At 37.8% G+C, this 213,891-nt stretch overlaps 3 protein-coding genes across 3 annotated transcripts; 1 reads left to right on the top strand and 2 right to left on the bottom strand.

The window, feature by feature from the left end:
- The first annotated feature begins 11,896 nt into the window (after nucleotides 1-11,896).
- On the top strand, nucleotides 11,897-165,783 carry LOC5579498 (helicostatins). Its single transcript, XM_021837442.1, has 4 exons — nucleotides 11,897-12,432; nucleotides 153,240-153,626; nucleotides 153,688-153,815; nucleotides 164,478-165,783. The coding sequence occupies exons 2-4, from the start codon at nucleotides 153,280-153,282 to the stop codon at nucleotides 164,594-164,596; spliced, it is 594 nt and encodes a 197-aa protein (XP_021693134.1). The 5' UTR covers nucleotides 11,897-12,432; nucleotides 153,240-153,279; the 3' UTR covers nucleotides 164,597-165,783.
- Nucleotides 121,601-122,840, bottom strand: LOC5566457 (probable salivary secreted peptide). Its single transcript, XM_001650788.2, has 2 exons — nucleotides 122,564-122,840; nucleotides 121,601-122,054 (listed from the first exon to the last, which is right to left on the bottom strand). The coding sequence occupies exons 1-2, from the start codon at nucleotides 122,741-122,743 to the stop codon at nucleotides 121,881-121,883; spliced, it is 354 nt and encodes a 117-aa protein (XP_001650838.1). The 5' UTR covers nucleotides 122,744-122,840; the 3' UTR covers nucleotides 121,601-121,880.
- Nucleotides 165,784-193,786: 28,003 nt separating the features above from the next.
- Nucleotides 193,787-194,611, bottom strand: LOC110674066 (head peptide). The gene is made up of 5 exons (XM_021837443.1): nucleotides 194,494-194,611; nucleotides 194,331-194,429; nucleotides 194,190-194,261; nucleotides 194,041-194,124; nucleotides 193,787-193,983 (listed from the first exon to the last, which is right to left on the bottom strand). The coding sequence occupies exons 1-5, from the start codon at nucleotides 194,561-194,563 to the stop codon at nucleotides 193,925-193,927; spliced, it is 384 nt and encodes a 127-aa protein (XP_021693135.1). The 5' UTR covers nucleotides 194,564-194,611; the 3' UTR covers nucleotides 193,787-193,924.
- Between the last annotated feature and the right edge of the window lie 19,280 nt (nucleotides 194,612-213,891).

Genomic DNA, 213,891 nt, shown 5'->3' on the forward strand with positions numbered 1-213,891 from the left:
ATGTCCCAATGACTGGGTGAGTGATAGCCAATGAACTGGTCCGGTCTATGGTTACTTTCATTCTCATTTATTTTTCATTCTTACTTAACTCTAGCATTCTACCGAGGTGGTATCCTACAGCCCATTTCGCTGCGTGTGCATTACGGTAGGTTATCGTTCTCGAACGCTGGATGTTTATGCTTACAAAGCATAACACTCATCGTTCGATTCCACGACCTCCTTCATGCCGCACATAGGCGTAAACAGGGGGTGCATCCACCACAAGGGGTCCAAATGAATTCAATTTTTTAAGAATTTTCGATAAAAAGGGTAAACATTTTTTAATGATTTTTTTTTTTCAAAATTCATTGAGTCCCAAAAAATCTACAATATCTTCTAAAATATTCAAAATACTACCCTCATCACTATCATGGTCATTATTTTGAGATTTATTATTGACATTGTTTAAATTATCATTGTAATTTTCAGAAAAACCAGAATATTTTGAGTTGAGTTTGAACATTTAATAGAGAAATTCTGATCATAAGAAGTTGATGGTTGAGGATTTAAATTATGGTTATGGTTATTAGATTTATTTATTCTTTTTCTTTTAATAGGTGGTTTATAAACAAAATTTTCAGGCGCCCCATTTGAATTCTCAATGTCATTGATTTCAGACAAAGCCCAGGTAACAATTTGAAGCTGCTCAAACGCTTATATAGCGTTTTCAATTCAGCCTTTGTTTGAACAAAAGCTGTTCATAGCCTGCATTCACTGTTGTTCAGCTCTTAAACATCTAATTCTTGCGATTTTATTCAGCCTTAAGCTTAATTCAAGCTATATAGAAGGCTGAATAAAGCATGCGCTTATTCAGGCCTCTTTCAATAACCATAATTCTATTTTTAGAACAGATGGCAACCTTCGAAAGCTTAACGATCGCTTATTCATCCATTATTCAACAATTAACCAAAAAAATAAAATAAAAAGTATTTACAGGTTTATAGTTTTGGATTTTATCAACGCAACTAACAATTTCAAACACATAGTGTAGAAAAGTACTGGAATTTAAAGATGAAGATTAGTAATAATGTGCCATTGTTATTTGAACTGGGATTCGCTGATTTATAATCACTTACCTTGACATCTGCTCCACATGAGATTGTGTGAAAATCATCAACAGCAAGGGACTAACATATTATTTTGTCTGAATAAGGGCTATTTTAAAGGCTGCATTGAGGCTGAAGAAGTGATAACAGCGCTAAGTAAAAATACTTGAGTTAGCTGTCAAAGTGTGTTGTAATTTTTGTTTCAAAATAGAATCCTCGGTAATTTTTAATTTCTGCTATTCAATTGTTGTCAACGCAAGTTGGTAATGATTTCGATTTCGTTCAGTTAATTAAAAATGTTACGAATAAATCTGCGTCATCGAGTGTAGTGTTCTATCTTGTTGTTACACAAGGTCATCGATGCCGGATTCAGAATTTTTTCGACAAATGATAGGCCCGTGTACATTTACAGCATGTCTGCTTCGGGATGTGAAAATTGTGTTGTTCGAAGAAACAGTTTTATAATAATTAATTTAGTATTCGATCCAATGTAGGTATATATTTCGGTATGTATATTTTTATCAACTTACAGGTGAACAATTTTTCGGCAATGGCTGTTGATTTGATTAAAGCTTCAAATAACCTTTAATCAATATCATTCAGGTTGGCTGAACAAAAGTTAAAACTGTAGATGAAAAATAGTTTTTTCAACTCGATATTCAGCTTTGAGTATACTGCTGAATAAGAGTGTTTAATAAGCTTTTCTTCAAATTATTGTTCAGCTGTCATGGTGTTCAGCCTTGTACACCATTGATCAGCCAATATTCAGCAAATACTCTTGCTATTCAGCTTTCATTGTTACTTGGGAGGTTCAAAAACATTTTTAGTAGAAAACACATCAGAAGTTTTAATAACTTCCGAATAGGATATTTTTTTTAAATTTTTAATTTTCGAATTATATTGTTTCTGATGGGCTATGTAAACTGAGCATTCTTTCAAAAAATCATGCTTTTTACCACAATAAATGCAAGTATCAGATTGCTTCTTATATTCAGATGGAGAATGTACTCAACCACATTTATAGCATTTTGGTTTATTGGAGCAAAAATGCGACGTATGACCAAATAAAAGGCAACGATCGCAATGCATGATTTTTGGATAAAAGAGCCTAACACGAAATTTAACGTTATCAATATCAACATAATCAGGAAGGACAGATCCTGAAAATGTTAATTTGATACAATTAGAATGAGTGTAGAGGATCCTTTATCGGAAAAAAGTAATTTCGATAATCGAACACATTCCAAAATTCTAACAGGGGAAATCGCTTTATTTTTATAAATACCAGAACCATATTTTAAAATATCCTCACAATCTAAAAACTCGTCATAAATTATACCATTTATTTCACATGAGTCGCATGGAGCATAGACTCTATATGAATAAAAAACAATTTGGACTCTAATAACGCATGAGCGTCTTCTCGAGATCCAAAAACCACACGCAATTTGTCAAGAGAAATCTTTTTGATTTCTTTGACAGATTTGTATAATTTATAAATTTCTGATGAAATTAAAAGAACGTTGATTGGTTTTCCTTTTTTACGGAAAAACACAATAAAGGGACCAAGATATGTAGGAGGATATGTTATGATACGAATAGATTTTATCGTAGATGTAGATTTTTCAGAATCTTTATCTACAACAGAAGATGTATCCCCAGGTCCGTCACACTCGGGCTCAGATTGGGTACCACTTCTAGTACTGCATTTGGTCCCTCGGTAGTGCAAAAGGTACCCAAGTTTGACAGATCGCAGTACACTTTGAACGGCATGAGCCTATGCATGCTATAAAACGTTTGACTTTTACTGTGCGCCCTGTTTTCAAATTGCCCGTGAGAGAGAGCGAGACAGCACCAACACACGGCGCACAGTAAAAGTCATGAGAACAAAAGAATTTATGGCACGTACAGAGGCTCATTCTAGATTACCTTATGAGCCATAAAATTTTGAGCAACTGCAAGGGACATGGGGGTCTTTAATTTGTTTTTGGTATCCCAGTTTCCATTATGGAAAAATGACGGGGACGAAATAAACTAAGCAATCAACCAAAGGAATAATTAAAAAAAAATATCTAATCAAAAACGAAAACAAATACTTAACAAACGCTAATAAACTTCAGTGACACCAGCAACAGCACTCAAAAACGTCAATCGGCTTGTTTCACCAGCAACAACCAGGGGTCTTGTGATTTGAAGCTTGCAGTACACTTATTCCTCTCTTTACGCAAATCCAACCAGCAATCAGCAAACAAAGGCAATCACCTTCAAATAACAATACTTCGGGTAGAAAATCACCTGAAACGAAAAAAAAATGACAAGCGCAGAAAAAAGAACCCGATCAAGGCCTACTTACCGAAGATGAACTATTTTGTAATCTTGACAACGGATATGATGTGAGAACTAAATTAAACAATGAGCCTATGCATGCTATAAAACGTTTGACTTTTACTGTGCGCCCTGTTTTCAAAATGCCTGTGAGAGAGAGCAAGACAGCACCAACACACGGCGCACAGTAAAAGTCATGAGAACAAAAGAATTTATGGCACGTACAAAGGCTCATGAGATAGGCTTCAATAGTGGATATTATTTTGTTTCTTAACCGGACATCCATGGAACTAATCCTGGATGGATTAATTAGGAGCTCTTGACTAAAAATAGACAATGTCTTCACGCAAAGACTGCACATGTGTTATATGCCATACATACTATGTAGAATGGATGCTCCGTTTGGCCGAATGGACGTTTTGTATGAAATGCTTGGCCGAATAAGATATTCAGTTTTGCTAATAAATTCGAGAAAGACGGATTTTGCAGACACTTGTTATATTTATTGTCATTCTGATATCCTTTGTTTGGCTTAGAGATCATAGTTGAATTGATTCACAATAAATGAAGATCGATGGATTTTGAAATCTACCATCCAAATGCTGTTGAGTGGATTTTCCATCGCACCAGGCACTGCTGCCGGAGGGTATTCCACCAGCAAAACGATATTTGCAAAATACTAGTCGACTGCAAGAGTACGAAACTGACTGGACTGAACGCATGAGGTATTAAATGCATCGGAAGAGAGGTAAGCAAAAATTATGGCTGCTCGGGGAAGGATTTTCCGTTTACCAACCTACGAGCATACTAAATGGATGACAACAGCAACAAGGGCAGCTTTCGACACGCGTTTCAGAAAATTGAAATATTAAAACCCGACTCCCCGATTACCCTTTTGGTAAGCTTTGCAGTTCCTGCTTCTACATAGATAGGTACGGGCATAGCATACGTATGGGTTCACAACGAAAAGCATAATTGCTCCCATGAGAGTTCAATTAATATGCCCAAGGTAGACGGAACGTGAACTAGCACACAAGTTTAAACAATGTTTCGATTCAACAGAAGTTGTCGGAAATGTATTGCTAGGTACATCAAAGACTTAAAGGGAGCAACCAAATATAAAATTTTTGTATTCTTCCCTAGGGTGGTATGAGTAGCTTCTGTTGCAAAGATGAGCATTTCTGGCGAAAGCTCCTAATGTCGATCGCTTGAAATATGTTCACTCCGTGCAAACTTTTAAGACGGCATCCTGCACTAGATTGCAGCCTCGTGGCGAATCATCTGTTTTAAAATTGAAAATATTGTTCATTATCATAGGAACCAACAGGTGTAAAGCTGTCTAATTTGAATTTCGATTGTTTTTCTTTTTTTTATCGTTTGAACAATTTTCATTCGAGCTACAAATATATAAACATGCCCTTGCATTTGATAATTTTTGTATTTTTAATTCAATGGACTGCAGAAAATATTCATGCTGCCACTATTTTTCATAGGTTTCTAGGGCATTATAACAAAGTATTTAAGTCAGACAGAAACTAGGCCATCTAAACGTTCAATATTGCATATTTACAGAAAGCATCATTTTTACTAGCCGAGCAGAGCACAACATCACCCGTCAACATGCGGCCAGCTGCTAGTAATGAAATTGTTTTCAACAATAGAAATATTTGCTCGCTCCTTTCGCGAACCGCGCTGACTCGTTAATGGCACTTGCTTTTATATATCCACTAGCCAGCCACTAATATGTCACATGCCGTCGACTGACTGTAAGCGATGTCGACGCCGGACTACGATGACTGCCAAGACTCCAAGGATGTCTTTTCCCCGGTCTCGTGAATCCTAGCTGCGACCCAGTCTAAAGTTTAGCTGGTGGTATACACTCAACTGCCTACAACGCCACCGTTTAGCCATTTGTGTGTTCGGTAAAGCGTAGCCCGAGCTGAGGAGTGTGATAAAAGGTATATTTTTTAATGTTTTTGAATTGATTCGCCGTTTGTTGGCGCAGAGAACCTGTTGCATTTGCAATATATTTAGATGTGTTGTTTTTCACCAAGAATTAAAAATTAACACGTAGGAGACGGGCTCAAAAAGGGAATCACCTCTAGTATTAATGTCTAGGTACCGCTTTCCGGGTTAAAATGGATAATTTATTTTAATCTCTTTTGGAAAATTCATTTGTAAATGCAAAAACTGTATAAGTTAATGAAAAACCGAATTTAGTACAATACCATTCAATTCCACTAGAGTTAACTCTAGTGGAATTAAATGGTATAGTACGAAAGTAAGTGTTTCTTTTACTTATAGGCAAAAAGCTCGTAGATTTGTTATCAAAAATTTCATGTTTTATATTTTTGAAACTAGTACTGGCCTCTAAAGATCAAAACTAGACTACTGTATTTTATTATAATAAAATCTTTAACTTTTTTTTATGGCTGTATCGGTCATGTGACTCATAGGTAAAGGGAGTCTATAGAAGCAAATGATGGAAACGAATAGGAGCATAGGCGTCGCAAGGGAGCGACAAGATTGAAATTTTAATTAGGTGGTGAAAATTGAGCAAGCCATTTTAAAGTCAGTAAGCATCGAAGCGTCCTGTATTTTGCCTAGCTTCTCTTCTGGAAAAGAGTTGGCTCGAAGCTTTGAGCTTTGCTACCACCACAGAAACAATAATTTCTATGCTTATGGATGACACTACCAAAAATTCATGTTTCGCATGAGTTCTTCTAATCAAAAATAATACATATTCAACACACTTAAACGGTTTCGCCGAGAACCCAACAGCTGATATCTCGGTAATAATTTGACGATTCTCGGTAAAACTTTTACCGAGATCTCGGTAAAAGTTTACCGAATCTCGGTAACGTTCGCCGAGATCTCGTCAAAAAATTCGAATTGCCGAAATCTCGGTAAAATATGTACCGAGATTCAGCGAAAAAAATTACCGAAATCTCAACTGTTGGGTTCTCCGCGAAAAATTTTACTGAGGTCGATGAAATAATTTAAGTGTGAATACTTGGCACGGTAAATGGCTTGGCATGGCGTACCATTGGTACCTCGCGTACCTGCAGGAATAAAATAGACCCCTTTGTGTGGTCCTTAGCCTCTTGCCCAGCAAGTACTATCCCTACCTCCTCGTGGTACTGGCCGGGGTACGAATAACCTTGGGGAAGATCGGGTAACCAACCCCGGTGGGAACTGTACTCCATGTTAGGAGCGGCTCACAACAGCGTCTGTTCCCCATGTCGGGGTGATTGATAATCGTCCGAGTGCCAGAGATGGACTCTAAGCTAAACTGCGCACTATGGTCCTCCGAAAATCTAGGGGGTTGGTGTCAGGCCCTGAAAGCCAACCGTAAAAACACATTAGCACAGGAACGTCAACGATAGAATACGGACCGGAACAAGCGACGGAAATGGACTAGCGATTGGAAACTCGGTAGGGGGACTGGGGGAAGTTTGCCCACGTTAGGGAGAGCAACGATTTTAGACGTGGAAAACATTATTTTATGATTTTATGCTCTTGTTTAATAATGGTCGGATGAACAAACATGTTGTCTTTCAAATAGTAGAAACAACTATTCATTTTAGCATTTCTGGGGTTTATAAATTAATTAAAAAAAATGATTGCTTAAGGTGAAACATCTCGGAATCTAAAGATGACCGTTACAATGGCCGACTTGTGCTCCTACTCACGTTTTCAAAGGCACTAAACTGGAGAAATAGTTGGCAAACGTTTCTGATCTTCTTATTTTAAGCTTTCTGCTAGTGCACAAAGCCAAAATAAAAAGTTCATTGTTGTTGGATGCTTTCTTCACGAGATTTGTGCCCTTGAAGTTTCAGTGCAATCGTAGAAGTTGATTCTAAACTGTTTCACCTTAACTGCATTTGTATTGTTTTGCGGGGTAAAATGCCCCGCTGCTTGAAACGTACGCACACAATCATGCTTGTTTATAGGTTGCATACATCCGGGCGTTTGTTCAGATGTTATTGTTCAATAAAAGTATACATGTTGATGCGAAATATGTACATTTGTAAGGTTCCCATTTGTGCGTAACTTCCACGTGGCATTACGTTTGGTAGAATTTAAATTCAAACGGCTGTTTTGATGTTATGAAATAGGGGTGGGCGTTTTGCCCTCAGAGTTGATTAAAGTTTAGGTCCTTCGATAAACTGTTTTAGGACAAATTAAACATATTTTTTGCATGTAATACAAACTATGACTGTGCACAAGTTGGCTCTCGGCGATAGTTTCAAAAATTTGGTTATTAATCGACCTAAAAAATGACCTTGAAAATCGTACAAAATTGCAACGAAAACAGCAAAAAACGTTTTTGTACGTTTTTAACCATTTTCTTGAGAATAACACATAAAAATGTATTGATAGAAGCATTTTTATCCATTTTCTATGATCTAGGGTGAAGAAAAGCATTTTAAAACACATCGTTCGTCCTAATCGAGGGTGGCGCGTTTTGCCCACTATGGGCATATTACCCCCAGTTCCCCTACGTGGAACTGCAAATCGTTTAATCACTTCATCGGAAGCACACGTTTTTTTTGCATTAAATTCATGTTTATTTGCGTTTTTTGGTTTACAAAGTAATTGGTTTTCATGTCAAGAGGTTGACCGACAGGTCCTTCAGCTTTGGTCTTAAATTTGTATTTTTATAGATGGTATTGTTTTTGCGGTTCTACCCTGGTTGTAATATTGGCCGTATGGGCTCTGGTGGTTTTTACAAGAAAAATTGTTATCCTAGCTACTATTTAAAAGACTACAAAAAAAATTGATAACCTAGGGGGGAACGAGGTCCCGGATGACCTGCTGGTCCGATTGGTGGCAACGAGCCCTAAATCTACCGATCGAGTCACTAAAGCGCTCCTCTAAGTTTTGATCTCGGCCAGACGGTGAACCTCGGTTGTCCTCGTTCTCGGAGGACTGTTGAGGATCATCCGGAGGAACTTATTCTGGGTCCTCTGGAGCCTCAGATGGTGGGTTTTTGCGCAATTATCCCAGATTGGTACGCTATATTCAATTACTGGAAGAATGACCTGTTTGTAAACAGCAAGCTTGTTCTTCAAAGACAGAGTTGACTTCTGGTTGATGAATGGATAAAGTGCTTTTAGCAAGATGTTGCTCTTAATGACCGTTTTGTCAACCTGCTGTCTGAAGAGAAGCTTGCTGTCTAACGTTTGCCCAAGGTATTCGGCTACATCAGACTTGGAATAGGAGAAGAGGATGACCTGGGTCTTCGCCGCGTTTATACAGATCTTCCATCTGTTTAAGTAATCTGATAAGACGTTCAGGCCTCTCTGGAGCCGAGATGTTAATGTTCTCGTGAATCTGTCGCTGTAGACGACTGAGGTGTCGTCAGCGAACAGTGATAGAGAGCCGCCTGCAAGGAGCTGTCCGAGGTGAACAGGTTGTATAGTAGGGGACCTTAAATACTTCCCTGTGGCTCCCGGCGATAGTTTCAAAAATTTGGTTATTTATCGACCTAAAAAATGACCTTGAAAATCGTACAAAATTGCAACGAAAACAGCAAAAAACGTTTTTGTTCGTTTTTAACGATTTTCTTGAGAAAAACACATAAACAAATATTGATTTTTGTTTCTCGATATTTTTGCACTATTTTTTCACAAGTTTTCAAAAAACTCTTCTAGTCTTAGAATATGTGTTGATATTGATCATTGGTCAACTGGATCCTGAGATATTCCAAAATTCCTTGGGGGACCGAAGTGTAGCCATAACCTACGTTAATATCTCAGCCTACAGTTTTTTTTATCGTATTGGGATATGCACTCTTCGGAACAATACATAAATGCGAGTAGGTTGTGAAAAAATGAAGCAATTTGGTGCAGCCGACTTTGAGAAATGGGCATTCATGTGTCGGGTACCACGCTGGCCAAATAAAGATCTTGAAAACTTCAAAAAATATCATTTCGTAATTTTCAGATATCTCCTAGAATACTTAACCGATTTATATGATTTTTTCATAGTAGCTCCTTTTCATCTAGCTTTGTATAGCCAACATTTTATTTTATTATTATTTTTAAAATGAAGTAAAACGAAATGGCCGCCAAATACATTTTATATGGAGAACATCGGAATATCTTTAAAATCAGATCAACAATGACAAATATCGACATGGATTCTTAAAATAGAAGAGTTTTTGAGAACTGGTGAAAAAATGGTGCAAAAATATCGAGAAACAAAAAAGTTATTGATGTTTGAATATTTTTATTGCAGTAAAAAATGAAGCTACCGGTAGAGGGGTTAACCTTCATCCAACCAACACACTTTTCACATGCTGAAAAACATACTAAAATGTTAACTGTTTTGATTCTCGATCGATTTTGTTGAAATTTTCAAAACTTCCCGAAAAACTTTTCTTGTTTATGGTCCGGAAAACTAGGGAATATAGTCCTGGAATATGGGTATCAAAATCGGCCTAACCATTCATTCAACGGATATCTTGAGACCCTGATGAGCTGGAAGGTTGGTGTCTTCAGCAAAGTTTATCAGCAGATCAAGGACTATCTGGCAATAACAAACCAAATTAGGGATGGTACACAAATTATGTCTCGCTTAATTTTAAGATTTTTTACCACCTCCCCCCCTCCCCCTTCCTTTGTTACGTTTTTTGTATGGGTCCTCCAAAATTTTTGTAAGACTGGTCACGCTTGGCTTGACCCTTTCCCCCTCGGAGCGTGTCGTAATTTTTGTATGGCTCCTTAGGAATTCATCCACTAGTTGGCACTACTAACAAATTTCCTTCAAATACCTTATGACCCTGACGAGAAAACTTTGTCACTAACACCACAAATAATCAATGATCAATGATTATTCTCAAAAAAAAAACTCTTCTAGTTTTAGAATCTGTATCGATATTGATCATTAGTAATCTGGTTTAGAAGATTTTCCAAAATTATTTGGGGGACCGACGCGGAGCCATAATCCTCGTATATTTCTCACGCAACAGAATTTTTATCGTATTGGGATATTCACTCTTAGGAACAATATATTTATAAGAGTATGCTGTAAAAAATGAAGCAATTTGGTGTAGCCGTCTTTGATTATTGAACATTTAGGTTTCTGGTAGATCATGAAAACTTCATAAACATCATATCGTAGTTTTCAGATACATCTAGGAATACAGAAACGATTTGTATGATTTTTTTCAGAGTAATTCTTATTACCTGTCATTGTATAGTCACAAAAAAATGGCCGTCAAAAACCAAGATGGGCGCCAAAGACGGTTTGTATGGAGAATGTCGGTCCCAAAGGAACATCTTCATAACCTCATTACCAATGATTTATATAGATAGGGATTCTCAAATTACTGGAGTTTTTAGAGAACTTGTGAAAAAATGGTTCAAAAATATCAAGGAATAAAAAAAGTTATCGTGATTTGATTTTTGTTTTGCGATGAAAAATGATGCTGCTGGTAGAGGGGTTAACGGATGAATTCCCAATCAAATTTCAACATTCATCCCACTGTGCTTTCCTACCATTTCATTTTTTTTATTTGTTTTTTGGTTATGTTTGATAGATTATTATTGCTGTGTGCGATTGAAATGCAAATATCAAATGCGGGAACACCAAATGTGGTAAGATTTTCAACAAGAAAGGCGAAGAAATTTGATTTTCTTTGCTAAGTTGGCGGTGATATGCATCATGGTTACTAAGTATCCTTTGGTTACTTTGTGTTACCGCATTTGAAGCTCAGTTAGACTGGATTTGCACGTCAAACGCAAACAGCAATATAATAAGCTGTACTATTAAATGACTATGTTATTATTCAAAAATTAAATCGGATTTTAAACAGCAACTCATCACATACATACTCCTCTTCGTTGCTAACGTATTTTGAAGGCAAAACTTATCCATTATTTTCGGTGGTCTTTTGAAATAATTTTCCGTCAATATCGGAAAACAATTATTTCCATTAAATAATCGTTTCAAATAATGTTTTTTTTTCGGTAAATGGTCTTCCGGTAAATTACATTTCGGGTAATGGAATTCTAGATAATGACGTAGTATCGGACATGTTCTTCATAAACTTTTAGACGTATCTGCTCAATGTGTTTTTTATGACTGAGTATATGTAAAATTAGCTCCGATAATTAATAATCATATAATCGAATCAATCAACTCTGAGCCCCAATAGTTTTATTCTTTCCAAATCGGGTTACCCTAGTGTAGGGTACTGCTGGTTCGTACTCAACATAGCCACCGAAAGACGAAGAGATGCGAGCATAAAAATCGCAACTCAACATTGAATATCACCCTCCCCCACCTCCCTTTCCTCTTCCTCTCCGCAAATCGTGTCACCGGTTGGTTATCGTTCATCGCGCTCGGTTTGGAAAAGCTTCCGAGTAGATTTCGGGATTTCCACGGGATAAGCGCGCCCCGAAGACGCGGGAGGGAAAAACGACCAGCAGCAACAAGTTGGCAAATGTGTCCATGCAATATATATAAAGCGGGTGTTGCGATACGGATCGACCGTAAATGCTCTCGAACCACCGGCAGAAGCGGGCTCCCCGAAGAAGAAGATTACGACGATCCCTTTGGCTCTCGGACCGGACGACGGTTGACGGAGGCGACACCATTTCGCGGCGGCGGTTAGGATAAATCAAGGATCAGGCATAGAGTGGTTATATCGAGAGGGTTCGAGTCGAACGCGGCAATCAAGTGGCTTGACCAATCCAGTGGAAATCTAAGAAAAGATTTCCACCCTCCCGTAGTGCAAACATTAGAAAAGCGGTTTCCGACTTTTTTTTCGTTTCGTTTGGATTCGCGTGGGAATGTGGCTGTAATGTGATTGTGAAAACGCATCGGAATTCAAGTTGAGACACGGTGACGGTGAGATAAGTGATAGTGGGAAATTGTGAAAAACTGTGGCCGGAAATTAAAATATTTCTCCTCCCGGGCCCGGAGGTTTTGTTCTGTTGAAACAAGTGTCGAACGAAGCGTAGAAGTGCAGAAGGAGTTTCAACGCGCGCGCCAACTGTAGCCGTAGCAAAAGGTAATAAAATTGCACCTGTAGCACTTGGAGATAGAATCTGTTTTCAATGCAGTGGATTGCAAGTTAGTCCAATCTGAATTGTTGCCTAAATTGAATTGATTTAGTTTTCACCATATTTTCAGCTGAACTAATAGGATTACGAGTTTTGTTTGCTGAAATTAGGGGGAAAAAAGTCTAATTGTTCCAAAATAAAAAGTAGCAGCAGATCAGTCCTACTACAGATTTCCGCACTGTGTAACACAAGAATAAACCGTGTTTAGCCATCTTTATATGTTTGTCGCAAAGACATCTGGGTGAAAAGCAAATTGTAAACTACACACACCTGGAACCAAGTTATTACTAAACTTCAATGATTCTACAATTTTCCTTTGCAAGTTTTTAGTGTATGGTGTAACGTTTCAAAAGATCTCTGTCTAAAATTAATCTGTAAAAAAAAACAAAATTTTATCTGAAAAAACCCTACATAGACTCTTAAATCATAAATTACTTTCAAGCAAAATGAATTGATGAAGAATGACGAACCCGTTTTAGGTCTTTAATTAAGGTTCATGCACCATATGACATTAGGGAGCCGAAAACATTTCTTTAAAACATATATCTAATTTGATCTTAAAAACAAAATTATTTTCTAATTCAATCTTTGCAAGCCTTGTTTGTTTCGAAACGTACTCGCCTATGAGCCAGTAAGTTATGAATAGCAAACAACACAAAAAATGTGGACATAATTACTAATTGTACCTGTACAGTAACCATTTATTCATAGAAATATGTTTCCACGGTAAAGAATGAACGTTAATCGTTTAATGCAAAGCACATGAAACGTCCAATTGACTGCAAAGTACAATCAACTGCGTTTGAAGTTGTGCTTGGCAGGAAAACAACAATTAATTGTTTTTGCACTATGTTGGAGAATTGCAATTGCAGCTTATCAAATAAAGAATGTACGGATGTTTATGATAAGTGAGATCAACAAACTGAAAAAAAAAAAACAATTTTGTTATGATGCAATAAGTATTCGATGACTTGCTCTCAAATTTGAACTGCACAGAAAAAAATCCGTCCCCGAATCCGTGAACAGCAGATGTGAACTCGTCAACAAGCAAAAATACACTGTGAACCAGATCATGTTTATGTGAACTTTGGTGGTAGTTCATGGTGTACTTTTTACAGTTCACGTTTTCCAGAACTCTTTTTTGAGCGTGATGATAGTGTCATATTAGGCAGCCCAAAACAACACGGTTGATGTCATGATATCTTTCCTCAAAGCTTTTAGAAGAATGTGGCGAAATAATGATCATCGTCGTCATTTGAAATCCATTATGCTTGTGGCTTAACGTAATGTTTGACATTAGTTTCAGTAACAAAATCTCAAGCGAATCTTTATAGCCTAAATTTCAATTTAAATTACAATCGCAAAACTTAGGGGTGGTCCATTAATTACGTAAGGGTTTATGGGGGGAGGGGGGTTGAAGATTTCTTACGTGCCATACAAATTATTTTTGGTTTTCATACAAAAAATCTTACCATGGGGGGAGGGGGGTTGAAAACCCGTCAAAATTGTCTTACGTAATTAATGGACAGCTCCTTAGCAGAAATCAATAAAAAGATATAATGTAATTCAAACTTTTTTCTGTGGATAACAAATGAGGGACTAATGTGCTTCAAATCGTTTTTTGTTTCGATTTTTCTAATTGTTATGTATTGAGTATGAGCGACTTGAAAATTTGCACCAAATGATCCACTTGCCACACCATGGTGGGGTCAGCCCTGTCGTTGTAAATTTTGAGCTTCTTAGTCGTCCCTTTTAGAAAGGGGCGTTACTATAACCCATAGGGCGCTTCTATTTCCAAGAGTTAAGGTGATTGTAGAACGAAGCCACACCTCAAATTTTAAAGAGCACAAGACTTAACAACCAAACAGCGCTTCGCGTTAAAAATCTATCCCATTGGTCACCACCACCAAGCAAGCAAGTTGATTGGTTTTCAACGCGAACTGTTGTCAGATACTCTCGTCTTGTGCACTTGAAAATTTCAAGTTTGGCTTTGTTTGATAATCACCTTAATGGGACGTTTCATAAGAAAATTTTCGCAGGTACTTCAATATTTGGAACATTCACAAGAGTATCAATATGCATTTACACGATTGTGTTCCAATCCAAATAAAATAGGGATCGAAGAGATCTCCCTAGCTTCAACATTGTTTAGTTCAAAAACTAGGTCTGAGAATTTACCACAAGTTATTTTAATAGATGTACGACGTCTCTATATGTCAATGTTATACAAGAAGTACCGTAAAACGGGGTTTTAAGGACTCGTGGGGTTTTAAGGGATTGAACTTCACAATCATGTTCGACAAATCACAGAAACCTAGAAAGTCGATATGTAAGTCATCTAAAATGCTCGATTTCTCCAGAGGATTGTGAATTGCATTATGTAATAGGAGCTGTCTATTAATATGAAGTATTGTGGTTTCTAGAAATTGAAAACCTTTCAAAACATTTTTGTTCAAATTTTATGGTCTAAATACATTGATCTACAAAACCATGAAATATATTTGAGAAAAATTCGCGGGTAAGGTAGAAGATAAGGAAATCTAATTGAGATCATAGTACGGACAAAAACTTCTTAAAATTATGTCTGGGTTTCGATTTTTAGAAACTTTTATGAAAAAAGTCTCGTTTTGAAAATAAGTGGGGTGTTGAGGAATTATCTATTATAACTTTTGTAAGTAACTAAACTCATTAAATTTATGCCGTAAAATATTTCAATATAGTTTTGAGTTGTTCCGTGAAGTTGAACTGCAACGTAAAGTTAAGGTGAAGATGAATCGCAGCCAAACCTCAAATTTTCAAGAGCACGGATCTGGAGAACCAAACATCCGTTTAAGCTGAAAACTTAATCGATTGGTCACTCGCAGGTGGTGACCAATCAATTAAGTTTTCAGTTCAAACGGGTGTTCGGTTCTCCAGATCCGTGCTCTTGAAAATTTGAGGTTTGGCTTCGATTCATCTTCACCTTAAGGGATCTATTTAGTAAGTCACTAAATATCACCAAAATGACTTATTTCAAAATTTGGTAAAATTGGAAGGAAAATGTAGATAAAAACTGATTAATGTGAATATGGGTTTTTCAAGATGATATTTTCAAAAGTTGTTCACATTGGTGAAAAGTTTGCATATAAGTATGATTATCTTATTTGAGATACTTTTGGAGCTATTATTTCTTTCAAGCATTACCTAGGACCTAGATAAACAATTATAATACATATAAGGTTGTTTCCGAGCTCTTTTTGGAAAATATATAGTGTGCGGTATAGTGTGAGCGATTTCCGCTCTATATTGGAAAATTTTCGTTAGGATTTTTCTCGATCATGCCACTGGGTGTTACATGCAAATCCGTTATTTGGTGCAGAGTTGCTCGCTATCACTATCAACGCTTAAAATTTGCTGATTTGTACAGGCCGACTGCGATACAATTCTAAATCACTTCAACATCATGCTGTCTACTCCATCTCCAGTGCATTGATGGCGATAGACTATGGATATCACTGATGGGTTAAGTTTAGCCTAAAATTAGACAAATAAAATGGCAATTTATTAGTATGATTTTTTTTTGACGGTGCTGCAAACAGATTGAAATTACGTGTTGGTCACTGAAAAACCTTAAAAGCATGGAATTAAAAGCAAAATTACCACGTGATCACTCATTCTGCAGTGATTATGATCTAGATTGCTATGTCGCATCAATGCTGTTGGATGTCAAATCAAAGTGATATTGATAGCTCGCAAGTGATATTGATAGTTTTAGAGCATCAGCCATCAGCTGATACTTTTAATATTAAGGATCTCTGAATTTGTAATGGTGCTTTATTTAAAAGGCAAATTGGACACTTACCCTATTCACACTTAAAGCTTATTGAAATTATCCTTCTTTTGACAAGTCATGACAAGATTGCTCTGCACTGTTCTAGGATACGAATACTGCATATAATTATAAAAATCTTTTCAAGACAATTGTGTGATGCACTGATAGCTTGCTTGAAAATAGAATCAATAGGTATGAGAGATTTAGAAGTTAGAAATAGCGTTTTCAGGAGTTCCAACTTGAATTATATTGAAGTAATATCATCTTTACATTGAACAAGACCTTTAAAGTTGAAGGGACACATCAACGATGTTGACCAAAATATTTTTTTTTTCTGTTGGCAAAACATAGCTTTATATACAAAGCCCAAATTCCTTAACACCCCATTTTGCATTTTCGCCAAAAATCACACATTTTTATGATTATCTCAGAAATCTGCCATAGGATCGTCTTCATTGTAATTGGCTTTTGATATACACGCCTGGAGAATGGTAGGACTGTATTTTGTTCAATTATTGGCATACTAGAAGTTGCTCGAATTTTAAGTGGAATTTTTTTCATCCCTTAACACCCCATTTTACGGTACTCAAATTCAGAAAAAGTGTTATAGTTTCTTAATTAATTGAATTTAGTAGAAATCGTCGAATTATTTTACAGGAAAAACATTTAATAACTCGCTGGAACTGTTTCATACAACAGGCAACAAAACTTACCGGCATCATCTTTCTTTTTGGTGTAACGTTCCTACAAAAACAGAGCCAGGTTTTTATCTTCTCATGATAAGGAAATTGTGAAACGCAAATTATGAGCGTAGAATTTAGTAGAATCGACGTGTTGTATTTTTTTTTTTTGAACTTCTTGTTCCAAAAATAATTCGATAATTTTTAGAAGGCTGCTACTTGACCGATATTTACTTACTTGGAGGTACGACTGTTATGTTGATGTTTGAGGTTATGGCTTTCAGTCTTAAATAAAACTCAAAAACGGATTTATGCTTACATCCGACGTTTCCGACACATGTGTCACATGGCACAATACATGTGTCACATGGCACAATACATGTGTCACATGGCACAATACATGTGTCCGAAACGTCGGATGTAAGCAAAAATCCGTTTTTGAGTTTTATTTAAGACTAAAAGCCATAACCTCAAACGATATGTACTTATATTATCGTTTCATTTGTTAAACACAGAACCGGTTTGTATGAACATTTTTGCCACCACCTGACGTTTTAATAAACGATCATGAGCATGATTGCTACTCCGTTATTGCAAGAACAGCTGTACTTACACAGGGAACCAACAGACGCTACTCGAGATCATTAGCATTCTCAATGTGTAAGTACTAGTTCTCTCATTATTATAATAAACAATAGCGGCGCCGGCTGCGTGCGAATGCAGGTCAATTTGGGATGAGAGAGAAATGTTGACGTGTTACTTGCTTTATGGAAGCCGAAGAGTCCTCTGCACTTCCACAAGTAAACACTGGGAGTTTGGATATGGGGAAGTTATTCGTTTTGGTAAACGATAAATATATAATTTTGAATGAATGCGCCTAATCGGATTTGCGATATTACTCGATGAACGCATTGAATGTCCAACAAGTGTTAGTCACTCGCCCTCACAGAAGCAAGCGACAATATCAAAGGACAAACACTACTAACAAATCACTGAGCTTTTTAACTGCTACGCGACCGACGCGCGTTATTTTTGATCCTGCCCTTATCGCCCGCCCCCGCAGGAGCAAGCGTCAAGGTCGAAGGATCAAACACAACTCCCATCTAACGTTTTAATAAATAACGATAAGATATGATTAGAGAAATATTGAGTAAGGTCAGATCTCTAAACATTTTTTTTTTAATTCTAGAATCATTACAACAACATTCATGTTTTTACGACTTCATCATTTTCAGGCATGATTGATATAATATAAGCAACTGAAAACAAATTCTCAACAGGGTTAGTGCTGAGATTCATGCACAATTTTTTACATGTTGTATTAAGATGCATTAGTGTATCTTACACACTTAAAAAATACAGATCACTGTAAAATTATACCGCAATCACAACAGCTGAAGGCTTAGTGAAAAATCACCGAACAATCTGTAAAATCCCTGAACAAAATCATTAAGAAAACTGGGAAACGGCTCGACCGGGAATCGAACTACTCCTACCAATTAGAAAGCAGGCTTGCTACCACTAAACCAGCTTTCACTGCTGCTGAAACAAAAAGAGCTCGTACCTGCCAGAGCGGCTGTCAAACGGTTTGACAGAAGTTAGGTAAAAATAATGCTGTTACCGAACTGTTCGTTAGTATTTCACAGGGTTATAGTAAACTTTTTTGTTTCACGGCTTTTTTCCGGTAAACTAGTAGATTTCACGGATGTTGTCGGTAAAATAAATGACTTCACAGAGAAATCTGTAATTTTGTTGTTTACAGTTAAAATTCGGTGATTTATTTGACAGGATACTGCGATTTATTCCAAGTGTGCACTATTGCCCTATACACTAATGATTCAGTACGTCAGTTGAGTATTCGAAAAAACGACGTAAACAAGTTTTAATGTTCTTCGAAGTTTTATGACCATACGAATCATAATGTAGAATATTGTTATGCATACAAAAAAAATCTGGCGCAGGTTTTTCACTTCGTTTTTCGTAAAACAACCGCTCAAAAATAAACATCGTGAAAAACATAACTGTATTCATAACTAATTTTTCTAGTTTTTAAACTAGTTTCATTAAATTCAGAAATAACGCAAATGCTGCTTCAAAATTGTCTTCAAAATTTCAATATTCTTTCAACAACTCGTGCATTTATTTGCATGTGGATCAACGAGGACTTCTGCGTTTCTACAAAGCAATTAAGGGTTATCCTTAAACCATATTGAAGGAATAGTAGTCAAACAAGTTCATCAAAGAAAGGAAATTTTCTTCTATTACTCATTAGGAAGAAAATTTGCTTTTCTCTCAAGAAAAATTCGCGCTTGAATTCACCTACAGGTGCATACCATAATCACAGGACAACGATTTCGAACTTATCAGCATCATGAAATAATATAACCTTACGTAGATCCTTGTGGAATGAAATCCACAAAATTTTGAACTGTATTAAGACGTTAACATGTTCATGACCTCAGAAAAAAACTCCGTGAGATAAGAACAAATTATTCCAAAGCGCTGCAGCGCGTTGGTATAGTTTGTACATTTTTGATTGATATTCTGCAGGGCATTGAGATGCACCTGGTTTCACCAAAATCTACGTAAAATGAGACTAAAGTATTGAAGGGCATTGATACAGCTCGGGCATTTCAATTGTTGTGCAACAGGGCGTTAAGATGCAGCTGATCTAAATAGGATAACATATTATTGCTCTAGGGTTCTGGCACAGCATAGATTTTTCTATTGTTAAAGGGTGTTAAGGTTCTATTTAGAATCGGTGTTTACAAAGTTGAAACAGAAATTTTCTCACGAACAGACAAAAATTGTAAAAGAACAAGAACGTCTGTTTATCATAGGTATTTTTAGTTTTTCTTGATTTGTTGATCATTTGAATGAAAACTGCTTATTCAGTTTTAACAAATGATCGATTCTTACTGGAGCCTCAAGATGACCTGATCAGCATGAAACAAGGTCAAATTACTCCAGTGCGTTGATAAAGCTTGGAAATTTTAATAGATGTCATAGAAGGCGTCAATACGCAACTGATCTACATGAGAAAATATCAAATTACTCCAGTACGTTGATACAGCCTAAGGTTGTGCCTGATGTCATACAGGGCTTTCAAATGCACCTGATATTATTAGGATGAGGTAAAATTTCTTTAGGGCGTTGATATAGCTTATAATTTTCATTTAATGTCCTAGAGGGCGTTGAGATGAAGCTGATCAACATGTGGCATGGCCAAATTACTCCAGGGCGTTGATACATATTGCTTATTTCTTTCAACACCCTACAGAACATTGATATATACTTGATAAAAATGTGATGAAGTTTATTTTTTAGGGCGTTAATACAGGTTGAAATTTTTAATTGATGTTCTAAAGGACATTGAGACGACCTAATCTACGAAAGATAAGATCAATTTGTTTCAGGGCGTTGATACAGTTTGAATTATTCAATTGATATGTTAGAGGGCTATAATATACATCTGACCTACATGAGAAAAGGTCAAATTACTCCAGGGCGTTGATACAGCTTGACATATTCTTTTGATGTCATACAAGGCATTCAGACGCACCTTATTTAAATAAGATAAGATTAAATTTGTTCAGGGCGTTGCAAAATGATTGGAATTTAAAATTGATATCCGAAAAGGCGTTAATATGTCTGGATCTACGTGAAATAAATCAAATTACTCGTGAGCGTTGGTACATGTTTTCAAATTTCTTTTGCTGTCATTCAAGACAATACAATACAAGACAAGACAAATACAAGTTCATATACACCTGATATTGATAGGTAAGGTGAAATAACTCCAGGGCGTTGATACCACTAGAAATTTTCTATTGATGTCCTACGGGGCGGTAAGATGCACCTCATCATACATAAGATAAGATCAATTACTTCAGGGCGTTGATACAGCTTATAATTTTCAATTTAAGTCCTAGAGGGCGTTAAGATGCACCTGATCCAAATGGGATATGGTAAAATTTCTTTAGGACGTTGATAGAGTTTGAAATTGTCAAATGTGAAAATAGTTAAATTACTCCTGGTAGTAAGTAGATCATGGCAATGTCTATTGCGTTCAAATGTATATGATGTTAGTAGAATAAAGTCACATTTCAAAATGCACTCAATCTTAATGAGGTCGGGTTAATTTTCTCCCGGACGTTGATACAGCTTGGAATTTTAAATTGATGTCATAAACGGCGTAACAATTACCGGATCTACGTGAAACAAGGTAAAAATACTCCAGGGCGTTGATATATCATGACAATTTCATTGATGTCATACAGGGCGTTAAGATGCACCTGATTTAAAAAGGATAAGGACAAATTATTCCAGGGCGTTGATAGATTTTTAAATTTTATATTGATGTCCTACAGGGTGTTAAGATGACATTGATTTGCATGCAAAAGGTCATATAACTCCAGGGCGTTGATACAGGCATGATTTTCTTTTATATACGTCTTATAGAGCGTTAGATTGTATCTGATTTTGCAAAACTCTATCACATTGCTTACATTTTTTATTAATTTGGGTGAAAATTGTAAAAAAAAATCTAAGAAAAGCTTCTTAGTCGTCGACTAAGCGCGACTAAGCAGGACGACAGGGCTGGGTGGGGTAAGTGGATCACCAAACAAAAAAATCTATTCTCAAAACTAGTATGGTATAATTATGTATAGTATGAATGATATTACTTTCGTTCTTGTTAATAGTGCTAGTAATATTACATTTTGATAGTTTGAAAATTAAAAAATATCTTTATTTTATCAACATAGTATTTGAAATATTTATACATTAGTTAACACTAATTCGAACAAAAAAAAACATTGTAGCTAGAATAATTTGGATCAAATTCATCCATTTATACATATAAGTTATACAGAAGTATTGCAGGATTATTCCAAACGACGTTTTCAAAAAACACTCATTGTTTAAAAACATTAGTTACATTTATTTTTGATTAAAAAACTGAAATCTTTTTATTCTACTGATGAATATAATTGTATGTCTAGAACAATTTATAAGGTCAAATAAGGTACGACATTAGGCATTCAATTGAAAGAAAGAAATATTTTGCTCTATTGCAACTCAGCTTAGATAAACCACGTAAAGTTTTGTTTAAATTTTGCAATATTCATTATTTTATATGTTTTATACCAGAAAAATTAAAAATAAACTTTTAGGTGGATTAATCCAAATTATTTATAGTCAATTTGACAAATTTAGGCTAGGAATGAAAAAAGTTAAAGGAAAACAACATTTGCGGTTATAAAACTTATTCAAATTCTCGTAAACAGTGTGCCAATAAATGATAATAATACTTGATCCACTTACCCCACCCCATTAAAAACAAGGGATAAGTGTACCATGTCCAATATATTAGTGTTCGGTCAAACCATCTACATATACACCAATACACCATCGCCTGTATGCTCATCAACTGTATTGCACTTTAGATAAATAAAATAGTAGTTATAGCGCCACCGCCATGGCAGGACGGCAAATCGATCGCTCTTGTTTCATTACTAATTAAATCACAACGTAACCAATGGGTCCATCCGTGCGCGATCATATTTTGGTGCCGTGACCAAACGTTTGATCCCAGAAGCAAGAACAAAGTTTTTTAATCACTGTGAATGTTTCCGCCGTGTTTAGAAGCTCCAAGCTTACTAAAGATGATCTGTGAATGACTTCATCAACTCTAGGCACTCCACTTCATTTCCGGCTACGGTGGTGTGGCCCTCCTGGTAGCCACCTAGCAGAATTATGCTCGTTCCTGGCTCATCATGAACTATGGCAGTTTTGGTCAGCAAGCATAATCATATCAAGTGGCGAATGTGTTTTCGGATGCCGTGCAGTTATCGTGCTTCATTTCAATACTATCATCTTCGTCTGCGAGGAGAAACAAAACATCTGGGCTGGACAACAATGGATCTCTTCCCGCAGTGATTGCTTCATCTCAAACTTCTACGGTGTTCTATACCTATCTATCGATTCAACAGTTTGCTTGTCAACGCTAAACATTAACTCAACACAGTGATATGTTTGCAGTTTTGTGCCCGCAATTCTCGTTTTTTTATTTATTAAAACCGTTGGTTTTGGCGGGCCGGTATGTTCGGTCAAACCATCTACATATACACCAATACACCATCGCCTGTATGCTCATCAACTGTATTGCACTTTAGATAAATAAAATAGTAGTTATAGCGCCACCGCCATGGCAGGACGGCAAATCGATCGCTCTTGTTTCATTACTAATTAAATCACAACGTAACCAATGGGTCCATCCGTGCGCGATCAATTAGTATTTATTTATAAAAATCACACATTTTTCATTGTGATTCATTCAATTAGAACTGAAATGCTCACCATGTGTTGAAAAAACTAATAGTATTCGATTTTAGACAGAGATACAATGGATTTTTGATTGATAGAAAACAATTTTAAAATAAATCAATTTTTGCGGCTCACAAGTTTGCTTGTGTTAGTGTACGTGTAGTACCGGATTTCGCGAGAATCTTGCGCAGGGCTTTATGGATTTTGCAAATTTCGTCAGAACCCTATTCAAGACTTATTCAAAAAATATGTTCTACAGTCGCCTCTCCACATCTCAATATCGAAGGGACCATCGAGATAGGGAGAGATCGAGACAAAGAACAAATTTTTGATGAATACTAGTTTTATATCCTGTAAACAAAGAATAAAATAATATGTTAATCAGTCCACAGTTCGGGAAGGATATCGAGGTATGGGGAGTGAAAATGTATGCAAACTGAAAGGACTTATGAAATCATCGACATAGGGAGAGATATCGAGATGTAGAACATCGAGATGTGGAGAGTCGACTGTATAATATGGAATAGTCCTGCTAAGAATTCTGTGAGAAATTCATCTAAGATCTTACACAAGATGATTCAACAATAATCATGGCTGTGCAATGCCTCTAAAGGTTCTGTGACTATTTTACTCAACATTGTATTAAAATCTTGCCAGAGTTTTCCGTTAAATAACAAATAAATTATTTACTGTCCAACGGGTCAATTCCAAAGTGTTTTTTTTTGTTTTTTACAAGGGGGAAATCTGCAAACAGATCCCCTGAGAAGATAACTCAGGGAATGCGGGGATGACGCACCAACGACGACCCGCTAAAACCAGCCTATGCACTGTGCATGAGCAATTCATTTAGAATTGCTCAAGTGGTGAACAGTGCATCGACATGACCCTTGGACTCAGACCCTCATCTCTCCGGAACCACCTTACGGTATTTCTTCGGGAAGGGACCAGTGCATATAGCACAACACGTGTAGCAGAAGTAGCCTAGGCAAACTGCTTCTCCTAGCTGACTTAAATAATGTTACAAGGGACCAGCCTCGGCAGGGCTAATCCTCTGCAGCCAACTCTTGGTCGGCGCGCCATAGACGCTGCAATTCTAACATAATGTGAGTGACAGCCGTAGTTACTGCATTCCAGCACTCGGCATCCGCACACATTCTCTCTATAATATTGTCGGGGGACGTGTCCCCTCCGCATGTAGTGAGCATGCGACCTCTCACAACAATGAAACGGGGGCAATCGAACACGACATGCTCCGCTGTTTCCTCTACACCAGCACAATTGGGGCACGCAGGAGATTCTGAGTGCCCGAACCTATGCAGGTACTGTCTATAGCATCCATGTCCTGACAGAAACTGCGTCAGGTGGAAGTTCACTTCCCCATGTCTTCTACCATACCAATCTGACACATTTGGTATTAGTCGATGGGTCCATCTACCCTTAGTGGAGTTATCCCATTCCTGCTGCCAGCTTCTGAGCGTTTCCTCTTTACACGTGTCGCGGACTCCTCTGGTACCCCTTTGGTTGAAGCATTGAACATCTTCCTTGATGATGAGCCCGATGGGCGTCATCCCGGCTATGATGCACACGGCCTCTTTAGATACCGTCCGGTATGCACTTGCTACTCTTAAGCACATTATCCTGTACGAGCTTTCCAACCGCTTTAGGTTTCTGTTCGTTCTAAGCGCTTTTGACCAGTGTAGTATACCAAGTAGAGTAATAAATACTGTTTAGCATCAATAAATACTGATTAGTTTTAGCAAGCACTAATTACCTCGTTTAGGTCAGAAATTTCCAAGCCATCAGCAACAAACCATTTTTTGCAAACTACCAAAAACCCCGACCGCCATAAACCGCTTGTTTATGACAGCCTCAAGAAAAAACCCAAACCATCCATCCAATGCCAAGAGCTACCCGCTCTTGAGCACCGTTATTTATAAACACAAACAATACACAATAAACAGTTACCTGAACAAATGTAATCTAGTATTTAAGACCTTAGGTAAATAAACGAAGACACAGTCTAGTGACCTGAACCCTTGGAGTGTGGACACGCTGTCCAACGTATTTAAATACGAGTATCACAATCCTCGACAATCAGAAAAATCAATTGTGTACCAAATGGCGACCTGTGACTTGAGCCTCTTCTCAACACAGCTCGAGGAATAGTGAAGTGAAGTGAAAATCACGACTTTGAACAATTATCGTCGCAACAATAAACTCCCAACTCCAGTGATTTGTGTGCAAAGAAAGTCAAACACAATGGGATGGTTCACGTCGGATAATTTCATTTCGAACACCGTCGAAATACCGACAACAGAAATCCGAATTATGGTCGGTGTTGCCATTACCATCAGTGTCGTGCTTGTTGGATACCTGATCCTACGTCTATACAACAAATATCAGAAGAAATCGTTACAAAACACTATGCAACAAGAAATCCGCATGAACAATATGGAAACGAAGTGGCAGGCTAAAGTTTAAAGTGACCAAACCCGTAAAATACGCAAATGTTCGAAATAGTGTGTGGAATGAGTGGCTGCTGGCCAATTTCTGCAACGACGACAACGACGACAACGGCGATACCAACAACATCGTGGAGCAGCACCTCGATCGAAACGACCACAGTGCACGAAATTGAATCGAACATTAACAGTGAGCTTGTGCTAACGGTAATAATAGTGATAGCACTAGCTTGTTTAGCAATTGCGCTAGTATACTATGACAGACAAAGAAGAAAGAAGCAAAGTGCGAACAGGAAATTAATGCAGATCATCATCGCGACAGCGCATCGATCGATTATCGCAGATGTCACAAACGAGCAGCAGAACGAGCAATAAGCAAACCAGACGAGACTAACAGAAACAGGCATGTTTTAACCAGCTAGCAGAGGAATGAGCAATGAGCAACCCGGATGGAACTGGCAGAAAACGGTATGTTTTATTAAACGGATTAAATAACTATTAGTATTATAACAAAAAAAAACGACAATAATAATAATTGCAAACTAGCCTAACGAGAAACTCAGTAAATTAAAAGCCTCTTGAATGAATAGGTTAAGAGATATTGAAGAAGAAACAAAGAGGGAACACCAAAACCTAAAGAAAAGTATTAACAGGGCTAGAACTCTCCAAGGAATCTTACAAAAATCCGAAAAATTAAAAGATTTTCGTAACGAGTACAAAACCATTTTAAAGTCATACGAATATAGACTAACACCAAAAGTTTGGGACCTCGAAGTAACAAACTACGAGAAACTAAAGTTAATATTTGAGGAATGTCACACAATTCTAGACAGATCCAAAATACTACCAACATTTAAGGCAATAGCCAAAGCAGCAATTATTTGCAATCGATTGAGCTTCAAAAATCAAGAAGTTAACGTAACGGTTACTACCACCACCATGCCTCTCGATATCAAATTGGCTACCGCCATTGTACAGCCGTATGATGGTTCGCCCAATGGACTAGATACATTCATAGACTCGGCCAATCTATTAAAAGAATCGGTCGACGGAACAAATTTACAAACAGCAATAAAATTTTTACGTACCAGACTAACTGGCAAGGCAAGACTAGGTCTGCCTGACAATCTTACAACCATCGATGCTTTAATTGACAACGTAAAGTCAAGGTGCGAAGAAATAGTAACACCTGAAAGTGTTTTGGCAAAACTAAAAACAATAAAACAAAAAGGGGATATCGACAGTCTTTGTAATGATGTCGATTCCCTCTGCAGTCAACTCCGTGCGACTTACATAGCAAGCGGAGTTCCCGACAACGTAGCAAAGAAAATGGCTACAAAAGCAGGCGTAGATGCACTCGCAACCGGAGTAACCAACCACGAGACCAGAATTATTTTAAAAGCCGGAAATTTCACAGACGTGAAACAGGCAATACAGAAAGTTGCTGAAAATGCAAACAGCAACACTAACAACTCCCAAATATTAAACTTTCATACCAATCGGCAGTTCAATAGGAACCGGAGTGTCACTAATCGGAGCCGAGGTAATTACAATTCTAACGGCAATTACAATTATAATGATAATTACAATTCTAACTACAACAATAATTACAACAATAACAGACGTGAATTTCGTAATAACGATTTTAGACGCCAACAACCTCAAGAAAGGGAAAATTTTGGCAGAAATTATCAAAGAGGTAATGGATCCTCACATCACCCACAAAACGTACAATCCAATCGCAATTATCACGGCAGAGGCGGACATAACTGCTTCCGTCGGATATATGCCACAAACATAGAAACAGATCAAAATCAACCACAAATGCAACAACAATTTACAAATTCTGCACAAATCCCGCAATCTCAACCTGTAACAAACAACAACTCTTTTTTAGGGGATTTGGCATCCCAAGCCAATCTGGGACAATATATGCACTAAATTTAAGCGCAGCGAATTTCGTCAACGTATTTGTTGGCATGACCAATTCAATATGCTCATTTATAATCGATAGTGGAGCAGATATATCAATCATGAAAGTAGATAAACTCCTACCACACCAAGTAGTAGACAGGAGCAAAAACTATCGAATAACCGGAATTACCGATGGCGTAAAAGAGACATTAGCCGAAGCCATTACGCCTCTAAAATTTAATAATGGATTAATAGTTAACCACAATTTCCAGTTAGTAGAATCTAACTTCCCCATTCCAACCGATGGCATACTCGGACGTGATTTCCTGACAACATTTAAGTGCACCATTGACTACGAGCATTGGCTGCTAAATTTCAAATTTCAACAATCGGAAATATCGATTCCCATTGAAGACAACTACAACGGAAAAATACTTATACCAGCAAGGTGCGAAGTAGTACGAAAAATTCCAAACTTCAATGTCTCAGAGGACACCTTAGTGCATTCACAAGAGATACTTCCCGGTGTTTTTTGTGGAAACACTTTAGTCTCCCAAAATTCACCATGTGTAAAATTCATTAACACTACTGAGAAAGAAGTACTAATACAAAATTTTAAACCAAAAATTGAACCGTTAAATCATTATGTGACCATTAAACACAATCATTTGAGTAAGACGCAGAACTCAGATAGAGTACAGGAAGTTATCTCACAAATAAATTTCGATAAAGTACCACAATTTGCAAGGAAAAATCTCCAAGCGCTCATCACAGAATTCCAAGATATATTCAGTCTACCCGATGAAAAACTACCCACGAACAATTTTTACAGCCAAAGTATACATGTTAACGATAAAATCCCTGTGTATATCCCCAACTACAAAAATATACACTCACAAAATGGCGAAATGGAAGCCCAAATTCAGAAAATGTTGAATGATGAAATAATAGAACCATCTATTTCATCATACAACTCACCAATTTTATTAGTTCCGAAGAAATCGGACAATGATACAAAAAAGTGGAGACTTGTTGTCGATTTCCGACAGTTAAACAAAAAAGTCTTAGCAGATAAATTTCCACTTCCACGTATTGACACAATACTTGACCAATTGGGAAGAGCCAAGTATTTCAGTACATTAGATTTGATGGCGGGTTTTCATCAAATAACACTAGATGAAGACTCTCGCAAATATACAGCCTTTTCATCAGCATCCGGACATTTCCAATTTACAAGGTTACCGTTTGGACTGAATATTAGTCCAAATAGTTTCCAACGGATGATGAACATAGCAATGGCAGGCTTAACGCCAGAATGCGCATTTGTATACATTGACGACATTGTTGTCGTAGGATGTTCTGTCAATCACCATTTTGACAATTTGAGAAAAATATTCGAACGACTGAGAAATTACAACCTCAAGTTGAACCCGAACAAATGCAATTTTTTCCGAACGGAAGTGACTTATCTCGGTCACAAAATAACAAGCAATGGCATTCTTCCAGATGATTCCAAATTCAAAGCCGTGGAAAACTTTCCCACGCCTACGAATGCAGACGAAGTTCGTCGATTTGTAGCTTTCTGCAATTATTACCGCAAATTCGTCCCGAATTTTGCAAACATAGCAAAACCACTGAATGATCTGTTACGAAAAGACACAAAATTTGAATGGAATTCAGTACACCACGAAGCGTTCAATAAACTAAAAATGTATTTAATGTCACCCCAAATATTACGATACCCGGATTTCACTAAAGAATTCATAGTGACTACCGATGCTTCAGACGTGGCGTGCGGAGCAATCCTCTCGCAACGCTACGAAGAAGGAGACTTACCCATAGCATACGCCAGTAAAAGTTTTACAAAAGGCGAAAGAAATAAACCAATTATAGAAAAAGAATTAACCGCCATTCATTGGGCAATCGATTACTTTAGACCTTATTTATATGGACGAAGATTTAAGGTCCGTACAGACCATCGTCCATTAGTTTATTTATTTAATATGAAAAAACCTACATCTAAGCTGACTAGAATACGATTAGATTTGGAGGAATTTGAATTCGATATAGAATTCGTTCCTGGAAAAGCAAACGTGGGTGCAGATGCACTTTCACGAATTGTCCTAAACTCCGAAGAACTTAAGCAACTATCCATTTTATTTGTAAATACTAGATCCATGGTTAAGAAAAAAAATTTAGGGCAAGATAAAGTGACACCTCAAAAATTAGTGGAACCACATTTACAGACTGATCACCTGGTTGTGCGTGAAACTGAAAATCCTTCTGAGGTCCAGAAACTTTTAAAACTTGATTGTGTAGTGCACCATAATCAATTAACGATAATATTATTAAATCATAACAGCAGAAAGATACTCAAGCAATTTACAACAAAATTTACGCGCGATAATGGAAGTCAAGCCTTAGAGTTTGCTCTTCTAGAATTAATGAAATATATGAAATTTTACAAAAGAGACAAGTTTGCATTGTCAATGGAAAACGAAATCTTCAAATTCATCTCTTTACATACACTAAAGGAAATCGCAAACAATGCCATTTCCACGTATGAGATAATTCTTTATAAACCTCCGACGTTTATAGAGAACGAAGAAGAAATTATTAAAATCTTATCACAGTATCACATGACACCTACGGGAGGTCATGTAGGCCAACATCGGCTCTATTTGAAATTAAGAGAAATTTACAAATTTAAAAACATGAAACATATAATATCCAAGTTCGTCAGAAATTGTGAAAAATGCAAAATCAACAAAATAACAAGACACACTAAGGAACCAGAAGTTGTCACTACAACTCCATCTAAACCATTTGAAGTACTTTCAGTGGACACTGCAGGACCACTGACAAGAACAAATAATGGTAACCGATATATTTTAACAATACAATGCAACCTTACCAAGTACATTGTACTAGTACCGGTACCAACCAAAGAAGCAGCAGTATTAGCTAGAGCATTGGTATACAATTTTATTTTGATTTATGGGACATTCTTGGAGCTCAGAAGCGATCAAGGATCAGAATATAACAACGAGATTCTTGAACGGATTTGTAAACTCCTAGAAATAAAACAAAATTTTTCCACCGCATATCACCCACAGTCTATTGGAACATTAGAAAGAAATCACAGATGTTTAAACGAATATCTGAGATGTTTTACTAATGCTCATCAAACAGACTGGGATGATTGGGTCAAATTCTATGAATTTTCATTTAATACAACACCTCACACAGAACATGGTTATACTCCTTATGAATTAATTTTTGGAAGAAAGGCAAGATTACCGCAAGAGTCTAAAAACTTAAGTTTAGAAGTCGAACCAATGTATAACTTCGAACAATATGATGCAGAACTAAAATTTAGACTTCAAAATTCAAACAAAATAGCAAGAAACAATTTAATTAAAAATAAACACAAAAGGCAAAATACAGCAAATACAAATGTAAACCCCATCACATTGAATGCAGGAGATAAAGTATACATCACAAACGAAAACAGGAAGAAACTAGATCCCTTTTATATAGGTCCATACAAAATTGTAAAATTAGAAGAGCCAAATTGCTTCATCAAACATACTGTAACGAATAAAGTCACCAAAGTCCATAAAAATAGATTAATAAAAGCTTAAAAGCTAGTTAAATACTTTTACCGATACATTAAGACTAATATTTTCTTTTTTCCGAATGGTTACACCATTCTCCTAAAGGGGGGAGGTGTAGTATACCAAGTAGAGTAATAAATACTGTTTAGCATCAATAAATACTGATTAGTTTTAGCAAGCACTAATTACCTCGTTTAGGTCAGAAATTTCCAAGCCATCAGCAACAAACCATTTTTTGCAAACTACCAAAAACCCCGACCGCCATAAACCGCTTGTTTATGACAGCCTCAAGAAAAAACCCAAACCATCCATCCAATGCCAAGAGCTACCCGCTCTTGAGCACCGTTATTTATAAACACAAACAATACACAATAAACAGTTACCTGAACAAATGTAATCTAGTATTTAAGACCTTAGGTAAATAAACGAAGACACAGTCTAGTGACCTGAACCCTTGGAGTGTGGACACGCTGTCCAACGTATTTAAATACGAGTATCACAATCCTCGACAATCAGAAAAATCAATTGTGTACCAAACCAGATTGGTCCTCCATACCTTAGTATGGATAGCGCCACGCTTGCCAGCAGCTTGCGTTTGCTGGCAATTACAGCAGAGCTGTTAGACATCATCCTCGAAAGCGCCGCTATAGCCGTAGATGCCCTTTTACAGGCATATTCAACGTGGCTAGCAAAGCTCAGCTTGTCATCGATCATTACCCCAAGATGCCTAAGGGATCGCTTGGACTCTATGGTGCAATCACCTACCGAGATAAGCGCCCGTTGCTCGGACTTGCGATTGTTGACCACCACCACCTCAGTCTTGTGACGGGCCAGTCCTAGTTTCCTAGACTTCATCAATTCCTCAACCAGGGAAATAGAGTGCGCTGCTGTCAACTCTACTTCCTCCATCGATTCACCATAGACTACTAGGGTGATATCGTCGGCGAAGCCAACAATCTTAATACCCGTCGGAAGGGGCAGCCTCAGTACGTCATCGTACATCGCATTCCATAACAGCGGGCCCAGGATTGAACCTTGAGGTACTCCCGCGGTAATTCGAACGCTTTTCTGCCCCTCCTCTGTGTCATACAGTAGAATCCTACCATCAAAATAGTTTTCTAGAAGCTTACACAACTGCACCGGTACCTTGAGGCGGTGAAGCGCGTGTGCTATTGCTTCCCAGCTTGCGCTGTTGAACGCATTCTTCACATCCAGAGTGACAACCGCGCAGTAACGGATGCCGCTCCTTTTATGCTCGATTGCCACCTCAGCTGTTTGAACGACCGACTGGATGGCGTCCAGAGTAGATTTATCTTTTCTGAATCCAAACTGGTTGTTGGACAGGCCGTCCGCACTCTCCGTATACGGTACTAGTCTGTTGAGAATCAACCTCTCCAATAACTTGCCCGTCGTATCTAGTAGACAGATAGGTCTATACGCCGACGGGTCAACTGGTGGTTTCCCCGCCTTTGGTAGTAGCACCAATTTCTGTCGCTTCCATACATCCGGGAAGATTCCTTGATCAATGCAGCGTTGCATCGTGGTTCTGAACATGTCCGGATCCGTGTTCACTGCCGCTTTTAAGGCAACATTCGGGATACCATCGGGTCCCGGTGCCTTGTTTGACGCGAATGATTTCACGACTTCTGCCAGCTCTTCGTTCGTCACTCTCGCCACTTCTTCTCCTTCATCTGCCGCATACGGCGCTGGGGGCCATGGGCTTATGGGATGGTGCGGGAAGAGTACATCGATTATCGATCGCAGCAACTCGGGCGATTTCTCTTGGGGCGCTATGGCTCCTTTGGTCTTAGCCATTACCACTCTGTAGGCGTCACCCCATGGACTAGAATTGGCACTCTCGCATAGACTTTCAAAGCATGCCCGTTTTCGACTCTTGATTTCCTTTTTGAGAGCCAACTTTGCCTCTCTGAATGCTGCACCGCGTTCCTCTCTTTGTGCTTCTGTGCGTGCGCGTTGCATTCTTCGTCTAGCCCGTAGGCAGATTGCTCGAAGATTTGCAATTGATTCGCACCACCAATACACTGGCGGCCTGTTCTCTCTAGGAGGGGCTTTTCTCGGCATGGAAGCATCACACGCTCGTGATATCATAGCAACTAGCTCTTCACCGTTTAGGTCCAGAGTGTTTCGTTCGCGCCTCAGGGCTTCAGTGAATACTTCGCCGTCGAAGCGCGCTGTTTTCCATCCTCGGGCTTCCAATTCCAAAGCGTGAAAAGTGTCATATTGCGTCATGAAGAACAATTCGCCTGTGCTTTAGAGCATTTTATGAGTAGTCCCGTATTGTTTTTTGTACAACATCCTTGGTTTTTAATTTTCAACATAAAATATCTTTTAATTTTCAACATAAAATATAAGGCGGCGCTAGTGTGCATGAAAGTTTCGCAAATACAGTCGCCTCTCCACATCTCGATATCGAAGGGACCATCGAGATAGGGAGAGATAGAGACAAGGAACAAATTTTTGATGAATACTAGATTGACAGTTGCCAAGAAAGTAATAAACAAACAGATGCCATTTTACGTTCCTAATTTGTTTTGAATCCCAAAACTTTGGTCAGCTCAAAAATGACCAGTCGACATACGGAGAGGAAATTTGTGGGCTTCGTAGCCGTGCGGTTAGTGTCACCGAGGCATTAAGCCGCATCGTGCTTAGGCGTGTGGGTTCCCGGCTCAGGCCGAAAGCTTTTCAAGAGGAATGTTTTTCGACTGTGCCACTGGGCGTTGCATGCTAGTCCGTTGTCTAGTGTGGTACTTCCTTCAAAGGGCAAACAGCCCACTGGAAGCATTAACGTGTAGTGTCTTTTAAATTGGGAACGAAAAATCAACAGAAACACATCGAGATATGGAGATATCGAGACAAGGAGGATATCGAGATATGGAGAGAGAAAATGTATGCAGAATGAAGGGACTTATGAAATCTTCGACATAGGGAGAGTAGACTGGCCCTAAAATAAAAATGTTGAAAAACTCAACGTGGCACCCCCCATATATGTGCCTTAGGGTATGAAAAAAGCCACCAGCTGGCGCATTCAATTTGAAGTTTGTACTGTATATTCGTTTCAAATATATGGAGAATTGACCATATGTCCCTGTTATGTTCCGTATTCTAGTTGATCACGTTCAATTCAGCCCAGAATGACAAATACACTACTTGATACTCTAATGAACATAATTGCAGAAGGTTGTATCTGGATTTAAGCTCATTTTCATTAACATTTCTGTTATTGAAATTTAGGCTTAGATCAGCACTCCCGTACAATCACATATACATATGCATGCGCCTTGTGCAGCAGCTCGCCTAGCGTCATAGGTGGCTATGATGCGCTTAGTGGCTATGTTGAAGAAATACAAAGCAGTAAAGCATGAGCTTACCAAATCTACTTCAAATAGTTAAAACACCAACTTTATCAATTTTAATCGTGATACAACTTCTACAATACTGTTTGCTATTGTATCAAGTAGTGTTTTTGACATTCTGGGTGCAATTGAACGCGATCAACAATTTTATTGAACCAAACAGTAGATGATGTGCTTATTCCCATGTGTTTGAGATGAAAATCCCATATTAACTTCAATTCAAATGCGCCAGCACATGGAACGACCAAATGAGCTGAAACTTTCAGGAAGTCTTCTTCTAACTCTAAGGAACAATCATGGAGGGTGCCCCGTGAAATTATACAATTTTAATTTTCTCCCATACTAAGCTGGGCCAGTCTAAGGGAGAGATATCGAGATGTAGAACATCGAGATGTGGTGAGCCGACTGTATCTCAGTAGTCTGATCAATTCAAAGGATGACGTCTTTTGCGAAGATGTTCAGTAGTTCAAGGGCTATCATTTTTCGAACCAATTGCTTCAAAGTTGGTGGCACTAGCGAGTATGAAATATTTGTTTTGCATAGGGCGTCGGTACCAGTGATAGAGGCAATAGTAACAAGCTGAGGAATGAAAAATCGCCAAAAAATAACGGAAGGTTGTTTTAAATATCTGAATACGTCTTTCGAAAGCTATTTTATTCTTTTTCACGTAAAAATAATGTTAGAGTGATAAAATGACTATTTTTGTACTGATATCCAAGATTTTTTTTTATACACGTTCATATTATTTTAACAAGGGCCATGATAGAAAAATACAGATGAAAATATAAACCGCCTATAACACGCTTAAAACCGCACTACCACTATTATTGGGACACACACTACCACTGGATCAGCCACCTTGTATCTCAGAAGTTGAAAAACAAAAATTCAAAGCTCTCTAGTGCCGCCTAGTGATAAACAATGAAAGTCCTAGACTAACTGAACAACTTTTACGAATACGCCATTATTCTAAGTGATCGGTAGAGTGATGCAAATTTTGAAATTTTGGCTCCCCTGTGCTTGAACGATTTGTATTATGGTAAATAGCATCCTTCCAAAGTTTGAAGTGATTCGGAAGAGATTTGACTGTGCACACGCCATTTGAAGTTTATATGGAGATCACTATGGAAAACGCTCACCTTTTGTGTTCAGCCCTCTGTCTCGCCATCATAATATTATATGGAAATGTGAACAATCTCTACTCATGTGAAATCCTTGTAGCTACAACTTTGCTGAGAACTACATTTTGATTGGACGTCAGGATAAATTGTTATTCATAATCATAAAGTGAGTTTGCATTTCACATGCTTCACCAACTGTTCGGCAGGCAACAGTGGTGCTCCAGGTAGGAATAATAGATCAAGGTAATCCAGGCTACTATGTTCTACAGCAATAAGCAGTGTTGCTATGAAAGTAATTGAATGATCATCTCAGCATGATATAGACTTTTTTTTTATCAATAATAACAAATTATTGTTATGTCCAATCAAAATGTGGTCTTCGGCAAAGTTGTAGCGGGGAAGTTTTCACATGAGAAGAGTGTGATCACTTTTCCATAGATTATTATGACGAGCAGTTAGAGGACTGAACCCAAAAGATTTGTTTTTTCCATAGTAATTTCCATATAAACTTCAAATAGCGTGTGCACAACCAAATTTCTTCCGAATCACACTATGAACCCCTGAGCATTTACATGCTCACTAGCGCTACCTAGCGGCAAAAACGCAAACCAAACTATTTGATTTCCGGATGTCCTTGATCCCCTGAACAACTTTGCTGAAGATCGCTTCTTTGCAAGTCGTAAGGATCTCGAGCTATAGCAATGTGAATTTACCTGTTTTGGGGTGATGCTAAACTATTTGGGGGTGATTCAATATTCAGCTGAGTGTTGCAATACTTATTTTAGTGAGTCCGTATCTATGACGGGTAGTGTATATAGCGTTTTAATCCACGAATCTTGTTGGTTCGGGTTAACCCTACATGGTGTTGAGCGAATTTTCAGCATAATTACACTAGATTGTTGGAAAATTGAACTGTTTTCAAACACTAATTTTGCGTGAATTAAAATTGATGCGGAGCACGATGCACCACTTTTTGGGGCAGAACGCACCACAACAGTGAGGAAAGACGCACCAAATCAATGAGGCAAGATGCACCATCCTGTTTTAAACATAATTTTATTTATCGTAAAATCGGACGACAGTTGAAGAATCGCAGTGGGCGTAAGGTGGGGAATAGCGTCTAATAGGAGACCTGACTGTATATTGATGGTTTTTAATAATGGCATAGACTCTTAACCCTTCATTAAATTAAAACGGAATATTGCATTGATCTATACGAATGTTTTTGATCTTTCGAGTACTCCATTGAATACAGACCATAGGGTCTACAAGCTGTTAACCTATGTTTCATGAAGCTCTTAAATAGCCCAGGATTTCAACAATCAATTTCCAACGCACTTTGTTTAGATTGCATGCCTTCATTCAGCTTAATTTATTAAATTACTAAGAGCGCTGAATCAATATTCGTCAATATGTCACTTATAGGGTATGTAGATCTAAAGACCTATGTTTCAGGAAGTTCCTATAGAGCTAAGAAGATTTCTTGAATACGACACTACAATACATCAACAAAATTAACACATGGCTCTGAACCCGCATGTGCAAAGATTATCAAAGCTTCATAGTTCACGCTTGTAGACCTGCAGAGCATATTCCAAAGTACCGTCGTGGGGGATGAGATTGGACCAAAAATACGTAAGTCCTGATTTTTTCCTAAGCAACTTTCGCAATTTGACTTCAAATGATCTGCTGAATATGAGAATACATTCATAGGTAATGTATTTGTAATATATTTAATGTAGGTGACATTGGGCCAAGCAAACTAGAATTGATACACAATAAGAACAAATCAAGAAAATCATCTTCCGCCCAAGTTTTCAAGAAATGACGGACATGAATGTGAGATTTAAAAATAGTATTCATCCACCTTAAAGTGAAATTTTAAAATTGACATTTTGAAGAGGCGTTATTTTCAAGCTTTTTCAAGGATTTATTATTAATAAACTACTAGCTCCATGAATCTAAATTTTTCATGGTAGCTGCAGATAACTCCGAAAAATAGTATATTATTTTTTTTATAAATATTCCCAATCCTTGTTGAGATATTTCAGATCCAGTTTTGGCCTACCCCCGACGGCGGTACTCTGAAGTTTAATGCAGGTATACTCAATAATATGTATTAAAATATCAAAGATTGAACACGTCTCAACTAAATTACAGTGAAAAGCTTAGAAGCAAATCACATTATTGACGCGAAACTTATCATTCCAATCCGAAACCGTATTGAATCAATTACGAACATCGTAAAAAAGTAACGTAAATTGAATTAACGTAAAAGACTCCGAAAATCTAAATGTTAGTGTATAATAACTATGAAAAATAGTATTTTTTAATAAACGTCATTTTGGAACATAACGTCAGAAAGAAAAAAAATATGATAACATTAGGTGATGTATATTTGATAAAATCCATGTTGATAATTTGAAGGTCACTTATAGGACAAAAATTTGAATTTCTTCAATAATATGGAACTTTGTGATAAAATTCGATGAACACAAAATGTTTTTCTCAAAAACTGAACGGAAATTCTGTTAACAGATTCGAATTGAATGGGCCAGAATATATTCAGTCCATTGGCTTGAAACAATTATGACCTGCTAGATTTCACATTTTTGGTCGGGAAAACTGCGAATGTCCGTCTGTTCCTGTGTGATCCAAACGTGAATAGAAGTACGTATGTGGCCTAGCGAATATCAATCAGTGAATCTTTCCACAATAACCGAGTATCCCGTGTTCGAAGTCTGCGAATTGGTATAGAACTCTGATTGTATGAATCTATGACAAAGAGCAAGTTCCCTGTAAAGTGCATCCTGAGTTTAATGATTTCGCAGTGAGCATCCAGTAGGTACCGTACAGGAATAAACTTCGATGCCTGTTGCATGCTCGAAATAATTGAATAAGGTTCACTATCTGGTATCGTTGTACCTGTACCTTGTTGGTTGAAGCCTAAGTGAAATATCGGATGTATAATTACGCTTCATTTATGTAGGCAGTTTTGTTTTACCGGATCGATTTTTACTGGGTGATTAAACGGGATAATGTCACAAAGTAATTAACTTGGCTTTAAAAATGCTTGCTTTGAAAGGGTCGTTATGAGCAGATGAGACGATTGCTTAGTGCAGATCCAAGGGAAATTACCTAATTCTAAGCTCTTGTTTTATTTTTGTTTTGTAATATCTTGACAAGATATGATTCAAAACTTTTCCATACTAATTTTTGATTTTTTTTTAGTTTTAGTCTTTTATCTACAACTAGCTGATTACAATCGATTATGATCTTCTTCAGTTTTCCCACCTGGTTCGATTCTGTTATAACGCAATTCTATTTTTCTGGTAGTTGAACGTTCTACAAGTGAAAACCGAATAGGTTCAGAGTGACAAGTGTAGAATTTAGTCTGCGAAAAACGATGAATAGATAATATGATTTTGTTTATTTTTCAAAGTTGAATCTGTTTGAATACTTTTTCGGAAAATAGGCCAAATTAGAGTTACAGTATCCTGGTCAAAGAATCGACTGGCAACTATTGATTCACGTGGTAAATATTCAGCGCGCCAACTCATTTTTGTGAAATAGCGTTGAATCTGATTATGAAACATGGTATATTTGGCAAACTGTACCCCAGACAGCAATTCAGACGAAAAACAACTCTAAATCACAGACATAATTCAACAAAGACAAAGCAACTTCATGATGAATAAAGTCATGTGCTATTTTTGATTGGAAGAAGTTCTTACCGATCCAACCCCGCCAAACGTGATGACTATCCACTTGGTCACGATTGCTCTCAACAAGAAAAACCCGGGAGAGACGTCTAAACAAGGAACATAATCCGGCATCCGCCAACGCAACGGAAACCTGTTGATGTTTTCCGGCTGAACCTGGTTTGTAGCAACAAACCGTCTAGTATCCATATCGCCCTACTTAATCAGTCGCAAACAGCGACAGGTTGATGGGCGATAGGGTGGTTCAAATAACCTTAACATTAAAAATGCCATCTCTCTTTGTTTTTACCGATCTTTGTGATAAAAATAGAGTTCTTCCCAATTTTCAGCAATTTTAAAACATATTCAAAAGTGGCTATAAATCGTTGAAGGCCTATATGAAGAAACTTAAATGATATTTTCAAAGAAGGTAAAACCAATTTATTATAGTTGATGCTATGTTACATTATCAAGCCTTATTAATCATGCTTTCTTGAATTGTAGAAGAAACAAATCCATTTTGAGTCTATTGAGAATGATTTTCTGAGATGTTTACTGAATTATATCTCATCATTATACCCTTTGGAGCTATAAATAGCACATGAATTCATGGATAGCACTTCTCACATCCATGGAATTAAATTTCTCACTTCTGCAACTTTCTTTTTAACGGTTCGAAAAATACGTTTTACTAAACCCTCTAACGCCCAAATTTTAATTTTCGATCAAAATATCATTTTTATTTAACTGAAGTCGTTCTAGACATGTTTGATTGACAATGATTGATTTTAGGTCGCAAATCTATGAATTTTGGTTTTTGATTTTTATAATTTTATAATTTTTATTTTTGAACATCCCTATTCTCTTGCGTTTTTTTTTTCTTGAAGCTTATTATTGTTACTGATTTAAGCAATAATAGAAATTCAGGATTTTACGGTACTTTTATATTTATAATTTTTTTTCTCGATTTTTTTTTATTTTCCGTGTAATTAACGGCAAAACAGGTTTGAAATTATTCTAATACCACCAAGCTCTTCTCCTGTGATAGGTTGATCGTAAAAAAAATATAAAAGGTACGTTTTTTTATTTTACACGTTAAATGAACCCCAGGCACTTGTAGGTTATATAAAAGTACAATTTTTCAATCAGTTCGCAAAAATACAAAAAAAGTTTTTTATATACGTGTTATGAGTCAAGGTTTAATCCAAAAATAAAATCATTTTGATTTTTGAGCTAAAAAAAAATACACAAAATTCCAAAGTGTACCCCGTCTAAAGGCAGGGTTGGGTATTAGAAAGTTAATTAGAGCTGATAAATTTGTACTTACATAAAAGATAATAGGGTTCCAAATATTTTTCTTAGATTACCCATTTATAATGGGTCCCATTTAGAATCAATCCCATTTAGAATGGGTTTAAATTGTTAGAAACCTTAGATTTAGATTGAATTCAACTAAAGTTTTCTGTGTGATAGCCGAAGGGTAGACGCAAATTGCGAAGCGAAGCGAAAATTGCATGGTAAGGAATAACAATTATTAATAATGAAATGTCAAACTCCAAAGGATTTTCGCGTCGCTCCGCGTGACGCGTCTACCCTGGCGGACACCAAAGGTTTTCCATATGTAATGCGGCCATTTTGACACAAGCGTTTCTTCTGAAAGCAGCCTATGAGTTTTTGCAAGCGGTTTGTTTCTAAACTATTGGTCTTAGAGAAAAACGTTCCTCAGATTTCTTCCGGAAGTTTCACACGGAGTTTCTCTGAAAGATCCTCTGGGTGGAAGGTCACCCTCTAAGATTTAATCTTGAGAGTTCCTCTGAAAGTTGCTGTAAAAATCATCCTGAAACTTCCTCCTGGAATTCCTCTATGAATTATTCCAGCAAGTCCTCTAGTAGTTCTTCCGGAAGTTTCTCAACGATTTCTGCTGGAAGTTCTTCTAGGAGTTTTTCCGTAACTACCTTCAAAATTTCTTTTGCAAGATCCTCTAAAATTCCATCTTGTCACTCAATCAGAAGTTCATCCAGAGGTTGCTCTAGAAGTTCTTCCGGAAATTCTTTCGGATGTTCTTCTAGATTTTTTTTTGGAGTGCCTCTAGGAAGTCGTCTTGGAATTTTCCTTGAAGTTTTCTTAGAAAAGTCGGGCAGGAGTTCCTCCGGATGTTTTTGTAGGAGCTCCTAGCGAAAATCTTGCTGGAGTTTCTCCGGAAATTCCTGTAGAAGTTCCTCCAGAAATTGCTGTAAGAGTTCCGGAAGTTCCTACAAATGTTCTTGTAGGATGTAGGAGCTCCACTGAAAGTAAATGTAGGAGTTCCTCCGGAAGTTCGTGTAGGAGTTCGTTCAGAAATTCTTGAAGGATTTCCTTCGAAAATTCCTGTAGAAGTTCCTCTGGAAATTCCTGTAAGAGTTCCAGATGTTCCTACAAATGTTCTTGTAGGAGTCCCTCCCATGGTCCCTCCGGAATTTCCTGTAGGAATTCCTCCGGAAGTTCCTGTAGGAGTTCCTTTGGAAATTCCTGTAGGAATTCCTTCGAAAATTCCTGTAGCAGTTCCTTCAAAAATTCCTGTAAGAGTTCCGGAAGTTCCTCCAAAATTTCTTGTAGGAGTTCCGAAAGTTCTTTCAAAAGTTCTTGTAGAACTTCCTCCAGGAATTTTGTAAGAGTTCCTCCAGACGTTTTTATAGGAGTTTCACCGAAAGTTCCTGTAGGAACTATAGGAAGTTCTTGCAGAAGTTCCTGTAGGAGTTCGTTCGGAAGATACTGTAGAAGTTCCTCCAGAAATTTTGTAAGAGTTCCACCGAAAGTTCCTGTAGCAGTTCATCCGGGAGTTCTTGTAGGAGTCATCCGGAAGTTCGAGTAAGAGTCCCTCCGGATGTTCCTATAGGAGTTCTTCTGGAAGTTCTGTAGGACTTCCTTCAGAAATTCCTGTAGGATTTCCTTCGAAAATTCCTGTAGGAGTGCCTCTGAAAATTCCTGTAACAGTTCCGGAAGTTCCTACAAAATTTCTTGTAGGAGTTCCTCAAGAAGGAGGAGTTTTGTAGGAGTTCCTCCGGAAGTTCTTGTAGAAATCCATCCTTAGGTATTTTCTGTAGGAGTTCCTCTGGAAATTCCTTTAAGAGTTCAGGAAGTTCTTACAAAAGTTCTTGTAGGAGTTTCTCCAGAAAATTTGTAGGAGTTCCTCCGGATGTTTTTGTAGTAGTTCCACCGGAAGTTTCGTAGGAGTTCCTCCGGAAGTTCTTGTAGAAGTCCCTCCGGAAGTTCCTGTAGAAGTCCCTCCGGAAGTTCCTGTAGAAGTTCGTTCGGAAATTCCTGTAGGAGTTCCTCCGGGTAGGAGATCCTCCGGAAATTTTGAAGAAGTTCCTCCGGAAGTTCTTGTAGGAGTCCCTCCGGGACTTTTTGTAGCACTTCCTTCAAAAAATCCTGTAAGAGTTCAGGTAGTTCCTTCAAAAGTTTTTGTAGGAGCTCCACCGAAAGTTCCATCGGAATTGCCTGTTGAAGTCCCTCCGGAAGTTCCTGTAGGAGTTCATTCGAAAATTCCATGAGCAGTTCCTTGGAAAATTCCTGTAAGAGTTCCGAAAGTTCCTTCAAAAGTTCTTGTAGAAGTTCCTCCGGAAGTTCGAGTAAGAGTCCCTCCGGATGTTCCTATAGGAGTTCTTCTGGAAGTTCTGTAGGACTTCTATCAGAAATTCCTGTAGGATTTCCTTCGAAAATTCCTGTAGGAGTGCCTCTGAAAATTCCTGTAACAGTTCCGGAAGTTCCTACAAAATTTCTTGTAGGAGTTCCTCAGGAAAGAGGAGTTCTGTAGGAGTTCCTCCGGAAGTTCTTGTAGAAATCCATCCTTAGGTATTTTCTGTAGGAGTTCCTCTGGAAATTCCTGAAAGAGTTCCGGAAGTTCCTACAAAATTTCTTGTAGGAGTTCCTCAAGAAGGAGGAGTTTTGTAGGAGTTCCTCCGGAAGTTCTTGTAGAAATCCATCCGGAAGTTCCTGTAGAAGTTCCTCAGGAAGTTCTTGTAAGTCCCTCCGGAAGTTCCTGTAGAAATCCCTCAGGAAGTTCTTGTAGGAGTTCGTTCTGAAATTCATGTAGGAGTTCCTCTGGAAATTCCTGTAAGAGTTCCGGAAGTTCCTACAAAAGTTCATGTAGGAGTTCCTCTGGAGGTTCTTGTAGCAGTCTCCCGGAAGTTCCTGTAGTAGTCCCTTCGGAAGTTCCTGTAGGAGATCCTCCGGGAGTTCCAAAGCACTTCCTTCGTAAATTCCTGTAAGAGTTCTTCTGGAAATACCTTTAAGAGTTCCGGAAGTTCCTACAAAAGTTCTTGTAGGAGTTTCTCCAGAAAATTTGTAGGAGTTCCTCCGGATGTTTTTGTAGTAGTTCCACCGGAAGTTCCTGTAGGAGTTCCTCCGGAAGTTCTTGTAGAAGTCCCTCCAGAAGTTCCTGTAGAAGTCCCTCCGGAAGTTCCTGTAGGAGTTCGTTCGGAAATTCCTGTAGGAGTTCCTCCGGGTAGGAGATCCTCCGGAAATTTTGAAGGAGTTCCTTCGAAAGTTCTTCTAGGAGTCCCTCCGGGACTTTCTGTAGCACTTCCTTCAAAAATTCCTGTAAGAGTTCCCGAAGTTCCTTCAAAAGTTTTTGTAGGAGTTCCACCGAAAGTTCCATCGGAAGTGCCTGTTGAAGTTCCTCCGGAAGTTCTTGTAGAAGTCCCTCCGGAAGTTCCTGTAGGAATTCATTCGAAAATTCCTGTAGGAGTTCCTTGGAAAATTCCTGTAAGAATTCCGAAAGTTCCTTCAAAAGTTCTTGTAGAAGTTCCTCTGGAAGTTCTTGTAGGAGTCCTCCCGGAAGTTCCTGTAGTAGTCCCTCCGGAAGTTTCTTTAGGAGTTCCTCTGGAAGTTCCTGTAGCACTTCCTTCGAATATTCCTGTAGGAGTTCCTCTGGAAATTCCTGTAAGAGTTCCGGAAGTTCCTACAAAAGTTCTTTTAAGAGTTTTTCCAGAAATTTTGTAGTAGTTCCACCGAAAGTTCCTGTAGGAGTCCCTCCGGAAGTTCCTGTAGAAGTCCCACCGGAAGTTCCTGTTGGAGTTCGTTCGGAAATTCCTGTAAGAGTTCCTTCGAAAATTCCTGTAGGAGTTCCTCCGGAAATTCCTGTGAGAGTTCCGGAAGTTCCTACAAAAGTTCTTGTAGGGGTTTCTCCGAAAGTTCCTGTAGGAGTGTCTCCAGAATTTTTAAAGAATTCCTCCGGATGTTTTTGTAGAAGTTCCACCGAAAGTTCCTGTAGAATTTCCTTCGGAAGTTCCTTCGGAAATTTCTTTAGAAGTTCCTTCAAAAATTCCTGTGGAAGTTTCTTTTTAAAATTCCTGTAAAAGTTCCGGAAGTTCCTTCAAAAGTTCTTGTAGGAATTCCTCCGGAAGTTCCTGTAGGAGTTACTCCAGAAATTTTGTAAGAGTTCCTCAGGTTGTTTTTATAGTAGTTCCACCGAAAGTTCCTGTAGGGATTCCTCCGAAAGTTCCTGTAGGAGTTCTTTCGGAAATTTCTGTAAGAGCTCATACGAATATTCCTGTAGGAGTTCCTTCTAAAATTCCTGTAAGAGTTCCGGAAATTCCTTCAAAAGTTTTTGTAGGAGTTTCACCGGAAGTTCCTATAGGAGTTCCTTCTGAAATTTTGTAAGAGTTCCTCTGGATGTTTTGTAGGAGTTCCACCGAAAGTTCCTGTAGGATTTCCTCCGGAAGTTTCTGTAGGAGTTCCTCTGAAAGTTCCTGTAGCAGTTTGTTCGGGAAACCCTGTAAGAGTTCGTTCGAAAATTCCTCTAGGAGTTCCTTCGAAAATTCCTGTAAGAGTTCCGGAAATTCCTTCGAAAGTTTTTGTAGGAGTTTCACCGGAAGTTCTTGTAGGAGTTCCTTCGGAAGTTTTGTAAGAGTTGCTTCGGATGTTTTGTAGGAGTTCCACCGAAAGTTCCTGTAGGATTTCCTCCGGAATTTGCTGTAGGAGTACCTCTGGAAGTTCCTGTAGGAGTTCCATCGGACATTCCTGTAGTAGTTCCATCGGAAATTCCTGTAGGAGTTCCGGAAGTTCTTACAAAAGTTCTTGTTGGAGTTTCTCCAGAAATTTTGTAAGAGTTCTTACAGATTATTTTGTAGGAGTTCCACCGAAAATTCGTGTAGGATTTCCTCCGGAAGTTCCAGTAGGAATACCTCAGGAAGTTACTCCGGAAGTTCCTGTATCAGTTCGTTCGGGAAACCCTGTAGGAGTTCGTTCGAAAATTCCTGTAGAAGTTCCTTCGGAAATTCTTGTAAGAGTTCCGGAAGTTCCTACAAAAGTTCTTGTAGGAGTTCCTCCTGAAGTTCATGTAGGAGTTCCTCCGGAAATTTTGTAGGAGTTCCTCCGGATGTTCCTGTAGGAGTTCCTTCGGATGTTTTTGTGGAAGTTCCTCCGAAAGTTATTGTAGGAGTTTCTCCGAAAATTCTTATGGGAGTTCCTTGCAGATCAGCCAACAACTCCTTTAGAAGCTCCTCCAACAGATCCTTCTAAAGATCCCCGGATTCCTTCCGGAAATTTCACTAGGAGTGAAGTTCTCCTTGGAGAACTCTTCTGGAAGTTGCCGTAAAGTATATCACGAAACTTCTTCTGGAATCTGCTAGAAATTCTCCTAGAAGTTCTTGCAGCAAGTCTTTTAGAAGTTCTCCCGGAAATTTCTCAAGGATTTCTCATGAAAGTTCCTATCAAATTTCCACTAGTAATTTCTCCGGAAGGTCCTCTAGGAATTCTTCCGGAAGTTTCCCTAGGAGTTTCTATGGAAGTTCCTCTAGGAATACCTCCAGAAGTTCCTTCGGAAAATCGACTGATTTTTGCAACGAAATACCCAGAAGTTCCTCCGGAAGTTCACCTAGAACTTCCTCAGGAAATTTATTCCTCATGAAAGTTTCACTAGAAGTTATTCCAGGAAGATCCGCTAGGAGTTCCTTCTGAAATTCTCCTAAACGTTCATTCTGAAAGTTCTGATAGGAGTTCTTCCACTTCTGGAATTCCACTAAAAGTTCCTCCGCAAGTTTTCCTAAATGTTCTTCCCAAAACAAGAACGACGAATTAATTAATTTATGTAAAAACATTTATTGTATCATACCGAAAACTTATGTAAAATTTATTCCAAATCGAATATGATCTTGTTCTGTGACTGATCGATTTGACAAGGATTTCGTCCAGTTTTTTTTCTCATTAAAACCACTATTGCCTTTGTGCTGGAAATTTGACAGAACTCTATTTCACATCTGAAGGAAGATTTAGCGATGGGACTTTAAAACTGTTTTGTACTTTGAATCACCCTAAAGTACAATCGTACAAACACATATGCCCATTCCGGAGTGGGATTTCCTGACTCCTGTCTCACGTGACATTTGTGCGCTCAATTACCCGTGTGATTCGAAACGATGATAGCTCACTCAATCATTCTTTCGTCAACTGGTAGGTAGGTGTGTAGGCGTGCTGAGATTCCCCCAACCAAGGTTCGCCAATTGTCTTGCATGGCGCGCTGTCAACGAGGGCAACAAAAGTTTTCCGAATGAATTGCGGCACAAACATCCTCGAACATTGAAGAGCCTCTGAACTCGAATCAAAAGATAGCTATTCTCTTGAATTGCCCCGAATAAAAGGGTAATTTATTTTGCGGGCAACTTTTGGGATGTCTTTCGCCAAACCGCCGGTTTCGAGTTCATGGTAGGACTATAGACTAACCGTGAAAAGTTTTTATACACATTTTCCGGTCTGTGGACAAGTGGTGAGTTAGCAGAGTACGGTTCTTTATTTGCCGTTATTATCAACGTCATTTTGAATTCAAGCGCACAATTCCTATCAAACAAATTGTTTGGCACTCATGTACTTATATTATTCATATTATAAGGATTTTTTGTTTTAAAATGGTATTTGTGTAGATATAATTATACAACGAAATCGGCTCTGTAATGCTTCAAATCACTTGAGCGTTCAACTAAACAATTACGAGATTAAATTACTTTATGTAATTGAAAATTTCAGAAACGATATTTGTATTGAAATATACCGTAATGTACTAATACTCAATGATTTAAACTTTAAACGATTACATCTTTAAAAGGGCTTAACTCAAAATTTCGTTCAACGAATTTTTTAAATCAAATTGGCGTTAACTGTGTTTATGGCTACATTTTTTGATAAAATCAGGAAATGAAGCACCGTGCAGAGAAGACGGATGCCAGGAAAGCATCAATGGCGAGTAAGGGAAAAATGAAATCAACCGAATAACGATTTCAGTGCGCGTCCCTTATACTCATAATCCAAAGTGGGCGTATGATTGTGACGATAGTTTTGACCACCGGTATCGCTACCGACAACTTTTCCAGGATGGAATCGATTTTCTTTAAGTGCATTGCACAATACGAAATTGAATCGTCATCGTATTGACGAGACGGATTGGGATATAAAAAGAAGTCCATTTGAGGTATAACACTAAAAAGAAGTCGCAAGGTGCATATCAAGCTTGATAAAAAATCAATTTACTCAATAAGAGACACGCAACACAAATGAGAACATGGCAATCATTAAGAAGTCGGCTGAAAATGTTGTTAAACTTAGTTGTTAAAGTTCAATAAGATAAATGTTTGTGGGCACTTCAAAACGATGAAATACTTAAAGTAATATTGAAATACATAAACCCTCCTTTAACTATCTGAAGAATATTTTTTTTTATTCATTAACCCCTTTACCAGTAGCATCATTAAATCTTCGGCTGCCATTTTGTTTGGAGTCAATTTAAAACAAATTAACCATACAACGTCAGATTTCAAAAAAAGTAAATCTGTTAAAAAAAATTATGCACCTCGGTTGAGTCGCGTCGACGAAATCTGAAAATTACGAAATTAGACTTTTGAAAGTTTTTAAAGTCTCCATACGGCCACCCAGACAATCGCATAACAGTTTATGTACAAAGTCGTTTATTTATACAAATTGCATCGCACCCTCACTACATGGTAGATAAATCGTTTCATCGATGAGTTTCCTCGCATAATACGTTAGCGATTTTATCATTGCTCGTTTTAATATCGCTTCATTATATTACTCTCGCTTATAGCACAGTTTTCTGTTCGATTTCATCACGCCACAATAATTGTATGAGTTCCATACATTTTACATTGAAAAATGACCCTGAATAACCAACATTTATCGATTAGACCCATCTCTCACGTGCTTTTCATTTCATTCGCTCTATTTCTGCAAAATAAAGCTCAAATTTTTTGGCAGAAAAAATATTTTCATTATATTACGCTTTGAAATATCACGCCAAAAATTTTGGATCCGTGATATAAACGAGAAATTACTGTAGTAGTTTACGCAACAAGGTGCAGAATGATGATTTTTGCAGCACGAGTCGCATATTTATACCGGAATGTATTTATCATTATTTTACAATTTCTGAGAAATTGCAGTGTAATTATTCATTACGCAACTCTAAATAGTTGTGTAATGCATCATTACACTACTGGTTTCAATTGCCCAATGACTATTACCGCATAATTCAGTGCAGGAAAGTAGGCCGTTTCATGGCAGATTGGCGTGATTAAAAACAGCCTATTACGATGAGAAATTGCAAAAAACAAATAACTCAAGATGAGGAAAATTATGAAACCTGAAATCTTCACGTGAGTAATAACTTAGCTTAGCTTAGCTTAGCTTAGACTGACTACATATATCAATGGTTGCTATTCCGTGATTGACCGAGGTCAGTGAAAATGCACAAAGAATCAACTAGAAGATCGGCTGGGATTGGCCAAAATCTTCTTCAGTGTGCATAATTCAGTGCCTCTATTTATACATGGTCAATAACGGCGCCGGCCACGTCCTTGCAGTCAGGTGGGATTGGGGGAAGGAATGTTAGTGTGTAACCTTTGCTATTTGGAGACCGTGTTTGCCTCTGCATCTCCACAAAGGTTACTGGGAGGGATGTTTGTTAATGGGGAGGATCGTTGGGTCACAGGATTCACTTTGATAAGCGATTAGACCATGATAAATAATTATTTGTGAGCTATAAATATGCTTATATGTAAATATAAAATTTTCTATTTGGTGTGAACAATATCTATGTAGAGAAAAATTATGCCGACACTTGAGGTGACGAACTTATCAAAGTTTGTTGAATAAAGTGAACCTTTCGCAAGTCTACACTCGTAGTGTCGAACCATTCAAAGTTTTTTTTTAATTACAAAAATAAAAATAAAAGGAAAAAGGAGTTTTGAGTAAAAAAAAATTGACGTAAATAATTTATGAATCAGAGTTTATGTCGACACTCACAGTGACGAACATTTCATAGTTTGTTGAAAAATTATTAAAGGTGCAATCATACATATTTTATAGATTACATATAGTAGCATGAAACGAGCTCACCAATTGATCCGTCATCCTTGAGCAGCAACAATCCACTTTCAGCTTCACTCGTTTGCTCGGCTATATAAAAACACACAGAGAAAATAGGCGCGCGACCCGAGAGGGAAAACAACTGACGACTGCTCGGGCTTTCTTGACGCACTGCCAAGGAGCAAGCGTCAACGTCGAAAGATCAAAAAGAACTTATCGAACGCGGCACTTTTTCACTTTACTCGACCGATGCGCGACATGTTTGATCCTGCCCTCATCGCCGGCCCCCGCAGGAGCAAGCATCAAGGTCGAAGGATCAAACACAACTAAGCGATCACGCCACTTTTTCACTTTCACTCGACCGACGCGCGACATGTTTGATCCTGTCCTCATCGCCGGCCCCCGCAGGAGCAAGCGTCAAGGTCGAAGGATCAAACACAACTAAGCGATCACGCCACTTTTTCACTTTCACTCGACCGACGCGCGACATGTTTGATCCTGCCCTCATCGCCGGCCCCCGCAGGAGCAAACGTCAAGGTCGAAGGATCAAACACAACTAAGCGATCACGCCACTTTTCACTTTCACTCGACCGACGCGCGACATGTTTGATCCTGTCCTCATCGCCGGCCCCCGCAGGAGCAAGCGTCAAGGTCGAAGGATCAAACACAACTAAGCGATCACGCCACTTTTTCACTTTCACTCGACCGACGCGCGACATGTTTGATCCTGCCCTCATCGCCGGCCCCCGCAGGAGCAAACGTCAAGGTCGAAGGATCAAACACAACTAAGCGATCACGCCACTTTTTCACTTTCACTCGACCGACGCGCGACATGTTTGATCCTGCCCTCATCGCCGGCCCCCGCAGGAGCAAGCGTCAAGGTCGAAGGATCAAACACAACTAAGCGATCACGCCACTTTTCACTTTCACTCGACCGACGCGCGACATGTTTGATCCTGCCCTCATCGCCGGCCCCCGCAGGAGCAAACGTCAAGGTCGAAGGATCAAACACAACTAAGCGATCACGCCACTTTTTCACTTTCACTCGACCGACGCGCGACATGTTTGATCCTGCCCTCATCGCCGGCCCCCGCAGGAGCAAACGTCATGGTCGAAGGATCAAACACAACTAAGCAATCACGCCACTTTTTCACTTTCACTCGACCGACGCGCGACATGTTTGATCCTGCCCTCATCGCCGGCCCCCGCAGGAGCAAGCATCAAGGTCGAAGGATCAAACACAACTCTGAAATCTTCACGTGAGTAATAACTAAGCGCAAATTATTTCGGAATATCACCGAAACCAAATGACCAATGATCAAAATCCACAAGTAATTAGCTAACGAAAAATCGATCATTGCAATTAAGCCCTCATGATACTGAACGCGAGAATTTATTGTCATAAGTACGATGCACACAACTGGACAAATGCTTCCTTCGTTACAAAATAACGATCACATTGGCAGATGCATGATTGCTTTCTTTCATCGATGGGGAACGCATTATGCAAGCAAATGGTGTAAGGGGCGGAAATCGTACAATTTCCGCGCACAGTGTCAAACACTTGACGGGGGAATGTTACCATCAGGTGTCGACTCAAGAAATCGTCATGGAAATACTTTAATGGTTGGAAAAGAAGTCGTTATTTTGTGATTTAAGTTACACAAGAATGTTGAATTACGAAGTTGAAAATTATGCGACGTGTTATGTCTTGACTTGTTGTGAGTCATTAGATATTGGACTCAATGTTTTTGAACCTGATTAAATTGTGTCGCAAAGAGTATGTATGATTTGTGACAACAAAACTTTTATATTCTTTCTTAATCTTTATTTCTTGTTAGAAGTTTCCATACAACACGTTCCCTGTTATGATAGAACGTCAATAATAACCCCCGCCATATCAGAGTGTTCAAAATGCTATTTTTACGCTATTAATTAAAAACACCTTTGAAATATCATGACTGTTATCTCATTATTATTAATTATGTTTATTTTTGAGTGTTGTGGTGATACAAATATTAAAACTAAATCAAAATAGTTATTTTCGCAACAAGTTGCAACAAGTTGATGATTTTTTCAGCACGAGTCGTACATTTATCCAACGAGGCTCGCCGAGTTGGATAAATACGACGAGTGCTGAAAAAATAGAGTTTTGCAACGAATTGAATACAACATTTTTTGCAATTACGATAAATGTCATTTCAATCGGATTGTTTCTTGGATCACAAACCTATCACTAGAAAACCCGCGTGGACATCCATGCGTAGTATAGGCTGGGTCACGGCATAAAAAATAACAAGGCAGGCTCTTTACTGATGTAAATATTAAGTTTCATTGTAAACATGTGACGTCACTTCTATCGTACCATATACCTTCCGGACCACTAGATCATTTTTTCCGCAAATTTGTTCGAGGTAGATAGGAATAACGTCATCAAGTAGCTGTCAGTTTTCGGAATATATCACCTTCTTAATATAGTACACCGTGGGCTGGGTACTTTTTAATCAGGTAGGCTGTGATATATACACAACAGAAGTATGTCACAAGTTTTCACAGGACAGACCAGGTAAGATGCCGCGAATAATTTTCAATTATGTTTCACAGTTACTATTAATGTGTCAAACAGCCTACGCAAACTGTAGCGTTAAACATTGGATTTACTTGTAAGTAAAATAGCTGACCATACCACAGCCTCTTCTACGTCCGCTGAATGTTCTGCTTCCAAATAAAAATACCTTGAATCGGATCCGGACCACCCAACATTATAGAATAAGTAGTTGATTGGCAAGTTATTGAGACATTTGTAGACACTATATGGATTCTGTTTGAAAAGACTCAGCCATTTAAAACAGTACTGAAAAGTGCTACTTTTCAGCACCGAAATGAGTGCTGAAAAGTAGCACTTTTCAGAACTGATTCTTTTTATAGGAAAAGTAGGCCATTATGCCGTTCATCCTGTTGATGAAAAGTAGGATGATATGCAACGGAATTGCAAAAAACAAGTTTTCGAAACAAAATCTCGAATAGGAATAGTGAAAAATGTATTTTGCTACAGGTCGGACTTGATTATCCAAAGTATCGTCATTTTTCATTCCGGATAATCAGTCACCAGAAATTTAAAAAAAATGCAATTAAAAAACTAGAAAATTATGTGTTTTTGTTGTTATTTTATTTGTATGATGCAGTGACGTAACCAGAATGTTTTCTAGGGAGAAAAGGGGTCTTTAGAGGAAAAAAAATGATCCTCATATAAATAACCATATTGAGTACAGTTCAAAATTTACTTACAGTTTACCAGCTATGTTAAACTAAGGGGTCGTCAATAAATTAAATCATATCACTAAGGGGGAGGGTAGGAATCCATGAGAACGAGATAATCCATAAAAAATATCGTAGTCCCCAATCCATACAAAAAGCGTGTCATAGGAGGAAGGGGATTTTCAATGGTAAAATTTTACATGGAGCAACGTTCCCTTTTTTAATTATGGTAATTTATGAACGTATAGTTTTAGTTTGGCCTAATCAAAAAGACACGGACACCGTCTTCAGCCATTTAGCTGCACAGACTGTAACTTAACACACGGTGTGCTGGAACACACATATTATCGAACTTGCATGAACCTCAGACCTTTTTTCACTAAAAGTTAGCCTTGGTAGTCAAAAAAAGCTTGCGGCATATTAAAAAATCTTTCATCGGCAAAAAAATTGAAAAAAGTCGATTTTTGCATTTTTGACCTTTCCTCATATATGGGTTCATAGAAGAATATTAGAGTTACACTAATTTTGATGAATTTCAACGGATAAAAACAAATTTGACATAATCTTTTGGACGAAGGAATTATCCAAAGTTTAAATTTGAGCATCATTTTCTACGTACACTAACACTATACGACCAGCCCATGGCGGTATGCCGCATTTTATATAACCATAAAGGAGATTGGGCAAAAATGTATGGGGTTTGGTCCCGGAGTGTACACAAATGACTCATATATCATTTGAAAGATCTAAATGAGACAAGAAAAAGTTGATATGGGTCCAAAAATATTCGTCTTGGGAGAAAAAAGTTTGTGTGCTGGAAAGATGTGAAAAGGGGTATGTTTTGAATAGTTTTCTATTAAATAATATTTTCGTGCGCAAATGTTTGTAACTCGTGCGTATGTATGTACTTATGCATGTTTTTAATTAAACTGTTTAGATTTTTCAAATATTGTGATTTGACACAGATTTCAGGACCTCTTGTATTGCTGCAATGTGAATAATTAAGACATACGGAGATAAAAAAAAAACAATAAGGATATAGGTATGTGCTTTTGACAAACACGTCGCTTTAGGTAACAGTTGAACACAAATATCAAATCGTATTATCCTAATTCAGTGTTCTAGTAATATGTTTGTATAAACCAGCGGTTTATGTACACAGGAAGGAATTTCCAGACTATATCCGTTTTAACATTACAGTGGTTGCGTTGTTGGATTCTGTTCTACACTGGTAGAAATACCTCGCTTGTTGTACACAGCTTAAGCGTGCTCGAAATCTGCGCGACAGTTACCCCACTTCTATCTTTGATATCAATAACATAATACTGTCATGCTACTGCCTCTCAGAGAAGGGAATCATTTGAACTGGAAGTAACTGTAGTGTTTGACTATTTGCTGTGTATAAACTGCCAATAATCCGAGCAGAACCATTTCAGTTTGCTATCAATGTCAGTTCCATTGGCGACGCCTGAGCACATGTGCCTCCACAAATGCTTCCTAAGATCGCTAAACACTCATGAGGATATCAATAATGTGAATGTTCGGAAGTAATCACACTTGAGCTGGGAACAGCTTTCATCGTGATGAATGACATGCAGAAACATGAAATCAAATGGTGGTCGATCAACAAAAGAATGTGCAGGTTGAGGATCAACGGTCGATCGACGGTACTGATAATGACAAAGACGCAACTGGAAACCAAGTAGGCCTGCCACCCAAACTTCCATGTCAAGATCATCATGAGAGATTAGAACGCCAAGATGAGGAATTGAGATGGACTATTGGGAAGATCAGTGCTCTCCGATTGGCGAGCATGAATGTCCTACGCTTAATTGGTTTGCCGTCTCCAAGAATATGGTCATTCGCAGCACCTACTTCCAAGACAGCCTCCCGTACTAATATAACTGGCGATCACTACTGGAAACGGACCCGAATCGATTAGGTATTGATTGATGGATTGCACATCTCCGACATAATCAACGTCAGAATCTATCGTGGTGCTAACATTTACTCTACCCTCTACCTGATAATAAGAAAAATGCGCTTAAAACTGCCTGTCATTAACGACGAACGGTACCGACGCCTGCCTTCAGCGACTGAAGTAGAACGATATCGCCACAGCATCGCTCCGCATCTCGAGCAGTCGTTACCGGAATTGGTTTTGCTGGCTGAAACCCTTCTTGGTTGTTCTACTACAGTAAAAGTAGCTATCAACTCACAGGTGGAATCATTGTGCGTTATTCATTTGGCTCCACGGCTTTCGTATACCAACTCGTAAAACGATAATGATTGACATTTTAACTTAAAACTGGTTGGATAATGTAGGAATACTAGTGACACTAAAGGTCCACGTATGCAGTATACAGCGTGAGATGGTTTATACTAGCGAGCTAGATTGTCATTGATTTAACCACATAAAATCCTAAAACTACGCATATGTTACTGATAAGTTCAAATGAGCATTTCAATTCACATTTAACGTTTTTTAAGGCTGGTTATGTTGTTCATTGAGGTTGAGCTGATAGTTTTATTGATGTATTTGCAAAATCCGTTCTGGAGAAATATGGATTTTAACAAAAACAATTAAGTCAGTTTTCTTATAAGACATCACACACTTTTCTATCATCACTGTTTCCCAATTGTTTTTCATCAAATGAGGCTGACATTTTTTTTATTTGAAATCAAGTCGCAATGTTACCTTATTACGAAAAAAAGGATTGGTCGGTCAATAAACTGCGATTAGTATAATGTGAGTAGCAGGGTCTGGTAGAAAACTTAACTGAGTATACACACAACTTTTTCTTGTCTCACTTAGATCTTTCAAATGACATATGGGTCATCTGTGTACATTCCGGGCCCAGATTTGCCCTATCTCCTTTCACTTTGACCTTCAGAATAGTATTCTATTCATAAAAAACACATTGTATTCTTTCTGGTGAAACTTTCCAACTGGAATGGAGACTGCTTGTTCCATGAGCACTTCCTCAGTCATTCAGCATATCGTTTTAACTATTTTAAATATATCGTTTCCGATCTAACGATTTGGAATTCTTTAGATTTAAGAAAGCCTTGATTTTCTGTGTTTTACATGAAAAATAGATCTAAACTATAAGCCCAATATGAGCAACAAGATGATAAAATGTGGTGAAAATCAATGTTTTTTTTTTTAGAAATCACAAATTATGAATATATTTTACTGGTGTCTTGTTTCCATACCCATGGATTATATTGTCTGTATATTGTGTATTGTCTGTATATATTGACGTATGCGACCGAGTTTCTCAATCAAAATATGAAATCGTAGATATGGAAGCACATTAGCTACACACTGCAGTTTATAGCCTTTATTGATGTATTTATACACAAAAGTTTTGAAAGGAGGTTCACTATAACACGATTGACAGCGAATGACTTTGTAATATAAGAGCAAGATTATGTCATATACATGAAACTTGTGGGCTTCGTGGCCTTGCGGTTAGCGGCGTCAGTCGTCTAGGCGTATTGTGCCACGAAGTGTGGGTTCGATTCCCGCTCCAGTCGGTGAAAAAACTTTTCGTCAAACGAAAATTTCATCGCTAGGCTACTGAGTGTTTCGTGTTGTCCGTTGCCTAATGTTAGTGATTGTTCAGTCTGTGCAGCCTTTGGCTGAAGACTGTGGAAATTGTCTTTTATAAATTTAAGTATTTAGTTTCAGGTAGGTGATTGTCACAAAGGATACGATAATGATGTGAGATTCATTGAAATGCACCCAACCAGCGGCTGCAAGATTTCAATACAATTTTGCGTGAAAACTTCACAGATATTGCATAAAATTGTTACACTTGTAACGCTATCATAGATTTTCTTGGTTTGAAATCTTACATGTACTTTATCGAAACCTTACTTTTTCTGTAAATGTAAAGTTATTTTACAAAAAATGTATAAGCTCTTATTTTGGATGTAAATATATCGCATAGAGCTCAACGTAAAAACCTTTTTTTATCTTCCACTCATTCATAAAAATTTTTAACAACAAGCCCATTAAGAGTGAAAATGCTTTAAAAGATCAAAACAGAGTAATGCTCTTTATTTTTAGCTTTATATAATTGTATAATTTATTTACGTTTCTACTATCTTCATAAAGTTTCATATACAATAAAGAAATACAATGATTAAAATTATTTAGCATGCTCAGATTGATCAGTTGTAGTATGTTAACTCCAAATTTTTATAACTTTATATCAATAACTGAAGTCGATGAAAACCGGCATACCACGATGGACTGGTCATATTGTGTGATTGTAGGAAAAAAATATGCTCAATTTGAAATGTCTAACAATTATTTTTTGTTCAAGATATGTCAAATTGATTTTTATCCGTTGAAATTCATCAAAATTAGTGTAACTCTAATATTCTTCTATGGACCCATATATGGGGAAAGGTCAAAAATACAAAAATCAACTTTTTTCAATTTTTTGCCGATAAAAGATTTTTTAATATGCCGCAAACTTTTTTTGACTACCAAGCCTAACTTTTAGTGAAAAAAGATATGAGGTTCATGCAAGTTCAATCATATGTGTGTTCCAACACACCGTGCAGCATATTAAAAAATCTTTCATCGGCAAAAATTTGTAAAAGTCGATTTTTGTATTTTTGCCCTTTCCCCATATAAGGGATGAACCCTAGGAGAATATTAGAGTTACACTATTTTGATGAATTTGTAATGGTTAAGGACCATTCTGACATATCTTGAACACGAATTAATTATCAGATGTTTCAAATTGACCATCATTTCTACCTGCACTCACGCAATATGACCAGCCCATGGTAGTATGCCGTTTTAAAACGACTTCAGTTATTGACATAACTTTATATAAATTTATAGTAAACACACTACAACTCAGCAATCTAATCTAGGCCTATCTAACCTTTTTGGATCATTTAAGACATACATGGTTGATGCGTTCGCAATAATAGTCCGACCAGAGAAATTATTACTTTTAATGAAAGCTTGGTATTGTGTCTGATTAATCCATGTTTAAAAAATCGACATCATATCAAACTCTTCGCTAGTGATGCAGATAAGTCGAGAAATTAGTGCGGCCCACGGGCCGGATTGATGGTTGACTGCATCGTTAGCAAAGAGTTTATTTAAAATATATATAATCAGATATAATACGATCATGTTGAAAAAGAATCGAAAAGGTTGGTCAGAAAAACTATTAATTGAACTTTCACACTTCACATCAAATTTAGTAAGGCGAGCAAATACCTTCAAACTCTAATATGTTTCTTATCATGACAGATAGGCCTATTTCGTCTGCGACTTAAACACTTTTCTAGAGTCGAGTGCTCGACTTTGGGCAGGCATGATCTAATAAATGTTCCCAATTCTACTTTCTAGCATTTCTAGCTTTCTCTAGATAGTAGAAATGTCAATAAAATTTAACAATTACAAAGGGTAAGTGTTCCCTTAGTTGTGGGTGTTCCTATAGTTGCGGTAGTGCCGTTTTCACTGATTTTATTACATTACCCACAAAACCGACGTATTGGCTTGTTGATGCGCAGAATAGTTGAAAAGAGCTATTAAATTACTTCAAAACTGATGAACTATCACTAAAATTGCCAAAACTTTACTTGCTTGTACCAATAGTTGCGGTAAAGTGTTCCTATAGTGGAGAATCCCATAAGAAAACAACGAATACCACAACTATAGGAACACAAATTAAAAACATACCGCAACTAAAGGAACAGTGTACCAATAGTGGAGGTATTATTTTTCACTGACATGCCGTGGATTACTGCGATGAAATCATTTTTCTCATTAAGTCAATGGTCGTTACTACCCGTTACAACATCAACATGTAGATGAATTGTGCATCTTGAATTGGGGCGTTTAAATTAAGTTCAATCGTGCTTAGTACCTCCACTATTGGTACATCTACCCTACAGTCAGAAAAATAAACAGATATATAAATATATAGCTCTGTCTCGATTTGGTATGACAGTTTTTTAAAGACACCGACACGTTAATGCTTCCAGTGGGCATTTTGCCCTTTGAAGGAAGCACCACACTAGACAACGGACAAGCATGCAATGCCCAATGGTACAGTCGGAGAACATTTCTCACGAAAAGTTTTCCGGCCTGCAGCGGGAATCGAACCGGAGTGTTCCTTAGCACGATGCGGCTAAATGCCTGGTGACACTAACCGCACGGCTAAGAAGCCCACAAAAATCATAAATTTGGCTAAAGTATAAATATCTAGCAATAGAATGAATGCAGAAATATACAAGTGTTGCTGATCTGGATGCTGTTTCTCGTTTGAGTACTTTGTTTCCAGATCGGGAGTATCAACGGTATCAACGCACATGAGAGGGGAATTACTGTTCGTCTGATTACTTTTTTGATGACATATCATTGATATTAGATTAGAAACTGGTGTTGAGTGGCTCACCATGAGTTCGGTACATTAAAAGATAGTGAACGGGACTTCCCTTAGGCGCAGTTTCACTCCTACTAGCCTTGTTATTCAAAATTATTTTGAAAGAGTGAAAAATAGAGGAAGATATTTACACAGAGCTCTATCCGGTATGTCTACATTCAAAACTAGAGCTTATACAAATATTGCAAAATATCTTTACATGTACAGCACATTTAAGGGTTTAATGCAGAAAAATTTGAATTTCAAAACTAAAAATCTCTAAAAGCCTTACATTTCATGTAAGTGTAATAATATTATTTGATATTTGTGAAGTTTTTATGCAGAATTGTATTGAAATCTTGCAGCCGCTCGTATCCTTAGGTCCATTCACCTATCTAAAACTAAATACTTAAATTTATGTTTTCATGTCTTACTCTATTATTCAAACCTCGATATTGAAAGGGTCATCGATTAAGGGAGGTATTGAGTGACAGAACACAAAACCAGTGCAAATGCAATCCAAGGGACCATCGAGGTAGCCATAAAATCTAACTTTCAGTATGGTTCTCAAACTCGACATCTTTATACGAAATATCAAGTAAGGGAGAGTTGACTATAAAAGTTATAGACATTTTTATGTCTGTTTTGCAAACTATCCCCTCCATGAGTTCGAAGTCGTAAATAAAAGTGTGGGAGTACGTTGGTTCCTATTCTAATTGGAAAACTCTGCCGCATACGTCAATATACAAGTACTGATTTGATTAAGCTATTATGATCAACTTCTTAGGTATGGGAACAATGTAGACACCTGATAGAAAAGAACTTGCTTAAGCTCACAGTCTCTGTCCAAGTTGGAACGTTTTTCCAGAATGAAGAATACATAGCGTTTGCATGAATAGTTAGCTATCCACAAAAAATAGTGATTTTTTATTATATCAAATGCGGCATACCGCCATGGGCTGATCATATTGTAAGATTGTATGTAGGAAATGATGCTCAATTTGAAACATCTGATAATTCATTCGTGTACGATGTATGTCAAATTGGTCGTTAACCGTTAAAAATTCATTAAAATAAGTGTAATTCTAATATTCTCCTATAAATCCTTATACGGGGGAAAATCAAAAATACAAAAATCGACTTTTTCAAATTTTTGCCGATGAAAGATTTTTTGATATGTCTTAAGCTTTTTTTGGCTACAAAGACTAACTAATAGTGAAAAAAGATCGGAGGTTCATGCAAGTTCGATAATATGTGTGTTTCAGCACACCGTGCGACAAGGGTATCACGTTGAAATAATATGGTATTCATGGCTAAAAGTCCAATTCAACTGCTGCTGGCAAAGCGAAATTGGTCGACAGGTTTGTGGATTTGAAATATAATTTAATAATGAACACCGCCAGCTAAAACGATTACAAAAACCGCTGCCGTACAATATGTTTCAGCGCACACCTCTAGTATATACCAGTGAAATACCACTCTGATACTCTTTCTACACCTTTCTACACCTAAATTAATCGTATATACAAACATTGAAACACATTATCATTTTAATGCATAATTTGTATGGTTTGCCATCAATAATTGAAGTTATATGTATAAACCAGTCCCTACTGCTAGTTAGCTATGTTAATGTCTTTCCTAATCGTATTAGGGTGATTTACGGTTTCGGCACCATTCGACTATTATCGGCAACAAAGTTTCAAACGTCAAATAACACAGTCTTTTTCTATCCAAACACACCAATCAAAACATTCAGACTATTCTTTGTTTTGTCAGCTCCCCGCGAGTCGAATTTCCGAGATTGAACAATCAATTTCGCCAGAGATGTCTTCTTATTCTTCTTGTCATTACGTCCTCACTGGGACAGAGCCTGCTTCTCAGCTTAGTGTTCTTATTGAGCACTTCCACAGTTATATACTAAGAGCTTTCTTTGTCGAATTTGCCATTTTCACATTCGTATATCGTGTGGCCGGTACGATGATATTCTATACTAGAGGGTCTTGTCCCGGGAATCCCGGGACAAAAATCCCGAGAAATCCCGGGATCTAAAAAATCCCGAATCCCGGGATATTTTCGAAAATCCCAAGATTTCCTGAAATTGCATTTTGAAGTAGAAAATACTGTTGTATTATTTTCAAATAATGACCCAGAACAAGCTGCATGTTTGTCCGGTGACTGTTGATACAGGAATGTATTTTAGTTATTGCATTTAGCTTACTCAATAAGCGTTGTTATTGAGGTTTAAGGCTACTTATGCTTAAACTTGTTTTTTTTTTCTGGTATGTTAGTTACGTATTTTCCAATAAACTATAGCAGGTTACTCTACTTTTTTTTTTCATTTGTCAATAAATTCTTTGGTGCTTGAATTATTCATTATATTAAAATTGTATGAATGACATTTTATCTGTCCGTTCCCACTTTTAGTTTGCCCGGTGTACCTTACAATTTTCCAGGACGAATATGCTTGTGTTTGTCATGCCAACAATTGAAAAAGATAAGTTAATAAGTTGCATAATCATTAGAGTAGATTTTAAAAGAAATGGTAAAATTGAAAGTGATTGGTATCACTATACTATACCATATACTACTAAATTAACTATAACCGTTGACTTCAACTGCAGTTAGGTGAAATATTTATGAATGAAACCTGAGACAGCATTGTTTTTGTCTATTTTAATTCAACTTACCCTTCGAAAACAGGTTCGGGTATTGTGAAACTGCTCTATAAGATTAAACAAAGCTTCAATACGTGCTCTGGTTGTTCTATAGTCGTTTTGGAAGCATTTGATTTTTGTCCCGGGATCCCGGGAAATCCCGGGATTTTTAAAAATAAAATCCCGAATCCCGGGACACAGTTTCGACGTAGTACACAAAGCAGCGATTCCGTGTCTTCTTACCATTTTTATAAATTGAAAAAAACAAATGATTCTTCCGTTTTTTGTGCAAATGGCTCTGGAGGATTTCATAGAATTTTGCTCAGATTCTGGCTCCGGTTTCCAAGTTAGTTCTAGTTTAAGTTAAAACTAGACAAAATTCCCTGCTGAATGTATCAAATTTTATTGATTTTCAAAAATCTTTTAATTTCGACAAATTTTTATTTATTTCAGCTTACAGGGGATTGAAATTACAGGGGATAGACCAAAACCCCTTTAATTCAAACAACTTATATAGCTTCCGATACACGTGCCGAGCAAAACAATCAAAAATAGGGTAGGTGTACCAGTTATGGCCATAGTGGTTCCCTATTTCGCCATACATGATAACTTGAATTTATTCACATTTTGAAAAACTTTGTGTGTTTTAGGAGTAAGATAAAGGATGTATCTTGATGTTGAAACATTCAAAAATATTAAAAATTTGCTAGTTTTCGAAATTTCACATATGGCCAAATAGGGAACCACTATGGCCATAACTGGTACACTTTCCCTACATATATTTAAATCACTTGACCTTTCCTGAAAATCATAACCCATCATAAATAGGAGAAAGAGTGCTCACAGGTACGACTCGAATTAATTCAAAGACAAGTCACCGATCCCAACTACTCAAAACCAGCCGGCATGTGTGGCAGCCTTGATAATAACTTTGCGGTCCACCGAGCTACCTTCTCGATACCCACAATCCCACGCAAGTCCTTCTAAAATTATTCAACTGGCTCCCTTTTGCGTACCTATTGAAGAGGTTTCTCACACGCACCGAGTTCGGGTGATTTAAATCCCAAAATCGAAATTGCCTTTTGACGAATAAATTTCTCATTCATATCCTATGAGCTCTATAGTGAAAGTTTTCTGCGCAACAACAACAATGTTGCAAAACCTATGAGGGGGGAACATTTCTCTCGGCTGGTTTTACGAGTGGATCTCCACGAAGCCTTTCTAGCGCTTCCCGTTTTTCTATGCTGCCGGAATGGCAACAACATTCCATCTCGGTCGCCACCGATGATGCTTGACAGCATTAGAATGGGCCATCCGATGGCGATAAGGAATGTATCGAAAATCAGTCGCAAACATTCAAAACGATATATCTTTGAGATTTTTAGCCGATTTTATATCTGGCTACTTGGGTATTGCCGTTAACGTATGTGAACAGGCATTGCAAAATTCGTTCTCAATCGATTTTGAAGCACGATCAAAGCAAGCGAAGAAAAACATCGCATCTGTATCGGTCCATGATCGGCAATGTTTCGCAAGTTGTAATAAGCTTGATAAACCGCAGCAGCGAAGGACATCCCCAAAGAGAGAGCAATGATAAAAACCATTTCTCTCGCTTAATTACCATTGGGGTTAGGTGTTTTACTTTACTGGCATGATAAACAATCCCCGCACATCCGATAGCAATAGTGCTCCCTAGGTTTGGAGCTTGCTTAGATCGGTTTTATCATGCACTGTTATCCCTCCGATATAATCAGAGCTGTAGCAGACGACAAACAGACTCTCGTGATGTTCAGTGGATCATTATTGTTACAGAGAACGATTAATGAGAGATATTCTCAATATTCTCAGAATTCAACCCCTGTTTACGACTACTTTCCGATACACTCCTTAGGTTTCAATTGCCGTTGGGGAGGGGAAAAGCGAGGCTTTCCCATTTAGCACAGACGATGATACTGGAAATATACAAGATGATGACAACTGGGATCAGTGCCAATTTCTCTGTGGATGATGGGAAAAAAGCTGACTGTTGGATGCTGCCGATGGATTGGGAGGAAACGATTTCGATGACAGGGGATTGAGAAATACACATAAAAATTGATAATCGCGCCATTCCGATGGAGTGTAGCTCTCTATTCGCAACGATTGTGTGGTCAGGAAGTGCTGAGTTTCTCAGGAAACGATAGATGCAAATCACTCGTTCCCTGGATGAGGAGTGATGGGATGTTGGAGTTTAATGGATCGGTATAAACTGTGTCACCGATTGATTAGGTTTAGACATGAGTTGAATGATTGGAGCTTAGCTTGGAAATTGTTTTTCTTCTGACAATCGAGATTTTCAATCTTCAGTATAACTTTTTGGAAACAATTAAAAAATTTATTGAATGTTATTGAATTTGTTTTAATCCTTTAATAATTTCTCATAGAATATCATATGTTCATTTTATTCTTTAAATATTTTCTGCGGAAATCAACTGAACAGAATAATTGCGTCATGAGAAATTCCTGTATTCAAAATATGGTTTCTTGGTATTACTTTTTCTTCTTCTTCTTCTTCTTCTTCTTCTTCTTCTTCTTCTTGGCATTACGTCCTCACTGGAACAGAGCCTGCTTCTTAACTTTGTGTTCTTATGAGCTGGAAATGCTTATTAACTTCGGTGGTAGCTTGGGAATTTTTTTTCCTGTCCCAAGCTACACACATTCATACATCCGTATGAAATACCACCTTTGGCACTTCCTCCGGGAGGTGGCCGAGCTTCTGGTTCATCCGAACAGAAGCTCAAGCAGTGTCTGCCTAGGGTGTGATGGGGGTTCAACAGTGGGCTCTGTTGAATCTCTACAAAAAAACACATATCTGCAAGTAGTTCTGAACAAGCGACCTGACACCGCTTTCAAAGTGCCTCATTCCCTGGAGTGCCAACCGGCACATCAGGATGGATGCCAGTAAAATCCTGAATACGGTATTATGGTCTTCTTCTTCTTTCTGGCGTTACGTCCCAACTGGGACAAAGCCTGCATCTCAGATTAGTGTTCTTATGAGCATTTCTACAGTTATTAACTGAGAGCTTTCTTTGCCGATTGACCATTTTTGCATGTGCATATCGTGTGGCAGGTACGAAGATACTCTACGCCCTGGGAATCGAGAAAATTTCCTTTACGAATAGATACTCGACCAGCGGGATTCGAACCCACGACCCTCAGCATGGTCATGCTGAATAGCTGCGCGTTCACCGCTACGGCTATCTGGGCCGGTATTATGGTCATGGCGTTCAAATAGGACAAGGCAAGGATTTTTCATTGGGCAGCGATATTGAGTTCACAGTCGTGTCATTCTACTCCTCGAGTAAGGAAGGGTGACACCAACTTGTTACGGCGAGTAGGCTCATGGCGCGACTGCCTCCGTCCCGTTAAAACCTTGGCAGGCCTCTGGATACATTCAAAATCCGTCCATCTTAAGTGATGAGTACTACGCTTAAGGTGAAGATGAATCGAAGCCAAAGCTCAAATGTACAAGAGCACGGATCTGAAGAACCAAATATCCGTTTGAACTGAAAACCTAATCGATTGGTCACCACCAGCTGGTGACCAATCGATTAAGTTTTCAGCTTAAACGGATGTTTGGTTCTCCAGATCCGTGCTCTTGAGAATTACAAGTTTGGCTTCGATTCATCTTCACCTTAAATGACCATTCCCGACCTACGCCGATCCGGCTCTGAACACAATCGTCATAAGGGATCGTGTTAACCTTAGCATGGCCTCCCTGCTTGCATAGATTAGCATGGGATCATGAAAGGTGACTACGTACGGCGGTTGACAATGGCGGCCTGGAGAGGGGACCCTGATAAATGGAGAGTACAAACAACATCGGAGAAGATGCGGCAAATCCGTTTTCCAGAAGCTGGTTGGTAAGATCACCAACGCTTCAAACCCAACAAGCGTATCAGCAGCACGAGCGCAAGCAGGAGCAAATTAACCTGCATCAACTTGTGGAGGAGCTGCAGTCGTATGTCGATAAAAGAAGCAATGTGCAAACTGTTGGTGACGATGATCCAAAGAGCCCTTGGAGCGGCTGTCAAAGAATGGAAAACCCTGGAGGCGAGGGCTGATACAGCCGAAAAAGAGCTTGCGGTGACCAAGTCCGCGTTAGAAGCAATGCGAGCCTCGCGAAAAGTGGAAACGAGTACTGAAACGGGGGAAGTCCGTGTCGAACAAAAATGTCAGTAGCGTGCAAACAACGCCATTCTTCTCGCCGAAGAGAGCAAGAGCGTCACCAGAAGATGTCAGACCAAGCGGCTCAGATAATCACAAGGACACCCCCAACACTAGGATATATCCAACAACTGAGAAAATTATTGAGGAAACAGCCAAACTCCTTGGCAAGTGGTCGGAAAGGAAAAAGAGATGACGAGTAAAAAGAACCCATCCGAAAATCGTGTGTCCATTAAGCGGCGGAACAAGGGCGAAGCGCCCATTCTTAAAGCAAGTGACGATTCATACATGGAGGTTTTGCGTGCTATGCGGTCGAATCCAGATCTCAAAAAGCTAGGAGAAGACGTGTAAAAATACAGACGTACTCTGAATGGTGAGATGATCCTCGAGTTAAGAAAGGAGTCAAAGGCAAGCAGCTCTGTCTATAAAGAGCTTTCCGAAAATGCCATGGGGGATAACTTGGAAGTAAGAGCCCTGTGCCCGGAAGCGACTCTCGATTGTAAAAAAATATGGACGAGGTTTCAACGGAGGAAGATCTGAGGTTAGCCATGCAGCAGCAGTGCACATTGGGTAACGTTCCAATGACAAAAAAAGGCCCCAGTTGGATGCAAGTAGCCTTGGTCAGGCTGCCTGTTGACGTAGCGAAAAAGGACCTCAAAACCGGCAAGATATAAGTAGGCTGGTCGGTTTGTCCGATTAGTGTCTCTAAACGTTAAGTGCCTCGGGTTTGGCCATATTGCACGGTTCTGCAATGGACCAGACAGAAGCAAACTGTGTGGAAAGTGTGGAGAAGAAGGCCTTAAGGCCTGCCAGAAAATACCAAAATGGTTGATCTGTGCCAACAACGAGGACAACAAACACGTCACAGGAGGCCCAAGATGCCTTACTTTTAATCAAGCGTCTGCAAACATGTCACAGTGGAGATTTCGCAAATAAACTTGAAGCACTGTGAGGTTGCTCAGCATTTGTTGTGGCAGTCTGTAGCAGAAATGAAGTGTGACGTAGCTATCATTTCTGAGCCATACCGGATCCTACCTAGAGATGGCAAGTGGGTAGCAGATACAAGTAAAATAGGACGGTAGGAAGATACCCCTTTCAGAAAGTGGTGGAATGCGCAGAAGAAGGCTTCGTAATCGCCAAAGTTAATGGTGTGTACATCTGCAGTTGCTACAGTGGCGAAACCGCCTCACCAACGCAAGAGAATGCAGTCTGTTAGATGCATTAGCAAAGCTAGATGTTCATCTACCCAACGAAGGTACCATCAGCAAATTTCGTCGGGAAGGCAGAGAATTCATCATTGACCTCACTTTCTGCAGCCCGGGTCTAGCAAGACACATGAACTGGAGAGTGTGCGAAGAGTATACCGGCAGTGACCATCAGATTATCCGGTACCGCATCGGGGACAGGTTCCAGCCAGTACGAAACCACAACCTGGCAGCCCACTCCTTACGGAGTGCAGGATGGAGACTACGAAGAATGTCGTGTAACAAATGAGGAGTTGATCAGTGCGGCGAACGCCTTGGACACAAAGAAGGCCCCAGGACCAGACGGAATCCCATATCTTGCTCTAAAAACAGCGATCCTCAAAAACCCAGATATGTCCAGGACCACACTGCCGAACTTCATTGACGATGGTAGCTTTCCAGACTCCTGGAAGCGACAAAAGCTGGTGTTGCTGCCAAAGCCGGGTAAACCACTTGGCGAATCTTCAGCTTATAGGCCGATATGCTTGCTGGATACGTCCAGCAAACTGCTCGACAGAGTAATCCTAAACAGGCTTACGAAGCATGCGGAGAGCGAGAACGGGCTGTCGAATATGCAGTTCAGCTTCCGGAAAGGAAAGTCTACTGTGGACGCCATCCAAACTGTTGTGGAAACCGTGGAGACAGCTCAGAAGCAGAGAAAGAGAGGGAACCGTTATTGTGCAGTGATCACACTAGACGAGAAGAACGCTTTCAACTGTGCTTGCTGGAAAGCAATCGCCGATTCGTTGCATACCTCAAGAGTTCCTGAGTACATCTGCCGGATTCTGGAGAGCAATTTTCAGAAGCGGTTACTGGTATACGAAACAGACCAAAGAGTGAAAAGTACTCAAATTACGTTCCTCAGGGCTCTATTCTCTCCGACTCTGTGGAATATTATGTACGATGGTGTCCTGAAATTGAATCTTCCCAGATGCGTAAAGATTGTTGGCTTTGCGGACGACGTGGTGCTATTGGTAGTCGATGAATCAAGTGAGAAGGTGACGAGACGGTATCGATCGTATGTAGAAGATTTGATGCGGGACAAGAAGCTGGCGATAGCCCACCACAAAACAGAAGTGGTTATGATCAGCAATCGTAAGGTAGTGCAGCAGGTAAGAATCACGGTTGGTGGTTGCATCATCGACTCAAAGCGAGAAGTTAAGCATCTGGGAGTGATGAATGATGATCGACTTAATTTCAACCAACATATCGACTATGTCTGTGAAAAAGCGGCGAAGGCGATAGCAGCAAGCATTATCGCGAATCCTGGCAAACGACTCTGCGATTGAAAGCAGTAAAAAGCAGCTGATAGCGTCACAACATCGATCATCAGATAAACAAGTCCAGCATGGGTGACTGCACTGAAGACCGAGGGAATCGATCTCGTCTGAGCAGTACTTATAGGTTGATGGCTATGGGGGTTTCAAGTTCGTACTGCTCCATTTCATCAGAGGCAGTATGTGTGATAGCAGGGATGATACCTATCAGCCTTCTTCTCGAGGAAGATTGCGAGAGCTACAGGGACCGCCACACAAGAGGAGTCCGAGTCCAAGTCTGTCTTGTCAATGCAGAGTTGCTCGCTGTCACTATCAACGCTTAAGGCTAAGTAGCCCGTCATTCGTTTTGGCAACAATGATGACTTTTCAGCTTGCATTTCAAAGTGATAAAACTCTGTCTTGATAGTTTATATTGACTTGAAAAAGTATCACTGTACGCGCTAATATGCATTAAGTATGCTGATACTTTTTCAGCTGTTTCAGTGTAAACCCAATTGATTTTCTTTGATTGGAAATCGAGAGATGAATTAGCAACAATCATCAACGCCGCGTATAAATTTCAATGACGGCCTACTTCGCCTTAAAATTTGCTGGTTTGTACAGGTCGACTGCGATACAATTCGGAGCAATCTACATCATATCAATATCATGCTGTCTACTCCATCACAAGTGCATTGATGGCGATAGACTATGGATATCACTGATGGATTAAGTTTAGCCTTAAATTAAGCAGTTAAAATGGCAATTTATCAGTACGATATTTTTGACAGTGTTGCAGATAGGGTGAAACTATTTGTTGGTCACTGAAAAACAGTACTAGCATGGATAATTACCACGTGATCACTCATTCCGCAGTGATTATGATCTAGAGTGCGATGTCGCATCACTGCTGTTGGTTGTCAAATCAAAGTGATATTGATAGCTGGCAAGTGATAGTGATAGTTTTAGACCATCAGCCATCAGCTGATATGATTGATATGAAGCAACTCTGTGTCAATGTAGTTAAGAAGATCACACGGTGAAGTAAATTTTCACCTGACGTAGTTTTTGTCTGGACAATGTGCAACGACGCGGATAAGTAGAATGCGGTGAACACAGATAATGTCGGCACTACAGCGGAAGTTGAGAGTAGAACAGCGACATGAAGCGTAGAGATCAGTGCTTGGATTCGGGTCATCGGAGCGCCAACAAACCGGAAGCCATCCTCCAACCGAAATCGTCGGACCGACTTCGACACTTGAATGCCAGTCGTCGGGGCACCGATGAACCGATAGTTATCCCCTAACCGGTATCGGCGAACCGACCTCGGCACCTGACTAGCCATCCGACGAAGAATGAAGAGGAGCTTTGGATATCTAGGGCACCGGAACTAGTGGACAACCTCCGTCTCCGGGGGAAGACAGGAGGACCAAACAGAGCGAGCAGGAGCTAGCTTAAGAAACCAATAAACAGAAGCGGAGAGTTTAAAGTATGGCGGCATTAAAAATTTGAAGCCCCCATCTCCAGAAGTAATACCATGAGGTAGTTCCGGTGAGGAGTAGTTATAGAAGACATAAAAATGAAAACCACGGAGCCAAATCCCAATCGGCGCCCAGACAGCCGTGAATGGTGAATGTTTCTAGCTTTTGCTAGAAGTTCGAGAAATCTGTAGAAAAATCTGAGACCTAACTTTGCCAAAGTTGTCATTTTCGCATTTGTATTTCGTGTTGCAAGTACGATGATACTCTATGCCCAGGCAAGTCAAGGTAATTTCTATTACGAAAAGATCCTGAACCAACCGGGAATCAAACCCAGACACCTTCAGCATGGCATTGCTTTGTAGCCGCGGACTCTAACCACTCGACTAATGATGGCCTTATGCCGTCAAACATTTGAAATACAAAAAAATCTTACACAGTTTATAAATTATTGATGAAAAGCAAAGTAAAATTTCTCAGAAAATAAGGGGTATTCATTTCACCCCTTAAATTATCTATGTCCCTTGCTCGTTTTTGATGATAGAATTCAAATACCTCCATACAAATCAATCTTCATAGTGCGCTAAATGATAACACGTCTCCATCACAAGCATTCAGATCTGTGATCCAAGCCTAGCAACCATCTTCGAAGACACACGAGGCGTCAATCATCTTCTAAATATGAAAGCGTGACAAATTATCGTTACCATGGTAAACACAAGAGGATATTACATATGATTCCTCCCAAGCCCTGTTTCGAGAATTTCGATGAAATATATCATCTCAGCAATCAAATAAAATTTATCACTTAACTGGCTTAACTCATATATTGTTACGCTCTCATGTCGGGTGCCAAAATTCCCTCTTGATATGCTGCGAAACATGAAAGTCATCCTCGGAAAGCGACACTTCGGTCCCACACGCACTTTCACCATACGCGAAACTTGAGCTCAGGGCAAGGGGATGGGAGGGGGCTTGACCCATTTGATCGAAAAAATTCCTTAAGTAAAGAGTAGCTTGATAGTTTTATTTTTTCTAGGGGACTACAATTTGTCTAACGGGGCTCAGACCCCCTGCCCCCCTTAGTAACACCAATGACATTCACAGAGAGGCCTCAATCTTCTGTCAGACCGTAGCCAGTCACTGTTTGCCGAGCAGCAATAAATCCCAAACAGTGCAAACAACTCATTCTAGCCGCTTGACTTGCCTAATCCTAATTCAATAAAGCGGTGGCGGCCGAGAGTGAAAGCCTAAATCCCGACTTCAAGGTTCCGGTCAGTATTTTTAGGAGTTGTAGTAGCGATCCGTAACACATCCGAAAGTAGGCAGCAAACGGAAGTCAATTGATTGATTATCAGATGAAGTGCCTTTTGATTCGCTATTCCATACATCAAATCGGATGCTTTGAGGTGAAATAAAGGGATATCCCGTTTGTACTACTATGGAAAGAGTCATAACATTATAGTGTGGATGCAAGGTAATAAACTACCGAATCCTGGTCGTAAAATTGATTGGTGTCTGGATTGGGGTTTCGCTGCCTACGCAGTAGAGCTGTCAACAGTTGCGATTGGTCGTTCATCTATTCGACCTCATCGTCTAGTTGCAATTGATAAGCAAATGTGTACAGTGGGTAGTTGTAAAGGAAAAATAGTTCAGAGCTATCAAGTTGCAAAGATGCCTCAATATCCAACGCATAGTCCCGAAAAGCAATCAAATGCACATCGCTTGCCAAACTTAATTTTCGTGACCCATTAACGTCTCCTCAGCTCATTTTTGATATAGGCAAAGCGAGGCGGCGAAAGCTCGAAGGTTTGGTTTGTTAATATGTATTCTTTAAAGAATAAAACTTGAATTCTATGGCAAATTTAGCAAATGAATCACTAAATAATCTAGTGAACTTACATGCAAGTTAGCTGAAATCTACACATGTTTCAAAGATATCTAGACATATATACCACGTGTTTAGCGGTATATATCCAGGACCAGGTCTTTTAATGGTTTAAATTGGTCTTTTTTCTCCCAATAACATTCATCTTCTGTGGCCGAATGAGCAAAGGAGCATGATTTTAACAATCCTATGTGTCGGATAACAATAATCAAAATATGGTAGGTAATAGGGGAACCTGGTCCAATTCGGACCCTGTTCTAATTCGGACCATCAAGCATTTCTCAATACTAGCGTAACTGTAGAGATCGTGAGTACCGTTGTTCTACCCACCGTCTGGCTTGGATCTAACACAATGAATTTGACGCCTTTCAGTTAATTCGTTTGACTTTTATAATAGTTTGTTGTTTTGAGGTGCTCTGGTGTGCTGTCGGTTAGCATTTTTCCCAAGCTTCTGTAAGTGACAATAAATCTCCAATGTTTCTGTGTTATTTTATAATCGAATCCTCCAAGCCTAAATTTTCATCTGATCATGTGGCTTTAATATATCTATGCACTGTTTGTGTCCAACTAGTTCGAAAATCACAAAATGTGTGTTGGTCCAATCCAGACCTTTTGATATGGTCCAAAAGGGACCTCTGGTTTTCAACGAGCACTCAGTCTATTCCAAGAGCTCCACCCCATGGAAGTCTTCTCGGCTTGATAGAAAATCACAAAAGTTGTAATATTGATCGATGATGTCTTTAATTCTGGTGCGGTCAAGAAAAAGTCTTCAAAAAAATCTAAGAAATACGGTAGACCACCAAAAAATAAAGGAATCAATAATCCAGCTACTTGAAAAGCATCTCCAGCCTATTTTGGATACGGCTTCCCAAAATAGTTTGACAATACGACACAAAAAGACGTTTACGATTGCTGAGAACCTTTATAGTTCACCTTTTTAACCCGATATATTCATGCAAAGTTTTAATGTGTTGAAATTTTACAATATTCAAGACGTTTTTGAATGCATTTTGTCAAAATAACAAAAAGCTCCAATATGAAAAAGTGTTTGTTTTCTTTATCCCGATATCTGGTCCGTTTGAAATCAAGTTAGGGAGAGTAAACTGTACTTAGATTTGAACCAGTTTTGGATTTCACCCTCGTTTATTTTATTTTTTGGAGAAATTCACATTTTACTTGAGCTAAATCTGACTCGAATTAAATCAGTTTTTTTTTCACTAAGGGCCGATTTCTTCACCTTCGCTTAGGCCGTAAACCAGGTTTACCCATACGATTAAACCAGGTTTAAGGCCTAAGCGGTGGTCAAGAAATCGCTTATAATTGGGTTTATTTTTTATGCTTGAGCTTACAGAAGAAGTTCAATAAGCTTTGATACCAAACAAATCGGAGTTATATTTTATAACTACCATAGCAACAACGATAAAACTTAGGGTGGTCCGAATCAGAACATGGCGGGTCCGAATTGGAACAGGGTTGGTCCAATTCGGACCTTCTGGAGCATTTTGTTCAAACATGTCTAATCATGTCCCGGTAGGAGATATCCCAAAACTCTCTGAGAGAAAAGTGTGCGCGCTGAGTCAGGCGTTTACGTTAACATCATACTTTTCATATCGTACATCATACTGAAAAGATATGGCAAAAAAACTGTTACTAGGTCCGAATTGGACCATGTTCCCCTAATCGTCATGAAGACAAAACAACGTTTAAAGTAATAAATATATGATACAGAGAAGCACTCTGAATCAGGGATGGAAAATGTACTGTCGCAAACATTTACCACCTCGACATTCACATTTTTCTACACGACCATCAAAATCCAAAGCAAACCATGACCGTTCGAAACAAAAAAATGTCACGGCTCTTCAAAACTGTAATCTTCTTCTTTCCAACGTTTTTTCAAACCCGAATGCGAAATGACTCGATTTTTCCGGTTTTCGGGGTTTTGCATTTTTGCTCGGTAAAGGCGGCATAACATTGAACTTGTTTATATGTATCGCAACGGAATGATTGTGCTCTTGCTGTTAGAGCCAATAGATTTCAATTAGTTGAAAACACAAGCAAAATATTAGCAATTAAATTATTCAACACTTTTTTCAATCATGCACCTTGAAATGGCTGTCCGAAAACGGTCATATTGGAGAGACATGATGGTGATGCTGCTGCTGCTTTGTGTTTTGGTTGACTGGCAGAATCGATGAACTGTGGCAAATTGTGATCACAGTTCCCAAGCCTGCTCTGAATCATTTAACTTTTATTCTTAGTTTTTTTTCGCCATTTCTATTTTCCTACATTTATTTATTTACCTCGTGTATCAGCTGCTTGGCCGCACACACGAAAATTATCTGTTATGTACGCGGCCGAAAACAACGACGTTTCTCACGTGGTCCAATATTGGCATTACTGATGCAGGAAGCACAGTAACAGCTTTACGTTATAATGCCACGCTATTTTACTTTTTCTGAAATTATAATAGAACTATACTGCCGTGAATCGCAAGTCAGTTCCATCTGTAAAAAGTAGGCATTGAGAAAATGGGCTGTGAAGTTTCTGAACTCGTTTTCCATACGAATATTCAAAAAATTCTAGAAAATTAGAACATGTTCAAATCTTAATGAAACTTTCACAATTTGCTTATCACTACGATATCTTTCCGAGAAAAATAAAAATATGATCAAAAGACCGTTCATTTTTGGATTACCTGGTGCGAAAATTTGTGGTGGGACCAGGCATTGCAGAATTCGCACTCATTTGAGTATGAAGCACGATCAAAGCAAACAAAGAAAAACATCCCATCTGTTGCGGTCCACGATCGTCATTGTATCGCAAGGTGTAACAAGTCTGATAAATAGAAGCAGCGAGCGAGAGCCCCAAAGAGAGAGCGATGATAAAATCCATTTTTCTCGCTTGTTTACCGTTGGGGATAAGTGTTTTTCTTTACTGGCACGATAAACAATTCACGAACTTCCATTAGCAATAGTGTCCCCCAGGCTTGGAGCATGTGAGGGATTTTATTATGCACTACTATCCCCCCAATCTGATCAAAGTTGTAGCAGTATACGATAAACAGTCTCTCATAATGTGCAGCATGTTATGATAGTTACAGAGAGCGATACGTGAGAGATTCTCTCAATTTTTGCAGGATTCAATCCCTGGGTGTGACTGATATGCGGTAACTTTCCATTATGGGACAATTCGACTTGGTGTTTTTCCGTAATTTTTCCGAACAAATCATCGCATAGAACGATGTTTTCTGAGTTCATCAGTGCATTTCTTTTCGTTCCGTATAAACGTACAAAGGAAAGCGAATCAATCTGAAGCAGCTGTCAAATCAGCTTTGTTATTCTAAACTAAGTCGTATAAGGTTATAGATTATTTCATAATAAAATATGTACTCTCGCATTGTATGTCAATTTTCATGAGATAAATTATGGACATATATCGCCACTACTTTTGTACGCATAAGGCCTTTTGACGACATCTTACACGGAATCTTAGCACATATAAGCACCGCATAATGCAAAAGATGATTTTGTTATATTGTATATTGGGAGGACACTTAAAGCCGCCTGTTACTTGTGCATTTCCTTCCTCCGGTTTACAGAGTGCAGTCTTTCCCGAAGTGCCTTTTCTCCCCACATTTCCTGCACAACTCGGATCTGTCCGGACCGTTACCAATTGCCGCTTGATGTCCGAAGTCCATGCCCTTGAAGCACCTCATTGGAGCTCTCTCTTTGTTGGCTGCGGTCACTACTGGTAGCCGAATCGTAGCTAACTGTGTGTCATCGTACGACTTTGAAAGTCGGATTGTCATGGCCATACGCTCCAATATCGCACTGTGTTCGTAACTCCTGTTGCAGATCATCACACCCAATGATCTCATCCAGATATCGGCACTCAACCACTGCCTGCTGAGCTAAAGCTTGTACGCTTGCCTCGTTTGCCAACGACTCAGCAATCAACTCCTGGTAGGCCGAGCTCTTGTTTACCGGATCGTTCTTTAGCTCGAAGAGCATTTCTCCTCTTTGAGCACGCCTCGTCCGGACCGCATTCTTTCTGAGGTCTTTTAGCTTCGGATCATCTCTGACCTTACGAAGAATCGCTGCATACGTGGTTTGGCGTCCTCCTTCGACCACTCACGCCGCGGGTGGCTTGTCACCTTCTTCGTACCCTCCTTTTTATTTTCACTTGCTTTGCCGTGTTTCTTCCCTCTGCTCTTCTGGCTCCAGACGATTTGCCATTTTTCATCGTTTTCTGCTCCGTTCAGCAGGTAGTTACCATGCTCTTTTTCGAGTCCACTTCTTCTCTTGGCGAGTCTCTATCACGCTGTGTGCCTTTTTGAGTGCCTTGGCTCTCATTTTTATCGCTTTCTGTTCGTTTTTGGCTGCGTTTATGGCAAATTTTATGCTCGTTACTAGATTCCTAATCTTGTGATGCACATTAGTCCTGTCCTTCATGTAGATTTCATCGACCTTCTTTATGACCTCCATCATCTTCGAATTCCCCGTTAGGCCTTCCTGGCAAATGCTGTTGCTCGATTTCGGTGTGAACGATGGGCTTTGAAACCTTAGTCCTGTTTGGCATCTAGAATTCTCACCTAGTAATGCCCTGCTGCGTTTCCGTTCTCACCCTCTGCTGCTTCAACCCCCATTACGGTATTGTCTGAGATGTTCTCCATTTTGTTGGGTCCCCCGCTATTTTCCTCCGTCGTAAGTGGTCACCTTCGTGATCCCATGGTGATCTTTGCAAGCAGTGAGAGCCATACTAGGGTTGACACGGTCCTTGTTCATGGGGTACCGTGTTCAGAGCCAGATCGGCACAAGACAGGAAACGTTCAACTGTGTCTTCTTCTACCGGCTAAGGTGGCGAATTTGGAACGATCTCGGAGGCTTGTCAAAGTTTTAACAAGACAAGGGCAACCGCACTATTAGCCCACTCACCGTTTCGGGGGAGGTGTCATCCATCCTTACTAGGGAAGTGGAATAGTACCATAATCAGAATGTTACTGGTATCGATCCTGATGTTCCGGTTGACACGCCCGGGGGCTAAGGCACTTTTAAAGCGGTACCAGGTCGATTGTTCAGAGCTACTTGCAAATGGATCAGTAGCTCGGCCAGGAGGAAGTGCCAAAGGTGGTTTTCCATACGACTGTATGTATGAGTTTTGCTTGAGAAAGGCAATCCCAAGAATGTTCGATGGCTTGTGAGACAACATATGTTGGTGTGGTGCTACTTGCCGTAAGATTTAGTAACATCTAGATTTATTTTTAAATTTATTTCAATGAGCACGAACATTCCTTATTTTATCACAAAACGTTATAAAACAAACCTAAAACTAAATGTTTACGCGGTAACGAATCGCAGAAGAGTTAGAATTCAATTAGATTTTTTTATTCACTTACAGGTAATCAACTGAAGAACTCATAAATTTAATCCAATGTAATTTAGGTAAGTAAAAATTAAAATTCAACAAATTATAACTTCACACGTTCGAGTCTTGATCTCGATTGAACTTTTGTTCAGACGATAGTTAGCGGAAGTTTATTTACCATAAACGCCGTATGAAAACGGCATTTTTTAAACATTCAAAAAACTGATCAATGCCCAAACTGATGCCCTTAGATATTCTGCGATTGAAAACAAGTGAGAAACAGTAACAGTAGATCCCGTAGATATTATAAATATGTCATCAGAGTAATTTGAAATTCATAGTACAACCAATAAGCCTGGAAACAATTATTTTTAACTATAACGGAGATTTGTGATCAAGTATGAATATGTTAAAAACATTTTATTTGAATAATAAGTTAAGTTGCGTATAGAAATTGATGCCCACAACTTCAGTATGTTCTGAAGACTTTGAGATTACCAATATTCATAGCAGTACACTCTTTGAGTCATATGAAGCATTATGGATAGGAACGAGAAAGTTTCAAGAGATTTGGGTTGGTATGGACTGTAGTAGATTTAGTAGATCATAAGGACTCGAAATCCAGAACGATTTGGATGACTTCTAATATCCAATATATTGGCAAAATTTGTGGACACGTCTGTTAAGGCTTAGTGAGTGCTATAAACCAACAAACGTAGACAACAATCGCTAAAAAATAATTTAGGCGGCATCCATAAATTACGTAACGCTCTAGGGAGAGAGAGGGAGTACGCTCAAGCGTTACGACACATACATGCCTTAGGCAGCATCCATTAATTGCGTAACGCTAAAATTGAAATTTTTTGACCCTCTCCCCCCTCCGTAACGCTTTTTGTATGAAAAATTTCAAATTTTTGGATGAGCTAACTCAAGCGTAACGCTTGAGCCTACTCGAGGATCCCCACGGCGTGTCTGGTAGAACAATATTATCACAAAAAAATAGGCATCGCTAAATCTTTCAGCATTCGAAAATATAGGTTTTAAGCTTTCATTTGACGGGTTCCCCAGAAAAATCCACCGAGGGATCCCGAACATTTTTTTTATTTTAAATTTTTGTTCCTAGAAGTACAATATTTTCGAATATAATCATGGTAAAAGACAGTTTTTTTTCTCTCAAGCTCGATGGTAGCCCAAATTTTAAATGAAAGTTGATATAACATAGATATATAAGATTACATATTGTAATAGACATAACTGTCCTATGTGATCTTGGGGATACGACACTTACTCGTACAGTGGAGGACACACTCAGTTGAGTTCAACTAATTTTCATTCTTTTACCAAGATCCACACAGCTGAGCGGTAAGCAAATTAATTTTAACTGATATGTCAGCCTAACATCAAGTTTACTTAAAACAGCGCCTTTGGGTGCCGTTACCAAACGTCACTTTTACTAAGATGTCAACAAACCACCTTTTACCGAGATTTGCACAGCTGAGATCGGCATTCGGATTAAAGTGTGTATTTGATTCTAGTGTATAACTGTTTCTGTTCATATTTAGAAAAGATTAATTTTATTTTTCTTCTTTCTGGAATTACACCCCTATTGAGACAAAGCCAAGTTCTCAAATAAGAGTTCTTCGGTTACTCATTAACTGAGAATTTGAATCGCCTATCATGATTGTTTTTTTTATATTGTGTGTAAGAAAAATATACTCGACCGATGAGATCTAATCAACCATCCTGAAAATTCCACAAACTACGTAACGCTCTAGGGGGAGGGGGGAATAGCGTTTAATTCTTCCATACAAAAAACGTTACGGAGGGGGATGGGGTGAGGCGGTCAAAAATTTCCGATTTTAGCGTTACGTAATAAATGGACGCTGTCAAACGATTGATACGAAATAGAGTCTTTTGAACAGTGTTGTTCAGACTCATTTCCCCGAAAATAACATTTTCCGAACTACGAAGCCACGAACTACTACAGCCATGCTCTATCCTCCTAAGATAGAAAAGCAGATGGTTAAGCTTGAGTACTGCATACAAAATCGATCAATTTTGATCCCGGAGAGCCACAATTCAAGTTTCGGTGAAATGAAATGAGTGAGTGAGTGAGTGCGAATCATTTCACCAAAACTTGAATTGCGGCCCACCGAGATCGAAACTGTCGGATCCCATGTGCAACACTCAAGCTCAACCACCTCCCCCTCCTTCTCAGGAATACAACGCACAATTATAACAGTTCATGGCTTCACAATTCGAATTTCGGAGAAATGAGTCTGGTCAACACTGCTTTTGAACCATTTTTACAAATCAATATCACTTGCTGCTGGGTTAATATTGTCATATTTTCACAATTGATATGATATAAAAAAACAACATGCCAAAATAGTGACTCTTTGAATTGAAAATAGTCTTGCAGTTGTGTTAACTAAACTCTTATATCCTTGAAAATATCGTGGTCAACAGGCACAATCTGGCTTCGTAAATAAGCAAAAATGCCACATTTGAGGAACAGAAAATCTATTCAAGATTCAAGAAACGCCATTCCATGACCAAGTAAATACTAACAGTTTGGACCAGACCAAAAGAATCATTGAGTCAATTTTTTTTTTTCAAACGGTACGAAACAGTCGATAAATTCGATATCTTTGGAAGTTTGTTCATATGTCTCTGCAACGGGAATTCCATGGACATCTGACATAAAACAGGGACACATGATTTGAATTTGGAGATCCTAATTTGACTCCTCCTGATTTAAGTTTATGGAGCTACTGTAAAAACAGACGCAGAGCTCAAGGCAGACTCTTGAGTCGCTATCATCGCAAAACCCCCCAATAAGCTCCAAAAGGTAATGTAAAATGCATGCTGTATGGAGCTCATTTGGCTACGACCAATTAATGCAGCCACTTGATTGATGTTGCTTTCATGAAATAGCCCAAAAAATTGCAAAAATTGCACGAGATATTGAAACCCTTAGAATAAAGTCATAAAAATCTACTGCAAATTGCAGTTACTCAACTCTATGGGGCAAGTGGGCACATAAAATTTAACTTTTTATTCTTCCTCATAATACTTACCGTTACCAATAATCACATAATTAACCATATTTCATGTTGAAAACATATATTATATGAATATGATATCAATCTAAAAGGAGTATAAAATGGTAAAAAATTCTTGTTTGTAAGCTACTTACGTGTTTTAATTACTGCAGTAATTGAGCAAATTGTATTATTGTTGTTCAGCTTGTCAGAAAACCACTTTCACGGTGGAATTATTTTTATGATTTGATTTAACAGGAAATATCTTCCACTATATTCTTATTAAATTTTGAAATTCCAATCTAAAAACATCAAAATACTATTAAAAAAGTCTGTGTAGTGTCACTTACTCCGGGTGCCTGGATAATATTCTTAATGAGGGCGTTTAAGCATATTCCATTTACTTTCGTAGGCTGTTGTAATGTTGATCCATTCTACTTTTAATCTTTAACGGTTGATTGGCAAAGAAAATTCTCAATCAATAACTAAGTACTTTACGAACTTTAAGCTGGGAAGCAGGCTAAGTCCCATCAGAGGTGTAATGCCCGACAGAAGAAGAATAAATTTAATGTATTCTAACCATGAAAAGAAACAGTGCTCGATTAGATATACTTCCACAGTATGAATAAGTAAACAGTCGAACTTACAACATATTTAATCGAAAAAGTGTCCTATAGCTCAATAAATCCTCAAAATCACATCGGACAGTTTTGTTTTTTTACAAAACGAAACTCATTAGATATGTATATATATTTATTTTATGAACTTTTATATGGAAATAAAACTTTTATCCAACGAAGCTGTCTTTTGCAATGATTACATTAAAAAATAATGTACTCTAAAGAACAAAAATTTTAAATAAAAAAAAATGTTCGGGATCCCTCGGTGGATTTTTTTGGGGAACACGTCAAATGAAAGCTCAAAACCTATATTTTCGAATGGTGAAAGATTTAGCGATGCCTATTTTTTGTGATAAACCTTTCCCATATACACGCCGTGTCCCCCCTCCCCGTAGATCGTTACATAATTTGTAGAAGCCGCCTTATGAACCTGTGTTGATCATGGCAAAATTCCAGAATATTCTGGAGGCCTTAGTCTTACTTTAGGTTAATTATGAATTTTAAAAATATAATGAGCCTACGAAACTAATTACAAATAACGGGTCTGTTCACATTTTATATGAAAACATTTCGTTTCCAAATGATGAATGAGTTCTAAAAGGAAGTTTATGTAATTTTTATCCTACCTGACCCTGAAATGTTCTGGAATAACTTTGTACACAATACTTTGGAGCTATTCCTTCCCATCACTTATGAAACTACAACTAAAAGTGAAGCAATCCTCAAAATTTCATTAAAAAATATGAAGTTATGCTCAAAAAACGAGCAATTTGAATTATGTATGTCAGACCCGTAGCCTACGGGTTAAGGAAGTGATTTTGGGGTTTTCCCCCAGTTTATTAATTACACAGCGTAACCTAATCATTGAAAATGGCCAAATGAAGAGAAAACTTCCTCTATGAGATGAATATGTACACATGGTTATAAATAGTCTAAAACACGTCGAAAGTAGCTCAATTGTAAATCAATCTATTAACGATATTTTTTGTTTGAAGTGTTGTAACAAGTGCATGAATTGATTGATTAACTTAAATTTCTGTTAACCCGTATAGTCCTGAGTGAAAGCAAAAATATCGAAACCCTCACCGCTCAGAGAATTCTTAACGGATTCAAATGATTTTTTGTTAGTTCACTAACATTAAAATGCATTCCCATAAGCTTGGCACAGATGTTCAGATACAAATTGGTCACTTTATCGTAAGTTTGAGGAGTCTCGGGACCCGAAAAAGGTTATTTGTAGGATTATTCAAATGCAAAACTCATAGTTATCCAATTCAATCGTTTCTCAAAAGGTTTAGACTGATGCAATTTTTTTAAAATTCCGTCATGTAGTGGTCACATTTCTGCCGATTCCGGAAATCATCTGTAACTTGAAATTTGCCTACCTTCAGGGGCACAAACGCATAGTACCCTTCTCACCTGACCTGACCCAGTGATCCACCGGAATAACTCCAGCCACAGGAATATTTCTGAGTTCCTCTGGCCACTTCCAGAAACTAGATATGTGGGCCAGTGAACTGACAAAAAATCATTTGAATCCTTTAAGAATTCGCTAAGCGGTGAGGGTTTTAGAATATTTTCTTTCACTCAGGCTTATACGGGTTAAAATAAAAACATTTTCCATGCCCAAACGATCCGTGCAAGTGTAAAATAGTCCCATCTACCCAAATGACGTACGAACTGAGTTGGAATTTTGATATAAACAGGAAAATTTGTTGTAATATGGACCAGAGGGTCCAAAATATATAATTTTAAAATTAACACCCTACCAATATACCAATAAATACCCTAGTGCTACTAGGCAGTACCTTCTCTTCATTGATGACGTTACCAAAATTATTTTGGCAAAATATATTGATATTTCGACGATGGACGTATCTTATTCAACCTCATTTTCGGTAACGAGATGTGACGTACGCAACGCATATGCTTGTATTCCTTCAATATGCACAACGCCAAACAATAAACGATCCATCATCCGCGGCTAATGTAGCGAAAAACTGTCTATTTCTGAAGTGTGTATGCGGTGTTCCGTCATGTGCAATTAAACTGCCATCAGAGTGTGACAGTAACCAAGACCGCGAGGGCACCAATCGTTAGTCGCAAATTGGGGAATGAATATGGGTCCAGCTGTCAATCTTCTTTCAGTAGCTCTCGTCTTTTCTTGTAGCTTGGTTATGCTGGTATTCTGTAAGCGACATTTGACGCCCACCTCGCATGGCAGCACGGAGTATGATACATATTCCAAAAATTTGTGGGAAGAAATTATCCTAACAAAAGATTACATGATTAGGTGTCCCTCGAGGTCCATGTCAGTGGTGAAATTTATCATCAATAGAACGCCATTGCTATTGCATCCGTACAATATAACCGTAAAATTTGAATATCGGCAGCATCAACGTGGGATGAATTCAACTGAAAATTTTCCTATTTGTCTATCGGCACGAATTCAATCAACACCTGCTCAATGACAAAACCTGAAACGCAACCGTCCTATACTAGATACCGTTCCGATTCATCAACGGCAGCTAGATGCTTGCATACCCGGGTAGAGGAGAATTGCAGATGAATGACAAATTTTACAATTCAAACAAAAAGTTTCGATGCCAATATTTGTGTTTGTTTGAAATCATAGTTAAAATAACAAGGATAATAACTCAATTTGTATGTCATAAAAACTAAAAGAATATCTTATTTTCACATTGTAATAACAGGCAGAAAGCCATCTAGCCGTATGGGTTCTTTGGCCGAAATAGGAAGCGTGAGCCTGTTGTTGCTCATCATGCTAGCTTAGCGTTGATATTTTCATCTTCCGATTGTGGTGTATACCACCCTTAAACCGATAAGCTGCTATTGCGGCATCAGAATATTGTGTATTCATTTGTTAAATAGATATAATGCTCTTTTGATCGATTTCAATAAATAAGGCGGTAAGCCAATGCTCACTTTCTTATTGCTTCAATAGCTGTACTGCTAACAACACCTTGTTTCTTAAAACCCCTGAAAGAAAGATTAAGTTTAATTACAGGTTAATGAAAATTATATTGTTTATCTTTTATTAAACCGATTTACACTATTGTTACTACCAAGGTTACTACAATTGTGTTTTTTCTCTTTTGAATACATCTGTTTTTAAGCTTTGCTATCATAGTGCTTAATTAACCCGTATCCGACCAGCACATGGAAAAAAAGGTCAAATTGCTGCCATTTCGGCGATTCTTGACTGTCTTCGTTCTGATTCAAATGAAATCGTCTGATTGTCTAGTTTTTCAATCATTATTTGAAATTCTGGATATGTCCACTGGTTTGGAGATATTCCGGTGGGTCACTGGGTCAAGTCGAGTAAAAATGGTGCCAACTGCCTTTTCAATCAATTTCTACCCAACTAATTAACCCGTAAAAGGCGTTAACAACTGTTTTGCATTATTTTGGATATATCTATCTTTTGACTCAATTGATCAATTCTCAAAAAAAAACTCATAGTACCTAATATGTATCGTTCAATCGTTCAAGAATAAGTCTTGTGGTGATATTTGTAATGGGCTTTAGGACATTTGGTCGAATTACATTTGGTCGAATGACGTTTGGTCGAATGACATTTGGTCGAAAGTACATTTGGTCGAATTACTTTGAAACATTTATTTTGGTCGAATGACGTTTAGTTGAACGGAAATTTGGTTGAAAGCTTATTTTCAAATAGTTTATTGAAAGATCATTTGGTAAAATTGATTATTGTTTTATGAGTTTTGCAAAGTTGTTAAGATAACGTATTCTTTTGAATAATCTGAATCATGAACTGATGTTGAATAAGAAACGGGACGTTTTATGTACTCTTATTTTCAAATTCCACACACATTTTTATTTGTAATTTGAAGTTATACCAAAATCGAGAATTTCGATGATTATTCAAATGAACTTTTTGAAAGCAGTTTTTTTGTACATTTACTGAAATATTTAGATGTAGTGAATTTGTTATTCTTTGAAAATTTTCTCATTCTTTGAAAAACTGCTCAACAATTTATTTTATTACTCAAAGCTGTGAACATAATTTAATAATTTATTATTCTTTTGCATGTCATCGTTCATCGTAATTTGAAATATCATCATTCTTCGTAATGACTAGCTGATTTTCATCTGATGGAAGCATTCGGAGAGAGTGCTCAGGATCTTTTTTTTGAAATACAGAACTGACCCGATTTTGTCAGCCCCCGATTTTGTGTGCTCCCGATTTTGTCTACCCCCGATTTTGTCAGCTTTTTGACCCGATTTTGTCAGCCTATTTTAAATTTGTCTAAAAATTGTTATTGTCATGTTTTACCACGTTTACATTAAAATTGATGATGATGTTTGATGTCATGCACGCATGGGCGTAGCCAGAGGGGGCAATGGCAATGCCTTTTATTAAGTACTAAAATTCGATATTACCAATATAAGAGAGGGGGAGCCCCTGATGAAAAAAAACTGGCTACGCCCATGTCCATCGCCCTCTTAAAAGTCCATGTAATCATGTAACACGTCCAAATTTTGAAAACATGAACAAAATGACTCGATTTTGTCAGGTTCCCCATTTTGTCAGCCTAAAATTCATCGAGGAGCTGACAAAATCGGGTCCTTACTGTAGAACTTTTGCAGCTTATATACGTGGGTAAGATGTTTGAATGTGGAAATCAGAATTAAATCGGCAGGAAAAAATTGTCTTAAGAAAATTTTTCATGGCGAAGTGAATGTGAAAGGTGTTGGTAACTCTACTTATTGCCAATTGGCTTATTGTTAACATTCCTCAAGCAAATATATGGTTTTGCTGTTAGTGTTGATGGCATCCAGTGGAAAAAAGAGTTTGCAGTAAAAGCTTTGAATTTTTAAAAATTAAAATTGTGCTAATTATATGTTTCGGGAAAGGGAAGACGAGTTGACTGAGGCGTTCAAAGTTGGCTTGCTTTCATTTAAGGTCAGCTTATTTAGAATCACAGAACATGCATGAACGAAAAAGCAGCATGACACGTCAAAAAACGCAAGAGCTTGATCAATATGTTGGGAGCGTCTATCAAATTGAATAAAAAAAATTGCTAATCGCAAATAGTTTGTTGATAAAATGGCTGATACTTTTTCAATTATTCAATAACTCTTATATTAACGACGATAAATATTTGTTTTCTCTTTTCCACGAAATATCGGTTGGAACAAATATCATATGCTTTCTGTTGCATCTAAACTAGACTGGCCCTAAAACAAAAAAGTTGTAAAACTCAACGGGGCACCCCCTAGATATAAGCCTTAGGGTAAGAAAAACGATCTCTCAAAATTTCAACTCGATTGGTTGCTCCACCAGCTGGCGCATTCGATTTGAAGTTTGTATGGGATATTCGTCTCAAATATATTGAAAATTGATCCTATGTTACTGTTTCGTTCCGTATACTAACTGTTCGCGTTCAAATAAGCCCAGAATGACAAATACACTAGTTGATACCCTAATGAACATAATTGCAGAAGGTTGTATCTTGATTTAATCTCTTTTTCATTATCCTTTCAGTTGTTGAAAGTTAGGCTTAGATCAGCACTCCCGTACAGTCACTTATATGCATGCGACGTGTGCCTCAGCTCGCCCAGCGTCATAGGTGGCTATGATGCGCTTAATGGCTACCTTCAAGCTATGTTGAAGAAATACAAGCAGTATTGCATGATATACTTCAGATGGTTAAAACACCAACTTTATTAATTTTGATCATGGTACAATCTTCTACAATATTATTCGATATTGCATCAAGTAGTGTTTTTGACATTCTGGGTCCAATTGAACGCGATCATCAATTTTCCTGAACCAAACAGTAGATGATGTGCTGTTGCTGATATGTTTGAGCTGAAATTCCCATATTAACTTCAATTCAAATGCGCCAGCTCATTGAACGACCAAATGAGCTGAATTTTTCAGAAAAGCTTCTTCTAACCCCAAGAAATAATCCTGGGGGGTGCCCCATGGAATCATACAACTTTATTTTTCTCCCATACTAAGCTGGGCCAGTCTAATCTAAACATTTTCGACCAAATGTCCTTTCGACGAAATGTCCGTTCGTCCAAATGTACTTTCGACCAAACGTCATTCGACTATATGTCATTCGACTATATGTCATTCGACCAAATGTCTTTCGACCAAATGTCATAGATTCCTGTAATGTGTTCCAAGGGAAATATTAGACATATCACGTGAAGAAATACCTTCGATGAGCTTTTTCGCAAACTGTTTAGCTAGCTGGCGTACGAGGGGTTCATCAATTTGAGAAAACCGAAAGGGCCACCCTATAGTTTTAGCATATACTAGCAATCAGTGACATAATATTTGAATTCTAATGATGGGTGCCGATGGCGGCCTGGTTTCAGCGAGAATTGCTCATGTAGAAGCTAACCAAACAATATACGCAAACCAAGCAAAAAGTGTCGCTTAACTTTTTGTAGAATTTTATAAAACAGATTGCGTTCCAGACAACCAGAAATCGCATAAAAGTTCACGTAATAACTCGTTGATTCATACAAATTTCATCAAACACGCAAAACATGGTGGATAGAATCGTCAGATCGATAAGTTTCCCCGCATTAAACACTTTTTTATGAGTTCATTTATGCATTTTGTTTCGTTCCGTACACTCGTGCAAAGTAAGTCAAATCAATCCGTAGCAGCTGTCAAATCAAAATTTGTTATCATAAGTTAAGTCGCATAAGATCACAGGTTAGATCGGTAGAAAATTTATACACTCGCAATGAAAGCTATTACACAGCGTAACAAAAATGACACTTTCGCGTGTCTCAAGGATCAAATTATGTGTCTCTAGTAGATTTTGGGTCGCTGAATCTGATGCCGTTCTCAGAAATGTTCCAGCACGTCACAATTTTTAGCTACAGGTCGCCAAAGTTGTATAAAACACTGGTTTTATTGATGTTTACATAAAATTTAAAGTATGATTTATCAAACTTTTTGTGATATAATCTACCAAACATGCTAAATAGGACTTGAACTTTCAATTTAGATACAAATCAGTTGAAATTTTACGATGAAATTTAGGTTAAATCGATTTTTTTCAACATGTTTGCAGTCTTCATATAAAATTCTTCGTTTCTCTTATATGGCATAATACAATACTTTTCTGAACCACCAAAAAATAACATTTTACCATCGTAAACATCATGAATTTTGTTGATAATTATTGTTCTATGCATAAAGTTTGAATTCTGTGACAAATTGAGCAAACGAATTGCCGTACAAGTTGGAAAACTTGCATGCAAGTTGGCTGAAACAGTCAAATTTAGCATTTTCAACCGTCAATATCTCAAAAACTAGACGTGCCATGATATTTCTGAAAACGGCAATGGACTCAGCAACCGTTGATTTAGTAAATAGCGGTATTTTGGTTCTTGAGACAAAACCGTGTTCCGCAGTGTTATTCATCACATAATATGTGCACGTATATCGCCTCCACTTTTGTACGTAGAAGGCCTTTTCGTGACATCTTGTAAGTGAAATTTTGCACATGCAAAGCCTCCAGGTGATTTAATTATACGTACATTTTGGTTGTCTGGGGTATTTGAAGTAAATTCGTATCCAAGTGAATTTTAGAAGTGCCTACATAACATTCATAGCTTTGACAATTCCTTGAGAAATAAATTACTCACCAAATTCTATACGTCATTTATAGCGCCACCGGTTTAAAAAATCGTTTTTTGAGGCGTCCGATTTGAAAACGGTCATTGGCAAAGTTGTAGCTGATGAATGTATATAATAGTATCAGCGTTGCACTAACCCTTAGGAGCACATGGGCAAACACTATGACCGATTGAAAGAATTGCTTGCATTTCCCATAGTAATTTTCATACAAACTTTGAAGGGCTTGTGCAGTCTCAGTTTTCATCCAAATGAGCTCAAATTTTGGGAGGACACTCAGAATATTGACAACATGACAAGTTCCAACATAATCAGAACTACACTTTATTCCCAGCAAGGTCATTCGACTTTAAGAAACGATCCAACAAGGAGCCGCATGAAATAATCAAAATATTTCCAACAAGATCCTGGTGATCCTTTGCTGGAGAATCCTTACGGGATCCTGGGGTGACCCATTTCGCATATAGACGTTTCGCATAAAGACGTTTCTCATAATGGAAGTTTCGCATAAAACAGTTTCATACGAGAACGAGTAGCATTTTAGAGAAGGCATATAATTATCTTTATGCCAAACTTCCATTATGTAAAATCCTCACGGGATTCTATGTTTTTATAATGGGCTCCTGAGAATTTTCAGATTCAGCCAATTCTTGAAAATACGGAGCGAAATTTTGTTATTCGATTAGGGGTTTCTTGCGGGATATTGAGAATGAATAATCAGTTATTGGGGATGCTGTGCAAAATCTGTGGATTCCTTGTAAACTAAGATTTCTAAGGCGGTCTGTGAATTTCTAGCGCAATACTGTGGTTTTCCAGACGTATTTTAAATATTGCTAGTAAAATCTTGAGGATTCTGAATAGGTTTCCAGCGTAATTTTGAGATTACTACCACTGGAAAGTCCTTAAGAACTTTGGAGAATTTCCATCAGAGACTTGAGAATTTTCAGCAATGTCGCAGCTGAATCTTAGAATACTAAGCGATATCCTCACAATTATTAGCAAGCTCTTGGGTAGATGTCAAGTCCTAACTGGCTCCTAGGCAAGATCTTGAAAATTCTAAGCAAGAACTTGTGGATTCTTAGCGAGCTTCTTCTGAGTTCTAGCGTGTTTCTGTGTATTCTTAACGAACTCCTGAAGATTCTAACTGTGCTCTTGTGGTTTCATAGCGATATCTCGCGAATTCCTGTTGAGTTCATATCCAAGCCCAACTTTTAAAATACGATTGAACCTCAGTTCAAATTGAAGTAATGAAAAGCTTTTTTGTGGATTCTACGAAATTATGGGCCATAGTTACAAATCTTGGGGTGCTCATGCGGTTTGAAAGCCGTAGGTTAACCATATCATATTCCATATTTTTTAATTTCTAGAGAATTTTTCAACCATATTTCTGTGGAAAATCCTTAATCAAAAGTCTGTTCCTAGAAAAATAATATTTTCTGTGTACAGTAATTCATTTCAGCTGTTTTTGTTTGCCCTTTTGATCGACAGTCATTTGATATGAAATGCTTCACTTTACAAAAAAAAATATAGGGCACATCCCAACAAACATTTTAGTTGAATGGGATTTGAATAAATAAATCTCAAGCGTATTTAAGCGGAATAAACTATTATTCAGTTACTAATGTTACTTGGGATTACCGAATATTGTAAAATTTGACGCTTGAGCTTAAAAGATAAACTTTGTTATGTTCATTAAATAAGAATCATTCAGTTTTGTAACACCTGAACTTTTTTGTAAATATCTACGATTCTAAATAACTGTATTGTATGTCTGTATTCTTACACAACTTTTAAATTGTCCAGTTCTTGAATAAAGGTCACTTATGCAAATATTTTTTACATGGCCTATGTATACAAATTGTATACGTAAAGCTTATAAATCACCATTAAAGATATTTCAGCATTACAAAGTGTGTGGAACGCCTATAACGCATAATATAACAGGTCTATACATTTCTATCATAGTTCTATCCTAAGAAAATCTGCTTCGAAGTGTACCATTCGTAAGTCTTGTCGTCATTTGGTTCCATAATGATGATGGTACAACTTCAAAATAATGTTCTTGAGATAAAAAAGGGTTCCAATTTTGACACGGTTCTTTTTCTGGCAATTTAAAAATGCCAAAAACGGAATCCCACTGTATTTGTATTAGACTTGCTATCATTTTTATAAAAGATTTTTTCTTCTTCTGTTCATAGACTGTTGTTTCAAAACTTACTTATCTTATAATTGGCAATGAAGTTTGTAATACGTTCATTATTAATCGTGTTCAAATATATTTGGCCTGACTTCTATATTCTCGGATGAAAATGTTAAAATATATTACGATAACATTTTCATCCAAGAACCTACCTTCATTCACGAATATGCTATTCTTTTAGTTTTTGCCCTTTCAGCACTGGTTGTATGTTCAACTTGTACTGAAGAGCTAATTATTTGTGAATTAATAATGAATTATCCTTCTTTGAGAATATGCTGTCCTATGAAATGTAACTCGGTACCCATTCTCATTCATATTCTCTTTCTCTCATTTTCCGCAATGGCCTTTCGGCCAAATGACTCAGAATCATTTACAAATCACTTTTTCTATCTATTTAAAAATCGTATTGAAACTTGTAACGAAATTTTCATGAGAGGGATTTTCAATGGTTCAACCATGCTTACATGGTTATACTAGAAATCATTGCATAATTGGTCCTTGTTTTATCATTATTTTTTGTTATTCACTTCTAACCGGGTACTGAATGAACTGATGACGACTGACTGGCCGACCGGCACATTTCGCCGCTACATTTCAAAAAGCTTGTCTACGATACAGCGTGTTCACTCTACTCAATCAGCGCACAGTGGGACGGATTGGGGTTTTAGGAGGAAAGATAGAACTCACGCCTTCAATTGTGATTTTACGTTGAAATGATGTTCTTATTATAAAAACAATTTTTTTGGTCCGAGTGAAAACTAGGGTGGCCCTTTGTAAAAAAAGATAGTCATCACAACTTTTTTTTTTATTTTTAGGAATATTGGTACAATTTGTTCTACAAAGTAGATGAAAAAACCGAATTTAGTACTATACCATTTAATTCCACTAGAGTTTGTATCCTTTGACAGATACGCGTATTTCGACCTCAACTGTAAGGTCGTCTTCAGTGTCGTGTACTAGACTCGACTTCTAGTAGTCTAGTACACGACACTGAAGACGGCCTTACAGTTGAGGTCGAAATACGCGTATCGGTTGTATGACATTTGCCAGAAAACCATTTGCCAGAAAGCCGTTTGCCAGAATCAATTTGCCAGAATGGATCATTTGCCAGAAAACCATTTTCCAGAATGGACCATTCCCCAGAAAGTCATTCCCCAGAAAGACCATTTCCCAGAAAAAATATTACTACATTACTTTGCTTTGTGTAGCAATATTTAGGTGTGTAAAATCTTTCGAATCATTATGATTTTCAGCGTACGATACATAGTTATATGCAAAATAATTGTTACGTAAGTTTTTAAGCTTTTTGTTTGATAAAATGTTTTAAACTAATAATGATATCATAAACTTATTATATAGATAGCTGTAGGGGTAAACATGCAGCTATTCAGCAAGCTGACGGACATGAGTTTGAATTCCACCGGGCGAAAATTTTTTTGGATTGAAAATTTTCTCGATTTCCCAGGGCATAGAGCATATTCATATCGGCAATACGTTATACACATGCAAAAATGATCAATTGGCAATAAAAATTCTCAGTTAATAACTGTGGAGTAGACCTGTTCATATTTAAAAAAATGTCCGGAAATCTACCGGTCAAGCAGTATTCAGAATTCTCATGCCAAGATCAATGTCTGGTCGAATTTTCAGCTCATTTGATAAAGCTTTCAGTATGCTTCAAGTTGAAAATGTGTTTTTGGGCTTGTTTCAAAGTTTGAAAAATCATAACTAGCCTGTGGAAAATCAAAACCACTTGCTATTACCACTATTTGAAAGCTAATTCTAATGTGCTAAAGTTTGTTGAACACGCTAATAAGATTAAATTGAGTTTTAACATTGTTTGATTCAGATTTGTTCTTCACAGTACCCAGAAATCACAGTTTTCTCAATATGTATGGTATATAAAACACCCATTGACATTATTTTTTCAGGCCCTAGTCAACGGGAATCAAACATAATACATTTATGAATTCATTGACCATCAACAGCTTACACTTACACGGGGCAGGATCCGTCATTGATTTCGGAATTTTCAAAAGCAGTTTTTTCGTTTAAAATCAAGAATGTTTACAGGAAAATGTGTTCACTGTATTCTATTCTCCAACCGAAACACAGTGAACACATTTTCATCGAATAATTTTCAGTTTTGAACAGAAAAACTGCTTTTGAAGTTTCGACGATGACGATGATTACGATGACGGAGCGTTGATCGTTAAGGCAATAAATTACAAAAAAAATGCCCAAAGATCGAACACCACATCGCAACCTGATGATAGGAAAACGAATGAATTGAACAAGTTAGCATTGCTTTTTCTTTCCGAGTGATGATTGTTTTGATCGCATTTCACTGACCATTTAGAACGATTTGAAAACAATCATCATCACCGACTAAGAAAAAGCAGTGCTAACGTGTTCATTTTTTGTATTCTTTGAAGCTCAAGGTGGTGCTCTTGGCTCACCCACAGTGGATTTACAATTGTGCTTCATAATTACCTATTTTTTACAATTTATTGTCGTAAAATAAATAGTAACTTTGAACGGGATTGACTTTAAGATATACGTAGTCATCATGTCTGGAAATTAAAATTCCGAAATTTTCATGCACGCATGCTTTTCAGTGAAAACACTTCCCGAAAAAAGAGATTTTCAAGAAACTCGAGATACAAACCTCAACCAAACTATGTTAAAACTTGTTCCAATCTTAAAATCGTGTTCGGCAAAAGTTCGTAGAATTGGATAAACTACCTTGTAGAGGTATTTCCGATAAATGTTAATGTTTCTTTCGGTAGTTATGATTTTTTAAAGCATGAAAATAGCCCAAAAACATATAATTGATTTGAAGCACACCTAAATTTACTTTAAATTGAGTGAAATTTTGGCCAGAAGTTCATTTCGGCATGAAAAATCAAAGTATTGGTTGACTGGGGAGTTTTCAGACATTTTTGAAAATGTGAATAGGTCTACTGTGGAGGTGCTCGTAAGAACACAAAGCTGAGATTTGGCTCTGTCCCAGTTGGGACGTAACACAAGATAAGAAGAAGAAGGTGTAATATATTTCCGAGGTTTTCATAGTTTCTGAGAAATAACTGTTTTTTTAATGTTAAAATAGTCATCAATTTTATACAAGCTATTAGAGGTCGTCCATTAACCATGTGATCATTTATGGGAGGATGGAAGGGGGCCTGGCCAATGACCACGATACAAACAATTCTTTTTAATTTTTTGTATGGACGAAAGACCTCGTGGAGGTAAAAAATCCGAAAGAATTGACCACGTTGTTAATGGACAACCCCTTATAGGCAACTGTTTCCCTTCTTTGAAGATTAGGCTGTTCTTTAGGGCTAACTAATTCATGAACTTATATGCTTCATAGGAGATTTACCCTTCTTTATATTATTGGCTAGACTTTATAATTGTACTGTGTGTTTCTGCCTGCAGTTAACAGAAGGAATGGAAGTAATGTAAACAATGTTATGTTATCTCAATTTTAAATAATTACAGCTAAAAAAATCAATATAGGACTGCTGTCAATAAAAATGTCTGTAAAAAGGATTTATGTAAAAAAAATGCAAATATCGGGAAATGGACAATCAATATATGTCCTCAAATAAGAAAAAAACTAAATTGAAAGTGATTCAATAATGGAATATTTACCATGACCTTCATCTAATTTCTCATTGAAGATTACTCGAGTGATTCCGAAAACATTAATCTTCATAACCGACTTGTTTCGTAGAACAAGCGACAGAATATGAGAAACCAATATATGTATGTGTGTTTTTTTGATTTCCACCATTAATCATGGCCACGTAGCAGTCCTGCTAAGAATTTCAAAATATCTCCGGTTCCAGATAGCTAAAACCTGGGAGGGAGGCACCGATACTACACACGAAATATGACACATTTTTTTCAAACTGCAAGAAAACTCCAGCTTGCCAACGACAATCAAGGCAGACTTGATGAAAATCGCTAGTTTTCTTTTGTTGAGTACCTTCGAACTTTTCGGACAAAAATGAAAAAAGGGTAAAAGTTTTCTATGCATTTTATTTTCGTTTTTATAAAAAAAGAAAATTATGCGTATTTGAATACTTTATATTCAATCAGAATAAAAGGTGCTATCGTGACATTACTTTTGAATAGGCATGAATAGCTTATCAATCGATTTGTTGTCACATTTGATGAAATGCAAAAATATGTTTTAATCAATTACGCGCTTTTTCCATGTTTGTCCGTTGTTTAAGATCTGGGCTCACAGTGACAGTTCGTGACAGCAGAATCTCGGCTCACTATGACGTACAGAAATTTCGTATCGGCTGAAACTAGCAATCAGGGTAAACACTGAAGATTGAAGAGTTTTCCGGCAGCCTGTCGCAAATGTTGTAAAACTACTTTAAAACAATAAATAATGCGGTTCAAATTATTATAAAGAGTAAAACAGTTTAACGTTCTTTTCAAGGACTGAATAATGTATTTAAATATATGACCGAAAGAACATTAGGTAGTCATTTGATTTATATTGTTCCAATGATTATTGGCGCTAAACTGATCATATTTCAAACATAATTTTCCCTTCTTTCACTCAAAGGCTGTTCTTTTTAGTTGTTTTGCAATTTTTTTCCGCAAAGATACACTATTCATATTTCAGAAATTATTCAACTAAACTAATTTGTGTCAAACGTTTCAGCTTTTTTGTTCTCAGATCAGCTATGTAAGTAGTGAAAATTGCATAAAATTGTATGCGAAGGATTTTAACAACATAGACTAAATAACACGGATCGATCAGTTGCGTTGTTTTATACTTGTTATAATATTACAATGATATAAACATGATTTGGAGCAATATTTACGATGCGAGTGAAGTACTGTAGAGGTGACGCTAAATTTTAATTAATTTTGCGCTGCAGCTGTGCAGTGCTAGTAGTCCAATCCTCTTGATGTAAATAATGTGAAAGTTGACTACACAATGTTTCATGCTATAAGTGCAAATAATATGAGTATATTCAAGATACAAAAATGACAAATATCGAAAATTTCGGTAGGCTTGAGGTGAAGATGCATCGAAGCCAAACCTCAAATTTTCAAGAGCATAAACCTCGAGAACCAGCCAGCGTTTTGAGCTGAAAACATAATCAATTGGTCACACGCTGGTGGTGACCAATCGATTAAATTTTCAGCGGGACTGGTTGTTTGGGTCTCTAGATTTGCACTCTTGAAAATTTGAGGTTTGGCTTCGATGCATCTTCACAAATATGTCGATCAATTGATATCAAGGTTGAAAACGAATTACAAAAAATGATTCTGGGGAATGGTTTTCTGGCAAATGGTCCATTCTGGGGAATGGTTTTCTGGCAAAAATCATTCTGGCAAATTGATTCTGGCAAATGGTTTTCTGGCAAATGTCATACAATCCGCGTATCTGTCAAAGGATACAAACTCTATTGGAATTAAATGGTATAGTACTAAATTCGGTTTTTTCATCTACTTACAGGTATTCTACTAAACAGCTCGAAGATATATTATTATTGTTCTACAGAGTTGAAGATCAGAAAATTTTAAGCTGTTTTGACCAAACAAGTTTTTTTTCTAGCTCAAAAATTGACCGTTTAAGAGCATTTTTCGCTACTGATGTAGGGTGGCCCTTCAAAATTAGGTTTTTGTGTTTTATTTTTTTATTTAGAGTTTTTCAGCAAAATTGCCTTCCCATCACCTGTAGAGCCGATTGAAACGCCTGTACAATTTTTTCTGATGAAGAGTTTTAAACATTTATCCACTTGTAGATGTATTTGAGGTAAACAAAAAGTTTTTTGCATGACAATAATTTCCTTATTTGTGAATATATTCCAATTCAATATATAAAATTAAGGAAAATATTATTCACACAGTTGAAAACCGGAATTTTCGACACGCGCAAAACGGATTTTCTTCAAATCCATGCGTCAGAGCTACGTCGGACAAGGTGGTCTGTGTAACACACCAGTTCCGCTGTCCAGCGCACTATGCCCGACGTTAGGTTCGACGTATAGATTTAGAGAAAAATCGGTTTTCGCGTGTCGATGGTTCCGGATTTCAACTAGAGACGCGATAGTCTTCTAAACATCTTTTAAACTTAGCTCACGGTTGAATTTCATGTTATCTCATCCTCCTAAACTTTCGAACACTTTTGTTATGAGATCCACCAGCCTCATTGGGAAACATTCTGATTGAAAATAACGAATTTTTATTTACGGGAAATCCATTTACAGTCACCCCACGCAGTTGAATCATCCACAATTTATGAATCAGCTGACTTCAAAAGACAAAATTATTATCAAACTTGTCGCAAAACATTACAGAATTATTTTTACTGATAAGAAACTATGTGTAAAAATAATTCCGTGATGTTTTGTGGCAAGTTTGATAATAATTTTGTCTTTTCAAATCAGCTGATTCATAAATTGTGGGTGATTCAACTGCGTGGGGTCACTGTAGAAGTAATTTGTGCACGTTAGAAGATAAAGCGTACCCGAAACAAATGATTATTAGAGTATGATGTCTGATTATGATGCTGAATTTACAGTCCAGATTAAGGAAAATAACCACATGCATTATTTGATCACGTAGAGATGTCAGAAAGTGAACCTTGTAGTAAATTTGGAAGATGTTTAAAAAACTGTTTTAACAGGTTTTAACGTTTTGAAGTTCACATGTACACGACGAAACACGTGTCAAACGTACAAATTGAAACTGGGAAAAGTTTCAATTTCAATTTGTACATTTGACACGTGTTTCGTTGAGTACAGGTAAACTTCAAAACATTAAAACCTTATAACAGCAAGTTTCCTTAGGCGGAAATTGCCTACATGATCATTTGTGCATTTGTTTTTAACAGTTATGTACTTATGATCCAGTCAGCCGAAGAAGAATACGATTTTTATTCATATTTTAAGCAGAAAAACGCTATAATTTTACCAACGAAATTTTAATTTCCCCTACTCTATAAACCCATAAAATGTTATTTTTTGTTATAAAAAAGTCTTTAACTCTTCATCAGAAAAAAATGTTTCAATATTCTTTTTCTTGGCATTACGTTCCAACTGGAACAGATCATGATTCTCAGGTTACTTTTAAGAGCACTTCCACAGTTATCAACTGAGACCTTTCTTTGTCATATTTGTCATTTTACTTTCGTCTATCGTATGTATTAGTATCGATGATACTTTATGTCCATGAAAGTAAATGAAATTTGCATCACGAAAAGATTATTGTATCTATTCATTTCAATTAGCTATATCTTGTATGTTTGCGTTTCAATTAGCTTTTAAGGTGATGGGAAGGCAACTTTTGTGACAAAACATGGAATAATGAAAATAAAACACAAAAACTTATTTTTAAAGGGCCACCCTACATCAAAAGCGAAAAATGCTCTAAAACGGTCAATTTTTGGGCTAGAAAAAAAACATTTTTGGTCAAATCAGTTTGAAATTTTCTGATCTTCAATTTTGTAGAACAAACTATACCAAAATTCCTTAAAATAAAAATGTTTTTATAATTATCTTATTTTACATAGGGCTACCCTAATTTTCGCTCCGACCATAAACAAATGTTTTTATAATAGGAACAACTCTGTTGAACATCATTTTAACATAAAATCACAATTGAAGGTGTGAGTTCCATCTTTCCTCCTAAAACCCCTATCCGTCCCACTGTGCAGCGTGGAAAACCGAATATATCATACTCGCGATGTCCTCCAATGTCCCGGTGGTAGAGTTAAATGAATTTACAATGTTGACTAAGCTCGATTCTCCTAAACAGAACTTGGCAGTCGTTGCACGAACTGCATGCGATAGAAGCGAAAAACTTGAAATTTCAACCATTGATTGACGTCAGTGCAGTGCAAACAAGAAATGCGTTCAGGTGCGAGTATGGCGGATGTTCACGATTTTTTTGTTTCTATGAAGCTAGATTTCATTCACAGATATGGTAGGGGAAAATGCTGTAAAACGATCGCGTAAATAACAGAGCCATAATACATCGACATAATAGGGGTCCCGATAGCCGTAGCGGTAAACGCGCAACTATTCAGCAAGACCAAGCTGAGAGTCGTGGGTTCGAATCCCACCGGTCAAGGATCTTTTCGTAATGGAAATTTTCTCGACTTCCCAGGGCATAGAGTATCTTCGTACCTGCCACGCGATATACACATGCAAAAATGGTCAATCGGCAAAGAAAACTCTCAGTTAATAACTGTGGAAGTGCTCAAGCTGAGTAGCAGCCTCTGTCCCAGTTGGGGCGTTAACGCCAGAAAGAAGAAGAAGAATAGTCGACTTGTTCCTGAGTTGCTATTGTATGGATGTTATATTAAATGTTTACGAAAAGATCCTAGACCGACCTGGAATCAAATCAAGACATCTTCAGCATGAATCAATTGCCACAAGATTTGCTACTAGGCCAAAGGCCCCACTTCTTCTTTCACTTATACTAATTTCCATTAAAAGTGTTATTTAAGTTGAGAGGCTTCCTTGGTGTCTAATTTCGATGAATGAATGAAATTTTATGAGCTTACTCATGATCATAGATTACCAATCAATTGGAATAATTTGTTAACTTGACAAACGAATTGCCTTTCCATCACTCTGCATATACATATTTGTCCACACGCATAAACTTATCTTGAGCTCTGCGGGAGCCCAATCGGTGGCACACGTGGCTGTAATCAAATCCTCGAGAAAAACTAGAAACCTCATCTCCTCCTGAGACTCCAGACGATACGGAACGCCAACGACGCAAACCAAAACTACTACCGAAAGATTCAAGAAGATGTCCTCGGGCAAAGCTGCATCCAGCTACGAACCCTATTCCGAAGCGTAAATATCAAAGTGAACATTTTTCAACTAACTCTATGAACCAACCACCCAACAGAAGAAACTACTCTCCTAGCAACGTTTTCTTCGTCAAACACCATTGGCGTATAAACACGGGGGTGCAAGGGCGAAATGCAAAATTCTCGATGTTAAAAACTATTTCCAAAAAATATTTGATATAGGTTGTGCATAACAACTAGTGGCTAGTATTTTTTCAAAAAAAAAAAAATCGAGGAATTAGAAATTAGATGCTTTATTCAAAACAAAACCAAAATTATTTTACTTATTTCGATCAACTGTGAACATGAGCGAAGCAGATAATGTTTCGTTTTCAATATTCATGTTTCGATGTTTCGTTTTCATTATTCATGAAGGAAGCAGTACAGGAATCTCAGCAGCAATTCATAGATAATTCTCTCAAGAAATTTATGAAATTGTTTCTCAAAATATTTAATATATTTTTTATTGTTAGAATCCGTAGAAAATCCTCAAATATCTATTGAAAAATATATCTTGGAAGATTATCAAAATAGAATCCTCTCAGATTTCCTAGAGAAAATTCTGAATTCTAGAGAAGCATAAGGAAGAGTCCTTAGGGCAATTACAGATAAATATATTTGAGAGCTTTTGTTGGAATCCTTGGAGAAATATCTACTGTCAGCATTATATAGAAAATTTCTAAAAAAAAAAAATGTTGTAGAAAACGTTTCAGAGATAACATCCCTTAGAGGACCCCACAAAAATCTCATCTACGTCGATGGCAACGACGAGGACAACCACGGGTGTTCTGATGAAAAGACACACTAATCTTCTGCCGGTTGGTGGGTGGCGGCTTGAATGAGCCAGATTTATGCAGCCAGCACTTCAATAGTGAAGAGCGTGAAGAGTGTTTGTATGTGTGCGAGCAGATGAGCAGCATAGGATCGTTTTGTCAGTTCAGGAAAATCCTTGCCACAAGGCAATAAGGCAAAAACCTCGCTCGGTACGTGATGGAGCCGTTTTTCATCCATCGCTCGAGCAATGTCTTTTGAAAACGGAAGAATTCAATTCCCCCGAAAACCCGGCTGAGAGATGCCTTTGCGCCAGTTTGGCTGCTGGCGGGATAAATATAGGGTGTTTGCGTAATAAAACATTTTCAAAACGTGACAATTAGGTTATCAATTTTCCAGTCGTTTTAGGAGGACGAAAAGAGCGGGAAAATGGCGCCGATGTAGAAAAGTGAAAACGGAGACAAAACAAACATTTACTGATAAGCCAATCGGAACGCCAATGGCACGATGGTTTTGCTCGTCTGTTTGCTTTCTGGTATGATAACTGACTGTTAAGTATGTTTTTAGGATTCTTTTTGAATGATAAATTTTGTATTTTAGACATTTTTTTTCACTTGATTCAATGTTCCATAAAACGGAACATACCTCTATTTACGAAGTAGGTCGGGGATTCATATATTGAATCAGTTCATGAAACAAGGTTTTAGCATTTGCAGTCAAATCTATCATAATGTCTCGAGTGAAGTCATAATCGACCGAAAAATTCGAACGACTGCAAATCGCGAATTTTTCGGCTGTTGTTACTCGATGTGGTCGGATGATGGGTTTGGAAACTCCATGCCAATCATCGCAAGGAGTACGTAGCCAGCATAGCAAGGATATACTCAAAACACATTTTTTCCGCCATATACTAACAGAATTTTACAGAATCATTCAAATTACTTTGTAAGTGAGTTTTTTGAAAACTCTTCTGAAATGTTTATGCATTCCTATAGATATTGCTTATTTCAAATCACTCAACGATTTTTTCCAACGATTCTTTGCACGCGTTAACTCACAATAGCCTCCCCCTAAACAAAAATGTTGTTAAATTCAACAGAGCACCCTCTAGATATGCGCCTAAGGGTAAAAAACCTATCTAGAAGTTTGTTTGGGATATTCGTTTCAAATATATTAAAAACTAGTTGTACCGGTAAACACTTTATAGCACATAGTAGACTGCTTGATGAGTCTATACCAAACTCCCATACAAATTGACAAAAGGTGGTAAAAATTGTTGGTTTCGTTTTGTATTGCCTGTTCGACTCTCTCAATATATATCTATTACTCTTTTTACTCACGAACACGTCGAAACACTTTGCGATCACAATAATGGAAGAATTTTCCAAATTTGTCCACCAAATTTTAAGTCATTTCGTGACATATAAACACCATTCATTTTTTGATAGATAGATTGACCCCAAGTAACACACCGTAACATGATGTAAAATATATTTAAAAAAAACAATTTGATAATCATATTACAGTATTATAAGCGTTTGTAAAAAAACATCTTCAAAGTAATCAAAGCTCTTAAGTTGTTTCACAAAAACAATTATATTTTCTAAAATTCATCAACATTCATCTTGTACCGCAATGGTGTTATGGACTGTGGGATACAGAATCCACTGCGTTGATAAGTGGCATGAGGATTGATCACAGCAATCGGTTTTAGACGTTCATCTGTGATGCGCACTGTCATATTGTCAATGCTGGCATCCCTGATTAACACGATACAATACCTTACACGTGAGATGCATTCATATCACGTCTCACTTGCGATTCGACACTTGGCCAGGGGGGGTATACGCAACGAGGTTCGCCTACCGTTCATGTTTTGTGGGTGTATTCGTTTGCCTCACAACGCTGCTAGGCATCCCGCTGTTTGAGTGTTGAAATGCATCAGCATTTGCTGTCTGGCATGGCCCGCGTTTCGACCTGTGCTGTTTGGGTCGGCCCGCGTGAGAGATGATGCTGTTTGGGACGGCCCGCCCGAGAGATGATTGTTAGGCGAGCTTTGTTTGTAGTTGACAGCCGTACACCCACCCTGCACTTGGCTGGATAAGTTGTGTGAGCATCGCGTGGACGGTGATTTCTTTCTCATTGATAATCCAAACTCCAGTTTGGCGATCCTGCCAGTTTTCTGCTTTTTGTTGAATGATACCTAGCATTTTTTGTCATATTTCATTAAAGGAATCACCCTGCAGCGTTGCTTAAGTGAAATAGTGAGGGTAAAAAAGTGGAACGTGTGAGAATACTGTTTTTGTTTTCCACTAGTTCGAAATAAAAAGTGTTACACTGCGGAACACGTTTTTGTCTCCAGCACCAAAATACCGCTATTCACTTAATTAAGGGTTGCTGAATCCATTGCCGTTTTCAGAAATATCATAGCACGTCCAGTTTTTGAGATATTGACTGTTGAAAATGCAAAAAATGACTATTTCAGCCAACTTGCATGCAAGCTTCCCAGCTTGTAAGGTAATATATTGGCTTAATTTGCCACTGAATTCAAACTTTATGTGTATAACAATACTTATCATCAAAGTTTGTATTATTTTCGATACGGAAAAGTTATTTTTTGATGGTTTAGAGAATTGTTGTATTTTGCCATATAGATGAAACGAAGAATTTTGTATGGAGACTGCAAGCATGTTGAAAAAATCGGTTTAATCGAAATTTAATCGCGAAATTTCCATCAAATTATGTCTGAAATGAAAGTTCAAGTTCAATTTTGCATGTTTGGTGGATTAGATTACAAAAAAGTATGATAAATTGTACTTTAAATTTCATGTAAACATTAATAAAAGCAGTGTTTTGTACAACTTTGGCGACCTGTAGCTAAAAATTGTGACGTGCTGGAACATTTCTGAGAACGGCATCAGATTCAGCAGCCCCAAATCTACTAGAGACACATAGTTTGGTTCTTGAGACACGCAAACATGTTATTTTTGTTACGCTGTGTTATCATAAAAGATCAATGCGTTGAAGAAAATCGAGAGCTTCGGTGACGTGCTGAGAAAAATGAACGGAGAAGCAGCAGGTTGAGTCGATCTTGTTGTTTTGCTATGAGCAAATGTCAGATCAGAGGATTCTAGCGTGTTGATTGTCGTGGAAGATGAGGAGCCCCCGGTAATGTCCGCTGCCCGAAAGACCCGCTGACGAAAATCTAGAATGAAATGATTTTGTTATTTTGCTATGCGCAAATGTCGGATCGGAAGAATAAAGCGTGTTGTTTGCCATGTAAAAAAAGAGTCCCGGCAATGTCCGCTGTCAAAAAGCTAGTTCACGTTGATCTTGTTGTTTGCTATGTGCATGTGTCAGATCAGTAGCTTAGCGTGTTGTTTGCCAGTAGGGGAATGAAAGCCCCTGCAATGTCCGCTGATGAAAAGCTAGAGTTTGTTGCTTTGCTTTGAGCAAATGTTGGATCAGAAGATTAAAGCGTGTTGTTTGCCGCGGGAAAGAGAAGCCCCGGCAATGTCCGCTAATGAAATGACGACACATGTGTTGAGTCTAGTGTTAAGCATGAACATGTTCAACGCTGAAAATATAAACGTTGATGTAAAACATATTTATCTTCTACCATTTGTGATGTCAAGCACAACGTTCAACTGCTAAATAACGGTGTTTTTGACAAATGTTAAGTTGGTACCACACAGCTATATAACTTGCGAGAAATGGCTAACTCGTAGGTTGGGTTTTTGGCTCTCAGGGTCGCCTATTTACCTGCTCAAGGGACTCACGACGGATACCGTAGCTGAAGTGGACGTAACATAGGAGATTTGACGCACAAGCACAGGGAAATAGCCCATGAAATAAGGAAAGTAGAAATGGCGTACATTTTACTTATTTTTTTTTTCTTCATGATAGAGTTAGGGTTAGTAAGTGTTGCTGCCGATAGATGACGGTGGGGCCCTTGGTGGACATGCGAAGGGGAGTCGGAGCTCCGGATGACATACCTGGCAGCTGCAGTGTTCTGGAGGATTTAACACGCCGCTACCGAATCCTGCGGCACTTACAACGACGGCTCAGAGTGGTTCATAGTTGGATGGATTGCACCCGACGCCGTGACAACCACGACCTCTCCTAGACGACCCTGCCGACCAATCCAGTTATGGCCACGAGGATGCTCAGATGGACAGGTCAGATGTTGATGGCTTGGTCGCTCTGGTTGGAGGGTACGGCGAGTTGGCAAACAGGTGGTCGGGACACACGTGGCTCTTCCGGGGCGGGTTTCAGACACCGCGCCTACCAGGCACGAGGGATGGGTAGTAGCCGTCGCTTTTGGCCGGATCTCGTTGGGCTGGTTATCTGACGCTGGGGCCCACTTGGTTCCTCCGGAACTGGATCGGACTGCGCGCCCGCTAGGTATAGTTGGCGTTATAACCACGGCGGGAAACTCCTTGATGCTGGCTCCTTACACGAGGGAGTACCTTCGCAGGTCTCCGGACTATCTTTTTTCTTTCACCTAACTTTTTGAAACTTTTGAGGCTCTCTCTGATGTCCTGCTTGTTTGGCTGCCAGAAATCAACTCCACTTCCTTCGTTCTTCGTCCTCCTTCGCGATTTCTCTCTCCTCGTCTTTGCCCCGGATGTGGGGCTGCCATCGTCGATTTCGCCCGATTGAATCGGGCATTGAAGCGTTAGTAAATTACACACGGATGACAAAATAGGCAGTTGTTGCAATTAATTAACGTACCTATTTTGCCATTGGGTACTTCATGCGTAGTCTCACAATCTTTTCGGTAGGAAGGCCCCCCCCCCTTCCTTTGGGGATTGATGTTATAATTATTAATGAGCAATTTCTTTTGCCGTGCCAGTGCGTCGACAGACCGATTGTTAGCCTATACGGTAACAAACTATATGGTCTTTTTCTGTAAAAAGTGCCGTCAGCATCCATAAGCTCTAACAGGTGGTAAAATTGAAATGTTAAAGCAACAAACTGCTCGTTTGCTTAGATTTAGTATGAATTTATCTTTGGAAAACATTGTTCTTGAATTTGTTGATTCTAAATACTGATAATTAGCAGTTCTAACTAGTAATCCACAATATTAGTTCTGCCATTTTAAGCATTAGATTCGACATGTTCATGCAAAAGCCCTAAGGATAAAACTAATAAAACATCAAGGTTTTTAAATTTCATTTTTTATCAGACACAAATGGATGAAAAACTTGGTGTGGAACGACAACCATTCATGTCTCAGTTACTACAATGCAATATCACAAAAAAGATCTCCAAAAAACATAAAAATTGAGCAGCAAATTATTTAGAGATGCAATATGCTTCCAAACAAGCACAATAGTCATGGTTGAATGGTCAACTGGTCAAAATCTATTATCAATTGGATTATTATACAACTTTGTTTTTCGACCATACCGAGCTAATTTACATTATACAAGAAATGTTCTAAGGATTCCTTTAAGTATTAATACCACACGTTACAAAAATTACATTTTTTTCGTTTTTTAAGGATCAATCAAATTATATGTCTCTAGTAGATTTAGGGATGCTGAATGCCGTTCTTAAAAATATCTCAGCACGTCAAAAATTTTGAGCTACAGGTTGTTGAAGTTGTATAAAACACTGGTTTTCATTATGTTTACATGAAATTTGAAGCATGAATTATCAATATTTAGAAGGTTACGTTTAGATTCGAATCCCGGACAGCTTCAAATTCCGGATACTCTACTTTATATGGGAAAGATTTCACTCGAAATGTTTCAAAATTTGCCAATTAAAAATTCCCAATTTGAAAGATGATTTTAATAAACATTCTATATAGCAATCCATGGAAATTTACTATGCTAAACTTGTTTTAACGTCATTCTAACGGCTTAGTGCGTTTAATCAATAATTTAATTATTCTAATTGTGTTTTTCAAGTGCTGTCCGCAATTCAAATCGAAGTGTCCGGAATAAAAAAAGCAAAAGAGTGGCTGTGTCCGGAATACAAATCATGAAGAGGCCGAACATTTCTATTTATTAAAGTGAATTCAAGATGTGGAATTCAAATCTTCACCCACCATTCGAAATTTAAGTGTTTGCAAGGCATGACTACGCTAAAGTTCCATACAGGACGATTCAATTGATATGTGTTTTGATTAGTTGTACTTCACTGAAGCCTTATGTGTCCGTAATATGAATCAAAACGGTAATCAAGAGTTCAAAATAGGACTTCAACTTTATTTCAGATACATTCTTCATACTGCACGAGTAAATTTAGATTAAATTAATTTTTCAGCATGCTTGCTGTCTCCATACAAAATACTTCGTTTCTCTTATATGGCAAAAACAATACTCTTCTAAATCATCAAAAAATAACATTTGAGCATCGAATGTATTTATTATGAAAATTGTCATACAAGCTGTTGAACTTGCATGCAAGTTGTCTGACGTTTTCAACACACAATATCAAACAACAATGGATTCAGCAATCCAGAATTTAGAGAATAGCGATGTTTTGATACTTGAGACAAAAACGTGTTTCTCAGTGTATATCTATGCAACAGAAATTGTAGAAGTTTATTTAACAATTTTTTAAATTCTAGTAGCATAATTATAAGACTTTTCCAACTGTTACCCTAGATGGTTCGTCAAAATATATTTCATAATTTTTCATTGTTTTCCTTTTTGACTTCTTCTAGAAACTGTTTTTGGGATCGTTACAGTAATTGTCATAGATTTTTCATGCACTTCAATAAGAATTTATCAGGATTTCATTAGATTCCTTCAAAAAAAAAACAAAGCTCATCATATAAATTGAATTTCACTTGTTAGATTCTACTACATACATTACTTTAACAACGATTCCTGTAAAAAAAATCAACTAAAAAGCGTTGTCTTGAATTTTTTTAAAGACTTTCTATAAACATTACTGTGGGTCCAGTTTTTTTTTTCAAGTGTTACTTGGAAATGCCTCTAAGTAAAATATCTTGATTTTCCTCAAGAATTTCACCAAAGATTGCCCAAAAAATATGATGCAAGGTGATGTCAATGGGTCTTTTAGTCAGAATTCCTCCAGAAATTGAACCAAGAATTTTGGATATTCTAACAAAAATTACTCCCAGCAATCGAAGATTATTTTCAGGAATATTTTCGAAGATAAAACTATAAATGATTTTTATAGTTCTACGAAAATCTCCAAAGCCAATGTCTACTGAATTCATTTTGTAAATATCGAAATAAACTTCTGAGGTTATCCTTAAAATAAATGGTTTGTAAATCTCTAAGTATACTTCAAAGAAAACTTCAGGCTCAATTTTTATTATATTCTTAGAACAACTACTCTTAGAAACTTCAACAGATATTCCTGAATGAATATGTGGAGCATATCCAGAAAATATTTGATTTTTTTTAGAAATCCTTAGTTACTGTTCAGTAAAAAAAGTCTTTACAGAAATTCTTTAGAAGAGGGATCCATGAAGGAATTTTTAATGGAATTAATAAAACATATCATGACAAAATCTCAGGAGGAGAATCAAACGTTTAAGTAAAACAAATATTCAAAGAATATATTGGGACACATTTGACTTCACGGTGAATTCAAACCAACAAGTGCCACCAGTGACAAATTAGTTATTTATGCAACAAGTTGCAAAATGATGATTTTTTCAGCACGAGTTGTACATTTATCCAACGAGGCTCGCCGAGTTGGATAAATACAACGAGTGCTGAAAAAATCGAGTTTTGCAACGAGTTGCATACAACATTTTTTGCTATTTCGAAAAATTCCGTTTCAACTCGATGAACTCTAAAAGCACAAACAAACATTGCAAGAGAACCCACATGGGCATACAGCCATGCGTAGTTTCAATTCAGTATTTTTCAATCACGTAGGCTGTGACACAGTAGTACCCATGAATGTCACAATGGACCGATGCACGCGTTCACTATCTGACGTTTGAGCGGTGCCGTGTTATTTACGTGACCATGGCAACGAGTGAATTCGGCACCGCTCAAACGTCAAATTAGTGAACTCGTGCATCGGTCCATTCTTCTCGTTCCCATGGACCAATGCACGAGTTCACTTATTTGACGTTTGAGCGGTGCCAAATTCACTCGTTCCCATGGTCACGTAAGTAACACGGCACCGCTCAAACGTCAAATAGTGAACTCGTGCACTGGTCCATAGGTATCATGTAGATCTATATTTCCTATTAGATGAATGAACAGGAAAGAAAGCACAGTTACTACAAATGCTGGACGATCCGACCCCACATCAGTATCGCCAACCTGTGTCGGAGCCTGATCACACAACGGATGTAGACTCTAGTGAAGTGACTCGCCGTGTAAATTAAATGGAAAGTCACTTCGCTCGAGTCGAGAATTGTCACCTCGCTATAGGACACCGACAATTCTCACCTCCCGCCAAACATAGAACAAACTCAAGAATCAGATGCAATTGTGCTTTTTCTGTGCGGCATATAAGGCAAGACAGTCGGTGAGGTGTCGACTCGTTTCCATTTGATTAACATTAGTCGCATCACGTCACCCGAGGTAAGAACGACTCGTCTCGACTCACACGCCGCGCACAATAAGCATGGCATAAAGAGACTAGGACACTGGGTTGTTCGGTTGACGCCTACCAAAACAGTACTGAAAAGTGCTACTTTTCAGCACCGAAAAGAGTGCTGAAAAGTAGCACTTTTCAGCACTGTTTTATTTGGTAGGAAAAGTAGGCCGTTATGTTGATCAACTTCTCAATGAAAAGTTGATTGATTTGCAACGGAATAGCAAAAAGTTATGTTTACAACGCGGCATATATTCAATCATACACGAAAACCTCGTGTAACGAAGTATTTTTTTTTACATAAATTCAATTTATGTTATTTTTTTGTGATATTAGTTAGGCTGATACAAATAATAATTTTCTTTTATGTCCGAGACCACTTGGAATGTACGAGGGGGGATAAAAATAAATAAGGAACAAAAAATTTAAAATGAAAAAAAAGTTATTTTTTCGAATTTTTATTTTTAACGATAGTTGTTAAACTTTTTCCAATCGTCATCTGGATCATTATTTTACCTGGTTTTTACTCTAAAAATTAAAAAAAACCTAACTGATGTCAAAAAAATGATGAATCTTTTTTTTTCTCCCCTTCAAAATTTTCGGATTTTTGAAGGGGGGGGGGGTGACATAAAAGAAAATTAATATTTGTATCAGCCTTAATTTATTCGTAAAATTTATTTGTACGAAATTCGTTAATTAATTGTTGGAAGTGCTCTCAAGAACAAGATGAGAAGCAGGCTCTTTCCTAATAAGGGCGTAACACAAGAAAGATGAAATAGCTTAATTGCAGCAAAATTATACGACAACGAGATCAACCGCATATGCATTCAATGTTATTTGATCCCTTTGAATATTAAATAGGTATACCATTTGTCTTAAAACTGTATAAATGTTGTTCAGCGACTAACCATAAAGGCATATCTATTACTCGCATATAAAGTATCCTCAATCAGTTGCAAACTCGCTATCTGCGTTCTTCTTCAAGAAGCTTATAAAACTCAGTTAGTATCAGCCAGTGACATATTCTGCAATGAACGCATTTTCCCCCGCGATGACTACGAGTAGGACGTAGAGCACACTGCACAACAAGCTGATAATCCTTTATCGTTCATGAATATTATACCTTTAGTTTCTTCGCAGTTTGCGTTCTTACTTTCCCATAGCCAACAGACGGGAAATGCACCCACCGAGGCGAGGAAGATTCCGGCCAAAGTATGTGGCAGCAAAAATGCAATAAAAATGCAAAATCTATCTGTCGGCCGCATATCCTGTCCCATCGCCACCATTCAACATTCCGCGTGGTCGCGAGTTTGTGGCTTTCATTCGATTTCCGCCCGTTGTTGACGACGGCACTTTACAAGCTCGATTTAATCTGAGCAGCTGTTACATCGGACATCGTCAGACAACGTCGTCTTTTCCGGAGTTGCTTTCCCGCCGACAAGGAAGCGTGCGTCATGTTTCTTTCTGCACGATAAATCCCTGATATAATGGAGAAGGGCGACCATCGTCGGGAACCAACAAGTGACACCGTTTTGAAATTGATAGGGAAATTCTAAGCTATGATGACGCGCCTTTCCAAGAAAGGAGGTCATCGCCACGCTTGAGAGGGATACGATAAGAAGGAACAGGGAGTTAACTGTTGTTCTACGGAGTATGATAAGCTGTGAAAGTATCTTGCGGCATAATCTGTTTATCCACCAACAGAATGTGAGCGCGATGGAGCAGCACGTATAATAATAGCTTTCGGTCTCATGTTCTATCGAATATAAGATTATCATATGGTACGTATCTACCTAAATTCAATGAAGAATATGGCAAAACAGCATTTCTTAGAGCTGGGAAAGTATTAGCAAAGTTATGAGCAAAACTCTTACGTTAACCCTCAAACAACTTTCACTAAACCAACTCGACCTAGTTTTCTCTTTGATCTTTTCTAAGCTTAAATGAACTACAACTGATTCAAATTATTTTCTAAACTTGAATGAAGTACAACTGATTTAAACTATGAACTGAAATGGCTCAATGTCGCATGCAGATAACTCCCTATATTTTTCGTATCTCGGTCAAACTTTTATGAAGATCTTGTTCATCGAATCTACGTAATATATGACGAGATCTTGAAAAAACAATGATTGCCAAAATATCGGTAAATGAAATTTGTACAACTAGTTTAGTGGATCGCGGACTTAATTTTCAATAAAAAAAAAATGAAATTGACAGTACATAATTTACCAGCTTGGAATCCAACTTCGATATTGCAACAGAACATTGAGGGCACATATCTCATCAAGGAAGCAATAGAAAAAGATCAATATTTCTATTGCCTACGTGACAAGCTGATCATTGTGACGGCCATCTTTGGACTTTAAGATGTACATTTGGCTTTCACTTTAAGGTGAAGATGCATCGAAGCCAAACCTAGAATTTGAATTATCAAGAGCACAAATTGAGGGAACCAGACAGTCGTTCGCGCTTAATTTTGATCGATTGGTCACTCGCTGAGAGATGATGTTTGTACATACCTTGAGAGATGATTTTCGTAGATATACCAGATGTTCAATAAGTTCGAAGACACATTAAAAATGTGTCAAAAAATGAATACACATAATATTCTTTTCTATATGTCAGGGTGCCTACTAACTGGAAAAACCTGGAAAACCTGGAATGAAATTCAACCTGTAAAAAACCTGGAATTCTCAGGGAATTTTGACTACACTCAGGGAAATTATTTTGAAGCATATACGTAAGATATGGTAAAAAAATATGCCGTTTTTGTGACACAAAATCTTTGCAATCAAATTCAAATAAAAAAAAATAGGCTGCGTCGCTATCAAAAAGCTAGTTGACGTTTAGTCCTTTTAACAATTTTTTATTTATTCAGCATAGAACATGTTTAGACAAGAAAGTAGCACTTAAGATTGCCATGTTGGTAAAGTCAAGTACAGTTCCAGCTGGGTGTCGTCCATGAGTATATGAGTTCAAAACATTCCAATTTTTTGCCTATTATACCATAATAATAAACTTTGTACAAAGAGAGCAAAAATACAAAAAGTTCAAAAGTAGTACAGTTTTTTGAGAGGCTCACTATTTTGATGCAGGTCTCTATTAATTAATTACATTGATTAAATATTCTGCTTGCTGTGAATCCTGGTGCAACCAGGATATCTTAGAGCACTCTAACGCTTCCACAACGGTTTATTTCAGAGTTAAAAAGCTTGCAGTAATTTTAACAGAGATTACCCTTAAATAAAAACTCTAGCAATTATCCCAGGATTTCCTCCAGATGTTTTTGCAGTGATTCTTTCCACCATTTTCAGTTTTTTCTTCTAGATTTACCATAGATTCCACTGAAGCTCTTCCACAAAGGTTATTCCAGGAAATCCTACAATATATCTTATATCGATTTTTTCATATATTGTAGGCATTTTCATTAGGATTCTTTTTCAAAATTCTTCCACGATTTTTTTCAGGAGTTGTTCCAAAAATCTTCCAGGCATTGTTCGATGAAATCTATTATCAATTTTTTTCCAAGAGATCCTTGATAAATTTGACCTGGGCTTCCTCGTTAAGTTCCTTCAGGACTTACTTTGGGCATTTCATCAAAACATTATTCTTGCGGTTCACATTTCTTTGAAAAAAAAATCAAATAAAATTTCCAAATCTCCATGGGTTCTTCAAAACTTTTATTAAGGTTCCGCATCAGTCATTACAGTTATTAAACCCATCACTCATAAATAGTTTATTTCAGGAATTCTGTCCGAATTTCATCAAAGAATTTCTTCAAACGTCTTGTCAGTTTTGTTTCAGTTATCTTAGAAATTTATCAAAAATAAACATCTTCAACTTCAGCATAATAAACGTGCACAGCTCTCACTCCGGAAGCACTGATGATGATAAATATGCCTTTTACGCGCAGCTCGAATACGAGTACGACAGCTGCCCAAGCCACGACGTCAAAATCATCATTGGAGATCTAAACGCTCAGGTTGGCCAGGAGGAGGAATTCAGGCCGACTATTGAAAACTTCAGCGCTTACCGGCTGACGAACGACAACTGCCTACGACTAATTGATTTCGCCGCCTTCAAGAATGCGGCCATTCGTAGCATCTACTTCCAGCACAGCCTTCCGTACTGATACACCTGGAGATCACCTCAGCAGACAGAATCAAAAATCAACCACGTTCTGATTGATGGACGGCACTTCTCCGACATTATCGACATCAGGACCTATCGTGGCGCTAACATCGACTCTGACCACTATCTGGTAATAGTTAAACTGCGCCCAAAACTCTCCGTAGTTAACAACGTACGGTACCGACGGCCGCCCCGGTATGATTTAGAGCGGCTCAAGCAACCGGATGTCGCAACTGCGTACGCGCAACACCTCGAGGCTGCATTACCGGAAGAGGGTGAGCAGGATGAAGCCCCTCTTGAGGACTGCTGGAGAGCAGTAAAAGCAGCCATCAAAAATGCAGCTGAGAGCAATGTCTGGTACGCGGGCCAGAATCGTCAGAAAGATTGGCTCGACGAGGAATATAGGCAGATCCTGGAGGAGAAGAATGTAGCGCGAGCGGTCATGCTGCAGCAAGGGACCCGACAGAACGTGGAACGTTATAGACGGAAAAAAACGCCGCCTGGAGGAGACGGAGTGCGAGGAGATGGAACAGCTGAGCCGGTCTCAAGAAACACGTAAGTACTATCAGAAGTTAAACGCATCCCGCAACGGCTTCGAGCCGCGAACCGAGATGTAAAGGGATAAGGATGGGAGCATTTTGACGGACGAGCGTGAGGTGATCGAAAGGTGGAAGCAACACTTCGACGAACATCTGAATGGCGCTGAGAGCACAGGCAATGAAGGGTGGGACAGCGGAGGAAATGCCTTCGTCAGTACTGCGGGAAATAGAAACAACCAGCCCTCACTTTGAGGGAGGTTAGGGATGCCATTCACCATCTCAAGAACAAAAAAGCTGCTGGTAAGGGTCCATTCACAAATTTCATTCATTGAAGGGGGTGGGTGGGTGTGCTCGGTATGTTACAGTTAATACGAAATTCGAAAAACATTCGTACAAAATCTTCTTCTTCTTTTCTGGCGTTACGTCCCCACTGGGACAGAGCCTGCTTCTCAGCTTAGTGTTCTTATGAGCACTTCCACAGTTATTAATTGAGAGCTTACTATGCCAATGACCATTTTTGCATGCGTATATCGTGTGGCAGAGGTACGAAGATACTCTATGCCCAGGGAAGTCGAGAAAATTTCCAACCCGAAAAGATCCTCGACCGGTGGGATTCGAACCCACGACCCTCAGCTTGGTCTTGCTGAATAGCTGCGCGTTTACCGCTACGGCTATTTGGGCCCCCATTCGTACAAAATGCGTTACGAAAATAGCCATTTTCGGCGTTATGAAATTTGTGAATAAACCCTAAGGATGGTATCGGAGCTAAACTCATAGAAATAGGCCCGGAGCGGCTAGCCATTTGTCTGCATCAGCTGATAGGCACAATCTAGGAAACAGAACAGCTACCGAAGGAGTGGAAGGACGGGGTTATATGCCCCATCTACAAGAAAGACGACAAGTTAGATTGTGACAACCACGAAGGATGAACCTCGAGCTCCCCCAAGGGGTCGTACACAAATTATGTCACGCTCCAAGGGAGGAAGGGGGTCTGGCATAGCGTGACAAGCCTTAGAATTTTTTAGAGGACCCATACAAAAAGCGTGACAGGGTGGGGGAGGGGCTCGAAAATGACGAAATTTAGCGTGACGTAATTTGTGTACCATTCCCAACTCTACGGTGAACTCTACAGTATCCAGAAGGTGACCAAAGCTGGACGGATACGATGGACAAGGTATGTTCCAAGAATGCCGGACAGCAACCCTGCAAAGATGGTGTTCGCTTCGGATCCGGTCGGTACAAGAAGGCGTGAAGCGCAGCGAGCTAGGTGGGCGGATCAAGTGCGTATCGATTTGGCGAGCAAGGAGCAAAACCAAGGATGGAGAGATGCAGCCACGAACCGAGTATTGCAGCGTGAAATTGTTGATCTGTCAGTGTCAGTGTTATCTGTTTAGATGTTAAATAAATAAATGAAAAAAATGAAATCTTATATTCAACTTTGAGGTACAATTTGTAGAAAGCACATTGGTCCCAAAGCCATATATAAAAAGACAAAAATGTTTGCACCTAAACCTTCAGTTTTAGACATAAAGTGTCGTCGGGAAAGTTTCTCCATATTAATTAGACATTTTTACAGTGATGTGAAGATAGGGTGACCCATATGGTTCACGAGATCAGAGTACAAACTTCCCAGTAAACACACGATCGTATATTATAGGATATAAGAGTACAAATGTGGAGGCGATATACGCACATTTTGCATGCAGCCGTATGGCGCATGTACGTATATCGCCTCCACTTTTGTACTCTTATGCGCTATCATATACGAGTTTGTGTTCACTGGGTTTTTTGTTGACGTCTTTACTGCCCATATAGCCATAACTGTCCCATATTGAAGAAGTAGGAATTGAGAAAATAGCGGTCAAAATTTGAAGTTTGTTTTCTCATACAAATTTTGATAATTTTCTAGTACATTTCTGCACGCCATTTTTATTTAGCACCTGTGGATTGTTTTTTTTTTGCTTCTATTGATCAGTAAAAAATAAAAACTTAAACACAATTCACGTTTTGCAGTTGCTGGGTTGAAAGTTCATATAGAGACTGTTATGCCTTTATTTTTAATATGGGACTACACCAATTTCATTTTTTTTCCGCAACATTTTCAAACAAAGTAATGTAAATTTTGATATACATAGTAGAGTATATATTAAACTATACATGTTGCGATTAAAAAAGGTGTCAATTCGAAAATCCATAGGGACAGTTATACTTTTTTGGGCAGTTTAGGCCTATACAATGTTCTAAACGTTTTAGTACAATCAATATGTGCTGAAGAACTCTTTTCTATCTATCCACAGTCAACTTTCCCTAACTCGATATTAAAGGGACCATCGAGTTAGGGAGGTATCGAGTTACAGAACACTAAACCAATGCAACTGCGATCCAAGGGACCATCGAGTTAGCCATGAATACCAACTGTTTCGGCCAGGATGCGACGGCCCTAACTTTATAACCGACGGGACTCAGGGCGACAAGAAGGAAATAAACAACTAGTCGACTGTCATCTGTTTTTTTTTTTGCAATTTCTCATCGTAATAGGCTGTTTTTCATCACGCCAATCTGTCATAAAACGGCCTACTTTCTGCACTGAAATATGCAGTGTGGGAATAGTCATTACGCAACTGAAACCAGTGCTGTAATGATTCATTACGCAACGCTTCGTCCCTGATTGTGCGATATTTGCCAGAAAACCATTCGCCAGAATGACATCTGCCAGAAAACCATTTGCCAGAATGTACCATTTACCAGAAAACTATTTGCCAGAATGTACCATTCGCCAGAAAGTACCATTCCCCAGAATTATTTTTCTTGTCGATTTTGATCATGAAATATCTCGGAATCCAAAGATTGCCGTCACAATATTCGACTTGTGCCACTTTTCACATGTTCAAAAGCACTAAATTGAACAAATAGTACGGTAACTATCTCGTTCTTCTCATTTTAAAATTTCTGCTAGTGCACAGAGCGAAGACAATATAACACTGTTATTCTACATCTCTTGCGAGATTTTTTGGCTGTTCTACCTAGTTTTAAGAAAATTTCATTTCCTGTCACCGCGAGCTGTTCTTTATCAGAATATTGTATTGTACAGAATTTCTCGTACAACTACCAGATAATTTTTGCTTTTCAATGGACAGTTTATTGGGGTTGTGTTACTTTGTCCCGAATATCGATACCCCGAATGTCGTTTCCCTGAAAACCACCGAATACCCCGTTTTCTCAAGAAAATAGGTTCCTCGAAAATGTTTTGGCACTCATAATTATCAGAACCTATTGATTATTTCAGGCTGATGAACGGTTCATATGAAATGTCCCCTTCTTTTTTATCAGCGGTTCGTTAAAGTTTCTCCGAACTCAGCATTTTTTCTTGTTTTCTGTATCGTTCTTTCTAGTTCACCACTCTGTCTCTGAAGATTGTTTCTTATCCATTTTGAACTGCATCTATTTTGGGGCCGTCCATGAACCACGTGGTCGTTCAAGAGGGAGTAGAAGTGGGTGGTTCTATCATAATACCACGATCCATACAAATTTTGGGTCATTTTTGGATAAAAATCTGATCCCCAAATCATGATTTACAAATCAAGAAATTCATAAATTGGTTAGGTCATAATATCAGGATCACAAATCATGGTTCCTGGAGTCATAATCATGATTCTTCATAAGCGTAACATCCAGGGTGAAAACACAAACCGGTGTGCTTTGCTTCAACTCATTCGTATCGATCACCCATAATTCAAGATAACGAAGTGGTTCAGTAGTAGAGTACGTTCCTTTCAATCGAAAGGTTCTTGGCTCAAATCTCAGTGCATGCCATTTACTTCATTGAACGGGCGGCACAAATAGTTGCAACGTATATCGAAATCTTGTAAATATCCAATAAACTAGCTCTTAAGAAGCAAAAAAAAACTTTTAAGAACAGCTTATGATGAAAAGAAGGGAGCACCACTTGTGAAATATTCCAAACCATAATTCCCTGTAAAACTTAATAATCTAAAAATATAACATTTAAATGAAACTGAAAAAACAGAAAAATGGCATTTAATAATTATAAAATAGCATAATCTCATGCTATAACATCTATAGAATGATAGTTGCAACGTTTATTGAACAGAAGCAACAAAACTTTGAAGAACAGTTTATGCTGAAAAGAAGGGCGAACCGCTTGTGAAGCCTTTCAAACCATAATACCATTTTACAGGGTCAACATATACTAAAAAAACTTACTTTACTATCCGTCATGCTAAATATCCATTCGTTACATCAGTAAGCAGTATCTTTCATACATAGTGAAGCAGCTTTTAATGAATGCAATCGTTATTCTACTGTATGTTTTTTTCTTTCTAGTTCCAAGGTCCCCCAGTATTAAGTGTTGCTTTTTCAATTCATATTCATAAAACTTCAAATATTTCTGTTGATCGTTGAATGCTCGAGAAATCGATATTTTTATAATATGTACCTAGTCCAACAATTAGATATTCGAAGCTCACTAAGTCAACGGTAGGTTGTGTCCAAGAGACCCTGTACTTTTTTGGAGTATATTAACCAAAATAATCTCACACATTTTTTTAATGCTCTACAATTGCAAACTTGATTTACCTGAAAAAAAAATTAAAAAAAATTCTAGGGGATGGTCAATTCTGGGGAATGGTACATTCTGGCGAATGGTTTTCTGGCGAATGGTACTTTCTGGCAAATGGTTTTCTAGCATATGGTACTTTCTGGCGAATGTCATTCTGGCGAATAGTTTTCTGACGAATGGTTTTCTGGCAAATATCGCACAATCATCATTCTGCATCTTATTCTGTAAACTACTATTACAGTGAAACCTCTATGAGTCGATATTAAAGAGATCATCGACTCATGAAAATATCGAGTCATGGAACAGTAATCATTACGGCATTACGTCCCAACTAGGACAGAGTCTGCTTCTCAGCTTAGTGTTCTTATGAGCACTTCCACAGTTATTAACTGAGAGTTTTATGTGCCAAATGACCTTTTTTGCATGTATATATCGTGTTTCAGGTACGAAGATACTCTATGCCCTGGGAAGTCGAGAAAATTTTCTTTACGAAAAGATCGTCGACCGGTGGGATTCGAACCCACGACCCTCAGCTTAGTCTTGCTGAATAACTGCGCGTTTACCGCTACGGCTATCTGGGCCCCTAGGGACCATCATAGTAACCATGAAATTTTGTTTTTAGTTTGGTTCCATGAGTCGATATCGAGTCATGGAACATCAACTCATGGAGGTATCACTGTATTGCTCCCCACCGAGAGGCAGTGCTCCTGCTCGGTGAGGGATACGAAATGTACACTAAAAATACATGCGATGTAGATCGCCTTTTGTAGGCGCAAGCAGTACGGAGATGAATGGTATGTGAAAGCATTGCGCTTTGGCTGGCTTTGTTGAATGGTCAACTGCGCGCGCTGTCTGCTTAGATGACGCCGATATGAGTCGGAACACCAACTTTTAGTATGGTTCGCTAACTCGATATCGAGATACAGAATATCGAGTAAGGGAGAGTTAACTGTGTTTCTATTTATTTCTATCTTTTATAGTTCGCGAGTTATGATTTTTTTTTAACAAAAAAGTTAGGGTAGAGCTGAAAATCAGTTTATTCTTGATAACTTTTTATACGATAATTTCTCGCAAAAACTTTCTTACGAGCACTTTTAGGACTTTTTATGGTTTTTATGGATTCTCATTTTTTGTCGCCATTAGAAAGATAATCTTTTTCTCTTATCATGATGAAAAGCTTAAGGGACGTGTTTTGTTTAAAAAGATTAACAATAATTTGAAAATAAATAATATTATTTTCAAAATTTTGTGTTATTTTTTTTTCAAGGAAAAAACATTCCCACAGTTATTTTACCATGACTAAAGAAATATGTCAACTTTCCAATGACGAGCAAAGATTGAGAATCCGTTTGCGCCTGTCAGAGATAATAACATTTAAAAACAACATTTTTTCGAAGAAAATCTATGATAAGTCTGCAATCATAAGAGACAGAACAGTAATTTCTTCGGCAAAGAGTTGCGCAATCAAAATTTCTAGTATTTGGAACAAAGTTTTTGTGAGAAATTATCGTTTAAAAAGGTATAAAAACTGCTTTTTAGGTCCGCCCTAATTTATTTGTTAAAAATAAATTATCATCATAGAATATTGTATAGGCCTAAAGCAAAAAGTTTGTATTCTGATCTCGTAAATCATGTGGACCACCCTAATTTCACATCATTGTAAAAATGTCTAATAAATTATCTGTTACTTTCATCTTACAAGAGAGTAATTAGAAGCATACCTTCAAATTTTATCATGCGGTTGTAGAGTTCAATATCTTTGTAATGAAAGCTTCTAACGATTCTTCAACGATCACAACAATGGCGTGAGATTCTTCACAGGCCTTGTCTCTAGCAGTCGCCCATATCCAATGATAGAATTGATTCATACGTGGGTTATTTGAGACTTAAACATATTTTCGAAGAAACGGCTCATTTTGGAGAGCCGTGGCTGAACCTTCACATAAGTGTGATAAGCTGCTCTGTTTTGCTGAAAACCTATGAGCTACTATTGATATAAATGTCTCTAAGCGAAGGAACAAATTTCATCTTAAAAAAAAACTGTGATACACCTCCGTATTTATTTTTATTAAACTTTAAAAAACAAATTAAATGCATATCAAACCTTTAGCACGCAAATGCCTTCAAAATTATGACCCTGGTAAAATATTTTATTGTGACCATGAAAAACACGTTCTCTAAGAACACCTGCATCCTCTGTTACCATACAAATTAAAATGGTCAACAATAAAGTGTCATTTTCGAAGGTGGAAAGTTTATCACCAGAGTATACGGCAATCAGACGCTGTTTCTAACTTTGAGCGGAAAAACCTTCAAACTTCTTTGCTTTATTACATTAATTGTGACAGTAAGAAAAATATGACAAAAATAGTCCTAGATAGCGAAGTTATGTCAAAATATACTACAGTAATCAGAAATTACATTCACTGACGAAAAAAAAAGAAAATAACGCTTATGGATGCTATATTCACGTTCAAATAATTTTCGCATTTTTTATGGGCCATACTGTATGTCTAAAATCTTCCTATCCTATCTTCCTAGATATGGCTTTGAGACCAGTGTGCAGTGTAGCAGCTGCCACAATATTTATTTAATAGACGGAAAAAATATTTGAAAAATTTATAAAACTGCACTAAAAACTATGGAGTATGGCTGTTTTGTTTTTGCTTAAACTCATAAAGTATGAGATATCTTCTCATTCAGATTTCTGCTTGCCAGTTTTGTTTGGTCCTCACGCGTATCAGTTTTATTTGTTTTTGCAATGTAACATTGCAGTGACAGTGACAAACATTGCAGTTGCAGTGACAAAAGGTCGAAAAACAAAAGGTCGAAAGGACAGAAGGTCGAAAGACAAAAGGTCAAAAGGACAAAAAGCCGAAGAACAAAAGAGAAGGGACAAAAAGTCGAAAATATTTTTTCAAAGAAGGAAAAAAATCCACCAAGCATAACATTTTTGACCTTTTGTCCTTTCGACTTCTGTTTTTCGACCTTTTGTCTTTCGACCTTTTGTCCATAAACCCATTGCAGTGTTGGCACAAAAATGATTGGAATGGAGCATAAATTCATATAAGCCTTGGTTTTGTAGATAGATAAAATCGCTTCTTTATTGCAGATCTTAATACCATTCAATAAATAGTAGTTTTCCTATAACGAATCTATATCAGCCGCGTTCGGATTATCAAATAAAACTAACAGATAGCGCTGTTATTACAACATCAAACGATAACTTCACTCCTCAAACGGAACTGATAATCCTTGAAAATATCCCTCACATTCTCTCTAATTGTTTCGCTCCATCCAGAAGCCCACAGCAATCACTGAGCAGCGGCACCGACCAAGCGCGCACCAAGCGCTAAATTACCGGCCATAAATTTCCACGATAAAGCTGAATCCGTTGCCCCGCTGTGATTTCAAATGAATTGTCGTGTGATTGTAACCGATGCCACCAGCCAACAAGCTGGCGTATCCTCCCTTGCCATTGATGAACTGATCGGTAATGTTGATGGCCGAAATGTTACGACCCAATTGACCCTGTAATGAGCAATAGAAAAAAAAGTATAGGATAAGAATCGTCACTGACTCGATACAGGTCCGACAAGTGACCCGAAACGAAAATTTTGGAAATAAAATTTCTAAATTGGGCTCTGGTTCTATGCCCTTTTGGAAATTATCTAAATCTTCGAAAAACCCTTAAAAGTCAATTGTAGCATTATTATTACTCAAATGAAAATGTATAGAATGCGTTGTGTAATAGTTTAATTACGTAACTGATTTCAGTTGCGGTATGATTATTACAACACTTCAGTGCATAAAAGTAGGCCATTTCATAACAGATTTGCAATATGAAAAATAGCTTTCTACGATAAGAAATTGATAAAATGCCATTTACAATTAATTCAATTGTAGAAAACAATAGAACAGATGATAAGTGTATGAAAAAAAAACACATTTAATAGAATTCCATAAACCTGTTGGAAAACATGGCAATGTGACAATAAAACCTATTGTATTTTTACAATATTTTATTAGGGGAAACCAACCTTCAGTGGATAGTACAGATCCATGGTCTTCACTTGCAGGATGGAGGAGGACTTGATGGCAAAGGTGCGGTTCAACAGGACATCGTACGGTCCCTTGTAGCCCCAGAAGTAGTTGTGACTCTGGCTGATAACCAAAGCTCCGAAGGAAACCAGAATGAGGGCAAACACGATGGTCTTCATTTTTCCAATTGTAGAGATATTGGCACTTTACAATCACACTTTTCACTTTCTGTCGCTGCTGTGACAAACTCGGAACTGATATCGGAACCGCCAATGAAGACTTATTTTATAGCACCATTGCAGACGCGGTAGTCTAATACTGCACCCTTCTAGGGGAAGTTGTTCGACCAATGTTATCTTATCAGAACGTATTCTGTATCTTCCAAGCAGGTGATTGTAATTGTTTGCAGAATGATAGATTTTGAGGTATGAATGAGAAACAGCATCGGCCTTATTCACTGTCTTGCAATAAACAGCCTCCAAAACATTCGCTCAGGTGTTTGTGAGCTAGCTACTTAGCTAAGTGGATGAATCATATCAGCACGCGAGAGGTTTTCACTTATCATTCGATGAAATGGACAACCTATCAACAGAAGTGTAGATGAGTCGTAACACTTGATCAAACTGACAAATTTTTGTTATACAAACAGGTGATAACACGATTCCCACATTATTGTAATCGAACGAAACAAAAATGTAGTCATGAACAATGTCTTACGCTGGTTTGAAGGGGGTTCCCTGAGATTTGCTGGAAATTTATGAGATGAAACAGGAAATGGTATGCTTGTTGAGCCTAAGGCTCGTGGTATGTCCATTGCAAAGATATTCTGCATGTCTGGGTTTGATTTATGAATGTAAAGGATCTTTTCTTATTTGTAATTGATTTGAATTTCCTGGGCATAGACAGCAACAAAGAAAAGTTCTCAGTTAATAAATTATGAAGTGCCCAACAGAGAAGCATGCTTTGAGATGTAATGACATAAAGAAGAAGAACTAAAAGCGACTGCATCAGAGATCTTATGATAGCTAGCATCTATCATATCGCTAGCGTTACGTCCCTGCTGTATTGATCTAAAACTTCACCCAGCACTTCAAAATTGGAAAAGCTGGCTCAGGGTCAATGAAGTCATGCAGTGCTCCATTGCGAGCTAACTCATCAGCCATTTCACTTCCAGCGATGAAAGAATGGCCAGGTCATACAAGGTTTGCAGAGTTGACTGAGTTCAATTCTTCCAATTGAGTTCGACATGCGATAACAAACTTCGACCTTGAGTTGGCCGAAGCAAAAGCTTTTGTAGCAGCCTGACTATCTGAACAGAATTATATGACTTTGCATGTTACGTGCTGTTGTAGTTCTGATTACACTGTACACATAAGAGTAAATATTTCTGCCTGAAAACGGTGCAGCGTCTACCAAGTGAGTAGAACTGGCTCAGCCTTAGCTCACGAGAATATACAACTGCACCAGTTCTACCTTCAAGAAGGGAACCATCAGTGTAACATACTATATTGTTTGACACCAAATAGCCAAACGTCCACTCTACCCGTGAAGGGAATTGTCTGGTGAATGTTCTGCAAGGAAAGTGACAAGCAATTGTTAGATAACTTGGAGCTAGGATAATTTTGTCTTAATAGCGTTAGCGTAGTTACGGTATACTTCGTAGATTGGATACTAGCAACATTAATGTTTCGTTTGATTATCTCATCCAGACTGAACAAGGCTGGGGAAGAAACCTTGAACCAATCTTGGATAAAATTACCAAGCGCATGAATATTGATATTCCTGGCCACGCCCATCTTTGCCGTAACTTAGGATAGGGGAAGGAAATGTTAATGTAGCACTTACTTAATGAGAGGCCACCGACTCAGCGCAGGGTTAGGAAAAAATCTGAAATTCACTCTACAGTAGCCAAACAAAGCAAATCACAGTCAGCGTAGCCAGTGAAACTCACGCCCATTGCTGCTGTAGGCAAAAAACCTTGAAAATTGCAAAACACCCGTTGCTAAGGGCAACTAAAAACTAATGTAGAAAAATTCTCTATTTCCCGCTGCATTTCTCGCATTTAGAGCCTTCAATGACACTACTGATTTAGAAATAGTAGTTTACGGAACAAGTTGCAGAATGATGATTTTTACAGCACTAGTTGTAAATTTATGCTACGAGGCTTGCCGAGTAGGATAATTACAACGAGTGCTGTAAAAATCGAGCTCTGCAACGAGTTACGTACAACATTTTTTGCAATTTCGTAGAAGACCACTTGAGGGTATCAGAAATTATATCGGAATGCATTCACCATTATTTTGCAATTTCTGAAAAATTGTTGTGTAATTATTCATTATGCAACTCAAGACAGTTGCGTAATGAGAAAGCGTTGTGTAATGAATCATTACAACACTGGTTTCAGTTGCGTAATGAATATTCCCGCATTGCATACTTCAGTGCAGGAAAGTAGGCCGTTTCATGACAGATTGGCGTGATGAAAAACAGCCTATTACGATTAGAAATTGCAAAAATTCATTAAGGTGAAGATAAATCGAAGCCAAACCTTAAATTTTCAAGGGCACGGATCTGGAGAACCGAACACCCGTTTGAGCTGAAAATTTAATCGATTAGTCATTGGCTGGTGGTGACCAATCGATTGAGTTTTCAGCTAAAACGGATGTTTGGTTCTCCAGATCCGTGCTCTTGAAAATTTGAGGTTTGGCTTCGATTTATCTTCACCTTAACCTAACATAGGCTACTTGATGAGATTCACGTTTTTGATCTACTATACTGGGAAGAGCCACGTGATTTTTGAAATTCAAGCCTACTACTATTACTATTCCCAGCACTGCTCATAAGTGCTACGGAGGAGGAGGTTGGGAGAGGTATTCAGTCAGGATTCACCTATTAAGCTGGCGATGTACCCAGTACGTAAGTGTTTCAATTTAATCTTTTGATAGTCGGCAATCATAAGAGAAAAAAGTCTATTTAGCTTTGAAGATAATTAGGTTTCTGCTCAGTATTAAATATCCCTCAAGGTCATCGGATAGTAATGAAAAACACGTTCTGAATATGTACACTCCCGTGCATAAGTTTGGGTTCACCCCCTAAAAAACATGCAAAAGTGTTCAGTCCATATCTCTGTAATTACACGTTCAATTGAAACTCTCTAAGCCGCATTCGAAAAGTAAAGAGTTATTCTTACTTCGTATGTATTTTTCCAAAAACATTCTTTGAACTTTTACTTAAAATTGTGACATTTTTCAAAAAACACACTGAAAAAACATTGCTAATTTTTTCAGCATTGGATCGACCAAAATTTTAAAACAAGGTGTCATTAGAATCGTAATCTTATATTCTTTGAATAACACTTATAAAATTTTGGCGGAAAAATCTGAAAAGTATTCAAAATCAATGAAACAGTCAGTCAAGTCATCGTGCAAAAGTTTGGGTTCACCCCTCAGTATGGTGTATCGTGCAAAAGTTTGGGTTCACCTGAATTTACTTAAATCTGTGAAATCTCAAACCAATCATGTACGTGCCATTATTTGCGCTCAAATAAGCTTTAAAGTTTCAAAATCGGTTGAAAAATGGCAGAGATATTGACAAAAATCATGTGCGTTCGGCTCAGGTGAACCCAAACTTTTGCACGATTTGCATCATACTGAGGGGTGCCCAAACTTTTGCACGATGACTTGACTGACTGTTTCATTGATTTTGAATACTTTTTAGATTTTTCGGCAAAAAATTTACAAGTGCTATTCAAAGAATATAAGGTTAGGTTGGGGGCCCAGATAGCCGTACCGGTAAACGCGCAGCTATTCAGCAAGACCATGCTGAGGGTCGTGGGTTCGAATCCCACCGGTCGAGGATCTTTTCGTAAAGGAAATTTTCTCGACTTCCCAGGGCATTGAGTATCTTCGTACCTGCCACACGATATACGCATGCAAAAATGGTCATTGGCATAGTAAGCTCTCAGTTAATAACTGTGGAAGTGCTCATAAGAACACTAAGCTGAGAAGCAGGCTCTGTCCCAGTGGGGACGTAATGCCAGAAAAGAAGAAGAAGAAGGTTACGATTCTAATGACACTTTGATTTTAAATTTTGGTCGACCCAATGCTGAGGAAATTAGATATATTTTTTCAGTGTGTTTTTTGAAAAATGTAACAACTTTAAGTTAAAATTTAGTATAAAAAATTCAGAAAACGTTTTTGAAAAAATACATACGAAGAAAGAATAACTCTTTGCCTTTCGAATGCGGCTTAGAGAGTTTCAATTGGACGTATAATCACAGAGATATGGACATAACACTTTTGTATGTTTTTGAGGGGGTGAACCCAAACTTTTGCACGGGAGTGTAAGTAGACAATAATCCTACAAGAACTACGCACTGTCTACTGCCTAACAATAAACAGACCGGAACGCACAAACCGAACAATAATTTCAATTATCGAAAACTCGTGAAAAAAAAACATAAAAGCGTTCGAAAACCGACAACCAGTTCCGCAACAACTAACATGTTGAAATGCGTTATCGAACAAACTTGCCCGGAAAACGAGAAAAAAGTCCGATTTTAGAAGTTTCGAAACATTGCAAATTACTTCACATCTGCATTCATGCCGGAGCGCAAAAATCTAATTAATTCTATAATTTTACGCTTAACAATAATGGAACAAACTCACCGGGTTGATTAATTGTAATCATGTCTGTCCCCTCCGGACTGAAACATGTGTTTCGTCCAAGATCCCACGGCAGCTAAATCCAGCTGAATCAACACCGGAAACACAAGTCATATCACTCACTTCACTTTCACCTATATTCATTATATATTTCTTGTACAAACTAGTTAAATTTAAACAGTGTTCAAATATATAAAAACGCAAAATCATAAAATTTTTGACGGCGGAGAAAAATTTTCGCGTCCAACTTATATTGTAAATTTCATACCTTATCGAACGCGACGATTTGTAATCGTCACCGATGAAATCGTCACCATAATCGTCGCCAGCCAAGCAACCACTGTGAATGAAATATTTCACCAGTCTTACCAACGCAATGGCAAAATACCTCCTTTGATTCATTTTCTGGCGTTTGACGTTTTATCCGTTTTACCAACACAAAAGCAAATCACCTCCTTTGACTGGTTTGCTGGCGACGATTTTTTAAGTCTGTTTGAAAGTTGGCGGCGCGTTTTGTTGTGAATGAAACAGACAATATCATAGCACACTTCGATCTCCTAGGACAATTTTGTCTTAAGGTGAAGATGAATCGAAGCCAAAGTTTAAATTTTCAAAAGCACGTATCTGGAGAACCAAAAATTCGTTTGAGCTGAAAACCTAATCGATTGGTCACCACCAGCTAGTGACCAATCGATTAAGTTTTCAGCTTAAACGGAAGTTTGGTTCTCCAAACTTCACCACCGTTGGTTCCGCAACGAAATGTGTGTGTCAGGCCTGCCCATTATTTTTGGCTCTTTTTCAACATAAATGTTTGGTGCGTTCGCAAGAATAGACCGATATGAACAAAATTTATCTCAAATGAATGCTTGTAGTAGGGAAGGTGTACCGGTATTCGCCATGTATCAGTTATTCGCCACCCCAGATTTTATACCGTTTTACTACATATATGGTTGCCAATTGTTTCGTGTTCGCTAAATTGCTTTAAGATGATACGGAAACATTCTTGGAAACCCCCAAATTTTCTTAGAAAATAATAGAAAAAAATCATTTTTCTTAAAATTTTTGCTCCTTTGCACCTATTTTTCGCCACCTGTTCCTGATTCGCCACCCTCCATAAGAAATCAACGTAAGTGGCGAATTCAGGAACCGAAATTCAAATCGTGGCGAATATTGATGCAAGTGGTCCAGTATTCGCCACCACCATTTTTAATACAAAAACAAAGTTTCTGATTAGATTTTATATTTTCCCTGCTGAGCATGGTTTGAAAGCTTTCGTTTGATGTATTGACAGTAACCAAAGGTCTTTTGATTCATAAATAAACAATATTTTTTCCTTAGGGTGGCCAAAACTGGTACACTTACCCTATATCTAACTAATCCTTGCTACAAATTTTTAATTTACATCCTACTCTTTGCTAGCGATGCAATTAAGTTCAAAAAATGATCCGGCCCGCAGGCCGGACTGATTTTTACCTTTGCTTGCATTGCTAGCGAAGAGTTTGATATATATTTAATATTTTTAGCAAGGATTAGACAGAAACACTACCAAACATTCATTTGAGATCAATTTTATTCATATCGGTCTATTCTTTCAAACGCACCATCCATTTATGTCGAAAAAGAGCCAAAAAGGTTGGGCAGGTCTGGTGTAGATCTACGATTTACTAGATTTCACTCCAGTAGATCCTTTACCCATAAACAGTAAGAACATGGTGTTTCTTGTTTAAGATGTATGTGTAGTAGGGCGATTCAAAATTTAAAAATGTTTGAAAATCCATTCTTCCATATGCTTATTACCATCCTTACAATAGAAATAGTGTTCTTTGAAATTTTCAACTTTCTAGGTGGCGATTTAAAGGTGGCCCAAAGACATTGTACGTTTATATGGAAATTACTAAGGAGAAATTTTGATAAGTGTTCCAAACACTCTAGTACTGTAATGTAAGTAGAAAATTATCATCCCATATTGAAAACTCATTTTTCACACCTTAATGAAGGATATGGCTGAAGAAACAAATCCCTTTTGAGCTAATTTTGTTTGGAATTTTTTTGCATGTTTGCAGGGCTATAATCTCATATTAAGCTAAATACTAGCGAACAAACTCATGAATATCTCGGATCATCGTCGGATTGAATTTCTCTCTTCAGAAAAATTGTTTATTATGGTTTGAAGAATGAGTTTTTACTATGGGATAATAAGTTTGTAACTACATTACAGTACTAGCGTGTTTGAAACATATCTCAACATTCTCCATAGTAATTTCTATATAAACCTACATTGTCATTGGGCCACCTTTAAATCACCACCTAGAAAGCTGAAAATTTCACAGAACACTATTTTTATGGTAAGGATAGTAAGGAACATATGGGAGATTGGATTTTCAAATATCTTTAAATTTTGAACCGCCCTAATGTGTAGTGGCGCAACGTCGAAAAGAGCCTCGAGTTCTCACTTCGCCCTTTTGCCACAACACATTGGCATATGAATGTCGAACAACTGTTGTGTAAATCCATTTGATCTACTTAGGTTTGAGGCCCAAGTTTTACCAAAGGTTCGCCGGCATTGACCGAAGACCATGCAAGCTTTTTTGATTCTTAAATCAATGTGAGGTTTTCAGGAAAGTTTGGAATCTAGAATGACTCCGACGAACTTTACTTGATCAATCACATTAATCTCAGTGCCAAAAAGACGTAAAGGAAGAATTCCATCACGGTTTTGTCTCTCCGTAAAAATTACTATAGATGTTTTATTTGGGTTAATAGAAAGGCCACCAACCCTGACTACCTGAAGAGCACTTTGCATCAAGTCGAATAGGGTGCTTATGAACATACCAACTATAAAGCTAGATAGCCGTCGGCGAATCCATAAGTTGAAAAACCGCTATTATTGAGTTGCCTCAATAGCGTATCTATTTCCTTAGATGAGTGGTTAGAGTCCGCGGCTACAAAGCAAAGCCATACTGAAGGTGTCTGGGTTCGATTCCCGGCAGGCTCTGTTCCAGTGAGGCGTCAATGCCAAGAAGAAGAATAAGAAGAATAAGAAGAAGAAGTGCTCATAAGAACACTAAGCTGTAGAGTAGACTCTGTCCCAGTGAGGACGTAATGCCAAGAAGAAGAAGAAAACGCTATGACACCTCCCTTACAAAATGACAGACTAGCTTTCCCCCGTTTGTTTTCGACTGTCCTGTTAACTTTCCAAAACTTTGTTTTCAGACGAATACGTCGGAGTCCTAAACGAATGCAACAGTGAAAGAATTCCCCAAATCGATTGACCCATTTTCAAGCCAAATTGTGACACACAAACACCATTCCATTTTTATTTATATAGAAAATTCATTCCATACAAATTGTATGTGAGTCCAAAATCCATGCCAGTCTTCTACGAATTACGTTAATGTTCCGATGAAATGGAAAATATCAGCTAAAAATGCAGTCAGGGTTCCTCAAATATGTTAAACATACTGAACAAGTTTTCGCAAAACAATATAAGTTTATCAAATTAGATTAGATTAGACTACCCATGACCTAAATGCACTTTTTTTATAACATTCCTTACCTAATAATCCAGTAGTTGTGCATGCGAACAGAACTTATTTCTTCACAAAGATTTGAATTATACGAGGGACACGGGTTGACATGAGCACATACACTAAGTTATCCACTAACACCTGGTAGGGTGATGTGCTAGTATCCATCGTATTAAGCAGTGATCAGTGAGAACTGCAATTTTTCCAGTATTGCAGTGAATGATGCTGATACAAACCGATGCCAAACAATTCTTTCTCAAAACGGCTTTGGCATTGTACAATAACATTTTGATAAATCTTGATCTGTTTTTGGAAATAATGCAAAGAAAATGCATCTTACCGTATTCTCAATCCGTCGTATCGTTTTCAACTCCGTGTGTATTGAGTGGTTAAAACACAACATATCAACGCTATAATAAAATGTTTTACTAGAAAATATAGATCTACGGGCATCTCCCTCCATTCCTTCAGCATGATGGAATATACTAATTTCCTTTAAAATTAATTGTTCCTCATCAAAATTCAGCTCAAACATATGAACACAATTACTTTTGACCGTACAATTCTGGCATTTGCTCACAGTACAGCGAAAACAACACAATCAAAGGAACCGTATTTTTACGTCGAGCGTCGCGCACACATTGATGCGCACAAACTTTTTTTTTTTCTCAGTACGACGGATTGAACTTTGTTTACATTCTCAATTATACGCGGCCGTTGAGGAAATTTCGTAAAATTTGGGGATTTATTGAAGTTTTACGGCGTGTGATTGGAATGAAATCCTTCAGTGAAGAAGTACGAAGGTTTTCCATAGTGAAAATAAGTGCCCGGCGATGTAAGTCACACAGGGGTGCGGAAAGAAACTTGTGTTGGAAAGTGGTGTGACTGATGTCGATCGCTAAACATTTCTCTCAAATCGTGTTCGTCCATGCGATTTCGGTGAAAAGGTGTAACTGAAGTTATTTACCGAAATACAGTAGTTTAATTGCATTTTTTGGTGTACAGGTGGACGAATCATAAAAGCTTTCACAAAATTACATTTAGAAAATGAATCTATGTTGCAGGTAAGTTATAATATCCGCCGTAGTGGAACATTTTAAGTTTGATACGACGAATAGTAGCTCTTACGACGAAGTAGAACGAAACCCTATGCCTAGTGTTTATTCAAATAGTTTAGCGCAATGTGGTATAAATTGAGTTTAGCGAATAGGCCAGGGTGTTATAATAGTGACCGGGTGTTTAATTCTATATGAATTATTGAACTGGTAAATTATGTATGCGTTTACAGATGAGAAAAATAAAAATTAATCAAATAGTCTCTCCCAGTCAACTTTTGAATTTCAATCTTCCACAAATGCACATATTATTTGAACGAAATTGTTGAAAGATTCAAGAATGCAGCTAGGAACACAAAGCGGTATTTTCCCAGCAATGATTGTGCTGGTGTATACGTCGACCACCCGGACATGGGCAGTAGAGTGGAATTCGTATTTTTCATTCTATGTATTTGGTAGCAAAGATAGTTTAATGCGGTTGTTAGTAGTGTCCACTGCCCATAAAGGCATAACTGTCCCATATGGAAAAAGTAGGCATTGAGAAAATAATACTCAAAGTAGATGAAAAACCGAATCTAGCACTATACCATCTAATTCCACTATAATTTGTATCTTTTGACAGATACGCGTATTTCAATCTCAACTCGGAAAACCATCATCAAACTGATTGGATGTGTTTCCTTCAAAGGCTGTCTTCAGTGTCGTGTACTAGACTCGACACTGAAGGCAGCCTTACAGTTGAGGTCGAAATACGCGTATCTGTCAAAAGATACAACTTATAGTGGAATTAAATGGTATAGTACTAAATTTGGTTTTTCATCTACTTATAGGTATTCCACTAAACAGCTCAAAGAATTTATTATCTATACTCAAAGTTTTGAAGATTGCCTTCTCATACAAATGTTCATAATTCTCTAGAACATTTTTGTATGACATATTAATTTAGCACTACCGCACAGTTAACTAATTTAACTACTATTGATCACCAAAAATAAGAGCTTAGACATAATTCAAGTTTTTAGCTGCTATTGTGATTAGAAGTTCATATAGAGACTGTTATGCCTATATTTTTCAATATGAGACTACACCAACTTCATATTTTTCCACAACATTTTCAAACAAAGTGTGTAAATTTTTAACCTTTCAGTCGTCGCGCAGTTTGCCGCCGTCAGAACCACTACGCTGATGTTGTGTACGATAAGCGAGGTTTTCTCACCACTGTTGTACAGAATACAACAGCGCGACGACTGAAGTGTTAAATGCATAGTAAAGTATATATTGAAACGTGAATGTTACGACTAAAATAGGCGTTTGTTCGATAATCAATATGGGACAGTCCCTAAGCTTATCAATAATTTGATCATTACTGATAAAAAAATGCCCCTTTGACGCCATTGGTTAATATATTGTCGTATTATTGCACCGAAGTAACAAACATCAAATAAAAGTAAATCATTTCCTGCGAGAATAAAATATAGAGGGCCTCATAACCGGGCAGTGGTGGGAAGCATCACGCCGTTTACGCAAAATGAACCAAAGTTAAACAGGAGCCACATTCACACGCTCACGAACCAACAGCGACCGATTGGCTCACAGATTGTTGCATCGGAGAACCAGAACAAAACAAATGTAAAAAGAGCGTGATTGCTGGATACGAGCAAAGTTTGTTCGCAAGTTTGGCCGAATGTCATTTGGCCCGATTGATGTTTGATCGAAACGACATTCGGACGAATGTCATCTGGCTGAACGAGTCGCTTGGCCGAAACACGAACAAAAAAAAATCAAATTGCTACAACACTGATGTGTAGGATTCATAAGTGTGGTCCAATAACTGATCAGCTAATATTTTTGATTTGAAGATGTGATGGGACGCCATGTTTGTCGCTATATAAGTGCTCCAAGAGAATGACACAATAAACCCGTTAATTCAGCACGAAGTTGTGAACTCCGCACATCGCGTCACGACTCGAAGCTGATGGTTTGGTTCGTCTCTGGGTTACTAACGGTGTGCTAGGGTTTCAAGTGTTTCTTAATGATTTCATCAGAATGTTTTCCTTCTTTTGAACAAATGATATACTTTCGAATTATACTGGTTTCATAACTGTTGGCAATAATTACGCTTATATTTTAAATGGGTATTTTACCTTCTTTGAATCATCGGCAGTTCTTTTGAGTTTATACTGATATAGTGATTATCTGCATTACACTTGCCTTAATTTTCATAAGAGATTTATCCATCTTTTGAAAATAGGCGGTCAAAAACTGGCTACAAACGTTATGCAAAAACCTCTGCTGGTAGCTATAACCGCTAGCACAGAAGCGAATAATTTCTTACATTTAGGATATTCTTCTTTTAGCACTACCTGTTTCTTGCACAAACACTAAAAGCTTATTGTTTGTATATCAATGATCCTTCTTTCAGAATAAGCTTAGGAAGTTATTTGAAAATCAGCTTTGGAATTCATTACAAATGCATGCTAGCTGTAGTTCACTATGGTTTTCAATTTCGGCCAAATGGCTTTCAGCCAAATGGCATTCGGCCAAATGACCCGGATCCGTTCGCAGTCGTTGTTTTCCTGGACCGACCGGGAATCGAACCCAGACACATTCAGCATGGCTTTGCTTTGTAGCCGCGGACTCTAACCACTTGGCTAAGTAAGGCCCCTTTCTTCTTATTATGTTTTATTACTGACTTCCCCTGTCCTCCATTCTCAAACATTCCCCATCTTCTAACACCTTCCAGCAGTTTTTATGTAAGCATTACAGATAGAGGAATAGAGGTCAATCAGATGGGCTTTTATAAACAGTATAAGTATCATAACGGTGATAGTATTCCAATATCGGTATTAATAAATTTATCAGACTCTAACATCGTTTTTATATAGTATATTTGCCTAAAATAGGGGCAGTAATTTTGTACAATTGTTTGCCTTTGTATCATCATCAATTTCGATCATAACGTGCTTATCGATAATGCTTAGTATTCAATAAAATACAAATATCCTTTTTTATTGGTCATATAAGTAATACTGTTCACTAGTCAATGCAACATAAACATGTCTCTACGATGAATGGAATTTCGCTCATGCAGTTATGATGTGGATCAGCTGCGAGGCGGTGCTAACTGCAATGACATTTGCACTTCACATCACAATTTAAATAATGCTCACCCATATAGTCTGAGTGCAGTGTGTTCGAGCTATGATTGTTGTTATTAATATTCATTGTTGGTTATCGAAATTTTGTTGTTTACGATTGTTATAAAATGTTATGTCTTCTAATTCATTTGACCGTTTGGTGTTCAGTCCGCTTAGATACAATCTTAATTTACACAGCTACACATGCTTCTGAGATATCCGAAAACAAGTTCATTGAAATTGTTTAGAATCAAAATGTCGAACGCCAAAACGTCGATAGCAGTCATTTTTCAACACCAATGTAAAATTATTTTCCAAATATTTCTCTTTCATTGTGATCGATAAAATATGCTTTGAATAACTTTTAGCACATAGCAATTCATTAATTCTTTCAAAAGAGAATCATTCTTTCAAGTAATTCCCGTCACCCAACCGTTCAAGTAGTGCATTAAAACCGAGAAACTTTGATGAGAATACCATATAATTATGAACTCTTATGTAATAGTTTTTAAAACGCATCACCCTAATCAAAAGCACTTAATTTAACCAAAGTTGCTTAATATCCATCATATCAGCTGATGGCTGATGGTCTAAAAATATCACTATCACTTGCGAGCTATCAATATCACTTTGATTTGACAACCAACAACAGTGATGCGACAGCGCACTCTAGATCATAATCACTACGGAATGAGTGATCACGTGGTAATTATACATGCTATTACTGTTTTTCAGTGACCAACAAATAGTTTCAATCTATCTGCAACACTGTCAAAAATATCGTACCGATAAATTGCCACTTTAACTGCTTAAGTTAAGGCTAAACTTAACCCATCAGTGATATCCATAGTCTATCGCCATCAATGCACTTGTGATGGAGTAGACAGCATGATGTTGATGTTAGGGGAACTGGGTGTAAAATGCGCCATCGGGGTAAAACGCGCCACCGTTGTTTTGAACAAACGACGTGCTTTGGGACGCTGTTTTTCACCCGAGATAATAGAAAATGTATTGAAATGCTTACCTATATATATTTTTAAGTGTTTTCCTGGCAAAAATCGTGAAAAACTCAAAAAAACGATTTTTGCTGTTTTCGTTGTAATTTTGTGTTATTTTCTAGGTCATTTTGCAGGTCGATATACAACTAAACTTTTGAAACTATCATCGAGAATCGACTTGTGCACTCCCATAGTTTGTACTCCATGCGAAAAAAGTGTTGAATCTATCCTTAAAAAGCGTATTGAAGGACTTAAACTTTAATCAACTCGTGGGGCAAAACGGCCACACCTATTTCATAACACCAAAACAGCCGTTTGAATTCAAATTCCAGCAAACGTAATGCCAAGTAGTTACGTGCCAATTTGAACCTTACAAATGCACATTTTTCGAATGAGCATGTACACTATAATCGAACAATAACATCTGATCAAACGCCCTTATGTATGCAACGTATTTGCAAGCATGATTGCGCATGCGTGCGCGCGAACGACTAACGCCGAGATCAGGTGGCGCGTTTTACCCCGCAAAAAATAAAAATGCAGATAAGCAAGCATTTTGTAAAAATTGATTTATTAACTCCAGAAAAACGAAATTGGATGGCTGTTTTACTATTTGATAGAAAACATGTTTGTCTATGAGATAATGATTTAAAAAGAGCTTATAATAATGTTCTTCATAGCTAAAAACGCTTCCTTCCTTGGAGGGCGCGTCTTACCCCCAGTTGCCGGCCTATACAAATCAGCAAATTTTAAGCGTTGAAAGTGACAGCGAACAACTCTGAATTTAACTGATTATCGCCAAACAATTCCGTTTTGCATTTAAACCAATTAGAGACCCAACACTTCCCCCAATTAAGCTTTTCATTGTTCTCGTCTTAACAAAGGTGACGTGCCGACTACCAACGAAGAGAAAACACGTGGACAAAGATATACGCGCGCCATTATTCGTTTGACACATTCGTGCAGGTCCACACTACTAATCATCAATCATGCTCGTATTTACATGCTACTAGGTTTTCCTATTGTCTAATCTAGGTACGTGGAAGATTGTCCGAAAAATATGCTCGCAAATGTGAAACTGCGAAAGGAATAGGGTAGATGGAACGGTATTGGACATGGTACCAGTATTCGCCACCCATCTCCTTTGCTCCTTTGCACCTCGTTTCGCCATGGTATTCCTAAATTAGACACCTTCCCTAAGAAATCAATGTAGGAGGCGAATCAGGCACATAGTGGTACACCTACCCTACGACCATGTGAGCTACAGGCCACCGATGATGTGCTGGGTCATAGTACTCACTCATATGGAGCAGCTTGGTATTTCACACCTTTTGCAGGGGAACATACTAATTGAAACCCTACGCAAGCTCACTTTCAGATGCTCAAACTAAACATCAAAGTTTCGAGTGTACAAAAAGCACCAACACGTAGGACAAGGAGGCAAAGGACATTGTCATTTAGTGGGTATTATGTCAAGTGGCATTAGACGTACGATGCTGTGTATATGGTCTTTCTCGGAATAATGGCAACAGCTGTTGGCCAAGAAGCCCTCAATGATTAATGGTTTGAATCTGATGCTCTTGCACACGTATGGAGGTGTTCATCAGGCAATAACCGTAGGATAATAGTTATTAAAGTTGATCGGTTCACATCTCGCCAATGGTGTGAAGCCAATTTCACGCAGAACAATTCCGATGCGGAAGGAGCACACTTGGCCTCATTAGGAATTCCAAGCTCGTAGCCCGGCAACACTGAAGTTCAGTATTTCTCCATTTACACCATTCCGTTCGACCTATTTATAAGGGCTTTTAATGAGTCTTTACGTTAGCTGTGGCAAGCAGTGACGAAAAGAGCTTCCAAAAGCGGGTGGTTTCTTCGCTGCTAGAAGGTTGAAGTAAAAAACTGGTGTGAATTGGATTGCTGTACCACAGATATCAGGATGATCATAGTAACATTTCAAACATTACATTCATTTTTTATATTTAAGAGTTTTGGTTAGATAAACAAAAAACACCTAAATATAAAAAATAATGGTAAAATCGGTAAAACTTAATTAAGCATTTATTAAAATATTATTAACAATTATAGAGCACAAATCTACGCAATAAAATATTAATTTATTGCTAAATCGAATAACGAAACTAGCTGTCCCGCCAAACTTCGTCTTGCCATCAAGTAGGCTGTTGGGGATTTTTTTTAATTTCCGTACGGGTTTAGGCCGAAAGGTCTCAGATTTTCATGAAACTTTTTCCACAGGCAGGGCTCATCAATATATGAATAAAAAAACTGAGAAAAATTCAAGGTCGCCTATTTTCCCGGAAAACTCAGTTGGATTTTTTTTTGTTTTCCCCTGACACTACTTACTTTGAAAAATCATAACTCAAGAACGAAGCATCGTAGAAACAAAGTTTTTTATGAAAATGAAAGCAAATTTTCTCAGAAATAAAAAAAAATATTAACTGGAAAAAAAAATTTCCACCGTTGAGAAAATTCGTAAAGAAAAGCCGAAAAAACTGCTCCAACTCGTGGAAATTTAAAAAAAATATATATATTTGAGAAGATAATTTCATAAGCTTTAATCGCTGAAATTTTTGAAATGTACTTTTTTTTCGTTTTTGAGTTATGGCCAATTTTGTGGAAAATGACCATATAAGTCTTTTCTTTGAAAACCCATATTTCAATCGAAGAATCGGAAGAAAATGGCTAGAGATGCTAGTATTAGAAAGTCAGCAGAAATTAATAACGCCAAACAATTTTTCGAATGGGCTGTGTCGCAAAAGGTGGAAGACCAATTTAAAAAAAATGGGAATTTATCTATGCAACTGAAAATGACTATTTAGAGGCTGAAAAATTTCTTCAGGAAAGATTTTCTTACCTTGTTGCGATTCCTGGAACAAAAAAATATCATTCATTTATACCAAAAGACGAACGAAGCATTTTTGCTAGTGAATTCTCAGATGCACATGAAAACCAAGAAAATACTGCATGCTTTGTTCTTAATAATACAAAGAAACGAAAATCTTCTGGTGTTAGCAACCAAAGACAATTTTCCCGGTTGAAAAAATAGATAGTATTAAGATGAAAATGTAAGTTTTATACTGAATAATTGAATAAATAAAATTAAAAATATATTAATAATAAGCTTATTTGTTCCATAGAAAAGAAAGAATCCCTTTTCAGTGTAATGAAAAATTGAGGCAGGAACAGTTTTTTTTTCAGTTTTTCTTAGCGGTGTAATTTTTCATGAAAAATATCATCCATTCCGACTTATACTTCATTAAAACCAATCCCATATCTTTTTTTCAGATGTTTTAGAAAATTTGCAATTGCTTTGATAAAAAATCTTTATTTTTCCGATGCTTCGATTGAAATATGGGTTTTCAAAGAAAAGGCTTATATGGTAATTTTCCACAAAATTGGCCATAACTCAAAAACGAAAACAAGTACATTTCACAAATTTCAGCGATTTAAGCTTATGAAATTACCTTCTCAAAAATATATTTTTGAAAGTTTTCCACTAATTGGAACATAATTTTTCCGATTTTTCTTTACGAATTTTCTCAACGGTGGAAAATTTTGTAGAAAACTTTTTCCAGGTAATATTTTTTTTTATTCCTGAGAAAATTTGCTTTCATTTTCATAAAAAACTTTGTTTCTACGATGCTTCTTTCTTGAGTCATGATTTTTCAAAGAAAAGGCTCAAAATGGTACATTTGCACATTTTTTACAAATTGGCCATAACTCAAAAACGAAAAAAAAAGTACAAATCAAAAATTTCAGCGATTAAAGCTTATGAAATTATCTTCTCAAAAATATTTTTTTTGAAAATTTTCCACGAGTTGCAGCATAGTTTTCCGGCTTTTCTTTACGAATTTTCTCAACGGTGGAAAATTTTGTGGAAAACTTTTTCCAGTTATTTTTTTTTATTCCTGAAAAAATTTGCTTTCATTTTCACAAAAAACTTTGTTTCTACGATGCTTTGTTCTTGAGTTATGATTTTTCAAAGTAAGTAGTGTCAGGGGAAAACAAAAAAAATCCAACTGAGTTTTCCGGGAAAATAGGCGACCTTGAATTTTTCTCAATTTTTTTTTATTCATATATTGATGAGCCCTGCCAGTGGAAAAAGTTTCATGAGAATCTGAGACCCTTCGGCCCACTTTTTACGGAAATAAAAAATCCCCTGTTGTAAAACGTCATGTAATCCCCCATACAAAATGACACATTAGTCTTCTCCCGTTTTCCCGATTATTTCGAAGACTTTTCCAAACATTTCCTTCACACGGTCATGTCGCATCCCTTGTTGAGTGCAACAGTGAAAATCTTACGTCAATCCGTTCATCCATTTTCAAGTTATTTCGTGACATACAAACACCACTCCATTTTTATTTATATAGATATATATAGATAGATACACTCCCGTGCAAAAGTTTGGGTTCACCCCCTCAAAAACATACAAAAGTGTTCTGTCCATATCTCTGTGATTACACGTCCAATTGAAACTCTTTAAGCCGCATTCGAAAGGCAAAGAGTTATTCTTACTTCGTATGTATTTTTCCAAAAACATTTTTTGAATTTTATATACTAATTTTTTACTTAAAGTTGTGACATTTTTCAAAAAACACACTGAAAATTAATATTCAATTTCCTCAGCATTGGGTCGACCAAAATTTTAAATCAAAGTGTCATTAGAATCGTAATCTTATATTCTTTGAAGAGACCCCACGAAATTTTTGCGGAAAAATCTGGAAAGTATTCAAAATCAATGAAACAGTCAGTCAAGTCATCGTGCAAAAGTTTGGGTTCACCCCTCAGTATGATGCAAATCGTGCAAAAGTTTGGGTTCACCTGAGCCGCATGCACATCATTTTTGTCAATATCTCTGCCATTTTTCAACCGATTTTAACAGTTTAAAGCTTTTTTGAGCGCAAATAATGGCGCGTACATGATCGGTTTGAGATTTCACAGATTTAGGTAAGTTCAGGTGAACCCAAACTTTTGCACGATACACCATACTGAGGGGTGAACCCAAACTTTTGCACGATGACTTGACTGACTGTTTCATTGATTTTGAATACTTTCCAGATTTTTCCGCCAAAATTTTGTGGGGTCTCTTCAAAGAATATAAGATTACGATTCTAATGACACTTTGATTTAAAATTTTGGTCGACCCAATGCTGAGGAAATTGAATATGAATTTTCAGTGTGTTTTTTGAAAAATATAACAACTTTAAGTAAAAATTTAGTATACAAAATTCAAAAAATGTTTTTGGAAAAATACATACGAAGTAAGAATCACTCTTTGCCTTTCGAATGCGACTTAGAGAGTTTCAATTGGACGTGTAATTACAGAGATATGGACAGAACACTTTTGTATGTTTTTGAGGGGGTGAACCCAAACTTATGCACGGGAGTGTAGATAGATTTGCTCCAATGTTTCAATATTGTACTTGCTATATAATTCATTGATACTAGAGACCTCTTCGGGATATTACAACAACGAATCAATATTTGTACAGTATGAAACATGGCCTGCTTGAAAATTTGTTTGTAAATCAAAAGTATTTTATTAAGACAAAGTTCCAATTTTCGATTAATAAGTGGACACTTAATTTTTATGTTTAATCGTGACAACATACCTACTTGAAGGTTTCTAATAATAAGCTTTTGGTTTGGGTGCGAATATTGTTTGTTGTAAGTGTTTTGGAAGTATTGGCAGAAATCTTCCATTTTAGCAAGAATGAATAAAAACTAGTGATCCTTTATATGAGAGATTAGCGAAAGAAAAATGGAATGATTTGGCACAGACCAGCAGTGCTGAGTTTGCTCGGCGTCGAGAATAATATTATAACACGGACATGACTTTCTCATTGCTAAAAAGTGTAGTTTGTTTCGTTATAGATCTTTGAGCTACATTTCCAAACTAATAAACAGCAGAATAAATTACTAACTAAATATCGCATTGACAAACACTCAAAAGAGGTAAATATTTCATATTTTTTGCTCCATGCAAAACAACTTTCACCGAAATAATTTCAAGCGTAATTTCACATTACTCCTCAAGAAAAGTTCAGAACAAACATAACGCATGTTCGTTTGGCTCACGCTTTGACAGCTCTCGCTGCTCGATTGGCTCACACTTTGACAGAAATGTCAGCTTCCGCGTATCTCTCTTATGAAGGATCACTAATAAAAACTATCCAATCTTTTTAGCAGTCTACTACAGATGACATGCTGACTTCGTCCATTAGCGGACAGGCCTGTGTCATCTCTAAACAAAGATTTTTGACGTCCTTGAGGCTACTCGGGCAAGTCAGATGTGAAAATTTTGTACAATATTGGTCCCAGAAAGCTGTTTTGAGGAACTTAAAACAACTGAGCAATTGTATGTTTTGTTCTCTAAATTTATACTTTTGTAAACTCTATATATGACTTGGTTTAGTATGATTTAAAGCGTACCTTAAAGCAAAAAGTTGAAATATTTCAGCACTCTCCTTCATAAAGGCTTAGCTGACATTATCGATTTCCCGTCATCGATCTTCGCCAAATTAGAGTAATTTGTCATGTTTCTTGTTATGCAGCTAAATGTTAAAAAGGAATCAATTTTCTGCAATAATGCAAAAAGAGAAACGATGAAGACAAATCTAATGCAGGGCTTATATAAAGAATCAACGTCGATGTCAAGGCATCGATACAAATTTTCAAAACTGTCGCAGAACACGATATGAAAACAGCTCCATTAATGTATCGAACTGAGAAATATCCCGGAGAGATAGCGAAAAACCGAAGAGTATCCGAAAACGAATCAAAGTGTGGCGCCTGAATGAAAAAAAAAACTTAATGTGTGGTTCTTTGAAGGAATACGACGCCTTTTCAGGGTAACGCTGTTCTGTGTGGGAGGTTTTCGACAGAATTCCGGTGAGTTTGTTCCAATGCGCAAATACCTTATTCTAGGTTTATATCTTTGCTGGCGGATTCTTGTGGTGAGGCTGCCATGGCAACGGGTGAGCACGGCACCGCTCAAACGTCAGATTAGTGAACTGGCTCATAATGAGTAGATATGTGTGAGAAGAGAAACAGCAAGACCTCTCGCTTTGGCAATTATTGCCCATTACACGGCGACATCATCAGAGACAGTTCGGTTTTGCGTCGTCCGATAGGTTTTGCTCGCGGTTTCGCGCGTGTTCTCGTCGCTGGAGATTTTGTTTTCTCTGTTTTGGAGCGTCTTGCTGGGTAGTGCTTCGTGAAGCCCTAGCAGGACAGTTCGATTTTGCGTCGTCAGATAGGTTTTGCTCACGGCTTCGCGCGTGTTTTCGTCGCCGGAGTTTTTTTTTCTACGCGTATTGTTATTTTATACAATTCGATGACTCTCGAGGGATTGGTTTTGCTTTTTACTGGCTATTGAGCAAAAATATTACTGCACAATCGACAAGCATTTCGCGAAATACTATTTATACTATAAAAAAAACTATTGTTTTCTCTTTTGATTGCCGGCATTCAAAAGATTAAATTGAAAACACTTAAACAACAAATGTTTATGGTCTATCGCCAGCTTTCTAGGCGATTCCTGACAATATACCTTCCCCAACCTCCAACTCCGTAGCACTTATGAGGGTGTCGCTGAGTCGGTGGCCTCTCATTAAGTAAGTGCTACATCAACATTTCCTTCCCCTATCCCAAGTTACGGCAAAGATGGGCGTGGCCGGGAATAGTGATATTCATGCTTTTAGTATTCTTGTTTATGATTTGAACAAGGTATACTCCTCTGCCTTGTTCCTGAAAGTAGTCAGGATGAGATTATTAAAAAGAAACATGAATGTTGCTAGTATCCAATCTACGAAGTATACCGTAACTACGCTAACGCTAACGCTAACTGAGAAATATCCCGGAGAGCACTAGTCAAAAAATCGTTGGGAAGAAATAGAACATTATTTTTATCTCTCACTTTCCCACAAAAACAAAATGATACCTACACCGTTTTGTTGCCGTTAGGTTGGAACGATATTATTGTACCAATGCATTATAGCCCAGAGAGGGGATTTACGCGTAAAAATGGATTTAGAGCTGTAGTTTCGAATTTTTTGCTAAAATATGTTATTTTTTTTCTTAAGTTGAACGATTTATAGCTTTTTTCTTATGTTCGCATAGGGTAGTCCAAAGAAAACTAGTTTTCTGTTTCCAGCCATTTCATTTCTAATGTCTCATCAAAGTAATGCGAAAATGCGTAATTTGTTGAGTGAAGGAACTTGCTGTATCTAGAAACATAAATATAATCAATCATTTAGTATGTAAACTTGCATATCCTAAAGTTCTAAATGTTTTTCATACTTTGACTTCTCGTTAATATGAGAAAAACTAGAGTTAAAAACATATTTTCTTGGACCACCCTACGTTGACTTGGGAAAACTGCTCAAAAGCGGTCAATTTATGAGCTACAGAGAAACTTTTTTAGGCAAAGTTGATTAAAATTAGACATTCAACAACTGTGCCACAGTAAATGAACAAATGAGAAAGTTGATCATATTCTTCTTTCTGGCGTTACGTTCACACTGGGACAGAGCCTGCTTCTCAGCTTAAAGTTCTTAGGAGCACTTCCACTGTTATTAACTGAGTGCTTACTATGCCAATTTGCATGCGTATATCATGTGGCAGGTACGAAGATACTCTATGCCCTGAGAAGTCGAGAAAATTTCCAACCAGAAAAGATCCTCGACTGGTGGGGATTCGAACCCACGACCCTCAGCTTGGTCTTGCTGAATAGCTGCGCGTTTACCGCTACAGCTATCTGGGCCCCACAGTTGATCATATTATTTGTATCATATTGTAAATAAACCTAGTTCTAGATAACATTTAATAAAAGGCTATATGTCTAGAAATTATTTTGTGGAAGACCATTTTTGTTCAAAGTTCCATGTGCATGCTTAAAATGCAAGGTAAGAAAAAATACAGTCAATTCAAATCTGTAAAATAGTTTTTTTATACCGTTTTTATTACACATTTCGCAGTAGCTATGAACGACTTTGAGCACTTAAAAATACGACTTTGAGCACTTAAAAATACGCAGAGTCAGATAAGAGTTTACATGAGCAATTGTTCTAGTACATTTTATTAAACTCTAATCTAAATAATATATCTGTATTTTTATGTATTATAAAAAATAGTTTTGTCTTTCGAATGTTAATAAAATATACTTTGCCCCAATCAGAGATATTCACAATTAAAGTAAGCTATTTTATTGCGAAAAGAGATAGCGGGTTCCCTCTTAAAATAACATATTTTTAAATGTTACATTAGAAGACATTAGAAATGAAAACGCTGGAGGTTGGATACCAGTTTTCTATAAATCGATCTATTCAAGAGCATAATTTCTGCATATAATAAAATTGACCGCTTCATTTACACGCAAATGTGGACCACTCAAATTTTTAATAACACCAAACAAACGGCCTTACTAATTCAAACAACTTTGTAGAAGACAGTTTTCATTCAAAAACTCTTTACATCTTTGCATCTTTACGCGTATTTCTGTTTTCTGGTCCACTGTGCAGTGTAAGATTGTCTCAAATACCGTCGTTAGGGGTGACAATAAGTCAAAAAAGGATATACAGGAATTAGTTTTTGAACAACTATCCCATTTCGACACCAAAAAAAAATTCAAATTTGGTGTGTACTTTCTGTGAAGAAATTATAAATAAAACCCAATCTCACCCCATAGATGAAATCATTATAACTGAAATATGGGGCTGCCATGCTACTAATGGAGATACCGGAGCATAACGAGTCTATGATATTGGACCTCTATGCGTCTGGTATCGCGCTAACGGCGGATGCAGTCAAGTCAAAGATTTTGCAAGATGTCAAGATCGAGCGAGGGCCGACCAGCTGCAGCAGTGAAGGGGCTCCATATTCCAGAAAAGGCAAGGCTACGCCGGCGAAATCGAAGAGCGACGAGAAAACCTATTTCAACTGTAGGAAGCCTGGTCATTTTGATGCCAAGTGCCCGGAGAAGCAACAGCAGTCGAAAATGAACAAACATAACGTGAACGCTGGTGAAAGGTAATGTTTCCTGTCTCGAAGGCAAACAAGCGAGGCGTCCGTTCACAAGTAGTGCGTCCAGATCGGAATAACTGTTGGAATTGGTACATTCCGACCTCTGCGGAACAGTGGAGATTTCGTCGCTAGTAGAGATGATCGGGTCTCGGGTTTTCAAACCCGGTGGAAATCGCTATTTTATGACGTTTTTGGACGATGCGAGCAAGCGTATTACGCTGTATTTCTTGAAGAACAAGAGTCAAGCCCTTGAAGCGTTCAAAGCGGAGAGGCAAATGGGTATGCTGGAAATCCTGAGCACAGACAATGGGAAAGAGTACGTGAATGCAGATTTCCGAAAGGTGTTGGAGCACGACGGTAGCAATATTTGGCGGTAATAGCGTATCAAGCATCAAACAACGTGTCCTTATACGCCTGAGCAGAACGGGGCAGCAAAGCGAATGAACCGCACGCTGGTTGAAAAAGCGTGGTGCATGCTCAACGATGCGACACTAGGTAAGGAGTTTTGGGCAGAGGCTGACGTAGCTCGGAAATCAAAATAATTTTATTTTTGGCTTAAAACTTGACTCATGACACGCATATAAGAAAAGTTTTGTATGGCTTTTGAAATTTTTTTGTATTTTTGAAAATTTATATTCTTATATAACCTACAAATGCATGGGGTTAATTTAACGTATAATATAAAAAATCGTACCTTTTATATTTTTCTACTGTCAACCTATTACAGAAGAACAGCTTGGTGGTATTAAAATTATTTCTTTACACGGAAAATAAAAATATTTCCAGAAAAAATATCAAAAATTAAATATTTTTGAAGGTATACGAGCACTGGAAGACAAAACGCCGGAAGAAGCGTGGACCGGCAAGAAGCCGAATCTGGGACATCTCAAGATTTTTGGTCCGAACGTGATGACGCTAGTACCGAAGGCGAAAAGGGAGAAGTTTCACCCCAGACCCGAAAAGGTATTTTCGTCGGCTACTGTGAAGATACGAAAGGGTTTCAAGTGTATGATGCAGTGAATGACCGTTTCAACGTCAGCCGAGATGTCGTGGTACTGCAAGAAGGTGTAACCCTCCATGTACCAAAAAACGAGCGGGAAAGGTGGAGTTCATGGAGCTTTTGAACGAGTACGAACATCCCAGTGCTGCAACACTTCCTGAAATCGATCGACCGATCAAAACCGTTGTGTCGGATGCAGCCCAGCCTCCCGGTGTTATCGATCAATCGATTGGTAATCCTGATAGCGGAACACTGGGAGAAGCTATCGCAGACAACAGTGATAAAGAAGAGTTCGAGGATGCCTGTGCCGGCATTGCGCTCCCACCGCAACTAATTAGACCAGCAGATGAGCAAGAGTTTAGGCGCAGCGGCCGGGAGCGTTGCTACCCAGGCAAGTACGATGATTTTATAAGTTACAGTTCAGTTTTCTGGTGGTGTGCATTCCTCTCAGCTACCAAGCAATTCGATGTGCGATGATGATCCGACGAGTTACGACGAAGTTCTGCGGCGACCCGACAGAGAACTTTGGATGGCGGCGATGCAAGAGGAAATCGCCTCCCTCACCGAGAACAGTACATGGGTGCTAGTAGATTTGCCAGAAGGAAGAAAAGCAATTCGGAACAAATGGATGTTCAGAACGAAGAGAGCTCCCGACGGAAGTATCCAGAGGTACAAGGTCTGGATTACAACGAAGTGTATTCACCGGTCGTGCGGTACGCGACCGTCCGATATTTGATGGCTCTTGCGGTGCGCTACAATCTGGATATCGACCAAATGGACGCTGTAACAGCGTTTTTGCAAGGTGATCTGAAAGATGAAGACATCTACATGCTGCAGCCGAAAGGGTTCGTGGTATCGAACGGAAAATTATGCAAGTTGAAGAAGGCCCTCTATGGCCTTTGTAGTATATATAACAAAGCTAGTAACAAATATTTTATTGAGTAAAAAAAAAGTTTGATAGATTTATGACGGTCTAATTGAACCTATTTGGCATCACTGAAAGTCGATCAAACAGAAGACAGATGTGGAGAAATGAGAGAGGTTGACGTTAAAGTGCGTAGAACGAAGACAAACATATATGATTCTCGAGTTGAAAAGAGAGAAAGCACGAGGTCAGATGGCTGTTACGAGCGCGTTGCTGATCTGGGTGATTCGGTGATTAGATTTCGAGACGAACGGACGTATTTGCACCAACTCTTCGAAATTGAGTTTTGTTTTAGAGATAGGCGAAAGATAAAATTTAAAAGTGGAATTACGACAATGGCGTAGAGCTCCCAGGAATCTGTAGGTATTTAGTGTTTGCCGAGCAAAAAAAAGGAAACTGGATAAGGAAGTTGAAGTATTTGGAAGAATACAAACAGTGTACACGAGGGTGTAAAGCACGCCATTTTCTCTGACGCCTTGCTGTAAGAATGTGTTTGGCCGGTGCGAGAGGACGCCGCGCTGTTTTTTACGGCGCGAGAAGACGCCGAGAAAATAGAATGTATTAGCCGGTACGAGAGGATGCCGTGCTGCATGTGTTTTGTCGGTGCGAGAGGACGCCGAAGAAAATGTGTTTGGCCGGTGCGAGAGGACGCCGTGCAAAAAAAAAAAAGAATGTTTGGCTGGTGCGAGAGGACGCCACGCTGTTTTTTTCGGTGCGAGAGGACGCCGAGTAAAAAGGAATGTGTTACGGTGCGGCCATAGTAACGCGTCCGCGTCCGCGAACGCGATGCGATCAAAGGATTTCCTGTTGTTGATATTCTGCTTTGCGGGCTCGCACACGCGCACGCATCGCTCGACGCGTTTACTATGGCAGCGCCCTTAGCCGGTATGAGAGGATGCCGTACTGTATGTGTTTTGCTGATGCGAGAGGACGCCGAGCAAAGAAAATATACTTGACCGGCGCGAGAAGACCCCGCGATAAAGGCTTCGCTACATGGAATGACTCGAGGGTTGGGAAATATTTCAACTAAAAAGGACTCGAATGTCAAAAGCAGATGTCAAATTGACTTTGACGTCTGAGCGCCGTCGCATTGAAATCTTTATAAGACAATCTGAGCTTAATCACCTTTCTCTTTCCTGCACACGCACGCCTATGGATTGTTTTTTTTTAAATCGGAAACCGTTTCCGTATAAAAACAACAAACTAAAAATCCCATTTGTTTTTGTTGCTAGAAAGTGAAGGGTGCGAGATCTTTATATATAGGATAAAAATGCATGTATGTGTGCGTTTCATCACAATTTGCTCTCGAGATGAGTGAGTCGGAGCATTTTCAACAGCTGTGAAAAGTGAACATGTTGTTGGTATATCATACATTGATTTGTAGGCAGTAACAACGAGCGAAAAACTTTTTACAAGGATCGGCTGGGATTGGCCATAATCTTCTTCATTGTGCATAATTCAGTGCCTCTATTGATACATGGTCAATCACGACGCCGGCCACGTCCTTGCAGTCAGGTGAGATTGGGGGAAGGAATGTTAGTGTGTAACCTTTGCTATCTGGAGACCGTGTTTGCCTCTGCATCTCCACAAACGTAAATGAGAGGGATGTTTGTTAATGGGGAGGATCGTTGGGTCACAGGATTCACTTTGATAAGCGATTAGACTATGATAAATAATTATTTGTGAGATATAAACATGCTTATATGTGAATATTATATTTTCATTTGATATGAACAATATCTATGTAGAGAAAAATTATGCCGTTACTTGAGGTGACGAACCTCTCAAAGTTTGTTCAATAAAGTGAACCTTTCGGAAGTCTACACTTGTAGTGTCGAACCATTGTTTTTTTTTTTAATTACAAAAATAGAGGTAAAAAGAAGGTGTTTTTAAAAAAAAAATTAGACATAAATAATTTATGAATCAGAGTTTATGTCAACACTCACAGTGACGAACCATTCATTTTTTGTTGAAAAATCATATTTACGTCTCACCTTTGTAACGATTAAAGGTGCAGTCATACATATATTATAGATTAAAAATAGTAGCATGAAATGAGCTCACCAATTGATCCGTCATCCGTGAGCAGCAACAATCCACTTTCAGCTTCACTCGTTTGCTCGGCTATATAAAAGCACTCAGAGAAAATAGGCGCGCGAACCGAGAGGGAAAACAACTGACGACTGCTCGGGCTTTCTTGACGCACTGCCCACTGCTTTTTCACTTTACTCGACCGATGCGCGACATGTTTGATCCTGCCCTCATCGCCGGCCCCCGCAGGAGCAAGCGTCAAGGTTGAAGAATCAAACACAACTCAATTTTCACTAACGACCGGTTTCTGAAGAGGAAGTTGAATGCTCATCTGCAGAAACAAATGAAGGACCTAGTAGAAGCGCAACATTGTTTCGGCATACGGATCACAAGGAAGCGTGGAGATGGGACCAGCAAGCCTACATCGAAGACATCATTGATCGTTTCGGTATGGCCGATGCCCATCCGGTAGCAACACCGGCGGATCCGAGCGTCAAATAATCGAATAAATCGATGGCGCCAAAGACGCCAAGGACGAAGCACATCAGCATACGGTATCATTTCGTTCAAGACAGTCTACAGGCATCGTGAAGCTCAGCTACATTTCAACAAAAGAACAGTCAGCTTCCGGATTCACCAAACCGATGACCGTACAGAAGCAGCAGAAGTTCCGGAAGTTAACAAGCGTCGCGGATTAGGGAAGAGTTTAACGATCGTAGTAGCACAGACATACGCGTCACTATGTAATTGTTGTTACTTGCTAAGGTAGAATAAATTTTTCATTCCACTGCTATTAATCAGTCAAGCTAGACGTTTTATTTAATTTCTCTGCAATAGATACCGATCTGATCAAATTAGCCCCAGTGATCAATTCGACCCCGGAACACAGTATCGTAATCCGGGGTAACATTGATCATTTTTCCCGAATATTTCATAAAAAATCCTTTTAAAAATGCATATGTTGCAAGTTTTATATTTTTAAATCAAATACTGACACCCATTGCTCGTGTTTATATACTGTATTTTGTATTCTGAAAGTTTAAAGCATGTTTATTTCAAAATTAAAAACACCTCCAATTGTAGAATACGCCTAAAGGTAGGCAACACCCTAAGAAAGTTCTGCATTCTTTATTGTAATTTGTCAATTATGCCCAACTGAACATTTTTATGAATGTTTTGGCAACGGAATCGTTCAGTGATGTCATTTTTAGGAACAACCGCATTATTTGCGCATATTGTTTTCAGAACTTATGTGAGACATAATTCTTTGATTGTGTCATCCATAATCATAAAAATCATTGTTTCCAAAAGTTGAAAAATTTACGCATGAATACAACTCAATTTTCGCACAAAAAACATTATGTTTATTAGCTCATTAATAGAAGAAGAATCACCATTCATGCATTGAAAATATTCCATTGATAAATGTTGATTCGAACTTTTAACAAGGATGGTCATTGCGATCAATGTTATCCCGGATTACGATACTCACCACAGTTCGGGTCCCTGGTCGCCAAAACTTCAGTTTTGTCATCATAGGTAAAAAAATTGTGCTTCTCTACTTCAAGATGTTAAAGAAGTAGTTCGCGAACTTTGATTTGGAACGAAACCATGAATCCCCTAACGGTGTTCAAGACCTCCTAACTGAATCCTCCGAATTCGAAAATACTGAACACGATTGGCCTCTTTCCATTTTTTTCAGTGTTGTTCAAAAAAAAACTATTCAGAATTCGAAATGTTCATTGCTACTTCAACTTGTCTGTGACTCCGAAGCAAGCTCCAAAGCCTCAAAGGATGCACCGCAGACAATTGAGAGAATGTCATTCGCACTTTACGAGGAAGCGAACGGCAAGAATGCAGGCATTCAGTAAAAGTTAAAAAGGCGTTAAAAAGAACAACACCATTTAGTCGTTCAGTCATTCAGTAGAGACATGGTGGTGATGGCGGCGGCTTGGAAAACAATTAACATTCTTAATTGAAAGTGCAATTGTCAATTAGGTTTTTGTCGTGTAGCCCTTACGTTTCCATTCGCCACTACCAGTTGGTGGCAGTTGAGAATGATTTCAAAGCTGCAACGACAGTTGCAATTGAGGAAACTTTTCTCTCTGGATGCAACAGATTGCAAAGCACGTGGGTTATGAGAAGAGCGCAGATGAGGCAACACGAAGTTTGTTTGTGTTGTTTTAACAGTTTAATTTGTGGAAACTTTATAGAACACAAAATTCCCGTTCGTAATTTATACTGGATAAAAAAGAATAGTTATTGACAGCATGTTTTCTGCTCTAACACCTCTCCATGTTGAATGCATGTCTCCCTCTGATTTAGATTTTTTAACTGAATAGTTGAATCAAATGGTTGATACAATTTTCAAAACTTCCACTATGCCTGAAGCAGTCCAAGTGGTGTAAAATTGACTAATAACATTGTTATTGGATAACGTTTCTCTAATGAATGGATTCTGGCTAAAACTGGACAAGTTCTTTCTGTTTTTCAATGGTAGTGCAACTACATCGACTCTCTTCGATTAAAGCCATCCCAAGTCAATTTGAAATTGTTTGACAAAGCTCCAACCAAATCAGCCACGACTGAAATGGACTTTTAAAAGCGATGACCTGACCCAACATCAAACAGCAGAGGATCAAAACAGAAACTCGTATAAAAACATTCCAAGCATATCGTTACGACCGTCCGTCCACCAAATGTCGCAAATGGTTTGAGCCCCCACCGTAAAAAAAATCCCAAAAATGAAACACGTGCTTGAGTTACGCACCATTTCAAAGCCGGCAAAACAAAAAGTTTCCCGTGAGCTGGCACTTTTTATTGCACTTTTATAACTCCACCCACCGACAATTTTGAAACCAATAGAGATACTTAAAGCTCAAAAATGAAATGATGCACAACTAGCGTACTCAATTTTCCTGAAAAATTACTTTTCGAGAGACGGCAAACAAAATTGTGGTTGTACTTGAGAAAGCTCATGAAAAAGTAAATCTCAAAAACTATATAAAAAACAAATTTGGTACTAAACCGTTTAATTCCACAAGATTTTGTATCCTTTGACAGCATATGTACTCTATGCCCTGATGGGAAGTCGAGAAAATTCCGATAGGCTTACAAATTTGACTTTTAACACATATCAATTGGATATACATTTGACCAAAACTTAGTTGAAATCGGTAATGGCTACACGTGCTTTGGTCACTTTGTATGGAATGTCCATATATAAACCTTACCCTATGCACAACGGGTCTATAAAACTTTGCTAATTGATTTTTCTTCTTTATATTTTTGCAGATCCCACCCACTCCAGTTCCTAAGACCAAAGTTCCCCACCATGCGTCCAAGCACAACTCCAATGGTCCTCCTGAGTTACCTGGCCTTCGTCCTCTGCCTGGCCTGCGTGGCGTACGGATCGTCTGCCCTCGGTTCCAGCTCGGGGTCATCGGACCAATCGCTGTTTGGCGGTGGTGCCGGAGGAGGGGGCGGCAGTGCCAGTGCAGAGTCCGATATCGGAGACGACCGGGGTCAACGGGAAATCTCGCAGGCCACCTTCCAGCACATGTTGGCCGTTCGGTCGCCCAAGTACAACTTTGGACTCGGCAAGCGAAGATACATCATCGAAGATGTTCCCGGAGCGAAGCGATTGCCCCATTATAACTTTGGACTGGGCAAGCGTGCCAGGTGAGGTTGAGGAGATTTGATGTTATGTGAAAAATTCCAAAATGGAACATCCTATTTTCAGGAACAATCTGTTGGAGTACGATGACGATAGTGCACCCAGTTGGAGCGAAGACTATTCTTCATTGATCCCGAGAGATGGCCTGGACTACGATGGCGACAAGGACAAATCGGCGGAGAAACGTGCGTCTGGTAGGTTTCCTATTTTTTGTTAGTATCAATATAAACATCCCATTTTTTCATCCCTTTATTGGTAAATATCATTTCGAATATAACCTAGACATAAGAAATGAATGTTTTCTTATATATAGGTGTTCTGCGTTAGAATTATCATCACTATCATCTTAATATGGTGAAACTAAATTAAAATATTATTAACATTAACATAGCAGTTCAGAATTTTACAGGTGAATTGAATTCACCTGCATATAAGAGAAAAAATACTTTTAAATAAACTTAACCAAACCTGTTTAGAGCCCTTATCGTGGCAATAGGAGATTTGTTCCAATGTTTCAACATTGGATATTCTATAAAACTCTTTAGTACTATACTAGGGAGGAAGCTTCAGAATCATTTTCAAAATTTTAGTTTGAATTCTCTGTTTCTTCCTGGTATTATAACAAGTGGTCCATATTGGTACTGCATTCAACATGGCTGACCTGGAAATTGGGTTGAAGATCAAATTTGTCCTTAACCTTCCTAATGCATTAAGAAAATTCAAGCGTGTGCTAGAATAAAAGTGTAAAACGCATGATCGACTTCTCTTTGCTATAAATAAAGGTTACAAGATGCGGATTTGTCATAATTTTTTCACCTCAGTACGTAAGATTGCATCGCTGCCTAGGGCCCTAAAATAAAAAAAATACTAACAAACCCACTACTTGTCACATTTATTAACAGCAGAGAGGATCGATGAAGAGAAATCGATCACGCTACTTACGCCCTTATTCCAGCACACGCTTGAAATTAAACAATATGCATTAAGGGTAAAAAATGACCCATGACTTCGAAAAGCTCTTTTCCTTTTTGCACCGATTTTCGTTCTTTTTGTTGTATATATAAGATATAGATTTCTAAAATGGCACCCTGGATTTTTTTTGTGAGTATGGCCATTCTGGGCACATGGGAACAAAGAATATATTTCAGAAGGAACTGTCTCATATCATATTTAGCAATTCATACACATGTATATATATAACGACGGCTCAAATTTCATGGTTTTTCATTCCGATATACAAGAGGACCAACATTTTTATTTGGCCGGATTTGGACGAAGTGTTCTAGAACCGGTTCCGGTAGGGTTTGATGTGGCCATATTCATACCATCATATAGTTCCATCATGCGATGGCAATTTTTGATCCAGATGTAAATGGACACCATGTCATTAACACCTGGCATTATGTCCCTACTGAAACAGAACGCTGAGCTGAGAATAATGTTCTTATGATCACTTCCACAATTATTGATGGAGAGCGTTGCCATTTGACCATTTTTGTCATTGTATATCGTGTGGCAAGCACGAAGCTACTATATGCCTGGGAAGTCGAGAAAAAATCCAACCCAGAAAGATCCTCGACCGGTGAGATTCGAACCCAAAAAAATCCTTCGGAAATTCCTCCCAGAGTTCTTCTTGAAATTCCTTCAGAGATTCTCCTATGATCTCCTGCAGGAATTTCATCAGAAATTATCCTAAGAATTACTTCAGGGATTATTTTAGGAAAATATCTACAAAATTTCATCCAGTAAATGCTCAATTCATTTTGGAAGATCTCCTTGTGGATTTTTTTCAGAGATTTCTCCTGGGATTTCTCCAAGAGTTTTTCCAGGGATTTCTCCAGAAAAATCTCTACAGGAGTTTTTTTTCATGGATTTCTCAACAAATTCCACCAGCAAAATCTCTACAGTGATTTTTCGTGGGATACTTGCAAGGATTCTCCAGGAATTTTTCCAGAAATTATTCCCGAAGTCCTTAAGAAATTCCTACAGCGATTCCTGCAGAGATTTCTTCAGCTTTTTCATCAGGAATTTTCAAAAGAACATAACTGCATATTTTAATGAAATATGCTTTTTATCTACGCAGTCTTTATTATAAAAAAGCCGTTGAAGAAATAAATCGTGGTCAAAAAGGGATGTTCCAGCGATTTTTTCAGGAATTCCTCCAGAGATATCCGCGGGAATCCCTCGGTAGGCTCCTGCAAGAATTTCTCCAGGGATTCAACCAGGAATTTAACCGGAATTCCTCAAGGGGTTACTCTAGATTTTTTTTTCCAGAGTTTAAGCATTTAGCCGCAGCAACCAAGGAGTGCGGGTTAGATTCCCGCTTCAGTCTGGAAAACTTTTCGTCAGGAACGTGTTTCGACTGTGAAATTGGGCGTTGCTTCCGTTGCCTGGTTTGGTGCAAATGCATTTACTTGTAGGTGTCTTAAAAAAAAATTTCTCCAGGGCAATCAGGAAATCCCTTCAGGAACTTATCTAGGTTTTTTTTTTAACTTTTTTAGGGAAGGAGTACCTACAGGAATATCTACAAAAAATCACGGGTGAGATACTAAATGAATTTTTATGCATTTTGATGAAATCCCTGAAGGAATTCATGAGTGAATCTCTGTAGAAATTTCTACAATTTCTACAATTCCCCGAAGGATTTTTTGGAGGCCCAAATCGAATATCTGGAGATTGAGGAGTCCCTATAGGAGTTCATTAAGTAATTTCCTGTATAATCCTTAGATGAATTCCTCCAGGAGAATTTCCGGAGCGATCCCGGAGGAAATCCCAAGAAAAATTCCTAGAAGAATCTCGAAAAGACTCCCAGAGCAAATTCTGGACAAATATCTGGAGTAATCCTTAAAGAAATCTTCGTACTTCAACTTGGAGAAAGTCTTGAAGTCATCTCTGCATAAAATTTTGTAGAGAATTTTTTGGAGGAATCTTTAGAAGAGTCCCCGACCAGATAGAAGAAACAAGATCATAACAGAATGCGTTGCTCTGATATGATTTTATCACAGACTGTGTCTGTGATTTTATTATATCACCAGTTGTTTTAAAATATACCGTTAGTAGTAAAAATAACAAAAATTCTAACAAAATTCACCCAAAATCAATAAAGAAGAAAACCAATCTTATTAAAATTATAATCTGTTACGAAAAATGTGACAAGTTAAGCCATCTTGATAACAAAATTATATCAACTTCTGTTATTTTTAACAGCTTTTGTTACAATATATAATCTTGTTATAAGATTGTGGTCAGGTCTCTGAAAGTAATTTTGGAGGAATATCAGGAGTAGTCTCAGAAGTAATCTCGGGAAAAGCTCCCTGATGATTCCTTGGAGAAATTCCTGAAAAAATCCTAGTAAAGATTTTACTGAAAGAATCTATGGAGAAAGCACTGAAGAAATTCCGGCAGAAACTCTTGGCATAATGACGGACCTGGTGTAGTGGTTAGAACACTCGCCTCTCACGCCGAGGACCTGGGATCGAATCCCATCCCCGACATAGTCACTTATGACGTAAAAAGTTATAGTGACGACTTCCTTCGGAAGGGAAGTAAAGCCGTTGGTCCCGAGATGAACTAGCCCAGGGCTAAAAATCTCGTTAATAAAGTCAAACCAACCAACCATCTTGGCATAATCCCAGTAAAAATATTCCTGCAAAAATCCTGGAATAATCCTTGGAAAAATCCCTGGAGGAACTCCAAGCAAAATTCCTGAACTAATTGCTGAAGGCATTTTTTAAGCCCTATCGAAACCGGTCTGGTAGCGAAGAAAATTTCTTCCTGGAGGAATCTCAGGAAAACCGCTTGTGGAATCCCAGGAGAAATCACTGATTACAGGATTACAGTTGAGATTATCTTGGATCTTGTGGCTCCTGCACATAAGGCTACAGTACGTGCACAGTAGGCTGTATCGATTTTGGCAAATTTTCGAAATCGAAAAACCGCTTAGTCACAAATGGTAGCAAATGGGCCCAAACCCTGCAAAATATAAAAATTCTAAAAAATCGTTTAGCTACCCGGCGAGCGACTTGAAGTTTAGTATGGGAAAATAATTTATTCAGTATGGGGAAACGGACCTGATAATTTATTATATGGACGGAATTCACGCCAACTCGACACGCGTTTGGCAGCACCCCTTCAGAATTCAATGAAACTTTCTGGATGTCAAAAGTATGTGAAACTAAGATACTTTGCATACTTTGTTTTTTCAAAATCGACCTAGACTAACATTTGGAAAGGGTCAAAGTTTTTTTTTTACTTTTTTTTATAAACCGTATAACTCAAAACCCTTCCTTAGCCGTGTGGTTAGAGTCCGCGGCTACAAAGCAAAGCCATGCTGAAGGTGTCTGGGTTCAATTCCCGGTCGGTCCATGATCTTTTCGTAATGAAAATCTCATTGACTTCCCTGGGCATAGAGTATAATCGTACCTGCCACACGATATACGAATGCGAAAATTGCAACATTGGCAAAGAAAGCTCTCAGTTAATAACTGTGGAAGTGCTCATAAGAACACTAAGCTGAGAAGCCGGCTCTGTCCTAGTGGGGACGTTAATGCCAAGAAGAAGAAGAATAACTCAAAAACAGTAAGACCTACAAAAAAATGTTGTATGGGGGACTGTCGTGAAATTTCCTGACGTTTAAGAGAAAAATATTAAGAAAATATAAACACATTTTCTACACTGAAAAAAAAAATTATTCAAAACTTTAAAGTCGATTTAAAAAAACGGCCACTTCAGATTTTGATCATCCTTGAGCAAAAAGTTTCGTAATTAAATTTACTAAAAGTCGCCCATAGATTGCAAATTGGGCTTATTTTAGAGAAAAAAGTTTTTCTAACATCGAATTTTTTAAGTCTCAAAGTTTTTTTTTTTTACTTTTTTTTTATAAACTCGTATAACTCGAAAATGGCAAGACCTACAAAAAAGTGTTGTATGGGGGACTGTCGTGAAATTTCCTGAAGTTTGAGAAAAAAAATATTGAAAAAATAAAAACACATTTTCTACACTGAAAAAAAAATATTCAAAACTTTAAAGTCGATTTAAAAAAAACTGCCATTTCAGATTTTGATTATCCTTAAGCAAAAAGATTCGTAAATAAATTTACTAAAAGTCGTCCATATCCCATTAAATTCTCTTCTAGAAAAAGTTTTGTGAAAAATAACTTACTAAACCTACCTGCGTTAAACGTCAGATGAATAAGAGATAATGAATATGTTTGTATTGTTATCTACCTAAAAAAAGTTGATAAGCTCATAACTCATGATTATATTTGCAAATAACAGTCTTCTTTTTCACGAAACAAAAAAGACTCCTTAAAACAAGGTGAAATACTGGTAATTAGCGACTTTTCTGAAAATTATAACGCTGCTCAAGGATATCACTGGAATAATTCCCAATTCTAAATTTATCATAAAAAAGATAATAAATTGGAAAATGTTAGTTTTATTATAATATTAGACCCATGACACAGTAGCAGTTCAGCTATTTATTTCAAAATTGATAAATTTTGTTAAACAAATCAAAAGTTATTTTAAGTCAGATGGAGCTGCAGCTCATTATAAAAATAGAAAAAAAAATTGCCAGCTTATGTAGTTTCAAGAAAATACATGGATTTGAAGCAGAGTGGCACTTTTTTGCCACATCCCACGGCAAAGGCCCCTGTGACGCTATTGGTGGCACTCTCAAGTGAATGGCAAAAAAAGCAAGTCTTGCAAAATACTATGGAAACACAATCGCAACTCCGCGAGAACTATTCGACTGGGCAGTGAAACAAACTGATACATGTATCACCAAATTAAATTTCTGTTATATATCTAATGAACAATATGTTAAAATGTCAGAGAAATTGGTGGAATTGTTTGATAAGGTTAAAACTGTCCCTGGTACCCAAAAATATCATTGTTTTAAGCCTACTAGTGATACACAAATTGCAGCCAAACGGTATACCAATTCAGAGGATGAACCAAAAATATTCAATTTATTCAGTTAAGCCCAAAAATAATGTAAATATTCATGTGCAGATACTACGTTTTAGGATATACAGCAATAATAAAAATAAAAACAAACCACGACTTTTTTTCATAAGCATAATATTGACCCTTTCCAGACACCTGTTAAGATTGGCTTTGACCAAATAAGAAATTAAATATTATTGTGATATCTTTCCAACCATAAAAAAACCCATCGGATTGTTAGAAGGAGTTGATTTTCTCATAAGCGGTATGGTGCGAGATCAATTGAATTTAATTTAAAAAAAAACTGTATAATTCCGTTTTATTTCTTTTAACTACTCCCAATAAAACAAATATAATCTATTTTGTGATTAAAACTCATTTATCACTTGAAAATATGATCATACTAGACGATTTGAAGCGAAATAAAAATTAAATAAAAAGTTCATTTTGGACTTAAAAAATTCGATGTTAGAAAAACTTTTTTCTCTAAAATATGCCTAATTTGCAATGTATGGACGACTTTTAGTAAATTTATTTACGAAACTTTTTGCTTAAGGATGATCACAATCAGAAGTGGCCGTTTTTTTTAAATCGACTTTAAAGTTTTGAATTTTTTTTTTCAGTGTAGAAAATGTGTTTTTATTTTTTCAATATTTTTTTCTCAAACTTCAGGAAATTTCACGACAGTCCCCCATACAACACTTTTTTGTAGGTCTTACCGCTTTCGAGTTATACGGGTTTATAAAAAAAGTAAAAAAAAAACTTTGAGACTTAAAAAAATCGATGTTAGAAAAACTTTTTCCCTAAAATATGCCCAATTTGCAATGTATGGACAACTTTTAGTGAATTAAATTACGTAACTTTTTGCTTAAGGATGATCAAAATCTGAAGTGGCCGTTTTTTTTAAATCGACTTTGAAGTTTGGAATATTTTTTTTCAGTGTAGAAAATGTGTTTTTATTTTTTTATTATTTTTTACTAAAACGTCAGAAAATTTCACGACAGTCCCTCATACAACACATTTTTGTAGGTCTTAACGTTTTCGAGCTATACGGGTTTATAAAAAAAGATAAAAAAAACTTTGACCCTTTCCAAATGTTAGTCTAGATCTATTTTGAAAAAACAAAGTATGCAAAGTATCTTAGTTTCACATAGTCTTCACACCCAGAAAGTTTCACTGAATTCTGAAGGGGTGCTGCCAATCCCTTTGTCGAGTTGGCGTGAAATCCGTCTATGAATCAATGAACATTTCGTTAGAACAAAACTAACCAGTAGCTTTTCAAATAAACGAGTTATAAAATTTGGAAGAAACGAAAATTTTATACGCATGATTTGCCATGTTTCAATCTGGCACCACGGTGCATTTTATGTACACGGAGAAAACGTAAAACCCATATTTGAGTATTTTTTAACTTACTTTTGAGTTATTTTTCTCTCCCCATTTCATTCGCTCCTTCTATTGTTGTCAGAGAGCGAAGAGCAAAACAACCCAAAAACCGAACCTTAGTGCGTTACCTCAAATTTGAGTAAGTGGCACAGTACTGGAAGTTGAGTTATTTGATCTGCCGGTTGAGTGAAAAGAACTTAGCCAGTATGTATTTTTTCGCACGGCTGCAAATGAAAACAACTTCTACCCCGTCAACCCAAAATTAGGTTAACGCACGAACCCCCGGAATTGAGTGGAATGAACTCACTTTTGAGTACTTCATTTTCTCCGTGTAGGAAAGTGGGTAGCAAAGCCGTCTTCCGAATCACCGCCCGCAACGGTGTCTTCAGTTAACCCGTATAGGCCTGAGTGAAAGCAAAAATTCGGAAACCCTCACCGCTTAGAGAATTCTCAACGGATTCAAATGATTGTTTGTCAGTTCACTGGCCCACATATCTTGTTTCTAGAAGTGGCCAAAGGAACTCGGAAATATTCCTGTGGCCGGAGTTATTCCGGTGGGTAACTGGGTCAAGTCGGGTAAAAAAGGGCTATTTTTTAGGACATGCCAAGTAACCTTTATTTATTTACAATGACAATCATTTTAATTAGCATTAATCATTAAGATCTGACATTCAACATTATAAATGAAGAGTTTCGCACCGTTTAAAATATACCAGACGTAATGCCTGGAAGATAGCCGTAGCGGTAAACGCGCAGCTATTCAGCATGACCAAGCTGAGGGTCGTGGGTTCGAATCCCACCGGTCGAGGATCTTTTCGGGTTGGAAATTTTCTCGACTTCCCAGGGCATAGAGTATCATCGTACCTGCCACACGATATACACATGCAAAAATGGTCATTGGCATAGTAAGCTCTCAGTTAAAAACTGTGGAAGTGCTCATAAGAACATAAGCTGAGAAGCAGGCTCTGTCCCAGTGGGGACGTAATGCCAGAAAGAAGAAGAAGAATGCCTGGAAGAACCGGCTATAGATTTGTTCAATACTAATTCGTTTCAATTTTCGAAAAGTAGAAATCAAGCATAATTGTGCACTAAAATGCATTCCCATAAGCATGGCACAGATGTTCAGATACAAATTGGCCACTTGATCGTAAGTTTGAGGCGTCCCGGGACACGAAAATGGTCATTTGTAGGATTAATCAAATGCAATACTCATAGTTATCCAATTCAAATGTTTCTCAAAAGGTTTACACTCATGCAATTTTCTTGAAATTCCGTCATGTAGTGGCCACATAATAACCGATTCCGTCAAAAATCTGTGACTCGAAATTTGCCTACCTCCAGGGGCACAAACGCACAGTACCCTTCTTACCCGACCTGACCCAGTGATCCACCGAAATAACTCCGACCACAGGAATATTTCCGCGTTCTTCTGTCCACTTCTAGAAACTAGATATGTGTGCCAGGATATTGACAAAAAATCATTTGAATCCATTAAGAATTCGCTGAGCGGTGAGAGTTTTAATTTTTTTGCTTTCACTCAGGCCTATACGGGTTAAGTTATTACCTATTAGTTCCCCTTGGTGAGCCTTTTTTAGGAATTCGACCACTAGGTGGTGCTAGTGAGCATAAAAACTTTGCATAAACTCTACAAATATATGCTTGTATCTCAAGATCCTAATCATTTAGAAGGACGAGTTTTTCGACAAGTTTGTTCATGTTGAAAATTTCTGTCAATTGAATATTTTGGAATCCAAAATGGCGGCTCAAAAACAAGATGACGACTTCCGATTCATAAAAATCATTGTATCGCAAGATTGAGATCATTTAGAAGGAAAATTTCTTCGACAAGTTTGTTTTCTGACATTTGAGCATTTTGGAAACCAAAATGGCGGCCTGGAAAACAAGATGGCGACTTCCGTTTCATGACAATTATTTTATCTCAAGATCCTGATCAATAAAGAAGCATGATTTGTACTACAAGTTAGTCCAGGTTGAAAATTGTTTTCATTTGAACATTTTGGAATCCACGATGGTGGTCCAGAAAACAAGATGGCGACTTCCGGTTCATGAAAATTATCGTATCTTATGCTAGGCCCTCCTAGGCCCCCTCCAGATTTCCAAACATTTGCGATCCTTCTATGGAAATTTTATGACAGGATCTGCAAAAAGAAATTAAAAACGTTTTACTCAATTAAGAAACAAAAATTTCGAAAATAAAATTTCTCAATTAGAATTTGGAAATCATCTGAAATTTTGAAAAAAAACCTCAGGAGCCAATTGCGGTATTGAAAGAGGAAAAAAAAATTACTAACTAGTGGTCCCGGCAAACTTTGCCATCAAGTAGGCCATTAAAACCACCTTGAACCGTCCCGTACAAAATGACAGCTCCGTTCACTCCCGTTTTTTCGACTATCCCGTTCAATATCCTGTGCTTCTATATACAACGAACACGTCGGAACACTTTAGGAACATAACTATGAAAGAATTTCGAAAAGCCGACAGCCCGTTCTCATGCCATTTCGTGACATACAAATACCATTCCATTTTTATTAATATAGACTAATCGAAAAAAAAACTCAAAACTAAATAAATAAACACTTAACAGGTCGAGGATTTATTACAATTTTTTTATTTGTGACATCCTTGAGTAACTCAGGTAAATCATATGTATATTATATGTCCCAAAATGCTGCCATGAGGCTGGTGTTCCTCTTACAGGAAGACTTTCAGACTTGGAGTTCTGATGATTGAAGTGTACGATTTGACAGAAAATTAGGATAATACGAGATAATTTGGATTATTCCAACAATGTATGTTGGAAAATTGATGTTTTTAAATTTTACAATCCAGCATTCGTGCCAAACACTGTCGAATGCTTTTTCTATGTCTAGAGGAGCAAGACCAGTAGAATAGCCTTCAGATTTCTTGGAACGAATCCAATTTGTGACTCGTAAAATTGATTAGTGGTCGAATGTCCATGTCAGAATACGAACTGTTCATTGGCAAAAAATAACTTTCGTTGATGTGGACCATAATTTTGTAAAAAAAAACATTTTCAAAAAGTTTACTGTTAGAGAAAACCACGGGCCCTCCAAGCTTGTCAACCACATATTGATGCACCGTGGCCAACATGATTATGACATTTTTGGAAATCTGACACTTTTGGGAAATCTGACAATTTTGGGTTGTACACGTTAGCTTATAACTACTCATTAACGTGGGTTTAAGCTGGGTAAGGCGCATAATGACGGAATTGATTTTAGTGTGTTTTTGCTTAACCATTACACGATTCCTAGAAATACGCAAGTAAATGAGTAAACAATTGTGTAAGCCACCAAATAAAAGGAGAAACTATCTTCAACGTGTTTTTGTTGTAAGCTACGGAGAAATCATCTTTTGATGCCCCCTTGGAGAAAACCTTTGCACACCTCTATTTCCAACCTCTAACTCTAACTCTAACCAACTACAAACGATACCTGTAACCAAAACTAACAGTTTAAACTGCTTTCATTTATCCAACAGCTTACCGATACCATTTCGGTCTGGGCAAAAGGCGAGTATACGACTTCGGGCTTGGCAAGCGTGTATACGAAGACAAACGGCTTCCCAACCGATACAACTTCGGCCTCGGCAAACGTTAATGCAAGCAAATGATGCAACATCCAGCAGCGCCCTACCAAAAGTCGTACCGGAATTCACTGGACCTGATGAATTTGGACCTTAGCCAGTTTTACGCTCAGCAATTGAACTCGAGTAAAGGACAAGACGAAGAATGAGTGCATACCTTTAACCACATCGACACAACGCAAGATTTCATTCCACAGTATGATTATGCCCCCCAAAACATCTATCTAGTCCACTTGGAACTGATTGTTTCGTTTGATTTGAGTTTCCTATTGAACGTCATCTGCAATCTGCGAACGAACATGTGTGAACTATACGACAACAATATTGTAATCCATCGTATACCAGTGCTACTTAACCAGCAACAATTGTTAAAATACCAACTACCGAAAAGGAGACGTGTGCTAATGTGCCAAAAATCACAAATAAATATGAAAAGCTAAACTCAATGTGTGTATAATATTGTTATAAGGAAAAATAAATAATATGATTTACAAAAACCCAGTGAAGAAATCTGATAGTCGATTTTCTGTGAACTTTGCTGACAGAGACATGGAGAGCATAAACCAGTCGGAGGAGAGTCACATCAAGCATAACCCATTGTACATCAACGCTTTGATCTATTCGTTATAGTAGAGAGCCCTACTGTAAATATGGTATTACCAGAAGAAAAAAAAGTCACCGAAACCTAAATCCACGTTACCTAATTTGTTGCATGATAGCAGGATCCTCTTGAAGAATAAAATCCCAGCCGCGTGACACGAAATTCGTTCAACACTTTCATCTTTCCACTCGGCCCGTAATGTGTGCGTGTATAAAAAGGAGGAAGAAGTTGTCAGAGGAAAACTTAAATCGCAATCAAAATAACCTATGGAATCGAATTCAAACTGGGCAGCTGGACATTCTAATGGTTAGCCCACTAGATACAACTGTTCATGCAAATAAAGGAATGAAAAATGTTTTACAAAACCGTATTTTAAATAAGCAAACACTATGTTATGACCACCTAAGAGATTATTACCAATAAAACAAAATCGCATTTTGAATAAATGTATACACAAGCAAAACAAACAACAAACTATGCATCAATTATTATTGAGAGCTATCATAGCGGAACTCTATATTGTAACATAATGAGCAACCAATCGAAACCGATTGGAGGGAATAAATCTGAACCGGATGCCATGGCAGGCAACTTAAGTGACGTTTTTAATGTTTTTAATGATGAGAAAGGACCTATAGTTTTGTCTCAGATTCCGAACAACAATTCCGAACAGACTCATATTCCGAACAGGTGCTGAAATATATCATCAAATTACCAGGGAATGTCAGTCAATTTCAATTTAGTTTTAACGTCTTTTTTTTTAATTTTTTTATTAGTATCATTCCAAACATTACATTCATTTCTTATATCTAGGTGTTCTGTGTTATTAGACAACACTATCATCCTAATTTGGTAAAACAAATTTAAGATTTAATTAACATATTGTTAACAACATATTACATTTCATTTGCCGTAGCAGTTCAGATTTTTTACAGGTGAGTAGATTTCACCTGTTTATAAGAAAAAAAAAACGCTTTGAATGTACTTAACCTAACTTAACCTAAACATATAACGCATTAATCGTGGCAATAGAAGATTGTAACGATTTTTGCCTGAAATTATTTATTATTTTATTTGACATTTGTTCCAATGTTTCAACATTGGATATTCTATGTAACTCATTGGTACTATACCAGGGAGGAAGCCTCAGAATCATTTTCAAAATTTTTTTTGAATTCTCTGCAGAGCTTTCTTCCTGGTATTACAACAGCTAGTCCATATTGGTACAGCATACAACATGGCTGGCCTGAAAATTTGTTTGAATATCAAAAGCTTGTTTTTAAGACAAAGTTTTGATTTTCTATTAATAAGGGGATAGAGACATTTTACATATTCATTACATTTGGCTTGAATGCCATCAATGTGATTTTTGAAAGTTAAATTCGTATCTAGCATGAGCCCTAGATACTTAACTTCATCTGACCAATTTATTGGAACCCCTCTCATCGTGACAACATGTCTACTTGAAGGTTTCAAATAAAGAGCTTTGGGTTTATGTGGGAATATTATTAGTTGAGTTTTGGAAGCATTAGGAGAAATCTTCCATTTTTGCAAGTATGAAGAAACAATATCCAAACTTTTTTGCAATCGACTACAGATGATACGCAGGCTACGTCCTTTGGCAGAGAGGCCTGTGTCATGCGCAAACAAATATTTTTGACATCCCTGAGGTAACTCAGGTAAGTCAGATGTGAAAATATTGTATAATATTGGTCCCAAAATGCTGCCTTGAGGAACACCAGCTCTTACAGGAAGTCTTTCAGATCTGGAGTTCTGATAATTAACCTGAAGTGTACGATTTGACAGATAACTTTGAATTATTCTAACAATGTATGTTGGAAAATTGAAGTTTTTTAATTTTACAATCAAACCTTCATGCCAAACACTGTCGAATGCTTTTTCTATGTCTAGAAGAGCAAGACCAGTAGAATAGCCTTCAGATTTGTTGGAACGGATCAAATTTGTTACACGTAAAAGTTGATGAGTGGTCGAATGTCCATGGCGGAATCCGAACTGTTCATTGGCAAAAATTGAATTTTCGTTGATGTGGGCCATCATTCTGTTCAAAATAACCTTTTCAAAAAGTTTACTGATGGAGGAAAGCAAACTGATTGGACGATAGCTAGAAGCTTCTGCAGGATTTTTGTCTGGTTTTAAAATTGGAACAACCTTTGCATTTTTCCATTTGTCAGGAAAATATGCTAATTGAAAACTTTTGTTAAATATATCAACTAAAAATGATAAGCTACTTTCTGGAAGTTTCTTGATGAGGATGTAGAAAATTCCATCATCGCCAGGAGCTTTCATATTTTTGAATTTTTTCATAATAGTTCTCACTTCTTCCAAATCAGTCTCCCAGGCATTTTCGAAAACGTTCTATTGATTGAGAATATTTTCGAACTCCTGAGTAACTTCATTTTCAATTGGACTAGCAAGTCCTAAATTAAAATTGTGCGCACTTTCAAACTGCATAGCAAGTTTTTGAGCTTTTTCGCAACTTGTTAGTAATAATTTGTTTTCCTCTTTCAATGCCGGTATAGGCTTATGAGGTTTTTTCAAGATTTTATATAATTTCCAAAAGGGCTTAGAGCCAGGGTCCAATTGAGAAATTTTATTTTCAAAATTTTTGTTTCTTAATTGAGCAAAACGTTTCTTGATTTCTTTTTGCAAATCCTGCCATATAATTTCCATAGCAGGATCGCGAGTGCGTTGAAATTGCCTTCTCCCCGCGTTTTTAAGACGGATCAAGAGTTTAGGATCATCGTCTATAATCACGGATTCAAATTTTACTTCACATTTTGGAATTGCAATGCTTCGGGCTTCAACAATTGAATTTGTTAATGTTTCAAGAGCATTGTCAGTATCAAGTTTAGTTTCTAAAGAAATGTTAACATCAAGATTAGAGTCAATATACGTTTCATATATATTCCAGTCGGCTCGTAAATAATTGAAAGTGGAGCTGATAGGATTGAGAATCGCTTCTTTGGATATTTGAAATGTAACAGGGACATGATCAGAATCAAAATCAGCATGAGTAATCAGTTGACTACAAAGATGACTAGAGTCGGTTAAGACCAAATCAATCGTAGATGGATTTCTAGAAGAGGAAAAACATGTAGGGCTATCAGGGTATTGAATTGAGAAATATCCTGAAGAGCACTCATCAAATAAAATTCTGCCGTTGGAATTACTTTGAGAATTATTCCATACCGATGTTTGGCATTGAAGTCACCAATGACAAAAAATTTTGACTTATTGCGAGTCAATTTACGCAAGTCAGTTTGGAGCAAATTAACTTGCTGACCAGAGCATTGAAAAGGCAAATAGGCAGCTATGAAAGTATATTTACCAAACTGTGTTTCAACAGAAACACCTAAAGTTTCAAAAACTTTAGTTTCAAATGATGAAAACAGTTGATGTTTTATACGCCTATGAATGATGATGGCAACTCCCCCACATGTCCCATCAAGTCGATCGTTACGATAAACAAAAAAGTTAGGATCTCTTTTGAGTTTAGATCCAGGTTTCAAATACGTTTCGGTAATAACTGCTATATGCACGTTATTAATCGTAAGAAAATTAAACAGCTCGTCCTCTTTACCATTCAGAGAACGAGCATTCCAATTTAAAATATTTAAATTATTATTTGGATCCATTAGAAAAACGTAATCCAATAACAATTTCATTTGTAAATTTTACACCTACTTGGACTGCTTCAGTCATAGTGGTGGCTTTGAACATTGCATCAATCACTAGATTCAATTGTTCAGTTAGAAAATTAAAATCAGAGGCAGACATGTCATGTGATTTCCCATTAGAATTTCCGGTAGACGAAGATGCGGAGTTACCTGTGGCGGTAGGGTTTTTTCCATTTGATTTGAAACAAATAGAATGGGTACCCATGGATCGAGCAGGGGAGGAGTTCGAATTTCCTGCTACGATATCAGCAAAGGATTTACCGTGGGTAGATAGGGGGGCTGGGGGCAAGAAGGACACCTTAAGATATATAGGTTCAAATCATAGTTGATTAGCACAATTTTTGAAGATTATTCCAGTGTAGGGGCAACCTCACCTCTTGTTCTAAATGATGTTATCGATAGATTTTAAAAATATAAGAATTACATGATGATTTGAGATTTTTTTAAATTTCCCTTCTTATGAGGTTTTTCAACGAGGCACGGGGCAAGAGTGCCACTCCTATGGAGCAAGAAGACCACCAGAGCAAAATGCCACAAATTTTGTATACTATTGTTTTCCCACCTGAACGATAAATTCTAGAGTAAGTAAAAATAAAAATTGACTTATAGTTGAAAAGTAATTTTACGAAATTAATTTAGTTCTCATCTTATTTGACTGTAACAATAATAGTAAAACATTTCAGAAACCATTTTGAATATCCAAGATGGTTTATTTTGATTTAATTTAGTAGGAAGCATTGATTTAATGCAATATTAAACAAGAAAAATAAAAGTTTATGTGATTTTATATGAGAAAATTGCGGTGTCCCTCTTACCCCCTAAGACATACTGTTTTTATATATGTAAAACTTAATGTCAAAAGAACTTTTTCGAAAAAAAATCCTCACAGCTATATTAAACAATTGAAAATCATCCAGACTGTGCGGAAAAACATATATGTTTTGTATTTATTGCGAGTCTAACCTTGTTTTCCAGTCTTACATTCTTATAATATTTCGCATTTTTTGCGTTGGTGAATTAAATACATTTTTCTAATTTTTTGTACTAAACATTTTTAACTGTTATATTTACACAACCCTCAATTAGTACTCAATTTATTCTTATCGTGCGTTAAACATAAAAACATTGATTTGAACTACGTGAAATTAGAGGTGGCACTCTTGCCCCGGGTGTCCTTCTTGCCCCATGTCCCCCTACATTCGAAATTGAAAGATTCGAACGGCTACCCGACGGATTAAACTTAGTTTGTGAATGAGCAAGATTATGATCTTCCTGATGGGTATGATTAATGATCAAGCGATCGTTAACTGAAAAATGAGCATTGTTCGATACTCTACCAGGCAAATTCTGGAAACGACCGTTATTGTAACGGATATTATCCTTCATTTGCCTGGCACGAGCCTCAATGACTCTCTTGCGTGAAGGGCATTCCCAAAAGTTAGCTTTATGAGGGCCCTTGCAATTGGCACATTCAATTTTTCTGGTATCTTCCTTCACAGGACAGACGTCCTTAGCGTGAGAAGAACCTCCGCAGATCATGCATTTAGCATCCATGCGACAATTTTTTGTACCATGACCCCACTTTTGGCACCGACGGCACTGAGTGGGGTTCTGGTAATTTCCTCCAGGTTTCTGGAAATGTTCCCATGTAACACGGACATAAAACAAAAGTTTTGCTTTTTCTAAAGCTTGAATATTATTAAGTTCTTTTTTGTTAAAGTGAACTAAATTAAATTCTTGAGAAAGCCCTTTCCGAACAATGCCAGATTGGGTTCTTTTTTCATAATGATTACTTGAACTGGGGAAAATCCAAGTACCGTAAAACGGGGTAACTTTGATAGTTTTTTCGAAGAAAACTTGAATATTTATGCATGCTGTTTCAAAGAATTATAATTTATATTTTTAAAACAAGTACTGGCATCCTACCTATCGATTGCTGTTGATAGATTGCCAAAAGATTTATTTTGAATGGATATATAATTTTTCATATAATCGAAAGTCGGTTTTTTGTTTTGGGGTAACTTTGATAATGGAGTATGCATTGAACAAAATTGAATGAATTACGAACATTTGTAGGGCATTGCATACCTATAGGCGTTTAACGTTATATGGAAATTTCTGACCTAGATTACAAAAATGGTCCCAGTTTGTGAAAATGCTTTTCGCTAAGAGTTTTGAGACCATATTCAAGTTCTATAATAACTAGGCTGCCAAATATAAGTGACCAACTATTGAAAAGTACATCAAATAGTGATCGTACAACAGATTGTTTGTAAGCGTTTCGAAAATGCTAAAATTGTGTCAATTTTTAAAATTCCTGTAAAAAGCCTCAAATGGTCTCGATTCAAATGAAAACAGCTCTTATATGGAGTGTCATACTAATATTCTTCAGTTTTGCATTCGTTTTGCTTAACCGATTAACAGAAATTATGATATTTCGTTTAGTATGTGGTGGGTTACGCACTATCAAAGTTACCCGCATTATCAAAGATACCCCGTTTTACGGTAAATCATTTATTCCATTTTTGATCTCTTCAGGTAACTTATAGTCACTTGAGAGACCTTTCAAGACAACTTTGAACAAACGTTCAGTTTTGTCGTTATAAGTAAAAAAATTGTGCTTCTTCTCTTCAAGATGTTTGAGAAGAAGTTCGCGATCTTTAAGAGTTCCAGCAAAACGCGATAGTCTCCTTTCTTTGCGATTTGGAAGGAAACCTTGATTCCCCTAATGGAGTTCAAGATCTGCTGCCTAAATCCCCCAAATTCGGAACAACTGACCACGATAGGCGGCCCTCTTTGCTTCCTCACTTGAATCAAAGAGCCTGGGCTAGAGGCTGCTTCGATTTGGTGTTCGGAAAATTTGTCTAGAGCATCGAACTGATTGCTCATTTCAATACAATTATTCATTCATTCCGGAGAAACGTCATTTCTTCCATTCTTGCCACGTTTAGTGACAGTTTTAAATTCCACTTTTTTGGAAGGAAGTTGTGAATTCAGAGATTCACCCTTCCTTTTATTTGTTGTTGCAACCATGTTTAGTGAATAAGAAGACGTGACCTTCGAGAGGTTTTTTCCCAAGACGGTGTCCAAGAAGGATTACCACCGCTAGCCTTCGCCAACGGGTCCAACGAAAATTCGAAGGCACGGGTCCAAACAAGGATCGTAAAGGGATCAATAGTAGAAAAAAAGTACTGAAAAGTACTGTTTTAGTAGCACTGAAAAGTACTGTTTTGAATTTTAGCACTGAAAAGTACTGTTTTTGTAGCACTGAAAAGTACTGTTTTATTGCTCTAGGTAGTTTTTAAGAAAACTTCCAAGAGCAGAGAGAATTCGTGTACGCACAGCACGAAGGTACGATGCGCACTGTGGTTTTAACGTCTTCCTTTCTATTTATAACTAGTGGTCCCGGCAAACTTCGTCTTGCCATCAAGTAGGCTGTTGGATTACGTCAAGAAATCCCCCATACAAAATGATACCTTTGTCTTTTCCCATTTTCCCGATTATACCAGAGACTTTCCCGAACTTTTTCTCTGCACGAACACGTCGCATCCCTTGCGAAGTGCAACAGTGTAGAACTTGCGTTAATCCGTTGACCCGTTCTCAAGCCATTTCGTGACCTACAAATACCACTTAATTTTTATTTATATAGATTTGGTAGCATTCTCTAGTTCGAGGTCGGTAAAACTAGCTAAGATACCTGTTCAGACTAACTGCCATTTCAAAAAGTAGCATACTTTCTTTTATTTTTGCATATTTCTAGATTGAAGTGTATTTTTGAGTTTTTTTCGCAACCTTGAATGTATCTCTCTTGTAATCGAAAGTTCGCCGCGCTATGAACACGCAACTCGCGACGCTAATAAAAAACTGTTAATTTTCGTTAATAAATACAGTCCATTTCTCGAATTCCAGTCCGAAACCGTACATTATTGGTCCGTTCGATCGCGGATATGGAATAATCGGTCGTTTTCGCGAATTATTCGATGCCGGTCAACACTCGTCGCAGCTCGAAAATTCCGATAATCCCTACAGTCCGGCAGCAAAAAGTGGCGAAGGCCGACGCCGAACGACGAAAGAAAATGGCGGAAGAATTGAAGGCGCTCCAACGACGATGTGAATTCATTTCGGCGAAGGTTGCACGCATCAAAACTAACCTCATAAAAGCGGACGATGAACAGACTCCAGTCAACGAGTACGTTCTCGATACTTTCCTACGTACGATTGATGCTGCATACATCGACATGAACGATTGAAGATTTTGCTGTCACACCGAACAAACAGGAGGACGAGGAGGAAAAGTATTTGCTGTTCGAAGAGCTGTATACGGAAGTGCGGGCGGAAGTATGCAGGCAAGTAGCCGGGCACAGGAAACGAGCGGAATTCCACATAGATTCTGGTCGCCAGCTGGTACCAAGTGCGCAACAGATACGAGTTCAACAGTCCGTTTTACCGCATACGCCGCTACCAACGTTTGACGGCAACTCAGAGCATTGGTTCAAGTTTAAATCGATGTTTCTGGACATTATGAAGAAGTGCCCAACCGAGGATGCTGCTACAAAGCTATATCACTTGGATAAGTGTCTTGTCGGGGATACAGCCGGCGCGATTAACCAGCAGTTCATCAACGAAAACAATTTTGACGGTGCTTGGAATTTTCTACAGCATCGATACGAGGACAAACGGAAAATCGTCGACATTCATGCTACTCGGTTGCTCCAGCTGAAGCCGATGACTCAGGAAAGTGGTAAGCAGTTGAGGGAACTAATCGAAGAATGCGTGAGGCATGTCGATTCGCTCAGATACCACGGGTACGACGTACTAGGCCTCTCAGACATTCTGTTGGTCAACATGATTGCCTCTCGGCTCGATTTCGAAACGAAAAAGACTTGGGAAGCTACTAACAAACACGGTGTGATTCCCACATACGCCGATACGATTTCCTTCTTGGAAAAGCACACTCAAGTTCTCGAGAGAGTAGAGGCCAGTCAGCAAAAGATTAAGCAGAAATCCAGTGCGAGTGCTCCAATGCACCCACAAAAGTCACATGCGAAGTCCACTACTTTGACAGTGACTGGCGAGACGAAATGCGTTTTCTGTGAGAAGGCACATTTTAACCAGAAGAGCTGCTTAAACTTTCTGCTACCGACAGGAACGCCAAAGCAAAGCAAGCTGGCGTATGCTACAATTGTTTGAGAAAAGGGCACATGACTGCAAAATGTACGTCGAAGCACTCTTGCCGAGACTGCAACAAACGACATCACACGGTTCTACACATTGACGTCCCGAAGCCAAGTGATGATACTAGCAAACCAAGCGATGTTCAGTCTCCTGAAACCGGCAATGCTTCGACAAATACGAGCAACGTGGTAACCCTCAATTGCGCCGAAAATACAATTGAACAGAAAACAGTGCTACTATCGACAGCTGTGGTAAACATACTTGATGTACATGGCCAGATCAAACTGTGCCGTGTTTTACTAGACTCTGGATCGCAGCTGCATCTAATTACGGAAGCAATGGCCAATCTCCTTGGAATCACCCGAACCCGATGCTCTACGAGTGTAGTTGGTGTCAACGGAAAACAGACGCCAATCAAGCACAAGTTATCTGTTCAATTTGGCTCACGTATCAACGAGTACTCTCAACACATCGAATGTCTCATCGTACCTAGGATTGCCAGCATTATTCCAGCAAGCAAACTCAACGTGTCTGATTGGATTATTCCGGAGGAAGCTGTTCTGGCAGATCCAGATTTCTATAAGCCCCAACGTATCGACCTTCTCATCGGCGCAGAATTGTTTTACCGCACCCTGAAGAGTGGACAAATTCAACTCGGCGACAGATTACCTGTCCTACAAGAGACCACACTAGGGTGGGTCGTATCTGGTCCAGTGTCGGGACATTCGTCGTATCGTCAACGTGAAGACTGCAATGCAACTCTCTCCGATTCTGATCATCAAGAATTCGAGCAGTTGATCCAACGTTTTTGGGAATTGGAAGAGGTTCCAACGGCATCGAAGCTATCGAGCGAAGAGGAATTGTGTGAACAACATTATCTGCAGACAACAACGAGAGATTCGACCGGTCGCTACGTGGTCAGGCTGCCCTTCCGCGACAATGCTGACCAACTTGGTGACTCACGTCAGCAAGCAGTCGAAAGGTTCGAGCATTTGGAAAGGCGTTTGAGTAATAACACGGAGCTGAAACAGCAATACGATTCCTTCATGGTGGAATACATAGAGCTTCATCACTGTAAAGAGACTCCAGAACACGAGGTTATCAGTACTCCAAACTTCTATCTTCCTCACCATGCCGTTTTAAAACCGTCTTCATCGTCCACCAAACTTCGAACGGTTTTTGATGCATCCGCAAAGTCATCTTCTGGTGTGTCGCTTAATGATCTTCTTATGATCGGACCGGTCGTGCAAGAATCATTACTGAATATTATGATGCGGTTCCGAATCCATCGATACGTCTTCTCGAGCGACATCTCTAAAATGTATCGCCAAATCAGGATCCATGACGACGATACAAAGTTCCAGAGGATTGTTTGGCGAAAGAATACTACAGATTCCCTCAAAACGTACGATTTGACAACAGTGACGTATGGCACCGCGTCAGCACCGTTCGCAGCCACACGTACTTTGAATCAATTAGCTGCTGACGAAGGCTCAAATTTTCCACTAGCTGCTGCGGTTGTCATTCAAGATTTCTATGTGGACGATGTTTTGTCGGGAGGTGACACTGTGAACGAGATTCAAACTACGGCTGAACAACTGACACAATTGCTGAAGTGTGGAGGATTCCAACTACACAAATGGTGCTCTAATTCAGCAGAGTTTCTAGAAACAATTCCGGAAGAGCTACGAGAAAAGCAAGCCCCGATGGAAATCAGTGGAGTCAATGACATCATCAAAACGCTTGGCCTGCTTTGGAACCCGTCGTCGGACGAACTGGCATTCAGGATCAATCCGATTCAACAACAAACCTCTATCACCAAACGACATATTCTGTCCGAGGTTTCAAAAATATACGATCCTCTTGGGTTGTTTGCACCCGCCACGGTGGTCACAAAGCTTCTCATGCGTGAACTGTGGAAACTTAAGAGGAAAATAACCATCATCGTTTTTCAAATTTTCAAAACCAGTTTTTTTGCTTAAAATTGAAGCAATGCTCAAGAAAATCTATCATTGCATTACACTTGCTATCTGGATTGCAATGATAGATTTTTATGAGGATTTTTACAATTTGTACGAAAAAACTGGTTTTTCATTTTCGATGATTGCTGATGATTGAATGATGGATTCTTGAGGCTTAAAATCGGCTGGGACGAAGAAGTGCCAGAAGAACAGCGGGATAAATGGATCACCTTTGTCACGAGTCTAATGAATACAGCTGGAATGACAATCAATCGACACGTCCTAGCAAATAATCGAATTGCCTTGGAATTACACGCTTTCTCGGATGCTTCCTTGGCAGCCTATGGTACATGTGTATACGTGCGTTCTGTTCTTCCAAACGGTTCCGCGGAAGTACATCTTCTGACAAGTAAATCTAAAGTGGCTCCAAATCAGACAATACCTCGCCTGGAGCTGTGTGCGTTTCTGCTAATGTGCCGACTGGTAAAAGCTGTTACTTCGGCGCTTCATTTGGAGTTCGAAAGTATCGTTCTTTGGACGGATTCCCAAATTGTTATTTGCTGGCTGAAGAAATCGCCCCACGAGCTCACCACGTTCGTCGCCAATCGTGTAGCCGAGGCACAAAGGTGTACCAATGGTTACCAGTACAGGTACGTCCGATCAGCACTGAATCCAGCGAATATAGTGTCCAGGGGTATCCTCCCAGAAGAGCTGAAGCATAACGATGTTTGGTGGCACGGCCCGTCGTTCTTGCAAACCGCTACTTACCCGGAATTTGAATCTGCAGATGAAATTGAATTACCAGATGTTAAAGCAGTTACACTTGTAGTCAACAATCGACCAGATGAGTTTCCTGTTCTCTACCGACACAGCTCTTTTCGCAAACTGCGGAGAGTGATGGCCCGATTCATTCGGAAATGTAGGAAGACACGAACAGCATATGATGATGAACCGTTCCCTACGGTTGAGGAATATCAAGCAAGCCTTCAGATGATCGTCAGCTTAGTGCAACGGCAACATTACGCAAAGGACATCAAGCAAATACAGCACTACCAAACAACGCAGAATGTGAACGATAAATATGTTGGTGATTTACGTTTCCTGAACCCGTTGTATGAAGCTGGAATACTACGTGTAGGTGGGAGAATCAAACATGCGAACCTAGCGTTTGAACGACGGCATCCGATAATACTCCCTCCGAAGCATCATGTAACAAAGATCATTATCAACGATTTCCATGAAACGTACCTGCACATCGGACCCAGTGGTTTGTTGTCGGCACTTCGACAGCGGTTCTGGATAGTGGACGGCCGAAATGTGATTCAAAAACAACTTCGGAAGTGTGTTCGCTGTTTTAGGATCACTCCACCGGACGTCAAGCGCTACATGGGTGACCTGCCAAAGTTTCGTGTGACACAATCTGATGTCTTTTCGAGAGTTGGTGTTGACTACGGTGGGCCATTTCTCATCAAAACAGGCAACCCTCGGAAACCAGTGTATGTGAAAACGTACATCGCACTATTTATTTGCATGACGACGAAAGCTATTCATATTGAGCTGGCGGCAGATTTATCGACCGAAGCTTTTATCAACATACTGAAGCGTTTCGTGGCTCGTCGTGGAGTTCCCACACAAATACATTCCGATAACGCCACCAATTTTGTAGGCGCAAATTCAAAATTACATGAGCTATACGTTCTTTTCAATCAGCAGGATACAAAACTAGCTCTCAGTAACTACTGCCTACCCCAGGAGATCAAGTGGTACTTCATCCCGGCGCGGTCTCCAGAATTTGGTGGTATATGGGAGGCTGGTATAAAATCGGCCAAGCATCACATCAAACGAGTCGTTGGCGATGCGAAGTATACTTATGATGAGTGGAATACCTTGATTGCACAGATCGAAGCTATTCTTAATTCAAGGCCGCTCGTTCCTCAATCTTCTGACCCAAGCGACCTGAAGGCCATCACAACTGGACACATTCTCATTGGCCGAGAATTGACTGCAATACCGGAACCTTCCCTTGATGACGTGAAGTTGAATACGCTCTCTCGTTACCAACTCATCCAAAGAATGCGAAACGAATTTTGGAAGAGATGGTCACTAGATTATTTGCAAGAACTACAGCGTAGACCAAAGCACAATCGCAAACATACTGAAGTGAAAATCGGAGATTTAGTCGTTTTGAAGGAGGAGAACGTGCCACCCCAACAATGGCGTTTAGGCAGAGTGGTTGGAGCCAACCCGGGTTCCGATGGAATAACTAGGGCGGTGACGGTAAAGACGCACAGCGGTGTTTTCAGCAGGACGACGGCGAAGTTGGCGGTTTTACCTCTCGATGATTGAGTTCCGAGGAAACTGCAACGCGGGGGAGGATGTTCAGACTAACTGCCATTTCAAAAAGTAGCATACTTTCTTTTATTTTTGCATATTTCTAGATTGAAGTGTATTGTTGAGTTTTCTTCGCAACCTTGACTGTATCTCTCTTGTAATCGAAAGTTCGCCGCGCTATGAACACGCAACTCGCGACGCTAATAAAAAACTGTTAATTTTCGTTAATAAATACAGTCCATTTCTCGAATTCCAGTCCGAAACTGTACAATACCGTTTTGACTCATATTCCGAACACTTAAGGCCAACAGTGACTTTAAATGCATCTGATAGGCTTAAGTTAGCTGATATTTGGGAAAGTTTTAATTTCTCCGCAAAACCTAACTGTTAGCTGTTGTGTGTGCCGATAAGATTGATAATTTAAACTTATTGAGTATTGTTTTACCGTTTTGTCTCAAATTCCGAACAGACTCATATTCCGAACACTCGGGTTTTGTATGGCGATTCGGTTGAAATGTTTCGCTGAAATATGTCACCAAAATAACATGGAAATGGCAGACAATTGCAATTCAATTTAAACGGCTCCAATATAATTTATACCGCGGAAGTTGTGATGATTCTCTAGTTTGAGACCAGTAGAACAAGCTAAGATAAAATTATTTGCAAAATTATTCATTTGAATACGATTTATTCGGACTGTTCGGAATTTGAATCAAGGTGTTCGGAATATGAGACAGGATGAGCCCAGTGTTCGGCATTTGAATCAAAATGTTGTTCCATACTTTTACGTAAAAACAATACTAAAACTAATTAAATCAACATTATTATGGGTACACCCAACAGCTAACAGTTAGACTTTGCGAAGAAATTAAAATTTTCACAAATATTAGCCAATTTATGCCAATCAGATGCAATTGCAGTCACTGTTGGCCTTAAGTGTTCGGAATATGAGTCAAAACGGTACTTATAAATGTGAAACAACATTCTGATCCAAATGCCAAACACCGTGTTCATTCTGTCTCATATTCCAAACACCTTGATTCAAATTCCGAACAGCACGAATAAAGCGTATTTAAATAAATAATTTCGCAAATAAATATATCTAAGCTAGTTTTACTGGTCTCGAACCAGATTATCATCAATATTCCTGATGTAGAAAATAGATCGGAAGACGGTAAAATTGAATTGCAATAGACTGACATTTCCCTGTAATTTGATGACATATTTCAGCGAAACATTTCAACCGAATCGCCGTACAAAAACGGAGTGTTCGGAATATGAGTCTGTTCGGAATTTGAGACAAAACGGTAAATGATTTGTGAAATTTTTCATTTGAATATGATTTGCCGTTTTGTCTCAAATTCCGAACAGGCTCATATTCCAAAAACTCGGTTTATATGACGATTTGTCATATGAAATTAAATTTTATTGTCTATCAATTTATTTAATAATTTGGGAATTGCAGGAATTGTCTTTAGTTCAAGGTCCATAAAACTATAGTTCAGATAATAGTAGTTTACGGAACAAGTTGCGAGGCTTGCCGAGTAGGACTACGACGAGTGCTGTAAAAGTTGAGTTCTGCAACGAGTTACGTACAAGATTTTTTGCAATTTCGTAGAAGACCATTTGAGGGTACCGTAAAACGGGGTAACTTTGATAATGCGGGTAACTTTTATAGTGCGAGACCCACAACATACTAAACGAAATAACAAAGTTTCTGTTAATCAGTTAAGCAAAACGAATGCAAGAGTAAAGAGTATCAATATGACACTTCATGTCAAAGCTATTTTCGTTTGAGTCAAGTAAATTGAGAATTTATATAAATATATTAAAAATATGAAATTTTAGCATTTTTGAAATGCTTACAAACAATCTGTTCTACGATCACTATCTGATGAAGTCATAATGAGTTAGTCACTTATCCTTGACAGCCTAGTTGTGGTAGAACATAAATTCGGTCTCAAATCTCTTAGCGAAAACCATTTTTACAAACTGGGACCGTTTTTGTAATCTAAGGGGCTGTCCATTAATTATGTAAGGGTTTATGGGGGGAGAGGGGATTTGAGATTTCTTACGCGCCATACAATTTATTTTTAATTTTCATACAAAAAATCCTACCATGGGGGGAGGGGGGTATGAAAAACCCCGAAAATTGTCTTACGTTATTAATGAATCGCCCCTAAGTCAGAAATTTCCATATAGCGTTAAACGCCTAGAGGTATGCAACGCCCTATAAATGTTCCGAAATTCATTCGATTTTGTCCGATTTGAACTCCATTATCAAAGGTACCCCAAAACAGAAAACCGACTTTCGATTATAGGGTTTCAATGCTAGTAATGGACCCCTAGCTGAAATTCATTCTCGACGCTTTTTCGCAGTGATATCTCAGACGGATATATGTTTTGTGGAGTCTAACAACAACCCTCCCGGAGTTTATAATAGGAATGTTTATAAATTTGACGTTTCCTATTATGGACCCTCCATTTGATTCCCATGTAATCCGGCTCACTGCCGACGTGCCTATTACGGACCCACCTAGAAATGCGTATTATGGACCCTCTTGTGTGGTTTCATTTACAAAACTGCTCCAATATCTGTATTTATGAGTCTCAAACCAAATATTTTTCCTGAAATTGCAGACTATCAATACAGGCGAAGTTCCCCCGGTGGATTTTCATAGGAATATCCCAGACAACCAGAAGTCGCATAGCAGTATATGAACAAAGTCGTTTGTTTGTACAAACTACATCACTACCGCACTACATGGTGAATGAAATCGTTTAATTGATGAGTTTCCTCGCATAGAACGCTATTTTATGAGTTCATACGTACATTCCATTTCGTCCCGTATACTTGTACAACGTAAGTCGGATCAATCCGTAGCAGCTGTCAAATAAACTTTGTTATCATACATTTAGTCGCATAAGAGTACAGACCAATTCACAAGAAAATCTACACACTCGCATGTTATGTTTCATCATATAAAATATGCACGTATATCGCCTCCACTTTGGTACGTATAAGGCTTTTTCGCGACATCTTAAACGTGAAACTTTGCACATATAAGCGTCGCATAACGCAAAAGGTGATTTGGTTATGCGTACATTCTGGTTGTCTGGGATGCTTTGAGTGTTAATTTTATGTTTTATGTAGGGGGTCCATAATACGCAAAGGGTCCATAATCGGTATCGACTCCCTATGAAAAATTATATATCCATTCAGAATAAATCTTTTGGCAATCTATCAACTGCAATCGATAGTTAGGATGCCAGTACTTGTTTTAAAAATATAAATTATAATTCTTGGAAACAGCATGCATAAACATTTAAGTTTTCTTAGCAAAACTTATCAAAGTTACCCCGTTTTACGGTATCAGAAATTATATAAAAATGCATTCACCATAATTTCACAATTTCTGAAAAATTGTTGAGCAATAATTCATTACGCAACTCAAAACAGTTGTGTAATGAGAAATCATTGCGTGATGAATCATTACTGCACTGGTTTCAGTTGCGTAATAACTGTTCCCGCACTGCATACTTCAGTGCAGGAATATAGGCCGTTTGACACATGGGTGTGATAAAAAACAGCCTATTACGATGAGAAATTGCAAAATAGTAGTTTACGGAACAAGTTGCAGAATAATGATTTTTACAGCACGTGTCGTAAATTTATATAATATTAATTACGGATAATTACGACGAGTGCTGTAAAAATCGAGTTCAGCAACGAGTTACGTACAACATTTTTTGCAATTTCCATTTGACCACTGAGGGTATCAGAAATTATATCAGAAAGCATTCACCATCATTTTACAATTTCTGAAAAATGGTTTTGTAATGATTCATTACGCAACTCAAAACAGTTGCGTAATGAATAAGCGTTGTGTGATGATCCATTACAGCACTGGTTTCAGTTACGTAATGACTATTCCCGCACTGCATACTTTAGTGTAGGAAAGTAGACCGTTTCATGACAGATTGGCGTGATGAAAAACAGCCTATTACGATTAGAAATTGAAAAAATTTATTAACGCAATCATTCATTTGGACACAATTAATTCTTTATGTTCGGAATTTGAATCAAGGTTTTCGGAATATGAGACAGTGTTCGACGTTTGAATCAGAAGTTTGTTCCATACTTTTAAGTAAAAGCATTTAGCGTTACTTCAAAGAGTAAAGTTTAAATAAATATTTTTATCAGCAAACTAAACAGCTAAAGCTATCAGTACACTATGACAAATATTTGGCTTGAACTGATACAGAGCCAAACAAATGTTCGACATCGCAAAGATTTTGGCAGATTTGAAACCGATGTTTATCTGTTGATTTAGGCCTAGCCAAATATTTGCACAGCTTAACAGATTGATTTTGCGAAGCAATTTAAATTTTCACCAATTACAGCTAATCTATACCTATCAAATGCATTTGAAGTCATTTTAGGCAAATTTAATGCGCCACCATCATAGAGGTCGCTAGGGAAGAAGGAGAGAAGTGTCATTGAAAATGTTTGTTTACGTAAATTCCATTGTTGATGCCAGGAGTATTGCAATGCAAAATGTGAAGTAAAATTTGAATCCGTGATTAAAGACGATGATCTTAAACTCTTGATCCTTCTTAAAAACGTGAGGAGAAGGCAATTTCAACGCGATCCTGCTATGAAAATTAGATGGCAGGATTTGCAGAAAGAAATCAAGAAACGTTTTGCACAATTAAAAAACAAAAATTTTGAAAATAAGATTTCTCAATTGGACCCTGGCCTTAAGCCCTTTTGGAAATTATCTAAAATTTTGAAAAAAAAACCTCAGAAGCCAATACCTGGCATTGAAAGAGGAGTGATTCCAAGCAGCAGCACCAAAATTTGGTAAATTTTTTAATTCATTTTTTTCTATTGAGCTGAAACTTTGCACAGTTTTCCAGTTCCATCTAAATCGTCATTTTCCGATATCAAATCTTCAAGTTGAGTCACGACTAACTTTTCAAAAGGGTGCATGTGAAAATGGTTCAAAAATATTCAAAAAGCTGCACAGCAAAAACGGTTCGTTCGATTGTTAGACAACTAAATAAAGATTCCAAAAAAAATACACACAGTAAAAAAATTTGTTTTTTGCATCAAAAAACATAATTTTTGACACAAAAACTCAAATATCTCAAAACCCTATCGGAATACCAACGTAATTTTTTGAGGGAAAACGCTATCTACCATAAAAATTTGGTGATGGTAAACCAATAAACAAAAAAGTTATGACATTTCAAACATGTCACAATTTTCACATTTAGTAGAAAAAAAAAAAAATTTTTCGGTGTAAATTATTACGGGAACCGCAGTTTGTTGCTGATTTTATTGTTAAGGGCCTTGCGTGAATTAAACAAGTCGTTTTCATGTATTCATTAGTATTATGTATATTATATGTATAAATATTATGCATATGTATAAATATTATGTATATGTATAAATATTATATGTATATGTATATATGTATAAATTAAAATGAATTAACAGATTACACGAAAATATTTTTTTTTTTTTTACCAGGATATTTTTTTTAGAGTATGATTGATGAGTTTCTAAATGTTATATATAAACTTTAAAAGTTTTTGATTTGGGTATGCGTTATGAGATCATGAAAACATTTTATTAATACTTTTTTATTTATTTATTGTTTTTCATTTTTTTTACAATATCGAACACTTTTGCATCATTATCAGTACAGTTCGAGTATAGTTTTGCTTTAATTTTATTTTCTGACAATGGAATGAAACAGTGAAATTTTTGGGTTCCTTGGATCGTTTTCGCGTTATTATATTGCTCGCTGAGCTCTGATGCCGTTAATTCGTACTCTTCAGTAGTAGTAAAACAAAATGATAATTTTGTTAAATCTTCTTCTTTTCTGCGATTCGCCCAATCAAATAGTTCTTTTGCAGTTTTAATTGGATGCTCACGTTCTTTGGCTAAACTTGCTCTTGTGGCCATGCGCTTTATGGTTCCTCCAATAGCATCACAAGGACCTTTGCCATGTGACGTAGCAAAGAAATGCCATTCTGCATCAATTCCGTACTTTGATTTAAATTGACATTGGCTCGAAAAATTCTTACGGTTTTTGTACTTCTGGTAACTCCTCAGTTGTTGTCGGTGCATCTAGTAATTCCTCAGTTGTTGTTGTTTTCGAACTTTCTGCAACCTGATCCACCGATGATGTACAGATTGCCCGTTTGTCAACGTTTAAACGGCAGGACGTACAAATGCGTAAATTTGTATTCAATGTAGACATTGGAGCATAACCAGCCGCTTTCAGTTTATCTATGGTGCTTTCGGTGAGATTTCGTAGCTCTTTCGAACACTTTTTTTCTGCAAACGGCCTGCAACAGTTGAGAAAGCGACTACTCATGTTGCTCGTTAGATTTTAATAAACAAAATCACTTTTAAGTTTTTACTGACTAGTTTGGTGTCGTTTGCTTGACTGAAGAAAAATTTTACAATTAAATCTTTTATAACCAAAGTGGTAGTATATTTTTAGCTTTTTCGTGAGTATGTTCATGGTATGTACCTATCATGTTTTTGATGTTGTTGAAGTTACTCGCTTTCTCCCAAATATGATTAACAAAGTCTATTCTCTACCAAGGCGGGTCTATACCCAGGTGTAATCAGATTTTAACTTTGTGGAGAAAACCAGCGCCGAGAAAACCGACCTGCTTTACGTATACTAGATCACCTGGGTATAGACCCGCCTTGTTCTCTACGAGGTAAACTTTTTGCAGGTAAACTAGTCGTATACCTGTATAGAAAACTTTTTTTGTAGCTTTTGTCTTCAATATTAGATTTCTTATAGGTTTCTTCTATCAAAAGGTTTCAACACTATTGAGAGAATTTTTCTTCAGTTACGTACAATAAAAAATATGACACTATCAAGACTTTAGATCACAACACTGGATTGCGTCCAACTTTCTAATAGATGCTATAATAGTTATGAATAATTAAATAAAATATCATGAAAACAACTTGTTCACCTCATGTGGTACCCTTAACAAAAAAATCATCAACAAACTGCGGTCCTAAAAAAAATTAACAATGGATAAAAAAAAAAAATTTTCACTAAGTGTCAAATTTGTGAAATATTTGAAATGTCATAACTTTTTTGTTTATTGGCTTACCATCACCAAATTTTTATGGTAGATAGCTAATATAATGGACCGTTTTCTCTCAAAAAATTACGTTGGTATTCCGATAGGGTTTTGAGATATTTGAGTTTTTGTGACAAAAATGATGTTTTTTAATGCAAATTTTTTTTTTTTACTGTGTGTATTTTTTTTTTTTTGGAATCTTTATTTAGTTGTCTAACTTTGTTCCTTAGTTGTCTAACAATCGAAAGAACCGTTTTTGCTGTGCAGCTTTTTGAATATTTTTGAACCATTTTCACATACACCCTTTTGAAAAGTTAGTCGTGACTCAACTTGAAGATTTGATATCGGAAAATGACGATTTAGATGGAACTGAAAAACTGTGCAAAGTTTCAGATATTTTTGAAATGGTCGATCAGAATCGACTTGCATGCCTCCGTGGAATCCCTCAGAGGAAAACAAATTATTACTAACTAACTGCGAAAAAGCTCAAAAACTTGCTGTGAAGTTTGAAAGTGCGCACAATTTTAATTTAAGGCTTACTAGTCCAATTGAAAATCAAGTTACTATAGACTTCGAAAATATTCTAAATCAAGACAACGTTTTCGAAAATGCCTGATTTGTAAGAAGTGAGAACTATTATTAAAAAATTCAAAAATATGAAAGCTCCTGGCGATGATGGAATTTTTTACATCCTCATCAAGAAACTTCCAGAAAGTAGCTTATCATTTTTAGTTGATATATTTAACAAAAGTTTTCAATTAGCACATTTTCCTGACAAATGGGAAAATGCAAAGGTTGTTCCAATTTTAAAACCAGACAAAAATCCTGCAGAAGCTTCTGGCTATCGTTCAATCAGTTTGCTTTCCTCCATCAGTAAACTTTTTGAACAGATTATTTTGAAGGCCATCATTCTGGCCCACATCTACGAAAATTCAATTTTTGCCAATGAACAGTTCGGATTCCGCCATGGAAATTCGACCACTCATCAACTTTTACGTGTAACAAATTTGATTCGTTCCAACAAATCTGAAGGCTATTCTACTGGTCTAGCTCTTTTAGACATAGAAAAAGCATTCGACTGTGGTTGGCATGAAGGTTTGATCGTTAAATTAAAAAACTTTTTTCCAACATACATTGTTAGAATAATTCAAAATTATGTGTTATATCGTACACTTCAGGTTAATTATCAGAACTCCAGATCTGGAAGACTTCCTGTAAAAGCTGGTGTTCCCCAAGGCAACATTTCGGGACCAATATTATACAATATTTTTACATCTGACTTACCTGAGTTACCTCAGGGATGTCGAAAATCCTTGTTTGCGGATGAAACAGGCCTCTCCGCCAAAGTGCGAAGTCTGCGTGTCATCTGTAGTCGATTGCAAAAAGTTAATCGTAGAATTTTACTTCGGTAAAGTTAAATGCCGAATTAAGCCCGTAAAACATATTTTTACTGAAATCTCGTTCAATTTTGACAGATGAGCGATATTGACAGATACAAATTGACGAAAATTGGTAGTTTACATAAATAACTTAGACTCGGTAATCTATTTTGCCACAACGATCAAATATTTTTACTGAATTTCGGCAAAGTGCATCTGTCAAAACCGACATATCAGAGCTGCATAAATTAACATGTGCTTGAAATATTTTAAACCGTTCTTGGAAAGTGGGAGTGCGCTTACATGTAAGTATCAACATAATTTATTGTATTATTCATTAATACTGCCGTTCTACGCATATTTGTCCCGCGTAGTAGGCGTAGAAGGGCAGCATACAAGTCAGCTCAGTTTATGATTTTTTCATTACATTTTTAGGAATATTCCATGCAACTTCTACCCCTCGCAATGAAGGTGCTGCGAAAATGGTCACTATTTGCTTCAAATAGAAGCTCACTATAATTCTTCAATTGGATGAAATGTGTGTTACGCAATAATACATTTAATTTAAATAAATTAATTTTGATTATCAAAATGTTATTTTCTTCTTCTTATTCTTCTTGCAATCAAAAATATAATTATTTGCCGAATTTCGGTAGTGGTGTGCCGAGATTTTCAGCAACGGATTACCGATATTTTCGTCAAATTTTGACAGCTGTGTTGATTTCACTTTTTGCAGTTTAATCGGCATTTTGAACTTTTACCGAGATTTTTACCGAAATCTCAGTTGTTGGGTTCTCGGCAAGTATTTTTGCCGGCCTCAGCGAAATAAATTAAGTGTGTACGGCAAATGAAATGTAATATGTTGTTAACGAAATGTTAATAAAATCTTAAATTTGTTTTACCAAATTAGGATGATAGTGTTGCCTAACACAGAACACCTAGATGAGCAATTCTCGTTGAATCCAGGCCGCCATCGGCACCCATCGTTAGAATTCCAATTTTATGTCACTGATCGCTAGTTTTCGATAAAACTTGAGGGTGGTCCTTTCTGTTTTCTCAAATTGGTGGACCCCTCTTACGCCAGCTAGCTGAACAGTTTTCGAAAAAGCCCATTTTTCGATAAATTCTGGGTGTTTCTTCACGGGATACGTCTCATATTTCGCTTGGAACACATAGCAAACTTGATGGCATCGTATAGAGAAACACTGAAATAAGCGTTGCGGTAATGAGAACCAAGAATGTGTTTTTAAATTTACTATTCCAACCACGATTGAGCTATTATGAACGCTTTTTATTTGCGGTTTGTTCCCTCTCAATCCAACCGCGTCGATAGCCGAGCGGCTAGCGTTCGCGCTTGACAATCGCCAGATCCTCGGTTCGATTCTGGTCTGCTGCAAGTTTTTAACCATGATATAGTAATTTTTACTATACAAATGGTGCCATGGTAAAATTGAATGCACAAAATATTCTAAATAAATGTGAATTTAGTCTGCACAAATCAAGTGGCGTTGTGTATTTAATTTAACCCTCTGATATAGTATTTTCAACAGCAACGCTGTTCTCAGTGAAGGATATAGCTTTCATTTGAACTCAAAAAAAATTTGGCGGCCGTTTTGAATTTGGCCGCCATCTTGAATTTTGTTAGAAAAATCGTTTTTTTACTATAAGCGCACCGCTAGTTTTGAATTCTGAGATCACCATCAGAAAGCTGAAGAAAAATTGCGTAAGATAGGCTACAGAAACTAGGTGAGCAATGGTATTTACCCTATCAAATGAACGATTTTCTAAATCATGTTATACGATTTTGACGTATATGGCGAGTGCAATCAATACAAAAATCTTTTTTTGTTCTACAAAGAAACAAGTTTTCAACCTTTGGTATTTTATTCGAGTCGAGTGAAGAATAAGAATATTATTTTGAGTGAAAAAATCTGGCGGCCATCTTGATTTAAGGTAGAAGAATGAATTTTTCATCTTGATAGCACTCAGCATGTTAAAATTAGAGCTTCGACATATCTTTGAATTCAGTAATAATGACTAAATAAATTCAATAAATGAAAACCGTCCAAAAACATTGATTGTATGAAACAAACATTTTTTTTACCATATGCATTGTTGTTCATTGAATGAAGTTTATAGATTGCGCGTCGGGACATTAGTAAGTCTTGTGGTAATATGTGTAGTTTTAACGTAAAACATTGACAAAAGTGCATTAGTTCAGAATGGAAATCTTAAATTTTGAAGCAAAAACAACATCCTTGATTTTCTGAGCCATAAAGTTTCGTTTTAAGTACCACCCTACATGCATGTGAAATATAGCGAGATTGAAAGATGAGAAGTAGGTTTTTTTCTAATGTGGACGTAATGCCGAAACGCAGGTGTATCATTTCGAGGGTGTAAAATCTGGCGGCCATCTTGGATTTCGACGCCATCTTGGTTTTTAGCAGTTGAATGATTGCTTACCATCTCAGTGCTCATCATGTTAAATTATGAGGCCTCCGTTAAAAAAACAATCGGATTCTATTTTTCTTATCTTATCTCAGCTGTTTAGCTGATTGTTTATTTCTATCAATGGTTTTAGACCAAATAAATGAAAAAAATAATGCTATTTTTCAACTCGAAGATATGCAGAAGAATCATTCAGGTAGCAAATAAGCGTTTAAATCATATTTGATAATTTGTTTTCAAAGCTGAGGGGCTGGCTCTGTTCCAGTAGGGACGTAATAGCAGCAAAAAGAAGAACAAGAAGAAGAATAAGTGTAACGGTAGCATTAAAATTCAACATGTTGAGTGCTATCAAGGTGAAAACTCATTCTACTACTTAAAACCAAGATGGCGTCAAAATCCAAGATGGCCGCCAGATTTTTTCACTCAAAATAATACTCCTATTCTTCATCTGTCTCAAATAATTCATCAACGATTGAAAACTTGTTTCTTTGTAGTACAAAAAATGATGTTTGCATTGATTGCACTCGCCATATACGTCAAAATAGTAGAACATGATTTAGAAAATCGTTCATACCATATGGTAAATACCATTGCTCAACTAGTTTTTGTAGCCTACCTTACGCAATTTTTCCTCAGCTTTCTGATGGTGATCTCAGAATTCAAAGCGGTGCGCTAATGGTGAAAAAACGATTTTTCTAACAAAATTCAAAATTCAAGCGAAATATGACACATATCCCGTGAAGAAATACCCAAGATTTATAGAAAAATGGGCTTTTTCGCAAACTGTTCAGCTAGCTGGCGTACGAGGGGCCCACCAATTTGAGAAAACAGAAAGGACCACCCTTAAGTTTTATCGAAAACTAGCGATCAGTGACATAAAATTGGAATTCTAACGATGGGTGCCGATGGCGGCCTGGTTTCAGCGAGAATTGCTCAGATATAAGAAATGAATGTAATGTTTGGAATGATACTAATAAAAAAAATAAAAAAAAATCCACTCATCAAATAAAATTCTGCCGTTGGAACTAATGAACCGTTGAGAATTATTCCATGACCAATGTTTGGCATTAAAGTCACCAATGACAAAACATTTTGACTTATTGCGAGTCTTATCTCGCGTTTCTTATCGACTATCATCTCCGGCTGCGTGTGGATCGAGTGACCCTTTCGCACCGCGGTGCTGGATATTTGTCGTTCGGAACACTCATATAGAATCATATGCCCAAACTCCAAGGAATTTTCCGAAGATTTTAACTTGCACACATTTTAGACTGATTTAGCATCATGTAAATCGATAATGCCCAAGTAACATTTGTAGCTGAAAAACAGTTTATTCAGCTGAAATAATCATTAAAGTGGTTTGTTCAAATCTTGGTTATGCTAAGGATACTGAAAAGTATAATATAATAAAAGTATAATAAAAAATAGTTTCTAACAAGTAGACTCCACAAGGCAAAACCTCGTTTTATGAACTAAATTACCTTGTTTTACGCACTGACAATTTACGTACCGTAATCCGGGGTAATATTGATCAGCGGGGTAAAATTGATCGCAATGACCCTCTTCGTAAAAAGCTCGAATCAACATTTATTGATGAAATATTTTCAATGCATGAATGGTGATTCTCTTTCTTCTATTCATGAGCTAATAAACAATAAGGTTTTTTCGAAAATTAAGTTGTGTTCATGCGTAATTTTTTCAACTTTTGTGAACAATGATTTTCATGATTATGGATGACACCATAAAAGAATCATGTCTCACATGAGTTCTGAAAACGATATGAGGAAGAGAAATGCGGACGTTACTAAAAATGACATCGCTGAAAACGATTACGTTGTCAAAACTTTCATAAATATGTTCAATAAAACATAATTCACAAACTTTTATAAAGCGTGAAGAATTTCCTTAGGAAATTGCCTACCTTTAGGCGTATTCCACAATCCAAGGTGTTTCTAATTTTAAAATAACTCAAAAAGTAAACGACTTGTAAGAGTTTGGCCTTCATATTCGGCTTCAGGGACCATGATTTTAGGAAGTAATGATATTTTCAATATTACCGAACGATGTTTTCATGGTGTGATCAATGTTACCCCATATTAGCTAAATCAAAAACTCACTTAAAACATTTTTTTATACATGCTTTAAACTTTCAGAAAATAAAATACAGTACATAGACACGAGCAATGGGTGGCAGTACTTGTTTTAAAAATATAAAATTTGCAACACATGCATTTTCAAATCAAATGTTTAAGAAATATTCAAAAAAATGATCAATGTTACCCCGGATTACGGTACTAATTCAATGTACGAACGCCCGAGTGGGTTTGTGAATTAAGGTTACAGTGTATCAACGTATTATACAGAGCAAATTTGTTCTCTTTTGCAAGTTGTTGAGCCTGAACTGCGTGTGCAATCCGCAAAAAGCCCTATTCACAACTGCAACACGTCTTTTCATTTCACGGAGAACGTCATTGTCGCATGTCACAAGTGTTTCGGTACACAAATTCTTCAAAAACTTCTAATACATCCCCATCAACCTCTGTGTCTACCTACAGCCATGTACTTTTTTTAGTAGCTCTTTTCGTCCACTTGGGCACTACACGAGCTGAATATATTGACATATGCCCTATGTTCTATAGCACACAGTCGAGTTTCATAATCCTTTTTCTTATTCTATTGTTGTTGGTGCTGATAGCTCACTTCTACTGCAGTAGGAGCGTCATCGCACATTCTCTGCTGCTGGCGTTGTTGCATCGAGAATCCATCGAGAGTAGTCCATTGTGTGTTGCCTATTTTTAAACGGTTGCTGTTGTATGTGGATCGATTTGATGTATAAACATCAGAGTAATACATTGCTGTCTCAGTCGCTGCCCGATCGCCGTGATGATCGGTCGTTCCCCAAAGCGCCGTCCTCCGTGCTGCATCTTCCAGCGACTTGACGAAAAGTTGTTGGGGGGACTGGGAATCAAACCCATGACCATCAGCTTATCAAGCAGACGTGTAACCAACTACGCCACGATGCCCCCCTACAGCCATGTACTTCATTCTGGCAGAATTAGTTAATGGTCAAGTCTCTCTTCGCTATCTTCTGCTTGAAATAATTGTTCAACAGTATCCTTCTAAATATTACATTCATCTCCTGTATCGAAATAAGCGATTTCCAAATCGTGCTCCCCAACATCTCATGAAATGTTGTTCATCGTGGGGCTCCGCAGCTTGTAGATTCAAGCGCCCATCTAGCGAAAAGGGAGTCGTGGGTTCGATCGCCACCGGAGCACATGTTTTGTTATATATTATTTATATTTATATTTTTTATTTTCAAAAAGGGCTTGTTCTTCGAAAGTATCATCAACTAGAAGCCTGATGGAAAAAATCAAGTTATTTTTGGAACAACAATTTTACAGATATAATAACATAATTTTCCCCATATATTTTTAGAGAAAACCATTTTAAAATTGAAGGGGATTGGTATGAGTAGAATATTTTTGGTTAAAAGTACGTCCTGACGGAAGTCCTAATATAGTATTAATATGAAAAATGACTTACGCCTTCATAGAGTTACTTATTAAGTCCCCAGGTGACATTTAAAGCACAATAGATACACAATTGCTTTATTCTTAGAAGACCTTTCAAAGTACATTGACAATCATCAAAATTGGCAACACTGCTGTAATAAAATCGACTTCATTTTGCACCTATTATTTTTGTAATATGTTATTCTGAGATTACCAATTGAAATTTTCGGAGAAAACCATTTACAATTTGATGCAGATCGATAAATATGCGTACACGATTTTAAAAGTATGAGACTTTTTAGTAAAACTACCATAAACAGTAAAATTTGTGCTTAGGACTGTGGTTTAAACGCACGATTTGGCTCTCGTTTGCACAAATATAGTTTATTTAGTAAACCAGACCAGTTTTGAACACGCTTTTTACTTTCCTCTTTTGCTGGGAGTGAAAGGATGGTGTATCAGCAAATTTGTCCATAAATGGGTGCATCACTAAAGTTACCTAATGTCAGAGAATGGTGGAATATAGTTGATTTTTTTTAAAGCTATATCTTTTGTAGAATAGTAAAGGATACAAACATACAATATGTTCATAAAAATTAGGATCTTTGTTTTGCGAAAAATAATGTTAAACTTTGACGAACAGCTTTTCTTAGGAGTTTTTGGAAAAAATATTTGGCTCTTCAACCAAAAGCATTTTCTAAGATCTTATATTTTAATAGTATTGTAGAATAATAGTTGAACGATGCACAGAAAACCGATTACGATTTTATCAATAAATAAACAAGATATAGCAAAAACAAAGTGTCCACTTTATAAAATGAACAGTCCTTATATTTAGAACCAAAATTGCATTGAAAATTCAAGTTCAATACGCCAAAAAAGTTACGTTGAATTCTACCCTTCTAAATCTGAATTTATGTATTTTTTTTCAACGGGTTTATTTTTGCTGTTGGTTTTTCAAAATGGAAACAAAATTTCGAAAAATAAATCGTTTATTTTATTAGGAAACTAATATTTTTCAACAGATGTTTAAATAGGTATTTTATTTTTTTAAATTTTCTTTTCCAGTTTCAGGAAGCAACTCAATTCAAACTGCATCATCCAGGTCCGTATTAGTTAGCTGCCCGTTTCTTATTCGCACGCCCATGGCGTATCCTCGTGACAAAGGGTCCTGAACGGGATGTGACGAAATTATTTGGTTTGAAACTACGCAACAGGGTTTACTCACTCTCAGCCGAGCGTTTTCTCATATAACCGTCACTTTCTGGATTGGCTACTGATCGTCCAAAACGTGTTTTCAGCGAAGGAGGTCCTATTTCAAAGTAATTTGGGCTCAAGGACATCGACTTCGAAAAACTATGCAATAAAGATACTTACTCTGAGCGGAGCGCTTCTCCATTACTTCAGCGCCTTCCGAACGTCCAAAACGTGTCTTTAGGGAAGGAGGTCCTAAAGCAAATAAATTTAAACTATTTATTATTTTTGTGCTTTCCAAACATATCCACCAGTGATACTGACTCTGAGCCGAGCGCTTTTCCATTATGTCATTTGAAACATAATTGTCACTTTCTGGTTCGTCCGCCGAACGTCCGAAACGTGTCTTTAATGATGGTGGTCCTAGTTTGGAGGATTAGGAATTATTTTATATCTGCCTTAAAAAAATCAACTATATGACACTAACGTTGATCCTCGCAATAGACGGCCCATGCCAAGCAGACGACGAGTACAACAATGCTTGTAAACTTCCACATTTTACAATACTGACGATTCGAAAATCTTCGATGACTAGGTACTTATAGGAGAAGCAGTAAATCACTCTTCCCAGTGCGGCGGTATCGGTTTTTTACTATTAGCAGGAAAAAGCTACCGAACCGAATCAACTGAAAAATTTGCGCGATAAAACGTACGAGTTTTGAATAAACATTTTAACGCTAATCAAGCGGTTGATTTGAACCCGTAGTTCAATCTTACACAATTGCGCTTCCCAAAAGCAGGTTTTGCTGGCGTGTCACTCTGGCTAGCTTGTATACTTTACTTTAAGTGAGGCTGCAATAAGCTGGGCCTACTCTCAGTCTCATTTCGAAAATCACTGTTTTACAGTATTAGTCATACTTTTTTTTAATTATTATTTATTGTTTACGGCTAACCAGCCGAGTTCAAGTTTCAACAACTAAAGGGTGTACGGAATCAAATTGCGGCAAATGTTTGGCAAAATTCACACGTTCAACCAATCATATTCAAACTTCCAGGGACTAAAATAAAACATGTTATGGATATTTTCCCATGTTTCTTTTATTCAATTTCAATTCCATACCTAAATGCACGAACTTTTCCCCTCACACTACTCACAACCGGGGCAGCAGGGACGAGAGTTCGGAGGCTCAACGGACCGCCCCAGCAGCTCTGCGAGTTGGGGAGTTGTCCAGGATGTGGTGGAGTTCACAGTGGGCTCTGATGAACCTTCATAAAAACCACAAAAATCCGGAAGCAACTCTGTCAAAGCGACCGGTGTCGCTCAAAGTACCAAAGCACCCAAGTCCGTACTAACAGGACTGCCAACCGGCACATCAGGGTTGATGCCAGTAAGATCGCGATACAAACGGACAAGGCATGGGACTACGAGTAAGAGTGCTTCGAGCACATTGGGACCAACGCCAGTACGGCCCCAATTATGTATACTGACAGCGCACGACTAAGGGCAAGTAACGGTATATGTACTGGATAATATGCTTTGAGGCTGACAGCGGCGACATTCTACTCCCTTAGTAGGGTCATAAAACCGTGGCAGGCCTTAGAGTACGTTCCAAATCCGTCACCTGGTTGTTCCAACTGGGCGGGAGTATGCTCAGATGCCATTACCGGACCTACGCCGATCCAGCTCTGAACATAGTACCCCATAAAGGACTATGTCAACCCTAGCATGGCCTCCCTGCTTGCATAGATAACCATGGGATCATAAAGGCGTCTATTCCAGCGGAGATGAACAGCGGCTCTTAGGGGGACCCATAAGAGATGATCAACCAAAACAAACAACTGGCGGAATGTGAAGAAGAGGCTTCTGGACCTATCAGTAACCGGCTAAGGTTCCCGCCAAGGAAGGAGGCGACCAACATCAACTTTAGTGAAAACAGTGTGGGCAAAAGCTAGATACTGTGACGACGGCAGGCACTGGCCGCTCCAGTGCAACATGTGAGGTGACCGATGGCCCGGGACCAGCAGCGCACTCTATTTCCATAGTTGAGGAATGGATGAAGTCTAGGAAACTAGGGCTGGCCCGTCACAAGACTGAGGTGGTGGTGGTCAGCAACCGCAAGTCCGAGCAACGGGCGCTTATCTCTTATCTTATCTTATAGAATATTTAAACGATAATCACATAAATATCTTTTGCACCATAAGGTGCATCCTGTTTGTAAAAATAACTACAAGGAAGTGGTCAAGCTGATCATTTTTTTTTTTTTTTCAAGGAAGATTAAACAAGAAACAACTTCTTTTTCTACTGTTAATCCTCATTAGCCTGGGACACGGTTATATGAAAAATTTAGATTCTCGCTCCAGTTCACTTTTTGGGTTGCATTTAGGGCCCATAACAACTATGCGAAATTTCAGCTCGATCGGTGAAACTATATTATTGCACCATAGAGTCCAAGCGATCCCTTAGGCATCTTGGGGTAATGATCGATGACAAGCTCAGCTTCGTTAGTCACGTTGAATATGCCTGTAAAAAGGCATCGGCTAGGAGAAGCAGTTTGCCTAGGCTACTTCTGCTATACGTGTTGTGCTATATGCACTGGCCCCTCCCCGAAGAAATACCACAGACAAACAGACGTAACGCTTAGAACAAATTTCTTCCAAATCCATCGTCCAGTTTACACCATCATCACCTGGTGAGAATGTTGCACGAAAAGGTGGTTCGTGCAACAAGACGGGCAGATGGCGGTAGTGTGAAACGTCAAACGCGAAGTAAAACGATGCATGCGCCTCTGGTTGTGAGATTTGTAACATAGCAAATTTGAAATGATCGTTAGTGGTCGATGGAAATTTCGTCAGTGTTACGTCTGTTTGTTACGGCAAATCCTCCAAAAATGTCGTGAATACCAGGTCCCAACGCATCACCTTTTCATCGATTTCAAGGCGGCATACGACAGTATCGACCGCGTAGAGCTATGGAAAATCATGGACGAGAACAGCTTTCCCGGGAAGCTCACGAGACTGATAACAGCGACGATGGAAGGTGTGCAAAATTGTGTGAAGGTTTCAGGCGAACACTCCAGTTCGTTTGGATCCCACCGGGGACTACGACAAGGTGATGGACTTTCGTGCCTGTTGTTCAATATTGCGCTAGAAGGTGTTATGCGGAGAGCCGGGCTTAACAGCCGGGGTACGATTTTTACGAGATCCAGTCAATTTGTTTGCTTCGCGGATGATATGGACATCGTCGGCCGAACATTTGAAAAGGTGGCAGACCTGTACACCCGCCTGAAACGCGAGGCAGCAAAAGTTGGACTGGTGGTGAATGCGGCCAAGACAAAGTACATGCTAGCTGGTGGGGCCGAGCGCGACAGGGCTCGCCTAGGTAGCAGTGTTACGATAAACGGGGATACGTTCGAGGTGGTCGACGAGTTCGTCTACCTTGGATCCTTGCTGACGGCTGACAATAACGTTAGCCGTGAAATACGGAGGCGCATCATCAGTGGAAGTCGGGCCTACTATGGCCTCCAGAAGAAGCTGCGGTCAAAAAAGATTCACGCCCGCACCAAATGTACCATGTACAAAACGCTCATAAGGCCGGTAGTCCTCTACGGGCATGAAACGTGGACGATGCTCGAGGAGGACCTGCAAGTACTTGGAGTCTTCGAACGTCGGGTGCTTAGGACGATCTTCGGCGGTGTGCAAGAGAACGGTGTGTGGCGGCGAAGGATGAACCACGAGCTCGCCCAACTCTACGGCGAACCCAGTATCCAGAAGGTGGCCAAAGCTGGAAGGATACGATGGGCAGGGCATGTTGCAAGAATGCCGGACAGCAACCCTGCAAAGATGGTGTTCGCTTCGGATCCGGTTGGTACAAGAAGGCGTGGAGCGCAGCGAGCTAGGTGGGCGGATCAAGTGCGTATCGATTTGGCGAGCGTGGGGCAGAACCGAGGATGGAGAGATGCGGCCACGAACCGAGTATTGTGGCGTGAAATTGTTGATTCAGTGTTATCTGTGTAGATGTTAACTAAATAAATGAATAATGAACGTCTGTTTGTTTGTGGAAATACCATAAGGTGGTTCCGGGGAGATAAGGGTAATGTCGATGCACTGTACATAACTAGAGCAATTCTAAAAGAATTGCTCAAGTATAGTGCTTGGGCTGGTTTTAGCGGGTCGTCGTTGGTGCGTCATCCCCGCACTCCCTGAGTTACCTTCTCAGGGGGTCTGTTTGCAGATTTCCGCCTTGTAAAAAAACAAAAAAAAACACTACTTATCTACAACACTTGGATCAACCTTTTTTGCGTGGCAGTCAATTTTTACTTCATATCTTCTTTTGATTTCACTTCCTTAGGATGCTTCCGAAGTGCCTGCTTCATGATGGCCCAGTACTTTTCAACTGGCCGCAGTTCCGGTGCGTACGGGGGGTTGAGATGCTTCGGCACGAAATTGACCTTCTTAGCCTTGCACCACTACAAAACCTCTTTCGAGTATTGGCACGAGGCCAAATCCGGCCAGGAAATCGTAGAATAATCGTGTGAGAAGAGGAAGTAGACGCTTTTGAAGGCATTTCTTTAGGTATCCCTACCCATTGACCGTTCCAGTTGTTACGAATTTAGTGCTCCGCTTTCCACACGAGCAAGATGCTTGCCAAATCATATATTGTTTAGCAAACTATGGCATCTTCTGCTTTCTAACGTCCTAAGGGACATCAAATTTATGATGAGCAGTGAATAAATGGAGCCCTGGAAGCTGCCGAAAGTCTGCTTTTACAGTATGCAAAAAAAGTTTATCCACCCCCAGTGGAAAATTAGATTTCTTCCAAAAATCCCACCAAAAAATTAGAACACGGCTATTTGTTGTTCAGTTTCTTATTATTTAGGTAAAAACAAGTTCAATTCGTGCGAGTTCGGTGTAAAAAAAAAAATCTCTTGCATTTGAGAGCTGATGTTAAAAATAAGTTAAAAATGACGCAAAAAAAGTTTATCCACCCCTCTGACACACATAGTTTTAGTACGTTGTGTGACCACCTTTGGCTTCAATAACTGCTCGGCATCGCCGGGGCATTGACTCAACAAGCTAAGCAGTTGTTTCCGGGGTGATTTTTGTGCTTATTCTGCGCGGCGTGTGAGGTGACACGAGTCGAATGAGGTGACAATTGTCGACTCGCTCCCATTTGATTGGCATTAGTCGTCTCACGTCATCCGAGGTGAGAGCGACTCGTCTCGACTCACACACCGCGCAGAATAAGCACATTTGTCCCATTCACTTGAGATTACCTGCCGCAATTGCTGGGTGCTTGTTGGTTTTTGCTCCTGGACCTTAATTTGCAAGATTGACCAGAGATGTTCTATCGGATTAAGGTCAGGAGACTGTGCTGGCCACTCCATAACCTTAATACGCTTTTCCTTGAACCACTGCGAAACCAGCTTTGAGGTATGTTTCGGATCTCCGTCTTGTTGGAAATTATATCTGTGCCTTAAGCTTTTGGGCAGACGCTGGTAGTTTTCGCTTCAAAATGTCCAAGTAAACCTCCTTGGTCATAATTCCATCAATAAACTCAAGTTCTCCAACGCCGGATGTAGCCATAGATCCCCACACCATGACTCTACCTGCAGAAAAAAAATCAAAGTTATGCTAGGCTGGCCATAAGCTAACCGGATAAAAACGGGACAATTTTGAAAGCCAAAGATAATGCTCTCCTAAAGGAATCTCTACATGATTCTAGAAAAATGCGTTGGAAGCTACCTAGCTACCTTAAACATTTTTTTATTTTTATATCTTTGCAATGCAATGGGTTAGCAGCATAAGCCATAAGAAAAATTAAGAAGAAAATGTGTTCGTTATGATAATCCAGTCATAAACCTCAATTGATTTAATATTTTATGGTTTTATTGAAAAAAATATAAACTAATCAATAGTAGAAGTAAAATTGTTGTTCAATATAGTTTAAAATGATTGTTAGATAGTGTACCTATGGGCTTTAGAAGATTTCTTTGAAACTTGCATTAATTACATATAACTTCGTCCTTTTTCAATATTTTAAATTCTTTAAAGATTTATTTGAAAGATTTAAGTAACACCATTACATCAATGAATAACCTTACATTTTGTTCGATAATATAAATAAGCGTTTGAAGTTAGTTTAAAAATAAATTATGTAGAAGAAAGTTTGGAAGGAGATTGATTTTTAAGGTTCGATTGCTGGACTCATATGCAAAATTAGTCTTCTCAGTATCAGTATCAAGTCTGCTTTTACAGTATGCAAAAAAAGTTTATCCACCCCCAGTGGAAAATTAGATTTCTTCCAAAAATCCCACCAAAAAATTAGAACACGGCTATTTGTTGTTCAGTTTCTTATTATTTAGGTAAAAACAAGTTCAATTCGTGCGAGTTCGGTGTAAAAAAAAAATCTCTTGCATTTGAGAGCTGATGTTAAAAATAAGTTAAAAATGACGCAAAAAAAGTTTATCCACCCCTCTGACACACATAGTTTTAGTACGTTGTGTGACCACCTTTGGCTTCAATAACTGCTCGGCATCGCCGGGGCATTGACTCAACAAGCTAAGCAGTTGTTTCCGGGGTGATTTTTGTGCTTATTCTGCGCGGCGTGTGAGGTGACACGAGTCGAATGAGGTGACAATTGTCGACTCGCTCCCATTTGATTGGCATTAGTCGTCTCACGTCATCCGAGGTGAGAGCGACTCGTCTCGACTCACACACCGCGCCGAATAAGCACATTTGTCCCATTCACTTGAGATTACCTGCCGCAATTGCTGGGTGCTTGTTGGTTTTTGCTCCTGGACCTTAATTTTCAAGATTGACCAGAGATGTTCTATCGGATTAAGGTCAGGAGACTGTGCTGGCCACTCCATAACCTTAATACGCTTTTCCTTGAACCACTGCGAAACCAGCTTTGAGGTATGTTTCGGATCTCCGTCTTGTTGGAAAGTATATCTGTGCCTTAACTTAAGCTTTTGGGCACACGCTGGTAGTTTTCGCTTCAAAATGTCCAAGTAAACCTCCTTGGTCATAATTCCATCAATAAACTCAAGTTCTCCAACGCCGGATGTAGCCATAGATCCCCACACCATGACTCTACCTGCAGAATAAAATCAAAGTTATGCTCATTTGGTTGAAAAATCAATGTTGGTAAAGTAACTCACAACCGCCATGCTTGACTGTATGCCGCAAACACGCCTTTTTCAAACTTTCACCGGTTCGCCGCCATTTTCTTGTGATACCATTAGATCCAAATAGCATTACTTTCGTCTCATCTGACCAAATCACCTTATTCCAGTCATCACTGGTCCATGAAATGTGGTCCTTGGCCCAATTCAATCTTGTTTTGATAATTTTTGCGGACAACCATGGCTTCTTAAGTGCTACTCTGCCCTTAAGACCTTTCTTATGAAGACGATTTCGTACGGATTGTAATGTCAGCTGAATGGAAAACTCGCTTTCAATTTGTTTCGCAATTTTCGGAGCTGATAGTCCCCGGTCCAGCTCCGCCTTCTTCACGATAGCTCTGTCAATTCAGCCAGTTGTCTTTGAAGGACGTCCCGATCGCTTAGCTGGTAAGATAGGACCACGCTTTTTGTACATCTGCACAATCCTAACGACCGTATCTTTGTAGAGCTGCACAATTCCGGCAATATCACGGTAGCTTTTGCCAGTTTTGTGATGTTCAATAATCATATTTCGGATGCTGATCGAAATTTGTGCTTTTTTGGGCATTTTGCAACAAAAAACCTCCAATTTTAACACGAAACTGAAATTTTGAGCACGAAAACTTCAACAGCACAAAATGGATGCTAGATACAATGTTTACATTCGAGAAAGTTGCAGAATACACACAAAAACTCTGTAATACACACTTAAATCTTAGTATCCGATTGGGGGTGGATAAACTTCTTTTGCATTATGTTTTACCCTTTTTCATAATTCATCACATAAAATTTCAAAAAATATATGAAAGTCATTTTTTTAATGCAGGGTGTCTACTCATTTACAGAAATGCAATTTCCTGAGATTTCCAGGTTTTTCTAGGTTAAAAAAATCCAGGTTGTATAAATTCTCCAGAATGCATAAATGATTAACGAATAGTTCATTTTACATAACTTCAAAGCACTTAACAAAAAAAAACGATAAATTTAAAATCAGATATGAAGAAAATATCCGAACTTAAGGTGAAACGGTTTGAAATCATCTTCCCAGATAGCACTAAAACTTCAAAAGCACTAATCCCGCGATTGAAGCATCTAACAAGAGCGCTTTTCTTATTTTGGCGTTGTGCACTGGCAGAAAGCTTAAAATAAGAAGATCAGAAAAATTTTGCCTACTATTTCTCCAGTTTAGTGCCTTTGAAAACGCGAAGGGTCAAAAGTCGGCCATTGTGACCAGGGTTGCCACATGTACAAATTTATCTGTACATACAGATTTTCTCGAATATTTTGTGACCAAGAATCTGTATGTACAGATTACAAATGTTTTGAAAAAAATACAGATTAACAGATTCTGTACATAGTAATTGCTAATGGCTGGTATTTTTTTATGCTTTGTGGAAATGTAATTTCTGTCTCAATTTTTGGGGATACAGATTTAAAACACAGATATTTTACTTCAGGATACAGAAATAAGATAAGAATACAGATTTAAATGTGGAAACTCTGATTGTGATCTTTGTATTACTAGATGTTTCACCTTAAGGGAAAAAACCGTTTCCCTTGAAATGGGATTCTAAATTATGGACATCACCGATACACCCACAACATTTCTCTAGAGGGCGTTTCGTTTTTTTTAAGGTTTTGTCTTGAGGAAATTGGGTCTGGTAGCGTTTGATCGTATTGGAAATAGAATTTTAAATACCTCTTGCCTGAAAAAGAAACAGACATGAACCAAAAAGAGACCATACATGAATCATGAATACGAAAAGAAACCCAACATGAATCACGTCATGAGATTTTGGTTCCTCATTTAAACGGACAGTCCACTAAGAATGATTTTAAGATTTTTTTTGAGTTCCTTGACATTACGACAAGTATTACTGCTTGTTTTACTGTGGATTTCTTTCACATCTCACTCCAACGATCTCAGCAGGAGTTTGTTTTGTGGTTTTTCAAGAAATTTCTAAGAAACTCTTCCAAGAATTTAGTTTTGGATATCTTCAAGAACTCAATCTGGAGTTTTTCTAGGAATAACCATAGAAACTACTTCGGAGATTCCATCAGGAATCCTTCCAAAGACCGTTGGAGAAATTTTCAAAGGAAATCTCAGGTTCTCAAAAAATATATGCATTAATTTCCCCAGGAATTTCTCCAACATTCCCGTTTAGAACATATTCAAAATTCAAAATTCATTCAGTAATTCCTGTTATTTTTTTTAATTCCAAAAGAAATCTAAAAAAATCTAGTCTTTCTTCCAGAAATTTCTCTAGAGAAATGTCAAGGGTTTAATTCAGATTTGTTTGGAGGAAATTTTGAGAAAAATCCGCGCGGAATTTCTCAAGAAAATGTTTCTTACGAGGATCTCTGAAAATACTACTGTATGCTTGATGAAATTATTCTTAGGATTTTCTGATGTAGAACCTTGAATGAAGTTTTGAAGAATCCATGGAATTTGGAAATATTATTTGAAAAAATATTAGACAAATGTTTGAACCACAGCAATGATAGTTTGTTGAAATGCTGGAAAAATTCTGAGAGAAAGTTCTGGAGGAACTTAATGAGGAATTCCAGGTCAATTTTTCTGAGGAATTCTTGGGAAAATTCATAAAATATTTCATCGAATAATGTCTGAAAGAAGCAACTCTACTGAAAGTAATCGTGACTATTTTTTTCATAGAATACATATGAAAAAAATCGGCGTTGTCGAAACTATGGAATAAACCTTTGTGGAAGAACTTCATTAGGATATGTGATAAATCTCATAGAAGTAACAACTGAAAAAAATCGCTGAATGAATCAGTGGAAAAAAGTAGAAAGAAATCCTGGGATAATTACTTCTATTTTTAGAGTGATCTATGTGAAACTTACTGGAGGTAATCTGCCGTTATACGCATAATTGTCCCATGTTGCTTTTTGTGCATTTAGACTTTTTGTCATCAAACAGTTTATTTTTACGCATAGTTTTGGAAAACACTTACCAAAAATTAACTTTCGGAAACTCAATGAAAAGCAAGCCAAGACAAATTGTCCAATTGTTGAATTTCCACGCATAACTGTCCCACTTCTGTATTTCTACGCATAACTGTCACACTACACAATTCGCTGCGCTGATCTCGAACAAAATATTCAGTAGGCTGTTTTTAATTAGCTGGTGTTTGGAAAATCGTTTTGAACATCTTTTTAAGTTGACTTTACATCCCATGTGGAACACAACCTGTTTTATGTGTTTGTATTCATGTGAACCTGACGTCAAATTTGACAAATTTGATAGAAATTTTCAATATCAAAATATTATTTCCCATCCGTTTTTCAATGATTTTCTATTGAATTTTCAGGGTCGATCACAAAATTCTTCTAGTTTTTGAAACCGCAGTCACCGATTAGAACTTTACCGTAATTTTGGAATCATCACTTCAGTACTAAGTAATCCCACTTGAAGAATCAGTAACCACTTTAATTTCGAGTCCATGGCTTGTGACAAATCAACTTCATGATTTAGCAAACCAATTCTAAACAAAAATAGTTCGACCGTTTTTTGATAACTTGGCCACATGCTGGGTTGTTCCGAATACCGGTTCACTGGTGGAAGTGGCCATTATATTGGCGAATCTGAAACCTGGCTTGCGATATATCAATTTTCATGAATTTGCAAATCAAGTCAAAAGGTGGTTCAAATGTGTTTGAATGACTTGACCACAAGTCGGATTGTTCTGAATTCTCGGTTCCCTGGGAGAAATGGCCACTAAACTATCGTTTCTGAAACCTAGCTGGCAACATCAAACTTCATAAATTCCCAAATCAAGCCTAAAGAAGGGTAATTCAAACGTTCTTGGATGACTTGATAACATGCCAGGTTGTTTTGGATACCCTGTTCCCCAGAGGAAGTGATCATTATATTGGCGGTTCTGAGATCTATCTTGCGACACATCAAACTTCATGAATTTGCAAATCAAATCAAAAGAAAAATAGTTCAAGAGGTTTTGGATGACCTGGGCACATACTGGGTTATTCTGGATAACTGGTTCTTCTGTGCAAGTGGCGAATATGTTGGCGGTTCAAAAATTTAATTTGCGATGTATCAAATTTGATTTTGCAAACTAAGTCCAAAGAAATATCAAATCGTGTGAAGATTTGTGTAGTGAATTTTGAGTTAAATATTTACTCCGTATAACACTCTTGAGTTCGCAGATGAGTTTCTGACAAGCCTGCAGCTGAAAGAGTCGATATAGGAATTTATTACATCTTATAAACTCTCTACCTTAATCATCCACTCTTTCTTTCACTAAACTCATACATTTTCTCTTTATCACACATACAGAAAACTTTGCTTTCCATCCCAAGCTATAAAATCGTATTTCTTCACTTATTCACACGTGGCTCCGTTTGGCACATGTCACTTGAGCCTTCATTAGGTGCCTTAACATAGTCTTGAGAATATGCGTCCTCTACATTCGGTACAATATATACGTAAGAACGGTCATCTACAGCCGTATGCTTAGCACACAGTGGGACTGTTATGCGTAGAAATTCATCAAAAACTCCGTATTTCTAGGCATAACAGTCCCACTTTGAAATTCGTAGCTAAATTTACTTTATTCCCATAATACAAAATCTTGACTCAAATGAACACGCTATTCTTTATACTATTGTAAAGATTTTAATTTAATTTATCACACACCTGGTCAATACAAGGCCTAAATGTGTTAAAATCTTTAAACGCGTTTTTCTCGATTGCATATTTTGGAACATGGGACAATTATGCGTATAACGGCAGTAATAATGTTGCAAAGCTCTACGATTTTCTTGACAAAATTTGTGAAGGAATTCATTTGAGCATCCCTTGAAAAATTGCTGATAGCATCCCTCGAGAAGCTTATAAAGACATTCCAGAAATAATCACTAGAATATCTGAAGCATTCCTGGAAATTTCCTTCAGAACTTGTGGAACCATTGATGCTTTTAGCGATAATCCTATGAAGTGGTAAATAATATTTTGTAATTTTTCAGAGTCTATAAATGAAGAGTTGCCCAAAAAGTGAAACCAAATCTACCTATCGAACTGTCAAGCCGTCTGTCCACCTATCGAGCAGGCCAGCAGAGGCTTTTTTGAAGACGAAGGATAACAATCTTTCAAAGAAGCCTTTTTGTGCAACTCAATGTATATAGACTCTGTCATTTCTGAGCTCTTTTTGAGAAACTTTGCGACCTCGTCGGGCACCAAAACGCATTGTGTTATAAAGTGCGCGTTAGATGTCCGCTCCATACTGGAACACTTTTATTCTTCAGTATTTTTTCGATCATGCCACTGGGTGTTGCATGTAAATACTTTGTTTTTTTGTAGTGTTTTAATTTTAGGGCAAATTGGCCATTTCCCCTATTAAAACAGAAAGCCTGTTGAAATTATCCTTAAATTATAGATTATTTATACAGTTGTGTCGTAACCACTCTTTTCTGAATTCGCAAAAATTTCTAATTTGGCGAATTCCACCATCCTCCATCAACTAATAATTTTGCTGCAAATATACAGCGAAATCCAATAACGCACGTCCGATCGTGCAAACTTTATCCAACAGAATGACGATTCAGCGCCGTTGTAGTGGCTTCGAACCTTCACATATGCTGGGCTCCGATCGCGACGAACGCGATCTCTGACCTCGTTTGAGTGAAATTTCCGAAGCACAACCGATTTCTTACCGACGCGAAATAGTCGAATTTCTCTATTTCCCCCCCACTCTCTTGATGCTCTACTTATGCACCGAAGGTACGCACGCATACATTCTCACGTAATTTTCACCGGTGTGCTCTCTCCATCGTCACCCTTCTCTCAATGATGATCGCATACTTCACATACCATACATATACACGGTCCCTTTGCTACTCACCGAGGCCGAAAACCCAGGCGATTTCGCGGCTTGCCGCTTGCTCTCTACTGGCACGACGACAAAGCATCCGTATCGACCCGAACACCATACAAAACCCGAATCACAGACGAACTATTCCATTCCATCGTTCCATTTTCCTTTAACGGATATTGTAGCATGCTTCAATTTATTTTGAAACACGCTTAAAATTCGGCAATCATGATTCGTCGCTATTATTATTTTTCTCATGTTTACCAACCAAGTTTTATCTACTACAATATTCCTTTCCTCTACTCTCTTGAAAGTTTTCGTTCATGTAAGCTAAAATATATTAGTTCATTATTTTCTAGTTTTCGCTAGTAAGAAAATTCCCAGATCGCAGAATACACGCGTACGGTGTCAGCTTTCTGAACGTCTGTGCAAATCATTGTACCTATACTATTCAAATGATCATTTTTTCGAATGATACATTTTAAACCAATAACAAGTCAGGATTAACTTCCATCTGACCCAGTTCAAATCCATTTCAAATCCAATCCAAATCCAGTTAAAATCAAATCCAACATAATCCAAATGAAATTCAACATCGAACCCGAATCTAGAATCCAAATCCAATTCAATTCCAATCCAATCTTTATCTTTATCCGAATTCAACCTGAATCCGATCCAAATCCAATTCAATCCTATCCAATTTAAGTCCAATCCAATTCAATTTAATCCAATATAAATTCGAATCCAAAACCAATCCAAATCCAATTCCAATACAAATCCACTCCAAATCCAATCCAAATTAAATCCAAATCCAATCCAAATCCAATCCAAATCTAATCCAAATCCAATCCAAATCCAATCCAAATCCAATCCAAATCCAATCCAAATCCAATCCAAATCCAATCCAAATCCAATCCAATCCAAATCCAATCCAAATCCAATCCAAATCCAATCCAAATCCAATCCAAATCCAATCCAAATCCAATCCAAATCCAATCCAAATCCAATCCAAATCCAATCCAAATCCAATCCAAATCCAATCCAAATCCAATCCAAATCCAATCCAAATCCAATCCAAATCCAATCCAAATCCAATCCAAATCCAATCCAAATCCAATCCAAATCCAATCCAAATCCAATCCAAATCCAATCCAAATCCAATCCAAATCCAATCCAAATCCAATCCAAATCCAATCCAAATCCAATCCAAATCCAATCCAAATCCAATCCAAATCCAATCCAAATCCAATCCAAATCCAATCCAAATCCAATCCAATCCAATCCAATCCAAATCCAATCCAAATCCAATCCAAATCCAATCCAAATCCAATCCAAATCCAATCCAAATCCAATCCAATCCAATCCAAATCCAATCCAAATCCAATCCAAATCCAATCCAAATCCAAATCCAATCCAAATCCAATCCAAATCCAATCCAAATCCAATCCAAATCCAATCCAAATCCAATCCAAATCCAATCCAAATCCAATCCAAATCCAATCCAAATCCAATCCAAATCCAATCCAAATCCAATCCAAATCCAATCCAAATCCAATCCAAATCCAATCCAAATCCAATCCAAATCCAATCTAAATCCAATCCAAATCCAATCCATATCCAATCCAAATCCAATCCAAATTCAATTCATATCCAATTCATATCCAATCCAAATCCAATCCAAATCCAATCCAATCCAAATTCAATCCAAATCTAATCCAAATCCAATCCAAATCCAATCCAAATCTAATCCAAATCCAATCCAAATCCAATACAAATCTAATCCAAATCCAATCCAAATCCAATCCAAATCCAATCCAAATCCAAATCCAAATCCAAATCCAATCCAAATCCAATCCAAATCCAATCCAAATCCAATCCAAATCCAATACAAATCCAATCCAAATCCAATCCAAATCCAATCCAAATCCAATCCAAATCCAATCCAAATCCAATCCAAATCCAATCCAAATCCAAATCCAAATCTAATTTAAATTTAATCTAAATCCAATCCAAATCCAATGCAAATTAAATCAAATCCAATCAAAACCAAATCCAATCAAAATCTTTTTTCAGATTTAATCCAAATCCATCCAAATTGATTCCAATTCTTAATTTAATTCAAGGCCAAAACTAATCCAAATGCTATCTAAATGCAATCCAAATTAAATCACATCCAAATCAAATCCAATCCAAATTGAATCAAAACCCAATCCAATTCTAAATCCAATCCAAATCTGATCCAAATCATATTCAAATCCAAATCCAATACAATCAAAGCGCAATCCAAATCCAATCCAAATCCAATACAAATCCAACCCAAATCGAAACCTAGTCCATTACAAATACAACTCCAATCCTATCCAACTTCAACTAAAATCTAAGTCAAATCGATTTCTAGTCAATTACAAATACAACTCCAATCCATATCTAATCCAATCCCAATCAATTACAAATAGAGCTCCAATCCATATCTTATCCGAATGTCATCCAAATCCATTTCAAATTTAATCTAAATCCATTGCAAATTAAATCAAATTCAATCAAAAACTTTTTTCAGATTTAATCCGAATCCAACCAAATTGAATCCAAATCTTAATTTTATTCAAGTCCAAATCCAATCCAAATGCTATCTAAAGGCAATCCAAATTCAATCAAATTCAAACCAAACCCAATTCAAATTGAATCAAACCCCAATCCAAATCTGATCCAAATCCAAATCCAATACAATCAAAGCGCAATACAAATCCAATCCTAGTCCATTACAAATACAACTCCAAACCAATCCAACTTCAATAAAATTCTAATTCAAATCCATTCCTAATCGATTACAAATACAACTCCAAATCCGTATCTAATCCTATCCTAATCCATTACAAATAGAACTCCAATCAATATGTAATCCGAACGCCATCCAAATTCAATTCAAATTGAATCTCAATTCAATCCAAATCCAATGCAAATGAAATCAAATTCAATCCGAATCCAAACCAAATCTATTCTAAATCCGATCAAAATCCATTTCAGAAATATTACAAATCCAATCAAAACCCAATCCAATCAAAATCCATTTGAGATTTAATCCAAATCCAATCAAATTAACTCTAAATAATAATATAACTCCAGTCCAAATCTAGTCCAAATCTAATCCAAATGCTATCTAAATGCAAACCAAATTAATTAATCCAAACCAAATCCAAATCAAATCCAAACCGAATCAAAACCCAATCCAATTCAAAATCCAATCCAAATCCAAACCGAGTCCATTACAAATACAACTCCAATCCCATCCAACTTCAATAAAAATCTAATTCAAATCCATTCCTAATCGATTACAAATACAACTACAATTCATATCTAATCCAATCCCAATCAATTACAAATAAAATTCCAATCCATATCTAATCCGAATGCCATCCAAATCCAATTCAAATTTAATCTAATTCCAATCAAAAATCCAATCAAAATCTATTCCAGATTTAATCCAAATCCAACCAAATTGAGTCCAAATCTTAATTTAATTCAAGTCCAAATCCAATCCAAATGCTATCTAAATGCAATCCAAATTAAATCAAATCCAAACCAAATCCAAATCTAATCCAAATTGAATCAAAACCGAATCCAATTCTAAATCCAATCCAAATCTAATAAAAAACCTAAATCCAATCCAAATCCAAATCTAGTCCATTACTAATAGAACTCCAATTCCATCCAACTTCAATGAAAAACTAATTCAAATCCAATCATAATCAATTCCAAATACAACTTCAATCCATATCTAATCCAATCTTAATCAATTACAAATAGAACTCCAATCTAATCCGAATGCCATCCAAATCCAATTCAAATTTATTCTCGATTCAATCCAATATAAATTACATTAAATCCAATCCGAATCCAAATCTATTCCAAATTTGATCACATTCCATTTCAGAACTATTACGAGACCAATCAAAACCAAATCCAATCAAAATCCATTTAAGATTTAATACATACCCAACCAAATTGAATCAAAATATTAATTTTAATTCAAGTCCAAATCCAATCCAAATGCTATCTAATTGCAATCCCGAATCAATCAAATCCAAATCCAATCCAAAGGAAGATCAAACCCTCAGAAGAAAACCTGCATTAATTTTGTTCATTTTGGAGTCCTCTCGCTCCAGTCTCTTATATTTTTCTTTTTTTTTTTTTATTATTATTATTTTAGCCTCAGAGACCTCTCGCTCCGAATTTTTTTAACATTTTTTTTTTTTTACACTTCGGAGACCTCTCGCTCCGATATTTAATTTTTCTTTTGTTTCTCAGAGACCTCTCGCTCTTTTTTTTTTCTTTGAAGACCTCTCGCTCCAGAATCCATGTTTTTTTCATCTTCGCTTTTCACTGAATTTTTCCGATGCGCCTCCTTTTTTTCCACACTCTCCCATTATTTCTGTTAATTATCATCACAATCGACCTTTCATCACTCCACGTGGCTAGCCGACGCGCCGCCATTTTTTTTAAAGTTCTTCGTTCCTCCCAAATTATGCGTTGCATCCTTAACGTTTTTTTTCTTCCAAATTGCTTGTCAATCCGGAGAAATAAATACTTACCGGACGGGAGCGTCCACTGCGCCATTGTCGTAACCACTCTTTTCTGAATTCGCAAAAATTTCTAATTTGGCGAATTCCACCATCCTCCATCAACTAATAATTTTGCTGCAAATATACAGCGAAATCCAATAACGCACGTCCGATCGTGCAAACTTTATCCAACAGAATGACGATTCAGCGCCGTTGTAGTGGCTTCGAACCTTCACATATGCTGGGCTCCGATCGCGACGAACGCGATCTCTGACCTCGTTTGAGTGAAATTTCCGAAGCACAACCGATTTCTTACCGACGCGAAATAGTCGAATTTCTCTATTTCCCCCCCACTCTCTTGATGCTCTACTTATGCACCGAAGGTACGCACGCATACATTCTCACGTAATTTTCACCGGTGTGCTCTCTCCATCGTCACCCTTCTCTCAATGATGATCGCATACTTCACATACCATACATATACACGGTCCCTTTGCTACTCACCGAGGCCGAAAACCCAGGCGATTTCGCGGCTTGCCGCTTGCTCTCTACTGGCACGACGACAAAGCATCCGTATCGACCCGAACACCATACAAAACCCGAATCACAGACGAACTATTCCATTCCATCGTTCCATTTTCCTTTAACGGATATTGTAGCATGCTTCAATTTATTTTGAAACACGCTTAAAATTCGGCAATCATGATTCGTCGCTATTATTATTTTTCTCATGTTTACCAACCAAGTTTTATCTACTACAAGTTGCTCTGCATATCTTCTAGGATTCATAAAATGCAAATATAAAGGCAATGATACTGTTGCATTTCAGTATAAAAATCATTTCAAGACAATTTTACGATGTATTGATAGTTTCCAAACAGGATTAATAACTATTGAAGATTTAGCAGTTAAAATAAAACGGTTTGCGTTTGCAGGAGTTCCAAGTTCAATGATATTGATGTATTATCTGATTAAGGTTGAACATAACTTATGAAATTGAATGAATGCATCAAAGTTATTGACCAGAAATATTATGTTTTGTTGTTGGCAAAAAATGGTTTTAGTTACGAACCTCAAATTCCTTAACACCCCATTTTGCATCTCCGTCAAAAATCACAATTTCATGATTATCTCAGAAATCTGTCATAGGATCCTCATAAATGTTTTTGGCTTTTGATATACACGACGAGAGAATGGTAGGGCTGTCCTTTGTTCAATTTTTGACATACTAGAAGTTGCTTGAAATTCAAGTCGATTTTTTTTTTCATCCCTTAACACCCCATTTAACGGTAGTCGAAAAACATTTTTGTGAACAAATTTAGAATGTTTTCAACTAAGTTTCATATGCTCATAAACGACACCCAACTGTAAATGGTAACTGTACTTGCCTTTCCCAACTTTCTAATCTTAAGTTAGGTAAGGAGTTAAGATAAGGATGCAATTATCTAGACATGTTTTATGTTGGATAAATAAAAATATTTGAGGACTGAACATATCTAGTAGCTTTTTGACAGCGGCGCAGCCGAAATTTGTTTTTTTTTTTTTTTTTTTTGAGAGGATTTTTTGTCATAAAAAGGATATATACAGATATATACTACCTTGTAGCACTGATTCAAAATAATTTCCCTGATTATGGCCAAAATTCCCTGAGAATGGATCATTGAAGGTAGTTTTTGCAAGTGCTCACCGCATCAAAACAAAATCGCCACTGTATATGGGATTTAACATTGTGACAGCATTGCTGTTCTGTCAAACACACAAGACTACGGTGGCGCTATCTATGCTTTCCATAGCGGCCGTTTTGGTTATTTTAATGATCCATTCCAAGTTTTTCCAGGTTGAATAAAATTCCCTGATAATTCCAGGTTTTTCCAGGTAGTAGACACCCTGTAATGGTAATGTGACAAATAAACATAAATTGATAATCCATGGAGAAACACTCATTAAATTGACATGATTTTCACCAGAAAATCAAAAGAATTCTAAATTGGTAGGGGGGGTGGATAAACTTTTTTTGCATACTGTACATGCGTCTCATCATCGATAACGAGGCAACGGGGTTTCGGCAACATCTGGGTGTAGAGTTTCCGTGCACGTGTTTTATCTACCGTATTCTGCCGTTCATCGCGATTAGGCGCTTTTAGGATTGTGTACGTATATAGTCGTTCAAGTTTTTTCGCATCTTGCACGAAAATTTTGGATAGATTCAGTTTCTTCGCCACATCTTGAACTGAACCGTTGAGATTCCTCTTGAAAGCTTGAACTGTCCGTTTGTGGTGACCCTTAACGCTATACGGAGATCCATTTTGCCACT

Source organism: Aedes aegypti, chromosome 1 (genome assembly GCF_002204515.2).
Source record: "Aedes aegypti strain LVP_AGWG chromosome 1, AaegL5.0 Primary Assembly, whole genome shotgun sequence".
NCBI classification, from domain to species: Eukaryota; Metazoa; Arthropoda; class Insecta; order Diptera; family Culicidae; genus Aedes; species Aedes aegypti.

What these genes read in the sequence shown, in the direction of transcription:
- LOC110674066 (XM_021837443.1), bottom strand. Translation starts at nt 194,563, where the DNA reads ATGTGGAAGTTTACAAGCATTGTTGTACTCGTCGTCTGCTTGGCATGG. An exon ending in CGTCTATTGCGAGGATCAAC is followed by an intron (nt 194,430 to 194,493) that starts GTTAGTGTCATA and finishes CCTCCAAACTAG; the next exon opens with GACCACCATCATTAAAGACA. An exon ending in GAGAAAACGCTCGGCTGAGA is followed by an intron (nt 193,984 to 194,040) that starts GTGAGTAAACCC and finishes CATCCCGTTCAG; the next exon opens with GACCCTTTGTCACGAGGATA.
- LOC5566457 (XM_001650788.2), bottom strand. Translation starts at nt 122,743, where the DNA reads ATGAAGACCATCGTGTTTGCCCTCATTCTGGTTTCCTTCGGAGCTTTG. An exon ending in ATCTGTACTATCCACTGAAG is followed by an intron (nt 122,055 to 122,563) that starts GTTGGTTTCCCC and finishes TGCTCATTACAG; the next exon opens with GGTCAATTGGGTCGTAACAT.
- LOC5579498 (XM_021837442.1), top strand. Translation starts at nt 153,280, where the DNA reads ATGCGTCCAAGCACAACTCCAATGGTCCTCCTGAGTTACCTGGCCTTC. An exon ending in GGACTGGGCAAGCGTGCCAG is followed by an intron (nt 153,627 to 153,687) that starts GTGAGGTTGAGG and finishes TCCTATTTTCAG; the next exon opens with GAACAATCTGTTGGAGTACG. An exon ending in GGCGGAGAAACGTGCGTCTG is followed by an intron (nt 153,816 to 164,477) that starts GTAGGTTTCCTA and finishes TTTATCCAACAG; the next exon opens with CTTACCGATACCATTTCGGT.